At 44.1% G+C, this 275,518-nt stretch overlaps 8 protein-coding genes and 2 long non-coding RNA genes across 18 annotated transcripts; 6 read left to right on the top strand and 4 right to left on the bottom strand.

Annotated features, from left to right (window-relative positions):
• Window positions 1-1,456: 1,456 nt before the first annotated feature.
• LOC127908617 (tumor necrosis factor alpha-induced protein 2-like) lies at window positions 1,457-39,723 on the bottom strand. 2 transcript variants are annotated; one of them, XM_052467365.1, is made up of 13 exons: window positions 39,577-39,723; window positions 28,983-29,457; window positions 28,608-28,834; window positions 11,248-11,923; window positions 10,796-10,910; window positions 10,012-10,122; window positions 9,387-9,487; window positions 8,868-8,981; window positions 8,330-8,465; window positions 7,089-7,211; window positions 6,744-6,899; window positions 5,797-5,918; window positions 1,457-3,077 (listed from the first exon to the last, which is right to left on the bottom strand). In XM_052467365.1, the coding sequence occupies exons 2-13, from the start codon at window positions 29,435-29,437 to the stop codon at window positions 2,795-2,797; spliced, it is 2,619 nt and encodes an 872-aa protein (XP_052323325.1). In that variant the 5' UTR covers window positions 29,438-29,457; window positions 39,577-39,723; the 3' UTR covers window positions 1,457-2,794. The 2 variants fall into 2 exon arrangements, with proteins under 2 accessions (XP_052323325.1, XP_052323324.1); XM_052467364.1 differs by lacking the exon at window positions 39,577-39,723 and adding an exon at window positions 33,230-33,491.
• Window positions 39,724-41,237: 1,514 nt separating this feature from the next.
• On the bottom strand, window positions 41,238-53,578 carry LOC118397215 (protein phosphatase 1 regulatory subunit 14A-like). The gene is made up of 4 exons (XM_035791760.2): window positions 53,308-53,578; window positions 46,273-46,353; window positions 46,027-46,056; window positions 41,238-44,949 (listed from the first exon to the last, which is right to left on the bottom strand). The coding sequence occupies exons 1-4, from the start codon at window positions 53,503-53,505 to the stop codon at window positions 44,815-44,817; spliced, it is 444 nt and encodes a 147-aa protein (XP_035647653.1). The 5' UTR covers window positions 53,506-53,578; the 3' UTR covers window positions 41,238-44,814.
• Window positions 43,163-46,005, top strand: LOC127908616 (uncharacterized). The gene is made up of 2 exons (XR_008067738.1): window positions 43,163-43,292; window positions 45,833-46,005. It is a non-coding gene; the product is annotated as an uncharacterized LOC127908616 (long non-coding RNA).
• A 3,084-nt stretch (window positions 53,579-56,662) lies between the features above and the next one.
• On the top strand, window positions 56,663-82,180 carry LOC118397214 (kunitz-type protease inhibitor 2-like). 2 transcript variants are annotated; one of them, XR_008067737.1, is made up of 8 exons: window positions 56,663-57,281; window positions 75,143-75,211; window positions 75,412-75,573; window positions 75,692-75,772; window positions 75,988-76,158; window positions 78,495-78,536; window positions 81,035-81,460; window positions 81,492-82,180. XR_008067737.1 is itself a non-coding variant. In XM_035791759.2 (7 exons), exons 1-7 carry the CDS (start codon window positions 56,855-56,857, stop codon window positions 81,244-81,246), a joined length of 1,164 nt encoding a protein of 387 aa, XP_035647652.1. In that variant the 5' UTR covers window positions 56,663-56,854; the 3' UTR covers window positions 81,247-82,180. The 2 variants fall into 2 exon arrangements, 1 of the variants encoding a protein (XP_035647652.1); XM_035791759.2 differs by having other exon boundaries at window positions 81,035-82,180.
• Window positions 82,181-103,431: 21,251 nt separating this feature from the next.
• On the top strand, window positions 103,432-168,933 carry LOC118397212 (pleckstrin homology domain-containing family G member 3-like). Of its 3 annotated transcripts, XM_052467363.1 has the most exons (15): window positions 103,432-103,956; window positions 128,568-128,645; window positions 134,984-135,387; window positions 142,025-142,125; window positions 149,204-149,270; window positions 152,226-152,272; window positions 153,906-154,056; window positions 155,431-155,562; window positions 155,790-155,972; window positions 156,203-156,295; window positions 156,374-156,460; window positions 156,645-156,678; window positions 156,824-156,901; window positions 157,250-157,348; window positions 157,945-158,133. In XM_052467363.1, exons 2-15 carry the CDS (start codon window positions 128,597-128,599, stop codon window positions 158,001-158,003), a joined length of 1,584 nt encoding a protein of 527 aa, XP_052323323.1. In that variant the 5' UTR covers window positions 103,432-103,956; window positions 128,568-128,596; the 3' UTR covers window positions 158,004-158,133. The 3 variants fall into 3 exon arrangements, with proteins under 3 accessions (XP_052323323.1, XP_052323322.1, XP_052323320.1); XM_052467362.1 differs by lacking the exons at window positions 103,432-103,956; window positions 128,568-128,645; window positions 134,984-135,387; ... (5 more) ...; window positions 155,790-155,972; window positions 156,203-156,295 and adding exons at window positions 158,345-158,593; window positions 158,801-160,415; window positions 160,711-161,866; window positions 165,185-168,933 and having other exon boundaries at window positions 157,945-158,148; XM_052467360.1 differs by lacking the exons at window positions 103,432-103,956; window positions 128,568-128,645; window positions 134,984-135,387; ... (5 more) ...; window positions 155,790-155,972; window positions 156,203-156,295 and adding exons at window positions 158,345-158,599; window positions 158,801-160,415; window positions 160,711-161,866; window positions 165,185-168,933 and having other exon boundaries at window positions 157,945-158,148.
• Window positions 168,934-169,473: 540 nt separating this feature from the next.
• Window positions 169,474-200,181, top strand: LOC118397211 (uncharacterized). Of its 2 annotated transcripts, none has more exons than XM_035791751.2 (5): window positions 169,474-169,622; window positions 180,335-180,862; window positions 181,429-181,476; window positions 194,359-194,487; window positions 197,620-200,181. In XM_035791751.2, the coding sequence occupies exons 2-5, from the start codon at window positions 180,707-180,709 to the stop codon at window positions 197,746-197,748; spliced, it is 462 nt and encodes a 153-aa protein (XP_035647644.1). In that variant the 5' UTR covers window positions 169,474-169,622; window positions 180,335-180,706; the 3' UTR covers window positions 197,749-200,181. The 2 variants fall into 2 exon arrangements, with proteins under 2 accessions (XP_035647644.1, XP_035647643.1); XM_035791750.2 differs by having other exon boundaries at window positions 194,356-194,487.
• Window positions 200,182-202,435: 2,254 nt separating this feature from the next.
• LOC118397208 (transcription elongation factor SPT5) lies at window positions 202,436-228,748 on the top strand. Its single transcript, XM_035791744.2, has 30 exons — window positions 202,436-202,592; window positions 202,995-203,101; window positions 203,532-203,685; window positions 203,792-203,857; window positions 204,857-204,868; window positions 211,592-211,661; window positions 211,776-211,841; window positions 211,931-211,996; window positions 212,102-212,132; window positions 212,233-212,301; window positions 212,486-212,737; window positions 212,846-212,935; window positions 213,027-213,097; window positions 213,206-213,311; window positions 213,447-213,540; window positions 213,655-213,791; window positions 218,296-218,451; window positions 218,575-218,721; window positions 218,986-219,132; window positions 220,098-220,223; window positions 220,359-220,443; window positions 220,600-220,710; window positions 221,268-221,370; window positions 221,486-221,613; window positions 221,717-221,822; window positions 222,179-222,337; window positions 222,482-222,650; window positions 227,656-227,859; window positions 228,129-228,224; window positions 228,364-228,748. Exons 2-30 carry the CDS (start codon window positions 203,015-203,017, stop codon window positions 228,502-228,504), a joined length of 3,249 nt encoding a protein of 1,082 aa, XP_035647637.1. The 5' UTR covers window positions 202,436-202,592; window positions 202,995-203,014; the 3' UTR covers window positions 228,505-228,748.
• A 65-nt stretch (window positions 228,749-228,813) lies between these two features.
• LOC118397210 (ribonuclease T2-like) lies at window positions 228,814-231,952 on the bottom strand. Of its 4 annotated transcripts, none has more exons than XM_035791745.2 (10): window positions 231,855-231,952; window positions 231,395-231,492; window positions 231,137-231,221; window positions 230,999-231,066; window positions 230,756-230,813; window positions 230,606-230,673; window positions 230,137-230,250; window positions 229,963-230,011; window positions 229,480-229,557; window positions 228,814-229,199 (listed from the first exon to the last, which is right to left on the bottom strand). In XM_035791745.2, exons 2-10 carry the CDS (start codon window positions 231,478-231,480, stop codon window positions 229,017-229,019), a joined length of 789 nt encoding a protein of 262 aa, XP_035647638.1. In that variant the 5' UTR covers window positions 231,481-231,492; window positions 231,855-231,952; the 3' UTR covers window positions 228,814-229,016. The 4 variants fall into 4 exon arrangements, with proteins under 4 accessions (XP_035647638.1, XP_035647639.1, XP_035647640.1 ...); XM_035791746.2 differs by having other exon boundaries at window positions 231,002-231,066; XM_035791747.2 differs by having other exon boundaries at window positions 231,137-231,194.
• A 7,107-nt stretch (window positions 231,953-239,059) lies between these two features.
• LOC118396935 (uncharacterized) lies at window positions 239,060-239,919 on the top strand. The gene is made up of 3 exons (XR_004828289.2): window positions 239,060-239,314; window positions 239,674-239,759; window positions 239,873-239,919. It is a non-coding gene; the product is annotated as an uncharacterized LOC118396935 (long non-coding RNA).
• A 616-nt stretch (window positions 239,920-240,535) lies between these two features.
• Window positions 240,536-245,507, bottom strand: LOC118397207 (calcineurin B homologous protein 2-like). The gene is made up of 7 exons (XM_035791741.2): window positions 245,212-245,507; window positions 244,508-244,580; window positions 244,290-244,370; window positions 243,872-243,996; window positions 243,705-243,766; window positions 243,184-243,306; window positions 240,536-242,927 (listed from the first exon to the last, which is right to left on the bottom strand). The coding sequence occupies exons 1-7, from the start codon at window positions 245,276-245,278 to the stop codon at window positions 242,874-242,876; spliced, it is 585 nt and encodes a 194-aa protein (XP_035647634.1). The 5' UTR covers window positions 245,279-245,507; the 3' UTR covers window positions 240,536-242,873.
• Window positions 245,508-275,518: the final 30,011 nt, after the last annotated feature.

Here is a 275,518-nt window from a genome sequence, read left to right as displayed (position 1 = left end):
CGTAACATATTGTAGGTTTTGCAAATTCGTAACATTTTTAACTTGAGCAAAATCGTAACATATCATACAAATTGTAATTTGTAACATATCATACGAAATGAATGATGGAAATCCACAAATTACTACACCCCATGTGAAACGTAGCATATCGTACTAAATGGAGTGTCTCGGATTTATGTAAAGAATAATACAAAATGCTCTGAGAGAAGTGTAACGGTTTCCTGTATGGCAAAGAGAGTCGGAACAAAATGCGGAGTGGCTATTGAGATTCATGTTTAATAAAAACAAAGTAAACACGAATCAATACAAAAACAATAAACGTAATGAAAACCGAAACAGCCTAAACTGGTGCAAACTAACACTAGACAGTTACAAGGACACTAAGGACAATCACCCACGACAAACTCAAAGAATATGGCTGCCTAAATATGGTTCCCAATCAGAGACAACGATAAACACCTGCCTCTGATTGAGAACCACTCCAGACAGCCATAGACTTTGCTAGATCACCCCACTAGCTACAATCCCAATACATACACACCAAAACCCCAAGACAAAACACACCACAATACAAAAACCCCATGCCACACCCTGGCCTGACCCAATACATGAAGATAAACACAAAATACTTCGACCAGGGCGTGACAAGAAGATTGAACACCCTGGTGGAGTAGAAGAGAGCCAGGGCCTGGAGGGCCACCACTGTGTACTAAACACACTGCAGGCTCAAATGGTTGCTGTTGATTTTGTTGTTGTTAAGGTAAATTACTGTTGTTACGTTACATGAAAGTGTAACAGAAAAGCTTCTTGGGAAAAAACGACTACAGGAAGTTTTCTCCCACTGAGTGGTGTACATTTGGCTCAACTAAACATTTTATTTTGCCACCTAGTTGGACAACAGGAAAGCTCTGTTTACTGAAAAATAGCTTCTCTGTAAGCATTATTAGAAGTCCTATACTCCTGAACCGACCAAGCACTTTTTCCACGTTGCCCAAATACACCACATTCCCATATGACCCCCCCTGCTGTTTTCTTTCGGAAACCAAGCTTGAGTCTCGTCTCTGTAACACCCCTGGGGACTCTTTGGGTGGATGGGTGGAAAACAAAACAGAAAGAAATAGCATTGTAAAACACAAATAGATGCAGACCTACACACAACAGTTGTGCTGTAGCTTTCTGACCCTGTAGTTAGGTGCCAGACAACAGCTACGGCAGATGACTCCATCCAGACAGCGCATGGTAAGATCTGTCTGTGAACCTTGTTTTCCATTCAGGTTGGTTACCCAGGAGTTGTCAGCTCAGCTCTGTCAATGAAAACGTTACATGATTGGTTTAACCCTCTCTCATCAATGAAATAAAGGAAAGTGAACAGCAGGCCCTTCAAAACACTGAGATGATTTGGGAGTGAGGTCCCATCAATATCCCATCTGTGGTCATTTAAAACAAAGCCAAAATATTTGATCTCTGTTGTCGTTTATTCTCATTTAATTCAATGATTTATGTACAATTTCAAGGTAGATTGATTACTGCATCCAGCTGTTCAATTATGGAACATCACAGGCAGGGTGAACCGATGAAACGTTTTAAATCAGTGTGCGACCAAAGAACGTGGAGTAGTCTCAGTCTACAATGTCTGCTTGTTGGTAAAAAAAAAAGAAGAAGAATATGGCTAATTAAAATCAAATAAAAAGGTGCATCAATCATGACTAACAATCTAAGTATCAATCTAATTATCTGAGGATTACAATATTTAAATGATCAACAATCATGAATAACAGTAATTATTAACTGTTTAATTTACAGAGGTAAAAGTACACGTCTGAAAATAATCTTTGTCTTAATCTTCAATGATGGCTGTCAGATTATTTTAGTCAGGGTCTCAGCATTTGATAAAACCTGGAGAAAACACATGCTTGAAATGACTATACATTCGTTTGACTGGGATTTAGAGTTTGACATCGATTACAAGACAATCAAACCACACGACAATAAATACGTTCATTGGTTGGTACATAAATAGGCTTGTTATGATGTCATCCATTCACACAGGCTTCAATCATCTCTTGAGTTGCTCAACATACATTAGCCCATATACTGTATATCACAAAGTGAAAATAAACTATGAATCTTTTATTTTAAATACAATGAAAATCAGCACAGAGATGATAGATAATAAAAATGATGTAGTACCTTAGATCGAGCCTTTATCGTGTGCAACTATAAAACAGACTCCAACTTTACCCATATCAATGTCAACACGTTATGGGATTATATGTGACATTTTGATTTATTTTTTCCAAACAGTGCTCTTTATCAGTAGTACTGATTTAAACCATAGTTCCTATGTAACCCTCATAGTCACATACAGTATGTGCAGCATTAAGAATCTTCCCCAATATGTTGCTTGTGTCTCTTTCCACTGCCCTTTGTCAAAAGGAGTCAATACCAACAAACCACAGAGATTCAAGTCCACAAAGTTCTCTTAAATTGGTATTTTTAAATTTGCACTTATGAAAGCTCTTCCCCAGTCTTTCTCTAGATGAGCAAGGACTAGGCATATCGCTCACAAGGGAAACAGCCGTCACACTTTCTTTATCTAGGTGGCTGTGAAAGGTGAAAGGTCACAACATGGCTATTCTTTCCATGTGTTGTTCCACTTCAAAATGTGTTGTGCTGTCTGCCCCTGGTATCGGCACCATGTGCAGAACTTGACAACGAGCTCCATTGTGACTTGCTGTTAAACAGCTGTCTGTCTGCTTGAGTAATCAGAACGTTTCCAGAGCGGTTGGGGCTGTTAGAGCATGTCGTCGTACGCCTCTCTGACCGGGGCCCTCTTGGTGCGGCGTGGTCTCAGGCTGGAGAAGCAGGAGGAGGCAGTGAGGGCGATGCGGCTCAGGCCCAAGTTCAGGCAGTGCACCTCGGATGTGACGGGCACCTCGGAGAAGAGGGCACGGTCGCGGGACAGCCGTGTCAGTGTGTCACTGTTCTCAATGTCCTTCACGATATTCAGGATCTCCTGGCGCTCCGTCTGCCGAGTCATCCCCCGGATGTTCAAGATGGCCGACACATGTTTCTTCCTGCAAACAGAGGAGGAGAAAGAGGGCTTAGTCTAATTCATGTTTTGATCTACCAATAAACATTGATATGCAACAAAGATGTCATATAGGCCACATCTAGCCAATAAAGATTCAGTTGAATTGAGAAGAGTGTATCTTGCATCACTGCAATGGCAGAGTCAACCATCACAAGGACATGATAAGGGTAGGAATAAAGAGAATCATGAAAATACATTATAGAGAGGGCAGTCGGCCCTGAGGCAAGTCACTAAGGAACAGGGAAAATTGGACAAAAGAGTTTGCAAAATACAGTTAGTTAGAGAACATTCCCAATGGTTGGCTCACACAATTACATGAAAAAACACACACACAAAATTAATAAAACATCTGTCCCTGTTCGAGGGTGCCTGACTGTCCTTCGATTCGACACCTTTGCCTCTGGAAGTCTCCCTGCAGGAAAGCAGGAGCTGCTCTGATGCCGCTTCCTGTGGCGACACAAGCTGAGCAGCAGCACGAGGCTGAATGACAACCAGCTCTGAAGACTAAAAGCAGCCCTAGCCCTAGGACGGTAGTAACTCCACCTTACCTGACACCCTAGACCCATTACCTTCAACACCATAGCGCCCTCCATGCTAATCACTAAGTTTGGGGCCCTGGGTCTGAAACCCTCCCTGTGCAACTGGGTCCTGGACTTCGTGACGGGCCGACCCCAGGTGGTGAAAATAAGCAACAATACCTCCGCTACGCTGATCCTCAACACGGGGGCGCCACAAGGGTGCGTGCTCAGCCCCTCCTGTACTTCCTGTTCACCCATGACTGCGTGGTTGCGCATGTCTCCAAGTCAACCATCAAGTTTGCAGATGACACAAAAGTGTTGAGCCTGATTTCCAACAATGATGAGACAGCTTACAGGGAGGAAATGAGGGCCCTGGCGAAATGGTGCAAAATGAAGGAGATAATCGTGGACTTCAGGAGACAGCAGAGGGAGCACGCCCCCATCAACATTGACAGGGCCGCAGTGGAGAGGGTGAAACGCTTCAAGTTCCTCGGCAGCCACATCACTGACTACCTGAAATTGTCCATTCACACAGAAAGTGTGGTGAAGAAGGCGCAACAGTGTGTCTTCAACTTCAAGAGGTTGAAGAAATTCTACAGATGCAACATTGAGAGCATCCTGTCGGGCTGTATCACCGCCTGGTATGGCAACTGTACCATCCACAACCACAGGGCTCTCCAGAGGGTAGTGAAGTCAGTCCAACGCATTACCGGGGGCACACTTCCTGCCTTCCAGGACATCTACAGCACCCAGTGTCACAGGAAGGCCAAGAAGATCAACAAGGACATCAGCCACCCGAGCCATGGCCTGTTCACCCCTGCCACCATCTAGAAGGTGGAGACAGTCCATCTTCTATCTCCAGGCCATCAGACTGTTAAGTATTCACCACTAGCCGGCCTCCGCCCAATACCCTGCCCTGAACTTTAGTCACTGCTACTTATCGGCTACCACCCGTACTCAACCCTGCACCTTAGACACGGCTGCCCTATGTACATAGTCATTGAACATTGGTCACTTTAACAATATTTACATACTGTTTTACCCACTTCATATGTATATACTGTATTCTAGTCAAGGCTTATCCTATATAACTACTGCTGTACATACCTTTTCTATTCATATACTGTCCATATTGTCTACAAACACTATCATATACATTTATATTTATATTCCGGACAACGACATTGCTCGTCTAATATTTCTCAATTCCTTACTTATTTTTTGGGGGGGATTTGCGTGTGTTTTTTTGTATTGTTAGGTATTACTACACAGTTGAAGTTAGGAACATTAGCATTTCTCTACAACCGCGATAGCATCTGCAAAATATGTGTATGTGACCAATAACACTTGATTTGATTTTGATGATGGAGCCTAAACTCAATTCCCACCATGACCAGTGACTATCACCCAAAAGAATACAACAATAAAGTGGTGGGCTTCTTGGCTTCCGGGAAACCTGAATTTCAACTTTATTTTCCTGTTAGCTACTACGGAGGCTTAACTAGCAGTTACATGAAACCACTTGATTGCAATTGGTCTTTGAAGCGAATGATGCCATAAACCCAATGAGGGTATTATTCTACATAGTATACAGGATAGTATGAGACTAGGATTGTACGTTACAGTTCCTGTTTTCAAAAGGAACTGGGAGAACCCAGAGGGCAACGGTTAGCATTCACCAGATCCAAGTCAAGATTCCAAACAATACATGTGGGTCTGTTATGAGTTAAGGATGGAGACAAATCTTAATTTAGAAAAAGATTCCATTGAGGACTGCCTCCTCACGCCTGTGTGTTCCTACGGGACTCTTTAGTAGCCGGCTGCCAACGGCAGGTTATGCTACACAGCTACCGTGTCACGCCTGGGCAGGAAGTCCGTGTTTTTGCTTCGTCTTCGCCCAGGACCCGAGACGGACAAACGGACAAGACCCCCCATCCTTTCATGTGCGCCAGCGACAGCCAAACAGCTCCCCATAAAAATAAGGAAACGACTCAGCTCTTGTTTGCTTTTAACAAGTCCCTCATTTGCCATCCACAATCAAGACAGAACAGTAGCCATGTTTGTTTTGGGGTGTTTCAGTCAACCTGAGCTTTTGGAAATGTTGGTGATCGTGTGGCTCGATGGAAGTCCTGAAAATATGACTGTCATTCCTCATAGGTGATCGCTGCCTCCCGTGTTCCTTACCGAATGTCTGGGAACTCCCTCACCAGGACCCCCACCTCCATTTGGATGGAGGGGATGTCTTCCAGGAGGATGATCTCAGAGAGGTGTGGGATAGCACTGTCCAGCCAGGAGGAGGGAGATTCCTAAAGGGGAGAGATAGAGAGAGAGAGAGATGTGATCAGAACAGATCCTCTACACAGCACAGATGAGGATACAACCGTCTAAACAGGGCTATTCATGTTCAAATACCTCTGCAGCTCATGACAGGTCAACTGGCTATTCTCTGACTCAAAGCCTTTGAATCTAAAACCTTGGCAACGGATTAAACCCAGAACTAGATTACGTGGTTTCAAGTCTTAATGGTTACAACTAGATTGGTGATGTTCACACATTCGTTTGACTAGAGGGAACCATCAGATAACATAGACCCAAAACACCAAGGTTAGAAGTACAGCGACAGTACTGAGCGTGCAAACTCAATTACCTGAGCATCATGTTATACTGTTATACTGAGAAGACTAAACCGTGTGGTCGACCAGAGGTCCATCCTGGTCCTCCACTCGACCCGGTCAGGGCTTCTAAAGCCCAGGGCAGGATGCCAGACCACTCGTCTGTAAACAACGCTATCCTGTTGTCCAGAGAGGTGACAAACGGATGTTTTATCTAGAGCAAGGGGCGGACGCCACAGGGGAAGGATAGGGAGTGGGCTGGGGTGAGGTGATTGCCCACTTGTGCATACGGCCTGTCTGATCATCCATCTCTATCTCGGCTACAGTATCCATTCTTCACTTGTCTCCTTTGTTTGAACTCATCCGGAGTTGTTTCAGTAACCCTCACAGACAGGCCACATACCAGTCAAACGTGATTAATGAGCACACACACACACACACTGTTCGTTGCTTCATGTCACAGGCAGCACTGTTGCTCTGACTACGCTTCTCTAATACAGTTGTTCTAGAATGGCTCACCAGATCTTTGAAGAGCACTTCGATCTGCTTGCCCTCGTCGCGCAGTCGCCCCGCCATCCTCTTCCTCATTCTGAGTGACGTGCAGATGATCCTCCCCCTCATGATGGAGCGCAGGTATTCCATCAAAACCCTTCTATGCACCTCTCCCACCAGGACCTGGGAGAACAAGGAGAAAGATTGATTCATCCATTCTGTCAACCAATCATCCATTCAGTCAATCGATAAAAAAAAACATGTTGCTTAGAATTAAAAACAGTACCAGAACTTTGAGTTATTAGTGCACATTGTGCCGGAGGACCTTAGCACCTCTCCATGTTTACATGGCTCCTACTTGCTGCCATGTACCTGATAGGGTGGGCTGTCCGCCCGGCGGAACTTCTTGAAGTGTTCCTTAATATGGGACTCGATTTGCTCATAGGTCTCTGTGTTGTTCAGCCACTTCCTCTTCACCAGCTTGTCAAAGAAGGGCTAAATATGGCCAGGAGAGGGAAAATGTGAGGGAGCGAGAGAGACAGGAAAATGGTGAGAGAATGAAGAAGAGAACGAGGCAGAGAGATGTGGGTGTGGAGATGGCCACGTTACCTGAGTCAGATCCTTGTTTGATGCATAACTACACTGTCCGACTGGAGTTGTGTCTTCCTATCAGGATGTGTGGCCCATTTGGACCAAGAATTCCATAGATTGTGACTTCCTACCCAACGACAACAGCATAAAAAGCCCCAGCTCGGTCAAGAGGATGCGACATGCGGCTATGTGCCTCTGGAGGACTGGCAATGCCCGTCTCTATGGCGGCTACTGAAGAGGAGTGGAACTTCATAGCCTGCCAGTAACGATGTGGCATTCTGCCAATCTAATCTTATTTAACCATGTTTGTCACATTGGAGCGTCTATTTTAGGGCCTCAGTTCCTCAGCACATCCCTGAGAACTTTGAGGGCAAGCCATGAGGAGAACACTGATAAGATGTGCTTTATATTCTGGGACACTTGGCAGACAGAGGGACGCTTGAGGGTGTGTGTCTGTATGTGTGTGTGTGTGTGTGGGGGTGTAAACGTTTCACTATTTTTGTGAGTACCAGCAGTCATCATAAGAATAGTAAACCAACTAAAAGAAGTGAGGACAGAAAGGCTATTTTAGGTTTGTGTGTTAGGTTTTGGGTTAGGGTTAGAATTAGGGTTTAGGGAATAGGGTTGGGGGGTTAAGGTTAGGTTTAAGGTAAGGGTTAGGGTAAGGGTTCGATTTAGGGTTAAGGTTTAGGGTTAGGGGTTAGGGAAAATAGGATTTTGAATAGGAATCAATTGTCGGTCCCCAAAAAGTCCTCACAAGTGTAGTAAGACATGTGTGTGTGTGTGTGTGTGTGTGTGTGTGTGTGTGTGTGTGTGTGTGTGTGTGTGTGTGTGTGTGTGTGTGTGTGTGTGTGTGTGTGTGTGTGTGTGTGTGCGCGTGCGCGTGCGTGCGCGTATTTGAGGTTGTTTACCTGTTGTTTTGGAAAGCTGTGATCATGGGTGTGTTTATGAATCCTTTGTGTGAGTGTGTGTATGTGGTGTGTGTGTTCGCCTGCATGCGTGTGTGTGTTAAGAACACTTACCCTTATGCGCTCATACAGTCTGTCGCTCAGCACCTTCACTCCCTGGTTGACTATTCGGTCCAAGGAAGTATTTGCTCGCCTGGCTGAGTCCTCACTGATGGCAGGGTCACACTGCACACAGCGCTGGACAAAACCCCTGCACACACATAGTCACAGCAGACTAATGAATACATTGTACACTTACATGATTTATGCATGTTTTAAGGAATACTATGATGCAAAACACATAATCGAGACACTTTTTGTTCTTTACTTGAAAACGGTTGACGGCTGATATGCACCATTTTGGGCGACTGTATTAACAGTGGACTAATGGACAAAATACTCAAATCTGTTTTTTGTTTAGAGTAGTTAAAAGAAAACTCCACCCAAAAACAAAATGTTGGTATTTGTTTTATTAGTCCATTGTTGATAAAGTTGCATGTCTGCAATCCAGTTTTCAAGATATATAACTTAAAATATATTGAAACGATGCTGCGTTTTGCAGCATAGACCTACTATAACACAATGCAGGCTAATCCTGCTACAACAGTCCTACCTGAAAGGGGGACAGCAGTTGACCAGGGCGATGGTCTTGGAGACATATCCATCCTCGTTATCCCCAACCATGTTGACCAGACACTCGTGGAACATCTCCACTTTCCTTTGGAAGCTGGAAGTTAAGCAGTATTAACAGTATTAGAATGTCTCATAGAGATGTTCCTTTCCATATTCCAGTTGAACTAGTTGGTTCCAGTTGATATATTTTAGAATTATTGCACAATAAAATGTTGCTGGCAGTGAGGAAACTATAGGTTTGGGCCTGTGTCATTCTATGAAGGATGACAGAGACTTTGTTTTAGGCCTTAGTATGCCATATGGAATGATACAGTGTGTTCTAGGCTTAGTATGATCAGTCAGTATGGAAATGATACAGTGTGTTCTAGGCTTTAGTATGCCTTGGAATGATACATGTTCTCAGTATCATATGGAATGATACAGTGTGTTCTAGGCTTTAGTATGTAATATGAAATGATACTGTGTGTTCTAGGCCTACTACAGTGTGTGGTCCTCTCACCTGTACAGGAAGTCAGCTAGACCATTCAGACTGCACTGAGCCACACGGGAACCCAGGTTTCTGTTGATGGCAGCCGACTGTTCAAGATCTACCTGCAGCCTCTGCAAACACACACACACACACACACACACACACACACACACACACACACACACACACACACACACACACACACACACACACACACACACACACACACACACACACACACACACACACACACACACACACACACCCGATGTTACGTTGGCAAATGTGTATTATGTGTGAAGTGCTAACAGACGCTTTCTTTTTCTCTTCCACCGCATCTGTGAAACATGAACTGACGCATGAATGACGATGATGTATAGAAGGTGTTGGTATCAATCACGGCCACTAGAGGCCAGTGAAGTGACTCTAAAACAGTGAGCTGTGATGGAGTTCTAAGGGAAGTGTCTGTATTGACTTTGGCTGCTGCTTGAGGAATGTTTTCTCTGCTCCACCAGATGGATGAGCTTATCCTCAAAATACAAAGTGACCACATTTAGCGTGCAATACAAAACCATCGGCCTCATCGAAATCAGGGGAAGAAATCCGTTATTTACATAAGCTCCTGGTGTGTGTGTGTATGCGTGCGTGTGCGTACCTGGATGACGGTGCGAGCTAGCGTGATCTGATACTCCTCGATGTGCAGCGTCTCCATCCAACGCTTCTCCTCCTCGTCCAGCACCTGAGACAGCTCTGTGGTCACCTTCTCCTGAAACGCAACCAGACCGTGCGGTCAGACACAACTCAACCATGCACTGAACCACTGTGAGCTCTCCAGCCACAAACCATCCAAATCTTTCCAATTGATGCCATCATGTCATCAAGATGGAAAAAGGTATAGAATCAGAGATAATACAATACTGTAAATCTGACTTGGTTTGTTATGATATATAGTATATCACCAGTAATAGCTAACCCCTTGTAAATACCCCCCTGTATTTTAAGTTAAGGTTTCCTCCCATTGTTGCTTGACCCAGCTGAGTGATTGCCAGCCGACAGGCCACGCTGCCAATAACCCCTGTTCACTTTTTCCACTGCAGGATTTACTTGTGGACTATCATATCTACCTACGTGGACCCTCCATCTCAAACACTGACTGGAATACACATACAACAGTGTTCTAGCCTACTTGGACCTGATAATGACCTAAGCTAAATGGCCTGTTGTCTGGCTTCTATTGTGTGGTGGCCGTTGCAGACAGGAAAACCCATGGGCTGACCCTGAGACGCCGCGCACTGATTGGCTGCACTGGTCGGAGTGATAGCCCTCCCTTTAGGTGGACAGGAAGGACCATAGGTGCACCCTTTCCTTAGGCCGGTAGGGAGACACGGGGCGCACCAAATGAGGGGGGGGGGTTGTGGGGTGGATGGTTCGGCCCTTACCCTGACAGAGTTGAGGCAGTCCAGCTCCAGTTTGTCCACGGTCTCCGAGGGCAACAGTGGCCCCAGCTTGGACCTGTTGAAGGGCATCGTCATGCTGACTGTTCCAAGGACATCCCTGGAGCGATTACAGTAGGAGGACAGAGTCAGTGGCATACTCATACAGTAACACTTAACTAATAAACGATTGTTTATGTGAAGTATAATTGACAGTATTTATGTACAGTATTATGGACAATAACATTACACTACCTTGTAACATGCGTTACAGTGAAAGCATGCAGTGAAAACGAAATGAAACATTTCTGACAAGTTGTGCAAGTTCTTTACAACTTGACATTTAGCTATATACTTTTGTTCTTTCTTGTTTTTCATGCAATTCTGCTACTTCCAGAATCTGATATGCATAAAACCACAAGTTGCAATACACAATTATTGAATGGATGGACACCCACTTGTTATAGATGTTGTAGAGCCAGTCCAGCAGAGAGTAGATATCAGTAATCAGCAGCTGGTCGTCTGTGATGCTCTGCAGTCTGCGGGCCACCGCCTGGTGGTAGCTCTGTAGGTACACCTGGAAGGGTTCATACTCCTCTGGGTACACTGGCACCACGTTCCTCTTGGCCGCCCCCAGGTCCTCCACCACCCGGGTCCGCACCCTGTCCAGGTAGTCCGCCAGCTCCCCGCCCCGGGCCTCGTTCCTCTGGGGAAGGCTCCCGTTTGCTGCCTCCGCCAACGCCTCCTTCCACTGCTGCTTCAGCTGCCTGGGTCTGGGGCCTCCGGGGAGCGCCCCCTCACCCTGCGCCCAGTCCCGGTCCGCCTGCTCCTCCTGCTGCAGCACCTGCACCACCAGCCCCAGGTTGGGCCCCGCCGTGGGGGAGCGGAGTGACTCACGCACCACCGCCCACAGCTCCTTCTGCAGGGCTTCGTACAGCAGCTCCACGTCTTTAGCTTTGCGCCTGCCGCCGTCTTTGCTCCCGGGGCTGTTGAGGTCCTCTGGGACAGCACCGCCTGCTGGCGAAGAGGGCAGGGTCGCAGCGGCCGCCTCGTTACACTCCTGCTCCAGCTCCAGGATGTGTGTGTCAGCCAGGAACAGGTCTCTCTTAGTCACCAGCTGCAGAATTTCTAGAACTAAAGGAGAGAGGAGGAAAATGCGTGATACAACTCCACATAACACATGATAAACCATGCGTATGCAATACAGCTGTATGAAGTCAAAAGGTATAATGGAGACACGATCCTAATGGAAAGGTCTGGGCTCTCACCTGCCTATCTGTTATGGTACACAACTCACGACCTGGTCAAATGGATCAAGTCCTATGTAAATCCAAGACCCACTCAAATAAACATGACTATTCTTTGCTTTGAACGTGTCAAAGAGCTATGTTTGTTTTCGCGTCAAGCTAAAGGCTAAGCCACAGTGTCACTTCCTACACAGGTTCCCACATCAGGTCCTATTCATATCAGAGGCTCCAGGCCTGAGAGACAGATGTTGTTTGTCCCTTTTTGGCGTGTTGTTTTTGGGCAGATTGGACACGGTTAGACCGATCTCTCTGGAGGTGGGTTAGTTTCATCTCGACTTCAGTTGCACACTTCAAAAGATCCCATCAGGGACATGTGGGTGCCAAACATAAATCATCCTACAGTAGATTCCCACAGAATGGCTAATCGTGTGTCCACTCACTGTCCTCTCCTTAGACGCTTCCCTATCAGGTTGAGGCCCCTTATACGGCTAGCATAGCTATGGAATAGTATTTAATAAAAGTACACAGTGCTTTGCATTGAAGTGGAGAAATTGTATTTCTTGTGGAACTCCATCTTGGCTTCAGAGAGTCCCGTTAAGTGTACACAGACTTTTAGAGTCCAGTCTCACCCATTGAGGTGATCTCATCCTCTCTTACTCTGACTTGGTCTGAGAAAAAGTTTTTAAATTAAGTACTAAAACCAGTGATGAAGTCGACCATTTCCCATCGAAGTCACCAGACACTCCTCTCTGACATCACCCCTCGCCCTCTGGGAGGAGCAACACAGCCCGTCAAAATCAACGAAGTCTGACTGTCAAGACCAAGCCCGTACTTTACGTCTAACAGTCCTTTTTGATTCAGTTCACAGAAAAGTCTGTGTGTCAAATCAAATCAAATCAAATCACATTCAATTGTATTTGTCACATGCACTGAATACAACAGGTACATTTCACCTTACAGTGAAATGCTTACTTACAGGCCCTTAACCAACAATGATTTAAGAAGTTTTAAGAAAAAAAAGTGTTAAGTAAAAAATGGATAAGTAAAATATTGAAAAATAAAAGTAACAAATAATTAAACAGCAGCAGTAAAATAACAATAGCGAGGCTAAATACAGGTGGTACCGGTACAGAGTCAATGTGGGGAGGCACCGGTTAGTCGAGGTTATTGAGGTAATATGTACATGTAGGAAGAGTTAAAATGACTATGCATAGATAATGAACAGAGCGTAGCAGCAGCGCAAATGAGGGGTCTGGGTAGCCCTTTGATTAGCTGTTCAGGAGTCTTTCGGCTTGGGGGTAGAAGCTGTTAAGAAGCCCTTTGGTCCTCAACTAGAGGATAAAACAAAGTAGAGCCGTCATACAAGGGCACGTGCGTGCTCAGATTTGTCCAGTTTTTCAAAACAGTTCTTATGATATCCTTTGGAAGGCAAAAAGGGTTCTTTGGAAAGCATTAAGTGTTGTACATAGAACCCTACCTGCACATCATATCTTCCCAGCATGCTCTATTGCAGGGTGATTTTAAGAATTGTTTGTTTTAAAATCTGTGTTTTTGCATTGATTTGTTGAATAATTGTATGCTACACAAAGATAAATAACATATATTTTTCTAAACTAATCCAATTTTTTTGAAGTTGGGCTTATTGCATCCGTTACTGAGATGGTTGTTCCAGTTTAGATGATTGAGATAGTCTCAGTATTCAATCTTCCCTACCCTGGCAGTCATTCTGAATGCAGGTTGCGGGTGATTAGAAGTTAAAATTGTTGGATATCCTAACTCTGGCTGGATTCCAATAGGAATTACACATCACTTTGCAAGCCAGCTTAATGTGGCTTGATGTGGCCTGTAAATCAGGAGTGTCCTAACGCTGCTGTGTTAGGGTATAACTAGGCCATCAAAGAAAGGCCTATATATATATATATATATATATATATATTATATATATATATATATATATATATATATATATATATATATATATATATATATATATCTCATACAGTACCAGTCAACATTTTGGAACCCCCTACTCATTCTAGGGTTTTTCTTTATTTTTACTATTTTCTACAAGGTAGAATAATAGTGAAGAGATCAACATTATGCAATAACACATATGGAATCATGTAGTAACCAAAGTAGCCATCCTTTGCCTTGATGACAGCTTTGCACGCTCTTGGCATTCTCTCAACCAGCTTGGAACCACCAGGAATGCTTTACCAAAAGACTTGAAGGAGTTCCCACATATGCTGAACATTTGTTGGCTGCTTTTCCTTCACTCTGCGGTCTAACTCATCCCAAACCATCTCAATAGCGTTGAGGTCGGTTGGTTGTGCAGCACTCCATCACCCTCCTTCTTGATCAAATAGCCCTTACACAGACTGGCTGTCCTGTTGAAAAACAAATGACAGCCCCACTAAGCGCAACTCAGATGCGATGGCGTATCACTGCGGAATCATGTGGTAGCCATGCTTGTTAAGTGTGCCTTGAACTCAAAATAAATCACTGACAGTGTCACCAGCAAAGCACCCCCACACCATCACACCTCCTCCTCCATGCTTCACGGTGGGAACCACACATGCGGAGATCATCCGTTCACCTACTCTGCGTCTCACAAAGACACGGCGGTTGCAACCACAAATCTCTAATTTGGATTTCCACCGGTCTAATGTCCATTGCTCGTGTTTCTTGGCTTAAGCAAGTCTCTCCTTCTTATTGATGTCCTTTAGTAGTAGTTTCTTTGCAGCAACTCGACCATGAAGGTCTTATTCACGCAGTCTCCTCTGAACAGTTGATGTTTAGATGTGTCTGTTACTTGAACTCTGGGAAGCATTTATTTGGGCTGCAATTTCTGAGGCTTGTAACTCTAATGAACTTGTCCTCTGCAACAGAGGTAACTCTGAGTCTTCATTTTCTGGCTCATGAGAGCCAGTTTCATCATAGCATGATGGTTTTTGCAACTGCACTTTCCAAGTTCTTGATATTTTCCGTATTGAATGACCTTCTTGTCTTAAAGTAATGATGGACTGTCATTTCTCTTTGCTTATTTGAGCTATTGTTGCCATAATATGGACTTGGTATTTTACCAAATAGGGCTATCTTCTGTGTCAAATCAAAATCATATCAAACCAAATCCAATTGTATTGGTCACATACACATGGTTAGCAGACGTTAATGCGAGTGTAGTGAAATGCTTGTGCTTCTAGTTCCGACAGTCCAGTAATATCTAACAAGTAATCTAACAATTTCCCAACAACTACCTAATACACACAAATCTAAAGGGGTGAATGAGAATATGTACATATAAATATATGGATGAGCGATGGCCGAGTGGCATAGGCAAGGTGCAATAGATGGTATAAAATATAGTATATACATATGATATGAGTAATGTAAGATATGTAAACATTATTAAAGTGGCATTATTTAACGTGGTGTTGTTTTAAGTGACTAGTGATCCATTTCTTAAAGTGGCCAGTGACTGGGTCTCAATGTAGGCAGCAGCCTCTCTGAGTTAGTGATTGCTGTTTAGCAGTCTGATGGCATTGAGATAGAAGCTGTTTTTCTTGGTCCCAGCTTTGATGCATCTGTATTGACCTCGCCTTCTGGATGGTAGCAGTGTGAACAGGGGGTGGCTCGGGTCGTTGTTGTCCTTGATGATCTTTTTGGCCTTCCTGTGACATGGGGTGCTGTAGGTGTCATGGAGATCAGGTAGTTTGCCCCCGGTGATGCGTTGTGCAGACCTCACCACCCTCTGAAGAGCCTTGCGATTGAGGGCGGAGCAGATGCCGTACCAGGCTGTGATACAGCCCGACAGGATGCTCTCGATTGTGGATCTGTAAAAGTTTGTCAGGGATTTGGTTGACAAGCCAAATGTTGTCAGCCTTCTGAGGTTGTCTTTATGGGTGGACCATTTCAGTTTGTCGTTGATGTGTACACCGAGGAACTTAAAACTTTCCACCTTCTCCACTGCTGTCCCTTCGATGTGGATAGGGGGGTGCTCCCTCTGCTGTTTCCTGAAGTCCACAATCATCTCCTTTGTTATGTTGACGTTGAGTGAGAGGTTGTTTTCCTGACACCACATTCTGAGTGCCCTCACCTCCTCCCTGTAGGCTGTCTCGTCATTGTTGGTAATCAAGCCCACTACTGTTGTGTCAACTGTAAACTTGAAGATTGAGTTGGAGGCGTGCATGGCCACGCAGTCGTGGGTGAACAGAGAGTACAGGAGGGGGCTGAGCACGTACCCTTGTGGAGCCTCAGTGTTGATGGTTACCGAAGTGGAGATGTTGTTTCCTACCTTCAACACCTGGGAGCGGCCCATCAGAAAGTCCAGGACCCAAATGCACAGGGCAGGTTTGACACCCAGGACCTCCAGCTTGATGATGTGCTTGGAGGGTCTCGGGTGGACGGTAAGGTGGAGGTGATATCATCCTTGACTAGTCTCTCAAAGCACTTCATGATGACAGAGTTCAGTTCTCTTTGCCTTCTTGGGTACAGGAACAATGGTGGCCATCTTGAAGCATGTGGGGACAGCAGACTGGGATTGGGAGTGATTCAATATGTCCTTAAACACACCACCCAGCTGGTCTGCACATGCTCTGAGGACGTGGCTGGGGATGCAGTCTGGGCCAGCAGCCTTTACAAGGGTTAACACGTTTAAGTATTTTTCTCAGGTCGGCCACGGAGGAGGAGAGGGGGGCCCAGTCCTTGTAAGCGGTCCACAACAGTGGCACTGTATCCTCAAAGCGGGCAAAGAAGGTGTTTAGTTTGTCTGGAAGCGTGCCATGGCTGGTTTTCATTTTGTAGTCCGTGATTCCCTGTAGACCCTGCCACATACGTCTCATGTCTGAACTGTTGAATTGCAACTCCACTTTGTCCCTGTACTGGCATTTTGCTTGTTTGATTGCCTTGCATAGAGAATAACTACACTGTTTATATTCAGCCATATTTCCAGACCTCTTTACATGGGTAAATGCGGTAGTTCACGCTTTCAGTTTTGCGCAAATGCCGTCATCCATCCACGGTTTCTGGTTAGGGTAGGTTTTAATTGTCACAGTGGGTACATCATCTGCAATGCACTTCTTTATGAACTCACTCACCGAGTCAACGTATAGATCACTGTTGTTCTCTGAGGCTGACTGAAACATATCCCAGTCGGCGTGATCAAAACAATCTTGATGCGTGGATTCCGATTTGTCAGAACAGCGTTAAATGGTTCTAGTCACTGGTACATCCAGTGGAACAAGATGGCGTCGTGTTCGGATTTGCCCAACGGGAGGGCGGGGGAGGGCTTTGTATGCATCGTGGAAGTTAGAGTAGCAGTGATCGAGTGTATTATATGGTATCCAGTTTACATAGAGTCCAGTGAATTTCCTCAAGGGCCATCTTGGTGTCTGCTTGAGAGGGAATGTACACAGCTGTGATGATATCTGACGAGAATTATCTTGGGAGGTAATATGGCCGGCATTTGATTGTAAGGAATTCTTGGTCGGGTGAGCAGAAGGACTTGAGTTCCTGTATGTTATGATTACACCATGAGTTGTTAATCATGAAGCATACACCCCTGCCCTTCCTCTTCCCAGAGAGGTGTTTATCTCTGTTGGCACAATGCATGGAGAAGCCCAGTGGCTGAACCGATTCCGACAACATATCCAGAGAGAGCCATGTTTCCTTGAAACAGAGAATGTTACAATCTCTGATGTCTCTCTGGAAGGCAACCCTTGCTCGAATTTCATCTACCTTGTTAAGAGACTGGACATTGGCGAGTAGTATACTCGGGAGTGGAGATGTGATGTGCACGTCTACGGAGCCTGACCAGGAGGCTGCTCGATCTGCCCTTTCTGCAGCGCCGTTGTTTTGGGTCGGCTTCTGGGATTAGATCCATTGTCCTGGGTGGTGGTCCAAACAGAGGATCCACTTCGGGACAGTTGTATTCCTGGTCTTAATGTTGGTAAGTTGACATTGCGCATATATCCAATAGTTCTTCCCGGTTGTATGTAATAAAACTTAAGATTTCCTGCGGTAACAGTGTAAGAAATAATACATAACAAAAACAAAATACTGCATAATTTCCTATGGACTCGAAGCGAGGCGACCATCCCTACAACCACCCCTACCTTGTCACAACACAACCGATTGGCTCAAACGCATTAAAGAAGGAAAGAAATTCCACAATTGAACTTTTAACAAGGCACTTGTTAATTGAAATGCATTCTAGATGACTACCTCATGAAGCTGGTTGAGAGAATGCCAAGCGTGTGCAAAGCTGTCATGAAGGCAAAGGACTTTGATTTGTTTAATACTTCTTTGGTTAATACACGATTCCATATGTGTTATTTCATAGTATTGATAAAATAAAGAAAAACCCTACATATATATATGGCCAGGGATGAGTTGATGAGGGAAGTGAGGAAGTGTACAGACAGCTCAAGAAGTATGCTTAGATATAAAAATGCTTGGTTTAAATGTAATCTGGCACCTTATGATAATATTTTGATGTTTGTGTATTGGTGGGGATGAGATGATATGTGCCTGTGTTAATGATGTGTGTTATGAGCCCATGTACTGTGTTGTAACTTCAATGTAATATCCTAGGCATGTTCGTACAGTCCATTAATATGTGTGATTTATAGCAGTCAGAATAAAACACTCATTAAAATGAAATTGTAACGGGCAAAGAGGTATGCTTCGATAACTAATGCAGAAAAATATACTCTTTTTACATAGTGATTATGGCTGTAGATTGCAGGAAAAAGCTTTTGTCACATACTTCCTGACACCTCTAAAACAATGGGTGCATGATGCCAACTGAGATCAAGCCCTACTTTATGGCTTTCATTCAATCTGTGGTTTTTCCGCCCTAATGTAATTGGCTTATATACTGTCAGGCTCCTTGAGTCCTTTTCACTTGACCTCACACACTGAATGCAACTGTGAAATGGAACAAAACACTGTGGCTCATTTACATAGTTCATTCCAATAAACAGTCTTAAGTGCTATCCTTTTACAGGAATACACCCCTTCAGGTACTGATGCTTTTCTAGAGCAGAGAGCTTTGAAATGCTCTTCTTGTCTGGGCCCCATGATCTGTATACTGCGATAACATTTCAGACCAAAGTTCAGTCAGTTTTTATCTGATGGCAAAGTACCCATGTTGATTAACTTATTGGTGGTTATGGGATTTGGCTGGCAAAAGTCCACATTTTTTAATTTTTATAACCTTTTTTTAACTAGGCAAGTCAGGTAAGAACAAATACTTATTTACAATGACGGCCTACACCGGCCAAATACAGACGACTCTGGGCCAATTGTGCGCCTCCCTACGGCACTCCCAAACACGGCCGGTTGTGATACAGCCTGGATTCAAACCAGGGTGTATGTAGTGTCACCTCTAGCACTGAAATGCAGTGCCTTACACCGCTGCGCCACTCGGGACTCTATGGTGGGACCCGGCGGGTAACAAAAGCATAGCAGAAGTTCAAGAGGACATTAGGACAAATGGGGAACGGTCTCACATTCTAAGTTGCTTATTAACTGACCAATCCAAAGATCAGCCATTGACAGAGTGTTCCCAGTACCTGAAACATGTGGATGGAGGAAGCTTTCTAATCATACCTCCAAAGCAATAAAGCTAGCATTATGTATATTTCAATGCAGACATATTTAAAGCTTCTAAGCTCTATACGGCAAGGAACACGTCAAGGTATATATTACCAGGTTTTATCGCACCAATAAACCAAACCGTTTTATGACTTACAGAGAACTAGTTGTGGGTCCAAGCTATCAGAGTACAACTACACCTTTATAAAGCCAACCCCTCCGCTCAAAGCAACTAACTACAGTTTGAAAAAAAACTATTGAATGCTTGCTTGCGAAACATACAGTTGAAGTCAGAAGTTTAGATACACCTTAGCCAAATACATTTAAACTCAGTTTTTCACAATTCCTGACATTTAATCCGAGTAAAGATTCCCTGTCTCACGTCAGATAGGATCACCACTTTGTTTCAAGAATGTGAAATGTCAGGACAATAGTCTAGAATGATTTATTTCAGCTTTAATTTCTTTCATCACATTCCCAATGGGTCAGAAGTTTACATACACTCAATTAGTATTTGGTAGCATTGCCTTTAAATTGTTTAACTTGGGTCAAACATTTCAGGTAGCCTTCCACAAGTTTCCCACAATTAAGTTGGGTGAATTTTAGCCCATTCCTCCTGACAGAGCTGGTGTAACTGAGTCAGGTTTGTAGGCCTCCTTGCTCGCACACGCTTTTTCTGTTCTGCCCACAAATTTGATATAGGATTGAGGTCAGTACTTTGTGATGGCCACTCCAATACTTAGACTTTGTTGTCCTTAAGCCATTTTGCCACAACTTTGGAAATATGCTTGGGGTCATTGTCCATTTGGAAGACCCATTTGCGACCAAGTTTTAACTTCCTGACTGATGTTTTGAGATGTTGCTTCAATATATCCACATACTTTTCCTTCCTCATGATGCCATCTATTTTGTGAAGTGCACCAGTCCCTCCTGCAGCAAAGCACCCCCACAACATGATGCTGCCACTCCCGTGCTTCACGGTTGGAATGGTGTTCTTTGGCTTGCAAGCCTCCCCCTTTTTCCTCCAAACATAATGATGGTCATTATGGGCAAACAGTTCTGTTTTTGTTTCATCAGACCAGAGGACATTTCTCCAAAAAGTACGATCTTTGTCCCCATGTGCAGTTGCAAACCGTAGTCTGGCTTTTTTATGGTGGTTTTGGAGCAGTGGCTTCTTCCTTGCTGAGCGGCCTTTCAGATTATGTCAATATAGGACTCGTTTTACTGTGGATATAGATACTTTTATACCTGTTTCCTCCAGCATCTTCACAAGGTCCTTTGCTGTTGTTCTGGGATTGATTTGTACTTTTCGCACCAAAGTACATTCATCTCTAGGAGACAGAACGTATCTCCTTCCTGAGCGGAATGACGGCTTCGTGGTCCCATGGTGTTTATACTTGCGTACTATTGTTTGTACAGATGAATGTGGCAATTTCAGGCATTTGGAAATTGCTCCCAAGGATGAACCAGACTTGTGGAGGTCTACAATTATTTTTCCGAGGTCTTGGTTGATTTCTTTTGATTTTCCCCTAATGTCAAGCAAAGAGGCACTGAGTTTGAAGGTAGGCCTTGAAATACATCCACAGGTACACCTCCAATTGGATCCAATTATGTCAATTAGCCTATCAGAAGCTTCTAAAGCCATGACATCATTTTCTGGAATTTTCCAAGCTGTTTAAAGGCACAGTCAACTTAGTCTATGTAAACTTCTGACCCACTGGAATTGTGATACATTGAATTATAAGCAAAATAATCTGTCAGAAACAATTCCTGGAAAAAAAACTTGTCATGCACAAAGTAGATGTCTTAACCAACTTTCCCAAACTATAATTTGTTAACAAGAAATGTGTGGTGGTTGAAAAACTAGTTTTAATGACTCCAACCTAAGTGTATGTAAACTTCTGACTTCAACTGTACATGGAATGCTATTGTGTTACAATAGTGTACTCAAAAGAAAACTCAAAGAGTTGTTTACACATTCTGTGTGATAAGTGCTTGGGGGTAGGTCTGGTATTTAAAGTCATTACACAATGTGATTAGAGGGGTTAGTGTAGTGAATCACTGTGTCCTAGAGTGTTTGGAGATGCTTGTCTCAGCATACCGGTCAGCCCAAGTGAGGTGACTGGAGCATAGTACTTGGAGGAGAAGGAAATTGTCGGATGAGAACCAGGAGGAGTCAGCCATGTCTCTTACTGTCTGCTAATGATTGGGCTGCTGTGTGTCTCAGCATTAGGTGTCAAACTCAATAAGGCTCCCGATCTGCTTGCATACCTCATTTGTGGCTCTGGGCAGCCGTATAGCAATTTACATGCTGTTGTCCTGCATAGCCCAGCAGCATGGCAGGAAATGATGTAATTTCCTACTCCTCCAGTCCAGTGGTGTGGTAACTGAACACAACGACCCCAGGAAAAGGGGCAGGGAGGTGTGGGGCTGGGGCGGTGACATGACACCACTTTGGGGACTCTCTCTTATAGGCCTACGAAGCACGTCGCACCAATGCTATGGTGCGTCACAGATCAGCTGTGTAAATAACCATCCCTCTCTCTCTGTCCGGGGCACCGCACGGCTTCCAGGAGCCTTTGCAGTGCTGAGTTGCCCGTTTAGAGGATGCGGGGGCGCTCCGCTTCCGGCCTGCCGCCTTGCTCATCCTTCCCTGTCCCGCTTGAGGAAGAGAAGTTGTGCCCAGCGATGCCATGGCTCTGCCGATACCCCTCCCCCAACAACACTCCATTATGGCCAAAGTTGCCTGCCAACGCAGCGGAAGGACATCTAAATATAAAACACAATGCAGCCAGGCACATCTCCCTTAAAGAGAGTGGGAGGTGGAAAATGACTGTTCTTCCTCCCTTTAGGAGGACACCACGTCTTCCACATGATGGGTGTCTCCCCCCAGACAGAGCCCTCAGCCTGGGCGTTACCTGTCACATGATGTAGCTGGTGGTGACGTGTCACAGAGGGTGTAACTGTGTCACCCACTGGGACGATTAGTCCGCCGTGGCTCAGCCTGCGCCCAATCACCACGTTAAGGTGAGAGGTCAGACTCAAAACGCACCAAAACTGGATTGCCAGATGTTTGAGGGCTCTGCACAGAGATTTGACGGCCTATCCAGGAGTCATTAAAAGCACGAATTGGCCTGGAATGGGCAGTTCCACAGATGCTTAGCTAAGCTATACAGAACAGGGGAACACTTGTCTTTTGTTCCAAGGCACTTGCCCTCTAAGCCTGTCATAAGCAACAGGCCCAGCTAATGTATAGCAGTGGCACCACCCTTCCTCAGTGAAAACCACAAAGGGTATAATGTTGCGAGGGCCGCCTATGGGATCTATAAAGGCTTACATATTATGTAACTTTACCTTGAGGAATTTAGGGAGAAATGTTGGCCTTTTTTATTCCCAAAGGGAGTAAAATAAATTCTTCCCTCAAATAAAAGCACTGACTAAGCAGGATATGTAGTGTACTCTCTTTTCAAATTATGCAGGGTATCAACGCACCTGCAGAACTGCCATTGAGACGATCTCCAGTCATGTTGCTCAGAGCCTAGCAGCACAGAGGGTTATATTGTCGGGAGGTGTCAAGCATTAAGTAAAATATGAGCCTCCTTCCTGGATAGCAAAACCACAGTTCTCTCTGCAGTGAATTCAAAGCAGCATCATATGTTCCCCTTAAACTGCATGTCTAAGATCTAAGACCCCCATCTACGCCCACCACCTCCTCAGTCCTCGGCAGGCTTTCTATGGATACTGTAGGTGGACACCTGAGCTCTAGAACCTCATCTCCCATTCTCTGGTACCCATTCAGCCTTTATCTAGACAGAAGAAGCCTGGTCCCAGATCTGTTTGTGCTGTCATGAAGCCAACTGCTATGGTTGTTGTCAATGCCAAACAGACATGGGACCAAGCTAGAGGCAGCCTGCCTGCCTTCACATCTAAGCGCGTGCGATCCAAAAGCAGAAAATCAAATAAGCAGAGGAGCATCCAACAACCTTCCCAAAGCTCCACCAAAATCCCCCATATTCCTGCAGGCACAGCTGGGTCAAATCTGTTCCCCCCTTTCCTTCCTATCCTCTCCTTCCATCCCTTTCTCCACAATCCTAAACTCAGCCACAACAAAGCAAACCTGGCCCTGACCCGGCCATGTCCTGAGAAAGCCTTTGGTCCCAGGCAAGCCCTCCAGGCCTCGGTCGGAGAGTGACATGGCGTCCATGTGAAGTGAGCGGCGGCCCAGAAACAAAGAGGCCTCCTCCCCAGCCACTCCCTCCCGTCAGCACATGCCCCGGCAGGGCTGGGACTGATCACATTAACTCATCCTGGGAGTCAATAGTGCACTGTACTCAAATTCCCCTTTCTCCTCATTGCTATGGACATTCAACTGACACTGACAAAACAAACACTAATCGGATCATAGGAAAAGTGCACTGCCTGGGTTGTCACTCCAGCAGAAAAGGCAGCTCTGCCCAGTTTGAATTTTTTTTTTTACCAACTGATTGCTCGTTATACTGTTTTTCTATTTGCTGCCATAGTGAGGTATGAAAACACGTATTACTTTTGGCACACGGAAACTTGAAACTGACTGTGTTACAGCTGGTGTTTTTCAAGGTCATATATTGAATATGAGAGGAAGCAGCATGCATTCCATCATGGCTAATATAGCCATTTGTTGCTAGGATCCTGAGCTGGACACAGTTTTCATAGCAGTTACTGCAGGACATGAGCCAGCGCTAGTTACAGTTTTATGGTCCAGGGGCCTTGGGGTTGTCATTTGGCAAGGCCTGGAAATCATTCACTAGGCTGTGGCCTGCACCTCCTATATGGCCCTGTTATCAAGGCACTCTCGGATGCTGTCTGGACCGCTGTGAACTCAACCTAATGTGGACGCACCCAGCCAATCAGAGGAGTACGACACACAGAGATTACGATTGCCATGTTAGCTGGGTAACCAGAGAGGGCTGATGATGATGGGGAAAGTGGGTTGGAACAGGAGGCTGTGGGCTGAGGGCTTGGTCAGAATATGTTGTAATCTGACCCTAGCTTTCTGAATACCTGAGGCCAGGTTGATTGCCACACTTATCTGATTGGAAGAACACTGAAGGGGACATCCCATGCGGAGGGACAGGGAGCAGTGTTGAGGTTGCTGTGGCTTTGTGCCCTTTCACACTATACATATGTAACTGCTTTACTTTCAAGGTACAGATGGGTTGCAAGATGTGCTGTGGTTTCACCTCTGATTATGTGTTTCCTTAGTTTCAATACCTATCATGACTGCATTCTCTTTTCTTTATTCTGTCTTATCAGAACACGCTGCATCTTTGATTGAGGGATCATTCAAATGTCGCTCTCAGTTTGTCTGAAACAGTTGGCAAATAGTCTGAAGAGTCACTCACTCTCCATTACTCAGGTATTTCCTGACACCTGAGCACAGCCACACAGTCTACTTAGCCGAGCGCAGACTGTTTTTCTTTCTGGAATCAATGCCACAGTACTGATGTCCTCAAACACACGCTGTCCGTTGTGTTTTCCTTCGCTCCTGTGGCTCTTTTAATAAGGACCAGTCTAGAAACAAACAGCGTCAAGGAACAAAGGCTTGTTCCATGTTGAAGGAGGGCCCGTCTCTTAACAGAGGGATGGCCTGGTGAGAATGTTACTGCTACTGCTCTTAAACCATCTTCTCCTAATTGTTTTATTGAACTAGGCAAGTCAGTTAAGAAGAAATCCATTGGGTTAACTGCCTTGTTCAGGGGCAGAATGGCAGATTTTGACCTTGTCAGCTCGGGGATTCGATCCAGCAACCTTTCTTATTATTCTTAAATATTTACCAGCTTCAACATTACCCTGAAAAGACCTTTAAAGTAGAGGTTTCAGTTTTGTAGAATGAGGAAATGAATCTAACAAGCTATGACTGAAAGAAACAAGAGTTCCCTACTGGTCATGTCTTTGTGATTTAACAACCACCGTCACTGTTCTGCTGCACAACAGTTTGTGCTGACAGCTGAGAGAACAATGCCAGAAAAAGCTGTGTTTTCCCCTAACAAACACGGTCAAATAAACAAATATAACGCCTCTTCGCTGTGGGTCAGCTGGAGGGAGGGAGTGGGGGGGGTTCAACCAAGAAATAACACACATGTTTGAAACACACAGAGTGGAGCACGCATCCCATTCCTCCTCCATGGATCCCTCTTTCATCACTCTCTTCGTACGGCACTCATGCATGGATCCCCGGGGCGAGGTGTAATGGTGTAAAGCTTTGATATGACAGCCTGTATGGCTGAATCTCTAAGGTGATAAGGCCATTCTGTCCTGCTTCACTAGTCTCAGATATGTCATGGGGCCCAGTGGCGCAGGTAGAATGGCATGAACATGGAGAAGCAACATCTACAGTGGGGAGAACAAGTATTTGATATACTGCCGATTGTGCATGTTTTCCTACTTACAAAGCATGTAGAGGTCTGTAATTTGTATCATAGGTGCACTTCAACTGTGAGAGACGGAATCTAAAACAAAAATCCAGAAAATCACATTGTATGATTTTTAAGTAATTCATTTGCATTTTATTGCATGACGTAAGCATTTGATCACCTACCAACCAGTAAGAATTCCGGCTCTCACAGACTTGTTAGTTTTTCTTTAAGAAGCTCTCCTGTTCTCCACTCATTACCTGTATTAACTGCACCTGTTTGAACTCGTTACCTGTGTAAAAGACACCTGTCCACACACTCAATCAAACAGACTCCAACCTCTCCACAAAGGCCAAGACCAGAGGGCTGTGTAAGGACATCAGGGATAAAATTGTAGACCTGCACAAGGCTGGAATGGGCTACAGGACAATAGGCAAGCAGCTTGGTGAGAAGGCAACAACTGTTGGAGCAATTATTAGAAAATGGAAGAAGTTCAAGATGATGGTCAATCACCCTCGGTCTGGGGATTCATGCAAGATCTCACCTCGTGGGGCATCAATGATCATGAGGAAGGTGAGGGATCAGCCCAGAACTACACGGCAGGACCTGGTCAATGACCTGAAGAGAGCTGGGACCACAGTCTCAAAGAAAACCATTAGTAACACACTACGCCATCATGGATTAAAATCCTGCAGCGCACGCAAGGTCCCCCTACTCAAGCCAGAGCATGTCCAGGCCGGTCTGAAGTTTGCCAATGACCATCTGGATAATCCAGAGGAGGAATGGGAGAAGGTCATGTGGTCTGATGAGACAAAAATAGAGCTTTTTGGTCTAAACTCCACTCGCCGTGTTTGGAGGAAGAAGAAGAATTAGTACAACCCCAAGAACACCATCCCAACTGTGAAGCATGGAGTGGAAACATCATTCTTCGTGGATGCTTTTCTGCAAAGGGGACAGGACGACTGCACCGTATTGAGGGGAGGATGGATGGGGCCATGTATTGTGAGATCTTGGCCAAAAACCTCCTTCCCTGAGTAAGAGCATTGAAGATAGGTCGTGGCTGGGTCTTCCAGCATGACAACGACCCGAAACACACAACTAGGGCAACTAAGGAGTGGCTCCGTAAGAAGCATCTCAAGGTCCTGTAGTGGCCTAGCCAGTCTCCAGACCTGAACCCAATAGAACATCTTTGGAGGGAGCTGAAAGTCTGTGTTACCCAGCAACAGCCCCAAAACCTGAAGGAACAAGGTCTGTATGGAGGAGTGGGCCAAAATCCCTGCTGCAGTGTGTACACACCTGGTCAAGAACTACAGGAAACGTGTGATCTCTGTAATTGCAAACAAAGGTTTCTGTACCAAATATTAAGTTCTGCTTTTCTGATGTATCAAATACTTATGTCATGCAATAAAATGCAAATTAATTACTTAAAAATCATACCATGTGATTTTCTGGATTTTTGTTTTAGATTCCATCTCTCACAATTGAAGTGTACCTATGATAAAAATGACAGACCTCTACATGCTTTGTAAGTGGGAAAACCGGCAAAATCGGCAGTGTATCAAATACTTGTTCTCCCCACTGTATATAAAGACTCAGAATGTGTGACATGTCCTCTGGGTCACATCAATGGAGGCATGAAGTCAACAGCCTGTAAACAACACATCTCAGTGATATTTTGAGTGTGATACGATCTTATTTGGCCTGCTTGCTTAGTGAAAGGCCAGGATAAAGAGTGAACATGTCTGATCCTGAGCTCTCAGCAGTTTCTATGTGCTGTTGGTGAAGCTGGTTAAAAGGACTTGTACATTCTTTATAACATTTTTTTTGTTAAATGGGTCTGTTGCTACCACTTTTAGCCTTACCTTTACTCTTCACACAGAGAGACAGGCACATCCTGTTGGTATTAAACATGAAAGCTGATCTCTAGCCATGCTGACATGGTGGTGCACCATTACCGAGTGCACTCACGCTATCCTGAACGTTAAAAGCTCTGGATTATTCAATTCAGACTCACGGAATCAAGTTCTATGCTTTTTTTTCTATGCCACATCTTACATCGAATATCTCTGTGGGAAACCCTTAGGTTGGTCCTCCCGCATGGGGAGGACCGCATCGCTCAGCCGTGGCCTAGTTGGACCTGGTCTCCTCTATCCCAGCGACATCTTTCTCCCATTGTTTCCAAAGTGTCCAAAAACAGCCCCAGTCATTGAGACACTCCTAGCATCATCTCTGTTGTGAAAATGGTAGCACACTGCGGAGAATATAAGCGGGATTGATTGTTCACTGGAAGGGAGGCTGACACTGTTTTATGGTAGACCTGTGAAACATGGAATGCTCAGTTGAACTGAAGTAAACCTTGGCCATGACTATCAACTAACTGTTTGGGTTATTATCGGCCATGATCTCCATGCATTTTAGCAGTATCGTATCTCTTCAAATGCAATGGGGGGATAGCATACCCTTACTGGTTCAGTTACCAATCAACAGTCATCATAAGATCCCCGTTGGAATCATTCAGAGTGGATCCCAGTGCATACTGGCCGACCCTTAGTAACCCAGTGCTCCACTGAGGGCTGTCCTTACCTGAGAGGGGCTCCCTTGGCTTCACCTCCTCCACCACTTCCTCCTCCACCACCTCCTCTTCATGAGACGAGTGGTCGGCCACGGACTCCCTCTTCAGCTTACCCAGGCCCACCATCTTCATGAAGGAGAGCCGGCGGCTGGAAGAGTCGCCCCCCTCGCTCTCTGAGCACAGCTCCCCGTTGGGCAGGCTTTCCTTGCGAAGGCTCTCTCTGCACTTCCCTGCAAATCTGTGCAGAGAAGAGGTGGAATTGAGGGTTAAGGGGTTATGTAATAGGAGATGTGGGCTGGGCTCGACATCCGCTACTAAACCACTCCTCAACAGCTTTTCTCTACACCTCTCGTACCTGAGTAAGCTTCCCTCTACACCTCTCGTACCTGAGTAAGCTTCCCTCTGAGCTCCGTCGGCCCTTCTTCTTCTTCTCTGAGGTGGGGGTGCTTGCTACAGACCCCTGAGGGGAAGGGGTGGCAGTGCCCTTACTGCGGCCTGACATACGGAGCCCCTTGCCCAGCTTGCCCAGAGTCTTCAGCGGGGAGACGCCTCGGATACGGTCCAGGGTGCCCTTGAACGAACTCTTCCCGCCACGTCTCTCCTCGTTCGCCTCGTTCTCATCCTCCTCGTCTTCGAAGGGGTTACGGTCTCGTGGCGCGCCCCCGTCCAGGAGTGAGTTTGCCTGAGCCCATTTCTCATTGCCACTGGGCTCCTCAAAGGCGCTGGATTTCAGGTTCAGGCTCATTTTGCGAAGGATCAGCTCGCCACGCGTGTTCTCCAACTCCCCGTTCACCCTGCTGCCTCCCTTCAGCCGCGCTGGGAGGTTCTTGAGGATGGGCATGCTTCCACTTGGGGTTTAAACTAAGGAACAGAGAGAGAAAGAGATGTGGAATGATTACTTAGGACCTCTTCCAAGAGATGCTTCCTTTAAATTGGACCTGAATAAAACTGAATGTCACACATCTTTCTTTGTTCATTTTAGTAGGCTACCTAATACGATTTTGTCTGATACAGCTAACGAGGATAGTTACTAAAGTAACTCAGATATACAGTTTACGATAACAGTCATCTGTTCACCCAGTGTTATCGCCCCACCCTTGTGCCGGGTAATAGGATAGTTCAGATACAGGATGGTTATCAGCAATCATTAATCATCTTTAAAGAGAGAGTCTATCTGATAAAACATTAACTGATAACCTTCTGCCTTTACCACCCAAACAGGAATCACCATGGAAACACCAACCTTGCTTCCGTTTGGGTGGGAAGACGGTTGTGAATAGATATGCTATGCTATCATGGTCATGTGGCTGAGGTCCAGGATCTGGGCCTATTTTATTAGGTTTCAGATCCTTGTTCTACTTGTTTATGTGCTACAGTCTTTGATGCCCTTTGACCCTTTTCAATAAAACATGTTTGTCCCTCTTCGTGGGCTTCCTGCCACACCGAGAGCCCTGGGATATTTACGGCTGGAGACAAGGGGAAGGGACAACGCTGAATCACTTCCTCCTTATGTGTATGTGTGTGCTCAACAAGCTTTGGGAAAATGATGTATTTTTTTGTATCTATTTCCGTGCCCTTACTTTGGGGAAATTGAAAGTGACCTCTGAGAACATTTGAGTGGAAAGTCCTGAATTGATCACTTGAAAAGTCAAGAGACCTCTGCTCACCAGTTTACAATGTTCTCCTTCCTACTCCTACTGATACCTGATACAAACATAAAAAGTATTGATTTTGTTCTAATGAATAAAAATTCCTTGATGAATTCTGGGTAAACTATAAACTAAGTCAAACATTATGAATGGTACGCTTGGATATAGCATATTCTAAAACACATTCCATATTAGATTTTTTTAAATGACTTGATTTATAATGTTTCACAGTAACGTGCATGGCTTTACACAAATTATTATGGCCAGGGCATTTTCAATTCCCAAAGAAGACCTATTGTTTTGTAGCGTCCCTAAGTGTTTTAGAATGACAGTGCTTCTGGATGCTTTTTCCATGTGGGTAGCTGGGGCATTTAAGGTGTCCATGTACAATCAGAGAGCCAACCTTCAGGGGAACTACACTGAGAATATTGTGATATTGTATAGGAGCTTCATACACAGCTGAACTTATTTAGACCAGGTCGTCGGCTTGGAAAAAGACCCACCTGTCTAGAGAGCGGAAGTAACCATGGGGCAAAGGAAAACTGCTACGACTGAAACGTACGACTGATGACTGGTTTGTGGCAAGGGATATTATATAACAGTGAACCCTTTCACTTTTGTTTACACAACATGAACTTAGCCTATACATTGGCTATATGAGTCCAATAGATGTGACCGAATAGGGTTATAAAATGTGTTATTACACACCCTTACTAATGAAGTTAGATCTAGTCCATTTGGTTCCATGTCATGACTTGCAGAAAAGCCATGTGAGCAAACACCAAGAAGCAAGCGCAACTAGCGGCATGACAACAAGGAAACAAAAAAGATACCGAATAGTTCTGCAAAGCAAATGCCAGGCCTATCCTTGACCTTTGGTAGTCAACACAAAGCCTCACGAACAATGGCTTTCTAAATTCACAGATATCAACATGAAACGTGATGTTGACAACCCGAGTTACGTAAGCATGTGGCATTGCAGACAGCTGGTGACACCAGCGACACGGATGTCTGATAAGCTTATGAGAGTGGCTGTAACAAGTGGTCCCGTGGACAGCCCTCCCTGTTGTTTATCCCGTGCTCTCCCACACCTCCTCATCTACTCAGCTACTAAAGCCACACTGCAATTCCTGCTCTAATTATAACCTAATCAGAGCTGCCATTATGAAAGCAGCGGTTAGATCACTGGGGGAGATACGGGGACCACTTTCCCAGACTAACTCCACTTCCTGTCTCGTCCAGGACCAAGTAGCAGACAAAAGGGACAGGTTCCCATTGGTCCCCTCCTCTCCACTTCTCCAACAGGCCAACAGCACAACCCACCAGCCAGGCCAGACATCTCTGTTTCGTTAACACACACTATCGAGGGTCTCATCTCTCTTGACACAGATAAACTTCAAAACTTGTACATCATGTCCTTCTGGATTGGCTGGATATGTATGATGCCAATGTGTGTTTTTTTTTTTTTTGCCATATCAACAAATAACACTATTTAATCTCATGTCTTGAATAGGCCTACACTCAGGCTTGACCTTCAGCTATTTAACATTAACACAGTGTGTAATTGAAGACTTCACTTGGTCCAAAGTCCCCTCTCTGCAGACATCTTGTCTCTTCAGAAGGGAGAGAGCGGGCATCAGGCTACTGCAGAGAGGCCAGGCCTACCGTCAAGATGTGTCAGATATGAGGGGCTCCGCTGCGGCTCCATTCTGGCCTAAGGCCACTCACTGAAGGCAGCGGTTAGAGGACAGGCCCAATATTGTTGGAAGGGCCCCAAAAACATACGGTCTTGTATGACTTTCCTTGAGGACAGAAGCTGTTCTGAGAGTGACAGTGTTATGGAGACTGGCGACATGGCTCGGTGAATCCAATAAAACATATTAGCAGCATAGGAAATACCTGTATGAGTAAGTACGATTAGTTTGGAAAGGCTGCTTTTCTTTTCTCTCAATTATATCCTCATCTATGAGGTAAAATGTATCAACATGTGATTTCGCCCCTCAACGTCCTTGATTGACCAGATTTCCTCTCAATCAAGGCTTCCAATCCCGGTGTTGGCTATGAACAATGAACTCTAATACCTTGCCAATCATCAGGATAATGTTAAAGGATGAAGCAAAGCAGATCACTATCATATCAGCATTGCTCAGTAGCTGCAACAGTTCACATAACGGCTGTGCGTGCCCTACAAGACCTCTGCTAAGATTGTGTTTTTTTCCATGACACTTCCCTTATTTCAACATATTTAGGGCAGTAAATTGTTAACTGACACGGGGCTGGCTGTGAGCAGAGCTAAATGGGGGGGTAGATCTAGGGGGGGGATTTTCTTCTGCAGGAAGAAAATATGTCACAGTCAGCTCATTTAGAGTTCAGTTCTCCTGAGAGTACAGAGGAATAAATCATGAATCTCTTGAAAATACTTGAGTTTATAAAGAGAGTTAATAAATCATATATATTCGACAAGGGTTTGGCCTGAGTTGTCTCAGAATAAATATGACTTATTAACTGATCAGGTTAGTCTCTAACGCAGAACCCTGAGCATGACTCTCTTTAGAAACTCAAGAATTTTCAAGAGATTCAGGAATGAGTCACATGCCTCAATTAGCTACAGATTGTAACACCAGATAATGTGTAATAATTGTTCAACTGTCTATTATTACAATCTGTAGCTAATCCCAGACCAGAGTTTGTCATAGCCTACTGCCACAAAAATATAACACAAATGCTAAAAATCGGAGATGATATCTGCAAAAACCTTTAAATTAAAGACCCCCCAAAATACAGCGCTTCATCATACACAACTTAACAACACTGAAAACGAATTCATACAATAACAACGTCTAAATGTATCACATTTCCCTAGACATTACTGTTTGTAGGTTAATGCCATTTGTCAATGTCATCAGTGTCAGTCTATTAGTAACAAAATCATAATGGATATCCAATAACAATCTGAGAAACACACAACAGATGAATCTACTTACATGATTCATGATTAGTCGCTTATTAAAAACATGCACCAAAAATACAAACAAAATTGAAATCCTTGAGCTAGTCAAAACCAAGATAAGGTCGTCTCGTCAGGTGAGAGACTGCTGCGCTCAGTGCGCTGCGGAGAGTTCCATAAAGCTTCCACCCTTTATTTTCTGTGGGCTGGTTTCTGAACTCCTCGCCTATCGCTGTCACTCGCAGCAGCCGCGTTGGCATCGCGCCAAGGCATTGACAACTGTGCGACTGAGTTCTCCAGAGTTGCTGTTATAATCAAGTTCCTAAGTTTTATCTTACAGACTTGTAATGCCACTCTGTCTTTTTTTGCGCGTTTCCATTAAAATAGTATACATCCGCGTAATGGAAGAAAAAACCACAGATGAGATTCCCCTTGAATTTCCAATTAGGTGCTACAGTGGTACACGACACCTGTCACATTATGACCCAGGATCAGCCAATATCATGAGCTTCTGGCAATCATCCCAACTGATGATTTATTAGGAATGTGGACAGTTTATTCACGAAAGAGATGCAGTATGAAATGTTATGTGATATGCATTACATTATTGTGTTATGCAAGCCTACCTATCATGATGAGCATTGATGGCAATATCCAATGACCGATATTGTAGGATAGGTGTTGCCATAGAGTTAGAATTGAATCCTAACAGGCTCCCTACACATATTTTGTTCCAAAAGAACATGTCCATTAAAACCTCCACAGGATTGGTGGGTCCCCCGCTGGACAGTTGAACTAACATAGGATAATGTGATTAGCATGAGATTGGAAGTGACAAGAACATTTACCAGGACTGATATTGTCAGAAAGCTTACATTCTTGTTAATCTAACTGCACTGTCCAATTTACAGTAGCTATTACAGTGAAAGAATAACATGCAATTGTTTGAGGAAAGTTCACAGTTATGTATTTATTAATTAATAAACCAATTAGGCACATTTGGGCAGTCTTGATGCAATGCAATGGTTCATTGGATCAGCCTAAAACTTTGCACATTCACTGCTGCCATCTAGTGGCCAAATGCTAAACTGCTTCTGGGCTGGAATAATACATTATGGCCTTTCTTTTGCATTTCAAAGAGGATGGTACAAAAAAAAACTCATGTTTTTTCTTTGTATTATCTCTTATCTCTTACCAGATCTAATGTTTTATATTCCCCTACAAACAATTCCACAAACGTCAAAGTGTTTCCTTTCAAATGGTATCAAGAATATGCATGCCCTTGCTTCAGGTCCTGAGCTACAGGCAGTTAGATTTGGGAATGTCATTTTAGGCAAAAATTGAAAGAAAAGGGGCTGATCCTTTAAGATAGAACGTAAAAGTTCACCTTGTGCCTTGTGAACGGATGGAGCACACCCCTCAACAGGTCAATGCCCTGCCTCTGCCCTTCTCTCACTGGACTGTAAGTTGTCCAGAACAAACGGCCTCAGCACGCGCTGAGAGGAAGTCCCTCAAATACAAATCAGTTCACTCTCAAAAAGACAATAGGAGTTGTGTACGAGTGCGTCTCGGCGGGATACATTTCATTTGTGGCAGCCAATATGGACGCCATTGTTTGGAGCCGTGTTGGACGAAGCACCCCAGACGACATTAAACTCCCGTTTCCCTCGCAATTCAGGCACTCAATATCAACATTGAGAAATCCGTTTGAGCCTGGGAGGCTGAGAGTACGGTAAACAATTGGGTAAAGCTTAGCCGCTGATGTATTGATGCATAAACAAAGGATGGTCCCGGAGAGTACCCTTTCAGCCTGGCTCACATGGAAAACCATCTTAACATTCTACAAGGTTAAGTCAAGAGGGCAAGTCAGAGAGTCTAATACACATTCATCACAAATATTTACTCTCCATAGCTGGTGGACACTTAGAATAGAAGCAATAGTTTCTTATAAGTGTTTTTTTTTTGCACAACACTCACCAAACAAGCATCAACCTTTTAGGGATTTTGACTTTGAAAATGGATGGCGATACTGATTAACTTGGGCTGCCGCTGGACACAGACTCTGAACCGGTATAATGAGAGGCACCACCAGTCACCTTGGCTAAGGCAGTTGGCCTGCAGTTCTGGACAGTTGTGTACTCAGTTACCCCACCTCACATAGTGCCAAGTCATGGTGGAATACCATTGTGCACGATAACTTATTTGTCAGGACCAATGAGTTGCATGAAGATACACTACAGCAGGGGTGTCAAACTCATTCCATGGCGGGCCTGGTGTCTGCGGGTTGAGAGTACTGCATGGATGAGAGTTGGAATGAAAGATATCATCTTTGCCACTTTTCAGCATTCCATTGAGTGAGTCCCTGCACGTCCTGTCCCAAACAGACCGAACTTATCAAATATAGAGCAGCGATTGGATCTGTCTGAGTGGAAGCACTGTGAGCACACCACTAGTCAGGTCTGTTCCTGTTGATTGCCATGGGGGTGGCGAGAGGGACAGGAAACATGGCTCCTGGCAGCACATCTAAGGCCTGCCGTGAATACAGAGTGGCTATTCCACTGTGTGCCTTGGCTTCTATATGGAGGAGCCTGCAATTGGAGTGTATTTCAGGCTTTAGGGAACAGGAAATAGCAACGCATAATATTGCCTTCTTCATTGTTAAGTGCAACATTCTCTCTCTGTCTCTCCATCCTTTTCCCCAAGCTGTCACCACAGTCCACCTTGGCAGCGTTTCAACGGTTTCACAACGGCCCCCAGCAGACCTGTTGGTTCATGTTGGATCCTAAACGGCCAGATGTACTATTATTTTGGTTTTAGATAGGGAATTATCTTCAGGTCATCTTCCTGACTGCGGAAGATAGGTAACAGGATGAGGGTAGTTCTAGTTGCTCAATACTTTTTGTTGTAGAAGTTCTACCACTGAGGTTGAGGAATTCCTAAACGAACAAGATTATATGATGTTATTAGAAAAGGGTTCCATCTTTTGCGTTAACTTTCACATTCTCAAAATCTGCAGAAATGGGCAGGTAGCATTTAGCTACTGATCAATTAAGCTATAAGATGCTAAAAACAAATCCAATCAAGGACATTTTTGTTGTTTGTCGCCATGGTTATGTAACATTCCCCAATGCGGCACCTGTGTGTGGGGTCAACAAGGGGCGCTCCAATCATAGCCTGCCTGCATCCTGTACTGACCGCCCCACACGGGCCACAGGAAGCCCCCTCGGAGCACCTCTACCACCCCTCACTGAGTGAAGGGCCCCTATTGAATGCTCTCGGTTCATCAGTCTCAGTGCATCAATCTGTCCCCTGTCCCACTCAAACACACACTGCCAACAGCACAGGAGGAATTAAGGTTATCCTTTATTTGCGCTGACTGCAGTAAGTAGCATCCTGGTGCTTTCACGATTCACCCATCTGGGGAGAGGATAGACGTCAAACTCGTTTCCCTGACCTGAAGAGGTTTAGAGTGTTCTAATTCAAAGCTAATTCAGGTGGACAGAGGAGGAAGGTAGCCAGCCTATCACTCAGCAGGCGAGTCATTTGTAATGTAGACTGTAGGAATAAGAGGATAAAAAAGGATCTCACGGAACAATTTTTGTCACCAAAGGGTGCGCTGTAATGGCTTGGTGACAAACATAATCATGTACCGTGTACTCCCACACATCCCATGTTTCTCTCTCTGCCTCAGCTTTTCCTTCCTGAGTTAAACTCTTTTGTAATCATGACATTGGTTCCGCTGACCTTGGCAACTTGGCCATGATGTCCTTAGTTTTCGCAGGCCTCGTTGTTGACAATTAAGTTGCTCTTTGTTTGTCACGTTTGTATTGCTTGCTTTTGTTTACTGGTCATGGTACACTGTGAAAATAGAAAGACTCATTACACCATGATTGTGTAATGAAACCATGAAAAGTAATGCCTCTAAGCTGAGATCTGGTGTTCGGAGCGTGTTGGAATGTAAACCCAATGAACAGTACCAGTCAAATGTTTGGACACACCTACTCATTCAAGGGTTTTTCTTGATTTGTTTTACTATTTTCTACATTGTAGAATAATAGTGAAGACATCAAAACTATGAAATAACACATATGGAATCATGTAGTAACCAAAAAAGTGTGAAACAAATCTAAATCTATTTAATATTTGAGATTCTTCCAAGCAGCCACCTTTTGCATTGATGACAGCTTTGCACACTCTTGGCATTCTCCTTAAGAGTTGTTGGCAGCTCAGTTGCCACTAGTTTTGGCGTTACAAAGCAACTCATTTTAACGGTGTAGCTATCCACTTAACACACTTTATCGCCTGGAAACATTGTATTATCTCTCTCATAAGGTACTGTGACTGCTATATCTACTGCGTTACTGTACTGACTACAGCATTATGTTATACCACACCGTGTACCATCACTTAGGCTAGACAGAAACTTTTACATGGTAAGTTTTGAAGTACTGGTGAGATCGTTCCATGTTGAAATCCTTAGTGGCAACAGGTCTTGTTCCCTTGAACTGTCCTAACTGTAATTGTCTAGGTGCACCTCTGTGACTAATGGGGGCCTTGGTTGCATGGTTCCTCACTGTGAGACATCTCACAAGAAGGCTTATACTGGCCACTGTACATTGGCTTGTATTAAGCTACTGTTCATATGTTGCATCTTTAGACTTTGTCATTGTCGCTCTAATGTTCATAGAAAAGGTTATTGAGATTTTCCCGTGACTGTGCGTGCGTCACGAACATGCAGGGATAAACAATACAGACAACAGAGATTCCCTGAAGGACACTCAGATAACCATCAAATGACTCATCAGATTGCTACTCCCTCAACACTGGACATGTGGTCAGCGGTCAGTGTAATTCAAATGTGCTACACCGCATCAAACAAGGCTTTCATACCATTGAAACATTGATTAAAAACGGCACCGAAGTTAAAGCTTCACCCATGAAATTCTGTAAAAAAATATTTATACAATGCACTCTTCACATTTCATCCATAAAACATGATAAAAACAGCCAACAGATGAACAGCTGTGGATAGTCCACTATGTGGGCTGTTTCTAGAAGGACTAAAATGAAGCAAATCTGCTCTGTATGTACAGTGCATTCAGAAGGTCATCAGACCCCTTGACTTTTTCCACATTTTGTTACGTTACAGCCTTATTCTAAAACGGATTCCATTGTTTTTCCCCCCTTCTCATCAATCTACACAAAAATACCCCATAATGACAAAGCAAAAACAGACTTTTAGAATTTATTGCAAATTTAATTAAAATACTTTGTACTTTGTTGAAGTACTCAAGTACCTTTGGCAGCGATTACAGCTTAGGTATGACACTACAAGCTTGGCACACCTGTATTTGGCTGTGTGCTTAGGGTTGTTGTCCTATTGGAAGGTGAACCCTATTAGATGTTCCAGAGCACCAGTCTGAGGTCCTGAGCGCTCTGGAACAGGTTTTCATTAATCTTTTCAGAGTGACCATCAGGTTTTTGGTCACCTCCCTGACCAAGGCGTTTCTCCCCCAATTGCTCAGTTCGGCCGGGTGGCCAGCTCTTGGAAGAGTTTTGGTGGTTTCAAACTTCTTCAATTTAAGAATGATGGAGGCCACTGTGTTCTTGGGGACCTTCAATGCTGCAGACATTTTTTGGTATCCTTCCCCAGATCTGTACCTTGACACAATATTGTCTCTGCGCTCTACTGACAATCCCTTCGACCTCATGGCTTGGTTTTTGCTCTGACATGCACTGTAAACTGTGGGACCTTATATAAGGTGTATAAATGAGCAAACATTACGAAAAACCTGTTTTCAATTTGTCTTTCTGGGGTGTTGTGTGTAGATTGATGAGGATTTTTATTGATTTGTAATCCATGTTAGAATAAGACTGTAACAGCAAAATGTGGAAAAAGGGAAGGGATCTGAATACTTTGCGAAATGCACTGTATATTCATGTAGTTATCGATGCATGACTTTTCCTGATCCACAAGGCTTTGGAGCCCTGTCTGTATTATAAGTGCTGCAATACATGATAACAAAATACTGATATTGGAGGAAGTTCTATTTAAATTCTGTTAGTTTATAGGCCCTAGTAGAGACACAACAGCAGACACATAAATATTCCATAAGGACTATACATGAAACAACAGTGATATACTTTATGACTCTGAAGAAAGCAAACAGAATGTTATCCACTGAATACTGCCGCTCACTGGTCTCTCATTGGTCTCCGCTCTGACCAATACGGAACCCAAGCCCTGCTCTCTATGAGTGGGTGAGGACACATGCTTCTGAGGAGAGCTCTGACTGGAGCCCAACCAAACCAGGGGCAACTGGACAACATGAAACTGAGATGAAAAGTCTAAAAGTCACCTGGGGCCCAGAGTCCAGCTCTTACCTTGTTGTGCTGTTAAAAAGAGGATCCCTGTGATTCTCACAGCAGTGGCATCCCTGGCCACACGGGCAATGTAGCTGGTCGAAGTGGGTGTGTGAGTGGCTGTGTCCTCGCAGGTCCGACAGCTCAGAAGTAATGCCTGCTTCTCCGTTCCAGAGGCTCGTCTGGACTCCAGGGCTGGCGTTGGCCATTTCCTGCCTATAGCGCAAGATGCTTTTTCCTGAGGAAGTGGGCCATCCCATTTTTGCCCCCCCCCCAACCCTGCCTCCTCCTCCATAGGGAGCTACAGGCCCCTCAGGGAGAGAGGCTGATTATACTAATTGCCTTTGGGGGGGGGTTATTGTGGCTAGACTTTAATTTAGTTTATTAATTTGTTTGTTTTAGACCCATATGTATATTGAATCCCCCCACCTCATAGAGATGATCTATTTGAAGTAATCTACCATAGGCAACCCCCCTGTGCCCTATCCACCGGATCTAGGATTTGTTTAGGAGTATTCTCCCGTCACCTACTTGTTTTGAACTTTGTTTATGAACGTATTCTGCAATGAACACACCTACACACGGATGTGGTCATAGAGTTCATGTGTAAAAGCTCTTTGTTTGAGGCCCATGTTTGTTTATGTGCTTTGAGCATCTGTGAGACTTTGGGATGTATTGATGCTGTGGAACAAAGCACTTGGAATTCTAACCCTTTACTGTACACTGTTTGTCCAGCCCACTTAATAGCCTTAGTCTTTTGGAGCATGAATTGTCCACCTTTTGATTAGTGTCAAGTTTTTTGTGTGTGGGGGGTTCCTCTCATTTGAACATTGTCATAAGGAGCACATGTCCAACTTCATAAAGAGTGTTTTCCCATCTCAAGAGGTTACATTTAGTACTATAGTAAATGCCTATTAAGTAACAGGGTTGAGGATTTCATCATTAAACAGAGGTAAATCCCCTTGCGATAGGGGGGGGTGTTGTGCGCAACAGGGAGAGGCGATTGAAATTAAGCTTAACATTAAGCTTACATTTACAGCCTGTCTAACTATGGGTAACAGGGTTGACATCTTATGTTCAACCCGCTCATTTCCCCACCACAAAACACCAGAACATGGGGGCGGCAGGGTAGCCTAGTGGTTAGAGCGTTGGAATAGTAACCGGAAGGTTGCGAGTTCAAACCCCCGAGCTGAATCTGTCATTCTGCCCCTGATCAGGCAGTTAACCCACTGTTCTTCGGCCGTCATTGAAAATAAGAATTTGTTCTTAACTGACATGCTTGGTTAAATAAAGGTAAAATCAAATAATAAACATAGCCAAAAATAGTAGGACCAGCTTTTACTCTATGGTTTGACTAAATGTTCAATGTTTGGTTCGATGTTCAATGTTTATTTTGAGGAGAAAAAAATATTTGAAAAGCAATAGTTTCACCACATAAAAACGAGGGTTCAGTTCACTGAGGTAGACATCAATTATTCACTAATCATATTAAAGAAATCATCATTTTCAGAAATGACTGACAAAGCAACAAAATACAATGATGTGAAAACATGGGAGAAATTTGCGGATGAAGTGGGTTAAAGTCTTCCTAGATTTTCACAGAGTGCAAAATGCTGGATTTTGACACTTTAGCAAGTCTTAATTTTAAAAAATCTGATTTTAAATAGGAATAATGTATGTAGTCCGTATGAAAGGGGCACATTTATTAATATAACAGGCTTTTAAAATGCAATTGTGCACAATTTCTACTTCAAATATCAAAGGGACACAAAAGGCAATCATTTTGTGGGAACGACCCTTACAAGGTCTAAATGCATACGCATACCAAACCATCATGTCAACGGGGGAAAGTTCACTTCACAAGTCCATCTGATTCCATGATCATGACACACGAAGACATTTCTAAAATGTGCACCATACAGACCAGAAGTCCTTCATGCCCGGGTGGAATGTGTCATGTTTACTTCACAAACATAGACAAAGGTGTGTTGAGCCTGGTTGGTCTGTGTCTGGTGGAACAGCGGAGCTTCAGCAACAAACAGGCATATACATACACAAAGCATTGTTTGAGCAACAGAAAATTGTTAAATTGAGGCTAACGTCCGTAGCATGATGCTGAGCTAAAACGAGATGCGGCATGATGTACTACAGTAGCCATAATAATGCTCTGTAAGCGGTTGTATCTTACTAATGACGTTCCTGAAGCTGACTCTATGGTGTCCTTAATATAATGAGAAAGGAAATGTTGACTTGTGTTCTCCTGCCATCTACAGGTTATTCCAATGAACCATGACAGTCTGTCCGATTAGATAGTATTGGATTGGTTTGAGCAAGAGTTCATACTGTAGGATTGCTGTGATAAAGTTATGGGTGCTTGAAAAATCTGACCCGTCTCTGATATTACATGCATCCTCGGGCTGACACTTCAGTTAGCATCATATAGGCTACTATCTATCTACCAACTCCCACACCATAGCAATCGATTTACAATGATGGTAAATGGGTTGACCCCTATGGGATTAAATAAACACCCGGTTTGTCAAAAGAGTAGACTGTCATGCCAAAATGTAATGTTGTTGTAAATAACTCAGTACATTTAGCCAGAAGAGGGCGCTGTTTATCAATACGACTCATAGCATTTTTTTTATTTATTTTAAACACGGGCCTTCTCTATGGTACAGCAGCATGTAAATACAGCCTCTAATCTATAAAACACTATGCTGATAATGATTCAAAAGTTACTCTGGGAAACATTGAATTCAAAATGTATTTAAACCAATACAGCCAACCGAGATCTACACATTTACAAACCGTGTTGGAACTTGTGTAAAAAAACACAAAAAAAACAATTGTGTACCTGAGGAGGCACATAGAAACCCAACTGTACTCCTATCCTTTAGCTGACTAAAATATACAAATATTTTGGTAAGAAATAAAATTACCTGGTATTCCTGACAGCTTAAATGTTATCTTAAATTATCCTTAATAGCTAGTCTAAACCATCTTTGAGGTGCAGTTGACAACCTACCAAGCAATACTGCTTGGTCTTCATAACAAATATCCTTTGTAGCTTTATCTATATGGTCATTAAAATCATTGGGAATTTCACAACAATATTTCTCCCCCTTTAAATATATATATATCTATACACTGCTCAAAAAAATTAAGCGAACACTTAAACAACACAATGCAACTCCCAAGTCAATCACACTTCTGTGAAATCAAACTGTCCACTTAGGAAGCAACACTGATTGACAATAAATTTCACATGCTGTTGTGCAAATGGTATATACAACAGGTGTGCAAGACACCCCCAATAAAGGAGTGATTCTGCAGGTGGTGACCACAGACCATTTCTCAGTTCCTATGCTTCCTGGCTGATGTTTTGGTCACTTTTGAATGCTGGCGGTGCTTTCACGCTAGTGGTAGCATGAGACGGAGTCTACAACCCACACAAGTGGCTCAGGTAGTGCAGCTCATCCAGGATGGAACATCAATGCGAGCTGTGGCAAGGTTTGCTGTGTCTGTCAGCGTAGTGTCCAGAGCATGGAGGCGCTACCAGGAGACAGGCCAGTACATCAGGAGACGTGGAGGAGGCCATAGGAGGGCAACAACCCAGCAGCAGGACCACTACCTCTGCCCTTGTGCAAGGAGGAGCACTGCCAGAGCCCTGCAAAATGACCTCCAGCAGGCCACAAATTTGTATTTATTTATTTTACCTTTATTTAACTAGGCAAGTCAGTTAAGAACAAATTATTATTTTCAATGACGGCCTAGGAACAGTGGGTTAACTGCCTGTTCAGGGGCAGAACAACAGATTTGTACCTTGTCAGCTCGGGGGTTTGAACTTGCAACCTTCCGGTTACTAGTCGAATGCTCTAACCACTAGGCTACCCTGCCGCCCCGTTTGAGCAGACACATGCTCAAACGGTCAGAAACAGACTCCATGACGGTGGTATGGGTCAGTCATGGTGTGGGGTGGCATTCTTTGGGGGCGCACAGCCCTCCATGTGCTCGCCAGAGGTAGCCTGACTGCCATTAGGTACCGAGCTGAGATCCTCAGACCCCTTGTGAGACCATATGCTGGTGCGGTTGGCCCTGGGTTCCTCCTAATGCAAGACAATGCTAGACCTCATGTGGCTGGAGTGCGTCAGCAGTTCCTGCAAGAGGAAGGCATTGATGCTATGGACTGGCCTGCCCGTTCCCCAGACCTGAATCCAATTGAGCACATCTGGGACATCATGTCTCGCTCCATCCACCAACGCCACAGACAGTCCAGGAGTTGGCGGATGCTTTAGTCCAGGTCTGGGAGGAGATCCCTCAGGAGACCATCCGCCATACACACTACAGAGCATTTTGACTTGTTTTAAGGACATTACATCAAAGTTGGATCAGCCTGTAGTGTGGTTTTCCAATTTAATTTTGAGTGTGACTCCAAATCCAGACCTCTATGGGTTGATAAATTTGATTTCCATTGATAATTTGTGTGATTTTTGTTGTCAGCGCATTCAACTATGTAAATAAAAAAGTATTTAATAAGAATATTTCATTCGTTCAGATCTAGGATGTATTAAGTGTTCCCTTTATGTTTTTGAGCAGTGTATATATATATATTTTTTTTTTTCTCTTCAAGTTGACCTCATGAGCTACTGTCTCATGTTACTGGATGCAGTTTGAAAATACAGTAGACCTGCTCATAGCGAGGAACCGTTGACTAACCCATTGGGGGTATATGAAAGCTCTATAGTCTCTATTACCTTCCAACTGACATTGGTATCTACAGTACATTGCTGGACTCTTTGGTTCTGGTTTATGAGCTACAGAATCAGAGGTGCATCTCACAACATGAGACACACCGACCAACAGTCGATACCCTAATGAGTTGTCCAATAAAAGCAATTCAAGGACACACAGAACACAAGTAGCGGTAGCGACCCAACAGAGAGCAGCATGTTTCAAACATTTCGGACACGGAGTTAACAAAAATAAAACAGAACTCATTTGACATCGTAGAGGTACAAATGTTGCAGGGACTGCCTGTGCATTGTGGCTGTGTGTGTTTGTGTGTGTGTGTGTGGACAGAAGATAAGGTGTCTGCAAAGTTTGTGATAAGTTGTCAGATCTGTCTAGCTGCTTGATGTGTAGAGCACAGTGTAAAGACCAGCAAGACCCCATGTTTTTCAGATGAGGTCCGTGGCATCAGGCTGGGGAGGAATGGGGAGTCGGGTTCTGGGGTTGAAGAGTAATGTAACACGGCCTTCAGATCACCTCTCGGTCCGCAGAGTTTTGCCTGTTGGGGAAGATGTGTAGCTGGGGTTGTTCGATGCCATTGTTGTGGAGGTCCTCCTGTTTCTGCAGCCCGTGGAGTTTCAACACCAGCTCCTTGATGAAAACCTGTGTGTGCAGGGAAAAAGGGCAGTCGGTCAACATACGAAACATGCTCAGAATGGATACAGTGAAAGGCAGCGACATACGGTGTCGGTAACATTGAATAATTCACAGTGAAACATGTTTCGGAGACATCACTTCATTTCGTGTGTATGATATCAACGTGTGTGTGTGGGAGGGGTGTCAACATAGTCTGCCAACACAGACAGGTTGAGTGATGCTGACCACGAAGGATACAGGGACAGTGTGAAAGAAGGACCTCGCATATGAGAGACAAGGCTAGCATTGTCAGCTATTATATGTGGAGTCGTCATTGGTTACTTCTGTTCCTGAAAGAAAGAACGAGGAGATGATCGAGAGAGGGAGAAAGGCAATGTTGTAGTACGTGAGTTTAAGACTTGGACTCAAGTCACAATTTTCATGAATTGTGACGCAACTCAGACTTGACCAGTGGTGATTGGTCCTTTAATAATGACATCATAGCCCTGTTCTCTGATTGGTCCCTTCATAATGACTAGGGTTGAAAAATTCTAGGAACGTTCAATAAATTACCTGGCTTCCCCAAAATCACAGGTTGGAGGATTTCCAAAATCAGGAGGGAATAAGAAGGAAAAAATCCAGAATTCTCAAACCAGGACAGTTTTGCAACCTTTATAATGACATGGTCATAACCCTGTTCTCTGATTGGTCCCTTAATAATTACTTCGTAATCCTGTAATCTGATTGGCCCCTTCATAATGAAATAGTCCTAACTGCTCTCTGATTGGTCCCTTCACTGTGACATCATTCTGTATAGTCAGTCTATGGACATAAATGGCATAAAATACTACCTAAAACAATCTTAAAACACATTACATTTTTTATTTATTTTATCTTTATTTAACTAGAGATCAGTTAAGAACAAATTCTTATTTTCAATGACGGCCTAGGAACAGTGGGTTAACTGCCTGTTCAGGGACAGAACGACAGATTTGTACCTTGTCAGCTCGGGGGTTTGAACTTGCAACCTTCCGGTTACTAGTCCAACGCTCTAACCACTAGGCTACCCTGCCGCCCCATAGATACATAGATTACCTCACTTACCTCTGTGTTATTGCACGTGTGAAACATTTCCTGAAAAAAAAAATCCCCAGACCAAATAAGATTTTTAGTTCATCTGGCCAGCCTGCTGCTGAAACAATATATATAAAATAGCATAAAATAGCAACCAAATCTACAGCTATTACTGTTATTCCCACAATCAAAACAGTACAACTTGTTCACACAGCTTTTAATTGATAAAATTATAAAAGTCCACCGATGATTTAGCTAGTGAGTAGTACAGTTCACCTGGAGCCTGTGCGTTCTCTCCTCGTCACTCTTCAGGTCTAACAGCCCGTCGATGTTCACCTCCTCCGGCATCTCCTCCTCCTGGGGACACAAGGTGACTGAGTGTCAGTCAAACTGTCCACATCCTCCACCCAGAGCAGTATCCTAACGTACAACTATCACATATCCCATATGAAAAAAGGGACAGGCTCAGATACAAGCATATAAATATATACACGTCACTCGCAAAAAAAGGACAAATCAGGTCTTGCCATGTTCGGAGTTGCGTGGGTCTTGCAGACAAAGAGGAAGAGCTGCACGTGTTTTTAGAGTGCAACACACCATGAGATATTCACAGACCCTGAAGCACTGCAGTGTGTGTGTGTGTGTGTGTGTGTGTGTGTGTGTGTGTGTGTAATTGAGCGTCCATGGTGGCTGTTGAGTCAACATATGCAAGATGCAGGATGATTGATGCGTGGGCTGGCAGTTAAGGGCCAGGGATGACTGGGCGGGCAGGGGGGACTATCATTTAGATGGCTGTGCCGTCTTGGAATTGGTCAAGTGCCTCCATAGTCTTAGGATTACGTTTCAGTGGGGACACTGCATGTGAGGAGAAGGGAGAGGAGAGAGAGGAGAAAGGAAGAGGGGGGGGGGAATGAACGAACCAGGCTACTACTAGTCTAGGTTTGCTGTAAGGACGGAAGCCACCACCAAGACCAGACATTCTGGATCACAGATCATGAAAACTATGCTTTCTCACAGCCTCCTAAAATTGGTCATACTCCGTGCCTTCAGCTCCCCCCCAAGTCTCAGAAAATCAGACATTATTTGTATAACAGTCTATGTAGTTAATGATCTGTGAAAATGTCCCAAATGAAGTAACTACACTGAAGAAAAAATATTTAAAAATAACACAACATGCAACTATTTCAAAGACTTCTCAGTTTCAGTTCAATTTTTTTTAAATAAAAAAAACATTCATTAGGCCATAATCTATAGATTTCACATGACTGGGAATAGAGATACTGTATGCATCGGTTGGTCACAGATACAGTACATAAAAAAAAGAAGGTAGGGGCGTGGATCATGATGTAACCACTATGTCTCATGCAGCGCGACATCTCCTTCGCATAGAGTTGATCAGGCTGTTGATTGTGGCCTAATGAATGTTGTCCCACTCTTAAATGGCTGTGCGAAGTTGCTGGAGATTTGCTTGGCCGATTGGATGTACTGCCAAATTCTCTAAAAGGGCATTGAAGGCAAAGTGGCCTTTTATTGTCCCCAGCACCAGGTGTATCTGCGTAATGACTATGCTGTTTAATCAACTTCTTGATATGCCACACCTGTCAGGTGGATGGATTATCTTGGCAAATGAGAAATGTTCACTAACAGGGATTTAAACACATTTGGAACATTTCTGGGATCTTTTATTTCAGTTCATGAAACATGGGACCAACACTGCACATGTTGCGTTTATATTTTTGTTTGGTATAAGATGTAGTCGCCCCGAACACACCCTGTTTTCAAACTGCTTCTCCCATTCTGAACAGAAAAACATTCCACCATGGCTTCTGGCCAAACGTCTCATGGTGAGATTCCACCTTGTTTATTTTTCCCTTGGGGCAAGTCTGCTCATTGGCACAAACAGCACATTCAAAAGGGAATTATTCATGATGTGCTGCTATCAACATAGTAGCCAAAAATGAACCCTGATTGCTTTTTTTATTGCCCTTTTTGGTAATGCAGAGATTATTTGAATAACAACATATGGAAATTGATGAAGACTGCAGATATCACATTAGACCAGATGAGAGGCTGTTTTCACAACCTAATCCAAACATCGACCACAGTACACAACCAAGACTCACAGTGACCTGTTGACTAGTGACATGCAACAGGCCATAGGAGAGTTCAGTCTGACCTGAATGCTCAGCAGTAAGGTTAACCAGCCCCGTTGGGTCCGTCTGTGGGTGCCGTCGGGGCGGAGGGACTTAGTGATTCGGATGCCGGTAGTGTAAAGGCCCGTCCAAGCAGTCCTTTCCTGCCCAGGCATCCCTGACCTTTCTTTCAACTCCAAATGCCAATGAAATACTGTCTCATTCTGCCCACACACACAGGCATATATCAAAAATAGTCACGTGAGCAAGTCCACAATCACATCTCATACCACACAAACAATGTTATACATGGTGTTGTAATATACATATGCAATAAAACGACATGTGCACACCAGCAGATCTATTCCGTAATCTGGCAGGAGCTGGTAAAACAAATCGTAATTCAAACGCTAACATCAAAAATGATTATTGTAATGCTCAACTCTGGGGATAATGAGGCTCGGTAAGCAGCTCAAAATCACATTCCTGGCAGGGTTGAGTAAACACAGCCTCCATCGTGAGACAAACATGATGACTCAGGCCTGTCAGGATGTGTTAAGTCACTTTAGGCTGATGCAATGCTTAAAAAAAAAAAACGATTTAAAAAATAAAATAAAAATGGGATTCAACTGCTGTCATTGTCCATGCCTGGATTTCACATTATGCTTAGATCAAATTAGTTTTCTGTGAGGGGATGTGTGATGTCAGGTGGGCTAATGTGTCCCATCCTTTTTTCCTATCTTACTTGTGCAGGAGGCTAATAGTAAAGGTGAGCAGACAGGTGCAGATAGAGCCCTCTTCTGTAAAAAGTTCAATAAAAGTTTTGTTTGGTGGCATAATGCCATGTTGTCTCCGTTTTCCTCGTAACTTAGAATGCAACAAATTGGCCATCAAAGTAGACCATTTCTCAAACATACTGCTGCACTCTTCCTGCATACACGAGTGTGAAATTAATTCTACCAGTACTTGCTTACAAGCAAAGACTAGTTCGCAAGCATAGTGTAGCTAACTGATTCATGTCGCCTACATTCGCGGTGATCTGACGATTATCGCCCACCCCAGGATTTTTAGCAGTCGTTGATTTCCAGCAACGATCATTTTAACAAACTCCCTTTCATCTGTGGTTTTAGTTTAGCCGGCACTGTGTGATGACTGTGTTTTAGCAGAACATTAAGGCCTGTTAAAAATGGTGTTTGGCTAAAGGGGCAGTATAATTCTAGGAACAAAATTTAAAAAAAGGTGAGAATGTAACACCAGCAACAATATCATATCTAGGTGGTACTTTTGAAACGAGTATGGCTGGGCCCTCACTCCTCTGTAGCAGAGACAGAAAATGGGAGCGAGTCATTCCACCCAGTTTCACATCAGTCGAGGGCTGGAAAGGCAGTGATTTAGTCCACATCACTTCCAGGCCAGTGGGTCGAGGGTAATGTGGTTTTTGTTTCCTTGGGTACTCTGGGTGGAACTCTGTGATAGTCCACTGGTCCCTGTGTCAGTGTCCAGCTGTGCACCTGTGTCCATGTGTGTGTGTGTGTAATGTTTTCCATAGCCAACACCCTGATACAGTAAGTGGTCTGTTCCACACTAGTGACAAAAGAAATCTGGGTCAAAATAACCTGTCAGGTTGAACTGAAGACTAACGTAAAGTAAATGCATTTATAAGGGAAGGGGAAGCGACCGCACTTTAAAATTGCACATGAATTTCCTTAACCCATTGAGGTGGAAGGACATGATTTAGAAAACCATTTAAACCAAATCAATATACACAAAACATTCAGCCTCAATACATTTCACTGATGAGTCATTATACTGCACTGACACAAATGTTTAGAAATGTCTGGAAATAGAAATGGTTGTGGGTCAGTTTGTGTACACCATGTTAACCCTCAACTGTTGGGTTTCCTTTAGAGCATGCAGTATTGACAGACGCTTATCTGGCTTGACTCAAGTTTCCAAACCACCATTTCCTCCAACCCCTTTCATTCTACCATTGCATATCCTGCAACAGACGGACTGCTAAATGCAGACGCGCTACAATATCCATTTACCCCGTAATACAGTACATTAACGTGTACTCCCCAGATTCATGACTGGTCTTCTCCGTTTAATATTCATATCCTCGTTACTGCCTGTATGACATGCCGTTACACGCTTCCTCTCTTCTACCGTTTCTCACACCTCGTCTCTCAAAGGCCAACCCCTGCTGTCACATCCTAACAAGTCATTCCTATTGAAAACATCACAGTTTGCACCAGGTGCGTTCCCACAGTTACTTACTGCTACAGCCGATAGATTCCACACCTGCATTGCTTGCTGTTCGGGGTTTTGGGCTGGGTTTCTGTACAGCACTTTGAGATATCAGCTGATGTAAGGAGGGCTTTATAAATACATTTGATTAATATGATCTAGTGCAGGGGTGCGAAACCTGCAGACGCCTGTCCCGCCGTGGAATGAGTTTGACACGTGATCTAGTATTAATTACAACAGTATTAGCATGTGGTCAGAGCACTACCAAAAATGAATCAGTCAACAACCAAAAAGATGGTTTAGTGCCATCAGTGAAATCATGGTTATTGATTGGGTGAGTGACTTCATTTCAAAGTTAAAACCAGAATGATTGAGATACATGATCGGCACAGATTTCCAAGAGGTTCCCTCTACACCAGGAAATGGGCCTGTTCATCAGGAGATTGATGACTGTTTCATCTACATAGGCATGCAAATTAAAAAGGTATTTCCATTAGGTTATTCATGCGTCACTAAATTGTGGACATATGTTCTGGTTCAAGACATACACAATTATGTGATTTATATATTTGACGAGTCTGATGAGATGAAGTTCCATGTCGTCGAAAAAATTGCATTCGTTGGGGAACCAGCTGCTATAGATTAGTTACAATAGATGTTTCACACCCATTAGAAATGTATTGTTCGTACAAAAGTAAACAATTGCACTCTAAAAACCTTAGTTCGCCGATGTTTCTCTCACCCAGTTTGCGGTGGTATATTGCATAACAACTGTCTGTCACATCTGTGTGGCTTAGTGGGCGACTCAATAGAATGGTTAGAAATGGCTGGGTGTAGGGGTGGGTGTAGGGGTGGGTGTAGGGGTGGGTGTAGGGGTGGGACTAAAAGTGAAAAGACCCCCGAGCCTCGCAGACAATCATGCAGATCGCAGAACACTGCGGGGGTCTTAATCTAGGCCGACGATTGAGCGTTGATAGAGCGTTGATACGAGACTAATTGCCCAAGTAATGTTCTACATTCAATGCTTTGAGCTTTAACAACGGGCTCTGGGATTGGGGGGGGGTATTCTCTTTGTGCTATTTGGTGACATATGGGACCTTCACTTCCTCCAAACCTCCCCATCCTCCCATTCATCAGAATCATCCCATGAGACAGAGATGTCATCAATCAATAACTGGGATAGATAGCATCCGTTCAGGCCTGGTCAAGGGGGTTTTCACGTTGCCCGGGGCAGCCAGTGTGGGCATTGGTCTAGGAGGAAATTAGAATTGGTGATATCTGATTACGCCATCATTACACATGCCCGTTCCACTATCAGCACAGCAATTAACTCATTAACAAAAGATATAAAGCTGTGGCCATGGGTTTGTGAGAAAGCAACAGCATGAAAAGCATCCACAAGAAACAGAACGGTACACTAGGTCAAGCTGTCATGACCACTAAATAGGATCAAAAGCTATATTTATATATTCTCTACTCTTTAAGTGGTCGGTACATCAACCATCCTCCCCAACCCCGCTCAGACTCCACCATGCAGTGCCTTGGCCCAACGCCCACCAACATCCTTTGGCGGCCCATGCCCTCGCTGGTGATGCCACACACCGCACCTGGTCCCCCCAGGATCCTCCTGTTGTGTCAGCCAGAAGCCATAAACCCTCAAGGCTGTCCATGTAAAGCAACAAGCGCCAAGCCAGACCAGTTATGTTTCTGGGAACACTTTCAATTGGACCTCTGACCTTTCCCATGTCACCCCTGGCAAAGAGACAGACTTTCCCACTCACAGGTAGTATTACTGACCCCTCCATGTCTTCCAATGACTGTCTATCCCCTTCCATACAACAGGAAGGGAACAACATGAAGGGAATCTACCATATCTCCTTCAATATTTTGCCTTGGATGCCAAGTCTATTTTTTTGTGCTAGGTCTTTCCACTCTTTGCTAATATGAGGAAGCATGCCAGACAGGTGTATAACACCTTGGCTGGTGCTCTCCTACATCAGAATAAACCTGTTCAACTGTGGTGTGTGAAGTGTGATAGATATTTTTGTTCAGGTAATAAAATACACAGACCCTTATTTCCTTTTAATGACTGTAGAGAAGGACTACATGCTGGCATTGATGTCATTGGCTAACAAGGGTGTAAAGGGAAAACAAAGCTTGACATGGTTAACCTTATTGTCCTCCGCACGTACTCCGTCCGTGGCCTTGCTAATCATGGCTTTGTAGATCATTCTAATCCCGCTTCTTCTGGCGACAGAGAAACGTTTGCTTTTATTATTAACTAAAGGACAAGTGTCCAGTCAATAGTGTCTGATAAGAAAACACACGCACAATACTATTTATCTGGATTTGATGAGACCATGAATCTACCAATATGACAACCAGTGTTGACGAGACAGTCAAAACACTAGAAGGCATCCATCTACACACTCTTTATTCATCGAATGTGAAGCAGACAGGGCGCAAGGAGACAAGGCAGCCAACCCCCCATGTAAAATCGATTAACGTCGTAGGCACATCCCATATGGCAAGGGACACGAGGCAGTACGATCACTGAACAACAGACTTCATGACATTCTGTGAATAGTTGTATTTACATATCGTGAGGAGACTGAAAATACGCCATTGTTGCGTAACCGCTCACAACATGACTATTATGGTCCCAAATGCGCCAAACCGATATATCCATTATAGCGATTAAGTCCCACTGAAGAGTGATGTGCCATGCTACAATGACTTTCGTACACCGAAGCTGCTGCCAAAGTCGCTTTATGTCATTCGGTGGACACTGATGCTAAGATGAATAATTGTTATTGCGTAAACCCCGTTTTGTATTCTTACAATAAATCAAATAAACGTTTCCCATTGGTATGTGACTGTATGCGTAGCCTATCAATAGAGATCCGTTTCAGTTCAAATTGATGGGACTCACCCTGCCCAAATAGAGCTCGTCCAGACTACAGTCAATCCACTTCTCCACATCCAAGCGCCTTTGGAGCTCCTTTCTGTTGTACTTTACCGTGACCCGTGCTTGCCTCTTCTGCAAGCTAAGCCCCGGGTCCCTACCTGGACCCCTACTCGGGGAATGGACCTTGTTGTTACATCTCCTCCCGACCCGGTTCGCTGCCATATCCACTTCGGATCACATACACGTGCAAACAGTGGCTAGAGAGTGTAAGAGGTGCGCTATCATTTGGCAATAGTAGGGCACTACTGGAGAACTCGGCAATGGGTCCTAGTGCCACACCGATACAGGTCACGGAAATAGTTGTGCACCGAGAGCAATGTGATCAGTATTTCATTGAATTTAGCTCTGTACAATTGTGTCCACAAGGAAGTTCTACACTTTCTGAATTGTGTGATAACAATTTACAAGAAATAGGAGTTATTCAGTATTCTGGGGAAAGTACAATGACTCACCATGGTCACCACTATTTACAAATGATTTAGCCTACACATAAGGAATGATAGAGTCCTCTACTGGCCAAAAGGCCAAAGCTGTATTAGCATGGGCAACGCCATTGAGGGCTTCCACCGTTCTAATGTAGACAACTGGGTCGGACTTCCAACTTAATTGGGGCCACAGTGTCTCCTGACCCCTCCTGTCTCAGCCTCCAGTATTTATGCTGCAGTAGTTTATGTGTCGGGGGGCTAGGGTCAGTTTGTTATATCTGGAGTACTTCTCCTGTCCTATTCGGTGTCCTGTGTGAATCTAAGTGTGCGTTCTCTAATTCTCTCCTTCTCTCTTTCTTTCTCTCTGTCGGAGGACCTGAGCCCTAGGACCATGCCCCAGGACTGCCTGACATGATGACTCCTTGTCCCCAGTCCACCTGGCCATGCTGCTGCTCCAGTTTCAACTGTTCTGCCTTACTATTATTCGACCATGCTGGTCATTTATGAACATTTGAACATCTTGGCCATGTTCTGTTATAATCTCCACCCGGCACAGCCAGAAGAGGACTGGCCACCCCACATATGCTCTCTCTAATTCTCTCTTTCTTTCTCTCTCTCGGAGGACCTGAGCCCTAGGACCGTGCCCCAGGACTACCTGACATGATGACTCCTTGCTGTCCCCAGTCCACCTGACTGTGCTGCTGCTCCAGTTTCAACTGTTCTGCCTTATTATTATTCGACCATGCTGGTCATTTATGAACATTTGAACATCTTGGCCATGTTCTGTTATAATCTCCACCCGGCACAGCCAGAAGAGGACTGGCCACCCCACATAGCCTGGTTCCTCTCTAGGTTTCTTCCAAGGTTTTGGCCTTTCTAGGGAGTTTTCCTAGCCACCATGCTTCTACACCTGCATAGCTTGCTGTTTGGGGTTTTAGGCTGGGTTTCTGTACAGCACTTTGAGATATCAGCTGATGTACGAAGGGCTATATAAATAAATTTGATTTGATTTATCTTGGTGATCAGCCAAAAAGAAGAAAATGGACTACCGGTACTTATAAATGGAGATGGCCTCAATGGCGCTGCCCATGCTGTCACAGACGCTATAATAGCACAGATACAAAGATGAGTCCTCTATCTATCTCTATGAGCCTACATGAAAGCCTGCCCCTTTCTGGCCTGCAAATGGATTTTGACAAACAAATAGGTAAAAAAAAAAAAAAGAATCAGTTGTGGCCCTCGAGCCAAAAAGTTTGCCCACGCCTGGCCTAAGTGCATGAGGTATTCAAATCTTACCCTATGAGGTGTGGAGCCTTCTGGTTTTCTGTTCTACCTGATAATTATTTGCCTCCATCTGGTGTCCCAGGTCGAAATCAGTCCCTGATTAGAGGCGAATAATGAAGGGGGGAAGCAGTGGAACTGGCATCATGGTCCAAATTTAAATTTGAGGGGCCTATAGCTTCACCCTGGGATGACTTTCTATTTTCATTGGTTATTTATATCCAGAAAGCCTAAACCCCCATAAATCATTAACACAGCAGGGGATAATATTTGGTCGTTTTAAGGTTATATATAAACATACAGAACTGTCATACTGTAATGACAATGATTTGGTTGAACGTAACACACACCTAGAGGTTAATAGAGAAGTGGGCCAGCAACTAGAGCAGGGTTTTCCATCCCTGTTCCTGGAGCGCTATCCTCCTGTAGGTTTTCACTCCAACCCCAGGTGTTACTAACCTGATTTATGTTATCAACCAGTTAAGTATTTGAATCAGGTGCTCTATATTAGGGTTGGAGCAAAAAACCTAGAGGGCAGTAGCTGCCCAGGAATAGGGTTGGAGAGCCCAGAACTAGAGGGTTGCAGATTTAAATCCAACGTCAGACAGAAAGAAATATGGTCAAGAGTGGGCCAGCAATGGGAGGGTTACTGGCATCAGTGTTCTAAATGCCATCTCCTGCCGTTGTGCCCTTGAGCAAGGCACCTAATACTGTGCAGGCGCTCCACTGTGGCTGTCCTATGCTCCAACCTTGGAGTGTCTGTCTTTTTTGTACTTTTTCTTGCTCTTGACTGCGCTCTAGTGGGGTGACATACCATGTAGCACTGGATATCAAGTTTATGGCAGAAGGGTAATGGTGACATCTTGTGGTTTCTAAATCAAATGGATTCTCTATTGGGAGAGTAATGTCGACTACCTGTATTCAGGAACAGTATCTGTATTAGTCTACGACAACAACAAAATAACTCAACTAGTGATTGGATTGAAAGAATCTGAAGGCCTTACAATGGCTACGTGAATATCTGATAAGTCTGAAAGTCACGCAAAAGAACACAGAAGAGGGACATTTTGAAAACGTTAAATCTGAGTCACGCCCATAAAGACACTTGGGGCGCTTCAGCATGACTGAACGGGTTGGAACTTTCAGATAGAAATATGAACAAATAATCCTCTTTCGGTCATTGGGAATCTAGCCTGGTCTCTAGACGTAACATAGTAAATGTCAATCCGGGACACTCAAATTACTATGACTATTTTGTAGCTACTTTGCAAATACTTAGCATGTTAGCTAACCCTTCCCCTAACCTTAATCCTTTTAGCTACAACAAATTAGAATTCGTAACATATCACGTTTAGCAAATTCGTAGCATATTGTATTTTTAGAAAATTCATAACATATATAATTTGATTTGAAATACGTAACACATCATACCACATGGATGGTGGAATTCCAAAAATGAATACATACCTTACGAAACGTAATATACCTGTATTGAATATACGTACAGAATAATACGGAATGCGCTGAGACCAGGTTGAGGAATCACGTTGACTCTATTCACAACATGTATATCTGCAACGTTCGAAAACGTTTGGTGACTGAACGGGCCTTGTTCATTATTCCGTGGGCGGGGAAAAGAGCACCTCGGCTACGGTGTATTCAAGACAAAGGGAAGTCGCTTCAACAGGGAAGTAGTTTAACTTACTTCTTCTCCCCTAAGAGAAATTGCTACTTCGATCAAAAAAAAGCTTATTTGGAAAACGATTATTTACCTGGACGAAGGCTTTCACGGAAGAAAAACAACAATGAAACAGGTGTGGAGCTATGGTGTACTGTTCCTACTGCTCGCGGTACTGGTCCGCGGTCAGTTCGACGAAGAGAAACAAGGATGCGCTTGGGATGAGGACACCAACCCCGACCAAGGTCTTGACCCAAAATCCCTTGACGCTGGAGCCAGACATTTGGCTCACTTGCCAGAGATATCAGATAGCAAGGGGTGTCAGGACGCGTGCTGCGGCAACCAGGACTGTCAGCTCTCTTTGATTGGAACCCCAGCGGATGGAACACCTGAGTGTTTTCTTGTCAGCTGCATGAAAGATGGAAAGGACGTCTGCGTGTTACAGTCCGATACACAGTTCAAGGTCTACCGCAAAAAGACTCAGCCCAAGACTACAAAAGTCGAAGTTGATGCTCTTAGTGAAGATGTTGTCCCCAGGGAAGTCAACTCAACAGGTATGCATATTGGTCTTTAGGACAATGGAAATTCAGGTGCGTCATTGGCACTTCTAGGGACTGCGTTAGCCAAGTAACGCTAGACTAGCCTAGGTTTTATCAGCCCTTTGCCAATAGCCTTTTTTTGGGGGGGTGTATGGCTTATAAATTAGGGTCATTTGGCAGAGGACCATTCCCCAGCTCTGTCCTGGTTTTACAATCCTTTTTTTACCTAAGGAGTCAATGTAAATTAAGCACTCTATCAATTCAATATGACCTGGACTTTAGCGCCCCAGTCAGTTAAAATGAGAATTACTTGTGGACCATCACTCAAGTTTATACACTATTTTCTCTATTTGATTCTTCCAATACACAATAACCTCGTAGCGACCTGTGCTCATTCTTCTGGATTTCATCCTCATTATTTCTAGATCGATCAATGGTGCTGTGTTTGCATCTCACATACGCCATGCACTGCTTTGCATACAGTCCTACATTCGTAGCCAGGCCAGGTGCGTTTTACAAAGTGGAACAATTAGGAAAGAGGGGTTTATCTGTGCCCGGGGTATTGACTCCCATTGGAGTAAACAGGAAGTAGTTGTGTGTAGCAACTCCACCCAATTTCTCTGGCATGCACACTTACTTCCTGATAGGTGAGCTTTCATGGGGACTGATGTTGCTTTCAAGACAACTGGAAACTCTGAAAACGAGGTCACATTATGACAATTCGAAGCTCTAGTGTAGAAAGAGGCCCAAGTTCCCTAGTTGGATGAGCGTGAAACGATTTTTCCCCCGTCGGAGCTCGTTTTTTCCGAGTTCCCAGTTGTCTAAAACGCTCGGAAGTCGGAGATTTCCGAGTTCCCACTTCGCAGTTGTTTTGAACGCCGTAAGAGACTGGGCCAACCAGTCAACCAGGTGCACAACAGGATTGATTTGTGTAATCGGATGGAATGTTTTTCTGACGTGTAATAAAGTCGTGCTGAATGCAAATAATGTCCCAGAATATACATGTCTATAGTAATGTGTGCCAGGACACACAAACGTGCCTACAATACACGTTGTCTCTAATTTGAAATGCTATGAACCACATTGGGGTTTCGACTGTCCTATGACCCTGCTCCGTAGGTGTGGAGAGACTCTGGTCTCAGCTCATTTTGTCCTGTTTTGTTTTTCCATTCCAGCTCTCATGGTTTCACTCGGTATGTAAATCATAGGTAAATACAAGCTTGAGAGACCTACAGTAGACCTAACTCCCATCCTAGAAAAGGGGATATTTCTTTGGGAGATAGGCCCTCATCGTACATTTTTATTTACACTTATAACTTATAACTAACATCAAGGCGGTGGCCCGTTCCTGTAGGTTCATGCTCTACAACATCCGCAGAGTACGACCCTGCCTCGCACAGGAAGCGGCGCAGGTCCTAATCTAGGCACTTGTCATCTCCCGTCTGGATTACTGCAACTCGCTGTTGGCTGGGCTCCCTGCCTGTGCCATTAAACCCCTACAACTCATCCAGAACGCCGCAGCCCGTCTGGTGTTCAACCTTCCAAAGTTCTCTCACGTCACCCCGCTCCTCCGCTCTCTCCACTGGCTTCCGGTTGAAGCTCGCATCCGCTACAAGACCATGGTGCTTGCCTACGGAGCTGTGAGGGGAACGGCACCTCAGTACCTCCAGGCTCTGATCAGGCCCTACACCCAAACAAGGGCACTGCGTTCATCCACCTCTGGCCTGCTCGCCTCCCTACCACTGAGGAAGTACAGTTCCCGCTCAGCCCAGTCAAAACTGTTCGCTGCTCTGGCTCCCCAATGGTGGAACAAACTCCCTCACGACGCCAGGACAGCGGAGTCAATCACCACCTTCCGGAGACACCTGAAACCCCACCTCTTTAAGGAATACCTAGGATAGGATAAAGTAATCCTTCTCACCCCCCTTAAAAGATTTAGATGCACTATTGTAAAGTGGCTGTTCCACTGGATGTCATAAGGTGAATGCACCAATTTGTAAGTCGCTCTGGATAAGAGCGTCTGCTAAATGGCTTAAATGTAAATGTTATATTATTTTGTATTGGTGTTAATCATATTTTCATCTTGACTGAGGAAGTTCACGGTTTTACTACTCTTTGATTATAAAAATGGCACCTTTTTAAGCATGTAATTTAGGGCGACAAATGCAATGTTTCCTTGTGAATTGAGCTGATCATCGTGACCAGCTTCAGTGTTAAACTATCGTCGGCTCTTTCCTCTTTACACAGATAAGTGCCGCATGCCGATGGTAGTGGGTTCCTCCCATACAACTCTATGCACAATGACGACGACTGAACAATTTACGCAGTAAATTTACACATTTTTAAAAACATTTACTGGGAATAACTGTGCAGATGCAAAGTTTGGTAACAGAATAAAAACGAGGGCTCTTTTACTGTAATTCTGTTGTCCAACTTTGCATCTGCACAGTTTTTCCCAGTAAATTGTTTTTTAAATGTTTAATTTACTGCGTAAATTGTTCAAAGTCATCGTTGTGCATAGTTTGAAGTCAATGGTTTTCCATTTTTTTTTGTGAAATATGAGTCAGCGTAAATCTGTCACTGTGGAAGTGCCCCGGGTTAAAAGACATGCCATCTTAGGGTTAAGTATGTTTTTTTTTTTTGTCATTTTCTCTACATTTTACATTTTCTCCCTGCCCCAACTTGTGTATTGTTGATCATTATTTAATGTGCATTTAATCTCCCAAAGTCTTAACTCCTAAACTGGATTTGGCAGTAGGTGTTTTGTTTCAACTCAAACTGCCAAAACACAGAATTATTTTGTCAACACCTTTTTCAGCAGGTTTAACTAACTCTACTGCTTAGTGAATTCCCTTTTTCACAGCAATCGGTAGTGGTTCTATTGTTGCTGCTTTGCTGTAGGGCAGGGATGGGCAACATTGATGGGGGTGGGGGCCCCAAAAAAATCGGAACTCATCGGCTAGTTGAGGGACTGTCAGTGACTGACATAACAATAGAAAAACTGCTGATGCACAACAACATTTTGATAGTGCATCTTGTGTATTCTACACTGAACAAAAATATAAATGCAACATGTAAAGTGTTGGTTTCATGAGCTGAAATAAAATATCCCAGAAATGTTAAATTTCTCTCATTTTGTACACTATTTTCTTTACATCCCTGTTAGTGAGCATTTCTCCTCTGCCAAGATAATCCATCCACCTGACAGGTGTGGCATATCAGGAAGCTGTTTAAACGGCATGGTTATTACACAGGTGCGCCTTGTGCTGTGGACAAAAAAAAGACACCGTTTTATCATACAACACAATGCCACAGATGTCTCAGATTGTATGGCGAGCGGTTTACTGATGTCAACATTGTGAACAGAGTGCCCCGTGGTGGTGGGGTTACGGTATGGGCAGGTATAAGCTACAGACAACGAACACAATAGGATCTGTACACAGTTCCTGGAAGCTAAAAAAATGCCCCAGTTCTTCCATGGCCTGCATACTCACTAGACATGTCTAGACATGCATGCTCCGGATTCGACCATATTAATGACCAAAGGCTCATATTTCTGTGTGTTATTATGTTATAATTAAGTCTATGATTTGATATTTGATAGAGCAGTCTGACTGAGCGATGGTAGGCAGCAGCAGGCTCGTAAGCATTCATTCAAACAGCACTTTTGTGCGTTTTGACAGCAGCTCTTCACTGTGCTTCAAGCATTGCACTGTTTATGACTTCAAGCCTATCAACCGGGATTAGGCTGGTGTAACCGATGTGAAATGGCTAGCTAGGTAGCGGGGTGCGTGCTAATAGCGTTTCAAACGTCAATCGCTCTGAGACTTGGAGTGGTTGTTCCCCTTGCTCTGCATGGGTAACGCTGCTTCGAGGGTGACTTGTCGATGTGTTCCTGGTTTGAGCCCAGGTAGGGGTGAGGAGAGGGACGGAAGCTGTACTGTTACACTGGCAATACTAAAGATCCTATAAGAACATCCAATAGTCAAAGGTATATGAAATAGTCCTATAATAACTACAACCTTAAACTTCTTACCTGGGAATATTGAAGACTCATGTTAAAAGGAACCACCAGCTTTCATATGTTCTCATGTTCTGAACAAGGAACTTAAACATTCGCTTTTTACATGACACATATTGCACTTTTACTTTCTTCTCCAACACTTTGTCTTTGCATTATTTAAACCAAATTGAACATGTTTCATTATTTATTTGAGGCTAAATTGATTTTTTTATTGATGTATTATATTAAGTTAAAATAAGTGTTCATTCAGTATTGTTGTAATTGTCATTATTACAAATAAATGCAACTTTTAAAAAATGGACGAATTAATCGGTATGGGCCTTTTTTGGTCCTCCTTTGGTCCTCGATATCGGTGTTGAAAAATAATAATCTGTCGACCTCTAGTGTCAAGCTTGTACCGTCATACCCAAGAAGACTCAAGGCTGTAATTGCTGCTAAAAAGGTGCTTCAACAAAGTAGAGTAAAGGGTCTGAATACTTATGTAATCGTGATGTGTTTTTAAAAAAATATATATTTTGAGTTTTCACTTTGTCATTATGTGGTATTGTGTGTAGATAAGGGAAACATTTATTTAATCCATTTCAGAATTAGACTGTAACATAACTAAATGTGGAAAAGGGGAAGGAGTCTGAATACTTTCCAAATGCATTGTATCTTGAATCGACCACAAGTCAGGAAAAAAAATGTGATTTTACGGCCATATCGCCCAGCCCTCTTTAGAGCAGAGCCTTCAGAAAGTATTACAATTTTCGGGGGCTCTAACCAGAATAGAAAGAGAGGGAGGCCCCGGTGCACACTGGTGATTTGCCGGTACCATTTAATGACGCTGCCAGTTGAGGACTTCAGACGTCTGTAGTTCTTCAATTCAAACCACAGGTTCTCAATGGGATTTAAATCCAGAGACTGAGATTTGCCATTGCAAAATGTTTATTTTTGTGGTCAATTAACGATTTCCATGCGCGCTTGGGGTTATTGTCTTGCTGGAAGATCCACTTGCGGCCAAGCTTCAGTCTACGGGCGGGAGCAACCAGATTTTGGGCTAAAATGTCCTGGTACTAGGTACAGTTCATGATGCCGTTGACCTTAACAATGGACTGGTGGAAGCAAAATACACCCATAACAGCAGAGACCCAACACTATATTTTAACAGTAGGTATGGGGTTAATTTTGTCTCATGCATCCTTAAACACTGACCATATCACCGGTTTCAATCCAAGTGCCAATACCGTTTAGCAAACTCCAGGCGTTTACATTTGTTTGGATGACATGAAAATTATAGCTCTTTGACCATGCACACTGTACTGTACTCTGCTGTACTTTGATGTCCAAACGTATTAAAACCGACTACAATTGGTTCAGATTTGGTCGGGTCCAACCATATTTTGTCTTGTTTGGGGGCGGAGCTCATTAAAATAATAGCCAGTGTTTAGAATAAGACCCAAATATGCAAACAAATTGATATTGCAGATTTCTACCTTTTTTTTTGTTTACCCATTTAGGATACGTCACTATGAAGAGAATTACATTCACACCCATAATGATGCATTTCTGTGTAGTACAGCTCAAGGACCCAGGATGAACTTCCGTTACTGTAACTGTGTTAACTTATTTACTGTTGTTCAATAACCAAAAGAGACACTCCATTCTTTCTGCAGACATCTTTGAATCTTCTTTTCAGATCACATACATACATTTATTTTAATTTGCTAGAGTTACCCATCTCCTTTCTCACTCTCATCTACTAGTCCAATAGGAATTTGGAAAACACAATGCCAGAAGGCTCACATGACCAAAAGGAACCAGAGGAGAGGTTCATTGGATGTTCGTGGAAGTAAGCCTGAGCAACAATAGACACAACATAGATATGATCGGATATATACACATTAGCTCCAACCGCAAGAGCCTGACCATGAACAGTTTATTATGATGCGAGACTTTGTAGAGCACGGCTCAAGCCAACCCTTGTGAAAAATGCAGTTAATCTCGTCGGATAGAGGTCGCTTAACCGGTTTGGTATAGGGTAAGCTCAAACAATCATAACACTAGCTATGCACACGACACACCCATGACAAACACTACACCTCAAAAGGATGATGTAAAACAAACTAGCTTAGTAGTTGAGACTCATTAAATGGTTCTGATTCAGTTTTATTGTTACAACTGAGCCTTTAAAAATGACCTATGAGTTAATTCACTGCACTTGAAGAAACTTCTTGATATTTTCCAGATTGACTGACCTTCATGTTTTAAAGTAATGATGAACTGTTGTTTCTCTTTGCTTATTTGAGCTGTTCTTGCCGTAATATGGACTTGGTCTTTTACCAAATAGGACCATCTTCTGTATACCACCCCCAGCATGTCACAACACAACTGATTGGCTCAAAACCCATTAAGAAAAAAAATAATTCCACAAAGTAACAAGGCACACCTGTTAATTGAAATGCTTTCCAGTTGACTACCTCATGAAGGTGGTTGAGAGAATTCCAAGAGTGTGCAAAGCTGTCATAAAGGTGGCTACTTTGAAGAATCTCAAATATAAAATAGATTTTGATTTGTTTACCACATGATTCCATCTCGGTGCAAGAGGTGTCACCACAGTCCCTAGTTTGAATCCAGGCTGTATCACATCTGGGCATGATTGGGAGTCCCATATGGCTGCGCACAATTGACCCAGCGGGTTTGGCCGTCATTGTAAATCAAATATTGTTCTTAACTGACCTGCCTAGTTAAATAAAAAGTTACACACACAAAAGTTATTTGGTTGGCATTTACATATGGACCCATTACCAGTAAAACATGATCAAAACCTATTTCTTTCATTTACCTGCTGTGCTGTTTCATTCTCAACCAGGATTTCTATTGAACGGCGTTTGCGTCTTTTGCGTGTCAAATAAGATGCGTCAAATAAGATGCGTCAAATAAGATGCGTCAAATAAGATGCGTCAAATAAGCTTGTTGACCAATCAGGACCTGAATATGACTGCACGTCACATAATTTAACACGTATTTATTACACTATCACTCGTATTTCATATGTCACAACAAATCATCGACACATGTGCTATGATACTGGTAAAATTGTCTCGTGCACCTAAAGTGCTGGTCATAAAAAAAAAAAAGATTGCTAGCTCATGGATGCAAACAATCTGTTTAGGTAGCTATTGTTAGCTAGCTAACTATATATAGCCAGGTGTCATCTAAAATAACCCTAATTTATAAAACAGTTCTTATTTGATTAATGGTGGTCGGACCCATCTATCTGAAGCTAGCCACAATAAGAATTAGCCCCAATAGTGGACTTTGCGGTTAGCCTTCGAAATAAAAGTATGTCATTAACAGTGATGCAAATGAATACAAATAGTAGAATTATGTCATAATTGAATAGATCATGTTAAATGAGGTTGGAATGTTGTTGTTATAAAAATCAACAAATGACAATTTGTTAATTTGACAACTCTGTTGAAATCACACTGGATTTATTATACTCTAGAATTGCATTGTGGGCAAATTTACTTCACTGTACAGCCTTACCTACAGTATGGATTGTGGATCAATGACATGGGGTATCAGTCTACTCTGACACCCAGAGAACATTAGCGCAGTAGCTCTTATTGCAGGCCTCTGAAACAACTGAATTGAGCCCCATTTATTGTCAACCTATGTGTATTTAACACTATTCCTGAGGAAAAACAATACTGCATGGGTTTTTGAGTCTGACTACTCTGAGGACGACATATAGTGTTTATTTTATTTTTACAGGGACAGTGCACATTAATCAACGTTTCAGTAAAAGTGCCGGTTTTAGCCAGCCGGCTAATTTTCAGCCGCAGTCCCTGGGCAGGTTATTAAAAACAATTACAATATAGACAATCATTGAGCAGTGAGAACGTGCAGAGCAACAGGACAAGCAAGACGTAGCATACAGACAGGGCAACATAGGACAAGCAAGGCGTAGCATACAGACAGGGCAACGTAGGACAAGCAAGGCGTAGCATACAGACAGGGCAACGTAGGACAAGCAAGGCGTAGCATACAGACAGGACAACGTAGGACAAGCAAGGCGTAGCATACAGACAGGGCAACGTAGGACAAGCAAGGGGTAGCATACAGACAGGGCAACGTAGGACAAGCAAGGCGTAGCATACAGACAGGGCAACGTAGGACAAGCAAGGCGTAGCATACAGACAGGGCAACGTAGGACAAGCAAGGCGTAGCATACAGACAGGGCAACGTAGGACAAGCAAGGCGTAGCATACAGACAGGGCAACGTAGGACAAGCAAGGCGTAGCATACAGACAGGGCAACGTAGGACAAGCAAGGCGTAGCATACAGACAGGGCAACGTAGGACAAGCAAGGCGTAGCATACAGACAGGGCAACGTAGGACAAGCAAGGCGTAGCATACAGACAGGGCAACGTAGGACAAGCAAGGGTAGCATACAGACAGGGCAACGTAGGACAAGCCAGGCGTAGCATACAGACACAACGTAGGACAAAGGCGTAGCATACAGACAGGGCAACGTAGGACAAGCAAGGCGCATACAGACAGGGCATAGGACAACAGACATACAGACAGGGCAACGTAGGACAAGCAAGGGACAAGACAAGGCGTAGCATACAGACAGGGCAACGTAGGACAAGCAAGGCGTAGCATACAGACAGGGACAACAAGGGGTAGCATACAGACAGGGACAAGCAAGGCGTAGCATACAGACAGGGCACGTAGGACAACAAGGCGTAGCATACAGACAAGCGTAGGACAAGCGTAGCATACAGACAGGGCAACGTAGGCGTAGGACAAGCAAGGCGTACAGACAGGGCATAGGACAGACAGGCGTAGCATACAGACAGGGCGTAGGACAAGCAAGGTAGCCAGACGTAGGAGGGTAGCATACAGACAACGTAGGACAAGCAAGGCGTAGCATACAGACAGGGCAACGTAGGACAAGCAAGGCGTAGGACATACAGACAGGGCAACGTAGGACAAGCAAGGCGTAGCATACAGACAGGGCAACAAGCAAGGCGTAGCATAGGACAAGCAAGGCGTAGCATACAGACAGGGCAACGTAGGACAAGGACAAGCAAGGCGTAGCATACAGACAGGGCAACGTAGGACAAGCAAGGGGTAAGCAGGACAAGCAAGGGGTAGCATACAGACAGGGCAACGTAGGACAAGCAAGGCGTAGCATACAGACAGGGCAACGTAGGACAAGCAAGGGTAGCATACAGACAGTAGGACAAGCAAGGCGTAGCGTAGGACAAGCAAGGCGTAGCATACAGACAGGGCAACGTAGGCGGACAAGCATACAGACAGGGCAACGTAGGACAAGCAAGGCGTAGCATACAGACAGGGCAACGTAGGACAAGCAAGGCGTAGCATACAGACAGGGCAACAGTGTTTCCACACCTCACAAGCTATAGACAACATGGAAAGCGGCAATACACAGCGAGGGATTATGTTCACAAATCTGATTGACATTTAGCCATGTCTTCATGCATTTTGTGAAAGTGTGATATGTGGTGCAGTTATGTGTGTCAGATGGCAGTGTATTCCAGATATGGGAAGCTCTCACAGAGAAAATGGATTTACTAAAGATGCTTTTCCTTAAGGGAACTATACAGTCACCTCTTATGGCAGACCTTGTGGATCTGCTGACATATTTTTGGGTTTTCTGTTTAACAAAAATACTGAATACAAGACATGCGTCGGTGTATTGCACAAGATTTTCCCAATTCAGGAGCTCATGCTTTCTGGGGATGTAACAATGATGATGGCTATTGGGCTTCCTATCAAGCACTTTGAGAGCCTGTTTGTAACAGACTGAATAGGTTTTAATGTTGTACAGCAAGCTTGGGCCCAACTAGTCAAGCAGTATGTTAAGTGGGGGAGTATCATAGATTTTAAGTAGAGTTTTGCTACCTCTGAAGTCAAACAATTTCGTATAAATCGGAAATTAGCTTGGTTGAATTTGGTTATTTGAATTCACTTTTTCACATGCTTTTTAAAAGAGAGTTTGGAATCAAGTATGATGCCAAGGTACTTAAAATCAGATACCACCTGGAGCTTCTCCCCTGATACATAGACATCTGGCTCAGTAGCATCTGTTGCCCTCTTTGTGAAGAACATGCAAACAGTTTTTTTTACATTGAGATGCAAACATGAGTCACTGAGCCACATTGTAACATGGACCATTACAGTAGTGAGTTCTTGTGCAGCTTGTTGTTTGCTCTTTGCATGCACATATCACTGTATCATCTGCATGCATTTGAACTTCAGACCCAGTACAGACAGAAGGCAGATCATTAATGTACAGGCTGAACAGGAGGGGCCCCAGTATTGACCCTTGGGACACGCCAACATCATAGCTAAGAGTGGGCGACAGCTCATTGCTCACTCTGACACAATGACTTCTGCCTTCAAGGCCTTGATGGATGAAATCATACATCGGGGGGAAAAGTTGAACTTGGACAATTTTGTGATTAGAATCTCATGGTTAACAGTATCAAAAGCCTTCCTTAGGTCCAGAAACACAGCCCCAACAACGCCCTCTTTGTCCATCTTGGACTTCACATTTTCCAGAAGAAAGCAGTTGGCCGTTTCTGTGGAGTGTATCGCTCTGAAGCCAAACTGCATGGAGTGTAATGTGAAGGGGCTGTTGTTGAGGTGGGCAATCTGTTGTTCTGCTACACACTTTTCAACAACCTTTGACACCACAGGTAGTATACTAATGGGCCTGTAGTTACTCACGTCAGCAGGGTTGCCCGATTTAAAGATGGCCGTTATTATGGCTGACTTCCATACCCTTGGAAACACCCCGAGACCAATAGATGTGTTGGTGACCTTAGTAATGGGGCCAATGAGTGACTCTTTGTAGTTTTTAAGAAAGTCCAGCCCAAACACATCTTTGGCTTTAGAGTTCTTTAGTGAGCTAATCACCTTGTTCACCTTTGCCTCAGAAACCTTCCTTATGATGAAGACAGGTTGAGTGTCATTCACTAGCACTGAGCCCAAGAAACCAGTGGAGGGGTTCTGTGTCCGTACCCTGACAGAGTCAATAAAGTAGGAATTGAAGGCTATTGTTATTTTGACTGCATCTTGTGTTAGATTGTTATTCACCATGAGTTCTAGTCTTTTTGCAGTGTTACTATGGTCTTTCCCTGTTAACTGTTTTTAGATTCTCCCAGCTCCGTTTAGAATTTCCCTTTGCTTCACCGATTATGTTAATAAAAAAGTTTGCCTTTGCCTGTCTGATTTCTGTCATCACCTTCATCACGCTCTACTAATTTGGATCTTAGGGCTATTTTTAGGGCATAATATCGTTCTTTCATCAATTTCCACATTTCTCCATTTAGCCAAGGAAGAGTGCTCTCTTGGCCAGGTTTGGTTTGGTTTGATTTCCTTTAGGAAACCATTTATTGTAGTCTGGATTGTGGATAGAAAAAAACTTCCACATCTGTATAGGACAAGAGATCATTCCAGTTAATTCTCTTAATTGCGTTTTCAAAGTAGTTTAATTCACTCTTGGATATTCTTAGTTGATCCGGCTTTCTGACAGTAGAGAGGTTAAACCTGCTCTTAGACTGGCTATAAGTGTCAGATTATGATCAGATAGCCCAGTAACCATATTGAATCATTTGGTCACTCTCTCTGGTTTATTAATGAACACCAAATCAATCTGTGTTTTTGAGCAGCAAGTCACCCTGGTTGGCCCTTTAACTAGCTGTGTAAAGTCAAAAGGTATTAGTGATTCGTTTGAGGGTTTTCCTACAAGACTTGTCTTCATAATTAATATTAAAATCTCCCATTAAGATGACCTCTTTCCCAAAAGCACATTCCCTAAGCATGTTATTAAACTGATCAAAAAACACACTTTTGGTGGAAGGTGGCCTATACATTCCAATAAGGGTAAAAGACATTTGGGGAGACAGTGTAACGTTCAGGCCGATTACTTTCTAGTTCATTATCACATGGCCACTCAATTTGTTTACATCGGATATGTTCTTTAATGTAAATCATCGCACCCCCCTCCTCTTCCTTCAATCCTGTCTCTCCTGAAGACATTGTAGCCAGGCACAAACGGTTTAGGCCGTTTTGATTAGGGGCAGTGCAATTAACATCCCCTCCCGCCTGCACTGGATGCGGGGAACTAATTAAAACAGCTTGTGTACCAAATGCAGAGTCAGGGATCGCATATAGCGACTTGGGTATGTTTGAAGAGTCAATCTATCCGATGCCGGGTGAGTTGAGAGAAACCATGGGACCATAGCACTCACTCACTTCCACAGCAGCGACGATCAGTGGACGTCGCCATCCACTGCCTTCCACTCCGGTGAGTATCGCTGGCTCGGTGATGTTAGGCCCAGGATTGAGTTGTGCATCCCCGGAGAGCAGGAGGGTAGTGAACAGGTAGTTTTAACAGTTTCCGATAAATGTTGGACTTGTGTTTGTTACGCCTAAGCGGTTCAGTGGAATAGGGAGCGAGGTAGACTTGGTCATTATTCAGAACATTATGGTATGCTGTGTACTGTCCGCTCCCGTGGAACGGTGAACCAATGTGTTTGGTGTTGATATTCTCCGGCAGTGGATTTGTGCCATCCCAGCAAGGACACAGTCTTGCGTATACTGTTACCCCATTTTAATTGAACCCCAATCCTTAGGTAAATCTGTGCAGTGCAATATGAATGTCAATACACACATTAGACTGACTGGGGAGGTGATTTCACACGGTCACAGTCCCGCGATAACAGCTACAACGCTAATATTTGTGTCAACTCACAGTTGTGTTCTGTGGGTGTCACGGAGTAAACTAATAGCCCATTTCATTGCTTCACATTCCAACCTTGTTTACCATTATCTAGTCTAAATAAGGTATGTTTCCACCAATTGTAACCTTCTGCATTACTTTCAAATAGGCACTTTTATTTTGAAGGCAAACGGCAAATTGTTAGCTAGATTACTTGTTGGTTATTACTGCATTGTCGGAACTAGAAGCACAAGCATTTCGCTACACTCGCACTAACATCTGCTAACCATGTGTATGTGACAAATAAAATGTGATTTGATTTGAAATTCCACTATTGTGCCTAATCCTTATTGTGGCTAGCTTCACAACACATAACACGGCCCTGTTGAGCTTCACTAGCCAGATGAAGCTAGCTGGCTGCTTATAACATTAGCTTTCGGCAACAGGGTTAAGTAGCTAGCTAGCTATTTATTTTCATGAACTGTAGTTCAATTTCAATAGGCGAACAACAAGTCATTGCTAAGAATAACGAAAATGGCTGCAGTTTCTACTGGTCATTGTTTTCAGGCTGGTTGTGTTGGTGCTAGCTAGGTACCAAGCTAAAGCTAGCTAGCTAGCTACCCCAGAAGTTGTGGTCGAACAAATAATGCTTTATTACCAACTATCATCCTTGTTCTACAACTTGGAGTCCACCTGTGGTAAATTCAATTGATTGGACATGATTTGGAAAGGCGTATGTATTTATTCATAGGTCAACCGATTGTATTTTTTTCAACGCCGATACCGATTATTGGAGGACCAGAAGAAAGCCGATTTTATTTATTTTGAAGTAATTTTTAAATGTTAATTTAATACATTTTTTAACATGTTTTTACAATACTGAATGAACACTTATTTTAACATAATATAATACATCAATAAAATCAATTTAGCCTCAAATAAATAATGAAACATGTTCAATTTGGTTTAAATAATGCAAAGACAAAGTGTTGGAGAAGAAAGTAAAAGTGCAATATGTGCCATGTAAAAAAGCGAATGTTTAAGTTCCTTGCTCAGAACACGAGAACATATGAAAGCTGGTGGTTCCTTTTAACATGAGTCTTCAATATTCACAGGTAAGAAGTTTTAGGTTGTAGTTATTATAGGACTATTTCATATACCTTTGACTATTGGATGTTCTTATAGGCACTTTAGTAGTGCCAGTGTAACAGTATAGCTTCCGTCCCTCTCCTCGCCCCTACCTGGGCTCGAACCAGGAACACATCGACAACAGCCACCCTCGAAGCAGCGTTACCCATGCAGAGCAAGGGGAACAACCACTCCAAGTCTCAGAGCGAGTGATGTTTGAAACGCTATTAGTGCGCACCCCGCTAACGAGCTAGCCATTTCACATCGGTTACACCAGCCTAATCTCGCGAGTTGATTGGCTTGAAGTCATAAACGGCTCAATGCTTGAAGCACAGCGACGAGCTGCTGTCAAAACGCACGAAAGTGCTGTTTGAAAGAATGCTTACGAGCCTGCTGGTGCCTACCATCGCTCAGTCAGGCTGCTCTATCAAATCATAGACTTAATTATAACATAATAACACACAGAAATACGAGCCTTAGGTCATTAATATGGTCGAATCCGGAAACTATAATCTCGAAAACAAGACGTTTATTATTTCAGTGAAATACAGAACCGTTCCATATTTTATCTAACGGGTGGCATCCATAAGTCTAAATATTCCTGTTACATTGCACGACCTTCAATTTTGTCATAATTACGTAAAATTCTGGCAAATTAGATGGCCCAACTGTTTTTTATATATATATATATATATATATATATATATATATATATATATATATATATATATATATACCCTGACTCTGCATGCAATGAACGCAAGAGGAGTGACACAATTTCACCTGGTTAATATTGTCCACTAACCTGGATTTATTTTAGCAAAATATGCAGGTTTAAAAATATATACTTCTGTGTATTGATTTTAAGAAAGGCATTGATGAGGAGCAGAAGGAGCACTGCCAGAGCCCTGCAAAATGACCTCCAGCAGGCCACAAATGTGCATGTGTCTGCTCAAACGGTCAGAAACAGACTCCATGAGGGTGGTATGAGGGCCCGACGTCCACAGGTAGGGGATGTGCTTTACAGCCCAACACCGTGCAGGACGTTTGGCATTTGCCAGAGAACACCAAGATTGGCAAATTCGCCACTGGCGCCCTGTGCTCTTCACAGATGAAAGCAGGTTCACACTGAGCACATGTGACAGATGTGACAGAGTCTGGAGACGCCGTGGAGAACGTTCTGCTGCCTGCAACATCCTCCAGCATGACCGGTTTGGCGGTGGGTCAGTCGTGGGGTGGGGTGGCATTTCTTTGGGTGGCCGCACAGCCCTCCATGTGCTCGCCAGAGGTAGCCTGACTGCCATTAGGGACAGTGCCTTGCGGAAGTATACGGCCCCCTTGAACTTTGCGACCTTTTGCCACATTTCAGGCTTCAAACATAAAGATATAAAACTGTATTTTTTTTGTGAAGAATCAACAAGTGGGACACAATCATGAAGTGGAACAACATTTATTGGATATTTCAAACTTTTTTAACAAATCAAAAACTGAAGAATTGGGCGTGCAAAATTATTGAGATGAGGTCCTCAGACCCCTTGTAAGACCATATGCTGGTGCGGTTGGCCCTGGGTTCCTCCTAATGCAAGACAATGCTAGACCTCATGTGGCTGGAGTGTGTCAGCAGTTCCTGCAAGAGGAAGGCATTGATGCTATGGACTGGCCCGCCCGTTCCCCAGGCCTGAATCCAATTGAGCACATCTGGGACATCATGTCTTGCTCCATCCACCAACAGACTGTCCAGGAGTTGGCGGATGCTTTAGTCCAGGTCTGGGAGGAGATCCCTCAGGAGACCATCCGCCACCTCATCAGGAGCATGCCCAGGCGTTGTAGGGAGGTCATACAGGCACGTGGAGGCCACACACACTACTGAGCCTCATTTGGACTTGTTTTAAGGACATTACATCAATGTTGGATCAGCCTGTAGTGTGGCTTTCCACATTCATTTTGAGTGTCACTCCAAATCCAGACCTCCATGGGTTGATAAATTTGATTTCCATTGATAACATTTGCGTGATTTTGTTGTCAGCACATTCAACTATGTAAAGAAAAAAGTATTTAATAAGAATATTTCATTCATTCAGATCTAGGATGTGTTATTTTAGTGTTCCCTTTTATTTTTTTGAGCAGTGTATATACTTGTGTATTGATTTTAAGAAAGGCATTGATGTTTATGGTTAGGTACACATTGGAGCAAGACAATCCTTTTTTGCGCATACGCACCGCATCGAATATTGGCAACACAGGACACGCTAGATAAACTAGTAATATCATCAACCATGTGTAGTTAACTAGTGATTATGATTCATTTTGTTTTTTTATAAGATAATTTTAATGCTAGCTAGCAACTTACCTTGGCTTCTTACTGCATTCGCGTAACAGGCAGGCTCCCCGTGGAGTGCAATGTAAAGCAGGTGGTTAGTGTTGGACTAGTTAACTGTAAGGTTGCAAGATTGAATCCCCGAGCTGACAAGGTAAAAATCTGTCATTCTGTCCCTGAACAAGGCAGTTAACCCACCATTCCTAGGCCGTCATTGAAAATAAGAAAAATATATATTTTTATATATATATATATATATATATATATATATATATATATATATATATATATATCAAATCGGTTGTCCAAAAATACAGTTTTCCCATTGTTATGAAAACTTGAAGTCGGCCCTAATTAATCGGCCATTCCGATTAATCGGTCGACCTCTACTTGACACACCTGTATTTGGCGAGTTTGTCCCAGTCTTCTCTGCAGATCCTCTCAAGCTCTGTCAGATTGGATGGGGAGCGTTGCTGCACAGCTATTTCCACGTCTCTCCAGAGATGTTCGATGATGTTCAAGTCCAGGCTCTGGCTGGGCCACTCAAGGACATTCAGAGACTTGTCCCGAAGCCACTCCTGCGTTCTTTGCTATGTGCTTAGGGTCGTTGTCCTGTTGGAAGGTGAACCTTCGCCCCAGTCAGTGAGTGCTCTGAAGCAGGTTTTCATCAAGGATCTCTCTGTACTTTGCTGTTCATCTGTCCCTCGATCCTGACTAGTCTCCCAGTCCCTACTGCTGAAAAACATCCGCACAGCATGATGCTGCCACCACGCACTTCATTGTAGGGTTCGTGCCAGGTTTCCTCCAGAGGTGAAGCTTGGCATTCAGGCCAAAGAGTTCTATTTTTGTTTTATCAGACCAGTGATACTTGTTTCTCATGGTCTGAGAGTCTTTGGGTGCTTTTACTGAGGAGTGGCTTTCGTCTGGAATAATACGTTTGTAAACGTTTCTAGACTTGTTTTTCGCTTTGGCATTGTGTGTGTGTGTGGATTAATGAGGGAAAAATGTATTTGATACATTTTAGAATAAGGCTGTGATGTAGGGTGGGAAAAGTAGAGGGGGCCGAATACTTTCCGAATGCACTGTGTGCGTGCTTGCTCTAATTTCAAGTTTATCAAAGTTTCATATCTTCAACTTCTCACATTCAGTTTTCAAATTCAGTTCTCTAAATTCAGATGAAAAACCAGAGACCACATCCTGGTACTTTGACAGCTAGGAAGGATAAGACCAAAAAGACAACATCAAGCTGAATAAAATAAAATGTGAATACATTTTTTTTAAAACAGGTTCTTGTGATGGAGGCATTTGAAATATTGTGCAAAACAAACTTATCTCGCCCATCCCTAACTCCTAGGCATGCTCTGAATCCTGAATATGTGCATTTTGTTACTATGAAGATTTAGGTAAATAAATTTGTCTTGACACAATGCGTCATTGGTTAATAACAGGGAAGCTGATCTCTGATTCGCTGAGATTATTTTCCTATGCCAAAAGTAGAAGTGCGGACCTAGTCAAGTACACTGGCTGGGAGGCGTGTGATTTAAATGTGTTTTTTTTTTTTTACACGGCACAAAGGTCAACATACTGTATCCATGGTGACAGTGTAGTGTGGGATCACTGTAATTCAAAAACATTTTTTGACTAATGTTAAAATGGGTCCCTAGCTGCCAGTTCTGAGGATCCTGCCAGTTCTAAGGATCTCCTTCCCAAGATGACGTCAGATGACTTTATCGGCAAGTTGTCTATTTCTCTCACTCCTGTTTCTTTTTATTCCTGCTGTCTTCCCTTCCCTGTACATTTAAATAGATAACTATCCTAACTGTGTTTAGTGAATGATATGCTCTCTCTCCTTCCTATTCTCTCTTAATCTGTCACTTCCTGTTCTAGTGGTGCTGACCTCCAAACTTCTTTTTTTTTTCTCCTATCCAATTAGAGCTGTGCCAGGCCGGTCCAGAAACGGGGCCGTGCCGCGCCTCCCTTCGCCACTACTACTACGACAGCTCCACCGGCGCCTGCCAGCCCTTCACCTACGGCGGCTGCCTTGGCAACAAGAACAACTATGATACCGCCGAGAGCTGCCTCGCCACCTGCACAGGTGCTCTTCAACCTCCTCACCTCCTCCCATTATTACCTGACACTACTCATCTCCCAACAGGCCTCTCCACCCAGCAACCCCTCCCTCTCTGACATTGACTTATTTTTCATCTTTCCAGTGACCGTCATCCCTGGCTCTAAGGGAAGGAAAGGGTCTGGTGCAAACACACCTACAGATGACGAGCACATTGAATATAAAGGTAACTGGATAAAGGACATATATTTCTGCAGTATGGCTTTTGGCTAGCTCCTTTATGTTGAGTTTCAGTGTAAACCATTCCCCCTGCACGATGTAGTTGGCTGTTCTGGGATCAGTCTCAAACATGTCCTTCCTGATGCCAGTTGCCTTTTTCACAAGTTGGGGTCATCGGGTTTGAGATCAGTTCTGATTGTCCCCTGCTCCTCTCCTCCACAGATGCTTGCATGGTGGCCTCAGACTCGGGCCCTTGCCGTGCTGCCTTCACTATGTTCTACTTTGACCACAGCACAAGCTCCTGCCAGCATTTCATCTACGGTGGCTGCAAAGGAAACAACAACCGTTACCGCACACTGGACGAATGCATGGCCCGGTGCACTGGGGAGGACGGTAAGGATGGACTGCATTTCAGCGATATGACACATGGGATGATAATATAAATTTTGTGGTTATGGGAGTGATTTACGTTAGCTTCAGCCTTCTCACAGAGTTCAAAATCCCCCTTGGAATTTCTCACATTTTGTTGCGTGACAAAGTGATTGAAATGGATTTCGTTGTGAATGTTTTTGTCATGGATCTACACAAAACACTTCATAATGTCAATGAAAAGAGAATTCCGCAAATGTTTACAAATTAATATAAATATTTACCCCTTTGTTTAGGCAAAGCCTACATTAGTTCAGGAGTAACATTTGGCTTAACAAATCCCATAATAAGCTACATGGACTCACTCTGTGTGAAATAATAAGGGTAGATATGATGTTTTATTACTAACCCTTCCTCTGTCCCCCATACACACACAAAGACCAGGGAGCTTTTTAATAGCTTCATAGAGAAGGGCAGTGATTGGTAGACGGGTAACAATAACAAATGTGATGTCTCTTTAAGCATAGTCAAGTTAATAATTATGCTGTGGAGGATGTATTAAAGCCACCCAGACACAACAAAGAACCAGTAGTCTTTCCGAACTGAACTGCAGGATAGGAAGGAAATGTCACCATGAGACCATTTGGTGATTTTTAAAACAGCTACGATGGCTGTGAAGGAAGACAACTGAGGATGGATCAACAACATTGCAGTTACTCCACGATCGTGCTGAATGATTAGTGCTTTTTGAGGTTGGTTCGAATATTAAAAATAAAAAAATACAATTAAACACATTTAAAAAATAAATGCACTCTGCATTATGCGGTTGAATTCTGCAACACGGAATAAAACAATTGACAAAAGTCTTATGGTGGTAGTGACCCATGACTGCTTATTACTTATTAACCATCAGTTATACACAACAAATATTTTATTAAAATAGTTGTGTGAATTATTGTTTTATTCGATGACTTTATTTCATTCCAAGTCATCTCTTCTCTATAGAGCTGCTGTCTTGACAACATCACTATTTTAGTAATTCTTCAAAGTAAATAAGCATACTTTCATGACTGCTGAATACCAATACTTTGCGAAGCGACTGCTCTCCATGTATCATCTCTCGATCTCCACATTCTTGTCTCTTTTACACAGCAGGCGTAAAAGAAACAGACCGGACAAGTAGCAATGGATTATGGTCATTGTAGTTAGTTTATCACAGAAAACGTGATCATTTTGTAGAACATTGGCCTGTTGAAAACATTGCACAGTTCGCGCCTGATCATATTTATATCTAGAGCAACTGCAGCGCGATAGAGCTCGTTCAGCTTGTAGTCCTAAAACCCGAAAATGAGTTCTCTAGTTCGTTCAGCCATTCCTATAGGGAAAGATTAAGGTTTAGGGATCAACTCCAAAAATAAGGTCTGAGGTTAACACCGGTTTAGGAGATCTTTATACGTTTTGTTCTATGACATAATATCCATAGGTTAACGTGAGAACTTGAGAGACAACTTGTTTCCATGCACATCTTTTCATAAAAAAATACTGCGCCAAACATCTTGGTTAATGTAAAATTGCGTGACTAAAATGTCGGCAACGTCAAAATGAATGACAGATTTTTTTTTTGAGCAGTCTTTGATTTAATTCTGACTTGAGGAAGTGACTACAGTCTCAAAATGGACTATTGCTGCTTTTTTTCCAAGTTTTTCAAGCGAAGTTCTTTTAAGGACGTATGCAAGCATATCCTTTTCGTTTCAGCTAGCTGAGTTTGGCTAAATGGAATTCTAATAATTGAAACGTTGTTCAATTCTGTTTTTTTTTTAAATACTAAAATAACAAACATATCAGTTAATCGCTAGGCACTAAACCACGACAGACTGAAAATAATATAAATATTCCAAAACATGCATTAAAGTAATACTGCAAAAAACAGACCGTTTTTTGCCTGAATACTAAGCCTTATGTTTGGGGAGAAGCCAACAGAACACGTCACTGAGTAACTGCCGCCTTATTTTGAAGCACGGTGGTAGCTGCATCATGGTATGAGTATGCTTGACATTGGCAAAGACCGGGGAGCTTTTCAGGATAAAATAAATGGGATGGAGCTTAGCACATGCAAAATCCTAGAGGTCAGTATGCTTTACACCAGACACTGGGAGAGGAATTCACCTTTCCTACTTGGAGACAATGAAATGTGAGCGGCCAATGCCTGCTCTCCCATTCCAACACCAAATTGAATATTCATGGTCTTCAGACTTTCAATAGTCAAGTCAACAAGATTAAATTTTGAGGGATGTTCATGTGAGGCAAGGATGAAGTGGATGTAGTGATATTTCTCTTTTCCGATTCCGTCCTTTTCACAGGCGAGCATTGGCAACACAATGGCCGTAACCGCATGACACCAGGTAAGCTAACCTTCCTTAAGTTCTAGGCTGGCTGGGAGGTTTAAAGGCTTGTGTTCCACCGGGTGTGATATAGCAGCACTTAACAGTTCTGAATACAACTTCAGGAGAGTCTCTAAAGAGGTTTGGGATTCAACTTTTTTTTTGGGGGGGGGGGTGTACTATATAAACTTGGCTTGTGCGAAGTCAGAATTTCTCATAGGAGCAGGGGCCCATCTCCTGTTTCTGCAGCTAGCGTTCTGTCCAACCCCTGGACAGAACGCTAGTCTATCGCAGGGCAATCTATCTCCTTAATGCGGAGTGCCTCAGGTCCCATTTGTACAGTTTTTGTTATGACCCGGCCAACTCCAAACCTTTCAATCTGAGGGAGGACACTAACCACAAGCCACTGAGTTGGTCTCATTGATCAAATTAGACACTTATAAACAACACCACGTGATGTGAAACCAAAGAGCGATAATGAACAGCCGATACATTCACTGAGAATATACTGTGTAGAAAACCATTAGGAACACCTTTTCTTTTGCCTCAATTCGTCAGGGCATGGACTCTACAAGGTGTCAAGTGTTCTACAGGAATGCTGGCCCATGTTGACGCTAATGCTTCTCATATTTGTCAAGTTGGCTGGTCGGCCTTTGGGACCGTTCTTGATACACAAGGGAAACTGTTGAGCGAGGAAAAACCCAGCAGTGTTTCAGTTCTTGACACTAAAACGGTGCACCTGGCACTTACTACCATACCCTCTTCAAGGCACTTAAATCTTTTGTCTTGCCCATTCAGCCTCTGAATGGCACACACACAAGCCATTTTGCAATTGTCTCGAGGCTTAAAAATCCTTCTTTAACCTGTCTCCTCCCTTTCATCTACACTGATTTTGACGTGGATTTAACGTCCAATAAGGGATCATAGCTTTCACCTAGTCATTGGAAAGTGCTGGTGTTCATAATGTTTTGTATACTCCACTACGTGTTTATTTGGACCGTGACGCTACAACTTTTGGATTTGAGATCAAATGTTTCAGCGACAGTACTGATAGAATGTCACCTTTTTGAGGCTATTTTCATACATACAGTGCCTTCGGAAAGTATTCCGATCCCTTGACTTTTTCCAAAATAAATATTACATAAGTATTCAGACCCTTTGCTATGAGACTCAAAATTGAGCTCAGGTGCATCCTGTTTCCATTGATCATCCATGAGACATTTCTACAACTCCACCTGTGGTTAATTCAATTGATTGGACATGATTTATATAGACAGGTGTGTGCCTTTCTAGGGTCCCACAGTTGACAGTGCATGTCAGAGCAGAAACCAAGCCATGAGGTCGAAGGAATTGTCCATAGAGCTCCGAGACAGGATTGTGTCGCGGCACAGATCTGATGAAGGTTACCAAAACATTTTCTGCAGCATTTGAAGATCCCTTAGAACAAAGTGGCCTTCATCATTCTTAAACCGAACAAGTTTGGAACCACCAAGACTTCCTAGAGCTGGCCGCCCGACCAAACTGAGCAATCGGGAGAGAAGGGTGTTGGTCAGGGAAGTGACCAAGAATCCGATGGTCACTCTGACAGCCCCGGAGTTCCTCTGTGGAGATTGGTGTCCTTCTGGAAGGTTCTCCCATCAGGCCTTTATGGTAGAGTGGTCAGACCGAAGCCACTCCTCAGTAAAAGGCAAATGACAGCCTGCAAGATTCTCTATTCTGATGAAACCAAGATTGAACTCTTTGGCCTGAATGCCAATCGTCACGTCTGGAGAAAACCTGGCACAATCCCTATGGTGAAGCATGGTGGTGGCAGCATCTTGCTGTGGGGATGTTTTTCCAGCGCAGGGACTGGGAGACTATTCAGGATCGAGGCACAGATGAACGGAGCAAAGTAGAGAGATCCTTAATGAAAACCTGCTCCAGAGCACTCAGGACCTCAGACTTGTTCACCTTCCAACAGGACAACGACCCTAAGCACTCAGCCAACACAGTGCAGGAGTGGCTTCGGGACAAGTCTCAATGTCCTTGAGGCCCAGCCAGAGCCCAGACTTGAAACTGATCGAACATCTCTGGGGAGACTTTAAAATAGCTGTGCAGCAACGCTCCCCATCCTACCTGACAGAGCTTGAGAGGATCTCCCCAAATACAGGTGTGCCAAGCTTGTAGCGTCATAACCAAGAAGACTCGATGCTGTAATCACTGCCAATGGTGCTTCAACAGAGTACTGAGTAAAGTGATTTTTAAATGTGATATTTTTTTATTCAATTTGTCAAAATACTTCTAGCACCTTCAAATGGGAGGACTAGATACATAAAGTGATTTAATTTCTAAATGGTAATACGGGTATTTATGAAAATACCCTCATACAGGATCTGTACTATTGCCTCATATGAAACATTTGATCCAAAATCCTGGAGTATAGAGCCAAATTAAAAGTTTTAGCTTCACTGTCCAAATAAATACGTAGGGGAGTGCACTTAATAAATAACTAAATAAATGTGTCCTTCCTTCCCCTCCAGCATTCTTCCTGGTGGCTACCTTGGCAGTGATTTCAGCCCTGATCCTGGTGGGTCTGATCCTCATCACCATCCGGCGCACCAGGCTGCAGCATGACCATCGCCGCCTCAGCGACAAGGAGGACCTGCTCCCCTACGAACAGCTGTCTGAGGAACAGCTGTCTGAGGAACAGCTGCCTGAGGAAGAGCTCCCCAAAGTGGCCACCGCACCATAAGGAGGGAGCCCCCCACCCCCCCTGCCATGGAGACACTGTCGCCTTACTCCACTGTAACTTTCCATTCTAAATATCACTGACCCAGAATGCCTGAATCTGCTGATTTGTCAAGGGATGTATTCATATACAATGGGAAAGTGTTAATTGTGGCTTTTTGTCCGATTAGCCACTGTACTAATTACTTAGATAAATTGAACACCCGAGAGGTGTTTAGGTCAGGGTGTGACGTTTTAGTGAGTGTTTAGGCCAGGGTGTGACGTTTTAGTGAGTGTTTAGGCCAGGGTGTGATGTTTTAGTGAGTGTTTTAGACTGGGTGGGATGTTTTCAGATCGTAGTGAATTTCTGCTGCTGTCATTTTTACTTCTGTTTATTTAAAAGGCTGAAATGTTGACGGGCAGTCTCCTGGTCACAGATTAAGCCTAATCCTGGAGTAAAAAACAACCTCGATGGAGAATCTCCATTTAAAATGCTTTTTAGTCCAGGATTAGGCATGTCAATGTGTGTCCGGGGAACCTCACCTGAATGTGGTTTTAAAACCCTTTGTGACCTTTGCTTTAGTTAATGAACAAACTGCTATACTATGCACTCTTTTACCTGTGACAAGTTATTTTGTACGCCGATATTCAGTGGCAAAATTGCCTTTTTTAAATCAAAATATAATAAAGTAAATTTTAATGAATGAATACAAATATGTAATGCAACATGTTTTACTTACAATTTAAATCTTAAACGTGACATGGATGACATATATTTTTCACGACTTACACTTATCCCAAACACTTATCTCCTCCATATTGAATGTAAATATTCAGTGGCTTTATTGTGGGCTTTGCTGTTCTACTTGTAATTCAGCAGAGGGATGGACGATGTCAACAGTGCGTCCTCTGTATTAACTACTGAATGCATTTAATAAATAAAATATACTGGTACTTTTTTTTTGATTGCTGAATGTCTCTTATAAAGCAAATGCTGTACAAGGCAGTGTAAAGTGCTTCACATGCATAATGATTAAAGCGTAATACATTTATAAATGAAGATGGTGACACAGTAGACAATTAAAAGTGCCCTAGGTGAAAGGTATGAGCTTTTTCTTCATGTCAACAGTTTGTCAACTCTCTCCCATCTGCATGTTTTACTAGAGATTGGAGAGGACAGGGCTGGAGTTTTTCTTACCTCTAGAGGGCAGAAGTGACCATGATGCATACCAGTGGTGGAAAAAGTACCCAACAGTCATACTTGAGTAAAAGTAAAGATACCTTAATTAATAGAAAATTACTCAAATAAAAGTCACCCAGTAAAATACTACTTGAGTTAGTCGAAGTATTTGGTTTTAAATATACTTCAGTATCAAATAGTAAAAGTATAAATCATTTCAAATTCCTTCTATTCAGCAAACCAGATGGCACCATTTTCTTATTTTTTACATTGACAGATAGCCAGAGGCAGAGTAACATTCAGACATCATTTCCAAATGAAGCATGTGTGTTTAATGAGTCCAGATCAGAGGCAGTAGGGATGACCAGAGATGTTCTGTTAAGTGTGTGAATTGGACAATTTTTCTGTCCTGCTAAGCATTCAAAATGTAACGAGTTCTTTTGGGTGTCAGGTAAAATGTATAGAGTAAAAAGTACAATATTTTTTAAAGGAATGTGGTGAAGTAAAAGTTGTCAAAAATATAAATAGTAAAGTACAGATACCCCAAAAAACAACTTAAGTAGTACTTTAAAGTATTTTTACTTAAGTACTCTACACCACTGATACATACTCAGGATCTTCCTGGTGAAGAAACTAGACTGATATTTGAGGGCGCTCCTTAAACTGACCCTATTAGTACATTTTACGTGACGTTTTTTTCTACATCAAAACATCCTATTCAGAATGATCATAGTAATGTAGGTTCCTAAATGCCATTTGTATTTCACTATCAATGTATCACTTTGCACATTTTGTCGCCATACAGAAAAGCTCATAACCTCTTAGTTTATCTTGATGGGGTGAGTCGTTTTGTATTAATTGCAGAAATGGGCTAAACATTTTCATTCTGATTTTGAAAATAACGTAGCTAATTGAGCCAACGTAATTCCATATGAATTGGTTCCAGGCCTGGGAAATAGTGATAAAGTAGGTAGTCTACTACAGAGGCTGTGGAGTGGTTCTGTGTTATGTTCCTGGCTCTTTCTCAATTTATCTTGATTCCTTGCACCCTCTCTCCTCGCCTCCTTCTCAATATCCATTGGAAGGGAGTGACGTTGGACCTTCTCCTCGAATGCTGTCGAAAAGGAGGCGCATGGATAGAATGCGAGGAACCACGGAAAGACATTGAGATAGCGCCCCCCAGTGGAAAGTTCACCTTCCTCTCCTGTTCCTTTCTGCTGAAGAGGCTCAATACGAAGCAGCTGGCCTCCTTGTGGTTGTGTCCTTGGGTACTGAAGTCCTCTGCTTTCGCTGAGCTCTAAAATCAGGCCCTAAAGACAAAATGATAAGCTCATTTCCAAACCATGTAAATCCAACTTCTCCTCCTGCAAACACACACACACACACACACACGCAATCACACTCTCATTATCAGTCAATGAGATTCAAACTCATTTCCATAAACAGTCAAACAGAATGATCATTGCAATTGTGCCCCGGCTCCGACACAAAACGTTAAGGTAACTGATGATCAAAGAGGATGGCGGGGGTAGGAGGAGAGGGGGATAGATAGAGAAACCAAAGAGACTGTCTGTCCAAGGAAAGTCCACAGGACACTGTCAGCCCTGCTTATACAGTCTAATCCTTCTCTTCTCTCCACAGTCGTGCTCCCAGGCCTGTAACCTATAACTCTCCTCATGCAGTTCCAGTGATGTGCATTATGCAGGGCTTTGTTTGGCCCGGTGTGTACCCTGGCCTTGGTAATCTCTCTCAGTGTTGTTGTCAGTGCCTGTGGTCATCTGTTTTCCATCCGGTGTTGGTGTAATTGTGCTTATTTAGCAAGACACCCCCTCTCCTCCTCAGCCCCCAACCCCTAACCCCTAACCCCCCACCCCCTTTACACCTCCACCACTCACCAGCTGCCTGCAAATGAGTGTGAGTATGGTCCCCCCTTTTCCCATTCTCCAACAGAAATGGTGTGTTAGGGTTTGTGTATCAGGACGTTATAGATGGTGTGTTGGTATTATGGCAAGGAAAAGTGAGTGAGTTTGTCTGTTTATGTGTGTGTAAGTTCTACATTCCCCCCCCCCAGCAGGATAGGACATAGGACCTGTAACAGTGGGCCAGTTCATCCCCGGTACTCCCCCTCTCCTTAAGCCTGCTCCCAACCATCACCTCATCATTAGCAGGCTGATGACAGAGCCCTGAAACTCCACAGAGCCAACCACAGGAATTGACCCCAGATCAGCCATGCCAGAGATGAGGAACAGAGGAGAGAGAGAGAGGGAAGGAAGTTATCAAAGGAGCGAATTAGAGTGAGGAAGAGTTGGAGAGGTTATAGTGTGATAATAGAAAAGCGTGAGAGACAAAAAGGGAGGAAAGACAAAGGGAATGTGAAGAAAAGCGAGAGAAAGACAGTAGGGAGGTGAAAGCTAGGAAGAGTACTTCTCCACTAAGTATGATGTCATGACTTTGGCTCTCCAGAGCGTGGAGGGGAGGTCCTAAAGGGAAGTTGATATCGTGGTGGAAAAGGGGACTGAAATCCGAGTGACCCCGGCTAAAATTGAAAGCAGTTGCGAATCCTCTGGAGGGCCGAAGTGTTTGCGATCCAGACTCCGCTCCCATTTCCCACGACACCAAGCGACCTCCACTTCTCTTTTTTTCTCCACTTCCCCTCTATTTTCTCTTTCTCTCATTCTTTCGTTGGTCCCCGTGCCTATAAATGGGAAGTCTGGTGGCATTTTGGACCGTTGGTCATGACCAGTCACACTTAAAAAGGCAAGACGAAGAGGGGGGATGGGTTCACCGGGTTGGAGTGGAAGATGCTTATAAAAAAGCGACCTTGAGAATGATAAAATGGCTATGAAACGTAAAAAGGTTTTGGCGGATGGTTTAGGAGATGGTGACGTGGCTAGACGACACCATGTCCTTTGACCCCTCTTTTCCTCCAAACACTTCCTGGTATGTGGCACTATTTCACTGATGATTTTGAGTTGTGAAAGTGTGAGAGAAAAACCGAGAGCAGTATGATGATAGAGGGAATGTGTGGAGGAGGGAAAGTGTTGTCAAAGACATATGTTGGGCAAAGTGTTGATGGGTTTATACATGTTTGTAAGTCGAGGCCATGAGAACCTCTCAGGCCATGAGAACCTCTCAAGCATAAAACAAGATTGACAAGATACAAGATATGTTACTTAATGTTAATATCATAATAACAACATATAACATTTAGCAGAAGCTTTTATCCAAAGCGACATACATTTTACATATGGACACCGGGAATCGAACCCACAATCCTGGCGTTGCAAGTGCCATGCTCTACCAACTGAGTCAATGAAGTGAAGTGAAGTGCTGTGAATGGGTATTTAGTCTATTTAACAGTATCCAAGTTAAATATGTGGCTACACCTGTATGAAGAGGTACGTACTGTGTATGTTCTCCCAACCTCTTCTTTTAGGACGCCCATTCTATGATAGAGGGCCATTGTCACGACTTCCGCCGAAGTCGGCTCCTCTCCTTGTTCGGGCGGCATTCGGCGGTAGACGCCACCGGCTTTCGAGCCTTCGCCGCTCCATTTTTCATTGATCGATTTGTTTTGTCTTGTTCCCTGCACCTGGTTTACATTCCCCAACCACACTGCATGTATTTATTCCTCTGTTCCAGCTCATGTCTTTGTGTGATATTGTTTGTGTTACGTGTTAATTGTTGACGCGCCAGACTGGTTTGCTTATACCGTGTTGTTCACGAAGATGTTTATCGTTAAACATAAATTATTGTGACTATTTTCCGCGTTTCGCACTTTTGCCTATGGACTGGAGGTTTCGACGCAGTTGGGTCCGTCTGTTGGTTTCTCCTGCCTCAATAAAGTGTGTGCCTGTTCACAGCTCTCTGCTCTCCTGCACCTGATTTCGCTACCAGTACGCACACACCTGACAGCCATAACAAATATTGGTATTTATTTTAATGCTAAATCCCGCCAGACTCCGTGTTACATCAGGGATCAGTTTATAACCTATTGTTACCTTGAGATGAACACAGAATGGCCCTTGATGGATGTACGTCTCCAAACCTCCCTTGCCAGGACAACAGACCAATCAGGGTCTTGTATCTACTGCGAGTTAAAGCCAGGTGAAATCTGTGTCGTATTCCTCATGGTAGCCAAGTCGATGTGTGTGGTAAACTTTACAGGCAATTGACTGTGTTGATGACATTAGAGGAATGGGAGAGAGGCATTCTTTATCGAGCAGCTATTCAACTCCGGGGTAGGACTCTTCAGTTTGGTGTCAAACCTGAGAGAAGTTAAGCTGTTCCAAGGTCATTTCAGTTGTGGTGAAACTGAACGACTTGGACTTTTGTCAGAATGACTCTATTGTGGTATTACGAGATTCAATCGTCAGTGTTTAGGAATGTTTCGGTGGAGATTCAAATATGTAATTAACCGCTAGTCAAACAACATTGTGCGTAGAGACTGGGAAAAAAGTTGAAGACATGCACATTTTTACTACGGTCAGTATTTCATTCTTGTGGTTATGCCGGTAATGTGGAAACAGTGTTAGTACTTTGCTTGAAATTAGGCATATGAAAAGCTGGCGATGAAACGCTCTACCCATAATGCTTCTCCTCCTCCTCCTCTCTTGACGTCTTCTCCCAGACACATGTCAGTCACACCACTCAGACACAAACAGGGAAATACTCTGGAGGGAGACATGAGTGGGGTAGACACTTTGTCGTTTGCCAGTGATGATTACAGACCACATCGAGCTATTGAGCTATTTCATTCGAGCCAATGAAAACAGAGATACCAGGGAGTTTACCTGGGGGGGTGAGTGAGTGAGAAGCAACTGTACTCTCTCATTACCCTCAGAGACACTTCCATGGTGATCCTGCCGCAGGGAACTGATGAGTAATAGATAATTGTGCAGACATAACGGATGATTCATTGTAGGCAAGGTGACAAAGTTGACACTGGCACAGTCAGGAGTTCAAATGCGGCTCCATACATTTGCACAACTATAAGATCATTTTTTTTAGTCAGTCATATGAATAATCCATGTTTACTGTTCGAAGGTAGTGCCGCTGGTTTGAACGTGACTAGCTCTCTGTATGCATATGACCATGTTGGGTAACTGAAGTCATCTAAGAGCTGGCTTTTATTTCCCCTACACCTGGAGGGATGGAGCTTCATCTGACACGTATACTTGACTGAATCATTTTGTGGTTTGAGCTGTAAGGGCTAAGTGAAACCAGATGAGTCTCCCCAGGCCAGAGGCTCGGAGTGGGTCTTTCACCACGGTTGTGGAGGTAGTGAGAGGACCCACCGCAGGGGAAAAAGATGAGAGGCTTTTAAAGGTGTGCTGACAAAGGTATTATGAACAGGGAGACAATAAGACAGTGTAACAAACTCTTCTCTCTCTCTCAAGCGCTCGCTCTCTCTCTCTCTCTCTCTCTCTCTCTCTCTCTCTCTCTCGCTCTCTCCCAGACAATCATGAAGTACACACATTCCAGACTAACCAACACATCCTAGTAGGCTACAGAGATATTTACATAAATAACTTCCCAGACACATCATCGTATGCTACGGTCACAAGACACAGGCCTCCTAACTGTCCCTAGAGTTTCTAAGAAAACAGCTGGAGGCAGGGCTTTCTCCTATAGAGCTAAATTGTTATGGAATGGTCTGCCTATCCATGTGAGAGACGCAGACTCAGTCTCGACCTTTAAGTCTTTATTTAAGACTCATCTCTTCAGTAGGTCCTATGATTGAGTGTAGTCTGGCCCAGGAGTGTGAAGGTGAACTGAAAGGCACTGGAGCAACGAACCGCCCTTGCTGTCTCTGCCTGGCCGGTTCTACTCTCTTCATTTCCCTGTTTGTGTCTGATTCTCTGCCTCAAACCCTATTACAGGGGCTGAGTCACTGGCTTACTGGCGCTCTTCCATGCCGTCCCTAGGAGGGGTGCGTCACTTGAGTGGGTTGAGTCACTGACGTGATCTTCCTGTCTGGGTTGGCGCCCCCCTTGGGTTCGTGCCGTGGGGGAGATCTTCATGGGCTATACTCGGCCTTGTCTCAGGATAGTAAGTTGGTGGTTGAAAATATCCCTCCAGTGGTGTGGGAGCTGGGCTTTGGCAAGGTGGGTGGGGTTATAACCTGCCTGTTTGGTCCTGGACAGGGCCACATTGTCTCCCGAACCCTCCTGTCTCAGCCTCCAGTATTTATGCTGCAATAGTTTATGTGTCGGGGGGCTAGGGTCAGTCTGTTATATCTGGAGTATGTCTCCTGTCTTATTCAGTGTCCTGTGTGAATTTAAGTATGCTCTCTCTAATTCTCTCTCACTTTTCTCTCTTTCTTTCTCTCGGAGGACCTGAGCCTTAGATCCATGCCAAAGGACTACCTGCCATGATGACTCTTTGCTGTCCCCAGTCCACCTGGTCGTGCTGCTGCTCCAGTTTCAACTGTTCTGCCTGCGGCTATGGAACCCTGACCTCTTCACTGGATGTGCTAGCTTGTCTCAGACCTGCTGTTTTCAACTCTCTAGAGACAGCAGAAGCGGTAGAGATACTCTGAATGATCGGCTATGAAAAGCCAACTGACATTTACTCCTGAGGTGCTGATCTGTTGCCCCCTCCACAACCACTGTGATTATTATTATTTGACCCTGCTGGTCATCTATGAACATTTGAATATCTTGGCCATGTTCTGTTATAATCTCCACCCGGCACGGCCAGAAGGTACTGGCCACCCCTCATAGCATGGTTCCGCTCTAGGTTTCTTCCTAGGTTCCGGCCTTTTTAGGGAGTTTGTCCTAGCCACCGTGCTTCTACACCTGCATTGCTTGCTGTTTGGGGTTTTAGGCTGGGTTTCTGTACAGCACTTTGTGACATCAGCTGATGTAAGAAGGGCTCTATAAAAACAATTGATTCAGACACACACACACACACACATCCTAACCAACTCGTACACTACTCTTTCCACAGTGTGAACAGGAACCGTGCTTATACAGCAAATGTCACTTGACTTGATCCAGTCACACACACGTACGCACGCTCACACGCACACACATACAGAGACAGAAACAGGCACACACAGATACATAGCTGCAGGAAGTAGGGGTGCTGCACCCCCTGAAAATCGTAATGAAATGAAAAAATATATATTACAAAAATTGTAATGTATTTTTCACAAAAGTAGTGCACTGGGCCTTTAAATGTCCTGTATTAGCGGACCGATATAGCCGTCTGCAGCGTGGACAAAACCTTTTTTCCAGCCCCCCCAGAGAGAAACATACACACGTAGTATATGCCAATACCAGGAAAGAGAGTGACAAACAGTTAGGGAATGTCTGCCACTTAGGGGGGCTTAAATCGAGGGCCCGCCTTCTGTTAGGGGAGCCTGCTGTATTCAATTAGTGTGTATTCACCACATCATGAAAACACATGTCCCTTTCCCTGACCTCCTCTGGGTCTTTTAACCCTTTCTCTATCCTGATGTAGGTAGTCACGTGTTGTCCTCTGTGTTAGTGTCACACCCTGGTCTGTTTCACCTTATGCTTGTGCTTGTCTCCACCCCCCTCCAGGTGTCGCCCATCTTCCCCACGTATCCCCTGTGTATTTATACCTGTGTTTTCTGTCTGTCTGTGCCAGTTCGTCTTGTTTCTTCAAGTCAACCAGCGTTTTTGTCTCAGCTCTTGCTTTTCCCCAGTCTCTCTTTCCCGCCCTCCTGGTTTTGACCTTTGCCTGTCCTGACTCTGAGCCCGCCTGCCTGACCACTCTACCTGCCCCTGACCCTGAGCCTGCCTGTCGTCTTGTAACTTTGTCCCACCTCTGGATTATTGACCTCTGCCTGTCCTTGACCTGTCTATCGCCTGCCCCTGTCGGTTTATTAAACTATTGTTTATTCAATGTTGTCTGCATCTGGGTCTTGCCTTCAAAACCTGATCGGTAGAGCATGACGCATGCAATGCCACGATCGTGGGTTTGATTCCCGCTGTGGGCCACCCAAACAAATAATGTTTGCATGCATGACTGTTAGTCGCTTTGGATATGTAATAATAGGAGCTCTCCTATTGTCTGATGGGTTATTGCTGTCTCAGCGATTAGCAACCACGACTGCAGACCGTCTTGTTCTCCCAGACTCCAACATCTGTCACGAGATTCTATCTCTGTCGGCCTCCCTTTCTCTCTCTCTCTCTCTCTCTCTCTCTGTTTCTTTATCCCAATGTTCCCATATCTGGTGAACTGGAGCCAGCATCCCTGCATGGTGAGAGTAGTAATCAAAGCATTGGGTTCTTATTCGTCCTCGTATGACATCAGAGGGTGATGTCATCTGCCAAATTAGACACACAGTTAGAATGTTCTACCACAGCCCTCTCTTTTCCCCAAAGAGACCCTATAAAGTACACATCTTAATGTTTGTTCTAATCATACGGAACTGAGAGACAAAGGAAAGTGATGATGTGCAAAATAGTTTGGAGACACAGTTAAGCCATCTTGATAAACTAATCTGTCTGTCGCTATCTTTCCATCTCTTTGTTTTTCACTTAGTCTCACAATCTTTCTCCCCCTATCTCAAATCTGTTCACTCCTTCTCCATCGCTCTCCCCAATTCCTTCCCCTCCTCCCTCTCTTCCTCTCTTCCCTCTCCCTTGCTCTCTCCAGCCTCATGCTAGAGGATGTGACAGTGTGTGTGGGGTGGAGACTGTTCATCTCTTCCCCCTAACCTCTACCCCACACGCCCTCCCTATGACGCTACAAGCTTGGCACACCTGTATTTGGAGAGTTTCTCCCATTTTTCTCTGCAGATCCTCTCAAGCTCTGTCAGGTTGGATGGGGAACGTCGCTGCACAACTATTTTCAGGTCTCTCCAGAGATGTCCCAGCTCTGGCTGGGCCATTCAAGGACATTCAGAGACTTGTCCCGAAACCACTCCTGCGTTGTTTTGGCTGTGTGCTTAGTGTCATGGTCCTGTTGGAAGGTGAACATTCGCCCAAGTCTGGGGTCCTGAGTGCTCTGGAGCAGGTTTTCATCAAGGATCTCTCTGTACTTTACTCCATTCATCTTTCCATCGATCCTGACTAGTCTCCCAGTCCCTGCCACTGAAAAACATCCCCACATCATGACGCTTTACCGTAGGCATGGTGCCAGGTTTCCTCCAGACGTGACGCTTGGCATTCAGACCAAAGACTTCAATCTTGGTTACATCAGACCAGAGAATCTGGTTTCTCATGGTCTGAGAGTCTTTAGGTGCCTTTTAGAAAACCCAAGCGGGTTGTCATGTGCCTTTTACTGAGGAGTGGCCTCCATCTGGCCACTCTACCATAAAGGCCTGGTTGGTGGAGTGCTGCAGAGATGATTGTCCTTCTGGAAGGTTCTCTCATCTCCACAGAGGAACTCTGGAGGTATGTCAGAGTGACCATCAGGTTGTTAGTCATCTGTCTGACCAAGGTCCTTCTCCCCCGATTGCTCAATTTGGCCAGGGCGGACAGCTCTAGGAAGAGTCTTGGTGGTTCGTAACTTCCATTTCAGATCAGTGCCTCGACACAATCCTGTCTCGGGGGCTCTATGGACAATTCCTTCAACGTCATGGCTTGGTTTATGCTCTGACATGACTGTCAATGATAATAATAATAATAATAATAATAATAATAACTGTCAACTGTGGGACCTTATGTAAGACAGGTGTGTGCCTTTCCAAATCATGTCCAATGAATTGAATTTACCACAGGTGGACTCCAATCAAGTTTTAGAAAAATCTCAAGGATGATCAATGGAAACATTATGTATTAAACAGGATTATGTATTATTTCTTACAATGTTCAAACTGAAATGGTCCACCCACACAGACAGTGAGGTGAAGAAGACGCAACAGTGCCTCTTCAACCTCAGGAGGCTGTCACCTAAAACCCTGACAAACTTTTACAGATGCACAATTGAGAGCATCCTGTCGGACTGTATCACCGCCTGGTACGGCAACTGCACCGCCCTCAACCGCAAGGCTCTCCAGAGGGTAGTGCGGTACAGGTGCATCAAAGCTCGGACCGAGAGACTGAAAAACAGCTTCTATCTCAAGGCCATCAGATTGTTAAGCAGCCATCACTAACTCAGAGAGGCTGCTGCCTACATACAGACTTGAAATCATTGGTCACGTTAATAAATGGATCATTAGTCACTTTAAATAACGCCACTCTAATTATGTTTACATATCTTACATTACTCATCTCATGTGTATAAACTGTATCTTATACCATCTATTGCATCTTGCCTATGCCGCTCGGCCATCGCTCATCCATATATTCATATGTACATATTCTTATTCCATCCCTTTAGATTTGTGTGTATTAGGTAGTTGTTGTGGAATTGTTAGATTACTTGTTAGATATTACTGCACTGTCGGAACTAGAAGCACAAGCATTTTGCTACACTCGCATTAACATCTGCTAACCATGTGTATGTGACCAATAACATTTTATTTTATTTTTTATTTTGACCTGAGCTCAATTTTGAGTCTCATAGCAAAGGTTCTGAAAATTATGGAAATAAGGTATTTCATTATTTTTTTTATATACATTTGCAAACATTTCTAAAAACCTGTTTTTGCTTTTGTTTGTAGATTGATCAGAATTTGTATTCATTTAATCCATTTTAGAATAAGGCTGTAACGTAACAAAATGTGGAAAATGTCAAGGGAATGCTATCCGAATGCACTGTACATGGGGTTCAAGTAGCTGTGAATGCTCATGTCAGAGAGGCTTTCCTTAGAAGCGCTTCCTGATCCACACTTTATGGGTGGTCAGTAATCATATGGCTCTGCACAGCTGCCCCCACCAAGAAGACCTCAGGGACTAGATTACAGACAATTAGTACAACTCCACCAGGTCCACTTATGCAACTCTTCCCTTTGTAGACTAATGGCCACAACTGTTTGGGGAGTTATTTTTTAAAGTGTGTCAGTGTAGTGTGTCTTGGCCCTGTTGCTAATGTGTAGATTTATCCTCATTAAGGTTTGGATCCCATGTGGGGTGATACCCCCATGGCGCACCTCAACTCCAACATTTTCAGACACCATTTAAGAGTGTGAGGGTCTTGAGGTAGAGGAGAGGGGGTATAAGGACAGGGGTGCAAACACTGTAACTGCCACCAGCTGTGGCAATAGAACACAATTGGCAATGCACTTCTTATGCCCCTGTTGTCATAGCAATGGGTGAAAGGGAGGGCAAAGGGGTCATTTTGCTGAACTTCGGGGTCCTCGGCAACCCACTGCTGGACGGTGAGCATCGTCTTCTAGTCTCAAGATGCACGGGGCAGGAAGTTGGGGGACTGTTTTCTTGGCCAAAGGCTACAACCTTTTCCTGTTGTTGGTCTGGTCACTGCATGCTCAGGCCTGGGGTCGATGGGCCCTGTGTCGGTTACCATGCTCATTGTCAAAATATAGTGTCAACGCTACAGTATGAGCCGCACAAAAGCTGAAACTGGGAAAGCCCATGTGTGCATTACACTCTTAGAAATCAAGGTGGAACCAAAATAAGATTATTGAGAGCGATGCCATAGGGAACCATTTTAGGGTATCTGAAGAGCCATACAAAAATCCAAAATGAGAAACGTTTCAGCTCTCCAGGACTGGAATTGAATAGTCCTGCTGAAGGGTTTTAAGTCTTATTTGCATATATCCCAGGGTGCATTTTGAGTGAATTTTAGAGTTAACAGTGCCACCTAATACTGTGTTTGTTGCATTCATCTTCAGTTCTGTGACTTTCGCCAAGTGAGATCCTAGGTGAATAAGGGTGTTATTAAAATGTTATTATTTAAGACAATACAATACATTTTTTCATAAGGCCTTCTTTTGGGGGCCTGGTTTTAGCCTAGCACAGTGACCTGAAACTCGTCGTTTACAGGCAACATCAGGCTTGGAAGTCACATTATGCTGGCTCGCAAAATGATGTGTAATTCCTATTCAGCCAAAGTGTGGATATCCAACATTATACATTTTTATTCACCCGCAACTTGCATTCGAAATGACTGTCAGGGTCCGTAAAAATAACATATGAGAACGTCTTAAATATCTAAACTGGAACAACCATTTCAATAGCGGGTGCAATAAGTCCAGGTAACAGATTGGAATAGTTTAGAAAAATTTACAACACTAATTAGTCTGTCAACATATGTATCAAAAACTACAAATTCTAAAAAATCAACCTGCGATAGTGCATGCTGAGAAATATGATAATGATGGGCTTTTGGTTCAATTCTGGTTATTAACACTAACACTGAGCTTCTTTTACACCACTGCATATTGAATCATCATGATGATGTGGTTGTTGACACTTTGCTTCTTGAAAGTCCAATATCTTTCAAACTTGACTGCTGACACGCAAAACATTTTGGGACTGTATCAACAGTGAACTAATGACAAAAATTACCAAAATATTGTTTTTTTGAGTGGAGTTTTCCTTATCAGGTAAGAGATCTCCAAGGAACCTTAAGAGCTGAGGAAGAACCATTTAAGAACCTTTATTGTTTTTCAGTGTAGGGAAAGGGGAGGGGTTACTTAAAAACAAAAAAACATGGTATAGTTTTTTCCAAGACCCAGAGTTCTCTCTGAATAAAATGATTACTGCTTGTTCTTATCTGCTCTGGAGATTCTAATGTGAAACATGACACTAATTATTTTACGTGCTTGGTAAGCTAGTTGTTGAAGGAACATGTTCTCCTAGATAGCATTCATCACATCAGAAGACAATGAAAAAACTTATCAGCATTTTAACTTCCATCTTGAGAAAAAAGTTGTTCAGAGGGATAGGAATTTGGACACCGGTAATGTTAAGTAACAAGAACAGCCACATCTGAATTGTTGCGTCACTTGTTCTTGAAATGACAAACAGCAGAGGACAAAATTACATGGCCGCTTCCACTGACACTGTTCCCCCCAAACTTCTCAAAATATCGGCCTAACTACAGCCTCTGTCGGAGGCCTGTAATTTCCTCCACTGAAACAGGCCTAGAGCTAGTGACTGGCAGCTGTGTGTGTTCCCTAGCATGTGCTCGGACTCATCCAGGTAACCTATGCAATCCCTCCTCAGGGATGTTCAGCTGACATTTTAAAATCCAAAAACCCTTCCAGCAGCTCACTCACCTTATTACTCCAGCCAAACTGTCACACCTCGGCTGTTGCTACAAGTCTGACGTGATGACTGGTTTCCCACGGCAGGTGTCTGACAGGGTGATTAGTCAAAGGGCCAATCCCTGGCTTCCCAGGCTGAGAGCTGACCTGTGCTGCGAAAGCGGGTGTGTCTGTGTAAACCTCTGGGTACAGTAGTCACCCGAGGGCTGCCACTCAGTCACACATCATAGTGCGGATGGAGCTCTGTGCAGTTAAACAGCTACGGGTCAATGCCAATGACCAGGCAAGGGTAATTAAGAGTAACATGAGCCTGCTCTCCTCTGGGCCCGGACAGTGCTAGCTGCTAGTGGTAACAAGGCTCACAGGGCCAAGCAGGGGCTAAAAACCACCGCAGTGTATATGTAAGTCATTGGGATGCGTGTGGCTTTGGCTGGGCCCCGGGCCTAATCTACGGGCTTGCTCCAGTCAAGCACTTTCAGCTGTGGTGGAGATGGAGCGTGTGTTTTTTCCCCTCCACTCTGCGGCTGGTGGTTTACGTTTGGCAATGCTGGCTGCAGAGACGCTGGCTGTAGTCCTGTGATATTTCAACATAGTGGAATGAATGATATTCTAACTCCGGGGGCCAGAGATTCCTCTCTTTAATCACCATTCCTGCTGTTCATTTTGATCTCGCTCTGTACTTTGAGGTGCATATTAAAAAGCTATATCTAAGACCATATGGACCTGTTAGAGTAGTATTGTTGCATGGTGAAATATGTAGCCTTTCCTCTCCTTCAACGCCTGTCCTGTACAATTCTCCTACCCTCTTTCCTCCTTAGCTATTCAGCAGCTTCAGCGCAAGCAGGTCAGTCGTTGAAACAATCCTAAACCATATTACGACTTCTGTTTGGCTTCCCTCTCCTGACCTAGAATGGAATGCAGGATTCTCTGGCTAGTTTTGACTATTGGGCTTGAAAGCCTCTACATGGTTAAAGCGCCAGTCACCCATCAGACATCTGAAGACCGCCTCTGGCCCAGCTTCCTGCTAGCTTCCTGTTTCTACCCAAGATTCACTGGAGTGGAGCGTCATGGGATGGTATTACATATCAGCTATATCTGAACTCCAGAATGTTCTGTGGAATCACTTAGTTTTTAGCTGTCTGCTGCAAATTCCGTCTGGTCGTCAGAGTCAGACTGGGTCGGATGCGTCAATGTGACCTGCTGGGCCTTCAACAGTAATGATATGGGAAACAGTTCCACATGGCTGTAGTGTGTGATTACTCTCTCCTCTTCCATCCTATCATCTCTTCCCTCTGCTCAAACCTTCTCCAACCTATCTCCTGATTCTGCCTCCTCAACCCTCCTCTCCTCCCTTTCTGCATCCTTTGACTCTCTATGTCCCCTATCTTCCAGGCCGGCTCGGTCCTCCCCTCCCGCTCCGTGGCTCGACGACTCATTGCGAGCTCACAGAACAGGGCTCCGGGCAGCCGAGCGGAAATGGAGGAAAACTCGCCTCCCTGCGGACCTGGCATCCTTTCGCTCCTCCTCTCTACATTTTCCTCCTCTGTCTCTGCTGCTAAAGCCACTTTCTACCACTCTAAATTCCAAGCATCTGCCTCTAACCCTAGGAAGCTCTTTGCCACCTTCTCCTCCCTCCTGAATCCTCCTCCCCCCCTCCTCCCTCTCTGCAGATGACTTCGTCAACCATTTTGAAAAGAAGGTCGACGACATCCGATCCTCGTTGCTAAGTCAAACGACACCGCTGGTTCTGCTCACACTGCCCTACCCGGTGCTCTGACCTCTTTCTCCCTCTCTCTCCAGATGAAATCTCGCGTCTTGTGACGGCCGGCCGCCCAACAACCTGCCCGCTCGACCCTATCCCCTCCTCTCTTCTCCAGACTATTTCCGGAGACCTTCTCCCTTACCTCACCTCGCTCATCAACTCATCCCTGACCGCTGGCTACGTCCTTCCGTCTTCAAGAGAGCGAGAGTTGCACCCCTTCTGAAAAACCTACACTCGATCCCTCCGATGTCAACAACTACAGACCAGTATCCCTTCTTTCTTTTCTCTCCAAAACTCTTGAACGTGCCGTCCTTGGCCAGCTCTCCCGCTATCTCTCTCAGAATGACCTTCTTGATCCAAATCAGTCAGGTTTCAAGACTAGTCATTCAACTGAGACTGCTCTTCTCTGTATCACGGAGGCGCTCCGCACTGCTAAAGCTAACTCTCTCTCCTCTGCTCTCATCCTTCTAGACCTATCGGCTGCCTTCGATACTGTGAACCATCAGATCCTCCTCTCCACCCTCTCCGAGTTGGGCATCTCCGGCGCAGCCCACGCTGGGATTGCGTCCTACCTGACAGGTCGCTCCTACCAGGTGGCGTGGCGAGAATCTGTCTCCTCTCCACGCGCTCTCACCACTGGTGTCCCCAGGGCTCTGTTCTAGGCCCTCTCCTATTCTTGCTATACACCAAGTCACTTGGCTCTGTCATAACCTCACATGGTCTCTCCTATCATTGCTATGCAGACGACACACAATTAATCTTCTCCTTTCCTCCTTCTGATGACCAGGTGGTGAATCGCATCTCTGCATTTCTGGCAGACATATCAGTGTGGATGACGGATCACCACCTCAAGCTGAACCTCGGCAAGACGGAGCTGCTCTTCCTCCCGGGAAGGACTGCCCGTTCCATGATCTCGCCATCACGGTTGACAACTCCATTGTGTCCTCCTCCCAGAGCGCTAAGAACCTTGGCGTGATCCTGGACAACACCCTGTCGTTCTCAACTAACATCAAGGCGGTGGCCCGTTCCTGTAGGTTCATGCTCTACAACATCCGCAGAGTACGACCCTGCCTCACACAGGAAGCGGCGCAGGTCCTAATCCAGGCACTTGTCATCTCCCGTCTGGATTACTGCAACTCGCTGTTGGCTGGGCTCCCTGCCTGTGCCATTAAACCCCTACAACTCATCCAGAACGCCGCAGCCCGTCTGGTGTTCAACCTTCCCAAGTTCTCTCACGTCACCCCGCTCCTCCGCTCTCTCCACTGGCTTCCAGTTGAAGCTCGCATCCGCTACAAGACCATGGTGCTTGCTTACGGAGCTGTGAGGGGAACGGCACCTCAGTACCTCCAGGCTCTGATCAGGCCCTACACCCAAACAAGGGCACTGCGTTCATCCACCTCTGGCCTGCTCGCCTCCCTACCACTGAGGAAGTACAGTTCCCGCTCAGCCCAGTCAAAACTGTTCGCTGCTCTGGCTCCCCAATGGTGGGACACACTCCCTCACGACGCCAGGACAGCGGAGTCAATCACCACCTTCCGGAGACACCTGAAACCCCACCTCTTTAAGGAATACCTAGGATAGGATAAAGTAATCCTTCTCACCCCCCTTAAAAGATTTAGATGCACTATTGTAAAGTGGCTGTTCCACTGGATGTCATAAGCTGAATGCACCAATTTGTAAGTCGCTCTGGATAAGAGCGTCTGCTAAATGACTTAAATGTAAATGTAAATTATTATCAATGAAAAAGTATAGGATTATTGGTATTGCAATAGTAAATCAAAGACGGTATTTGATGACATAACAGATCAAGGAGCACAGAATATGGTCATCATGTGGAACTACAGTAGTTTGAGCTGAGCTTATTTTATTGACAAAGCACTGTAATCATTTGACATTCTGTGACTCTTAGCGTGGGTATCCGCTCCAATGTGTTACTGGCTCCTCATTTGAACGGAAATGAAAAAATGTCTCATCTGTGGCACCAAAGACTCACATGAACGGAGCAAACATGACATTTCTCTTTATCTTCCCAAAATAAACCTTGTGCCCATGCAGACTGGTAAACTCCTGGTCAGTCTGATCCTTTTCAAAGCAGGTATGCTGTTTGTTTGTGTTGAAGTCAGATGTGCCTTTGGAATGTCTTACACTTCCCCTCCTCGACCCTTTCTCCCCACACTCTCATTATGCTTAGTGGGTCTCAGGGCCATTGCACGTGTTTGTGTTCAGTTGTGCATGACTGAATGTGCTTGAGTGTCTACGCGCATACAGTGTACAGTACGACAGAGTGTGCAAATATGGACCTCTTAAAACGTGGGTCTTTTGTAACACAATGTTTCATTGTGTAACGTTCGTCGTTGGAATGAGGTGAGGACCAAAGCGCAGCGTGGTACGTGTTCATCATATATTTAATAAACCGAGAACACTAAACAAAATAACAAAAGGGGAAACGAAACGAAACAGTTCTGAAAGGTGACATACACATAACAGTACATAATCACCCACAACTCAAAGGCTGAAACCGGGCCACCTAAGTATGGTTCTCAATCAGGGACAACGATTCACAGCTGCCTCTGATTGAGAACCATGCCAGGCCAAACACAGATATCCCAAATCATATTTAAAAAGAACATAGACAACCCACCCAACTCACGCCCTGACGATACTAAAACAAAGACATAACAAAAGAACTAAGGTCAGAATGGGACACATTGGAGATCTTTAAAGCATTCCAATGAGTGTGTAGTTCTGTGCATGTGCACACACAACAACAGTGGCTTGGCTCTGGATACCAAACCAACTTATGTCTCAGAATGTGTGGCTTCTGTACACTTGAGCAAGATCCTTCACCAGCACTATAGACCCCCCAAAATTCTGGGTTGTGCTGCAAAACTGCACACTATTGTTTGGGGAAAATCATGGCAATTTAGGGATATTTAGGGATATGAGGCAATTTAAGCTATGTGGGAATTTCAAATGTGTTAAAATTCTCATGTAGAATGAAAAGCTCATATGATTAACAATACATTTTCATCAGATTTCTATTTATTTTGTATCAGAGTACATCAGTTGACTATGGGAAGGGTATGAGTGAGGACTCACAGCGTTTCACCTAGCTTATGTTGCTATGTCTGAACCGTGACTGACTCACACCGTATTAGGGCGATTTTGCTAGTATAGGCTTTTAATGTGGTTCAGGGGTAGATTCTCTAAAACGATGTTGGAGGCGGCTTATGGTAGAGAAATGAACATTCAATTTTCTGGTAACAGCTCTGTTGGACAATCATGCAGTCAGCCTGCTCCCTCAAAACATGTGACATCTGTGGCACTGCACATTTTAGGATGACCTTTTATTGTCCACAGCACAAAGTTCACCTGTGTAATGATCATGCTGTTTAATCAGCTTCTTGATATTCCATACTTGTCAGGTGGGTGGATTATCTTGGCAAAGGCAAAATGCTCACTAACAGGGATGTAAACAGATTTGTGCTAAAAATGTGAGAGAATAAGCTTTTTGTGCTTATGGAACATTTCTGGGACCTTTATTTCAGCTCATGAAACATGGGGCCAACACTTTACATGTTGTGTTCATATTCTTATAGTTAAGGACCTAATGAATTGATTTCAATTAACTGATTTCCTCATATGAAATGTAACTCAGTAAAATCTTTGAAATTGTTGCATGTTGTGTTTATATTTTTATTCAGTATATACTGTATATAGTGTTTATTTACAGTCGGGCCTCAACTTACTATTGAGAGTAAAAATAGTCGCTAACAGTCATTCAATTAACAATGTTTTGATTGGTAGTTAGTCTAGCCAGCCTAAACAACTGTACTTTCCCTCTTTTCAACGCTTTCCTGTCAATATTCTTTCATAAACCGAATCAGAATTGTTGGGGCAAATGCCAGCTTGCCACACATTTGCCGGTGGCCCTGCTGTGCCGATCTCTGCAACATGGATAGATAGAAATCACCACATACATACGCTACAAATATAGAAACATATCCTATATGCATGTTCTATTATCTCAACATTTCAAGTTAGTATTTTGAAATGTTAAGTTAGTGTCTAAAAATGTCAACTTAATATGGCACATTTTTTTGTTAGCATCTGGAAATGTTGAGATAGTATCTGGAAATGTTGAGTTAGTATCTAAAAAAAATGTAGATAGCATCTCAAGATTTTTCGATAGTATCTTGACTTTTGAGACGGTATTGATATTTTTTTTTGTTTTCGTGGGCGGAATGGGCTTGCCTAGCCAGGAGTTCTTCCAGGACCTGATTAGAAAAAATGACCTGATTGGAAAACATTTACATTTACATTTAAGTCATTTAGCAGACGCTCTTATCCAGAGCGACTTACAAATCGGTGCATTCACCTTATGACATCCAGTGGAACAGCCACTTTACAATAGTGCATCTAAATCTTTTAAGGGGGGGGGGGGTGGTGAGAAGGATTACTTTATCCTATCCTAGGTATTCCTTAAAGAGGTGGGGTTTCAGGTGTCTCCGGAAGGTGGTGATTGACTCCGCTGTCCTGGCGTCGTGAGGGAGTTTGTTCCACCATTGGGGGGCCAGAGCAGCGAACAGTTTTGACTGGGCTGAGCGGGAACTGTACTTCCTCAGTGGTAGGGAGGCGAGCAGGCCAGAGGTGGATGAACGCAGTGCCCTTGTTTGGGTGTAGGGCCTGATCAGAGCCTGGAGGTACTGAGGTGCCGTTCCCCTCACAGCTCCGTAGGCAAGCACCATGGTCTTGTAGCGGATGCGAGCTTCAACTGGAAGCCAGTGGAGAGAGCGGAGGAGCGGGGTGACGTGAGAGAACTTAGGAAGGTTGAACACCAGACGGGCTGCGGCGTTCTGGATGAGTTGTAGGGGTTTAATGGCACAGGCAGGGAGCCCAGCCAACAGCGAGTTGCAGTAATCCAGACGGGAGATGACAAGTGCCTGGATTAGGACCTGCGCCGCTTCCTGTGTGAGGCAGGGTCGTACTCTGCGGATGTTGTAGAGCATGAACCTACAGGAACGGGCCACCGCCTTGATGTTAGTTGAGAACGACAGGGTGTTGTCCAGGATCACGCCAAGGTTCTTAGCGCTCTGGGAGGAGGACACAATGGAGTTGTCAACCGTGATGGCGAGATCATGGAACGGGCAGCTCCGTCTTGCCGAGGTTCAGCTTGAGGTGGTGATCCGTCATCCACACTGATATGTCTGCCAGACATGCAGAGATGCGATTCGCCACCTGGTCATCAGAAGGGGGAAAGGAGAAGATTAATTGTGTGTCGTCTGCATAGCAATGATAGGAGAGACCATGTGAGGTTATGACAGAGCCAAGTGACTTGGTGTATAGCGAGAATAGGAGAGGGCCTAGAACAGAGCCCTGGGGGACACCAGTGGTGAGAGCGCGTGGTGAGGAGACAGATTCTCGCCACGCCACCTGGTAGGAGCGACCTGTCAGGTAGGACGCAATCCAAGCGTGGGCCGCGCCGGAGATGCCCAACTCGGAGAGGGTGGAGAGGAGGATCTGATGGTTCACAGTATCGAAGGCAGCCGATAGGTCTATCAGTGTATCAGTGTTCTGTTACTTGTCATGTGTTGTGTTTCCTTGTGGACCCCCTGGAAGAGTAGCTGCTGCAAAAGCTAACAGCAATTTTGCAATCCAATTTAAACAAATACACATATTATATTATAAATAACCTATTATATTGAAACATTACATTCTAAAAATGTTTTACAGCAGATTTATTACTATGTCATAATACCCTTCAACCAAGGCCCAGAGTTTTACCTGGTTAGGTTAGCCTACCAGATCAGGAAAATCTCTTGGCCACATCACAGAAAAACAACAATTTGAGATAATATCACAAAATTCTGACTTACATAAATGTCTCTCCATTTTTTTGCGCCTGAGTATTTTTCTCCGTTCATACAGGAGTAATAAAGCCCTAGTGCACTAATTTTGTGGGTTTTTTTTTTAATACATATCTTTTTATATGAATTATTTGTGTATTGTGATGTATCAGGGCCCAGTACCCTTAATTACCGCGGCTATTCACACAGGCCTACTGTTAGACACTATAATACTAATAGTGTATGTGTAATGTAGTACTGGTAATCAGATACGTTCGCGACGCCTTTTCAAGGAGGAAAGAAAAGGAAAACCATATACGTGCATGAGTTTTCAGAGGCGGTGGGAAATCGGTCTTTTCCTCGGACTCTGGGGGCACTTTTATCAAGTGCTGGGTGATATACGTTGGGGAGACCTAGAGCTGCATTGATGTGTCACATTTTCCCAGGATTGTCATACAATTGCGTACGCTCGCATGATGTGAAACCGTTACTTTGTGACGATGATCGATCAGGTGAAATAGTGATTCAAGCCAAAGGGGATGGTTCCTGGCGTCAAGTAACAAGCGAGGCTTGTGCCAAGAAGGGGGAAGATCAAGAATTGAAAGCGGGGTTTCATTTCTCGTTTTTGGGGGGTCTTGTGTGCCGAAGACACCGAAATCAAACTGTTTTCCTGTGAGAGAAAGGCGTTATCCACCCCAAAGCGTCCGGACTGTGTGATAAATCAACAACATAGTAGAGTGACAAGGCACAGGTTGAGTCAAAGGAGTTTATCGGAGTGCGGTTGGAAGAGGAACACTGATCAAGACAACAGCACAGCAGCATATGTTTTCATGTCTCCTCTCAAAACACCTGTAAAGGTAAGTTTATGCTCTCTATAATAATGTATTATTAGATGATAATGCCAAGTGATTTATTTCGTTTCACCTCACTGAATGACAGCGTCGCATGATTAACACCCCTGGACAAACCTATGATAAAAACATGTTTATGTTTTTTGTTTCTCTGTTTTATATATAGCTATGTGCATACTCTATCCTCTCAATCTACATACTTTAAGCTATGTAGGCGTATTGTTTCATATTGATAATGGCACGTGTTTGTCTGCCACAAAGTGAATGGGGATAGCCTTTGTATAGTAGATAAGACACAGACAATGCCGTATATGTATTACTGATCATATAAACGATTTACTGGTGTAATAATAACAAACTTTCTGAGCCTGTCAAACAAAACGAATAAATGTGACTGATCATTTTGCGGCCGGGTTGAGTCATTGATAGCATATTCTAATGAGTACGCAGAGACGTGATCAAAAACCCACAGTTGAATCAAAAATGATTTATTTGGCCACAGTAACATTTCTGTAGTTATTCACCATAATCTTCACCACAATTTAAAGTGTTTAATAGAGTATTTATTTGCAGGTTTTGAAAGCCTGTCCCCGGCGCTCTTGCCAAAACCGCACTGTAGCCTACAGTACTGCATGCAAGGGAATGTCCAAGATCTCACTCAGAGATGCTGAAGCAATGTTTTCATTGCAGACTTTTTGGTCTGGTTTCCTGGACTATAGATTAAGCCTATAGTCCTGGACTGAAAAGCATGTTCCTTAAAGTAGCTCAGGAGGGCCCTTCTTGCTCAAACAACATGAAGTTCTCCGGCAAATCAGCTGGAAAGTAATCTATCCAGAGTGGACAAATAAAACATCTCAGTATCCCTTATGATCTTAATTAAAGCCATAAAGATTCTCTTAAATTACTAGAGGGGCTGTGTCATAATATAACGGGGCAAAAATGTCAGCCATCTTGTTCAGGGAGAAATCCAAAACCAGTCTCATTGCAAATGAATGGCAGTAGAGGCTTTTGTGATGCATTTCCTGCTTTTATTTATGCAGGAAAATAAAAGTAAGGCATGTGATGTATCAGAAATTGTGTGATAGAACTATAGCCAACCTAAAATTTTGTCATATAATTATGAATACAGTTTATACAGTTGTTATACCAATTTTCTGTATAAATAGCCTCTAAAATATATAGCATAGCATTGCTGGATGCTTGTTTCTGCTTGTCTTGAAGGGCATTCTAAAGTGGCCGTTATTTCCCTATAACAGATGGTATATTAGCACGGTATAATTCAATGGCTGTAGTTCATTCATACTGTACATGTTCTATGTTAGAGCTGCTTTTGAAAGCAAAAGTCAAATTTAAAACGTTATTGGCATTGTTGAATTCGATTTTCATAATACTGAGCTAGGACTGAGGATTTGGTAAGCTAAACAATCAAGTCTATTTGTTTGGTTACCAAGCCAACTACTGTAGCTATCTAGTAAACTTGCCTTCTACTTCAGTGGGTGTTGGACACATTTCTACCTGTCCTCCCCTTGTTCGGGCTGCGTTCGGCGGTCACCGGTTTTCTAGCCATCGCCGCTCCATTTTTTATGTATCCATTTGTTTTGTCTTGTTCCCTGAACACCTGGTTTTCATTCCCCAATCAATCTACATGTATGTATTCCTCTGTTCCCCATCGTGTCTTTGTGTAAGATTGTATGTGTTACGTGTATTTTGTCTATTGGTGTTTTTGTTACGCCCCAGACATCTGTCTATGTTCCGTGTTTTGGGCACGTTGTTTGTGCTTTTGATATTTTACCGGAATAAAGTGTGCGCCTGTTCACTTCACTCTGCTCTCCTGCACCTGACTTCGCCTCCAGTACACATCAAGTGACACTACCGGCAAGTGAACAAATATCTAGCTGCAAATGTGTTAAATTATAGCCATGGTATAAAAGGGATAAACAGTTTAGCGCTCTATATGTGTTCTTTGGAAAATAATGCAACTCTTTGGAAGGTTAGTTCCACTCCCCTAGCAAGTCGTTGAACACACCTTCCACGTCGTTCATTCTTTTCCATAGAGCGCATAGCCCCTCGTTGATTATCCCGTACGTAAACAGACCACAGATGTCTCAAATGTTGTTTTATTGGAAAGCTGTGAGTCCTATTATATGATACAACATCACTGCTTGTTACATTTGTGACTTGTTTAAGTCCTCAACTGAATTGAGTCAGAGTATGGCTGTGGAGATTGACTGCATTGTTTAAATAGAATGTAGGCATATTGGCAGTTGATTTGAAAAATGTATCATTCCTCTAAAACTTTCAGTCTAGCTAACACACATACAGTGCAGAACTTTTATTCATATTCATTGTTTTACACAATATCTTATAGCAGCACTGGAAAACCATGGTTGACCAACTCCCTGACCAACATGGCTGACCTTGGGACCATCATGAGAAGGTTCATGGCCATTCTAGTATTCTAATTCCTAATTGAGCACCCCTCCCATTCACTCTCTTGGCCCTTGACAGCATATTAGTCATGGGAGAGATCATGGCAGAAAAAGAGAGTGACGATTGTATTTGTGTAGTAATAGTTTAATTTGAAACAATCACAGTCATCCCTGGGTATATTTTCAGTTGAAGCCGGAAGTTTACATACACCTTAGCCAAATATATTTAAACTTTTCACAATTCCTGACATTTAATTCTAGATAAAATTCCCTGTTTTAGGTCAGTTAGGATCACCACTTTATTTTAAGCATGTGAAATGTCAGAATAATAGTAGAGAGAATTATTTATTTCAGCTTTTATTTCTTTCATCACATTACCAGTGGGTCAGGAGTTTACATAGACTCCATTAGTATTTGGTAGCATTGCCTTTAAATTGTTTAACTTGGGTCAGATGTTTCGGGTAGCCTTCCACAACTCTCCCACAATAAATTGCTCCTGACAGAGCTGGTGTAACTGAGTCAGGTTTGTCGGCTTTTTCAGTTCTGACCACAAATGTTCTATAGGATTGAGGTCAGGGCTTTGTTATGGTCACTCCAATACCTTGACAGTTGTCCTTAAGCCATTTGCCACAACTTTGGGGGTATGCTTGTGGTCATTGTCAATTTGGAAGAACCATTTTCAACCCAGCTTTAACTTCCTGACTGATGTCTTGAGATGATGCATCACTATATCCACAGAATTTTCCTACCTCATGATGCCATCTATTTTGTGAAGTGCACCAGTCCCTCCTGCAGCAAAGCACCCCCACAACTTGATGCTGCCACCCCGTGCTTCACGGTTGGGATGGTGTTCTTCAGCTTTGCAAGCCTCCCCCTTTTTCCTCCAAACCTAATGATGGTCATTATGGCCAAACAGTTCTATTTTTGTTTCATCAGACCAGAGGATATTTCTCCAAAATGTATTATCTTTGTCCCCATATGCAATTGAAAACCGTAGTCTGGCTTTTTTTATGGCGGTTTTGGAGCAGTGGCTTCTTCCTTGTTGAGCGGCCTTTCAGGTTATGTCGATATAGGACTTGTTTTACTGTTGATATAGATACTTTTGTACCTGTTTTCTACAGCATCTTCACGAGGTACTTTGCTGTTGTTCTGGGATTGCTTTGCCCTTTTCGCACCAAAGTACGTTCATCTCTAGGAGACAGAACGTGTTTCCTTCCTGAGCGGTATGACGGCTGCGTGGTCCTACGGTGTTTATATACTTGCGTACTATTGTTTGTACAGATGAACGTGGTACCTTCAGCCATTTGGAAATTACTCCCAAGGATGAACCAGACTTGTGGATGTCACGCCCTGACCATAGAGAGCCCTTGGTTCTCTATGGTGTAGTAGGTCAAGGCATGACTATGGGGTGTTCTAGGTTATATATTTCTATGTTGGTGCTCTTGGTATGGTTCCCAATTCGAGGCAGCTGACTTATTGTTGTCTCTAATTGGAGATCATACTTAAGGGTTCTCTGTTCCCACCTGCTTTGTGGGATATTGTTTTTTGAGAGAGTGCATGTTGCACCTCAGTACTGCACGGTCATTGTTTGTTTTAAGTTTCACTTAACCTGTTGCAACGAGCAATCCCGTATCCGGGAGCATAATTATAGCCTCAAGCTCATTACCATAACGCAACGTTAACTATTCATGGAAATCGCAAATGAAATGAAATAAATATATTGGCACACAAGCTTAGCCTTTTGTTAACAACACTGTCATCTCAGATTTTCAAAAAATGCTTTTCAACCATAGCTACACAAGCATTTGTGTAAGAGTATTGATAGCTAGCATAGCATTAAGCCTAGCATTCAGCAGGCAACATTTTCACAAAAACAAGAAAAGCATTCAAATAAAATCATTTACCTTTGAAGAACTTCGGATGTTTTCAATGAGGAGACTCTCAGTTAGATAGCAAATGTTCAGTTTTTCCAAAAAGATTATTTGTGTAGGAGAAATCGCTCCGTTTTGTTCATCACGTTTGGCTAAGAAAAAAACCTGAAAATTCAGTCATTACAACGCAAACTTTTTTCCAAATTAACTCCATAATATCGACAGAAACATGGCAAACATTGTTTAGAATCAATCCTCAAGGTGTTTTTCACATATCTATTCGATGATAAATCACTCGTTGCAGTTTGTTTTCTCCTCTGTTCAAAATGGAAAAATGCACGCACCTGGAGATTACGCAATAGTTTCGACGGAGGACACCGAGCGGACACCTGGTAAATGTAGTCTCTTATGGTCAATTTTCCAATGATATGCCTACAAATACGTCACAATGCTGCAAACACCTTGGGGAAACGACAGAACGTGTAGGCTCATTCCTTGCGCATTCACAGCCATATAAGGAGACATTGGAACACAGCGCCTCCAAAATCTGGCTCACTTCCTGTATGAAATTTCATATTGGTTTCGCCTAGGCATTAGTTCTATGGCACTCACAGACAATATCTTCTGTTTTCTTCTGTGCCTGCTCCCCGCACTCGCTCTGATGTGTGTGTCACCAGTCCGGTGCCACCTGTACCGGCTCCACGCATTAGGGCTCCAGTGCGCATTCACAGTCCAGAGCTGCCGGCGACGGTTCACAGTCCAGAGCTGCCGGCGACAGTTCCCAGTCCAGAGCTTCCGGAGACGGTTCCCAGTCCAGAGCTTCCGGCGACAGTTCCCAGTCCAGAGCTCCCGGATACGGTTCCCAGTCCAGAGCTTCCGGAGACGGTTCCCAGTCCAGAGCTTCCGGCGACAGTTCCCAGTCCAGAGCTTCCGGCGACGGCCCCCAGTCCGGAATCTCCAGCAATGGTCCACAGTCCGGAATGTCCAGGCACGGCGTCCAGTCCCGCTCCAGGGCAGGAGCCTTTCTTTGCGACGGTGCCCAGTCCAGTCACGGCGTCCAGTCCTGCTTCATGGCGGGAGCCTTCTTCTGCGCCAGTGCCCAATCCAGGCACAACGTCCAGTCCAGCTCCAGGGCAGGAGCCTTCCTCTGCGCCGGTGGCCAGTCCAGGCACGGCGTCCAGTACAGCTCCAGGGCGGGAGCCTTCCTCTGCGCCGGTGGCCAGTCCAGGCACAGTGTCCAGTCCTGCTCCATGGCCGGAGCCCTCCTTTGCGCCGGTGCCCAGTCCAGGCACGGTGTCCAGTCCCGCTCCAGGGCAGGAGCCTTCCTCTGTGCCGGTGGCCAGTCCAGGCCCGGTGTCTAGTCCCGCTCCATGGCGGGTGCCTAAATATGCACCGGTGGCCAGTCCAGGCATGGTGTCCAGTCCTGCTCCATGGCCGGAGCCCTCCTTTGCGCCGGTGCCCAGTCCAGGCACGGCGTCCAGTCCCGCTCCAAGGCCGGAGCCTTACTCTGCGCCGGTGCACAGTCCAGGCACGGCGTCCAACCCAGCTCCATGGCCAGATCCATCCTTTGCGCCGATGCCCAGTCCAGGCACGGAGTTCAGCCCGCGTCATGGCCGGATCCAGGATCTGAACGGGGGCTACGACCGACCTGCACCGGAGCCGCCACCGACACTAATCACCCCCCCCCCCACCCTCCCCAGTTGGTTTCAGGTTTTGTGGCCTGAGTCCACACCTTTGGTGGGGGGGGGTGTCACCTGACCATAGAGAGCCCCTGGTTCTCTATGGTGTAATAGGTCAGGGCGTGACTAGGGGGTGTTCTAGGTTATATATTTCTATGTTGGTGCTCTTGGTATGGTTCCCAATTAGAGGCAGCTGACTTTCGTTGTCTCTAATTGGTGATCATACTTAAGGGTTCTCTGTTCCCACCTGCTTTGTGGGATATTGTTTTTTGAGAGAGTGCATGTTGCACCTCAGTACTGCACGGTCATTGTTTGTTTCTAGGTTTGTTTTAAGTTTCACTTAATAAAGATGTGGAACTCCAATCACGCTGCGCCTTGGTCCGTCTCTCCACACGATCGTGACAGTGGAGGTCAACAATTTTTGTTCTGAGGTCTTGGCTGATTTCTTTTGATTTTCCCATGATGTCAAGCAAAGAGGCACCGAGTTTGAAGGTAGGCCTTGAAATACATCCACAGGTACACCTCCAATTGACTCAAATGATGTCAATTAGCCCATCAGAAGCTTCTAAAGCCATTAATTAATTTTCTGGAATTTTCCAAGCTGTTTAAAGGCACAGTCAATTTAGTGTATGTAAACTTCTGACCCACTGGAATTGTGATACAGTGAATTATAAGTGAAATAATCTGTCTGTAAACAATTGTTGGAAAAATGACTTGTATCATGCACAAAGTAGATGTCCTAACCGACTTGCCAAAACTATAGCTTGTTAACAAGAAACTTGTGGAGTGGTTGAAAAACAAGTTTGAATGACTCCAACCTAAGTGTATGTAAACTTCTGACTTCAACTTTATAGTCAAGGTGGATAAATTCATATCAGCCCGGTCTTTAGCAGGGATCAACTGGTTGGAGCTATTTTCAAAGAACATCCCTCCTTCAATGTCACTCACTGCCAATATAAACGGACAAGTCATCCCCTGCAAACATGTTGTGTGCATATGCACCTATTCAATAGCAAACACAGATTATTCACTGGCACTGAACTGAACTGGAATAGAGTTACTTGTCTTCTTTGACAAGCCTTCTGAAGATCTTCGTTGGACGCTTTCCAAACGCGTAATTCATCATTATTCTCTTGTCCAACACAGTCCGGACGAGACGAGCATTCGAGTCAAGTGGCAAACACTTGACAGGCAAGGCCTTTGGTGTGGCAATCTTAATAATTCCTCTCTCACAGCAAATCATCTATGAAAACACGCAGTGAACTGTGTTTTTTGTGTCTCTTACTTATTTTGAACATGGCCATGTAGCGCGATCGTACACATCATCTTGGGAGCTGGGCTGCAGCCGGAGTCTTGGGGGAGAAAGGGTTTTGTTTGGCTATTTGCACCATATCAAAGGGAAGAAAGGGAATAGGAGTTGGTCATGGAATTTGAACGGAGCAACAGGAAGCGTCCCAAACCCTCCCTCTCTGCCCTGAGTTTTTAGGCCCCTGCAGTCTGGAGCTTACATGCAGATAAGTCCTGTTTGCTTTCAAAGCTGGCATTCCGTTCCTTCCTCAGCCCAGTTCCAGCCTTTTTGAAATAGAAAACAGCCCCCTCTCTTTCAGCAACTTGTCCTGTCTTCGTTCCCCCTGACTCCCTAACTTCAGGAGTGTGAGCCCCTTCCCCCAAATGCTCAGAGGGAATAGGCGTAATCCCTGTATCCTCCTGGAGCACAGGTCTCCAGCTCCAGGAATGTGGAGGAGTTTGGACTGATGAGCTTCCCAGCTCTGTGCAACTGGGTCCCCCAGCAGAAGCAAAGAGACAGCCAGCAAAAACCAGCAATGCACATCTGATTATACAGCACAGTCAGAAACCTGCACACAACAATGTACTCTTAGTTTGGCCTCTAGATATGTATAAATTCAGTGATGTATGGAAACAAAAGTATGAGTGTGTTTTATTGGTGTATGTGGGTTTGCCTGCATATGATGAAAGTATATGTCTTTGAATGGCAAGATATGGTGATCTGTATTTTGCTCTTATGTCCTTTGAAGCAGACACACACGGCTCTGATTTGACGGTCACTTTTTAGGACTCTCTACATCCTAAATTAACAATAATTGTAGAGCATTTGGCTGGGGCAGAGAAAGAGCTACCATATTCCTCTGAGAAGAGCAGCCTCTACGCTGCTCAGAATTTAGCGGCGACAGTGAGAGAACGGGATACCACAATATTACGGACCTCACAGCTCACTTAGTGGCCTGTGGAGGAACAAGACCCTGGAAGCGTTTCAAAAGGCAAGAGAGGGAAAGAGAGAGGGTGGAGAGACATTTTTCTCCTCTCCTCTTTCTCCTCTACTCTTTCTCCCCTCCTCTCCTTTTTCTCCTCTTTCTCCTCTCAGCTCCTTTTCATCTTCTCCTCTCTTCTTTCTCCTCTATCTCCCATCCTCCCCCCTTTCTCCTCTTTCTCTTTCTCCTCTCCTCTCCTTTTCACCTCTCTTTCTCATCTCCTCTTTCTCCTGTCCTCTCCTTTTTCATCTCTCTTCTCCTCTCCTTTTTCTCTTCTCATCTCCTTTTTCTCCTCTCTCCTCTCCTCTCCTCTTTCTCTTCTCATCTCCTTTTCTCCTCTCCTCTTTCTTCTCTCCTCTACTCTTTCTCTTCTCGTCTTTCTCCTCTCCTCTCCTTTTTCTCCTCTCCTCTCCTTTTTCTCCTTTCCTCTCCTTTTTCTCCTCTCCTCTTCTCTCCTCTCTCTTTTCTCCTCCTCTCCTCTTTCTTCTCTCCTCTACTCTTTCTCTTCTCGTCTTTCTCCTCTCCTCTCCTTTTCTCCTTTCCTCTCCTTTTTCTCCTCTCCTCTCCTTTTCTCCTCTCCTCTTTCTTCTCTCCTCTACTCTTTCTCTTCTCGTCTTTCTCCCTCTCCTCTCCTCTTTTTCTCCTTTCTTTCTCCTCTTTCTCCTCTCTCTCTCCCTTTCTCCTCTCCTCTTTCTTTTTCTCTCTTTTTCTCTACTCTTTCTCTTCTCGTCTTTCTCCTCTTTCCCTCTCCTTTTTCTCCTCATCTCCTCTTTTTTTTCTCCTTTCCTCTCCTTCTCTCTCTTTTTCTCCTCTTCTCAACTTCTCCTCTCTCTTTTTCTCCTTCTCTCCTCTTCTCTCTTTCTCCTCTCCTTTCTCCTCTTTTCTCTCGTCTTTCTCCTCTCCTGTCCTTTTTCTCCTTTCCTCTCCTCTTTCTCCTCTCCTCTCCTTTTTCTCCTTTCCTCTCCTTTTTCTCCTCTCCTTTTTCTCCTCTCCTCTTTCTTCTCTACTCTTTCTCTTCTCGTCTTTCTCCTCTCCTCTCCTTTTTCTCCTTTCCTCTCCTCTTTCTCCTCTCCTCTCCTTTTTCTCCTTTCTTCTCCTTTTTCTCCTCTCCTTTTTCTCCTCTCTCCTTTTTCTCCTCTCCTTTTTCTTCTCTCCTCTCTTTCTCTTCTTTCTCCTTTCTCTTTCCCTCTCCTCTTTCTCCTTTTTTCTCTCTCTTCTCTCCTTTTTCTCCTTTCCTCTCCTCTTTCTCCTTTCTCCTCTCCTTTTTCTCCTCTTCCTCTCCTCTTTCTCCTCTCCTTTTTCTCTTTCCCTCTCCTTTTTCTCCTCTCCTTTTTCTTCTCTCTCCTCTTTCTTCTTTCTCCTCTGTTTCTTTCTCTTCTCCTTTCTCCTCTCCTCTCCTTTTTCTCATTTCCTCTCTCTCTTTCTCCTCTCCTCCTCCTTTTCCTCCCTTCCTCTCCTCTTTCTCCTCTCCTCTCCTTTTTCTCCTTTCCTCTCCTCTTTCTCTTTCTCCTCTCCTTTTTCTCCTTTCCTCTTTCTCCTCTTTCTCCTCTCTTTCTCTCCTTTTCTCCTTTTTCCTCTCCTCTTTCTTTCTCCTCTCCTCTCCTTTTCTCCTTTCCTCTCCTCTTTCTCCTCCTCTTTCTCTCCTTCCTCTTTCTCCTCTCCTTTTCCTCCTCTCCTCTCCTTTTTTCTCCTCTCCTTTTTCTCCTCTCTTTCTCTCTCTTTCTTTCTCCTCTCTCCTCTTTCTTTCCTCCTCTTTTCTCCCTCTCTCTTTCTTTCTCAACTTTTTCTCCTCTCCTTTCTCCTCTCTATCTTCTCCTCCTTCGTCTTTCTCCTTTCGTCTTTCCCCTCTCCTCTTTCTCCTTTCCTCTTTCTCCTCTCTTCTTTCTCCTTTCTTTTTTCTCCTCTCCTCTTTCTCCTCTTTCTCCTCCTCTCTTCTTTATCCTCTTCATCAACTTCTCCTCTCCTCTTTCGTCTTTCCCCTCTCCTCTTTCTCCTTTCATCTTTCCCCTCTCCTCTTTCTCCTCTCCTCTTTCTCCTCTCTTCTTTCTCCTTTCGTCTTTTCCCTCTCCTCTTTCTCCTCTCCTCTTTCTCCTCTCTTCTTTCTCCTCTTTCTCCTCTCTTCTTTCTCCTTTCGTCTTCCCCTCTCGTCTTTCCCCTCTCGTCTTTCCCCTCTCTTCTTTCTCCTCTCTTCTTTCTCCTTTCCTCTTTCTCCTTTCTCCTTTCCCCTCTCCTCTTTCTCCTCTCTTCTTTCTCCTTTCCTCTTTCTCCTTTCCTCTTTCCCCTCTCGTCTTTCCCCTCTCGTCTTTCCCCTCTCGTCTTTCCCATCTCGTCTTTCCCATCGCGTCTTTCCCCTCTCGTCTTTCCCCTCTCGTCTTTCCCCTCTCCTCTTTCTCCTCTCGTCTTTCTCCTTTCCTCTTTCTCCTCTCCTCTTTCTCCTTTCGTCTTTCCCCTCTCCTCTTTCTCCTCTCCTATTTCTCCTCTCCTGTTTCTCCTCTCCTTTCTCCTCTCTTCTTTCTCCTCTCTCTCCTGTTTGTCATTTCTTCTCCTCTTTCTACTCCTCTCCTCTTTCTCCTCTCTTCTTTCTCTTCTCCTCCTTCTCCTCTCTTCTTTCTCCTCTATCTCCCGTCCTCCCACCTTTCTCCTCTTTCTCTTTCTCCTCTACTTTTTCTCATCTCCTCTTTCTCCTGTCCTCTCATTTTTCATCTCTCTTCTCCTCTCCTCTTTCTCTTCTCATCTCCTTTGTCTCCTCACCTCTCCTCTCCTCTTTCTCTTCTCCTTTTCTCCTCTCCTCTTTCTTCTCTCCTCTACTCTTTCTCCTCTCGGCTTTCTCCTCTCCTCTCCTTTTCCCCCTCTCCTCTCCTCTCCTCTTTCTCCTCTCCTTTTTCTCCTCTCATCTCATCTCCTTTTTCTCCTCTCCTTTTTCTCCTCTCTTCTTTCTCCTCTTTCTCAACTTCTCCTTTCCTCTTTCTCCTTTCGTCTTTCCCCTCTCCTCTTTCTCCTTTCGTCTTTCCCCTCTCCTCTTTCCCCTCTCCTCTTTCTCCTCTCTTCTTTATCCTTTCCTCTTTCTCCTCTCTTCTTTCTCCTCTCTTCTTTCTCCTCTCTTCTTTCTCCTCTTTCTCAACTTCTCCTCTTTCGTCTTTCCCCTCTCCTCTTTCTCCTTTCGTCTTTCTCCTCTCTTCTTTCTCCTTTCGTCTTTTCCCTCTCCCCTTTCTCCTCTCCCCTTTCTCCTCTCGTCTTTCCCCTCTCGTCTTTCCCCTCTCGTCTTTCCCCTCTCCTTTTTCTCCTTTCCTCTTTCTCCTTTCCTCTTTCTCCTCTCTTCTTTCTCCTTTCGTCTTTCCCCTCTCCTCTTTCCCCTCTCCTCTTTCCCCTCTCGTCTTTCTCCTCTCCTCTTTCTCCTCTCTTCTTTCTCCTCTTTCTCCTCTCTTCTTTCTCCTTTCGTCTTTCCCCTCTCCTCTTTCCCCTCTCGTCTTTCCCCTCGCCTCTTTCTCCTCTCGTCTTTCTCCTCTCCTCTTTCTCCTCTCTTCTTTCTCCTTTCGTCTTTCCCCTCTCCTCTTTCCCCTCTCCTCTTTCCCCTCTCGTCTTTCCCCTCGCCTCTTTCTCCTCTCCTCTTTCTCCTCTCCTGTTTCTCCTCTTCTTTCTCCTCTCTTCTTTCTCCTTTCCTCTTTCTCCTCTTCTTTCTCGTCTCTTCTTTCTCCTCTCTTCTTTCTCCTCTCTTCTTTCTCCTTTCTTTTCCTCTTTCTACTCCTCTCCTCTTTCTCCTCTCTTCTTTCTCCTCTCTTCTTTCTCCTCTCTCTCCTGTTTCTCCTTTCTTCTCCTCTTTCTACTCCTCTCCTCTTTCCTCTCCCCGCCTCTCCTCTTATATTGGGGAGCCTTTTGGTTTTCCTTGAGGCAGCTGGGATTTTATCCCCATGTGCAGGTATGTATATTGTGGGTTTGTGTGGTTATGTGATTGTATTTCCGTGTGCCAGTGTGTATATTGTGGTTGTGTGTGGCTGTGAATGTGTTCATTTGTGTGTTAGGTGACTCAGGAACACACTGTCTCTTGGGAAGGTTTTCCATGTGTCATCAATCCCACCTCACCCTCTCATGACACACACACATAAATGTGTCTCCTCCCCCAGGTCCATGGCCCCCACTCTTTCCTTGCGACCCCTTCATTGTAAATACCCCGTCTCCCCATCCTCACTCCTCCAACTTACATCCCCATCTCTTTCCCAATACCTCTTCAGCTCTTTCTCTTCCAACGTCTCTCCTCCCCTGGCTCCATGCACTGTGTATGACACCTCTCTGCCTTTCCTGGCACCTCTGTGCCCATTAACCCCCCCCCCCTACAATACAGTACAAAGACAGCAGACTGTGTTGTCACCCCCTACAGTACAGTACAACACCACACAGACAGACACTTAATTCTCTTCTATAGTACGTCTCAGCATCTATAATTGGTCCCGGGCATGCACAAAGAGAAGTGGAATTTCCCTCCTGGCACGTGGAGCCTTTTGGATCCCAGTCCCTCCCCCATTGCCTTTCCTTATGGCCCCATTCTTGACTACAGCCGATGACACTTTTATAGAGCTCCAGGAAGTTTGGATGTTACAGCTTTACCAGGCCAATTTGATGGATTTTCTTCCCCCCCTTATGGAAGTTCTCCAGGGGATTGATGGCCAGAAAGGAGCAGAACACAGGATCATTCTAATCTCTTGTCTCTGATTGCTGACATCACAAGGTCGATGTCAACTGCCCCATGCCATGCCGGTTAGTGTCCCTGTTACACCAACCTTTCCCTGGCGGCGTTGCCACATTGTTTCCCCGGTAGTTGCTCACGTGTAGCACGTTACTGAACAACACAGCTGTTATTTTGATGGAGCGGCTGCTTGACGTAGTTAACCAGAATTGCAACTTCTGCATAAACAGCATCCTTTCATAAAACGGCCCTACATAGGCCAACAGATGTTGACCCTAAGTCAACCCGGCTCAGAAAACTGTCCATCCCACCCAATTGAAAATCTTCTAAAATCATATTTTGTGTTCGTCGTTGGCCACAGCAGCACGACTGTGTCCGTCTGCTTCAAATAACTTCCGACGACTAGTCCAGATCATAAATAAAGTGTCTGCTATGAAATGACACATATTACATCTGTATATTTAGATTAACATTTAAATCAATGCGTTTTTAACCTTTGCTCCTCTGAACCTACTGAGTCTACTGTAATTCACCATGACTCAACAAAACGCTATGTATTATCTGCCCCTGGTCAGCTGACTCGACAGAAGAATATTGTCTCTGACTGGACTTCTGAGGGTCCTACTAATTTAGTGGTTGGAACGACTGAGTGTTCAGCTCATTAATTGAGCGCCAAGATAACAAAATAACAACTGTTGCACGGCAGGACCATGAGCGAACGGAGACAACGTACCGGGTGCCCTACATACAGTACAGCAGCTTATACTCCACCTCTGGACCGGATCTCTTTAGACTAACACCCTTACCTCTCTTGACCAAACACAGTTTATTCTATGTGCCTGTGTGTATGTTTCTGGGTGACTGTAGGAGTTTGTCTATGTGTGTTAGTGTGTGTTCCACATGCGCGTGCTGTCCCCCTACCCAGCGTTTTCCATTAGGATCATGGGCTTGTCCAGCCCTCCCTCCCCACTCCCTCCCTGACACAAAAGAAGCCCTTTGTTGTCTGAGAGAATAAGGAGGTGGCAGGAGAGAAGAGTCTGGGCTGTGGCCCACTATGGGCTGCTGGGCCTCTCTGATCCAGGGGAACGTGGAGTCAGCTGGTCCTCTGACAATGGCCGCTGCCCGCTCTGCCTCTGGATGGACAATGGAATGGCCTCTCTGTCGCTGACGCACGCCCCCATTGTTGTGGTCCCCAGCGGTCATCGTCCCTCTCGTTTTTGTAGCCCTCCCCCATCCCCCTTGCCTCCAAAATGGACCCCATCTGTGACCCTGTCCACTGTTGAACATCCCAAGGTTGCCTCCCCTCTCCCTCCCCACACGCATACTGTGTGTTCAAGAGTACATTGTGTGCGTGTGTGTGTTCAATTGTTCAGTAGGTTGACCGTTTCCCTCATCACATCCTTGACACAGATTCCAGGGAAGTTTGATGAGGTCATGAACACTGCGCTGTGAATTGCGCTGTGAATTTGCTTATCTGACCTTAGAGATCCTTTTAATTCTCTATTTGGTTAGGCAGGGTGTGTCTAGGGTGGGAAATCTATGTTTTCTATTTCTTTGTTGGCCTGGTATGGTTCCCAACCAGAGGCAGGTGTCTATCGCTGTCTCTGATTGGGGATCATATTTAAGCAGACTTTTCCCACCTGTTGTTTGTGGGATCTTGTTTTTGTGTAGCTGCCTGTGAGCAGCCCAGAACGTTACGTTTCGTTTTCTTCTGTATTGTTTTTGGTGAGTTGCATATTTATTAAACATGTGGAACTCTAAGTACACTGCGCCTTGGTCCATTCATTCAGACGAGTGTGACACAAGATCCCACTACCCACGGACCAAGCAGCGTGCCCACGAGGAGCAGGGATCCTGGGCCTGGGAGGAAAACCAGGAGTGGAGGACATCCTGGACGTGGGACGAAATCATGGCAGGAGACAGAAGCAGAAGCCATGGAAGCAGGCGGAGGCAGCGAAGGAGCAACAGCGACGACGCCGGGGTTCGCGGCCACAAAGACAGCCCAAAGGACTGGGGGGGGGGGGCACACGAGACAACCTGGGAGGAGGTAGAGAGAGACAACCTGGGAGGAGGTAGAGAGGTGATCGGTCGACCCAGAGAGAGTGCCAGAGCCCACCTGGGAGTCAGTAGAGCAGTGCGAGGAGGGATACCAGAGAATGGAGTTGGCGAGGAGTATGCGGCATCGCAGGCGTTTGGAAGACCGGGTCACCAATCCGGTGCAATCTGTGCCGGTCCCACGCATCAGTCCTCCAGGCAGCTGTCTATCGTTGTCTCTGATTGGGGATCATATTTAGGCAGCCTTTTCCCACCTGTTGTTTGTGGGATCTTGTTTTTGTGTAGCTGCCTGTGAGCAGCCCAGAACGTCACGTTTGCATATTTATTAAACATGTGGAACTCGCGGCGCCTTGGCCCATTCATTCAGACAAGCGTGACATTATCTAAAACCACAATCTCACAAGTCCAATGTTACCTAGTGATTTTCCCCAGGATCACTTTGTGTGTTTTTGGGATTGTGACATCAGTTATCTCAAGTTATTTGAGCTATAAGCTAACCAACTGTAGCTCAGTTGGTAGAGCATGGCGCTTGTAACGCCAGGGTAGTGGGTTCGATTCCCGGGACCACCCATACGTAGAATTTATGCACACATGACTGTAAGTCGCTTTGGATAAAAGCGTCTGCTAAATGGCATATATACATATATATATATATAGCTCAGATGGTAGAGCTGAGGAACCTATGGCAGTGGGAAGAGATTTACAACAGTTCAATTGTTCTATTATTGGTTCTAGTAAATTTAGCTAGCTAGCTTTCTGGATAGCCAATAATTGTTTGGAATCCTATCTTGAGTCATGCCTATAATTTTGAAATGGGACATAACGACCAGCCAGATGGGACCAGTCGGCTGGAATTGTTAATAGGAATTATGCAATTGTTAATAGGAATCAACTATAACGGCTCGGCTGACATCTGCATGGTTCTGTGGATTGGATCTACTGTATGTGTCAGGTTTCAGGTGAGACCCAAGTGCGGACTGTGTTGAAGTAACAATGGTTATTGTAACAACAGGGGCAGGCAAACGACAGGTCAAAGCAGGCAGGGGTCGATAATGCAGAGAAGTGGCAAAGGTACAGGACGGCAGGCAGTCTCAGGGGCCGGCAGAGTTGTCAGGCAGGCGGGCTCAGAGTCAGGACAGGTAAGGGTCAAAACCAGGAGGATGAGAAAAAGAGAGACTGGGGGAAAAACAGGAGCTGAGAAAACGCTGGTTCACTTGAACAAACAAGATGAACTGGCACAGACAGACAGAAAACACAGGTATAAATACCCAGGGGATAAGTGGGGAAGATGGGTGACACATGGAGGGGGGTGGGGATAAGCACAAGGACAGGTAAAACAGATCAGGGCATGACACTATGAGTTCAACAGCGTAACAGACACTTGATCAATCAATCAATCAATCAAATGTATTTATAAAGCCCTTCTTACATCAGCTGATGTCACAAAGTGCTGTACAGAGACCAGCCTAAAACCCCAAACAGCAAGCAATGCAGGTGTAGCTGCACGGTGGCTAGGAAAAACTCCCTAAAAACACCTAGGAAGAAACCTAGAGAGGAACCAGGCTATGAGGGGTGGCCAGACCTCTTCTGGCTGTGCCGGGTGGAGATTATAACAGAACATGGCCAAGTTGTTAAAATGTTCATAGATGACCAGCAGGGTCAAATAATAATAATCACAGTGGTTGTGGAGGGGGCAACAGGTCAGCACCTCAGGAGTAAATGTCAGTTGGCTTTCCATAGCCGATCAATGAGTTCAACAGCATAACAGACACTTGATCAATGAGTTCAACAGCATAACAGACACTTGATCAATGAGTTCAACAGCATAACAGACACTTAATCAATGAGTTCAACAGCATAACAGACACTTGATCAATGAGGTCAACAATGAGTTCAACGTAACAGACACTTGATCAATGAGTTCAACAGCATAACAGACACTTGATCAATGTGGTCAACAGCATAACAGACACTTGATCAATGAGTTCAACAGCATAACAGACACTTGATCAATGTGTTCAACAGCATAACAGACACTTGATCAATGTGTTCAACAGCATAACAGACACTTGATCAATGTGGTCAACAGCATAACAGACACTTGATCAATGAGTTCAACAGCATAACAGACACTTGATCAGTGAGTTCAACAGCATAACAGACACTTGCATTAGAATAACAAAGTTCAGAGCATGATAGTTAAGCTGACTGCAGAAAATAAACTTTGGAGTGGATGACTGGAATTGGAACACAGTCATTTTTACTGGATTTTACATGTATGATTAGACTCGTGGTGGTTTTGATTAGAGTCATATAAAACTTTTGTTTAACTAGGAATAGAGATTTATCTACTATGGCCACATTATGGTTTTGTTTTTTAGTAACTGTTTTATGGAAAAGGAACACATCAGTTGATAAAACTGTACATCGCTATAGAAAAGTACAGGCTGAGCCTGAACTAAGTTAAAAATATACAACTCAAGGCTATGGTCCGTGAAAAATGCACATCTAGTGCAATTTTATTTCGCTCACACAAACAGGCATACACTGACACAATCACACACAGACACACAGAACAGGCACACAAAGTACACACAGATGCATGCCCATGCGCACATACACACATACACTCTGAAGCAGCTGTTCTCTCCCGTAGTTGTGTTCTGTCAGCGAGAAGGTTGGTTTCTATCCGTAGGCCGTGTCAGATAGCATAGCTGAGCTGAAAGAGCTCTCGGATGCGACCGAAATGTGCCAAATTACAGGGTCATAATGATGCACCAGGAACATTGTAGAGTGCTCAGAGAACACTACAGTACACACTGTTGTACAAGGGGGCTTGGGGGTGTCTGCTACGCTTCACGCTTCAGCAAAGACTATCCTACCGATCCTCGACTTCGGCGATGTCATCTACAAAATCGCTTCCAACACTCTACTCAGCAAACTGGATGCAGTTTATCACAGTGCCATCCGTTTTGTCACTAAAGCACCTTATACTACCCACCACTGCGACTTGTATGCTCTAGTCGGCTGGCCCTCGCTACATATTCGTCGCCAGACCCACTGGCTCCAGGTCATCTACAAGGCCATGCTAGGTAAAGCTCCGCCTTATCTCAGTTCACTGGTCACGATGGCAACACCCATCCGTAGCACGCGCTCCAGCAGGTGTATCTCACTGATCATCCCTAAAGCCAACACCTCATTCGGCCGCCTTTCGTTCCAGTACTCTGCTGCCTGTGACTGGAACGAATTGCAAAAATCGCTGAAGTTGGAGACTTTTATCTCCCTCACCAACTTCAAACATCAGCTATCTGAGCAGCTAACCGATCGCTGCAGCTGTACATAACCTATTGGTAAATAGCCCACCCATTTTCACCGACCTCATCCCCACAGTTTTTATTTATTTACTTTTCTGCTCTTTTGCACACCAATATCTCTACCTGTACATGATCATTTATCACTCCAGTGTTAATCTGCAATATTGTAATTATTTGCCTACCTCCTCATGCCTTTTGCACACATTGTATATAGACTCCCCTTTTTTCTACTGTGTTATTGACTTGTTAATTGTTTACTCCATGTGTAACTCTGTGTTGTCTGTTCACACTGCTATGCTTTATCTTGGCCAGGTCGCAGTTGCAAATGAGAACTAGCCTACCTGGTTAAATAAAGGTGAAATACATTTTTTTTTTAAGTCCCTCTAACCTCACTGTAACCTCAGTTAACCAGATGTTGCCCCCCCACACAGACAAACACTATTAGAAACAACACTTAGAAGGTTTTGTGGGGGATACAAAGTTAAGTCTTACCACAATTCAGGAATTTCCCAGCAAACAAGCGGTGGAGCCAAGAAGATATATATGGGGTAGACCCACAGGGCCGAGTGGTGTTGTGAAGAATTCTGAAGGATTCATTGTAGCGCTTACAGGAAGAGACGTGGCTTTTAATGAGGTAATACAGCACTGGAAACAGGCCCTGGAAATGAAATGGGGGAGTTGGGGTGAGATAATTTTTTGAGGACATGGCTTGGAATAGCTCCAGGACAATTTCTTCATTTCTCATGGCTGCAAAAAGTCCAAAACAGATCATTGAACTTGGCTAATGAAGTAACGTTGGATTTCCATCGCAGACTTGAACCATTATGATAGATGGAGAGAGGCCTATGTGGCCTGCGTCATGCCAACACAAACACAAAGACACGGTTCTTTGTTCCCAATATTGAGGCTTTCGATTTGAACTCCTACACAAACCACAGAAAGGTCTTCAGTTGGAGGACAATGACAGATTAGAGGGATTGCTTCATTCCCAGTAGATGAAGCCCTTTCTTTGCTCTGTCATGCTGTGGAATTCTTGGCAAAACAAGCAAGTTAGAAGAGTTCAAACAGAAATGTCAAATTTCGGTGTCAAGAACATTTCCCTCCGATACTGGACTTAGACTACCCTAATCTCTGCCACTCGCCATACTTCCTCAATTATGTTTTGGCGGTGGAGAAAGTGACGGCCGGGGCAGGTGCCGAGGAAGCGAGGGCCCTGTCTCCCGGACATAAACAAACACCTCACATCGACTGTAACACGAAGCTCTGAACCTTCCATTGTCCCAGTCTGTAATCCACAGATATTTTAGGATGACTTCCATCATTCCTGTTCCCAACAACTCTAAAGCTTCAAGCCACAGTGACTAATGCCCTGTGCTCACATCTGCAATCATGAAGTGCTTTGAAAGGCTGTTTATGGCACACATCAACTCTAGCTCAGCGTTTAACACCATTGTTCCCTCCAAGCTCGTTACCAAGCTTAGGACCCTGAGAGTGAACACCTCTCTCCGCAACTGGATCCTGGACTTCCTGACGGGGTGACCCCAGGTAGTGAGGGTAGGCAACATCACCTCCGCCACGCTGACCCTCTGCATGGGGGCCCCACAGGGATGTATGCTTCAGCGGTGGTCAGTGCCCTTTAAGATGAGGGAGGACAATTTATTTTTCATTGGATGACTCTCATCCAAAATGCAGGTATGTTTACTCCCTGATCACGTGTAAACACAGTTCACCCTCATAACAGCCACGTTGTGTTCCTTCTCTTCCCTTCGCTTGTGGTCTTCAATGCACAACACATCAGCTGTATGTGACCAGGCGAAAAAACCTTTCCAAGCCAAACCATATCATAACCGCTACACACAGCCTACATCGTTGTCACCATATTAGCTAAAGTAACATCATAGTCAGCACAGCTAATATAACTAAAGTAAACCTATTAGTAAACCTGCTACAATCATGCAGTAACGTTAGTATACAGTCAGTAAGCAGTTACACCGGCAGGCCACGGTGGCAATAAATGAGTAATACCAAAAGCTCCAATGTTGTGTGTTGTGTTGGAAAGTCATAGCCAGCTAGCTAGCATAGCATCCCTCCGTTTGAGCAGGGTGTTTCATTAGGCTAAACTAGCTAGCTGCATTTGCTAGCTAAGTAAGTGAAACTGAAAGTGAAAAAACATGACAATCTCTCTCTCTCTCTATTTCTCTCTTACTTCTCCTTTATTTTGGAATAAATACATTTCTTCAAAACTGGTCAACTATTGTCTTTCTCTCTATTTGAGTGAACTACTCACCACATTTTATACAATGCAGTGCTAGCTAGCTGTAGGTTATGCTTTCAGTACTATATTCGTTCTCTGATCCTTTAATTGGGTGGACAACATGTCAGTTCATGCTGCAAGAGCTCTGATATGTTGAAGTACGTCCACCGGAAGTTGTCATAATAAATTTGTAAACCTACGGAAGGGGCTGAGAACCATGAACCTCCTAGGCTTTGCACTGAAATCAATTTACCCAGAGAAGGACGGAAGGAAGCTGTCCTCCGGATCCTCACTACTCTGGACGGTTCTGACTTAGAATATGTGGACAACTACAAATACCTAGGTGTCTGGTTAGACTGTAAACTCTCTTTCCAGACTCACATTAAGCATCTCCAATCCAAAATTAAATCTAGAATCGGCTTCCTATTTCGCAACAAAGCATCCTTCACTCATGCTGCCAAACATTGCAGTCTATCACAGTGCCATCCATTTTGTCACCAATGCCCCATATACTACCCACCACTGCGACCTGTACACTCTTGTTGGCTGGCCCGCGCTTCGCACTCGTCGCCAAACCCAATTGCCTCTAGGTCATCTACAAGTCTTTGCTAGGTAAAGCCCCGCCTTAACTCAGCTCACTGGTCACCATAGCAGCTCCCACCCCATAGCACAGGTATATCTCTCTGGTCACCCCAAAAGCCAATTCCACCTTTGGTCACCTTTCCTTTGAGTTCTCTGCTGCCAATGACTGGAACGAACTGCAAAAATCACTGAAGCTGGAGACTCATATCTCCCTCACTAGCATTAAGCACCAGCTGTCAGAGCAGCTCACAGATCACTGCACCTGTACATAGCCCATCTGTAAATAGCCTATCCAACTACCTCATCCCCTTACTGTATTTATTTATTTATCTTGCTCCTTTGCACCCCAGTATCGCTACTTGCACATTCATCTTCTGCACATCAATCACTCCAGTTTAATTGGTATATTGTAATTACTTCGCCACCATGGCCTATTTATTGCCTTGCCTTATCTTACCTCATTTGCACACACTGTGTATGGACTTTTTATACTGTATTATTGACTGTATGTTTGTTTATTCCATGTGTAACTCTGTTGTTGTATGTGTCGAACTGCTTTGCTTTATCTTGGCATGGTCGCAGTTGTAAATGAGAACTTGTTCTAGCCTACCTGGTTAAATAAAGGTGAAATAAATCCAAAATAAATCAAAATAAAACACCAAAATAGTGTGTTTAAATCAGTTATTTGGTGACGTGGTTATATTTAGCATAGTTGTATCTAAAATTATAACTTTTTAAATGTTATACAATTGACATTTTTATGAAATTCACTGAGGAGGATGGTCCTCCCCTTCCTCTTCTGAGGAGTCTCCACTGGTGTAAAAGGAAGGCCCGGAAAAATCGTCAAAGACTCCACCCACCCACCCAAGCTATGGACTGTTCTCTCTGCTTCCGCACAGAAATCATTACCGGTGCATCAAGTCTGACACTGAACAGCTTCTATCCCTAAGCCAATATACTGCTAAATAGAGAACAAAATGTTTACACAGACTATCTGAGTTGACCCTTGCATTTATTTTTTTGCACTGTCTCTATGCACTCACGCACACTGACGCTCCAACACACACATAACATGCACACGCATTTATATGGACTCTACACACACACACACACACACACACACACACACACACACACACACACACACACACACACACACACACACACACACACACACACACACACACACACACACACACACACACACACACACACACACACACACACACACTTCCAATACTCTACTCAGCAGACTGAATGCAGTCTATCACAGTGCTATCCGTTTTGTTACCAAAGCCCCTTATACCACCCACCACTGCGACCTGTATGCTCTAGTCGGCTGGCCCTCGCTACATATTCGTCGCCAGACCCACTGGCTCCAGGTCATCTATAAGTCTATGCTAGGTAAAGCTCCCCCTTATCTCAGCTCACTGGTCACGATAACAACACCCACCCGTAGCACGCGCTCCGACAGGTATATCTCACCGGCCATCCCCAAAGCCAACACCTCCTTTGGCCGCCTTTCCTTCCAGTTCTCTGCTGCCAGTGCCTGGAACGAATTGCAAAAATCGCTGAAGCTGGAGACTTATATTTCCCTCATTAACTTTAAACATCAGCTATCTGAGCAGCTAATCGATCGCTGCAGCTGTACATAGTCCATCTGTAAATAGCCCACCCAATACCTACCTCATCCCCATATTGTTTTTATTTACTTTTCTGCTATTTTGCACACCAGTATCACTACTTGCACCTCATCATTTGCTCATCTATTACTCCAGTGTTAATCTGCTAAATTGTAATTACTTTGCTACTATGGCCTATTTATTGCCTTACCTCCTCACGCCATTTGCACACACTGTATATAGAATTTCTTTTTTTCCCATTGTGTTATTGACTATACGCTTGTTTATTCCATGTGTACCTCTGTGTTGTTGTTTGTGTCGTACTGGTTTGCTTTATCTTGGCCAGTTCGCAGTTGTAAATGAGAACTTATTCTCAACCAGCTTACCTGGTTAAATAAAGGTGAAATGAAATAAAATATAAAACACACACACACACGCACACTCACACACACTCGCCACATACAATCTTAATTTATGCTGCTGCTACTGTTTATCATACATCCTGATGCCTAGTCACCTTACCCCTATACATATCTACCTCCATCACTCCAGTATCCCTGTCACTTTACCCCTATACATATCTACCTCCATCACTTCAGTATCCCTGCACTTTGTAAATATGGTATTGGAACTGACCCTGTATCATAGCTTCTTACTTTCTTGTGTTCTTCTTATTTCAAATGTTCATTTCTTGTGTGTTTTTGTTCAACCTCATGTGCTAATTTGATATTGACCACTGCATTGTTGGGTTTAGAGCTTCCAAGAAAGGCATTTCGCCGTACGTGACATTAAAAGGTGAAACTTGAACACCGCTCCTAAAGACTTCCTGTCTGCCAGCGCCACAGCCCTGGTCCCCTTCCTCCAAAGCGCATGCTCAACACACTGCTATAGAACCAGAGAAGAGCACATTCTTGTTTCACAGCCAAACATTACATATGTTCTGTTTCCTCCGGGTTTTTTTTGTGTGTGTGTGTGTGTGTGTGTGTGTGTGTGTGTGTGTGTGTGTGTGTGTGTGTGTGTGTGTGTGTGTGTGTGTGTGTGTGTGTGTGTGTGTGTGTGTGTGTGGAGAAAGAAAATAATTCTTCCATGCGGCTGTGTGTGCCCTCCTCCCCTCTTATTTCCCAAACAGCATCTCTCATGTTTCAGCCATTTAATTGCTTTGGCTCCAAGTCCCCCCCCTCCCCCCTCTCCCTTTCTATGCTTTCGTCTCCGAGTGAAAGGAGCGGAAGGCACTTCAGTGCTGATTAAAGTCTGCTTTTGGCTTCACTCTGTCTAAACCGAAGGGAGTGGGCTTCACTGGATTGGAATCATAGCCTGAGAAAAGGCCCTTTTGAATTAGAAGCTCCTGCAACTCTGGTACTTTCTCAGGTATTTGTTCTGTGTCTTTGTTTAAGAGGCCTCAGAAGTGACACCCAACCAGTAGAGAGAATGTATCGCCGTAGAGCATCCACTGTGTGTCGTGTAAAAGTGGTTTAAAACAGCCACCTGAAAGTGGTGAACGGTGAAAGAATACATTCCTACAGTCTGTTAAAAGATAGAACCCGAGTGAAGTCATGCTCTAATTCTCTGCTAGTGCACATTGCAGAGGCCTTTGTTCTATTCCCATCAAAGGGACTGTGTAAATTGGGTCCAATTCAGATTTCCACTGTAAATTGGGGTCCAGTTCAGATTGACTTAGGTACACACTTTCTTGTGGGCAATAGATGGAAAATAAGTTTCTTTGCAGAAATAACCATACTTTCATCGCAGTGCTCTCTGCCCTACAGTATGCCCTACCGTATGTCCTATGTTGCACAATGACAACTGTATTTTGCAAATTTCTTTCATTGTTGTGATGTTTTGGTTGATTGTCCTTTACAGGTTTCCACTTCCTGTGACACCATCACACCATGCCTGAGGGGGCGGGCCGAGGCAGCCAGAGAAAGCCCAGCAACCAAGGTCAGAGGTCAACACGGACACTGTCACACCTGTGACGTTATTGTTGTGTGACGTCAGAGTATTCTATTCAATGTATGCAAAAAATGAATGTACCTACTGTAAATTCATATTTACAATGTCTTTATCTTGTTTGGTTATTGTTACCTCAGCAGTTTCACACTGTAGCTACAATATAGTTAAAGATGCACCCCGGGATCTTAAGCACAATACATTTGTAACGAGTTGCACAAATTGGATTCGTAAAACATATCACACAAAATGGATGACGCCGTACACAATTGGATGACGTCGTACACAATTGGATGACGTCGTGCACAATTGGATGACGTCGTACACAATTGGATGACGTCGTGCACAATTGGATGACGTCGTACACAATTGGATGACGTCGTACACAATTGGATGACGGCGTACACAATTGGATGACGTCGTACACAATTGGATGACGTCGTACACAATTGGATGACGTCGTACACAATTGGATGACGTCGTACACAATTGGATGACGTCGTACACAATTGGATGACGTCGTACACAATTGGATGACGTCGTACACAATTGGATGACGTCGTACACAATTGGATGACGTCGTACACAATTGGATGACGTCGTACACACTTGGATGACGTCGTACACAATTGGATGACGTCGTACACAATTGGATGACGTCGTACACAATTGGATGACGTCGTACACACTTGGATGACGTCGTACACAATTGGATGACGTCGTACACAATTGGATGACGTCGTACACAATTGGATGACGTCGTACACAATTGGATGACGTCGTACACAATTGGATGACGTCGTACACAATTGGATGACGTCGTACACACTTGGATGACGTCGTACACACTTGGATGACGTCGTACACACTTGGATGACGTCGTACACAATTGGATGACGTCGTACACAATTGGATGACGTCGTACACACTTGGATGACGTCGTACACAATTGGATGACGTCGTGCACTAAAAAACGGGGATCCGTTTTGGCTCTTGAGCACCACTTTCAAAACTACTGGTTGAAACTATACAAACGTTTGAGAGTGCATCTTTAATGATGAAGGAAGAGCTCAGTAATGAGCTAGCATTATGAAGAGCCACTAAGGTGCATTTCTGGTGTAACATTGGAGTTCTTGTTAAAACGGGATAGAATTAGAGTGCATGTTCTGTTTCCTGTATGTTTCGTGGCCGCTCGCAAAGTATAATGTTGAACAATGTTTTGGGGTAAAAAGAGAAGAAATCCCTCTATTCAGATTATACAGAAAGAAATAGGCTACAGAGCACGCCCAAGATAAGGGTGTCCAGTTAGCATAGGAATGACAACATGTCCAAATTGTCAAATTGACAAGAGGGAAGTGGTGAGACTATGGGAGGGCACTGCACGTGACTATATTTAGGCCTTAGTCTGCCCCTCTCCCACACCCCAAGTTTTCCCAACAAAGAGAGTGCTTATATTAACGGAGTCGATCGTGACTGAAAATGTTGTGCAAATGCACATACAATGTGAATTGTTTAAGGGTGTTCACTTCTCATTGGAAAGTCCTCTGTAAACATAGGGAAGTTGGAAGGCCTTAGAGTGGCCTCGCTTTGGCTCAGCGCTGTGAAGGTTCACAAGATCAGATTTATGGGATTTATTGTACTGCATTGCAGGGTCATTTATTCCAACATAGAAAATACTGTTTTGCATTATGAAAAGTATGTTGCACTGCATTTATAGGTATTTTAATGGATTTGTTTTTTCACCCTTTATTCAACCAGGAAAGCCCTTTAGTCATTCCGGGGTCCGCTATAGTTTCACTCACTTCACGGGGTCTCCTTATATTATGTATTCTTTCAGGTTACTACTACAGTCTCCTAACTCATTTGTACTGTCTAAGGCATTATCTTTCACTGACTGCCTGTCCCTCAGGTGTATTTAGCTCAAGTGAGAATGTTTGTTTTGCAGAATGCCCAGTGAGTTTCATCTAGATTAACACCCAGAAACACAGCGTGTTCGTCGTACTCAGGGAGCCCAATGGAGGCCCACCAGGCAGCCCACTGTGCTTTATGTCAAACACATCTCACAGAGACTCAGCCAGAGGAAAAGAGAGCTACTTTGTTGCCCTTTGAGCACTAGGTCAGTGTGACTTTGCCAGTTTCTGGTTAGTCGGACTCCCTACTAGTTTGTTGTTGCTGATGTTTTGTCATCTGCAAATGACCCTTCAAAGTCCAGTTAACGCGTCTCTCATTGAGCTCATTTGCACTTTCCCCTTGTCGCCCCTAGCAACAGCACCGAAGTCAAGCGTGTTCTCAGATAAAAACAGTGTGTTGTTGGTCCCGACCACATCCTCTGGTGGGTTGTCAGGTGCAGGCCTCGTTCTACACACAACAGTCCGTACTGTTTTTGTCAGTTAGCAGAAGATCATCTTCCCCCAAAACTGTGTCATCTGTTTACTTTCTCTTTCCCAATATCAGACCTCAGGATAAGACCAAGATGCTGACAGTTCAAAGTAACAAAAGTTTATTGCAAAAACAGGGGGCAGGCAAACGACAGGTCAAGGGCAGGCAGAGGTCGGTAATCCAGAGCGGAGTCCGAAAGGTACAGAACGGCAGGCAGGCTCAGGGTCAGGGCAGGCAAAAAAACTAGAAAACAGGGACTTGAGAGAAAACAGGAGGACGGGAAAAACGCTGATAGACTTGATGAGGCAAGACGAACTGGCAACAGACAAACAGAGAACACATGTATAAATACACAGGGGATAATGGGGCTGATGGGCTACATCTAAAGGGGGGTGGAGACAAGCACAAGTATAGGTGAAACAGATCAGGGTGTGACACTCAAAGCCCGTATTTGACACACACACACACATCTGACTTGAAACTCCCCCAAATAACCAGTATTCTAAAACACCAAATAAGGCGAATGCAACATGAAAGGCCAGCATGTCCTTGTGGTTTTCTCTGCATGGTTCAGAGCTTTTTTTCAGTTTCAGAAAGACCAGAAAATAGCAGCTGTGCCAAGCTCTCACCTCCTGTCTGCCCTTGCTTCATAAGTGGCTTGCACCCTGACGTGTACTAAAACAGGAAATCTAAAAAATACTCTCTCTCTCTCTCTCTCTCTGCATGTCTCTCGCTACATGTCTCTCGCTAACACTGACAGTTTCTGTCTCTGTGGTCTGTACAGTCAGACTCACAAAGTGCTCTAGACAGGCCATTGCCAGATGAACGAGGTGAGATGGTGGTGTGCTGTCGGGGGAAAAAAATCTATTGTAGTAACTGATAGTTGAGTTGGAGTGTGGTTGACGTAACTGAGTTTGGTTCAACACCGGGGCGGGCGGTGGATCCAGGCCAGAGGGTTCAGTGTGGGGTGTGGAGTTGGCTGGTCAGTGGTCTGAGAACTCTGCCTGAGTGGGACTGTCTGGGAGCCGAGCCCAAGTGTGTCAGTAGCAGCAGCAGTGTGGTGAATCAGTCGTTGGTTTGGATCCGGTAGATTAAACAGGCTGACCTCATGCATTCTGGAGGGCAGGGGAGAGGCTGTTTAGCAGGTAGGTGAGTGTTGCTGTTTGCTGGAGTAGGTCTCTAATGGGTTATAACCATCAGTAGATGAAGGCATGCCCCTTTTGGCACTGCAGGAGACTGTTAGTACTGGTGATTGAGTTAGTGGGGCTGTCCTTAGCCCTCATTGGACCATTACTGGATAAAAGGAAATAGTAGACTGTTCAAGGCCTTCACTGACCAGTGTGGTTATGCTTTATTTTACAGTAATATTTACCTGATTTGACTTTCTGGTTACACGGCCAATTGTTATTACACAATTCTGACCGAATAACTCATTTTTGTTTTTATGACATTAATGGTACTGTTCACCATTTTGTAGCAGGCAGTCAACAATACTGTGTTTAACTATTATATACTGTGCCAGAAAGTACCCATTGCTGCCACGTAATGTCTTAGCAAATACTAGGGAAATGGCAGCTGCAACAAATAAACCGCCGTTTATAAACTGTGTGGTTCCAGCACTGGACGCTGATTGGCTGACAGCCATGGTATATCAGACCGTATACCACGGGCATGACAAAACATGTATTTTTACTGCTCTAATTACGTTGGTAAACAGTTTATAATATAGCAATAAGGCACCTTGGGGATTTGTGGTATATGGCCAATGTACTGCAATTGTATATGCCTACCATGGCGCAGCTTTGGTGATACGTCAAGTGTTCCACTTGAGCCCACATGGGTCTCTTGAGTTGATTTCATTATACTCGTACGACTCAATTGCCAGTTTCCCCCCCCAAAATATGTGATTACTGTGACATTACTGTATAAAAAATGATTAGTTGAATCAACAAAATCCTACTCATGCTAGTAGCCCAGATTGGCTACACTCTTAGAGAAAAGGGTTCTACCTGGAACCAACAAGGGTTATTCAAAGGGTTCTCCTATAGGGATAGCCGCAGAACTTTTTTAGGTTGTAAATAGCACCTTTTTTTTCTAAAAGTGTTAGTTTTTCTGAATGGGAGTGTTGGAAACTAACAGCTACCACGCCAGCTTCAGGGTGAGGATAAAGACAATGGGTCAGGTATCATCTTTGACTAAAGCAATAAATATAGCAATGCGTATGCCCATGGAAACTCTATCCATATACACATACTGCAAGGTTATAGTCTGTGTTAGCCTCGAATAAGGTCATTCCCAATTGGGCAGCCACTCAAATGGAAAACCCCTCAGATTGGTTGTGAAAAATGTCTGCAATTAGAAAGTATAATATGAGTTTGGAGCAATTATACTGATTAATCCATTTTTCAAAATATAAGTATTGGTTAACGATGCATCTGCCCTTTTGCACTCAAGTGTCTTAACATAAATATCCAATGTGTTTATGGGATAAGGGCTATTTGACCTCATTTTAACCCATTGTAAAAACAAAACAATGAAAAAAAGTAATTGAATCCTTGTTTTATAATACAACTCATTTTAATAGGATAGCTTATCATAATTTACCTTTCTGTTTCCCAAAGTGAGAAGATTTTTTTTTATGCACAGTGAGTCTCACCCGGCATCTTACTAAATAGATCACCACCAGTCAAGCATTCACATCTATGTTTAGCTGGAGGGCATATTCTGCTGTCTTTCTCTTTTTCTCTACTGAAGCCGTCCATATTTTCCATCCATATAAGACTGGAGTCATTCTACTGCTTTTCTTGGAACCAGGCCAACGTAGATAAACACTGCCCCTCAAGCAGCTCATGAGTTGGCTTAAATCAAATTCGGGACAATTCATTCGGCCAAAATGCTTTAGAATCTTGTGTGAATGCCCTCGAGCAAGGAAACCATAGTGAATGTCTACAACAGCTAGCTAATGGTTAAGTGAAGCTTTTGATAGATGGGGGTGCACACCACGGTCACAGACGCACAATCATGGTTCATTGCAATTCATAGAGATTCATGATTACTTGGTGGAATATGGGTAACATTTGAACAAGAGAGGAACAATTCATAGAGGTTCTAATGAAAGATTACGTAGCTAAATAAGGAGTTGTTGTTGTCGTCGTTTAAGGGTTAGTGAGCTAGCGAGGCAAGTACCAGTCGTCTGAATTGAACAATTATGCCACAGGCAGTTATGGATTGTCCCTCTCTGTTGGCCCGAGAGGGCAGCCATTGTAGCACCACCACTTCTACATTTGACTCTCAACACAGTGAAAGTTTTTTTTTTTTGTAGCCCGGGCTTATCTCATGCTCATTTACCGTGACAACCAGTCTATTTTCTCTCCAATTGTTTGCTTTCAGACAGAACTGTTCTCTGTCTAGTGTTCTGTTCCCTGTGTTTAATTGGCCTTGCCTGACAATGCTGAGATGGTCCCAGTAAAGGGAGTCACTGGGACCTCAGTGAATCTACTCCACCGACCGGCGGATAAAGCTGGGGGGATTGGTCTCTCTGTTTCCTGTCTGCCCTGATTTGGCTTTGTGTGTTTTCGTGCAGGAGGTTGCCAGAACAAGAAGATTGTAGCAACCAAACTGTGAAAAAAAAGAGTTGTTCTCGTAGTTACACCTTTTTTGACACCCCTTGGTTCCTGCATGGCAGCTTTGTGGTCATGTTCAGAGGAACACAAAGGAAGCTGTTCAGTCAGCCTGTTCTGAAGTTCATGGCAGAAATCAACCTGCACATTAGTCTTGTAGTACTGTAAGTCTTTTGTCTTATTGTTCCCCAAGAGAAGAAGTGTTCTGGCACCTCTTTCTGCTGATGGTTGGTTGGAATAGTTTGTGTTGATTTATGTTGACATGACATTGACTGTCTCATCCTTTTCTCTCCTCCTTTTCCCCATCTTCTCCCTTCTTCCCTTACCCAGCTGCCAAGCGCCCCTCCTCCGTGTCCTCCTTGAGCAGCATTGTGGGTAGGATGGCTTCATCGGAGAGCGCCTGCCGCGGGAGCTGCACCTCGGTCAACACGGTGTGCTCGGACAGCGACCGCACGGCCAGCCTCAGCTCCTCTGCCTCCTCTGCCTCCCTGCAGGACGTACACTCTTCCTCCTCCTCCTCGCTGCCCTACGGGGCCGTGCCTGCCTACCCCTCCTCGCCGCAGCGCAATGGCTCCGACATCAGCCTGGACCTAACCCCTCTCTCCCTGCTCCCAGCGGGGGTAAGCCCTGCCACTGCCGCGTCCCCGCCCAAGCTGTCTCGCTTGGAGAGGGTGGCGCTGGAGATAGTGGAGACGGAGCAGGCGTATGTGAGAGACCTGAAGAGCATTGTAGAGGTAAGAAAGAAGTCTTCCTCTCCCCTTTCATCCCCTCCTCTCATTTCCTCTCCTCCTGTCCTCAGTACTGTCTGTGTGTCTCCTCTCTGAGATCTGGCCTGCTGCTGGTACTGGGCTGAGGGCAGCTACACCTGGCCAGTAAATCTAGCTATGGGAATTACTACCACCATTCCTGGTACTTGGCACCATATTGACATGGAAAGAATAGGGTTTAACATGATCATCATCATATGGTTTACATATTGGCATGTATACAGTTTACAGTATACATATTGAGTTGATTATTTCTGAATTGGAAATAGCACAATGCCTAATGACTATAATGAAACTGGAACTCATGGATACTGTAGTTGTGTCAGCAGTTTTTCAACCCTTTTCTACGGAAGAACTCCTCGACTCTCCCACCAGCTTCCTATTAGTAAAATGTGAACAATGCTTTCATCCCCTCCTCGTTCAGTGGCCATCTTAGAGCCCTGTCTGGACTCCCCGTGTGTCTCTGTGGCTACTTCCATCAGTGGCCCAGGTGGAACGCGAGGCGGGCAAGAGGAGGGCATGGCACAGGATGAAAGCAGCAGTAAATCCAAGTCATTTCTTCAAAAGGATGTTTCATACTCCTATCCGACAGGGTCAGCTGACTTGTGACAATGAGGAGTCTGTGACTGATCACTCACACACGCTAACGTATGCTCGCATAAGCACACACATACTCACACTCACACACACTCGTGCACGCACATTTACATGCACGCACACACACAGATGGATGATTCGTTTGATAAGGAACAGAGTGTGGTTGTTGAGTCAGGGGCCTATTGGGTGGACGACAGTCAACACATTTATCATATTGCCATTGGAGGCTGGGGCAGTATTGAGTAGCTTGGATGAATAAGGTGCCCAGAGGTGCCCAGAGTAAACTGCCTGCTACTCAGTCCCAGTTGCTAATATATGCATCTAATATATGCATTATTAGTATATTTGGATAGAAAACACCCTGAAGTTTCTAAAACTGTTTGAATGATGTCTGTGAGTATAACAGAACTCAAATGGCAGGCAAAATCCTGAAAAAAACTCCAACCAGGAAGTGGGAAATCTGAGGTTGGTCGTTTTTCAACTCATTCCCTATTGAAGATACAGTGGGATATTGGTCATGTTGCGCTTCCTAAGGCTTCCACTAGATGTCAACAGGTTTTAGAACCTTGTCTGGTGGTTCTACTGTGAAGTGGGGCCGAATGAGAGGGGAATGAGTGACGCTCATTCACGTGAGAGCGAGCTCTGTTCCATTGCTCTTCTACAGACAAAGGAATTCTCCCGTTGGAACATTATTGAAGAGTTATGTTAAAAACAGCCTAAAGAATGATTCTATACTTCGTTTGACATGTTTCTACGGACTGTAACGGAACTTTTTGACATTTTGTCTGCTCCTAGTGAACACGCTTCGTGAGTTTGGATATGTTTACCAAACGCGCTAACAAAAGGAGCTATTTGGACATAAATGATGAACATTATCGAACAAAACAAACATTTATTGTGGAACTGGGATTCCTGGGAGTGCATTCTGATAAAGATCATCAAAGGTAAGTGAATATTTATAATGTTATTTCTGACTTCGGTTGACTGCACAATATGGCGGATATCTTTTTGGCTTGTTTGGGCTCTGAGCGCCGTACTCAGATTATTGCATGGTTCGCTTTTTCCGTAAAGCTTTTTTGAAATCTGACACAGCGGTTGCATTAAGGAGAAGTGTATCTAAAGTTCCATGTATAACACTTGTATTTTCATCAACATTTATAATGAGTATTTCTGTAAATTGATGTTGCTCTCTGCAAAAACACCAGATGTTTTTGGAACTACTGAACATAACGCGCCCAATGTATACCGAGATTTTTGATATAAATATGAACTTTAACAAACAAAACATACATGTATTGTGGAACATGAAGTCCTATGAGTGTCATCTGATGAAGATCATCAAAGGTTAGTGATTCATTCTATCTCTATTTTTGATTTTTGTGACTCCTCTCTTTGGCTGGGATAATGGCTGTGCTTTTCTGTGACTTGGCTCTGACCTAAGATAATCGTTTGTGGTGCTTTCGCCATAAAGCCTATTTGAAATCGGACACTGTGGTGGGATTAACAAGAAGTGTTAAAATGGTGTGAAATACTTGTATGTTTGAGAATTTTAATTGTGGGATTTCTGTTATTTTGAATTTGGCGCCCTGCACTTTCACTGGCTGTTGTCATATCGATCCCGTTAGCGGGATCTCAGCCCTAAGAATCAAGGTAGGCCAGGAATCAGGAGTCTCTCCACGGGATTGAGGAGGAAAAGAGAGGAAAGACAGCCTTAAAGGAATAGAGGAAGTGACATCACTTTGATGTCTCATTTTTGTTTTGGCCAATCGCTCCCTTGAAAAAGTAATTTGCATCTCTTTTCCTGGTTTAGTGTTATGATTAGGTTTAGGTTTATGTTTAGGGTTAGGTTTAGGTTTATGTTTAGATATTGTGTAGAGGTTAGGCTAAAGGTCCATTTATACTTGATCTGAAAATGTGGTCGGAGGCGCCGTATGTGTTATGCAATTGCGGAGCTTCCAGAGGCATGCAGAGACCAAATCAAGCTCCGTACCACATCGCCGTGCACCTCTCAAATTGTGTAACAATGCGGAGAGCTCTGCATTGACAGGATTGGCTGACAGTAGGTGAGGGTGGGAGGCCCTGTATGAACACAAACTCACTTCCTTGACAACTTCCTTCACAACGGCTCTGCTCCGTTAAGTACAAGAAGTAAGAAAGCCCTGACGCCTGCGGAGGCTGCGTTGCAGTAAATGCTGTAAATCAAATCAAATCAAATCAAATGTCATTGGTCACATACACATGGTTAGCAGATGTTATTGCAAGTGTAGCGAAAATGCTTGTGCTTCTAGTTCCGACAGTGCAGCAAAATCTAAAAAGTAATCTAACAATTTCACAACAACTACCTAATACACACAAATCTAACTAAAGCAATGGAATAAGAATATATCCATATAAATATATGGATGAGCAATGACAGAGCGGCACAGGCAAGATGCAATAGATGGTATAAAATACAGTATATACATATGAGATGAGTAATGCAACATATGTAAACATTATTAAAGTGACTAGTGATCCATGTAATAAAGTGGCCAATGATTTCAAGTCTGTATGTAGGCAGCCACTTCACTGTGCTAGTGATGGCTGTTTAACAGTCTGCTGGCCTTGAGATAGAAGCTATTTTTCAATCTCTCGGTCCCAGCTTTGATGCCCCTGTACTGACCTCGCCTTCTGGACGTACGGCCACTTCATACATTGGATTGACTGTGCAGAGCCTTTAAGGGTTATGGTGGTATAAGGGTTCAGGTTAGGGGCATGGCTAGGGTAAAGGCTCATGGATAGTTAGTTGAACAGTTTGTTGATAGCTACTCGATCATCTTTAAACAACCTTTTTGTTTGTATTTTCTTTTTGGTTTTATTGTGAAAGCCAACCTGATGGACCTAGGGGCTAGTGTTGAGGTGCAAGACAGTGTGGTTCATGCAGGGCAGGTCGGTGCTGGAGTGATCTGATTAAGGGGTTCTGCCTCTGCTTTGATGTGGAGACAGAGAGGGAATGTTGCCAATGGCAAGTGGAAGTCAGCAGGTGGTGCAATCAGCACTCTGGGAGAACGGGCTGAGAGCAGAGGGTTAAATGTGTGTGTGTGTGTGTGTGTGTGTGTGTGTGTGTGTGTGTGTGTGTGTGTGTGTGTGTGTGTGTGTGTGTGTGTGTGTGTGTGTGTGTGTGTGTGTGTGTGTGTGTGTGTGGTTACGAGAGGGGGGTGGGAGAAAAGAGAGAGTAAGAGAACATTTCTTCAGGACATGTGATGATAGGTGTGTGGGGTATGGGTTAGAATGGCTGAAATGGAACCCTTGTTCGTTTTGCTTGACAGTTCTTTTGAAGTTCAGCCTTTACGAGCCAATAAAAAGAGCAGGCATTTGACTGAGCTAGCCTGTGCAGGGATGCCTTCCAGATCAAATGTCCATACATTTGTTTTTGCGTACAGGGATTTGGGCCAGACCACGGCTGTTTTATCGATCTGTGGGCCCCTGAGTTGATGGAATGGAGTTCGGTGTTGGCTGATCCAGAGTGCTGACTGTGTGAGTTGCACATGTGATGTCTATCGGCTCGAGCGTTCATTAGGCTCAGCCTTTACCAGTTATGGAAATCTGGTTTTGATCCAGGGATGATGTCAAAGTTGCTGGTAATAAGAACCAAGTATGATGATTGGAGTGTGTGTGTGTGTGTGTGTGTGTGTGTGTGTGTGTGTGTGTGTGTGTGTGTGTGTGTGTGTGTGTGTGTGTGTGTGTGTGTGTGTGTGTGTGTGTGTGTGTGTGAACAGTTTATTAGCTTGCCTTCTGTATGTTGTGCATGTGTGAGCTCCCATATTGCTCCTATAGGTCTTGAATGTGCAACATACAGTGTTTTGGAAGACACAGGAAGAGAAAATGGGGAGAGCCGGCGCGAGCCGGGGAGAGCGAAGCCCCCTTTCATTCTCGCTGTACTCCTGCCAAATAGGACAGGAAATTGGGGGTGGGGGTTTGGGGGAACGGAGCGTTTTTAGCCTCTCTTTGGCTGTAACCCCCAGTTTGGGGCACATGAAGAGGGGATGGAGGGGCCCTCGCAGGCAGCACAGAGGGACAAACTCCTTTCTCCAAATTCCAACCTAGATTCTCAGACAAAGAGACCAAAACCTGCCGGCTGCTCTGGCCTCTCTCTCTCTCACTCTTTCTCTCTCTCTCTTTCCTTCTCTCTTTCATTCTAGCTGTCTATCTTCCTTTCATAGTGAAACATTTATCTCTTTCTCAATTTCTTCTGCCTTTCTATTCTTGTGCTCTCTTGCGTTTAACCCTCTTATGTCTCAATTTTCCCCTCTCGTCTCTTCCTCATTCTTACTGTCTTCTCTCTTCTTCTGTCAATTTCTCATGCATCTGTCTGTCTCTCTCTCTCCTCCTCTTGCTATGGGCCCTAATTGCCCTCCCAAAGGAGGGTGCGTGTGTGTGTGTGTGTGTGTGTGTGTGTGTGTGTGTGTGTGTGTGTGTGTGTGTGTGTGTGTGTGTGTGTGTGTGTGTGTGTGTGTGTGTGTGTGTGTGTGTGTGTGTGAGGGGAATTCTTGTTCACCCCTGACTGCCTGTAAGTCGACAGTAATTACAGTGCCAGTGTACCCTTGCCTTTAAAAGGTGATGAGTGTGACGGGAGCCCCACTTATTTTCGCCTCATTTTGCCCTACCTCGGCCTGTTTGCTTTCCCCAGAACCCCGTTGGCTCTGGAAACAAACACAACTGGAGACAAAGCAACAACATAAAACTCCACATTTTACCCTCCAGGAATGTACCCTAGGCGCCCTCCACTCTGCTCGACTCCGTCAGGTTTGGGGGTCATTGAAGCTCCCTTCCCGGTCTTAACGCCCTGCCATCCCCACCTCGTACCGCCTCCCACCCCCCTCTCTCATGCATACTTTGTCTGTTTGTTTATTCACACCCGTTTATTTTTGCAGTCAAGTTGGCTTCATGTTATTTTAACGCGCTTTGTTTTTCTGTTGTTGGCTTGTTCTCGCTGGCCAGAAGGATATAACTGGGTCTCTGGGTGGGCCGCAGCCACCCTCACGGATACTCAGATCTCCCTGTTAAACTCAGACCAACAGAATGAACTGCAACCCTGGATAGGATCCTTTGTGGTTTCTCCACTGGGTTGGCATCTGGAGAGAGAGTTGTCTGTAGGATGTGGCGTTATCAGATGGGCTTGTTGGCCACTTAAAAAGCCTCCTGGTTATAAGACTATTGGGCCCTGGAGGGCTCTGATAAAGCGCTGACAGCTAGCTTAGATAAGGCCTTTTAGCCTGACTACTGATCACTACATTGGTGGTGGGAGACTTGGAGGGTATTGTGCTTTGGGCCTGTGGATTGGCCAGCCACATTTTGAAGCCCCCTTCTTTCCTAAGGCCCTTAGCCCAGCTCGGAGTGGGACATATCATTTTTCTCATGAGACTAGAGCATGGCTTTATTTCCCAGGTCAGAGAGAGGAGCACGAAAGCAAAATACAAATATTGTAACTGTCAGGCCTTTGCCACTTTGTTAATTGCTAGGTTTGCTTTCTTGGGCTTCTCAGTGAGTTTACAATAAGGATCGGTGGAGGGCTTAAGTATACGTTTTTTTCTCACGAAGAAAGCCTTGATGATAATTCAATTACAAATGACCCTAAGACAGCTAACAGAGAATCATCTGGATGAAATGAAGGGACGACGCAGGGGAGGGACAAAGAAGGGACTTTTGCCCATTTCAGCAACTAGGCAGTTTGTGTTATGAAGTCAGAAACAAATGAACATGAAGTATGAATGACGAGATTATGATGAAGATTGTATTTAGTTTATTTTGTCAATAAACATACTGACGTGCATTTACAGTACAGAATCACATTCACAGTATCTCTCTCTCTCTCCCTCTCTCTCTCCCTCTCTCTCTCTCTCTCTCTCTCCTCTCTCTCTGTCTCTCTCTCTCTCTCTCTCTCTCTCTCTCTCTCTCTCTCTCTCTCTCTCTCTCTCTCTCTCTCTCTCTCTCTCTCTCTCTCTCTCTCTCTCTCTCTCTCTCCCAGGACTACCTGGGTTGCATCATTGACTGTGGGGACCTGCCACTCAAGCCGGAAGAAGTCAGCACTCTGTTCTGCAACATTGAGGACATCTATGAGTTCAACAGGTGGGTTAGTGTGTGTTTTCTCTGTCTCTGTCTGCTTACGTGTTCGACCTACCTCATCCTCACTGGTCACCACAGCTGTTAGACTGCATCAGCCCTGAACTGGGGTCGATGAGATGTGTCCTCATGCTTTTGTGTAGATCTTAGCATGTCGCGGGTAGGCTACATCTTTCATCTCAGTGCAATGTCTTAATGGTGATCAATGTTACCACCTGTCAACGAAAATGGAATATTTTCCATTTCCCTCGGCTCAATTTCACTCAGCTCTGATCCGTGTTAAATCCTACAACTATGGTGGTGAAATCTCTCCTGCAGCTGCTTTTAAACCTTACCCTCCTTTCCCCTCTGTTTCTCCACTTGACTCTGTCCTCTCACTCCTCTGCTCCATGCTCTCGCTCTCTCTTTCTGTGTCGAGGCAGCTTGTGTACAGGCTGCAGCCTGGGTGGCAGGGATGTACATTTAATGTGCTGCAGACACAATGGCTGGCCCACCAGACAGACAATGTGCAGACACCGGTGCAGAGAGAGTATGAGAGAGGCAGAGAGAGTATGAGAGAGGCAGAGCGAGTATGAGAGAGGCAGAGAGAGTATGAGAGAGGCAGAGCGAGTATGAGAGAGGCAGAGCGAGTATGAGAGAGGCAGAGAGAGTATGAGAGATGCAGAGAGAGTATGAAAGAGGCAGAGCGAGTATGAGAGAGGCAGAGAGAGTATGAGAGAGGCAGAGAGAGTATGAGAGAGGCAGAGAGAGTATGAGAGAGGCAGAGTGAGTATGAGAGAGGCAGAGCGAGTATGAGAGAGGCAGAGAGAGTATGAGAGAGGCAGAGCGAGTATGAGAGAGGCAGAGCGAGTATGAGAGAGGCAGAGAGAGTATGAGAGATGCAGAGAGAGTATGAAAGAGGCAGAGCGAGTATGAGAGAGGCAGAGAGAGTATGAGGGAGGCAGAGAGAGTATGAGAGAGGCAGAGAGAGGCAGGCAGAGAGAGGCAGGCAGAGAGAAGAGGCAGAGAGAAGAGGCAGAGAGAAGAGGCAGAGAGAAGCAGGCAGAGAGAAGAGGCAGAGAGAAGAGGCAGAGAGAGAGAGGCAGAGAGAAGAGGCAGAGAGAGAGAGGCAGAGAGAGGCAGAGAGAGGCAGGCAGAGAGAGGCAGGCAGAGAGAAGAGGCAGAGAGAAGAGGCAGAGAGAAGAGGCAGAGAGAGAGAGAGAGAGACTTGGAATAAGGGATACTATCCAGCGAGCCCAGTTATGGTCACAGCAGCGCTCAAGGTTAAGGTATATGTCTTCTGTCTTGGTTCACCAGATTTTGCATACCACAAAGGAGGCTTGAGATTGATTATATGTGTAAGATTATGTTCCGTACACAGTGGCACGGTAGCGTATCTGAGCTGCACTCCGGCTAGATGTTTTCAGATTGCTGTTTACCCTGAAAGTAGAGATCCATTTATATGTTACCTGGAAACCGTTTACAGGAGAGCAAAGAGACAACCATTTGGCTCACTATAGTTGCTCAAGCAATTTGACTTTGTCTAACTGTAGCCTGATTTTGATACATTTCCCCCATTTCAGGAGTGATGCATTGTTTATGCCAGCAGCATACCACCCTGCATACCACTGCTGGCTTGCTTCTGAAGCTAAGCAGGGTTGGTCCTGGTCAGTTCCTGGATGGGAGACCAGCAGTGGTGAGGACCAGTAGGAGTCACTCTTTCCTCTGGTCTAAAAAAATATCCCAATCCCCCAGGGTAGTGATTGAGGACACTGCCCTGTGTAGGGTGCTGTCTTTCGGGACATTAAATGGGTGTCCTGACTCTCTGAGGTCATTAAAGATCCCATGGCACTTATTGTAAGAGTAGGGGTGTTAATCCCGGTGTCCTGGCCAAATTCACAATCTGGGCCTCAAACCATCACAGTCACCTAATAATCCCCAGTTAACTATTCCCCAGGTCGTCGTTGCTGCAAATGAGTATGTGTTCTCAGTCAACTTACCTGGTAAAATAATGGATAAATAAATCAAATTGGTACAGTATTTGTGATTATTTGTCTGGAATAGTGAATATTTCAATGAAAAACAGGAATTATTACTATGTCAGTAGTTGAGTTGAGGAGGGAGAAATGGCAGGGATGAGTTTGGCCCGGCAGCTTCCAGTGAAGCCCTGGGAAGAGTACCGCTCATATTTTTCATATTTCCTCAACACTCCTCGCCCTGCCCCCCTGCTGACACTCTTGTTTTCACACTTCAGTCTAAGGGCCCATGCCAAGTCGGCTCTTTTCATTACACCCCCCCATGAGTAAGTATTCACACCCTTCTTCAACTCCAATATGCTTCCTGCCCCCGGTTCTCATGGGAAATGGCCTCACTGTTGCAGAAAGAAACAGAGCAAGAGAGAGTTAGGGATTTCTCCCGTCTGCTCCAGGTTCTGTGCAGTGTAACTCATTGCAGTACAGTAAAGTATGTGCATCAGTGCCAGGGGTTTATCCCCATCGCTCGTTGCCGTGGGGCTAGCTAGGCCATAAATTACATTTGTTTGTAATGAACAGAATGAGAGCAGTCAGTTCCCTAACAGGCACCCAGGGAGAAAAAAAAAGAATTGTTTGCTAACTCTCTTTCTTTTTTTCATCACTGAAAGTAGCACACTGTTCATCTGTGGAAAAAAAAGGATTGACCTCATTTTTATCCTCTCCTTTCCCCAATAAGTAGAGAAAAAAATCTACCCTTTTCTCTCTCATCCTTTTTCTTGTTCTGCCTTTTCTAAATCTCATCTCCTCATCGCTGCGGTATGCAGCCCCTGTATCCACACTGGTGTTGTTATGTCTACTTTCTTGGCCTGTTCTCCAGGCAGCATACGGATGTCGTTTGCCGTGACTCGCCGCGGTGGACAAAGCCTGGTGTAGAGTTCTGGACCCTGTTGTGAGCAGAACGAACCGCAGCAAGAGACAGGGCACAGCCTGGTGAACAGTACAGCCATGACTGACAGACAGACTGGTGAACAGTACAGCCATGACTGACAGACAGACTGGTGAACAGCACAGCCATGACAGACAGACAGACTGGTGAACAGTACAGCCATGACTGACAGACAGACTGGTGAACAGTACAGCCATGACTGACAGACAGACTGGTGAACAGTACAGCCATGACTGACAGACAGACTGGTGAAGAGTACAGCCATGACAGACAGACAGACTGACAGACAGACAGACAGACAGACAGACAGACAGACAGACAGACAGACAGACAGACAGACAGACAGACAGACAGACAGACAGACAGACAGACAGACAGACAGACAGACAGACAGACAGACAGACAGACATGCTCTGTACTATTCTAGTAGTTAATCAAAGACCAGTAGTGCGTTCAATCTTGTCCATCTTTATTAGATTCACGCTGAGTAGAAACTGTGGCTGAACAGGCCACTATGATAGTCAGATAAGTGCTAAATGGTCTAGTCTGTCACTGAAAAAGGATCCTGCATCACTGGCCTAGTACCTTATAGATTTATCTCTACGGATACGTGACAAAGACGTGGAATCGTGACCTCTACCTTTTTCTAACCCAACTCATAATGAGTGACCGAGAGACAGACACGGAGACAGAGAGATCAGTCAGGCCTGAGCTCATCAAGATGACTTAACTGTCTCTTCCTTAGAATCCCTGCCCATCCTCTCTTTCGTCTCTCTGTTCCAAATCCCTCATTTGGAAAGTTTGCCAGAGACGATTGAATCCTCAGTAGGCTAACACAGAAACAAAGAAACCGAGAGACAGAGAGAGAGATGGAGACTTTACTACTGCACATGAAGATGCTTAATTGCATTGTTTGAGTGCCATGGTTTATCTCTTGCATCTGTCTAAGGCCGGGTGCAAAGCCAGCCACGACTCACGCGCAAAGGTCATTTCAACTAGAAATGTAGACGTTTCAAAATGAACACACATTTTTTGTTGTTGTTGCGTGCAGCTCCTGTACAGTAGAATGACAATGAGAGGAAGAGGAGCTGATAGAATAGCCTAATAAGAAACACATGTTCTGTATAGTATCATGGGTTTCAAAGCTGGCTATGGACAGCGTATTTTGATAGTTCCTGACGTTACAGTATAAACAGATCAATTACCTCCAGTGGCTGTGGATAATGGTTTTATAACCCGTTTGGTGTACCACCGCTATTTCTTATACTGCTGGTGGAATGTGGACGCGTGGCACCATAGAAATGTAGAAGTATCATTATTGCAATGGTCTGAGGGGCTTTTCCCCGTTCTAGAAATTCTATTTCTATGTGTGGCTATGTATATCTGATTCATTCAACTTCTCATGGAGTAGACGCGTTGCTTGTAGAACGTACAGTAGGGGGGGTTGGGCTCTGGGGCCCATCGCTCATGGTGGTGGCCCGTGTGTGGTGACATTTAGTCAAGCCTGGTTAGTTCCTCCACTATGTGTGATTTAGGCCACACTGTGACCCCTGCATGCTTGGCTCGGGTCACGGCTCCTATGAAGTCCCGCACGATAGGCATAACCCCTTACCCTCTCACTCCTGTCCAGTCAGAGTCAGTCTGAGTGCTAAGCCCCCTCACCCGCTCACAGTCATTCCTGTGACCCGGAGGTCTGCCTGGGAGGGAATCTTCCCTGTTACCCTGGTTGGCTGGGATCCAGGAAGGGCCAGTCCCCCAAACCGTGCTCTCTGTTTTTATCTGCCGAGGCTCATGTGGGAGTGGCTGGTGTCGCTGTCACGTGAAAGAAGTTCTCACTTTGAGAGAGGCGGTGAAGTCGGCATGTGAAGAAACTCAGGGAATGGATTGGGAACATAAAGCCAGCAAGGTTCAAGTGCATGTAAACACTCTGATTTAGGGATGTAGATAGGTCTCTGTTGTTTTTGTCTGGCACTTACTGTGTCGTTACTCAAGAGGAAACAGATCTGCAAGGGCTTTAATCTAATGCAGAGATCGCACTCCATGAGAGAGGAATGCTTATTAAAGGAGAAAGGAGGGAAGTGAGGCGTACAGGAGGAAAACAGAAGGGGGGAAACTGGCTGTATGGAAGGTAAATAAACTAGGGCTCCCCACAAGCACAGTGAAAAGAGAGGAAAGAACGAAACAAAGGGAGGGAGCGTGTGAGGTCATTGATGCAGTGCCCCTCGCAGGTGACCCCCCTCCCCGTTTGACTGTAACGCTTTGCGAAATGTCTGACTGTAGAAGGATCATCTGGAGGAGGCTCCTCTTTCCTCTCACAGTTCACCCTCTCATCTAGAAGAGGAGCAAATGCACATACGTTAATAACCAGATTGTCATGTGTCAGTAGGTTGTCAGTAGATTGTCAGTAGGCTTCATTTAAAACTAGTTTTCCCCCTGACCTCAAATATGGAGCGTCTCTGTTAAACGTCTATGCATGGAGTGTTTTAGTAAGGAAAAGCTAGGAAAGTAATTAGTAGGGTTGGTTACAAGGCCCTGACAGCCAAATACATTCCAGGGCTTTTGTCTTAAAGTACCAGGCCCTGCTCGTAAGTGCCAAGCCTTAATTAAATCCAATGTTGGCAAACATGCTGCAGCACTGCAGATGTAGTCTTGTTGAAAGCCCTCTTGCAGATGGAGGGGAACGTCTCTGTGGTGGCATGTTCTGTGTTCCCTCTTTCCCTTTGTCTTTGTCTGTCAACAACAGGATTCAGACATCAGTCAGGGCCAGTGGCACGCAGAGACACCCTGCTCTGTGGCCATTTGGTAAAAACCACCCATAATTCCCCCTTGCTTCCCGCAAAACCCTAATGACGCCCTCTTACCGCGGAGGGAAGCCGCGAAACAAGCCTCGTCTCCGAGGGAGGAGAGAGCGACGGGAAGGAATGGAGGGCTGCGGTTTCGCTCCAAACTTTTCACCCCGTCCATGTGAAGGCGAACTCCGGGTGTTTACAGAGCGCCTCTCTGTTTTCCTTCGGAAGAGGGGGGATACCGGGAGACAGACCAGTCCGGCAGCCCTGGGCCTCTCAGAGATGCGGGGAAGTTGGGCTTCGCTAATGAATTGAGTGCAGATGGGCTGCTCATCACGTCGTGTCACCTCAGATATGGGCTGATGGGGCTGCGGTGAATGACACCTTCAGTTTCAGCTCACTGTCCAGGAATGTGAGGCTAGTTGTCTCTGTTGAGATGTCCCAGTAACCACCAGAGACTGCCATTACAGCCATTAGTCACATCAACCTCCATCTTCTCCTAATCGGAGCTGGAATTCAAAACGCATCGCTGTCCCTCAACTCTCCCCTCCTCACTACTGTTCCTTACCTTTTCCACCATCTCCAGCCAAGACAATTCTGCACCGATAGTTTTGATTCATTCAGATACTGAACGGAGAGACCCGCCGCTCTCTCCCCCCACTGACATCCATGAAGAAGGAGGTTAATCGAAAGTTACAGGCTCCTGGAGAGAGCTTGCGTATGTGTTTCATAAGAGTTCTGTCCATGGTGATGACGGGGCTAGGGTGTTAAAAGTAGTCTGATCCAGGTCTGTGTTTGTAAGGTGTGGGGGTTGGGGAGGCGAGGGGGGGCTGTAGTGGGACAGCTGGAAGGGGGTTCTGGTTGGGGTTGGCTGATGTGTGGCTAGATGTGTCCCATATGCATGCATTTAGGAGATCGTTTGGAAGGATCGGAAGGGGAGACATGAATGAATACTTTGTGGGAATGGAGTTTGGGATCCGTCCCTGCCAGGATCATCTTCGACACCAGCTCCAAGGGCCTCGGTGGAGACGGAATAACAGTCTCCAAACAAAGTTCTCATGAACTGTCCTAGACCTTGACAAACTCACATGCACTCATAAGCACTGCACAGTGTCTACCAAGAAATGTCTGCGAGGTCCATTTTATATAGCAGTGTATGTGCTCCTCATTATGTGTTATGAGTAGTTGTTACATGGATGTTACAGTATTTGACAGTGATGTGTTTTTATCATGACTGAGAGCTGTTGTACTGATTTGTAGAGCATGAGTCCCAGGGATGTAGACTAGTTACAGTGATATTTCCATGACCTCTGTGTGTTGCAGTGATACGTTTACATTGCTGTACTGGTGTTCTCATGGCCCATAACTGGCCTCTGTCTGTCTGTCTGTCTCTCCCACAGTGAGCTTCTGGAGGACCTGGAGAGGAGTCCTCATGCGGCTGCCATCGCCGAGTGCTTCGTTGAGAGGGTGAGTCACCACATTGCCGTGATAAAGCACAAACAACCAGTACATTCACATTACACATTTTTCTCTGTGGGTGTTCCGATGTTCTAAACCAGTGTTTCCTGATTGGTTGGTCACAGCCAGCCCCTCTTGGGTCATAGCTTAAGACTGGCTTGCTGTGTAGGCTAATAAAGGCTATGACAATATGGTGCTTGTACACAGCAGCTATTTTGTTCTCTGGATGCAGAGCGCTGTTAAAATGTCAAGCAAGCAGATTGTGTGAAACAAACTTTTGTTTCGGCCAAGTAGAGAACCACAGCTGTTTGAAGTGGGCCGCTGACATTGGGCAGTGTGTCAGAGGAAATGTTTGTACTTGGGCTATGTGAGTGTGCGCAGGCCCGTGACCAGAGAAGCATGGTGATTGGTTCTGGTTCTGAAGCGGTGGTGGCGCTGACCCTTTAACCCATGTCCTCACTACAGTTGAGTGGGTCTGCACACCCGCATGGTGCCGTACTCTAGTCGCCCGAGTAATGACACAGAACCACCGCGGATAAAACAGGAACAGTGAAGGGTCCAATCGACCAGGGAAACAGGCTCTCCTTTGTGTCGGCTGGGAAAATGGCCAGCGTCTATGTCCCTGACTCCCAGGGTACGCCTCCATATGTGGGGCTGCAGACGGACACGCCTGGCCCTGCCAAAGCTGGAAAAAGACCCAAGAACCAGAATCCCATTTACGGTCCAGGATCCAAGGGTGCCTATTCTTAGTCCCGTCTCCAGCCTGTTCTTTCCTCTTTGGTGCCCAGACCCTCTTATCCAGCAGGTCGTTATGGTTCTCTGCTATTGAATGGGCTACTGTTGTGGCCAATTATAGATGGCTGGGGGGAAAAAAGAGTACATTCCATTAAGCCATTACCGACAAGGTTGTTCTGGGTTATAAGATGCTGCTCTGAGCTAGACTAACCTCTCTAAACAGGGTGAGGACAACGGCCCCTCACTACTGCAGACTACATTGCCTATGCCGCTCTGTACCATCACTCACTCATAAATCTTTATGTACATATTCTTATCCCCTTACACTTGTGTCTATAAGGTAGTAGTTTTGGAATTGTTAGCTAGATTACTTGTTGGTTATTACTGCATTGTCGGAACTAGAAGCACAAGCATTTCGCTACACTCGCATTAACATCTGCTAACCATGTGTATATGACAAATAAAATTAGATTTGATTTGATTTGATATGTGGAGGTGGCGATATAAGAAATAATCAGGGCCAGTGTGGAACGTTGGAAACACAGTTCAAACGTGACCGTTTCTGCTTGGAATGAGGCCGTACGTGCTCTTAGGTTAGGTGTAGTCAGACACTGGGTCTGTATGGAGTCGGCTGTAGCCTGAAACAATTCACCATCTGCTAAGCTACGAATCTCCAACCCTAGACCTGCTGGCTATATGTACGACTGAGTGGTAAAGACAAGTATACATACATACACAAGTGTTTGGAACATAATATTCAGTTGACCTCACAGAACCATTATCTAAACCTGTAGGAGCCATTTTGGACTGTTTATGAGTTGTGTGTATGTTGTCTGTCAAGGGTTATTTTATTTACTTGTTTTGTACACTAGAGGGGTCATGGGTCACTGGTCACATGTGTATATAGGTAGCACAGGTGACCAGGAAGGGTTAAGCACAGGTGACCAGGAAGGGTTAGCACAGGTGACCAGGAAGGGTTAGAACAGGTGACCAGGAAGGGTTAGAACAGGTGACCAGGAAGGGTTAGAACAGGTGACCAGGAAGGGTTAGAACAGGTGACCAGGAAGGGTTAGAACAGGTGACCAGGAAGGGTTAGAACAGGTGACCAGGAAGGATTAGAACAGGTGACCAGGAAGGGTTAGAACAGGTGACCAGGAAGGGTTAGAACAGGTGACCAGGAAGGGTTAGAACAGGTGACCAGGAAGGATTAGAACAGGTGACCAGGAAGGGTTAGAACTGGTGACCAGGAAGGGTTAGAACAGGTGACCAGGAAGGGTTAGAACTGGTGACCAGGAAGGGTTAGAACAGGTGACCAGGAAGGGTTAGAACAGGTGACCAGGAAGGGTTAGTACAGGTGACCAGGAAGGGTTAGAACAGGTGACCAGGAAGGGTTAGAACAGGTGACCAGGAAGGGTTAGAACTGGTGACCAGGAAGGGTTAGAACAGGTGACCAGGAAGGGTTAGAACAGGTGACCAGGAAGGGTTAGAACAGGTGACCAGGAAGGGTTAGAACAGGTGACCAGGAAGGGTTAGAACAGGTGACCAGGAAGGGTTAGTACAGGTGACCAGGAAGGGTTAGAACAGGTGACCAGGAAGGGTTAGAACAGGTGACCAGGAAGGGTTAGAACAGGTGACCAGGAAGGGTTAGAACAGGTGACCAGGAAGGGTTAGAACAGGTGACCAGGAAGGGTTAGAACAGGTGAGAGGAGAGGGCATACAGTTCTTATCGTATCACATATACACCTTATAGAGTGCCTCTCTGCACCTTTTGTACATGAATGTGTGTGTTTTCAGAGCTATTTATATTCATAGACGTCATACATGTGAACTTCACCCCAAAAGAGTAACGTTTTGTAAAGCTGTGGATGTTGACAGCTCTCTCCTGTGCCAGTGGCAGTCATAGGGAATCGCTACTACAAAGCCTACTTAAAATGTAAAATGCAATTAGCTTTCTTTAACTTTCTTAGATGAGCTGTTTTAGATGAGATGTTTCTTGGATGAGAATACATGTTTACACAAGTCGGGGAATGGGGTTTTGTAAGGAGATAAAAACAAAGTATTTATTTCTGAGTGAGACCTGGAGAATGATCCGCATGCGAGGAGAGCTGTCACACAACCATAGGGGGGTTTGTGGCAGAGTGAACATGGAGACCAAAGCTCCGTGTCTCTGGTCTTTCTCACACGTCTCTCTTCTCTGCCATCTGTTTATTTTCTCTCCCTCTTGTTTAGAGCGAAGCCTTCGACATATATACCCTCTACTGTATGAACTACCCCAAGTAAGTCACACACACACACACACACACACACACACACACACACACACACACACACACACACACACACACACACACACACACACACACACACACACACACACACACACACCCCTGTACTGGTGTGCACTGTCATTTGACCTAGATCCTTGAATGATAGCTATTGTGAAGGGACCTGGGAATGCTAGAATGTAATGAGTTAAACACAGTGGACAAGTGAAGTTCAAAATACACATTTGAAATTGTTACAGTGGTATAAATACACAATTGAAACTGTTACAGTGGTATAAATACACAATTGTATATGATGATGGGGGGAGAGTACAGTTGTAATCACCATCCTTTATAGAGAGACATGAGTGAAAGGGAAATGATTTTGGATGGTCATTAAGTGAGTTTACATGCACACAGAAAATGTGATATTAAACTATGGCAGAAGGTTGAGTGTAACATTACTCATGTAAACCTCATGTAAACCCCTTTGCTGTGTTTATCTTAAAACACCCGTTTTTCTGAGCAATCTTTCAAATGATTAGTCGGCGTTCCAGCTGTGTATTTGATCTGCACATGTGCCAGCACCGGGAAGCGCAAGCCTCCCTCTTAAGTGAGTTCGGAAAAACTGAAAGTATGCATCTTCTCAATAGTTTTCACATTCAAGTGTACAAACTCAGAATCAAAAAGTCTTTGCAAAAATAACATGGTCACTGTGGTAGAACGTTCGTTGTGACTGCCGATTTTCTGCATTTATCAAAATCACCATCAGGCAACCTGATTTCAGGTGTGTCCATGTAAACAGGATTATTAGGGAAATCATTCTACTTGCAAGCAGGCAAACGTTTTAAACAAACTCTTAGATTAACCTGACTATCTACAATAATCACATTATTGTGCGCATGCAACCGTACTCAGCGTCTTGAATAGATCTATTTGAACTCCTCAGTGGTCGGGAACGACAAGTGAAACCGTCAAAATAGGTTCCTCCAATGAAAGACTATAGTGACTGATTTAATGACCGAGGTCACTGGTCAAACAGGCGAACTCACAGTGTATTGTGCGTGTAAAACACAAACCCATCACAAGCATTTTAGAGGCGGCACCTTTCACGGCCCATCAATTCTAATCCCACGGGCCACTACAAATTGACTGGCAGATGTTTGAATAGGACTGGATCGCTGCCCGTCACCATGACGATGCGGTGTTCCACATGCTCCGTGTAAACAGCCTTTCGTGTGTCTGTCATAATTATATGTGTTATGTGACATGGATGGTGCACTGACCATGTACGTGAGCTGCAGTATGTGCATTCATCCAGTGATGGTCTTACAAAGACCAGTTCGTAGCTCAGACCGAGATGTGCTGTTAGCAGATATCAGAGCTTTTGTCTGAGAAAGACATCCCAGTCGGACAGCAAGGGGACTACGGCAGAATGTTTTACTATATGTAAATAGTTGCGTTCAGACAAAAAAAAGAGGCCCCTCTGAAGGGGGGACCGGAGGCATATGCTGAACACATTACTGTACACTTCACCATGAAGTGCTGTCTGGCATAGCAATGAGCCAACTGATGAGTCTTACTGTGAACCCCCCTCTTCCACCAACAACCTCCACCCCCTCTCCTCCTGGATCTCTTTCCCCAGCTCGGTGGCTGTTCTGAGGGACTGCATGAAGAACAAGAGCCTGGTGGGCTTCTTCCAGGAGAGGCAGACCATCCTGTGCCACTCCCTGCCCCTGGAGACCTACCTTCTGAAGCCAGTGCAGAGGATCCTCAAGTACCACCTCCTGTTGCAGGTCAGTATGGGTCATGGCCTGGGTCAGAGAGACAATACGATGATACTGATCCAACACTATCAATGTCAAACTTATTCAGAGAATACGACTATATGTATAAACCCTTTAGAGGAATGGTACAGGGCCCGTTGTAGACTGAGTTTCCCTTCAATCCAAAGCACCCTGTTTCTTACTCTGCGCTCCTTGCCTTTATTAGTGTGTGATACTCAGCAGACCAGCGGTGCAGCTAGCGAGTAAATAAAGCATCGAGATGCTGTGAAATGAAACAAGGAACCTATCATTAAACGAAAGCCCCCAAGTCACGCAGACTCTCAACTCATGGCATTTATAACTAGCTGTGTTTGGACACTGATCAACTACCGAGGCTATATCAACTATTCTCTCTCCAAGCCCACCTCTGTGGTGGTTATTCTCAAGTATGGGTAGCTGCAGCCCGATATGGCAAGTGGGTGTGTCGAAAGGAGTGGGTTTATGGAAAGTGAATCAGCTCATGTCAAAGTCGATAAACCAGTACAAATGAGGGAGTTCCATAAACCTGAGCCAAGTACTACTGTCCCTGAGCTGGTCTATGGCCCCATTGCCTTGTGATGAGAACAATAATCTGTGCCACTCTGTCATGTTGTCAACAAGGCAGCATGGTGCATCATCCAGAAACATCTATTTTTCCCATAAAATATATATTTGAATTTAGGCTTATTGGAATCGATCCCCTCATTGGCTAACGCACCGGTGTTGTATGGAGCTGCTTGACGACCTGAGGTGCTTCCCACTGGGAAGCTGTATCCAATGTCGCCGGCGGTAGCGAACATGGCAAACCGGAGCACCTGTGTTGTATCGAGGTGATTGCCGACCAGAGTTGCGTCCCACTGGCGGGTGTCTTCTCAGGCGGTAGATAACGTAGCAATTTTTCCCTCCCATGATTTTATAAGTTGGAAAGCTGACTACACAAGAAATAACTAATATTGAAAACCACCTCGATGTCGCTTTGGTACATACAGTCTGCAACAACACTGGGACACAGTGTCCTTCGCTCTCTCCTTGCCAAGCACTACTGTCCCGCAACGCTGTTGGAAGTAGATACCTAGTAGCCAATATTAGGGTGACGGTCATGGTAAGAACACATGTACATCGCATACAAGCAACAATACACCCATCATCAGTACTTTTAATTTTAAAAAACTAAACACTGAAATACAACTCAGACTCGTCCTCTGACTTCAGAACAGAAGTTCAAACTCTCGCTGTACGTTAGTTGCCTGGTTTCGACACACCCACTCGTTCGTTCTGTGGTCGCCGTATTGGGCTGCAGCTACCTCTTTCTCGTTATACCAACCCTAATAGAAGTCTAACCTCACTATCACCCCCGTGTGGCAGGAGCTGGCCAAACACTTTGATAAAAGTGACCCTGGCTACGAGGTGGTGGAGGATGCCATCATCACCATGACAGCTGTGGCCTGGTACATCAATGACATGAAGAGGAAGCAGGAGCACGCCGTCAGGCTGCAGGTATGGACCACCACTCTGCCCAGTCACTCACTACAGCAGTTCTGAGGAAACTACTGTATGTGTTATCCATGACTCTGAACTGGCTGTAGAGGTCAGAGGTTAAAAGTCAAAAGAGGTTAGAGGTCACGGAGGTCTTTGGACATGTCAGTCTCCACTACATCTGTTTTTGAAGGTTAGAGGTCAACCTTTGGTCAACACAAACACTGCTTTTCTTTTGGCTCTGGCAGGAGATTGAGAGCTTGTTGACCAACTGGACAGGTCCAGACCTGAATGGCTTTGGGGAGCTGGTGTTGGAGGGCTCCTTCAGGGTCCAACGGGTCAAGAAGGAGAGGGCATTCTTCCTCTTCGACAAGATGCTGCTTATCGCTAAAAAGAGGCTGGAGCTTTTCATCTACAGCACCCATATATTTGTGAGTGACTCGCGGACACCGGAATGAATCGATCAGATTATTGTGTTTCTGTAAATGCCATGGGCATGTATCAATAGAGATGACGCCTACACCAATCAAAAAAGTGAAATGTTTTCCTTTGTCGCTTGATTCTTTATCGTGTACTGATACCCTTATTTACACTCCACTGCCTTTCCTCTCATATTTCACTCTCTCCTTTCCCTCATCTCTCCACCCTTCTCTCCATTCAGTGCTGTAATCTACTTCTGGTAGAAACCATGAAGGACCCCCTGTGTTTTAAGGTGTCCGATCAGACCATCCCCAAACAGCAGCACATTGTACAGGTATGAGTAAACCAAAGGACAGGACATTGTATTGTGTCAGACCAGTGTACCTAAACTACCCTCCTACTCATGTTACAGACCAAAAACCAGGAGGAGAAACGCCTTTGGCTGCACTACCTCAAGAGACTGATAGTGGAGAACCATCTTGCCTCTCTACCCCAGAAGGTGAGACAATACGGTCAATGCTGCCGATATAAACGGCAATACTTTTCAGCCAAATATAACACTGAAACTGAGAATATTGCATTCCCTCTGTTAGGTTGTGCTGCCACCTCATGGTTATTTAAAGTTAATGCAAACACTGTCGCAAGTCATTGAATCATTGAAATACCATACATGTATTTTTCAGGCAAGGCAGGTACTCGGTGACAACTTCTGTCAATGTGAGTTTCATTTCAAACCATCATACTTTCACACACCTACACTTTTCACTTTCAATTTACATTGTAAATTGAATTGAATTTGACACCAACCGTGCACAGTTTACGGTCATGCACAACTCAGTAACTTGCCATTTCTATTTCACAGCTCCTCAGTTTGATCAGGATCATTTTAAAAAGTCATCTCCAAGATGCAATGAATACCATCGAGGAAGACGCCAATCAGGTCAGAACAAGTCATTCTTACCTGTAATGCACCTAGTACCTCATTTGTGTGTGACCCACTTTTATTTTCTGTTGGATATCTTTACTGGTTTTAATCACGTTCAAACCCCAAAGTTCAAACCCCAAAGTAATGGCTTCTTTTTTGTCATAAATCTAGCAAATAACAAAGGCCTTTTGCCATATGTCTGTCTGGTCTGTGTTTGCGAATTAACTGAATGCGTGTGTGTGTGTGTGTGTGTGTGTGTGTGTGTGTGTGTGTGTGTGTGTGTGTGTGTGTGTGTGTGTGTGTGTGTGTGTGTGTGTGTGTGTGTGTGTGTGTGTGTGTGTGTGTGTGTGTGTGTGTGTCCAGAGCCCCCAGAGTTCATCTACACCCCAGAGAAGGCCAAGAAGAGCCTTCCCCTGCTTCTGGAGGGGAACCTGTCCTACCGCCGCGGCAGGAGGCAGTCTGGTGAGACTTCTTAGAGTAGGAGTGCTGATTTAGCCTCAGTTTAGCCTTTTAGATCATAATGAATAAGATTATATGGACAGATCCAAGATCAGCATTCCTACTCAGCAGGCAGTCTGGTGAGACTTCATGTCTATAGAACAGGGTCCACATTCATAAAGAGTCTCAAAGCAGAAGTGCTGTTGAAGTATCAGTTTAGCCTTTTAGATTATATTTGTTTTTTACATTTTTATATTGAACCTTTATTTAAGTCAGTTATGAACAAATGATACCGGGGAACAGTGGGTTAACTGCCTCCTACTAGGGCAGAACGACATATTGTTACCTTGTCAGCTCAGGGATTCAATCTAGCATCCTTTCAGTTACTGGCCCAAAGCTCTAACCACTAGGCTACCTGCCGCCCCAGTACTGAATCATTAACAGGATGACATGGACAAGTTGCACCTGATCCTGAGACGCTTTATGAACAAGGGCCCAGAGAGGAATCACCTACGGCACATTACTTGGACTAAACGTACAGTTAGCTAAGAAATGTAAATGCATAAATGTAATTATTGGAAATGACTAATTCCTGGATGCTTATGGGTGTTTCTTTCCAGCTCCAACTAAAGACTTCGAAACAGCATTTCATGGTGAGAGTGGTGAGAATGCTTCTTAAAGGATTTTTGTTATCTTGTTTCCTGGTAGTGCCTCGGTCAGTCGGGGCTGAAAGATTTGGTATGTTTTTAATGGAAAGTAAACACGCATTTGTTTTTTTCCCACAAACCATTCCTATCGTCTCATTGACTCCAGTCTCTTCAAAGGTAAGCTTGATTCAGACTTGTTCCAGACTTAACCACCCACACAACTGTTGTACACATAAATTAATCATCAAATGATATCTCATTGGAAATAATTACTATGAGCAATGCCTTGTTGGCTTTAGAAATGTGACTGAGTGACACCCTCCCTTTCTGACATTATCCGTCTCCGTGTTTATACGCATGTCCATCTCCATAGGCTGGCAGCGAGGGGGAACTGTGTCCTGGGGCAGATAGCCTGGGATACTCAGGCAGCACCAAAACCCTGGCCTCCTCTGTGATGGAGGTGGAAGCTGAGGCAGAGCGGTCGGACCCCTGCCTGGGCCTGGAAGATGAGGATCTATCCCCCCTGAGCCTCCCGCCCACCCTCTCCATCACCGAGGAGATCATGCAGTTCATTAACCAGAGCCGCGTGCGAGAGGGAATGGCCGAACTCAAGCATGACATAGTATGGGTGGGCTATATTGTCTTTCACAATTCACACATTGTTAAACAGTTGCCATGGATTTGAAGCAACCTGTGCAACTTGTCTAGTCACTAGACATTAGTGTGTAGTTTTATGAGCTATCAATTCCTTCCTGAGTTAGTGCTGCATTACTCTACCGTGTACATATTGCCGTGTACGACTTTTGTTTTTGTTTCTGTCTTTCCACAGGATTCACCCCTGGATGAGTCTCTGGAGGACCAAACAACTGAGCCACCTCCATGTCCAGTTGCTCAGCAAGGAAATGACCAGCCACAGCCTTCCCCTACAGAGGATACTTACAAGTCGCAAGACCCACATCCCAATAGTCCAGAGGAGATAACAGTGCAACTGGAGGGGAGCAGAACCAAAATGGAAGACCAAACTCTTCCACCCCATCTGTCCAGTGAGTCCTCAGAGGAGGGAGGTTGTGAAGGTGGAGAGTCTTCACCTTTGCCATCTGATGTCAAAGAGGAGATGCCTCAGGAGGAGAGCACATCAGCCAAAGAAACCGAGACAGTTGAGGAAAGAACTGCATCAGAGGTGGAGGACGAGCAAACGGACAAAACCGCGACACCTCTCTCTCCTGTAAGCCTCCCTGACAAAAGGGAGAGGGAGAAAGAACTCTGCTTTGACCTCCCCAACGAGGACAAACCCTCAGAAGCTCCAATCTCTCATCTCTACGTCCCAGAAGACACTGTACAGAGCAATCTGGCGCCCAAGAAAGAGACCCAGCTCACCAAGTCCGACAGGCAGATCATCGAGAAGATCCGCAGCTACTACGAGGCAGCTGAGGCCGAGGCAGGAGAAGCAGGAGAAAGTGACAGCAGCCCCACCCCCAGGAGAAACAGCTTCTCCCTCATCATCCCCACGGGCCTGGTCAAAGACTCTGTGTCCCGCTTTGCTGTCTTTGGCCACCAGGACAGCTTGTGTGACTCGGAGAGCGGGCGCTCCGATGGGGGGGCAGAACCAGAGCCTGAGTTAGAGCTGCCTGACCAGGGAGAGGGAGCCCTCAGTCCAGACTGTTCCTCCACTTATGCTGCTGGTTCCCAGGAAGATCACAACCAGGAACCAGGTCAGGGTGAGCCTGCTGTGGAGGAATGTAGCAGGTTTGAGCCAGGGAGCGAGCTCCTCCCCTACAAAGAGTTGATGAAGGAGTGGAAAGAGAAAGAGAAAGTAGGAGCCGCTGTTAGTACAGAGTTAACAGACATAAACAAAGAGCCCTCAGGCAGTGATGAAGCAGCCAAAGTGATCACAGAAGACCAACAAGTAATCAACGGCCACGGACCAAGTCCAAGTGATCTGGACTCAGAACCTAAAGAGGCCCAGAAAGACTCCACTGTCCCTCCACTTACAGGCCACTTCCACGACAGTAAGACCGTGTCCCAGGCTGGGTGGGGTAGAATCAGAGACAGGAGCTCCCTCACTGGGAACCTAGAGGGCCTACCCAGCCAGATCAAGGTGGGCCGCTGGTCCCGCCACTGTAAGATGGTGTCCTCCAGCCGGACCCTGTACGAGGGGGCAGCGGTCGCAGACGTGGCAGGTATAGGCCTGTTCGAGGCCAGCCCCGGTGATCCATGTTTGGTGGAGAACTCGGAGAGGATCCTCAGTAAGGTTCAAATGCTGGCTCGCATGTACAGCGCCAAGGCCAGCATCATGAAGGTGCCTCTTCACCACAAGAGGGTGTGTGTGGGTCGTGCACCGTGGACCGGCACCACCAGGCACAGTGTCCCTCCTCAGGCCCAGCCGCCACAGCAGCATCATGGGGAGAAGATTACAGTAAAGAGAGCTCAGAGCCATTCCACTGGTCAGTACCTTTAACATCCTTTCGGAACGGCTATGATTTGATTTAATAGTGTAGTAGTGATGAAATGTGAAGACTTGTTGGTGTCTTATTGTTTCATTTTCACTGAATTTGTGTTAGTGAACACTATTAATAATAGAATAACACTTATAAACTGTGATTTACCATGTTTGATAGTGAAAGTAAAGCCTTTATAAAGTTAGTTAGGAAACACTACGAATAAAACATGACATGTAAAGCCTCCATATTGTGTATCAGTGAATGACAATGTTTGGGATGTTTTTTGTGGGATTTACAGGTTGCCAGGAGATTACTTCAGTCTCCTCAGAACCCCAGCTTTTTGGCCACGTCCTTGTCAGTGAACAGCTGTCCCCCACCTACCGCCAGCAGGAGAATAGCTACGTCCTGGCCGGACCCAGGGACAATGTTTCCAACCTGGGATCCACGTCCATTACCCCTCCACCCTCCTCCCCTCTGACCACCCCACCAAAAAACCCTCAGGTTGGGCCTGAGGAGGTAGTGACGACTGCTGTGGAGGGGAAGCTTATGAAGAACCAGTCTGAGGAAGTCATCTCAGAAGCTGAGATGCAGAGGCCTCACTCCAAGAAGGGCTTCCCAGTCCAGGAAGGCCCCATCCAAGGGGTAAGGATTGAGGTTCCAGCTGATGGTCATCCAGGGACCCCAGAGATGTCTGTGAATCTCAGCAGGACTCAGGCAGAGCAGAAAGGACATCATCTGTACTCTATCAGGGAAGATCCTTCTCTGGGGACAGCAACCTCTTTAGCAGGCCCATGTGGGAACAAGGACAGGTCTCCAGGGATTGGCGCTGCAGAGGAACTGATGAAGACCATCCAACAGCAGGCTCCAACTGAACCAGAGACAGGCCAGTTGGTGAAGCCAGACGAAGACAATTTAAACACCAAGATAATGTCGCCTTATGTGGCCAGTGGGGCTGAGAGAGGGAGTTCACCCCAGGTGGTCCCTGGTCATCAATGTGAAGCTGAATCCACCAAAGAGAAACCACGAGATGCCACTCTAGATGATCGGGATGTTTCGTCTGCATCGTCAAAGATTTCCCCTCACAGCTCCGACACGTCTCCCACACAACAGAGGTCCATCTCTGGACTAACTGAGGGGTCAAACCCCTTCGTGCGGCATCCCACTCAGTCACCTATGACTGAACCCATGCAAGCAACACATACATCTGGTCAGAGAGTCAAGGAGAGTCAAGTCCCAGAGGATTCCAAAGAAAAAGAGGGGGGCATGGTTCCCCATCCGTGGTCATCGCTCCAAAGCCCGGCGCCTATACCTCCACCAGGGGTGCAGTCCTCTGAATGTCTGCCTAAGTTCACCAGCCAAAGACCACCCAACCTGCACCTGCCCACGAGCATGGGTAGAAGGAGTCTTCCTATCAATTGGAATGGATCAAACAATGCCACACTCCCCAGCCAAAGGTACAGTATTTAATAGCCTAATAGTACAGTAGTAACACAATTTCACCGGTCTATTGCTTAATTCTTCCACAAAGAGCTCTTGTAGATAATAAGCAGAATCTACCACACACCCAAAACCGATTTGTGAAGGTGCTGGAGGAAAAAAGCAAAACTGGAGAAACATTAAAGAAATTTACATCTGACTGGAAGAGTGCAGAGACTTTTTCCTGTTTCTTGACTAGGAGTTCTTAAAGAAATTCCATGAATAAGATAAGACAGTACATTGTTATTCACAGAGGAGATGGAAAGGAAACATTTCAGTGAAATGCTATATGCATTATATTTTTATATTTTCTACATTGTAGAATAATAGTGAAGACATCAAAACTATGAAACGACACATATGGAATCATGTAGTTACCAAAAAGGTATTTAACAAATCCAAATATATTTAAAATGTTAGATTCTTTAAAGTAGCCAATCTTTGCATTGATGACAGCTTTGCACACTCTTGGCATTCTCTCAACCAACAGTCTTAAAGGAGTTCCCACATATGCTGAGCATTTGTCGACTGCATTTTCCTTTACTCTGCGGTCCAACTCATCCCAAACCATCTCAATTGGGTTGAGGTCAGGTGATTGTGGAGGCCAGGTCATCCGATGCAGCACTCCATCATTCTCCTTCTTGGTCCAATAGCTCTTACACAGACTGGAGGTGTGTTGGGTCATTGTCCTGATAGTCCCACTAAGCACAAACCAGGTGGGAGGGCGTATCGCTGCAGAATGCTGTGGTAGCCATGCTGGTTAAGTGTGCCTTGAATTCTAAATAAATCACTGACAGTGTCACAAGCAAAGCACCCCCACACCATCACACCTCCTCCATGCTTCACGGTGGGAACCACACATGCGGAGATCATCCGCTCACCTACTCTGCATCGCACAAAGACACAGCGGAACCAAAAATCTCAAATTCGGAATCATCAGACCAAAGGACAGATTTCCACCTGTCTAATGTCCATTGCTCGTGTTTCTTGGCCCAAGCAAGTCTCTCCTTCTTATTGATGTCCTTTAGTAATGGTTTCTTTGCAGCAATTTGACAATGAAGGCCTGATTCACACAGTATCCTCTGAACAGTTGATATTTAGATGTGTCTGTTACTTGAACTCTGTGAAGCATTTATTTGGGCAGCAATTTCTGAGGCTGGTAACTCTAATGAACTTATCCTCTGCAGCAGAGGTAACTCTGGGTCTTCCTTTCCTGTGATGGTCCTCATGACAGCCAGTTTCATCATGGCGCTTGATGGTTTTTGCAACTGCACTTTAAAAAAAAATCTAAATGGTTCTAAATGGTTCAAACGCATTAAGAAGGAAAGAATTTCCACAAATTAACTTTTAACAAGGCACACCTGTTAATTAAAATGCATTACAGATGACTACTTCATGAAGCTGGTTCAGAGAATGCCAAGAGTGGGCAAAGCTGTCATCAAGGCAAAGGGTGGAGAATCTCAAATATAACAGATATTTTGATTTATTTAACACTTTTTTGGTTACTACATGATTCCATATGTGTTATTACATCGTTTTGATGTCTTCTATAATTCTACAATGTAGAAAATAGTACAAATAAAGAAAAACCCTGGAATGAGTAGGTGTGTCCAAACTTTTGACTGATACTGTAAGTATTCACACCCCTGAGTCAATACATGTTATAATCATCTTTGCCAGCTATTACAGCTGTGAGTCTTTCTGGGTCAGTCTCTAAGAGCTTTGCACACCTGGATTGTACAATATTTGCTAATTATTCTTTTTTAATTTATTCAGACTCTGTCAAGTTGGTTGTTGATCATGGCTAGACAGCCATTTTCAAGTATTGCCATTGATTTTTAAGCCATTTTTTTTTCAAAAATTGTAAACAGGATGCATGTTTTGGAATATTTTTTATTCTGTACACACTTCCTTCTTTTCACTCTGTCATTTAGGTTAGTAATTGTGAAGTAACTACAATGTTGGTGATCCATCCTCAGTTTTCTTCTATCACAGCCAATAAACTCTGTAACTGTTTTAAAATCCCCATTGGCCTCATGGTGAAATCCCAGAGCGGTTTCTTTCCTCTCCGGCAACTGAGTTAGGAACTACACCTGTATCTTTGTAGTGACTGGGGTGTATTGATACACCATTCAAAGTGTAATTAACTTCACCATGCTCAAAGGCATATTCAATGTCTGCTTTTTAAAAAATCCACCTACCAATGGGTGCCATTCTTTGTGAGGCATTGAAGAACCTCCCTGGTCTTTCTGGTTGAATCTGTGTTTGAAATTTACTGAGAGACTGAGAGACCTTACAGATCATTCAATGTGTGGGGTACAGATATGAGGTAGTCATGTTAAACACTATTATTGTACACAGAGTCCATGCAACTTATTATGTGACGTTTACTTCTGAACTTATTCAGGCTTGCCATAACAAAGAGGATGAATACTTATTAACTCAAGACATTTCAGCTTTAAAAAATGTATTAATTTGTAAACATTTCTAAAAGCATCATTCTACTTTGACATTATGGGGTATTGTGTTTAGGCCAGTGTCATAAAATCTAAATGTAATCCATTTTAAATTCATGCTGTAACACTACATAATATGAAAAAATTCAAGGGGTGTGAATACTTTCTGAAGGCACTGGCGATGCAAAGTATGTGAAAAGGCCCCTGAATGTCCACAGCTTTAGAGGTTATATCGAGTGGTAAACTTATCCACAGTTCCTGTTTTGCTGTATAATAATAAATATATAAATTGTTTAGTTTTATTTAGTGTACATCACTGCTAAGAGCTGAATTGTATAAATAAAAGTACACACGGACTGTCAAAGTAGTTTATATTCACAAGACTGAGCCATCGCTGCCTGCAGTCCTCTCCTCTCAATCCTGCTTCTCCTCAAGCCAGTGTTGTGGCATTAATCAGTCCCTCCAGGATTTCGCAGGGATTTTATGTGATATTTTGCATGGCAATATGCAGTGATTTAGTCAAATTTGATGATTTAGTCTAATTCAATTTCAATGATGAGGATTTTTTTTTTTTTGACGTGTGGCTTGATTGAACCATATTATGCAGTGATTGGTTGAAATTCCGAGCCCTCTTTTTGTACTGTGCTGATGGGTCAGTTTTATGAGATAATACTGTGATGATTTGGCTGTTTAATGTGGATATAGTACAGTGATTGGTCAAAATTGCAAGCCCTCGAAAAATTATGTGTGAAATTGTTGATTTTGATCAAAAATGCTCAGAATCCTGGAGGGACTGATTAATTGTCTATTCATTTCCTCTTCTCTTTCCTTTGGTTATAGACTACCACCTGCTACACTGAAGTCCAGAGAGCCAGGCCAGGATCCTTCAGCCCCATCCATCCATGCCTCTGGGTTGTCCCCCATCAGACAGCCTTCCTCCCAGTCTTCACTGGAGAGATCCGCCACCCTGCCTCCAGGTATCGGCCATCCCATGGATGCCAAGCCCCCCTCCGCCTTCAGCCCCAGTCTCCACCATCGCTCTTCCTCTCCAATCAGGGGACTCCCCTGCTCCTCTCCTAGCCCTTCTGCCTTGACCAAGTCCCTGGCCGCCTTCTGCATCAGCCAGTCCATCAGCCAGAGTCTGGCCAAGAACAACGCTCGTCTCCAGGACCAGGCCACCCCTTCCCCAGGTAGTCCAGCCCCTCTGGCTCCCGCTCCCACTGCATCCCCACTCAGGATGAGGTCTCCCTCCCCCAAACTCACCTCTGGGCCTAGTGGCCCCCCTCTGAGTCCCCCTTCCCCACTCCGGTCTACTTCACTTCGCTCCAGCCCATGCGCATCCCCATCCCCAGCCCTGTCCCCCCCACCATACCGCAGCCAGCACTCAGTCCCCCCAGCCCCCCCAGTCAGCCTGCATCACACCGCCTCTTCCTCTGCCTCCCCCCGGCCCAGGCCTGTTGCCCTAGCCCAACCACGTCATATTGGTTTGAATGGAAATAGCAACAACAACAACAACAACACCACTAACGGAGGATTGGCCGTGAATCACCGGAAGCCACCGTTAGCGAGTACCAATAGTATACCCCATCCCCCTGATTCTCACTGGAATGGTTCTGCTCACACTTCCAACAGAGTGGCAAGGCCCTTCTCTGCCTCGGAGCCCAGCTCACGAGTGCAGTCCCCCTCTCCCTCCCCATCTCCATTCAGCAGGATCTGCTCCCCACCCCCTGTCCAGAATCATACAGGCCCTCTGATGAACAAGCCCCCCAACCCTAGAAGCACCCGGGCAGGAGGGGCTAGCCCCTTCAACCACCTGGGCCTCTCCCTGGAGCTCCCCAGGACCTCCTCAGCCTGCTCCTCAGGCATCACCTCCCCTCGTATTACCTCCCCTCCGCCCATCGGGGTTCCTGCCAATGTGTGGGGAGTCGCCGCTCCTCAGCCGCGGCATGCCAAATTGGCATTCCCTTCCTCCTCCATAGTCTCACCCACATGGAGAAGTGGCTTATCCCCCTCCCCCTCCATTCAGAGAAGCTACAGCACCACCTCCCCTCCCCCATCTGGTTTCTCCTCATGCTCTCCAACCCCTTCTCAGAACCTGCGGAGGACCAAGGGGAGCAGCCTGCCCTTCCTCAGCCTGGCTGACCGACCACCCAGCCCAGTCAGGAATGGGAGAAGGTCATGGGTAGAGAGTGGAAGGCGCAGGGCGGCGGGTGCGCAGCAGGAATCTGGGCTGATGAGTCCCCGAGCGGGATCCTACTCTAACAGTGACTCCTACAGCGGCTCCAACAGTGGCTCCCCATCCTGCCTCAGCCCCTGCACCTTGTCCCCTGTCAGACTGGTCCCTGGGAAGAGCAACCACGGTGGGCAACACTTCACCAGCATTGCCTGGCCCGACGTACGAGAACTCCTGACCAAGTATGACAGTGGAGACAGCCCTGACCGGAGCGCTCCGACTTCCCCTGTCTGGCCTCAGGATGAGTGGGGTGACCCAGACCTTGGGGAGGACAGTAGCCGGAGCCGCCTGATCTGTGCCTATGTGCCTCGGGCCTCCCCAGCCCCAGACATGGGAGCACCCATCCAGTGCCCTCACAGGAGTGAGCCAAAGCCAGAGGACGCCTCCTCAATGCAGGCAGCCAGAAGGACTCTAAAGACTAGCTATGCTACCACTGTGAACCTGCAGATTGCTGGCAGTGGGCGAATCACTTCCTTCAGCAACACCCAGGTGAGCTTGAGCCAGACCTTAGCCCCTGTGGTAGACAGCCAGGGCAGACGGAGGGTCAGCATCAATGCCTGCAACCTCACCCTCCCTGTTCCCCAGAACTGCAAGAGGCTGTGAGGGGCTGCAACTGGGCGACCTCCTCCAAGATGCCTTATGCCTCAGTGAAAGTCTAAATAGGCACTTTACCCTGAAACAGTGGTGTTCATAGGAAACCTATGAGATAAAACTCCAGGTCATAACGTAATGAATTACATTAGACTTAATTGGACAGTAGACTGAATCACCTGTTCTTCCAGATGACAATCTGACAATGTCAGGGATTCTGCAACCAACTCCACGAACCATCGTCCGGCCACCTACATCACTGTCCAACAGGACACTGACTGAACCCACAGACAAATGAGTTTTTCCCGGTGTTGTTTTTATTAGTCTTTTTGTTCTTGTTTGTTCTTTCAAAATAAATTTGGTTTATTCTGTTAAACAAAAAACAATGTATTGTGTACCAAACTCCTGTGTTTGTGCTTGTGGCTGTCATGGTCAAAACTGTCAATGATTTTTCTTTTATTTATGAAGTAGTCTTATTTTGTCTGCATTTCTGGCACTTAATTGTATGTCTTTATTTTGCACAATGTCCTCAGCTGTGTGTGCAGTTAAGACGTATCTGTGAAGGTAGGTTTTATTTCACACTAAATCATGACGCTATGTGTTCTAACCTGTATAGTTTTATCAGTGATTCAAAAAGATATCAAATCAAATCAAATTTATTTATATAGCCCTTCGTACATCAGCTGATATCTCAAAGTGCTGTACAGAAACCCAGCCTAAAACCCCAAACAGCAAGCAATGCAGGTGTAGAAGCACGGTGGCTAGGAAAAACTCCCTAGAAAGGCCAAAACCTAGGAAGAAACCTAGAGAGGAACCAGGCTATGTGGGGTGGCCAGTCCTCTTCTGGCTGTGCCGGGTGGAGATTATAACAGAACATGGCCAAGATGTTCAAATGTTCATAAATGACCAGCATGGTCGAATAATAACAAGGCAGAACAGTTGAAACTGGAGCAGCAGCACAGTCAGGTGGAACGGGGACAGCAAGGAGTCATCATGTCAGGTAGTCCTGGGGCACGGTCCTAGGGCTCAGGTCCTCCGAGAGAGAGAAAGAAAGAGAGAATTAGAGAGAGCATATGTGGGGTGGCCCGTCCTCTTCTGGCTGTGCCGGGTGGAGATTATAACAGAACATGGCCAAGATGTTCAAATGTTCATAAATGACCAGCATGGTCGAATAATAGTAAGGCAGAACAGTTGAAACTGGAGCAGCAGCATGGCCAGGTGGACTGGGGACAGCAAGGAGTCATCATGTCAGGTAGTCCTGGGGCATAGTCCTAGGGCTCAGGTCCTCCGAGAGAGAGAAAGAAAGAAGGAGAGAATTAGATAACGCACACTTAGATTCACACAGGACACCGAATAGGACAGGAGAAGTACTCCAGATATAACAAACTGACCCTAGCCCCCCGACACAAACTACTGCAGCATAAATACTAAATCATACTAAATATGATTTATTTGATTACATAAGAGCTGAAAATAAGGGAAAATAAGGGCAACAAATTTCAGGGAAAACAAAGTGCAAGGAAATTAATGTTGTGAGTCATTCACATGCATTTTTATTGCTGTACAACACAGTGTCTTCAGGCTACTATGTCACATTTTGATAGTATAGACCTAGCGACTTTTTTAAGTACCGTATTTAAATATCAGTTTGGAAATTGTGTGAGCTCCTGTGGTCAAAAGACTCAAAAAACAACTACTGTGTCTATTACTTATGTGTATTTCAGTTATTTGTACTCCAATAATAATAAAAATATTAAAGACCCTTTGATGTTGTCTGTCTCCTGTATAAATCTTCCAAGTATACCTATTATTATTGATTAGTCAATATCCTGGAGAACATAGTTATTAACACTGAATGCCAATTTTTCCATGTCTACTTTTCCGAAGGAAAATAGTTCCCTGGACGTGGTCGTCGTGCCTGTGTCAAGGTCGATCGGAAGTGGGTGAATGATTATGAATAATAGTAAAGAAAGTTTTTACTGACTCTGATCTTTTCTACTCGTTCAGTCAAAATAACAAATCTTTCGACTCATTTCGTTAATTTGAGTCATTAATCCCGCTGTAGAATTAATCACGTACAGTAGGTCAAACGAACGACTAAAATGAACGATTCAATGAGAAAAATGATTCGTGACTCTCGAGTCAGTATAAAAAGTAGCGTTCAAAAAGAACAAATCGTTCGCGAACTGCACATCACTAATAAAGAACTGGGGTTGTGTTCGGGTTGGACTCTCTAGGCTACACTCTTGGGTGTAACTGAGCATTTGAAATTTCAGGATTTTGTTGCAGTACATATATTACAGATATTAGCTACACAATTTGAACTTCAACTGTGGATTTTAAAGTATCCTAGGTCAAGTCATCTGCTTCTTGGCGGAATTACTTTTGTTTTCACTTTGTACCTACAAACGGTGCAAACTTCAGTAGTCTTTCAAGCTGATTTACCATGTCCGGGTAAGTTACCGCCATATGTGTGAACCAGTAGCCTACTGAAATAGAGAATAATGTTGTATTTCTTTTGAGTACCTATCCCAAGTGCCGCAGAAAAAACGGAACAATCTTCTTTGCATAAATCGCGCGTTGACGTCATTTTACAGTAGGCTAGGCTGTATGAAATTCACATTTTTGATGTATTTAACTAGGCAATAATTTCCCGTAAAATAGATTTCATGAATCCTATGGTGTTTATTTTAGCCCTGGTTTTGCACACGCGTTCAGGTGACTGTTCAAAGTGCAATAACGACCGTGTCTGACATTGCTTACCTATCATTGCTTACCTATCATATTAGCTTCTAAGCTGCGGGAAGATCTCAGAAAATCGATTTTCTTCACTACTACAATTTAGGGCCGATTATCATGTCTTCACAACTTCTAGAGATATTTCAGCAAAACGATGTTGTGGTAAATGTATCACATTTTTTGAAATGTTGAAAAAAACATACAAGCAGGAAAGCCTTAAGATAAATAAAACACGTTTTATATTTTTTTTATAAAGTAGTAATATGTTGAATGACTGTGTTAGGGGCGACGCGCCCCTCCCTGCCTAGTACACTACTGTTACATCATGCCAATTTCATTATAACATCATTTTGCTCCCAAGTCAGGTTTGGTGTTTATAAATTCCCTCTGAAGTGCCAGGGTGTGCTCGTAAATTCAGAGCCTTTTCAGAGTGTCAGTTCGCTTCGCTCTCGGGGGGTTCAGAGCGCACGCTGACACTGGACACTCACGCGGTAGTAGGGTTGACCTGGACGTTCTGACCCTGAGCTTGCCAACAATTTAATTAGGCTACGTTTTTTTGGTGACGTTTTTACTGACAAATGTCATATTCAACGGGTGTTGCGCGTTCGTAAATTCCAGTTATTTCCAGTTATTCTGCGTTATTCCAGTTCTAATTCCAGTTATTCTGCGCTCTGGCACCAGGGGCGAAAATCTGATATCAATTTTGGAGGGGACAATGACATGACCTTTTCTCAAGAGCAATTCCTGAGGGGGACACCAAAAGGCGTGCTATAACACAGCCTACTTTGTAATATGTTAAATGTATATTGAGGAACCATAATTACTACTACTGGATAGTTGATAGGTACAGTAGTTAACTGAAGGGTTGTCCCAACTTGTTCAAATGTTTAAATCATTATAATACTCATACTAAAAATAGTTATAGCAGTGTTCCTTATCAGTCCAGTATGTTTGCAATTATTTGTATTTACAATCAGCAATACCAAAAAAGGCCAGTAGGTGGTAATGATACTGTACACTGTATGGGTGCAGTTTTCATAAATACAATGAACGTGGTGCGATCTCATCTCAAAGAATCTCCATTGAGAACCATCACAAAGTTGGTCTCTCCGCGTTGAACGGACCTTTTTATTTAACTTTTCTCATTCATTTATATAGTCATTAAATATGTGCCACTGGTTCGAGTCTATTACAACATCTTTACAAGAACAAAAACGCTCCGAATAAGTACAGTTCTAAAAGCGAGAGAACTACTTCAATGAAAAACCCAAACAAATCAACCAAAATATAATTCAGAAATATTTAGTTATTGTTCAGTCAGTTTCTCAACTCTTCAAACAACAGCTATGGACAAGTATGTCACACAAAGTATGCCATTTTAAATAAATAATTAGTAAGTGTACTGTCATGTACTAAAAACTACTCAACAAAATAACAAATATCATACTATACACCAGGGGTTCTCAAACAGGGTAGGTGGACCCCTAGGGGTCCCCGGGTGGTGAGGGTAGGCAACAACATCTCCACCCCGCTGATCCTCAACACTGAGGCCCCACAAGGGTGCGTTCTGAGCCCTCTCCTGTACTCCCTATATTGGTGCAGCTGGCAACAAGGTTGACACCTGGTCCTGCCGTGGCTGTGCCACTGTTGGACTGGATTAACCTCACGTTTGTTACGTGCATTGGGTGCCTTTCAGACGGTAGTCTCAAACCCCCTGTTACCTTGCCAGCTAAGGAACACTACATTGCATTGCTAGCTTCTCTCATTGTCTCAAATTCAAATAGCTGCAAACACTGATTGATGTTACTGTAGCTAGCTAGCAATCAGTTAACCGCTAGCTAACATAAAGAGTGACCTGTAATTTAATGCAGCGAAAATTAAGACTGGTGACGGTTATAAATGTGTATTGTATTGAGTGGTAGAAGTGCCCCTGTGACAACAATTTTGGACCCCCTAAATGTGGAGTATGAAATAATTTTTACATAACTAATGCCTGCAATGCAGTGAAGAAAACGATATGACAACAATAACGTCTCATGTAACTGGCCCCTCTAACAGTACAACTGGCCCCAGCTTATTAGATGGGGCCAGTTTTATTATTAGATGGTTATGTGTTTATTTATTAATTTAGTTATTTGATTTAGAATTGTAGGACCCTGTCACGTTGTATAAATTATAGGAGACGCAGGAATATGAAATATTTACTTCATCCAAGATGGAATATGACGGGGACGAAGCCAAAAACAAACAAGTAAAATATAACACAAGGCTGTAACCCAAGCAAAGAGCGAGGTGTAAACAACGAATATATATACACAGGGCGAGATCCGTAATAACAAGAGCACAATAACGCGTAGTACTAAAACCGAAACAGAGCACAGGTGCTCACAAGACCAACAGACATGGAACAATAACCGACAAGGACAAGGGGGGGACAGAGGGCACCTATATGCACATACTAATCAGGGGAAATGGGAACCAGGTATAAGTAATGAGACAAGGCAGTCCGGGCTTGGTGGTAACGATCCAGTTCAGTGACTCCTAGAAGGCCAGTGACGTAAAAATCAGCCGTTTCCAGCTACAATAGTAATTTACAACATTAACAATGTCTCCACGAATAAGAGGCCATCCGTAATTTCAATGAAGATATTAATGAGCGAGCTAGGATGGACGTAGTCAATATAACTACTATAGAAGTGCATTCAGAAAGTATTCAGACCCCTTGACTGTTTCCACATTTTGTTATGTTACAGCCTTATTATAAAATGGATTAAGTAGGCTTTTTTCCTCATCAATCTACACACAATACCCCATGTAAAATTATAAGTATTCAGACCCTTTACTCAGTACTTTGTTGAAGCACCTTTGGCAGCGATTACAGCTGCAAGTCTTATTGGGTATGACACTACAAGCTTGACACACCTGTATTTGAGGAGTTTCTCCCATTCTTCTCTGCATATCCTCTCAAACTCCGACGTCAGATTGGATTGGAAGCTTCGCTGCAGAGCTATTTTCAGGTCTCTCCAGAGATGTTTGATCGGGTTCAAGTCCGGGCTCTGGCTGGGCCACTCAAAGACATTCAGAGACTTGTCCAAAAGCCACTCCTCCGTTGTCTTGGCTGTGTGCTTAGGGTCGTTGTCCTGTTGGAAGGTGAACCTTCACCCCAATCTGAGGTCCTGAGCGCTCTGGAGCAGGTTTCCATCGAGGATCTCTCTGTACTTTGCTCCGTTCACCTTTCCCTCAATCCTAAGTAGTCTCCCCATCCAGACATCCCCACAGCATGATGCTGCCACCACCATGCTACCCCTCCCAGTCCACAAGGTACTGTAGGCCCCCCACCCGGTGTCTCGAATCCAGAATGCCCCGAACCGTGTATGCCGGGGACCCCTCGATGTCCAGAGGGGGCGGAGGGACCTCAGGCACCTCACCTTCTTGCAGGGGACCAGCCATCACCGGCCTGAGGAGAGACACATGAAACGAGGGGTTAATACGGTAATACCTAGGAAGTTGTAACTGTGAAGACACCTCGTTTATTCTCCTCAGGACTTTGAACGGCCCCACACACTGCGGCCCCAGCTTCCGACAGGGTAGGCGGAGGGACAGGTTTCGGGTCGAGAGCCAGACCCTGTCCCCCGGTGCAAACATGGGGGCCTCACTGCGGTGCTGGTCAGCGCTCCTCTTCTGCCGTTCTCCCGCTAACCTTAGCGAATCCTGAGCGGCTTTCCAGGTGTCCTTGGAGCGCTGTACCCATTCCTCCACCGCAGGAGCCTCGGTCTGGCTCTGATGCCATGGAGCCAGGACCGGCTGGTAACCCAACACACGTTGGACACGTTAGTAGAGGAATGGCGTAGGGAGTTCTGAGAGAGTTCAGCCCAAGGAACATACCATGCCCACTCACCAGGCCGGTCCCGGCAATAGGACCGCAGAAACCTACCCACATCCTGGTTTACACGCTCCACCTGCCCATTACTCTCGGGGTGAAAACCTGAGGTTAAGCTGACCGAGACCCCCAGTCCATAGTGCCGGAAGACATGGGTAAACAAGGCCTCCGCAGTCTGCAGGGCCGTAGGGAGACCGGGCAACGGGATGAGACAACAGGACTTAGAAAACCGATCCACAACGACCAGGATCGTAGTACTTCCCTGGGACGGGGGAAGATCGGTAAGAAAGTCCACCGATAAGTGTGTCTACGGCCGTTGTGGAACGGGGAGGGGTTGTAACTCCCCTCTAGGCAGGTGCCGAGGAGCCTTGCTCTGAGCACACACTGAGCAGGAGGAAACATAAAATATCACGTCTTTAGCCAGCGTGGGCCACCAGTATCTCCCTCTAAGACTCCGCACTGTCCTCTCAGCTTATCCCGGACCCCCTCGGCACGTACTGAGTCCCCACTGGACAGTTAGGGGGGGCCGGCTCTAACCGTGAGGCCCTCTCCATCTCCACCTCCCATACCACCGGTGCCACGAGACATGACAGTGGAATGATGGGAGTTGGATCAACGGACCACTCCTCGGTATCATAGAGGCGGGACAGCGCGTCGGCTTTGGTGTTTTGGGAGCCTGGCCGGTATGAGATGGTAAACCGAAACCTGGTGAAAAACATGGCCCATCTAGCCTGACGTGGATTTAGTCTCCTCGCTACCCGGACATACTCGAGATTACGATGGTCAGTCCAGATGAGAAAAGGGTGTTTCGCCCCCCCAAGCCAATGTCTCCAAACCTTCAGAGCCTTGACTACAGCTAACAACTCCCGGTCACCCACGTCATAGTTTCGCTCCGCTGGACCGAGCTTGCTCGAAAAGAAAGCACACTGGCGGAGCTTGGGTGGCATGCCCGAGCGCTGGGACAGCACGGCCCAGCACGGAACAGACTAATCTGCTCCTTATGATCCCCCTGCGTTTCCATGTCCAGCGGTACCGTAGCCTCCCTAACCATTCCTGACCCTAATGATCGGCTATCTAAGGAGTGCATGGGGAAAGGTAGATCTAACGACACCAGGGGAATCCCTCGCCTTAACGCGAGCCCACGATCCATGAAATTCCCGGCTGCGCCTGAATCGACTAGCACCTTATGCTGTAGAGAGGGAAAAAACCCAGGGGAAGAAGTCAACACATACATATGACCGACAGGAAGCTCTGGGTGAGTCTGGTGCTTACTCACCTGGGGTGATCGAGTAGTGCTCCGCCTGCCCTCCCGACTCCCAGGCGAGTTCCTCCAGCACCGGTCGGCCATGTGCCCTCGCCGACCACAACTGGTGCAGGAGGACACTCCTCCTCCGGTCCCCCTCGAAGCCGCCCCTCATAACTCCATAGGGATAGGGGCAGGAGGGCTGGGAAGTGGAAACGACAGGACCTGATCCGGACGCCCGCGGGCAGCCAGCAGGTTGTCGAGACGGATAGCCAAGTCAATGGGTTCATCCAGTGTTAGGGTGGTGTCCCGACATGCTAGCTCCCTGCGGACGTCCTCCCTGAGACTGCATCAGAAATGATCTATCAAGGCCCTGTCGTTCCACCCTGCTCCTGTGGCCAAGGTCCTGAACTCCAGGGCAAAGTCCTGTACGCTCCTCGTCTCCTGACGCAGGTGGAACAACCGTTCACCCGCTGCCCGACCCTCTGGTGGATGGTCAAACACAGCTCGGAATCGGCAGGTGAACTCTGGGTAATTATCCCTCGCAGAGTCCGGACCATTCCACACTGCGTTGGCCCACTCGAGGGCTTGCCCAGTCAAACAAGAGACGAAGGGCGCTCACACTCTCCTCTCCGGAGGGGCAGGACGCACGGTAGCCAGGTACAGTTCCAGTTAGAGAAGGAAACCCTGACACCCAGCCGCCGTTCCATCATACTCCCGTGGGAGCGTCAGCCGAAGAGCCCCGGAGCCAGATGTGGTTGCAGGAACAGGAGGTGCTGAAGGAGGGGGTGCTGGCCACTCCTCTCCCATCGATCCATCCTCTCCATCATTTGGTCCATGGCCGAACCAATCCTGTGAAGCACGCTGGTGTGATGGAGGACCCTCTCCTCCATCGATGGGAGAGGAGACTGCTCCTGCTGATTCCATTGTCGGTGCGGGATTCTGTCACGGGATACTAGGAGTGGTGGGTGGAATCAGGCGCAGAGAGCAGGGTTCAGTAGATCATCAATTTATTCTCCGGCGCAAAAAAACGGTCACGCCAACATACAGGGCGCATACAATTGACCAGCCCAAACACAGGACCAAATAGTCCGGAGAATACACATACGAAAACCACCATACGACAGAGTAACAAAAAACAATCCCGCACAAAACAAGGGCGGGACACCTACTATATATAAGGACGCAAATTAAACTAAAATACACACAGGTGAAACTAATAAGACAAAACCAACAGACAAACGAAAAAGGGATCGGTAGTGGCTAGTAGGACGGTGACGACGACCGCCGAGCACCACCCAAACAGGCAGGGGAGCCAACTTCAGCGGATGTCGTGACATACAATAGATATAACATGATTTGACGTAATTTTATCTGTGGCCAATGACCTTAAGCCTTCTTGGATGGACACTTCTAATGTAACTCTATGGCAGCGCCAAAAGGGGCTTGAATTTTCGAACTCTCCCCGTAGATTTTGCAGTGATGTATTGTCCCCATGAGTGACAGAACACTGCAATCACGGCACAACTAGAGAACACTACCAACCCCTACGCCCCATATTTTCCGCTGGCTGCCTCACCACCACAGAAAACACAGAGCTAGGCTGAAACACCTGCAACGTCCAAACAGGCAACAATTATTTTATCTTTTTTTGCCAAGATTGGGCAAAGCTGTTATCAAGGCAAAGGGTGGCTACTTTGAAGAATCTCAAATATAAAAAATATTTTGATTTGTTTAACCCTTTTTTGTTTACTACATGATTCCACATGTTTTATTTCATAGTTTTGATGTCTTCGCTATTATTTAAAAAATTAGTAAATAGTAAAAATAAAGAAAGATCCTGGAATGAGTAGGTTTGTCCAAACTTTTGACTGGTACTGTACATAGTTTTGCTAAACAGGTGGGGCTCAAAACAGCCCTGAATGACAGGTCGCCACTGTGTAGACCTTACCGTGAAATGCTTATTTACAAGCCCCTAACCAACAATGCAGTTTAAAGAAAAATAAGAGTTAAGAAAATATTTACTAAATAAACTAAAGTAATAAAAATAATAAAATAACAATAACAAGGCTGTATACAGGGGGTACCGGAACCGAGTCAATGTGCAGGGGGACAGATTAGTCAAGGTAATTGAGTTAATATGTACACTACCGTTCAAAAGTTTGGGGTCAGTTAGAAATGTCCTTGTTTTTAAAGTAAAGCACATTTTTTGTCCATTAAAATAGCATCAAATTGATCAGAAATACAGTATAGACATTGACTATTGTAGCTGGAAATACAGTTGTACTTGACTATTGTATCTGGAAAGGGCAGATTTTTGTGGAATATCTACATAGGTGTACAGAGACCCATTATCCTGTGTTCCAATGGCACGTTGTGTTAGCTAATCCAAGTTGATCATTTTAAAAGGCTAATTGAAAACCTTTTTGCACATCTGAAAACTGTTGTTCTGATTAAAAAAGCAATAGACTAGTTGAGTATCTGGAGCATCAGCATTTGTGGGTTCGATTACAGGCCCAAAATGGCCAGAAACAAAGCCCTTTCTTCTGAAACTCGTCAGTCTATTCTTGTTCTGAGAAATGAAGGCTAGTCCATGCAAGAAATTACCAAGCAACTGAAGATCTCGTACAACGCTGTGTACTACTCCCTTCACAGAATAGCTTGACTCCGGGATACTGGCCTCAAACCAACAATGCAGATTTCCTCTGTCCAGTGTCTGTTCTTTTTATTGGCCAATCTGAGTTGTCTTTTTCTTTGCAACTCTGCCTAGAAGGCCATCATCCCGATTAGAATACCCTGCTTTTATTTCGTCACATTCACAACACAGCAAGCAATTTTCTGTAATTAGCTCTCCATTAACTTGTAAATACTAATCTTGTTGTGCGTTTGTTTTCCTGGAATAATGAAAACACATTTTCTAAAGTTAAGACGTTGACAGCTATGATATGATCATTATTTGAACTGGCACAAGCCAGAAAATAATCAAAACGTTCTTTAGAAAGTTGCCTGGTTTGCTAGATTGACATATATTTAATTAATTTTTAAAGGATGGGTTTCTTGGTGTTAAAATACAGTAGTTATACTATTTTGGACCATCAAGCTGTTGGTGTCATGCAACCTGTCATTTTTGATGTTAAGTTTCGTTTTTGACGATAAGTTTGATGTCAGACGACAATAGAATGTTCGTGATGTCACTGCAACAACTGTCCACAGACATGTCGATAGACAAACTTTAAACAAGCCTTAACCTCTTACCTCCACCCGACACGCAGGCGTCCCATCTAGACAACTGGAAATGCAAATGCGCTACGCTAAATGCTAATAGCACTCGTTAAAACTCAAACGTTCATTAAAACACACATGCAGGGTACTGAATTAAAGCTACACTCGTTGTGAATCCAGCCAACAAGTCAGATTTTTAAAATGCTTTTCGGCGAAAGCATGAGAAGCTATTATCTGATAGCATGCAACACCCCTAAAGACCTGCAGGGGACGTAAACAAAATAATTAGCATAGTCGGCGCTACACAAAATGCAGAAATAAAATATAAAACAATCATTACCTTTGACCATCTTATTTGTTGGCACTCCTAGATGTCCCATAAACATCACTATTGGGTCTTTTTTCGATTAAATCGGTCCATATATAGCCTAGATATCGATCTATGAAGACTGTGTGATCAAGGAAAAAAACAGCGTTTTATAACGCAACGTCATTTTTTTAAATTAAAAAAGTCGACGATAAACTTTCACAAAACACTTCAAAATACTTTTGTAATGCAACTTTAGGTATTAGTAAACGTTAATAATCGATCAAATTGATCACGAGGCGATGTATATTCTATAGCTGTACGTCTTGAAATAATGTCCGGATAAATCTGAACCAAAATGAAGAAATGGGCTGTCTCTTGTCCGTTTGACCAAGAAACAAATCCTAGGCAAATGACAAGACTGTTGACATCGTGTGGAAGCTGTAGGTATTGCAACCTCGGCTCCATGTAATGTGGTTTCTATTCAACAATACATTCAAGTGGCGCATTGATATATTTTCCAGTTTTCAGTGATCAGATTTTCCTGCGCTTTTCGATGAAACGCATGTTCTGTTATAGTCACAGCCGTGATTTAACCAGTTTTAGAAACGTCTGAGTGTTTTCTATCCACACATACTAATCATATACATATACTATATTCCTGGCATGAGTAGCAGGGCACTGAAATGTTGCGCGATTTTTAACAGAATGTTCTAAAAAGTAGGGGGTACGATCAACAGGTTAAGGTGTATGGCAGGCCAGTAACTTTTGCAACTAAATCATTTTACGGTGCATGGTCGCACACAGAATTTTATGGTCACACAAGGTACCACCGGTGGATTCAAAATGAGTAGCCTAACAATTATTTTACATGGCCCCAGTTGCATTTGCAAACAAATTAATTGTATGTATGAAATCAATACTATGTAACATGGGGTGACAGTTCTTAATTGACACTGAGCAGTTAGCAAAGTAACCATAGACAAGAATTGTCAATGGCTTACTATTTAGGCATACACCCATACAAAACAAAGGTCATTTCTCTACATTTAACATTTACATTTAAGTAATTTAGCAGACGCTCTTATCCAGAGCGACTTACAAATTGGTGCATTCACCTTATGACATCCAGTGGAACAGCCACTTTACAATAGTGCATCTAAATCTTTTAAGGGGGGGGGGGGGGTGAGAAGGATTACTTTATCCTATCCTAGGTATTCCTTAAAGAGGTGGGGTTTCAGGTGTCTCCGGAAGGTGGTGATTGACTCCGCTGTCCTGGCGTCGTGAGGGAGTTTGTTCCACCATTGGGGGGCCAGAGCAGCGAACAGTTTTGACTGGGCTGAGCGGGAACTGTACTTCCTCAGTGGTAGGGAGGCGAGCAGGCCAGAGGTGGATGAACGCAGTGCCCTTGTTTGGGTGTAGGGCCTGATCTGATCAGAGCCTGGAGGTACTGAGGTGCCGTTCCCCTCACAGCTCCGTAGGCAAGCACCATGGAACGTTCCAATTTCCATGTCAGCCTTCTTCTCCTTTCAAATTGTATTTATTTTTTCAAGTAGGATACATAGATTAACTAAATGTGAATTGCACAGAATACTTTTTTTTAAAGTATCTTTTATAATCAGCGCTGAATGATGTATGACATGGCTTACGTAAATGACAGTAATGTTCTCTCCATAATCATTGTTCTCTCTCTCTCTCTCTCTCTCTCTCTCTCTCTCTCTCTCTCTCTCTCTCTCTCTCTCTCTCTCTCTCTCTCTCTCTCTCTCTCTCAACAGTGAGGAGCCTAGACAAGAAAAAGGAGGCAGATGCTGACGGCTTGCCTCTTCTCTTCTGCTGGGCTGCTTTCCAGGACACACAAGAGAGATGCTGCATAACAAGTCACCAGGAAGATAGAAGACAGAGTGTTTTACCCCTCATCCAAAAGTGGGAAGCCTACTGGCTAAGAAGGAGGCACATAGCTGGAGTCTTGCCTCATCTCTACTGCTTCTTCCCAGGACACACAGGAGATGTAGTGTCACTAAGAAGGCTGCAGTTGACATGGACAATATGCTGAATCCCAAAACAATGGCGGATTTTAAAATAGTTATCTTAATTTTGAGCTACTTCTCTACTGATCTGAAGCTCCTGTGAAAGAGTGGGCCCATGCCATGCTGAGGAGACAGAGAACTGACACTCTTCTAACCCTTTTGCTGTGGTTTCTCTTCTTCATCGCCATGACAATGAAACAGGCATATGGAAAATCCATGTGCAGTAAAGAACTTCCCGGAATTGTGCGAAAATGCATTGAGGAAGTTCACAAGATGGTATCAAGATGTTTTCATTTTTTTCTCCACTTGTTTTTCATATTACCTCAAACACTGAGTTTACTAAACATTAGGAACACCTTCCAAATATTGAGTTGCACCCCCTTTTCCCCTCAGAACAGACTCAATTCATTGGGGCAGGGACTCTACAAGGTGTTGAAAGCATTTCACAGGGATTCCATGTTGATTCCAATGCTTCCCACAGTTGTGTCTAGCTGGCTGGATGTCCTTTTGCTGGTGGCCCATTTTTGATACACACGGGAAACCGTTGAGTGTGAAAAACCCAGCAGCATTGCAAGTTTTGACACACTCAAACCGGTGCTCCTGGCACCGACTACCACGATTGAAGTGTATTTAACAAGTGACATCAATAACGAATCATAGACTGACCAGGTGAAAGCTGTGAAAGAGCAGGTGTTCCTAATGTTTTGTACACTCAGTCTATGATGGAATACAATTCAACACACTGTAGAATCAACATCAGCACACAATTACATTACCTTTTGACTGTTTGTTTTTATGTTTACATTATCTGTGTTGTGGCCTGTTATTTTCTCTCTTACCAGGAATCATTTGATTGTAGACTGTACACCCCAACTTTGGCTGATTATCAGGTATGTGGTTTATTTGTGTTATTTCTGCATTAATAACACAGTCGCTAGTAAAAGTCTCTACACCCGTTGCACAGCATTCACATTACGCTGCCCTAAAATAAAAAAATGTATTTTTCCTACCGATCTAAAAAAACATTTTACAGAAAATGTTCCAAATTAATACAAAATAGGAAATTAAAATGTCTTCATTGATCAAATCAAATTAAATGTATTTATATAGCCTTTCGTACATCAGCTGATATCTCAAAGTGCTGTACAGAAACCCAGCCTAAAACCCCAAACAGCAAGCAATGCAGGTGTTGAAGCACGTTGGCTAGGAAAAACTCCCTAGAAAGGCCAAAACCTAGGAAGAAACCTAGAGAGGAACCAGGAGGGGTGGTCAGTCCTCTTCTGGCTGTGCCGGGTGGAGATTATAACAGAATATGGCCAAGATGTTCAAATGTTCATAAATGACCAGCATGGTCAAATAATAGGTCTGGGACCGGTAGCACGTCCGGTGAACAGGTCGGGATTCCATAGCCGCAGGCAGAACAGTTGAAACTGGAGCAGCAGCACGGCCAGGTGGACTGGGGACAGCAAGGAGTCATCATGCCAGGTAGTCCTGAAGCATGGTCCTCGGGCTCAGGTCCTCCGAGAAAGAGAAAGAAAGAGAGAATTAGAGAGAGCATACTTAAATTCACACAGGACACCGGATACGACCGGAGAAGTACTCCAGATATAACTGACTGACCCTAGCCCCCCGACACATAAACTACTGCAGCATAAATACTGGAGGCTGAGACAGGAGGGGTCAGGAGACACTGTGGCCCCATCTGATGATACCCCCGGACAGGGCCAAACAGGAAGGACATAACCCCACCCACTTTGCCAAAGCACAGCCCCCACACCACTAGAGGGATATCTTTAACCACCAACTTACCATCCTGAGACAAGGCCGAGTATAGCCCACAAAGATCTCCGCCACAGCACGACCCAAGGGGGGGACCAACCCAGACAGGAAGATCACATCAGTGACTCAACCCACTCAAGTGACGCACCCCTCCTCAGCCCCTGTAATAGGGTTAGAGGCAAAGAATCCCAGTTGAAAGAGGGGAACCAGCCAGGCAGAGACAGCAAGGGCGGTTCGTTGCTCCAGAGCCTTTCCGTTCACCTTCACGCTCCTGGGCCAGACTTCACTGAATCATATGACCCACTGAAGAGATGAGTCTTCAGTAAAGAATTAAAGGTTGAGACCGAGTTTGCGTCTCTCACATGGGCAGGCAGACCATTCCATAAAAATTGAGCTCTACAGGAGAAAGCCCTGCCTCCAGCTGTTTACTTAGAAATTCTAGGGACAATTAGGAGGCCCGCGTCTTGTGACTGTAGCGTACGTGTAGGTATGTACGGCACGACCAAATCAGAGAGATACTGTAGGTAGGGGCAAGCCCATGTAATGCTTTGTAGGTTAGCAGTAAACCTTGAAATCAGCCCTTGCCTTGACAGGAAGCCAGTGTAGAGAGGAAGCCACTGGAGTAATATGATCCAATTTGTTGGTTCTAGTCAGGATTCGAGCAGCCATATTTAGCACTAACTGAAGTTTATTTAGTGCTTTATCCGGGTATCCGGAAAGTAGAGCATTGCAGTATTCTAACCTAGAAGTAAAAAAAGCATGGATTCATTTTTCTGCATCATTTTTGGACAGAAAGTTTCAGATTTTTGTAATGTTACGTAGATGGAAAAAAGCTGTCCTTGAAACAGTATTGATATGTTCATCAAAAGAGAGATCAGGGTCCAGAGTAACGCCGAGGTCCTTCACAGTTTTATTTGAGACGACTGTACAACCATTAAGATTAATTGTCAGATTCAACAGAAGATCTCTTTGTTTCTTGGGAACTAGAACAAGCATCTCTGTTTTGTCCGAGTTTAAAAGTAGAAAGTTTGCAGCCATCCACTTCCTTTTGTCTGAAACACAGGCTTCTAGCGAGGTCAATTTTGGGGCTTCACCATGTTTAATTGAAATGTACAGCTGTGTGTCATCTGCATAGCATTGAAAGTTAACATTATGTTTTCGAATGACATCCCCAAGAGGTAAAATATATAGTGAAAACAATAGTGGTCCTAAAACGGAACCTTGAGGAACACCGAAATTTACAGTTGATTTGTCAGAGGACAAGCCATTCACAGAGACAAACTGATATCTTTCCGACAGATAAGATCTAAACCAGGCCAGAACTTGTCCGTGTAGACCAATTTGGGTTTCCAATCTCTCCAAAAGAATGTGGTGATCGATGGTATCAAAAGCAGCACTAAGGTCTAGGAGCACGAGGACAGATGCAGAGCCTCGGTCTGATGCCATTAAAAGGTAATTTACCACCTTCACAAGTGCAGTCTCAGTGCTATGATGGGGTCTAAAACCAGACTGAAGCATTTTGTATACATTGTTGTCTTCAGGAAGGCAGTGAGTTGCTGCACAACAGCCTTTTCTAAAACTTTTGAGAGGAATGGAAGATTCGATGTAGGCTGATAGGTTTTTATATTTTCTGGGGCACGGTTTGGCTTTTTCAAGAGAGGCTTTATTACTGCCACTTTTAGTGAGTTTGGTACACATCCGGTGGATAGAGACCCGTTTATTATGTTCAACATAGGAGGGCCAAGCACAGGAAGCAGCTCTTTCAGTAGTTTAGTTGGAATAGGGTCCAGTATGCAGCTTGAAGGTTTAGAGGCCATGATTATTCTCATCATTGTGTCAAGAGATGTAGTACTAAAACACTTGAGTGTCTCTCTTGATCCTAGATCCTGGCAGAGTTGTGCAGACTCAGGACAACTGAGCTTTGAAGGAATACCTAGATTTAAAGAGGAGTCTGTAATTTGCTTTCTAATAATCATGATCTTTTCCTCAAAGAAGTTCATGAATTTATGACTGCTGAAGTGAAAGCCATCCTCACTTGGGGAATGCTGCTTTTTAGTTAGCTTTGCGACAGTATCAAAAATACATTTCAGATTGTACTAATTTTCCTCAATTAAGTTGGAAAAATAGGACAATCGAGCAGCAGTAAGGGCTCTTCGATACTGCACGGTACTGTCTTTCCAAGCTAGTCGGAAGACTAACTCTATCCCAGAGTTAATAATTAGTGGAAGCACTTTTGGCAGCCATTGCAGCTGTGAATAATTGTGAATAACATTCTACCAACCTTGCACAACTCTTAGGGCAACATATCCATGGTTTTTCTCAGAATTACTCAAGCTAAGAATTTTGTTTGGGAATTGTTGAACAGCAGTATTCAAACCTTTTCACAGATTTTCATGAAGATTTAAGTCAGGAATGAGAATAAACCAGTCAGAAACACTCAACACCTATTGGAAAGCCATTCTGTTTTGTTTTTGGCATAAACGTGTGTAATTGTGTAATGCTCCCCAGTCCCTGCTGGGGACAATCATACCCAGAACATGATGCTGCTGTTGGGGTTCGTTTCCTTGTTCCTTGTCAATCATTGGCTCATTGGTGAAATTAGCATTATGAAAATATCTTTAATTAAATCATTCAAAAACCTTTATTAATGCAATTGCAGACAGAAGTTGACAACAGGAACATAACGCATGTTTCCGAGTAAGTTCTGCATCAAAGAAAAAGTCCCAAGTTATTTTATTAAACCCGAAGTCCAGCCCTAGTGATGTCACTGCCTACATCATTATATTTTACTCATGAGACCAAAACCATGCCTACTCAACATTAACTTTTGTTTATATAGTGATCTAAAAGCTTCGCAGTAAATATCCAAGTTGATTTATAGTGGAATGTCTGGCTAATCTCTTACACTCCCCTGCAGAGTTCTGTCTTCACAGTCACACATTTCTCAGACATTAGTTGTGGTGAGCCTGTAGAAACAACTTGAGCAGATGTCTAGTGTCTTCCAGTCTGTTCCTTTTTTGTGGAGTGTGTTGGGGTGACGATGGGAAACTTTCTCCAGGAACTGTGCCTTGTTTTTCTTTCTTTCATCCAATTCTACTGTCCTCCTGTCGCTTGTTGCTGCTGTTGTGCCATCCACCTCCTTTGTGGTTGCTTCTCCATTTTCTTCAGTCAGTGGCATGAGAGGGTAGATCTGTGTATAGTCACCCAGGGGTCCTCTGGGTTGCTTCTCCATTTTCTTCTGTCAGTGGCATGAGAGGGTAGATCTGTGTATAGACACCCAGGGGTCCTCTGGGTTGCTTCTCCATTTTCTTCAGTCAGTGGCATGAGAGGGTAGATCTGTGTATAGTCACCCAGGGGTCCTCTGGGTTGCTTCTCCATTTTCTTCAGTCAGTGGCATGAGAGGGTAGATCTGTGTATAGACACCCAGGGGTCCTCTGGGTTGATTCTCATATGGCAGAGGGGCGGTGGGGAGTACTCCTGTTTTGCCTTTGTCCTGACCCAGTTCTTTTCTTCCGCATTCTATTGTTCTCTCCATCTTTAGTTTGGTCACGCTAGCCTTGTTTATGAAGATCTGTCCTTCAGCATCATCATTTCAATCACAGTTTCTGATACAAGGGCACTCTTCTTTATCCCCTTCTTTTTGTCCATGTTTCTTATCCCCTTGACTAAATCCAACGTGGTGTTGTTGAATGAACCAACCATTGGATATCTATTTTCTCCTGCCATCACTGTCCAGACATGCCGTTTCATAAAAGAACAAGTAAATTCCACGGTAGGAAACTTATTTTGCATATATTCAACAGGCGTGACAGGCTTCATTGCTCCTTGCTCCTATCTCCTCATTCTGGTTTGACTGTGCCATGGTGCCCCGGCTTTTTATTTAGATAGTCTGGGTGTAACGTGTTTTCCAATTTCTATAGGGTTATCCTACAGTGGGTGTAATATGTAGGAATATGCCTATGTACATTCTTATCTATCTTCTTTCAGTGTGTGTTAAATAACAGTGGTTGCTACTGAAATCCTAATTCTACTCTCACTTACTCCAGGCTATAGTAAATGGTTCTACTGAACTCAAATACAGTGGGGCAAAAAAGTATTTAGTCAGCCACCAATTGTGCAAGTTCTCCCACTTCAAAAGATGAGAGAGGCCTGTACTTTTCATCATAGGTACACTTCAACTAAGAGAGATAAAATGAGAAAGAAAATCCAGAAAATCACATTGTAGGATTTTTAATGAATTTATTTGCAAATTATGGTGGAAAATAAGTATTTGGTCAATAACAAAAGTTTATCAATACTTTGTTATATACCCTTTGTTGGCAATGACAGCGGTCAAACGTTTTCTGTAAGTCTTCACAAGGTTCACACACTGTTGCTGGTATTTTGGCCCATTCCTCCATGCAGATCTCCTCTAGAGCAGTGATGTTTTGGGGCTGTTCCTGGGCAACACAGACTTTCAACTCCCTTCAAAGATTTTCTATGGGGTTGAGATCTGGAGACTGGCTAGGCCACTCCAGGACCTTGAAATGCTTCTTACGAAGCCACTCCTTCATTGCCCAGCCACGTTTCATCGTCAATGCCCTTGCTGATGGAAGGAGGTTTTCACTCAAAATCTCACGATACATGGCCCCATTCATTCTTTCCTTTACACGGATCAGTCGTCCTGGTCCCTTTGCAGAAAAACAGCCCCAAAGCATGATGTTTCCACCCCCATGCTTCACAGTAGGTATGGTGTTCTTTGGATGCAACTCAGCATTCTTTGTCCTCCAAACATGACGAGTTGAGTTTTTACCAAAAAGTTATATTTTGTTTTCATCTGACCATATGACATTCTCCCAATCTTCTTCTGGATCATCCAAATGCTCTCTAGCAAACTTCAGACGGGCCTGGACATGTACTGGCTTAAGCAGGGGGACACATCTGGCACTAGTGTGTTACTGATGGTAGGCTTTGTTACTCTCTGCAGGTCATTCACTACATTTACATTTACATTTAAGTCATTTAGCAGACGCTCTTATCCAGAGCGACTTACAAATTGGTGCATACACCTTATGACATCCAGTGGAACAGCCACTTACAATAGTGCATCTAAATCTTTTTAGGGGGGGGGGGGTGAGAAGGATTACTTACCCTATCCTAGGTATTCCTTGAAGAGGTGGGGTTTCAGGTGTCTCCGGAAGGTGGTGATTGACTCCGCTGTCCTGGCGTCGTGAGGGAGTTTGTTCCACCATTGGGGGCCAGAGCAGCGAACAGTTTTGACTGGGCTGAGCGGGAACTGTACTTCCTCAGTGGTAGGGAGGCGAGCAGGCCAGAGGTGGATGAACGCAGTGCCCTTGTTTGGGTGTAGGGCCTGATCAGAGCCTGGAGGTACTGAGGTGCCGTTCCCCTCACAGCTCCGTAGGCAAGCACCATGGTCTTGTAGCGGATGCGAGCTTCAACTGGAAGCCAGTGGAGAGAGCGGAGGAGCGGGGTGACGTGAGAGAACTTGGGAAGGTTGAACACCAGACGGGCTGCGGCGTTCTGGATGAGTTGTAGGGGTTTAATGGCACAGGCAGGGAGCCCAGCCAACAGCGAGTTGCAGTAATCAAGACGGGAGATGACAAGTGCCTGGATTAGGACCTGCGCCGCTTCCTGTGTGAGGCAGGGTCGTACTCTGCGGATGTTGTAGAGCATGAACCTACAGGAACGGGACACCGCCTTGATGTTAGTTGAGAACGACAGGGTGTTGTCCAGGATCACGCCAAGGTTCTTAGCGCTCTGGGAGGAGGACACAATGGAGTTGTCAACCGTGATGGCGAGATCATGGAACGGGCAGTCCTTCCCCGGGAGGAAGAGGAGCTCCGTCTTGCTGAGGTTCAGCTTGAGGTGGTGATCCGTCATCCACACTGATATGTCTGCCAGACATGCAGAGATGCGATTCGCCACCTGGTCATCAGAAGGGGGAAAGGAAAAGATTAATTGTGTGTCGTCTGCATAGCAATGATAGGAGAGACCATGTGAGGTTATGACAGAGCCAAGTGACTTGGTGTATAGCGAGAATAAGAGAGGGCCTAGAACAGAGCCCTGGGGGACACCAGTGGTGAGAGCGCGTGGTGAGGAGACAGATTCTCGCCACGCCACCTGGTAGGAGCGACCTGTCAGGTAGGACGCAATCCAAGCGTGGGCCGCGCCGGAGATGCCCAACTCGGAGAGGGTGGAGAGGAGGATCTGATGGTTCACAGTATCGAAGGCAGCCGATAGGTCTAGAAGGATGAGAGCAGAGGAGAGAGAGTTAGCTTTAGCAGTGCAGAGCGCCTCCGTGATACAGAGAAGAGCAGTCTCAGTTGAATGACTAGTCTTGAAACCTGACTGATTTGGATCAAGAAGGTCATTCTGAAAGAGATAGCGGTAGAGCTGGCCAAGGACGGCATGCTCAAGAGTTTGGTCCCCCGGTGTGGTTCTGGGATTTTTGCTCACCGTTCTTGTGATCATTTTGACCCCACGGGGTGAGATCTTGCGTGGAGTCCCAGATCGAGGGAGATCATCAGTGGTCTTGTATGTCTTCCATTTCCTAATAATTGCTCCCACAGTTGATTTCTTCAAACCAAGATGCTTACCTATTGCAGATGCAGTCTTCCCAGCCTGGTGCAGGTCTACAATTTTGTTTCTGGTGTCCTTTGACAGCTCTTTGGTCTTGGCCATAGTGGAGTTTGGAGTTTGACTGTTTGAGGTTGTGAACAGGTGTCTTTTATACTGATAACAAGTTCAAACAGGTGCCATTAATACAGGTAACGAGTGGAGGACAGAGGAGCCTCTTAAAGAAAAAGTTACAGGTCTGTGAGAGCCAGAAATCTTGCTTGTTTGTAGGTGACCCAATACTTATTTTCCACCATCATTTTCAAATAAATTCATAAAAAATCCTACCATGTGATTTTCTGGATTTATTTTCTCATTTTGTCTGTCATAGTTGAAGTGTACCTATGATGAAAATTACAGGCCTCTCATCTTTTTAAGTGGGAGAACTTGCACAATTAGTGGCTGACTAACTACTTTCTTGCCCCACTGTATATTTTACACATGGGCCTCACAGAGACACCCGCATGCCAGACTTCAATTCCTAATGTTATATCTTATGGGTGTATAGTAACAGTAATATGTTATACACCAGTACTGTCCTATGGTAGGAAAGTGTCACTAACAAATTGTCACGACCTTAGAGATCTTAGAGATCCTTTTAATTCTCTATTTTGTTAGGTCAGGGTGTAACTAGGGGGGGTCTATGTTTTCTATTTCTTTGTTTGCCTGGTATGGTTCCCAATCAGAGGCAGCTGTCTATCGTTGTCTCTGATTGGGGATCATATTTAGGCAGCCTTTCCCCGCCTGTTGTTTGTGGGATCTTGTTTTTGTGTAGCTGCCTGTGAGCAGGCCAGAACGGCACGTTTCGTTTTCTTCTGTATTGTTTTTGGTGAGTTGCATATTTATTAAACATGTGGAACTTTACCCACGATCCATTAATTCAACCAACGATCGTGACACATACGTTTAACCTTTTATTCAAATAACTTTTGTCCTACTCCTAACTTTTTATTCCACTACCCATTACCCAGTAAACCCTGCCATAATCCACAAACAAACAATGAAACATACAACGAACTATTCATAAATAACTCAACTCATTCCCTGGGTACCTCTTCAAAATAAAATAACTAGTTTTCAGTAAAGATCGCCCGCATTACAACCCAAAATAAAATGGAAGTGATAAGTTATAACCACCTCTCTGAAACCCAAATACCGTTAAGTAATGATCGCTGCATTAACTCCCAATATATAATGGGTGATTAACGCTGAACCATCTCTTCAAAACCCTGATAATTGTCGCTCTGAATTACCTCGAACAAATAAAATTAAAACCTGGGTAATTGTCGCTCTGAATTACCTCTAACAAATAAACAAAGAACTAGTATGAGTAATTGACGCTGAATTACCTCGAACAAATAAAATTAGGTGATTAACGCTGAATCACCTGTGCCAACTAGTATTGGGTAATTGTCGCCGAACTACCTCTAACAAAAAAAAAACATTCATCCTATATCGACATCATGCATTTCACCAATAGCCCGTTACGTAATTACACCAAACTAGAATCCGACTATTTCATATTCAAAGTGTATGTCTATATTTTAGCTTGAGTGAGGTGCCACTTACTTGTTAGAGGGAAACCCCACCAGTGAATGCCAATTAATTACAGACTTAAATTCAACAGGTGTCTGCTTACCTTTTTAAATTTGGAGCTCTGACACATGGTGTGGAATCTTCTTCAACCGAGGTTTGACATTCACTCCTGGCTAGCTCACCAAATGTTGGGGTTCATTTCCTTGTTCCTTGTCAATCATTGGTGACATTATCATTATGACAATATCTTTAATTAAATCATTCAAAAACCTTTATTAATGCAATTGCAGACAGAAGTTGACAACAGGAACATAGCGCATGTTTCAGAGTAAGTTCTGCATCGAGGAAAGGTCCCAAGTTATTTTATTAAACCCGAAGTCCAGCCCTAGTGATGTCACAGCCTACATCATCCTTTACTCATGAGACCAAAACCATGCCTACTCAACACTAAAACCCTTGTTTATATAGCGATCTAAAAGCTAAGCAGTAAATGTCCAAGGTGATTTATAGTGGAATGTCTGACTAATCTCTTATTTTACCTTTAACTAAGAACAGTTAAGAACAAATTCAATGATTTCAATGGTAAATTTCAATGAGGGCCTAGGAACAGTGGGTTAACTGACTGTTCAGGGGCAGAAAGACAGATTTGTACCTTGTCAGCTCAGGGGTTTGAACTTGCCAATTCCAATTACTAGTCCAACGCTCTAACCACTAGGCTACCTTATGTTTCCTTGCAGAGTTCTGTCTTCACAGTCACACATTTCTCAGACAGTTTCTTCATAAGAGGCAGAGAGCCTAGAAAAGAACTGTGAAACAATGTTAAACCTCATAATGTATATATATTATTAATCTGTAGTCTCAGACCCTATAAATGTAAGGAGGGCGGGGCCTTCTATTAATACAACATACGCATAATCAATTATTATAATACATCAAACAATTGGTACAGCCCCTATCATGACCCCTAGGTGAATCCCCTTCACTGCCACCACAATACACAATACAAAATACAGAGGTTAAGCAATATTAATTTCACTTAATATTCCTCGCCTGCATGACCAAGTGAAAAGACAGAAGGCTGTGTTAAAGAATGTTAATGCCGAAGACACACCAGAAGGGCTTTCCGGTGGGGATTGAGCAATTTTGACAAAGTATTCACACCTTCACACCCTTGACTTTTTCCACATCCTGTCTTGATTCAATAACTATTCAACCATAAGCCTAAATAAGTTCAGGAGTAATCATTTTCTTAACAAGTCACAAGTTGCATGGATGCTTTTTGAATGACTACCTCATCTCTGTACCCCACATATACAATTATCTGTAAGGTCCATCAGTCAAGCAGTGAAATTCCAACACAGGTTCAACCACAAAGACCAGGGAGGTTTTCCAATGCCTCGCAATGAAGGGCACCTATTGGTAGATGGGTAAAAAAAAGCGGAACATGAAGTTATTAATTACACTTAGGATGTTGTCCTTCCTAACTCAGTTGCCGGAGAGGAAGGAAAACGCTAAGGAATTTCACCACGAGGCCAATTCTGACTTTAAAACAGTCACAGAGTTTAATGGTTGTGAAAACTGAGGATGGATCAATAACACTGTAGTTACTCCACAATACTGTTATGCACGCCTCTTGGAGGATGGAACGCAACACCCTGCTACATCTCAACTCCCCGTGGAGTGAAAAAAAGTATGTGATCGTAGGTGCGGGGAAGTACGACAGAGGCAGAGAAAAATACAGTTTACAGGGATTTTATTATTCCTTAACACGGTAAGAGGGGAAAAGGGTCTGGACGGAACCAAAGCAAAGAAAGTCAAAATTACCCGCCTTCCCACTACTTACCTAATCTTTAGCACCACCTGGCACGCTAACCAAAATACAGGGGTTGGTCCGCCCAGGTCTTGCAAGGGACGTGTAGACTGTGCAAGAGATGTGAAGACTGTGCAAGGGATGTGAAGACTGTCCAAGGGACGTGTAGACTCACTAGGCATTGTATTTGACCAAATTTTGGAGACATACAGTACCAGTTAAAGTTTGGACACACCTACTCATTCCAGGGTTTTTCTTTATTTTTAATATTTTCTATATTGTAGAATAATAGTGAAGACATCAAAACTACTTCATGAGGTAGTGACCTGGAATTGCTTTACCAACATTCTTGAAGGAGTTCCCACATATGCTGAGCACTTTTTGGCTGCCTTTCCTTCACTCCGCAGTCCAACTCATCCCAAACCATCTCAATTGGGTTGAGGTCGGGTGATTGTGTAGGCCAGGACATATGATGCAGCACTCCATCACTCTCCTTCTTGGTCAAATAGCCCTTACACAGCCTGGAGGTGTGTTTTGGGTCACTGTCCTCTTGAAAAAGAAATGATAGTCCCACTAAGCGCAAATGGGATGGCATATTGCTGCAGAATGCTGCGGTAGCCATGCTGGTTAAGTGTGCCTTGAATTCTAAATAAATCAACTAGAGTGTCACCAGCAAAGCACCCCCACACCATCACACCTCATCCTCCATGCTTCATGGTGGGAACCACACATGTGTGCCTTGTTAAAGGTTAATTGGGGGAATATCTTTCCTTCTTAATGTGTTTTAGCTAATCAGTTGTGTTGTGACAAAAAGCAGTCCGAAATGCTCTAAGTTGATATCGCTGGCAGGTATTGACTAGCAAGTATTGACCGAGCTGAAGCTGCTGGTGTCCGAGCTAAAGGTGAAGACAGCTAGCCGTGGCTAACAGTGACTAATAGCTAGTAGCTAGTTAGCTGGCGAGCTTCTGATGGAGGTTCCAGATATAAAGTATAAAGATAGCAGATTGGGTGAGGCGGGTTGCAGGAAAGTATATTTAGTTCATAGATGGAAAGTGAGATTAAAATATATGTGAAAAAACCCAGAAGAAACAGACTATTTACTAGTTACACGGGACAAGACAAACACACGTCCGACTGCTACACCATTACATTACTTTAAGACATGAAGGTCAGTCAATCTGGAAACACTTTTTTTGCTTACTACATTATTCCATACATGTTATTTAATGGCTTTGATGTCATCACTATGTCACGGCCTGACCATAGAGAGCTGTTTATTCTCTATGTTGATTGGGGTGTGACAATGACTAGGGTGGGTTATCTAGGTGTTTAATCATCTATGTTGGCCTGGTACTTTACCCAATCAGAGGCAGCTGTTTATCGCTGTCTCTGATTGGGGATCACGTTTAGGCAGCCCTTTGTGCTTTGTGGGATCTTGTGTTTGTGTAGCTACCTGTGAGCAGTCCAGAATGTTTCGTTTGTGCTTGCTTGTTTGCTTGTTTGTTTTGTTTGGTGAGTTTCGATTTATTAAAATATGTGGAACTCTACGCACGCTGCGCCTTGGTCCATTCATTACAGTGACCGTGACACACTATTATTCCACAATGTAGAAAATAGAAAAAATAAAGAAAAAACCTTGAATGAGTAGGTGTGTCAAACTTTTGGCTGGTACTGTATAATAAATGACACTCATTGCGCTGAAGGTTAGACAGTTAGAAACAATATTGAACTATAATTGTTGGATTGTATCATCCTGAGTTAACTGAGTTGTTTTGAGGCGTCCATGCTCCGGCCTGATTATTTATTTTTTAAATGTATATAATGGGATTATAACTCAAAGCATTTTACATGACATGAATGTAACTCTCCTCTCTCATCACCAAAGAAAGAGACATCTGGATCTGTTATATCTGTTCTGGAGGTTCTCATTGCTACAAAACCCTCTTGACCCCCCATCGTGTTGTGTGACTTTCTTACAGATGTTTTACATCCATTGTTTGAGTTTAATTATATCCCCTACTCTCTTCAGCAGAAGTGCCCCACATCCACACTCATATGCTTTGAAAAAGAAGTGAATGTCCTGGTGTTAGAAACTGGGAATAAGTCCTCACCCATATACAAGCCAAAACTATCCATCCGGCTGAAGTCCTTGATCAAACAGGTAAGCCAATCAGTGTGAGGGAGACACAGGCCAGCTGCATTTGAGGTGCATTGGGATGTTTTTGATTCTACCTTGTCCTTTGGCTGTCTTAGTACACTTTAATTCCAGCTATAGAACTGTTTGTTGTCTTGGTGAAAATGATGAGAGTCTGAATAGCTGATTTGGACTCCTGCATTACTGTTTGCGTATACTATTGTTATTCTCAGACAGTTCTAACACATTTGTTTAACATTTTCCATCTGTGTTTATAAGAGAAACATAAGGTTCATGTCTCCATTGACTGATAGCATGTTGTGCTCATTACTCAGACATTGATATTTTAAGATACAAACCATCTCAGTGGAATAGTTTAGAAATCCCAGCACTACTAAGGCTGCTTTTACACAGGCAGCCCAATTCTGATATTTTGGACATTATTGATGAGAACAATTAGCACTGTGATTCAAACCTGCAATCGTCCGGTTGCTGGCCCCATTCTCTAATATACTGTGTATAGTGATCAACTGAAATTCCAAACTTTTAACAAGCATATCACCTGCCCCGTTTGAGCTACAGTCAATGTCAATGTGTACATACATGGACATTTGTTTCCCATTTTTGTTTCCCATAAGGACCTATAAACTCTGCCCATTAGATTTTCCGCAGATTAGACTTTTTTATCCCCCACTATAAATATTTTTTTAAATAAAATGCTGCTACTCTCCATTCCTATATGATTTGATGACACTAAATAACCGCCTGGTCTGTTGTCACGAAACTTTGCACAATGATAGAAAGTCACTCCAAGGTCACTCTGATTGACCACATGGTGACTTGAATGTGAGTATGGCGTGCTTGGCCCCTGGAATTGCCACTTGCAGCTATATCTTTTTATAACTGATATTCCGATTTAGACAAAAAAGTAATGCATAACTGTAACGATCGTCGTAGGTGGAAGGAGGAGAGGACCAAGGTGCAGCGTGGTACGTGTTCATGATCTTTTTATTACACTGAACAGTGAAATCAAAATAACAAAAAAAACAGAACAAACGAAACAGTCCTGTCTGAGACTGAGACAGAAAACAACTACCCACAACTCAAGGGTGAAACCAGGCTGCCTAAGAATGGTTCTCAATCAGAGACAACGATTGACAGCTGCCTCTGATTGGGAACCATACCAGGCCAAACACATAGAACATAGAAACATAGAACAAAACATAGAATACCCACATCACACCCTGACCAAACTAAAAATAGAAACATACAAAGCAATCTATACGGTCAGGGCGTGACAATAACACCACTTTGCAACAGCTCTGATTACATATCTGCCTGTTCAGTAAATGTATTTCAAATCGCATTCATTTTCATTGTTGAAATTGAAATTGGAAACCTTGGTTAATTGTTAAAAACACAGTCTTAAAATGTCATGGCTTGTGTTAGGCAAATTAACATAAATGTGCCTGCATTATAAATTCTCAACATAGTTGTTTTTTTTGCAAGTACTTGATAATAATTTAAGGTGAGTAACAGTGAAATAATAAAAAATCCCCTCGCAGCGTCTTACATGCCTACTGTAGAGACCGTTTGTGTAAGTGTAGATGATAGACAACAGTGGATTGATGTGAATATTTAACTCTCAATTCATTGACATTGACCATTATGTTGCTATCAGTATAGTATAGCGAGACTACTATCAGTATAACTGTCCCTCGTCTGCCCATACAAATAAATCCTGTTTTACAGCGCATTCGGAAAGTATTCAGACCCCTTGACTTTTTCCACATTTTGTTACGTTACATACAGCCTTATTCTAAAATGGATTCAATGTTATTTTTTTTCTCATCAATCTACACACTAAGGTCACATTCGACAAAGCCAAAACAGATTTTAAAATTTTTGGCAAATTTATTCTGAATAAAAAACAGAATATCTTATTTACATAAGACCCTTTGCTATGAGACTCAAAATTGAGCTCAGGTGCATCCTGTTTCCATTGACCATCCTTGAGATGTTTCTTCAACTTGACTGGAGTTCACCTGTGGTAAATTCAATTGATGATTTGTAAAGGCGCACCTGTCTGTATAATGTCCCACAGTTGACAATGCATGTCAGAGCAAAAATCAAGCCATGAGGTCGAAGGAATTGTCTGTAGAGCCCCGAAACAGGATTGTGTCGGGTTTCATATATTTTTTTTTCACACCTTTATTTAACCAGGTAGGCTAGTTGAGAACAAGTTCTCATTTACAACTGCGACCTGGCCAAGATAAAGCATAGCAGTGTGAACAGATAACAACACAGAGTTACACATGGAGTAAACAATTAACAAGTAAATAACACAGTAGAGAAAAAAAAGAAAGAGTCTATAGACATTGTGTGCAAAAGGCATGAGGAGGTAGGCGAATAATTACAGTTTAGCAGATTAACACTGGAGTGATAAATGATTAAATGGTCATGTGCAGGTAGAGATACTGGTGTGCAAAAGAGCAGAAAAGTAAATAAATAAAAACAGTATGGGGATGAGGTAGGTGAATTGGGTGGCCTACTTACCGATGGACTATGTATAGCTGCAGCGATCGGTTATCCCTTTACACTTGTGTGTATGGTAGTAGTTTTGGAATTGTTAGTTAGATTACTTGTTGGTTATTACTGCATTGTCGGAACTAGAAGCACAAGCATTTCACTACACTCGCATTAACATCTGCTAACCATGTGTATGTGACAAATAAAATTTGATTTGATTTGCTCAGATAGCAGATGTTTAAAGTTGGTGAGGGAGATAAATCTCCAACTTCAGTGATTTTCTCAATTCGTTCCAGTCACAGGCAGCAGAGAACTGGAAGGAAAGGCAGCCAAATGAGGTGTCTGGGGAATCCGGGGAAGGGTACAAAATATTTCTGCAGTTCCCAAAGAAAACAGTGGCCTCCATCATTCTTAAATGGAAGAAGTTTGGAACCACCAAGTCTCTTCCGAGAGCTGGCCACCCGGCCAAACTGAGCAATCAGGAGAGAATTACTATAGTACTTGCATTATTATAATATTAAAATAATGACTTCTCTGTCTCTTGCTTTTTCTCACTCGCTGTATCATAGAGCCTCTCTTTTTTGACTATCTTATGCATATGTTGTGAGTGTTTTCCTCTCTATATTGCAGAAAGAAGGTGCCAACTGTCCAGACTGTGAGGCCCACAGAGAAAGGGCAGCAAAGGATTTCTTAACAACATTGCAAACAATTCTGGAGTGGATGAACGATCAGGGGTGTCGGAAGCCATCCAGCCATTGAGATGGACACATCCATAGACGGGGACATCCAAGGACTCACATACGTGCAGAAGGCTACCTGAACAATTGCTATATGTAGAAAATACTATACATGTATTGTAATGTACCAGACCACCGCTATCTTTCCCACTTAGAATAAAAGTCTGTCTGATCTATGTTGTACATTGATGCACAAGGCACACACCAGTGTTTGAATACAGTGTGTCATATGTTGTGTAGATTACTTGAGATTAAGCTCTTTATTTTAACATTTTTTTATTTGATTTTGAATTTTAGGACTTTAGGTATCAAAATAAATATACAAATGATTTGATAAAATATTGAATTTGGCCTTTACTACTATAGCCCATAGAAACGCATTGACTAACGCATTTATAAATGGCAAAACAATACAGTAAAAAAATCCGGTTTTGAAGTGTCTGTCCTATATCTAGGAGATATAAGAAAGCTCAGGAAATATTTTTGTATTTTTCTTTTACACATATTTAACCCCTTATTTTTGTTGGCACAAAACTACCTCCATACTTCCATTCATTTGTATGGTAGTACAGCAAAACTGAGGACACCATTGCGTTCGTGAGAATCTCCCAAATCCATAGAGTGGTCATAGTTTGTAGGCCAAACTGTTCAGACGCTGTAGACGTTTTCTTGAAATGACAGAATTTTGTAGCTCGGCCATCTTTCAACACTGATGTGGAAGGCTGACATAGGCGGATACATTGAGATGCAGCACATGCAAAAAACTGATATCTCTTAAACTGACGGATTTGGATGGGAATATTTTAATATGTTGCTTAGATTGACTCACGGTTGTGTCAAGGACTGTATTTTTGTGTTATTATGTTTGAAATGCATATTGATTTGCGCTAACCTGTGCATCTTGCTCATTTCTTAACCCATACACATTTGACCATTCTTGGATTGAAAAAAGTCCTCTGTGTTTACTTTTTACCCTCTCGTTTCATGGTCAATTGACATCCTCATCAATTGACATCCTCATCAAGTCTCTTTGGAATGAGAAATGATTTACCTGGGCAGTGTGTCTACTAGTGTCTTGACTTGCTGTCATTTCTGTTCCGTAAACCTGTGATATTAGTTGTAGTTTTGATACACTTTTCAACATTAACAACATATAAACTGTAGTCAAATGTTAACCCATCAGAGTCTAAGCCCTGTCTAAGCCGGAGGAGGGGGAGTTCCACTAGGCTATATGGATTTGTTTTAAGAAGATCATACCAAGGATCATATAGCTATTAGGAATTTTAAGACCCCTTGAATTATGAAAAATATATATGAAAAAATGATTTGATGAAAGATTATTTTGGGCCTTACTGCTATTAGCCCATACAAACACATTGAATAACAGATTCACTACATGGGACAACAGATAGTCCCCAAAAAATATCACAAGTAAGTTTGTTCTGAAGTGTCTCTCCCATATCTGAGAGATATAGGAGAGACAAGGGGTCTGAATACTTTCCGAATGAACTTTTTATACTTTATTGAGCCCTTCAATGGTTATTTGCAGTTCAGAAAAGGGGTCTTTCCTCTTTTAGTGATAATTAAAATATTTTGGGGTGTGGTTTACTCAGAGCTCTTTTTGTCCAACCTTGAGTGAGTGTCATTTCAGTCAATCTAATCTGGTGTGTCATGCCACAATGTAATATGACTATGGCCAGTGAAGGTGTCTGGTGAAAGACTCACATATGGCCTTATATGAATTAATAACTGTCTTCTACATCAGTTCTAAAAAAAAATCTCATCAGTGCGGCCCAGTCGTTCCAGAGCTTGCACACCTGATTCACACAATGACAACACCTATAGAACCTTACAACATAATATAAGTAAAATAAAATAAAAATCTTCTACAAATTACTTTTAAGATTGAGGAAGGTTCTTTATAGAACAATTTTCCATAAATGTTATATAAAGAACCATAAAAAAGGGTTCTATATAGCACCAAAAAGGCTTGTAACTATAGTGGAACCCTTTTTTGGTGCAATATAGAACCTTTAATTAATGTTTTTTTTATAGAACTGATAGGTGAGAATTGTCTGTTAACTGAATGATTAGAATATTCCACCCTGAAACATATAATTGTATGGAATTGATTAGAATGTATAAAATCATAATCAATAAATGTGTAGTCCTAGTCAGAATTAGGGTAAAACGATATGTCTTTATGGTATTTTAAACACAGACTGTCTGAGCTTGGTGCCGACTTGACTAGCGATTTGGGAGAGAACAGGGAGTACGTCTCAAGGACAAAGTCACTATCTCTGTCGGCTGGGTAGTGAGACAGACAGTGTGTGCGAAGCAGGACATGTGTGTGCGTATGTTTGTGTGTATGTGTGGGCGTGAGAAGCCAGTATAAAATGAATTGTTTTGTATTCTTGATTTTAGAACGTTCCCGTGAATAAACATTTAAGCTGGACCTCCGTCTGTTTCATTCAACCAGGATCTTACAAATTCTGGTGTGCAGACAGAGTAATATAATTAAAAATGGTTATGTACCTGGAGAACATAATTCTCTTATCAAGAACATTAGGAAATGGTTCTTTATAGCACCATACAGGTTCCATTTTTAGCCTTATGAGCATGGTTATTTATTGAATATTCAAATAAAAGGTTCTATATAGCACCAAATACAGTTCCGCTATGTTTACAAGACATATTTTTCACTATTTTGAACCTTTTTCTGTGTGTGTGGCCAGTAAGGATGGGAATTGCCAGGGACCTCACGATACGATTTTATCAATACCTAGGTGCCAATTCAATATGTATTGCGATTGTAACAATATTGCTATAATAACCATCATATTGAAGTAAACTTGGAGTCACAGATGGTCCACTATGACTTAAGAAAGCATGCAGTTTATTAGGCTACAGATAAAATAGGCCCTATGTTATGAACTTCATAGGGGTGGTGAAAGTGCATGGTGTTCCTTTCCAATAATTAATCGAGGGTCTTTTTTCTGGTGAGATGATCAATGCTTGACTGCCAGTTGACAAATAAAAATAGTTTCCCATCCACAGTTTTTATTCAACACAAGTGTTGTGGTTCATTTCTTTACTATTAAATGAGGAGAGACAAACTTATCAAACAAGTCAGAGTTGTACTTAAACTAAATCTTTAATAGTGAGAGCTTTGCAATAGCTTGTCGACGAATCACCGTTGAGAGCGCCATGACAAATGTAAAGGTATTTTATAGACAAGATACACCCCTTTCAACCAACATGACGAACAGATACAGTCAAGAGAACAAGTATTTGATACACTGCTGATTTTGCAGGGTTTTCCTACTTTTCCTACAAAGCATGTAGAGGTCTGTAATTTTTATCATAGGTACACTTCAACTGTGAGAAAATCCAGAAAATCACATTGTATGATTTTTAAGTAATTCATATGCATTTTATTGCATGACATAAGTATTTGACACATCAGAAAAGTATAACTTAATATTTGGTACAGAAACCTTTGTTTGCAATTACAGAGATCATATGTTTCCTGTAGTTCTTGACCAGGTTTGCAGACACTGCAGCAGGGATTTTGGCCCACTCCTCCATACAGACCTTCTCCAGATCCTTCAAGTTTCGGGGCTGTCGCTGGGCAATACGGACTTTCAGCTCCCTCCAAAACTTTTCTATTGGGTTCAGGTCTGGAGACTGGCTAGGCCACTCCAGGACCTTGAGATGCTTCTTACGGAGCCACTCCTTAGTTGCCCTGGTTGTGTGTTTTGGGTCTTGTCATGCTGGAAGACCCAGCCACGACCCATCTTCAATGCTCTTACTGAGGGAAGGAGGTTGTTGGCCTAGATCTCACGAAACATGGCCCCGTCCATCCTCCCCTCAATACGGTGCAGTCGTCCTGTCCCCTTTGCAGAAAAGCATCCCCAAAGAATTATGTTTCCACCTCCATGCTTCACGGTTGGGATGTTATTCTTGGGGTTGTACTCATCCTTCTTCTTCCTCCAAACACGGCGAGTGGAGTTTAGACCAAAAAGCTCTATTTTTGTCTCATCTGACCACATGACCTTCTCCCATTCCTCCTCTGGATCATCCAGATGGTCATTGGCAAACTTCAGACGGGCCTGGACATGCACTGGCTTGAGCAGGGGGACCTTGCGTGCGCTGCAGGATTTTAATCCATGACGGCGTGGTGTGTTACTCATGGTTTTCTTTGAGACTGTGGTCCCAGCTCTCTTCAGGTCATTGACCAGGTCCTGCCATGTAGTTCTGGGCTGATCCCTCACCTTCCTCATGATCATTGATGCCCCACGAGGTGAGATCTTGCATGGAGCCCCAGACTGAGGGTGATTGACCGTCATCTTGAACTTCTTCCATTTTCTAATAATTGTGTCAACAGTTGTTGCCTTCTCACCAAGCTGCTTGCCTATTGTCCTGTAGCCCAACCCAGCCTTGTGCAGGTCTACAATTTTATCGCTGATGTCCTTACACAGCTCTCTGGTCTGTGAGAGCTAACAGGTCTGTGAGAGCCGGAATTCTTACTGGTTGGTAGGTGATCAAATACTTATGTCATGCAATAAAATGCAAATTAATGACTTAAAAATCATACAATGCCAGCTTTATGCATCTTCGCCATTATTATTACAAAGTAGGTGTTCTCAACCACTGAAATAAAACTCGTTGACGATACTGCACCAATTTAACCACTGTTTGAACCATGATTTCGAACCCTCGCGGGAATTTGATTCGTACCCCTTCCAAATCTCGTGATTCTGTGTATCGGAGGAAGACGTGGAAGTGCAAAAAACACATCTACGTAAAACCATATTTTTTGTTTTGTTGTAGTTAAATCCACCCCAAGACGCCTGTTTTAGAAAGGTAATATATAACTATGCTTGGAATGTATTTATCAAAATATACTTGAAAATGTGGGTTGTTTGCTAGCTTAACGTTAGCTTGCTAGCTTAACGTTAGCTTGCTAGCGTGATCCGGAGGTTACTAGGCCTTGCCTTCTATCAACATTGTATATTCTCTGTATGGTTTCGGTGGTTTACATTATTTTAATAAACGAACTAACTACAACATGGATTGTTGGAGAATAACAGCTAAGCTTGTTATCCTGAAACATCATTACTCCAGCTTTTTTGGCTAATTAGTTAGTACAGTGCTAGTTAGCAGCTAGCAATAATTTTTTCAGTCTCGCCCAAAGAAGGACTGTTTGAACAGTTGACGTTTGTTAGCAAACTAAAATAAATGCGTTTTTCAACTCCGTCTCTTAAGAGGAGGCTGCTGCTCCAAGAATGTCGGACAGTGAGGACAGCGACTTCTCTGACAACCAGAGTGAACAAAGCAGCGAAGCCGAGGAGGTGGACAAAAATGAGGCAGAGGTAAGTTAGCGAACAAGGTTCTGGCTAAAACTGCATACTAGCAAACAACATTAAGCCGCCTTATCTAACTAACGTTCGTTAGGTCGGTCACAGTCGTAGCATTATAATTCGTGTAAGATAGGGTTTTCAGCACTGTTATTACACACATAATAAATAAAGACCAAAGTAATGTAACAAGCAGCTAGCTATCTGTAACAGCACAGCGCTAACCTCGCGCTATCCAAAGTAACTTGCCTGGCTGTGCATGGATGGACCTTGCACAGTTGAATGGGTGGGTGGAACAGATGCACCTGTGCATGCATGGCCCTCAATTTTCTACTGTATCCGAATTGATGCTAACAAATATCCTAGGTTGGCTCCAAATTGACATTGCAAGTTTCACTGCATTTGACAAAACTTGTGAGTGGTTTGAATGTTTCCCCCTAAATAGGAAGATGGGCAGGCAAGTTTATCTGGCAGTGATAAGGCAGCAGAAGAGGAAGGGGAAGACTTGGCAGATGAGTATGACGAAGAGGAGGAAGAGGACGATGATGACCGCCCCAGAAAGAAACCCAGGCATGGAGGTTTCATCTTGGATGAAGCCGGTAAGCCAAATCTTCACTCTAATAATAGTTGTCCACATGTTCTTGCTCACCAGAAGGTTTTCATTGAATCTATCTGAAATTCTCCCTTTCCCTCTGGTTTGTTTAGATGTGGACGATGAGTATGAAGATGAAGACCCTTGGGAGGAAGGTGCTGAGGATATTTTGGAGAAAGGTGAGGTCACACATGTTGCCTTGTTTGAGGATATCTAACACCTAAGAGGGAGTTATGAATCAACAACGTTGGGGGTAGTTGTCTGTTGAGGAGGACTCAGTTCAGGAACTTTGTTGCGTTTAAATTATTAGAAAATAACTTTCCTATGGGTGGTGTGCAGATGCTTAGGCATGATGGATTAGTCTGTAGTATTGTTTGGATTCCAGAAGGGATGAGAAGCATTACAAGTACAATCAAAACATCTAAGCTCAAATTATTATATGTGAGAGTATTGACTGTGTTCTTCCTGCGCTAATAATTCCTTTTCTTGTGCATGCCTCCTTCAGTTAACGGTAAATCAATTCCAGATTTTCTGCTGTCTGTTTTCCTTGTATCTAATTAAATTGATTAGTTATATCTCATTCAACAAGTCACATTATGTTATAACTCCACCCACATTTCCGCACTACTGCACATCTAACGGAGCACAGATGGCAAATACATTATTGGGAACTCCTATAGTAACTGGACTACCTGTATGAAGTAATACATTAGTGTATTGTATTTGACAGCTGTGACCTATTTACTAGTCAGGAAAATATTGTAGAAATGTTGTTGGATGGTATGTTAACCTGACACCAGCAGAGTTATGACTTGTCAATAATCTGATCATGGTGTTCTAGGCACTTACATGATCAAAGAGGGAACCAAATGTGACCATTTGCCTGAAATGCTACCTGTTAGAAGAAAGCTAATATATGTGTGAATTAGCTAACTGATATTGTTTAAGCTTTTTGTGGCACATCAATCAGCCATATCACAAAGACTCACAATCATCCACAATACAATTATCCATAGTCTCATGTGCCATTTGGTCTAGTCTTATATCATCATTAATGTTTATTTTTTCCTTTAATTTGTTCCTACCTGTGCACTTGCCACTCTGTGTGCACATGACAATCTCATTTGGTTCTTAATGTGTGTTCCTCCCTCTACCAAAACCTGGCTGGCCTGGAGCAGAGGAAGCTGAGGGTAAGTGTTATCTATCTTCTTCCAATAGGAAAAAGACCCACCTAGCACTTGCGGCTAGACATACAGTGCATTCAGGAAGTATTCAGACCCCTTGACTTTTTCTACATTTTGTTACGTTACAGACTTACTCGAAAATGTGATCCTCCATAATGACAAAGCAAAAACAGGTTTTTAGAAATGTTTGCAAATGTGTATATACAGTTGAAGTTGGAAGTTTACATACACCATAGCTAAATACATTTAAACTCAGTTTTTCACAATTTAATCCTAGTAAAAATTCCCTCTCTTAGGTCAGTTAGGATCACCACTTCATTTTAAGAATGCGAAATGTCAGAATAATAGTAGAGAATGATTTATTCAGCGTTTATTTATTTCATCACATTCCCAGTTGGTCAGAAATTTACATGCACTCAATTAGTATTTGGTAGCATTGCCTTTAAATTGTTTAACTTGGGTCAAATGTTTCTGTTAGCCTTCCACAAGCTTCCCACAATAAATTGGGTGAATTTTGGCCCATTCCTCCTGACAGAGTTGGTGTAACTGAGTCAGGTTTGTAGGCCTCTTTGCTCGCAAACACTTTTTCACTTCTGCCCACAAATTTTCTGTTGGATTGAGGTCAGGGCTTTGTGATGGCCACTCCAATATCTTGACTTTGTTGTCCTTACCCCATTTTGCCACACCCCTGGAAGTAAGCTTGGGGTCATTGTCCATTTGGAGGGCCCATTTGCGACCAAGATTTAACTTCTTGACTGATGTCTTGAGATGTTGCTTCAGTATATCCACATCATTTTCCTCCCTCGTGATGCCATCTATTTTGTGAAGGGTACCAGCCCCTCCTGCAGCAAAGCACCACACAACATGATGCTGCCACACCCGGTGCTTCATGGCTGGGATGGTGTTCTTTGGCTTGCAAGCCTCCCCCTTTTTCCTCCAAACATAATGAAGGTCATTTTGGCCAAGCAGTTCTGTTTTTGTTTCATCAGACCAGAGGACAATGTGCAATTGCAAACCGTAGTCTGGCTTTTTTATGGCGGTTTTGGCGCAGTGCCTTCTTCCTTGCTGAGCAGCCTTTCAGGTTATGTCGATATAGGACTTGTTTTACTATGGATGTAGATACTTTTGTACCTGTTCCCTCCAGCATCTTCACAAGGTCCTTTGCTGTTCTGAGATTGATTTGTACTTATCGCACCAAAGTACGTTCATCTCTAGGAGACACGTCCTTCCTGAGAGGTATGACGGCAGTGTGGTCCCATGGTGTTTATACTTGCGTACTATTATTTGTACAGATGAACGTGGTACCTTCAGGCGTTTGGAACTTGCTCCCAAGGATGAACCAGACTTGTGGAGGTCAACAATTTTGTTTTCTGAGGTCTTGGCTAATTTCTTTTGATTTTCCCATGATGTCAAGCAAAGAGGCACTGAGTTTGAAGGTAGACCTTGAAATACATCCACAGGTATACCTCCAATTGGCTCAAATGATGTCAATTAGCCTGACAGATGCTTTTCCAAGCTGTTTAAAGGCATGACTTAGTGTGTGTAAATGTATTTTCCACTGGAATTGTGATATAGTGAATTATAAGTGACAATCTGTCTGTAAACAATTGTTGGAAAAATTACTTGTGTCATGCACAAAGTAGATGTCCTAACTAGAGGTCGACCGATTATGATTTTTAACCACCGATACCGATTATTGGAGGACCAAAAAAGCCGATGCCAATTAATCAGCCGATTTTATAAATCAAATAAAAACAAAAATTATATTTAATAAATAAAATATATTTTAAAAAAATTAATGTATTTGTAATATTGACAATTACAACAATACTGAATTAACACTTATTTTAACTTAATATAATACATCAATAATAAAATCAATTTAGCCTCAAGTAGATAATGAAACATGTTCAATTTGGTTTAAATAATGCAAAAACAAAGTGTTGGAGAAGAACGTAAAAGTGCAGTATGTGTCATGTAAAAAAGCTAACGTTTCAGTTCATTGCTCAGAACATGAGAACATATGAAAGCTGGTGGTTCCTTTTAACATGAGTCTTCGATATTCCCAGGTAAGAAGTTTTAGGTTGTAGTTATTATAGGCCTATTTCCCTCTATACCGTGGTGGACTATTGGATGTTCTTATAGGCACTTTAGTATTGCCAGTGTAACAGTATAGCTTCCGTCCCTCTCCTCGCTCCTCCCTGGGCTCGAACCAGCAACACAAAGACAACAGCCACCACATCAAAGCAGTGTTACCCATGCAGAGCAAGGGAAACAACCACCCCAAGCCTCAGAGCGAGTGAAGTTTGAAGCGCTAGTAGCGCACGATAACTAGCCAGCCATTTCACGTCGGTCACACCAGCCTCATCTCGGGAGTTGATAGGTTTGAAGTCATAAACAGCGCAATGCTTGATGCACACGGAAGAGCTGCTGGCAAAACGCACGAAAGTGCTGTTTGAATGAATGTTTATGCGCCTGCTTCTGCCTACCACCGCTCAGTCAGTTACTTAGATGCTTGTATGATCAGTCAGATTATATGCAACACAGGACACGCTAGGTAATATCATCAACCATGTGTAGTTAAATAGTGATTATGATTGATTGTTTTTTTATAAGATAAGTTTAATGCTAGCTGGCAACTTACCTTGGCTTACTGTATTTGCGTAACAGGCAGTCTCCTTGTGGAGTGCAACGAGAGAGAGGCAGGTCGTTATTGCGTTGGACTAGTTAACTGTAAGGTTGCAAGATTGGTTCCCCGAGCTGACAAGGTGAAAATCTGTCTTTCTGCCCCTGAACGAGGCAGTTAACCCACCGTTCCTATACCGTCATTGAAAGTAAGAATGTGTTCTTAACTGACTTGCAGAGTTAAATAACCACAGGTGGACTCCAATCAAGTTCAAGTCGAATTGTATTTGTCACATACACATGGTTAGCAGATGTTAATGTGAGTGTAGCGAAATGCTTGTGCTTCTAGTTCCGACAATGCAGTAATAACCAACGAGTAATCTAGCTAACAATTCCAAAACTACTACCTTATACACAAGTGTAAAGGAATAAAGAATATATACATAAAGATATATGAATGAGTGATGGTAGAGAGCGGCATAGGCAAGATGCAGTAGATGGTAGTACAGTATATACATATGAGATGAGTATGTAAACAAAGTGGCATAGTTTAAAGTGGCTAGTGATACATGTATTACATAAAGATGCAGTAGATGATATAGAGTACAGTATATACGTATACATATGAGATAAATAATGTAGGGTATGTAAACATTATATAAGGTAGCATTGTTTAAAGTGGCTAGTGATATATTTTACATCAATTCCCATCAATTCCCATTATTAAAGTGGCTGGAGTTGAGTCGGTGTGTTGGCAGCAGCCACTCAATGTTAGTGGTGGCTGTTTAACAGTCTGATGGCCTTGAGATAGAAGGTGTTTTTCAGTCTCTCGGTCCCAGCTTTGATGCACCTGTACTGACCTCTCCTTCTGGACGATAGCGGGGTGAACAGGCAGTGGCTTGGGTGGTTGTTGTCCTTGATGATCTTTATGGCCTTCCTGTGACATCGGGTGGTGTAGGTGTCCTGGAGGACAGGTAGTTTGCCCCCGGTGATGCGTTGTGCAGACCTCACTACCCTCTGGAGAGCCTTACGGTTGTGGGCGGAGCAGTTGCCGTACCAGGCGGTGATACAGCCCGCCTGGATGCTCTCGATTGTGCATCTGTAGAAGTTTGAGTGCTTTTGGTGACAAGCCGAATTTCTTCAGCCTCCTGAGGTTGAAGAGACGCTGCTGCGCCTTCTTCACGATGCTGTTTGTGTGGGTGGACCAATTCAGTTTGTCTGTGATGTGTACGCCGAGGAACTTAACTTACTACCCTTTCCACTACTGTTCCATCGATGTGGATAGGGTGGTGTTCCCTCTGCTGTTTCCTGAAGTCCACAATCATCTCCAACGTTTTGTCGACGTTGAGTGTGATGTTATTTTCCTGACACCACACTCCGAGGGCCCTCACCTCCTCCCTGTAGGCCGTCTCGTCGTTGTTGGTAATCAAGCCTACCACTTGTGTCGTCAGCAAACTTGATGATTGAGTTGGAGGCGTGCGTGGCCACGCAGTCGTGGGTGAACAGGGAGTACAGGAGAGGGCTCAGAACGCACCCTTGTGGGGCCCCAATGTTGAGGATCAGCGGGGTGGAAATGTTGTTGCCTACCCTCACCACCTGGGGGCGGCCCGTCAGGAAGTCCAGTACCCAGTTGCACAGGGCGGGGTCGAGACCCAGGGTCTCGAGCTTGATGACGAGTTTGGAGGGTACTATGGTGTTAAATGCTGAGCTGTAGGCGATGAACAGCATTCTGACATGGGTATTCCTCTTGTCCAGATGGGTTAGGGCAGTGTGCATTGTGGTTGAGATTGCATCGTCTGTGGACCTATTTGGGCGGTAAGCAAATTGGAGTGGGTCTAGGGTGTCAGGTAGGGTGGAGGTGATATGGTCCTTGACTAGTCTCTCAAAGCACTTCATGATGACGGAAGTGAGTGCTACGGGGCGGTAGTCGTTTAGCTCAGTTACCTTAGCTTTCTTGGGAACAGGAACAATGGTGGCCCTGTTGAAGTATGTGGGAACAGCAGACTGGGATAGGGATTGATTGAATATGTCCGTAAACACACCAGCCAGCTGGTCTGCGCATGCTCTGAGGGCGCGGCTGGGGATGCCGGCTGGGGATGCCGTCTGGTCCTGCAGCCTTGCAAGGGTTAACACGTTTAAATGTTTTACTCACCTCGGCTGCAGTGAAGGAGAGTCAGCATGTTTTGGTTGCGGGCCGTGTCAGTGGCACTGTATTGTCCTCAAAGCGGGCAAAAAAGTTATTTAGTCTGCCTGGGAGCAAGGCATCCTGGTCCGTGACTGGGCTGGTTTTCTTTTTGTAATCCGTGATTGACTGTAGACCCTGCCACATACCTCTTGTGTCTGAGCCGTTGAATTGCAATCCTACTTTGTCTCTATACTGACGCTTAGCTTGTTTGATTGCCTTGCGGAGGGAATAGCTACACTGTTTGTATTCGGTCATGTTTCCGGTCACCTTGCCCTGATTAAAAGCAGTGGTTTGCGCTTTCACGCGAATGCTGCCATCAATCCACGGTTTCTGGTTTGGGAATGTTTTAATCGTTGCTATGGGAACGACATTTTCAACGCACGTTCTAATGAACTCGCTCACCGAATCAGCGTATTCATCAATGTTGTTGTTTGACGCATTACGAAACATATCCCAGTCCACGTGATGGAAGCAGTCTTGGAGCGTGGAATCAGATTGGTCGGACCAGCGTTTAACAGACCTCAGCGTGGGAGCTTCTTGTTTTAGCTTTTGGCTGTAGGCAGGGAGCAACAAAATGGAGTCGTGGTCAGCATTTCTGAAAGGAGGGCAGGGCAGGGTCTTATATGCATCGTGGAAGTTAGAATAGCAATGATCCAAGGTTTTACCAGCCCTGGTTGCGCAATCGATATGCTGATACAATTTAGGGAGTCTTGTTTTCAGATTATCCTTGTTAAAATCCCCAGCTACAATGAATGCAGCCTCAGGATATGTGGATTCCAGTTTGCAAAGAGTCAAATAAAGTTCGTTCAGAGCCATCGATGTGTCTGCTTGGGGGGGAATATATACGGCTGTGATTATAATCGAAGAGAATTCCCTTGGTAGATAATGCGGTCGACATTTGATTGTGAGGAATTCTAAATCAGGTGAACAGAAGGACTTGAGTTCCTGTATGTTGTTGTGACCACGTCTCATTAACCATAAAGCATACGCCTCCGCCCCTCTTCTTACCAGAAAGATGTTTGTTTCTGTCGGCGCGATGCGTGGAGAAACCAGCTGGCTGCACCGACTCCGATAGCGTCCCTCCAGTGAGCCATGTTTCCGTGAAGCAAAGAACGTTACAGTCCCTGATGTCCCTCTGGAATGCTACCCTTGCTCGGATTTCATCAACCTTGTTGTCAAGAGACTGGACATTGGCGAGTAGAATGCTAGGGAGTGGCGCACGATGTGCCCGTCTCCAGAGCCTGACCAGAAGACCGTTTCGTTTGCTTCTTTTACGACGTCGTTGTTTTGGGTCGCAGGCTGGGATCCATTCCGTTGTCCTTGGTGGAAGGCAGAACACAGGATCCTCTCCGGGAAAGTCATATTCTTGGTCGTACTGATGGTGAGTTGACGCTGCTCTTATATTCAGTAGTTCTTCTCGACTGTATGTAATGAAACGTAAGATGACCTGGGGTACCAATGTAAGAAATGACACGTAAAAAAAACAAACTGCAGAGTTTCCTAGGAACGCGAAGCGAGGTGGCCATCTCTGTCTGCGCCGGAAGTCACATCTCAAGGATGATCAATGGGAACAGGATGCATCTGAGCTCAATTTCAAGTCTCATAGCAAAGGGTCTGAATACTTATTTAAAAAAGGTATTTCTGTTTTTTATTTTTAATGCATTTGCAAATATTTCTAAACTTTTATCGCTTTGTTGTTGTGGGGTGTTTGTAGATTGAGGGAAACGTTTAATCAATTTTAGAATAAGGCTGTAGTGTAACAAAATGTGGAAAAGGGGAAGGGGTCTGAATACTCTCCGAATGCACTGTAGGTGTAGGTTCTTAAAATAGCACTTGTTTGAACTGAAGGAAACTTTTACGTTCAGGCTTATACGTAAAATTGTTTTTTGTTTGATTTATGAGTCTGCTTTACTCTTCAGTGTCCAACATTGACCATGTGGTCCTGGATGAGGATAACTCTGGCTCCCGCAGGCTGCAGAACCTCTGGAGGTAATTTCTTCTAATGGGCTACGAGTGGCTAGGCTTCTTTCCATTGATATTTCAGTTGTTACTATGCAGAGATGTGTTCTTGAAGTCTGACATTTGAATGTTTGGATGTTTCAGAGATTCCAGAGAGGAGGCCTTGGGGGAATATTACATGAGGAAATATGCCAAGCAATCTGGAAATGAGTGAGTATTTTCACAGTAGTAATCTGTCGAAATAGTTGACCTGTTGACCTGATCCCCTTGACTGAAATATTGTTTTTGATTCCCTTTAGTTTTCCCGGGGGTTCTGAGGAACTGTCTGATGACATCACCCAGCAGCAGCTGCTCCCTGGTGTCAAGTATGTATCACTTCAACAAAATGGGAAATAGATTTTTAGTTGACTTCAACAATCCAAAATATAATTTTTCTCAATGTTCTTGATATTATATTTTCTTTTTCAAAGGGATCCTAATCTTTGGACAGTCAAGTGTAAGGTATGGAGCTTATATTTTTGTGTAGGTAGACATCTAGAAGTTCAGTACACAATTATACTTTTTCCCCCCTATGTCATGCAACATTATTTTGCCATTACAGATTGGGGAAGAGAGAGCAACTGCCATTGCGTTGATGAGGAAATTCATTGCCTATCAATTCACAGAAACGGTATGTCCCCGCCCTCATTCTCTGCATGGATATGTTCCATGTATTAAGATGCTAATGTTTGCATTTAGTGTTTTATATGATTGATCGATTGATAGCCTGTACATCTCTTGTAGATAAAAAATAAAATTGGAGCTTTGACAACCTGTGAAATTGTTTTAATTTCCTATACACCATTTCTACTCAGCCCCTCCAAATCAAGTCGGTAGTGGCTCCCGAACATGTCAAAGGTTACATCTATGTAGAGTCGTACAAGCAGACTCACGTCAAAGCTGCAATTGACGGAATAGGCAACCTGAGGATGGGCTTCTGGAACCAGCAGATGGTTCCCATCAAGGAGATGACAGACGTCCTCAAGGTGGTCAAAGAGGTGACCAACCTCAAGCCCAAGTCCTGGGTCCGACTCAAGAGAGGCCTATACAAAGATGACATCGCCCAGGTACGCATGAAACACATCGTGGAAGACAAAGGTGTGAAATGTATTTTGAAGACATAGGTAAATATCCTTATCATATTCTTGAAACGTACATATATTCTCCTCCTTCAGGTGGACTATGTGGAGCCCAGTCAAAACACGATATCACTGAAGATGATTCCCAGGATAGATTTGGACAGAATCAAGGCCCGGATGAGCATGGTAAGCAACAGCAGCACTCTGTCACCACCTGTCTACTCACCACTCTCCACTTTGATATCCCCTGACACTCTTCTTGTTGTCTGTCTCCCAGAAAGACTGGTTTGCAAAGCGGAAGAAGTTCAAGAGACCAACCCAGAGACTCTTCGATGCAGAAAAGATCAGGTACAAAGAAACATGTCTTAAAGACCATCATTATTGGGGATTTGATTACGCTATCATAAATGGGTAAGATCGTTGCCCCAGTTACTTCCTGACTGTGTTTTCTTCCAGGTCACTTGGTGGGGATGTCAGCCATGATGGAGACTTCATGATATTTGAAGCTAACCGCTACAGCCGCAAAGGGTTCCTCTTCAAAAGCTTTGCCATGTCTGCTGTGGTAAGATGACCACGTTGCCTCAAAACCACTATTTTATTGGCCATTTGTTGACAACCCCATAGGGGAAAAACGGGGCAGAAAAGTGGTCTTCGTTATCTGTACCCGTGGCCCAGTCTTATTTATCGTCTTTTACAGATCACTGAAGGAGTGAAACCCACTCTGTCGGAGCTGGAGAAGTTTGAGGACCAGCCAGAAGGCATTGATCTGGAGGTGGTGACTGAAACCGCAGGTAACAGCCACTTCTAAAGCATATTCAGGACATGAGATTTGGTATTTACTTTCTGGTTTTCATTTACATGTGTATCTGTTTTTGTAAGAGACATGTCTTGTTGTGTGACCACAGGTAAAGAGCGTGAGCACAACCTCCAGGCCGGGGACAATGTGGAGGTGTGTGAAGGGGAGCTGATCAACTTGCAGGGCAAAATCCTGAGTGTGGATGGCAACAAGATCACCATCATGCCCAAGCATGAGGACCTCAAGGTAATGGCAAGCGCCAAACAGGCTACATTGGGAGGACATTTCACATTCGTCCTACTAGATTTGGGCCTAAATTCAAAATGAATACATTTAGGACCGATATTTGTCAAAATCGGCATCAATATGGGGCCAGAAAAAAAGGCACTTTCCAAAGTCCATTATCATTTCTGCATACTTTCTATCCATTTTTAGACGTTCAAGTGTAGCCTGGATTTGTTTTTCAATCCAAAATAATCATTTATAAGGATGCACCAATGTGGTGCATTTCCATTTTATGGCCTTTTTAACTATTCTAGCACATACTGCAACCAAGTTTAAATTTTTTTTTTTTACAGATAATAAGAAAATATGTGAAATTACTTTAATACAGGAAAGGTGTAAATAGTTTTATTTGCATCACAAAGTGACAAATGCATTGTAAAGTTCAGGAAAACATCGGGAAGCTCATCAGGTAATAATTGTATGTATGTAAAAAGATAATCTGTTTTGCATTCAATTGCGGTTTTGTCACAGTCCTTTCAAAAGTGTCCTGCGCGACTTGTGAGTGTCGTGGAGGAAAACAGAAGACTGTGTTCCTGAGTTCTTCCAACCGTTCAAACACTAGAGCCAAAATCTGCTAATAGCAGACATCGGGGGTTACTACAGTTCTATAAACTAAGCGGCGCAATCAGCTGACTACAGACAAGCCCTTTAAAAAAATATATATAACAAATCCACCGCAGGCTGCATTTAATTGGCTTGCGGGCCAGATCCTGTTTCAGCCAAGTCAAATAGCCTGCAGAGGAAACTGGATTTCCTACTATTTGTGACAAATTGAGTATGTAGTATGCTTATTGGTCATAGTATGGATATAGTTTGTATGCCAAAAGTTCCTGGATGTCCAACTACAATCGCCAAAATACGAAGTATACAAGCAGTGGACACTATTTCTGTGCTTTTAGGGCCAATATTGCAAATCTTCAGAAAATGGGTGTGGCTTCCCACATTTTTCAGATTTGAAGAAAAAGGCGGAAAATATGCAGCTGAAGTCCGACTAGAGGATATACAAATTCATTGCATATCAATATAATGAAGTAATTACTTTTCAAATAAGTTGCGTTACACTGTTGGCTGACAATTGGTTAGCTTCGCTAGCCTTACGAACAGCATAGCATATCATTACAGCAGCTATATGTACAAGTATGTTAGCTAGCTACCTAATGTTAGTTAGTTAGTTGGCTACTAATACATAAATCTTGCCAGTATATTAACTATATGCTATCTAACTACCCAACATATATTGTCTTGATTATTCATGTATTTCTTAGCATACCTTAGTGGTTGTGCGTTCTCAATGGACATTGTTAATGAAGTCGTAAGATGTCTAGCTAGTAATGTGTTATACTTACAAGCTAGCAAGAAGTTGCATAGCAACAGCATCAACTTCCGGTAGACAAGTACACTCAACTGAAAGGATACCGTTTGTTTACGGTATACTAAAATGAAAGTGTATAGTATGTAGTATACAGTATGGGTATTCGAACACATCTAATGAATGACCCGGGGTCAAGCGGTTACAAACCAGGGCCCAGATTCACAAAACCTTAAGAAGATTCTTCTTACCTGCCATTTTTTCCTTAACTATATGAAGAAAGTTAAAAGTTGTTATTCCTCAATTAAGTTTTATTTTTTCCCTATGTTTCTTCCTAATAAAGAAAAGAAAATAGGATTCTTATGTTTTAGGATTTGTTATTGGAAATGTACTTAACTTTAGGACAGCTAAACCCTTGTCTTCTAACAACTGGATATTTTTGTAGCCATTAACGTTTTGTTACTCCAATGCCACAGACAAAGTTGGCTACCGGACATTTTAAATACAACAACAAAACAAATGAAATGCATGTTATGTAGCTAGCTAGTGTTAAATAGCTAGAGTTAGCTTGTCAATTTGCAAAGAAGAACTTGGCTAACTTACCGGTCACGCAGTCCTACCACAGTCTCGCCAATCATGGACAACACCTTCTCCTCCAGCTGGTCCACATGAATGGTCGATACCCCCCCCTCCAGTCTTCTTCTACTCCTTGCTTCTGTCAGCTCCCTTCTTAGCTGCCAACTTTTTTACAGCGTCACGGTCCCGTGCCATACCCCCGATGGCAGAGACCGAATCGGCTTCTCTCGGCCATCCTCTTTTTGGTCTCTGCAGTGACCCGCAGTTATCGAGTCTCCCCAACAGCAATCTTTCCCTGCTGCTATTTTCTCGAACCCTGTCCTCAAGCTCTTGTTTTGCTGAAGATTTCTTGGACTTACCTTGGTTTTCCATTTTTATTTGTGATATAGCTAGTCTTATGGCTATAATCTGGGGGGAAAAAGTGTTTTTGTTTATAGTTTGCGAGCCAAAAATATATATATATTCTCGAGACATAAAGCAGATTAATAAATGGAAATATCTACACTTCATTATAGTGGGCCAAAGCCCATGTTCCCTGTCACATAGGCTAATTTATTGGTTCCAAGCACGTCACTAATGTCAATGCCACAAAGAAGATATTTCCGAAGTTCTTAGGAAAGATATTTACGAAGCTCCAAAGAACTATGAATTCCTAAGCACATTTTGAGGAATTGCACTTATGAACTTCTTATTTTTTTCCTTTTAACTTCTTAGGTATTTTTCTTAAGTAATGTTTTGTGAGTCTGGTCCCAGATTCTTTTTTGCATAGGAAGGGTCTGGTGTCGAGGTTGGCCGATTTCAAGTTTTCAAAACGATCGTAAATCGGTATTTTTGGATACCGATTTGGCCTTTAAAAAAAAAAAAAATTGTACACCTTTATTTAACTAGGCAAGTCAGTTAAGAACACATTCTTATTTTCAATGACGGCCTAGGAACAGTGGGTTAACTGCCTTGTTCAGTGGCAGAAAGACAGATTTTTACCTTGTCAGCTCGGGGATTCAATCTTGCAACCTTACAGCTAACTAGTCCAACGCTCTAACCACCTGCCTTTCATTGCACTCCACGCGGAGCCTGCCTGTTACGCGAATGCAGTAAGAAGCCAATGTAAGTTGCTAGCTAGCATTTAAACCTACCTTTTAAAAAACAATCAATCATAATCACAAGTTAACTACACATGGTTGATGATATTATTAGTTTATCTAGCATGTCCTGCGTTGCATATAATCGATGCGGTGTGCATTCGCGGAAAAAGGACTGTCGTTGCTCCTACGTGTACCTAACCATAAACATCAATGCCTTTCTTAAAATGAATACACAGAAGCATATATTTTTAAACCTGCATATTTAGCTAAAAGAAATTCAGGTTAGCAGGCAATATTAACCAGGTGAAATTGTGTCACTTCTCTTGCGTTCATTGCACGCAGAGTCAGGGTATATGCGATAATAATAAACATTTTGTTTTCGAAATGATAGTTTCCGGATTTGACCATATTAATTTCTGTGTGTTATGTCATAATTAAGTCTATAATTTGATAGAGCAGTCTGACTGAGCGATGGTAGGCAGCAGCAGGCTCGTAAGCATTCATTCAAACAGCACTTTCGTGCGTTTTGCCAGCAGCTCTTCACTGTGCTTCAAGCATTGCACTGTTTATGACTTCAAGCCTATCAACTCCCGAGATTAGGCTGGTGTAACCGATGTAAAATGGCTAGCTAGGTAGCGGGGTGTGCGCTAATAGCGTTTCAAACATCACTCACTCTGAGACTTGGAGTAGTTGTTCCCCTTGCTCTGCATGGGTAACTCTGCTTCGAGGGTGGCTGTTGTCGATGTGTTCCTGGTTCGAGCCCAGGTAGGGGCGAGGAGAGGGACGGAAGCTATACTGTTACACTGGCATCACTAAAGTGCCTATAAGAACATCCAATAGTCAAAGGTATATGGAATACAAATGGTATAGAGAGAAATAACCCTATAAATACTATATTAACTACAACCTAAAACCTCTTACCTTAGAATATTGAAGTCTCATGTTAAAAGGAACCACCAGCTTTCATATGTTCTGAGCAAGGAACTTAAACATTCGCTTTTTTACATGGCACATATTGCACTTTTACTTACTTCTCCAACACTTTGTCTTTGCATTATTTAAACCAAATTGAACATGTCATTATTTGAGGCTAAATGGATTTTTATTGATGTATTATATTATGTTAAAATAAGTGTTCATTCAGTATTGTTGTAATAGTCATTATTACAAATACATTTTAAAAATCGGCCGATTAATCGGTATCGGCTTTACTTGGTCCTCCAATAATCGGTATCGGTGTTGAAAAATCATATTCGGGCGACCTCTAGTCTGGTGGTATTTATTAGTCAAGCCACATAAACTGGAAGTTAGAGAGAAATACCAGCAACATAACATCAGAGCACGATGAAGACATTAGGCTTTCCAGAAATATGGGACGGATAGAATTACAGGATCAACACATTCATGAGGCAACCAGACATTCCCACTGTGTTCTGTTCATTCTCAACGGCATTGATGCAAAATAATGGTTTGTCATTGATGCCTGGTCTGTGTGCAGGATCCTCTGGAGTTCCCGGCCCACGAGTTGAGGAAGTACTTCCGTATGGGTGACCACGTCAAGGTGATAGCAGGCCGCTACGAGGGCGACACCGGCCTCATCGTACGTGTGGAGGAGAACTTTGTCATCCTCTTCTCTGACCTCACCATGCACGAGGTAAGCAACGTCACATTATTGTACTCTGATATCAACTTGTTTGTTATAATGATGTTTTTGCATAATTCTCATGTAACTTCAGTGAACCATTATCGATGTTACGGGGGTGTGTGTGCTCTACAGTTGAAGGTCCTGCCCAGGGACTTGCAGCTGTGCTCTGAGACGGCATCAGGGGTAGATGCCGGGGGCCAACACGAGTGGGGGGAGTTGGTCCAACTGGACCCCCAGACCGTGGGAGTTATTGTCAGGCTGGAGAGGGAGACATTCCAGGTTGTTACCCTTAATCTTCCAGAAATAATCAGGTTCAGATCTAGGCAAATTACTTTATAAGCGATTGGATATGTGGGCTTAGAGTTGTGCCTGCTGGAAAGATGTTTTGTCCCATTTCATCTGTTCTTGGAATGGGTACTTGTGTGATATTGCGCAATTTTAAAATTGGTTCCTTGTGTAACGTATATTAAATTGTGACAGATGAGCCTAAATCCCTGAGAATCCCTATAGGGCTCACACATGTATTCCTCCTCTTCTCCCCAGGTCCTCAACATGCATGGCAAGGTGCTGACAGTGCGTCACCAGGCAGTGAATCGACGGAAAGACAACCGCTTTGCCGTGGCACTGGACTCTGAGCAGAACAATATCCACGTCAAAGACATCGTCAAGGTCATCGACGGGCCACACTCGGTAAGACTCACGACCACAGTTCTGCTTTCTGTAGGTCTAAACTCATAGAAAATGTATTTCTCAACTCTAGCTATAGTAGGGCCCTATAAAATCGATGCGGAAGAACGCGGACGGAATCACGGAATCCAGACATTAACGCGTAATTCAACAATATTTCAAAATGTATATGTTGGTAGGAAATCAAATAAACATATTGAACTTATTAGAACACTTTATTAATTTGCCTAAGATTATCATAATACATTAACAAAATGCATCAATGATTCTTACTTTCTGAAGAGTCAACACAGAATTGCCTCGATCTGTGAGTGTGTTTGTCTACAGCACCACTTTGTGTAGCCGTTAGCGATGATGCTAATGAGAACCGGGTTCTGGTAGATGGAAAAGATTTCCAAAAAACCTTAATTAAATGTTAACTACAAAGTAGTCTGTCTACCTGGCAGAATAATCCTAATTATTTGCATCATTCTAGTGGCGAGTTGTTTAGCAAAGTCTGCAATCACACGTGCGCTAAAGAAACACTGCTAACCAAAAGTCTTTTGTAGTTGCACACTTGAGGTAAAGAGCATCTGTACCCAAAAATGAAAATTCCTTAGATTTTCCCCAGATGTTAAATGTGGTTTCCTGATGTCGTTTAAGCCTTGTTGTGGACTTAGTGCGAGGATCTGAACTGGAAAATGTCATTTGGGGGGAACCTAAACGGAATTAAGCAAAACATGTCATATTTTCTAGGGCTCTACTATTGGCCTCATCTAAGTTTGGCTACTGTACTTTAAAAGCCTGTTTCTTCCCTCATTTACAAATTTGTAGCAGTTGGCTTGAAGAGCCTTTTCATGCTCAAAATGGGACTGTATGTTGAGTTTTAGGCCATATCGCCCCATCTCGAGCTGTTTTTCTATTTGCAAGAGGTACGATTAGCATGAATAGATTGTTAGCATATAAGTGGTGTGTGGTTTGTTTGCCAGGGGCGTGAGGGGGAGATCCGCCACATTTTCCGAGGCTTTGCCTTCTTGCACTGCAAGAAGCTGGTGGAGAACGGGGGCATGTTTGTCTGCAAGACACGCCACGTGGTGCTGGCCGGGGGCTCCAAGGTCAGTCTCCCACTCGCTTTCACCGCATCACCACTTTTACATCACGTTTCAAGTCTTCCATCTACTCTTAAACTTCTCCAGTGGGACCCATCAGAGGTGTTGTTGACATCTGATTCTTCCATTCTTTGGCTATAGCCCCGAGATGTCACCAACTTCACTGTGGGAGGCTTCGCCCCTATGAGTCCACGCATCAGCAGCCCTATGCATCCAGGTGGTGGTGGTGAGTAGAGTACAGCCATCATACAGTCATCATAAACTGTTTATTGCACAGCTGTTGTTCATTTGTTGATATTAGGGAACGGACTCTTAGTGCAGGATACAACAGTAAACTACTATCAGGCCAGAAGTCTTAAACAACCCCTGTCCTCTCCTTCAGGCCAGCAGCAGAGGGGCGGTGGAGGTGGAGGACAGATGGGGCGTGGCCGGGGCAGGAGGGACAACGACCTGATTGGACAGACCGTCCGCATCTCCCAGGGACCATACAAGGGTAATGTTGCGTTCATAACATCTCGTAAATTAGTAAATATCAGCTTACAACTGGGAAAAATCTGCTTGAACACCTCTTCTGGTAATTACTAGTGGGAAACACATTTATCATCTCTGAGCTCCGACTTCTCCCACATGCTGAAATCTGACATCCCATACTATTGAAATGATCTCAGTAACAGCATTTTCGGCAGCAAAAGCAACAGAAAAATATTATTTTATAATAAATGTAAAAAACATTTTAATAAACAATAGATATTTCTAACAATATAATTTGTTTGAGAGCCTGATACGTGTACTTTCAGTTTGTGGTTGACGCAGCTTGTTTGCCATTAGCCAATCTGAGTTCTCAATGCTTTCAAAGCATGTGAATACACACTAGTTTCTCATAGTTTAGGTCACATGGGAACCAGACAGCGTTGTCTTCTGCCATAGAATGAACAATAGGCACGTTTTGCAGAAGATGCTGTTGCACCATGGGTGTTTGAGTTCCAACACTTAATCCTTCTTATTCACATTGGGGTATCTTTTGGCTTAACTGTTGCCATTATTTCCCAGGGTATATTGGAGTGGTGAAGGACGCCACAGAGTCGACAGCCAGAGTGGAACTGCACTCGACATGCCAGACCATCTCTGTGGACCGACAGCGTCTCACCACAATGTTTGTTCACATCACAGATATATTACAGTGATATATTGTGAATTCAGTTTTATATTAATGCAGTATTTCACCTTCTGAGTGTTATTGAGTGTTGACATGTTTTTGTTACATTCAGGGGAGCCAAGAGGCATGGAGGAATGACTTCCACCCACGGACGCACCCCCATGTACGGTTCCCAGACCCCCATGTACGGGACAGGCTCCCGTACCCCTATGTACGGCTCTCAGACCCCCTTACACGATGGTGAGACGCAAACCCCCACCAAGGGAATACCTCCGTCAGAATATATACCCCCATGACCTGCAGTAGAGCTTGTTCTCATTGTGGTGATTCTTGTTCCCCACAGGGAGCCGTACTCCTCACTACGGCTCGCAGACGCCGCTGCATGATGGGAGCAGGACGCCGGGGCAGAGCGGAGCGTGGGACCCCAACAACCCCAACACACCGTCCAGGTAGGCTACACGTCCTGGCAGCCTGGAGGCCCCGCTTGTGTTGTATAGGGCTCTCTCTGTCATGTCAAAGCAAAGTGTCTTTGTCATATGCCAACCATATGGGTAGTGTACACAAGTACAATGAAAATAGAGTTCTTGCCAGCTCTCCTCTCAACAATGTTTAAGCTACAGAAAAATATTAAATGAAAGATTAGTAGAAAAAATAAATCTATGGTTGATAAGGGTTTGTTGGTCTTGGTCTTTTGTGTCAAAGTTGAGTACAGCTTTTGTCTGTACTTACTACAGATCCTGAGAAGATGTTTCCCTAATAGGATGATTTTTTGGAAGCAGTCTTTAACCTGTTCCTCTGGTTTCAGGGCGGATGACGACTATGAGTTTGGTTATGATGACGAGCCCTCCCCGTCCCCTCAAGGCTACGGGGGCACGCCTAACCCCCAGACCCCCGGCTACCCAGAGGTGCCGTCACCCCAGGTCAACCCCCAGTACAACCCCCAGACACCAGGCACCCCAGCCATGTGAGACACACACACACACAATATTTTTGGTTGTTTCCTGTCGTCTTCAATGTCTCTAGGCCCCTTTTACAGTGGCGATCAACTGCTCAATGTGGATTTGATTTTCTCTGTCCTAGCCAAGTCCACTGTGTGTGTGTTCCTCAGGTACAACACAGAACAGTACTCGCCGTACGCTGCCCCCTCCCCACAGGGCTCGTACCAGCCCAGCCCCAGTCCTCAGAGTTACCATCAGGTGGCACCCAGCCCAGTGGGCTACCAGAACACACACTCACCAGCCAGCTACCACCCCACCCCCTCACCCATGGCATATCAGGTAAGACCCACCACGCTTGACATTAGCTTTTTAGCCACTTAGTAGGATTTTTAATTTTTTTTTTCTTAACACCATTTCTACGTCACTGTATGATACAAGGAACCATTTTACAAAATAAAATGAATGTATCAGACAAATGTATTCAAGCCTGTCTCAAAATACAACACTGCCCCTTCAAGGCTCCCCTGGAGGATGGTGGGCCACGCCTGGTAGCCTATGAAAATATTGGAACACAACAATCACAACCAAATACATTTTATGTCTTTATAAAATAATTCCTTCTAGTGCTTGAGATTAAGGGCATCGTCCCTGGGACGAGAAAACGTGACAAATCCAAAATTCATATAACCATTTTTTTAAAGCAAAAGGCTGCTGCAACCGATCAAACCGTTTAGCTTAAAATGTTGATAGAAATGTTGTTGGCTGTAGGCTACACATGAATATTCCAAAGTGCAATTGGTGTGAAAACACCGTTCTCAAAAGCACACCGCACTCGCAAGCGTTTTCACGTGACAGAGAATATCCATTAGAAATGAAGAGGGGGGGATCTAAAGGTGCAGCAACTAGCATGGGTTACTAATATGACCAGGATTGTGCCTTTTGGCTGCTTGACAATAACATAAGTTAAATTGGAAAACAATGGAACATAGGACTAAGCTTCTTTGAAACAAGTTAAGACATGCTTCATCAAATGACATTAAACTTCCAGGTTTTAAACAATTAAGTTTATTGTTAAATAGTTTTTAAAATGTTGACCGCATTGCTCAGCTTCAAGTTGGGTGATGTGCGGTGTGCAAAAAGCACTGTCCTTCACTCTCCGGTCTTGTGATGACTAGATCCGAACAAACCATGCCCGTCAACAGAATCAAGCCTTTAGGTGTTCATTTTTATTATCCTTCGTTATATTTGTCAAACATGACTGGTGTTTAGCCTATATTTATCTAATTAGAAGTGTCATTAAAGTTTGGCAAAAATGTTTGCCACCTCCCTCGTGTCAGCATCGGTTTGGACATGAAGCTGTAGCCAATCTGCATATCACCTACACTTTGGATATGTAAGCCTTTTTCTTTATTTATGTACAGTACTTGTCAAAAGTTTGGACACACGTACTCATTCAAGGGATTTTCTTTATTATTTACTATTTTCTACATTGTAGAATAATAGTGAAGACATCAAAACTATTTAATAACACATATGGAATCATGTAACCAAAAAAGTGTTAAAACATATCAAAATGAGGCCTCCCGGGTGGCGCAGTGGTTAAGGGCTGTGCCACCAGAGACTGGGTTCGCGCCCAGGCTCTGTCGTAACCGTCCGCGACCGGGAGGTCCGTGGGGCGACGCACAATTGGCCTAGCGTCGTCCGGGTTAGGGAGGGTTTCGCCAGTATGGATATCCTTGTCTCATTACGCACGTGTCACTCCTGTGTCTGACCGGGCGCAGTGCACGCTAACCAAGGTTGCCAGGTGCACAGTGTTTCCTCAGACACATTGGTGCGGCTGGCTTCCGGGTTGGATGCGTGCTGTGTTAAGAAGCAGTGCGGGTTGGTTGGGTTGTGTATCGGAGTACGCATGACTTTCGACCTTCGTCTCTCCCGAGCCCGTACGGGAGTTGTAGCGATGGGACAAGATAGTAGCTACTAACAATTGGATACCACGAAATTGGGGAGAAAAGGGGGGTAAAATTTAAAATACAATAAAAATATATATATTTTTTAAAACATCAAAGTAGCCACCCTTTGCCAAATAAGGTAAAATACTACCACTCCTACCTTGTCACAATACAACTAATTGGCTCAAACGCATTAAGGAGGAAGGAAATTCCACAAATGGACTTTTAAGAAGGCACACCTGTTAATTGAAATGCATTCCAGTTGACTACCTCATGAAGGTGGTTGAGAGAATGCCAAGAGTGTGCAAAGCTGTCAAGGCAAAGGGTGACTACTTTTTTGGTTACTATATGATTCCATATGTGTTATTTCATAGTTTTGATGTCTTCACTGTTATTTTACAATGTAGAAAATAGTAAAAAATTAAGAAAAACCCTGGAATAAGTAGGTGTGTCCAAACTTCTGACTGGTACTGTAGATGAAAAATAGATTTGAATATTATTCCATTGTTGGCTTCTCTGATCAAATTGTGATTGGAGTAATTGTTTGAAATAGTTTTTGTCAATTTGGACAACTTAAATCTACAGAGTTTACAAAATATCCGTGACGGACGAATATCTCTTTCCGTGACGGACTGACCAGGTGAAATAATTGATCCCTTAATTGATGTCACTTGTTAAATCTACTCCAAACAGTGTAGATGAAGGGGAGGAGATGGGGTAAAGAATGATTTGAAGCCTTGAGACAATTGAGATATGGATTGTGTATGTATGCCATTCAGAGGGTGAATGGGCAAGACAAAAAAAAAACGTATGTGCCTTTTGAATGGGGTATGGTAGTAGGTGCCAGGCACAGCGGTTTATGTCAAGAACTACAACACAGTTTCCTGTGTATCAAGAATAGTGCACCACCCAAAGGACATCCAGCCAACTAGACACAACTGTGGGAAGCCTTGGAGTCAACATGGGCCAGCATCCCTGTGGAACACTTATGACACCTTGTATAGTGCATGCCATGACGAATTTAGGCTAAGGGGGTATATTCTTCTTGTCCAACCGCTGGGTAAGAGTTAATGTCGAGCCCTGCCACACACGTCATATTTCCCAGACATCTGTCTCTAGTATTTATTTCTCTTTAAGGTTGATGCAATATGCGGTTGTAGCATTCAGTGTGTTGACATTGTGTGTGCTCACTCTTTCCCGCTAAGACTTTGTTTATAAAATGTAATGTCTTGCCAGGGGAAATGTATTTTAAGATCAAACGCGTTTTAAATGCTGATCTGTATCCAGTTTCCCAAAAGGCTAATAAATTCCCTAGAACTGTTGTTAATTACTAACAGCCTCCACTATTCTTGTGGTCCAGATGCGTTCTTTCCCTTCTGTGTCACTTTATACTTAGTTCTCTGCTAAACATATAATCAAGATTTATCCGTCTCTGACTGCTGAGAACTTCACAATGAAGTTCACTATAAATACAACGGTGCCACAATGAAGTTCACTATAAATACAACGGTGCCAATGTCTTTGCAATTGATTCAAACAAGTGTAGGCTAAGTTGAACTGGGATGTCTGCATTAAAAGATGAATACAGTAGGCTACATAGGCTTATATATTGAAATCAATTTCATGTTCAATCAAGTTCTGTTGCTAATTTTTAAATACTGCCTATGTCTGTAATTATTGTCTTAATATATATGATATACCCGTTCCAAGTGGGTCAGAAGTTTATATACACTAGTATTTGGTAGCATTGCCTTTAAATTGTTTAACTTGGGTCAAACGTTTCGGGTAGCCTTCCACCAGCTTCCCACAATAAGTTGGGTGAATTTTGGCCCATTCCTCCTGACAGAGCTGGTGTAACAGAGTCAAGTTTGTAGGCCTCCTTGCTTACACATGCTTTTTCAGTCCTGCCCACAAATGTCTATAGGATTGAGGTCAGGGCTTTGTGATGGCCACAAATTGACTTTGTTGTCCTTAAGCCATTTTGCCACCACTTTGGAAGTATGCTTGGGGTCATTGTCCATTTGGAAGACCCATTTTCGACCAAGCTTTAACTTCCTGACTAATGTCTTGAGATGTTGCTTGAATATATCCACATCATTTTCCTGCCTCATGATGCCATCTATTTTGTGAAATGCACCAGTCCCTCCTGCAGCAAAGCACCCCCACAATATGATGGTGCCACCCCTGTGCTTCACGGTTGGGATGGTGTTCTTCAGCTTGCAAGCCTCCCCCTTTATCCTCCAAACCTAGGGATGGTCATTATGGCCAAACAGTTATATTTTTGTTTCATCAGATCAGAAGACATTTCTCAAAAAAGTACGATCTTTGTCCCCTTGTGCAGTTGCAAACCGTACACTGGCTTTTTTATGGCGGTTTTGTGGCTTCTTCCTTGCTGAGCGGCCTTTCAGGTTATGTTGATATATATGACTCGTTTTACTGTGGATGTAGATACTTTTGTACTTGTTTCCTCCAGCATCTTCACAAGGTCCTTTGCTGTTGTTCTGGGATTGATTTGCACTTTTCGCACCAAAGTACATTCATCTCTAGGAGAAGGAACGTGTCTCCTTCCTGAGCGGTATGACGGCTGCGTGGTCCCATGGTGTTTATACTTGCGTACTATTGTTTGTACAGATGAATGTGGTACCTTCAGGCATTTGGAAATTGCTCCCAATGATGAACCAGACTTGTGGAGGTCTACAATTGTTTTCCTGAGGTCTTGGTTGATTTCTTTTGATTTTCCCATGATGTCAAGCACTGAATTTGAAGGTAGGCCTTGAAATGCATCCATAGGTACACCTCCAATTAACTCAAATGATGTCAATTAGCCCATCAGAAGCTTCTAAAGCCATGACATATTCTGGAGTTTTTCAAGCTGTTTAAAGGCACAGTCAACTTTGTGTATATAAACTTCTGACCCACTTGAATTGTGATACAATTTTTGGAAAGAATTGCTTGTCATGCACCAAGTAGATGTCCTTACCGAATTGCCAAAACTATAGTTTAACAAGAAATTTGTGGAGTGGTTGAAAAACGAGTTTTAATGACTCTAACCTAAGTGTATGTAAACTTACGACTTCAACTATATGTGTGTGTGTGTGTGTGTGTATATATATATATAGATATTATATATATATATATCTCAGCTATAGTTTTTAATTTTTTTCCTTTAAGGTGTCTAAGTAAGATTTGAAAAGAGAACTGATCAGAGAGCAGCCTTTTATTTGATCCCATCAGTATAGACACATGCTCCAACAACTATGCAAACGTTCTCTCTGCGTGGTGTTTTGAAAAATGAGCGGCTGCTGTAGGAACGATGCGTCGGGTAAAACACTCTTAAGCCTAAGTTCCATCGCAAGAATCCCGGCTTTGATCTTTGTCTCCTACTGTCGACCCAGGCGAGTCCGAGCCCCAGCCCGGTAGGCTACAGCCCCATGACCCCTGGCGCCCCCTCCCCGGGCGGCTACAATCCCCACACCCCCGGCTCCAACATCGACCAGACCTCTTGCGACTGGGTCACCACCGACATCCTGGTGCGCGTTAAAGACACCTTCCTGGACAGCCAGGTGGTTAACCAGACAGGCATCATTCGCAGTGTCACGGTGAGTAGCAAAGATCACACCACCTCTCCACGTTGTTATTATTATATTATATATTGTTATTATAGTATAAACACATAGGAGAACGGTTAAATTAGACCCCACCCCCCCAGGTTAGACATATAGGGGATCTCATGTCTCATTCGAGGGGGGCTGAGCCCCCCTTTACCCGTCTTAACCATGTGTTACGTTGACGAGTTTGTTCAAACACAACACGAATGCTCTGAATCATGTACTCCATCGTTGACCTGATGCATCTTCTCCTTCCTCAGGGTGGCATGTGCTCAGTCTTCCTCCAGGACACAGAGAAGGTGGTGAGCATCTCCAGTGAACACCTGGAGCCTGTCACCCCAACTAAGAACAACAAGGTAAGGCTTCTTCTCAAAACAACACCCCTTTTGAGCTCACAGGGGTCTGGGGAAACTGGGCAGTGCATAGATGCATGGTTCTTTGGGTTCATAAGGCCCTGGCTGCTCATGGTGTGTTGTCTGTGGTGCTTCTATCCAGGTGAAGGTGATTCTAGGGGAGGACCGCGAAGCCACGGGGATCCTACTGAGTATCGATGGGGACGACGGCATCGTAAGGATGGAGCTGGATGACCAGCTGAAGATTCTCAACCTCCGCTTCCTTGGCAAGCTGGAGCTCTGAGCCATCACACCCCAACCTCACACCCTCACTGCAAAGCAGCGTCACTCAAAACAAGCAGAATATGTGCCCCTATGTTCACTATCAAAGATTAAAGTGAGAAATGTTTTTTCATTTAGTCAAATGTGTGGTCTTAGTGAAATCCCATTGGTTTTTAGTGCTCTGTGATTGTCATTTTTTGTCTATTGCTTTACATTTTTGGTTTAGAAACTACCTTTTGGGTGTCAATAAATGTGAACTGTTTCAATGTGTGGTGTCTTTAAAAACATTGCGTTTCGTATATAGGTAACAATCAGGTACTTTAAAATATGCTTAAAGGGTTTTGTCTTTTTTTTATCTCCACAAGCATGCAGAAGAAAAATACTGAAAGAACATAGTGGCTATATACTAAATGAGTGCCTTAATGTAATCTACCTCAAAAATGTAAGCCCTGCAATTCAACAACTTGCTTATCGTTAGGTTAAGCCAGCAGGCATGGCATGGCAACCCAGTCTGTGGTGAGGGCAGACGTAACACTAGTCACAGGGCTGGTGTGGGCGGTCGTGTTTTATAGGGAAGTAGAAGATGTGGGAGTCATGAGGACAGGGGTGCCAGAGCTGGGTAGGTTGAGGTTCAGTTCCCTGGTCCTCTTCGTGAAGACATCCAAGGGTGAGGTTTTGAGACAGAGGGATCTTCACCTGGACCAACACTTCTCGTCCCTGAGGGAAGTAATGGTTTATTCCGTTTACACAGCCACAAATAAACAATGTTTCTCTACAACCAATTTATTTGAAGCATCAACGCTATTGCCGAATTACACCAAAGGCAAACACAACACTCAAGTGGTGATCATGTATGGTTTGGTACAGTACTACGGTGATGCTTCAGCTTGTTCACAGATTTGTTTGTGCTCATGCCTATTTCATTGCTGACCTTGTCAGGCCAAACAGTTTGGAATGTTGGCACAGACAGACTGGCCCTCAGACTAGGGATGCTTACCTTTTCATTTATACACTGAATCTGGACACCGGGGTCATCTCCAATGACTGGGGCCAGTGCATGTTTGACTTCATCGCTCTGAACAGATGGCAGAACAATGCAGTAGTAGACTTATTCAGCTGGAATTCCTCAAGTTTCATTCTACTTCCTCATGAAAACGTTTTCTGTTAAAAGGTAATTGCTTTTTTTTGGTCATAAATAGGAATCGTTTGCCATGTTCTCAGGGTTTCTCTTTTCTAATGTTTCAGATCTCAACCAAACAAGTTCACTTAAGTGGTTATATATTATAAGGCACCTACTGAAACCCATGCTGCAAAAATACAAGATTATTGAATTACAATGTGTATAGTCTTCATATCCTTATTTGGATGCAGTGTCTGTACATCCAAATAAGGGTACAGGAAAATCATAGTTTAATTTCTGTAAACCTTAATGCCAATAGCTGTATTTTAATCCTTCCCCAAGGTGATGGGTATTACCTACCTGATAAGACTGGTTACAGGAGGGCTTGATGCCTGCATCCTCTAAGGCTCTGAACAATGGGTGGAGAACAGGTAGCTCAGCCAGAATAAAAATGCAAGCTATCAACACAGGTTTGACGATGTGTAATGGTGAAACAGGCAGGTTAGATATGTGAATGTGATCAGTGGGGCTGACCGGTCAATATCGAAGCGCTCGCGTAGTTTCAGACATATTTGGAAGTAAAGCAAAGGAGAGTTCATGCCCTCCACACAAGCAGCACAGGAACCATGTTTGATCCATTCATCTTTCCTGTTGGAGAAACACATGCACACTCAGTGACACGCTCTATTATGTACCTGTAACACATAACCAACATTCTGTTAACCGGAATACAGTAGTAACTAATATTCTGTGGCGACCTCTGACTATTTCCATTCAATCTAACGGAGAAAATAATGCTAAATTGTATAACAGACGGTGGACAGGTAATATTAAAAGCTGAAGAATCACATTTGTAAGAAGACCTCAACTGGGTTGGGGTCAATTAGAATTAAAGCCAGTCGATTCAATCGTTTAAAAAAGGGCATATATTTTTAACGACTTCTCCATGACCCGAAAGGAGAAGCTATTTAGGTGATACATTGACCCACGTACTGCCTCTTACCAGAAGAGAAAACTGGAGTGGGTCTTGAGTAGGGATGGCCAAAGTTGAGAGAGTTCAGGGTCCAGCTCCTGAAAGAAAGAGGGATCTCTGCTGAACACATGGATTCTACATTTTCCTTCGATGGTGACTGTAACCGGAGATGAGTTTTACCTTGAGGTCAGAGTGAAATATTGGCCAACAGCGGCAACATGTATGAGCTTTCAAAGGCCTAGGTAAAAAAAAAAAAAAGTATAATTAAATGCTGATATGAATTGGCATTCTCATTCAGTTTATTAAGATCAGTCAAAATGTTTGATTTTGATGGGGAATAACAAATCAGTTGATATATATAATTAATTTTAATGTGCCAGTCACACATTTACCCTTTAAGATTAAATAAATAAATAATAATACCACAGTCCATGGATGGTCCAGTTCTGGATGTTTGGAGGTATTCTGCATTGAGATGAATTCTTTAGACCCTGTGCAGAGTTAGATTGAGTTAGAATAACAGGAATGGGTGATGTGCTATGGAGAAGTGGTTAAACTCACCAAACAAAAGCTCCCAGGCCACTGCAGAGTCAACTTCAAACACTGCCATGTACAGAACCTGGGAGAGATGGAATGATTCTGTATCCTAATGCCCAAGACTATTTAATATTTCAACATAACAATAAGTCACACTCAAGTATACTTGTTCAAAAAGATAATAGTCAAAAATCGACTTGCAATATAAAAGCAGTTTTAAATTGAAAAGTCTACAGTACACCATTGGATTGGAGTATTTACAATGCAAGATCCTTATCTTACTTTTCCGGAGGGCCTGCTGTCCAGTGGTCAGACTCCAGGGTGAGGGTAAGGACAGTGAGCAAGGCCATCATGAGCAGCCCTGACATATTTACTCTATTCTAGGAGTGAGTGACATAGAACATATGTTGACTACAAGTGTTTGTGGGAAAAAGTCTGAAATATGTTGCTCTCGTAAACATTCAAGAAACCGCAAATGTGTAGATTCATAGAAACGTCGTTGTAAATGACGCGCCAAAAACTTGTGTTCGACACCAGTTGAGCGTCGAAGAGGCATCGTACAATTCACATGGGCATTCCTTACTGTCGAGTCTACACTTTGCTACTTCTTATCTTCGTTATCTAACTACAAACAAGGACAGCTAGAGACATACATGTATGCCTATAAACATCACATTTACAAAAACCCTATAGTACAACTATAACAACTATGAGACTTTAATACATCTGTTATGAGACTTACCAGAGACAGTGATCATGTGCGACTGATCTATACTGACAGTTCTCTGCAAATGTGGGGGGGAAAGAAGCTAAACCAGGTGTTTGTCTGTTTTCATGATCACAGCTGGGGAGAGGTGAGACAACATACTCAGTTCCCCTTTCTGAGGACCTCAACCCAGAAATTAAACCAATACTGTCTGGCTTTGAGACTTTTAAATAATATTAATCAAATAAAATAAAATTTTATTTGTCACATACACATGGTTAGCAGATGTTAATGCGAGTGTAGCGAAATGCTTGTGCTTCAAGTTCCGACAATGCAGTAATAACCAACAAGTAATCTAGCTAACAATTCCAAAACTACTACCTTATAGACACAAGTGTAAGGGGATAAGAATATGTACATAAAGATATATGAGTGAGTGATGGTACAGAGCGGCATAGGCAAGATACAGTAGATGGTATTGAGTGCAGTATATACATATGAGATGAGTATGTAAACAAAGTGGCATAGTTAAAGTGGCTAGTGATACATGTATTACATAAAGATGCAGTAGATGATATAGAGTACAGTATATACATATACATATACATATGAGATGAATAATGTAGGGTATGTAAACATTATATTAGGTAGCATTGTTTAAAGTGGCTAGTGATATATTTTACATAATTTCCCATCAATTCCCATTATTAAAGTGGCTGGAGTTGTCAGTGTGTTGGCAGCAGCCACTCAATGTTAGTGGTGGCTGTTTAACAGTCTGATGGCCTTGAGATAGAAGCTGTTTTTCAGTCTCTCGGTTCCAGCTTTGATGCACCTGTACTGACCTCGCCTTCTGGATGATAGCGGGGTGAACAGGCAGTGGTTCGGGTGGTTGTTGTCCTTGATGATCTTTATGGCCTTCCTGTGACATCAGGTGGTGTAGGTGTCCTGGAGGGCAGGTAGTTTGCCCCCGGTGATGCGTTGTGCAGACCTCACTACCCTCTGGAGAGCCTTACGGTTGTGGGCGGAGCAGTTGCCGTACCAGGCGGTGATACAGCCCGACAGGATGCTCTCGATTGTGCATCTGTAGAAGTTAGTGAGTGCTTTTGGTGACAAGCTGAATTTCTTCAGCCTCCTGAGGTTGAAGAAGCGCTGCTGCGCCTTCTTCACGATTTCTGTCTGTGTGAGTGGACCAATTCAGTTTGTCTGTGATGTGTACGCAGAGGAACTTAAAACTTACTACCCTCTCCACTACTGTCCCATCAATGTGGATAGGGGGGTGTTCCCTCTGCTGTTTCCTGAAGTCCACAATCATCTCCTTAGTTTTGTTGACGCTGAGTGTGAGGTTATTTTCCCGACACCACACTCCGAGGGCCCTCACCTCCTCCCTGTAGGCCGTCTCATCGCTGTTGGTAATCAAGCCTACCACTGTTGTGTCGTCTGCAAACTTGATGATTGAGTTGGAGGCGTGCGTGGCCACGCAGTCGTGGGTGAACAGGGAGTACAGGAGAGGGCTCAGAACACACCCTTGTGGGGACCCAGTGTTGAGGATCAGCGGGGTGGAAATGTTGTTGCCTACCCTCACCACCTGGGGGCGGCCCGTCAGGAAGTCCAGTACCCAGTTGCACAGGGCGGGGTCGAGACCCAGGGTCTTGTGCTTGATGACGAGCTTGGAGGGCACTATGGTGTTAAATGCTGAGCTGTAGTCGATGAACAGCATTCTCACATAGGTATTCCTCTTGTCCAGATGGGTTAGGGCAGTGTGCAGTGTGGTTGAGATTGCATCGTCTGTGGACCTATTTGGGCGGTAAGCAAATTGGAGTGGGTCTAGGGTGTCAGGTAGGGTGGAGGTGATATGGTCCTTGACTAGTCTCTCAAAGCACTTCATGATGACGGAAGTGAGTGCTACGGGGCGGTAGTCGTTTAGCTCAGTTACCTTAGCTTTCTTAGGAACAGGAACAATGGTGGCCCTCTTGAAGCATGTGGGAACTGCAGACTGGGATAGGGATTCAAATCAAATCAAATTTTATTTGTCACATACACATGGTTAGCAGATGTTAATGCGAGTGTAGCGAAATGCTTGTGCTTCTAGTTCCGACAATGCAGTGATAACCAACAAGTAATCTAACTAACAATTCCAAAACTACTGTCTTATACACAGTGTAAGGGGATAAAGAATATGTACATAAGGATATATGAATGAGTGATGGTACAGAGCAGCATACAGTAGATGGTATCGAGTACAGTATATACATATGAGATGAGTATGTAGACAAAGTAAACAAAGTGGCATAGTTAAAGTGGCTAGTGATACATGTATTACATAAGGATGCAGTCGATGATGTAGAGTACAGTATATACGTATGCATATGAGATGAATAATGTAGGGTAAGTAACATTATATAAGGTAGCATTGTTTAAAGTGGCTAGTGATATATTTACATCATTTCCCATCAATTCCCATTATTAAAGTGGCTGGAGTTGGGTCAGTGTCAATGACAGTGTGTTGGCAGCAGCCACTCAATGTTAGTGGTGGCTGTTTAACAGTCTGATGGCCTTGAGATAGAAGCTGTTTTTCAGTCTCTCGGTCCCAGCTTTGATGCACCTGTACTGACCTCGCCTTCTGGATGATAGCGGGGTGAACAGGCAGTGGTTCGGGTGGTTGATGTCCTTGATGATCTTTATGGCCTTCCTGTAACATCGGGTGGTGTAGGTGTCCTGGAGGGCAGGTAGTTTGCCCCCGGTGATAGGTTGTGCAGACCTCACTACCCTCTGGAGAGCCTTACGGTTGAGGGCGGAGCAGTTGCCGTACCAGGCGGTGATACAGCCCGCCAGGATGCTCTCGATTGTGCATCTGTAGAAGTTTGTGAGTGCTTTTGGTGACAAGCTGAATTTCTTCAGCCTCCTGAGGTTGAAGAGGCGCTGCTGCGCCTTCTTCACGACGCTGTCAGTGTGAGTGGAGCAATTCAGTTTGTCTGTGATGTGTATGCCGAGGAACTTAAAACTTGCTACCCTCTCCACTACTGTTCCATCGATGTGGATAGGGGTGTTCCCTCTGCTGTTTCCTGAAGTCCACAATCATCTCCTTAGTTTTGTTGACGTTGAGTGTGAGGTTATTTTCCTGACACCACACTCCGAGGGCCCTCACCTCCTCCCTGTAGGCCGTCTCGTCGTTGTTGGTAATCAAGCCTACCACTGTTGTGTCGTCCGCAAACTTGATGATTGAGTTGGAGGCGAGCGTGGCCACGCAGTCGTGTGTGAACAGGGAGTACAGGAGAGGGCTCAGAACGCACCCTTGTGGGGCCCCCGTGTTGAGGATCAGCGGGGAGGAGATGTTGTTGCCTACCCTCACCACCTGGGGGCGGCCCGTCAGGAAGTCCAGTACCCAGTTGCACAGGGCGGGGTCGAGACCCAGGGTCTCGAGCGTGATGACGAGCTTGGAGGGTACTATGGTGTTGAATGCCGAGCTGTAGTCGATGAACAGCATTCTCACATAGGTATTCCTCTTGTCCAGGTGGGTTAGGGCAGTGTGCAGTGTGGTTGAGATTGCATCGTCTGTGGACCTATTTGGGCGGTAAGCAAATTGGAGTGGGTCTAGGGTGTCAGGTAGGGTGGAGGTGATATGGTCCTTGACTAGTCTCTCAAAGCACTTCATGATGACGGAAGTGAGTGCTACGGGCGGTAGTCGTTTAGCTCAGTTACCTTAGCTTTCTTGGGAACAGGAACAATGGTGGCCCTCTTGAAGCATGTGGGAACAGCAGACTGGTATAGGGATTGATTGAATATGTCCGTAAACACACCGGCCAGCTGGTCTGCGCATGCTCTGAGGGCGCGGCTGGGGATGCCGTCTGGGCCTGCAGCCTTGCGAGGGTTAACACGTTTAAATGTCTTACTCACCTCGGCTGCAGTGAAGGAGAGACCGCATGTTTTCGTTGCAGGCCGTGTCAGTGGCACTGTATTGTCCTCAAAGCGGGCAAAAAGTTATTTAGTCTGCCTGGGAGCAAGACATCCTGGTCCGTGACTGGGCTGGGTTTCTTCTTGTAGTCCGTGATTGACTGTAGACCCTGCCACATGCCTCTTGTGTCTGAGCCATTGAATTGAGATTCCACTTTGTCTCTGTACTGACGCTTAGCTTGTTTAATAGCCTTGCGGAGGAAATAGCTGCATTGTTTATATTCGGACATGTTACCAGACACCTTGCCCTGATTAAAAGCAGTGGTTCGCACTTTCAGTTTCACGCGAATGTTTTTATCGTTGCTATGGGAACGACATCTTCGACGCACGTTCTAATGAACTCGCACACCGAATCAGCGTATTCGTCAATATTTTTATCTGACGCAATACGAAACATGTCCCAGTCCACGTGATGGAAGCAGTGGACAGACCTCAGCTTGGTCTGATTAGCGTTGGACAGACCTCAGCGTGGGAGCCTCTTGTTTTAGTTTCTGCCTGTAGGCAGGGATCAGCAAAATGGAGTCGTGGTCATTATATGCGTCGCAGAAGTTAGAGTAACAATGATCCAAGGTTTTACCACCCCTGGTTGCGCAATCGATATGCTGATAAAATTTAGGGAGTCTTGTTTTCAGATTAGCTTTGTTAAAATCCCCAGCTACAATGAATGCAGCCTCCGGATAAATGGTTTCCAGTTTGCAAAGAGTTAAATAAAGTTCGTTCAGAGCCATCGATGTGTCTGCTTGGGGGGGGGATATATACGGCTGTGATTATAATCGAAGAGAATTCTCTTGGTAGATAATGCGGTCTACATTTGATTGTGAGGAATTCTAAATCAGGTGAACAGAAGGATTTGAGTTCCTGTATGTTTCCTTCATCACACCATGTCTCGTTAGTCATGAGGCATACGCCCCCGCCACTCTTCTTACCAGAAAGATGTTTGTTTCTGTCGGCGCGATGATTGAATATGATAATAAACATATCCCAGTCCACGTGATGGAAGCAGTCTTGGAGTGTGGAATCAGATTGGTCAGACCAGCGTTGAACAGACCTCAGCGCGGGAGCTTCTTGTTTTAGTTTCTGTCTGTAGGCAGGGATCAACATAAAAAAATCTGCAGTTTCCAGGTACAATCGTCATTTACAACATTATCAATGTCTACACTGTATTTCTGATCAATTTGATGTTATTTTAATAGACAAAAATGTTGCTTTTCTTTCAAAAACAAGGACATTTGCGAGTGACCCCAAACTGTTGAATGGTAGTGTAAGTATAAACTGTCAATGAGAAGCGCACATCTTCCATATAAAGAATTTCACTTAAATTCAAAATAAACATATTTATATTTAGCGTGTGAGGACAGAAATCAGTATGAACAACGGCAACCAAAGAAGTCATTTTAGACCTTGGGAGTGAAAGCTTGAGCACTTAGTTTGGCTCCTATTCAGAATTGCTGCAATACAGTATGTGACTGCACCCAGCAAGAGTACAAACTCCACCATGAATCACCTACTGGTAAAAAAACTATTTTTCCTAAATGTTCTGTCATCGGAATCATATAAAGATTCATAATATTATTAGTAGAACCTTGGATATTAATTGGAAAGGGAAGTACAGTTGGACTAACCTTTGTACCAACTTTTTTAATGTGGAGAGTAGAATGCAAAATTAGTTGTGCAATCTGTCTTCCTGATTACCTGTTGCTAAGTATTAGATGGAGTAAATAATTCCAGTATGCGTGGGGGATAAATTAGACGGGCCTTGGCCTCAATTAACCTGTTGCAGGCCTTGTCTCAGCTCCGGTGGTCGACTGATAGTGAGGCCAGCATATAAGGTGCTTTAGACAGTAAAACAAAATGGCTGGTCCCAGGAGATTCTGATGTCATTCTACAGAAATGTAAATAATTTAGATGATCTCTCTGTAAGGTCGTATTGGACTCATATTTTCATTCAGATTACATTTTTATTTAAAAACAACTTGGTCTTATTGTTCTTTTAAAATATCTAGTTTACAAGCTCCTACTGAGTGGTCATATCCTTTTAATTATATCCCTCTCACTTCTAGGTGAGGTGGAAAAATGCGATGGTATATTAGTCTTGTCTATTTCTATTGATTCACATTTCCTCTATCGGTCCTTTATGATTTCTCTAAGCAAACTGTGCCGTGTCCACATATAGCTTACACATACGTACAGGGTAGCCTAGTGGTTAGAGCGTTGGGCTCTTCAAGGGACAGAACCCAAGTCAACAGAAGTATACAAAATGGTCTTCAATGAAATGAGAAGGTTTTGCCTGTGATAGTAAAAAGTAGCAAGAGAATGTTTACGTGATACAAAGACCAATAGATTAAAAACTTGAAAAGAGATTACTTTCTTTCAGAACACAAGTCCCCAGTGATGAAATAGTCCTGTTGTAATGAATAAACACAATGGGTCAGACCAAGTGGTATGGGTATGGTTTGACCTCTATTTTCAACAGATTATCTATTTGACAATAATGTTTATATACCGCTATGCACTTGATAGGGTCATTTTATAGAACATCGATAAGTGGTCTGATTTCATATTTCATTAGGAGTGACAGATTATCTGCCAAAGGAAGTTGAATCTCTGCCTTTTTCACAGAGAAGGCTTTTGTGTTTTTCTTTTTTTGTATCTTAGAGGATGTTGATTTAATCCAGCATATTTGAGGTGACAACACAGCTGTCTTTGAAACTAGCATCACCTTGGATGGAAAGCATGTCGAAGATGCCAAAATGGTATATTCACTCAAAAAGTCTAAAACATACGGAAGAAGGTGATACTACACCAACAAGTATGTGTAATTCCCCCCTGCATGCTGTTCAAATGAAATACAAATGTGTAGTTCTATTTTTTGTGTATGCAAACCACTTGAACTTTATTTGGTACTCAAAATGTCAAAAACAGTTAGAGGTGGATATCTCCTCTCCTAACCAAGACTGTACACAATAGCAGATGTTGTCATGATGAAGACGGAGAGCAAAGTAAGAATAACCCAACGTTTCCCATAGCTATTTCCTCCTATAGGAAACAACAGGCTAGTATCACATCTCTTTAAAAGTGAAAGTAGAAAAGCAGGTGTGGAACCCCGAAGGTAAACACCACGCTGATATTCCCATCTAATCCAGATCATCCATTCTCTGCATAACTTCATATACTATTGTTATGTTATTATCAAAAGATTTAATCTACTAGAAACACTATGAAAACAGCATCTAGCCTCAGCCGCTCAGAAAGCATCCGACCCATTTGTTTTTGGACATTTGGAAATTAGGGATGCAGAGGAATGTTTTGTCATAAGCCCTGCATTTTCAATCTAGTTTTCACATCATATGCAGACACAGGGTAACATGGTCAACATGTGACTGTGGGATCCTTTCAGAAGCTGTCCCGGCTGGCTACCAGAGCCTTCAGCACAACAACCAAACAGATGAAGAACAAGGTGCCAGATCGTCAGAAACTATTCCAGGGGAGCATGACATCATTAGGACACCTGGGTGAGAAACAATCCCAAACGAGGAAAACAAGAGGTATCTAATCAGTGAATTTAGATATTTAGTGGCAATCAAATGGGCCAACAATGTCAATCAGATGTGATTTGAGCAACATTGACCTGATTTTTGAACTACTGCATGTGTCGTGTTACGAAATTGAGGAATTGCCTGAGGTCCACTGTTGTTGGTCAGCACCTAGAATCGTATCACAGTATTGAACATAGAAAAAGAGCATTACCGGCTTTAAAGGGGCTTGAGGGAATAGTTGTTCTGTCATGGTTTGTAACGCAATTTCATTTGGTTTTATCATCACATATCCCAAAGTTGGCTTTACAATAAAGGTTCCAGTGATTCATGATCATGAATAGGTATTTGACCCCTAACTTTGGTTACAGGCGGACAACGGCTTGCCAGTCCACATCAAGGGAGGGACCACTGATGTCCTTCACTACCGGCTAACAATGACCATCACCCTCCGCAGGTACCTGTTACATTCTTCCATCAACGCACTCTGTACATTTGGAGTACTGTGCTGATGGTTTTCTATGCTGCATCGTATATGTTGTAATCAGTGTGTCTTTGTGTTCTTTTTAGGCACTGGATATTCCTTATTCTGGATTCTACCTGCCTGTCAGCCCAAGGGCAAATGAGGAAGCCCTGCGAATGCATGTGTTTGTTTCAATCAATTCCACTTTATGACCTTCTTCTAATGTCATGGGACACTTTATGTACAGAATACAGAAATCTCTCTATTATGCCTCTGTTTCAAGGCAAGCCCTATTTTCCTCTATCAACCCATGTGTCATTTCACTTGAACCTCAATGAAATGATCTATTCCTGCCACCCTGTGTTCAATCAGAGAAATTAGAAGGAACATTTCACACGGAACAAACTTTGAAAAGAACCCTGTGTTGCATGGCAACAGGAGGTGTCACTATTTGAATCGGTAACATCAAAAAGTGTACTGATGCTAGTGTAACAGTTTAACTTTAAACCGTCCCCCTCGCCCATACCCGGGCGTGAACCAGGGACCTTCTGCACACATCGACAACAGTCACCCAAGAAGCATCGTTACCCATCGCTCCACAAAAGCCGTGGCTCTTGCAGAGCAGGGGGAACTACTACTTCAAGGTCTCAGAGCAAGTGACGTAACCGATTGAAACGCTATTTAGCGCGCACCGCTAAATAAGCTAGCCGTTTCACATCCGTTACACTAGAAATATGAAAATCAGTTGCAAAAAAATTACTCCAGCCAAATACCAATAGGGTTATTTAATTACGATTCCATGTATGTGACAAAAAAATGCTGAGATTTGAGAAATACATTTTGGCACACAATTCAAAAGTCATCCAGTCAGTCACAAACAGACCCTTTCCTTACTCTGGGTCAAAATGTAGACATTTGTTTTGTTGGACTGTCTCTAAATCGAATCTATTGAAACAATTAGAGCCAAGCTTAAGTTTTTCATGGCCTTTTCTCCTCATAAGCAACTCAGTGAATGAATGCTACAATTGACAAAAATATTAATTTGTAGAAATATTCTATCACTTTCGTACTCGTATGTTTAGTTCTCAAATTCAGTGTAATTGCTACATCTAGAGACTTATTACAGTAAAGTCTTAGAACACCTAATCATTCCAGGGTTTTTCTTTATTTTTACTATTTTCTACATTGTAGAATGATAATGAAGACATCAAAACTATGAAATAACACATATGAAATCAAGTAGTAACCATAAAAGTGTTAAACAAATCAAAGCAGCCATCCTTTGCCTTGATGACAGCTTTGCACATGCTTGACATTCTCTCAACCAGCTTCATGAGGTAGTCACCTGGAATGCAATTTCAATTAAAAGTACATTTTTGGAATGTCTTTCCTTCTAAATGCGTTTGAGCCAATTAGTTGTGTTGTGACAAGGTAGGGGGGGTATACAGAAGATAACCCTATTTTGTAAAAGACCAAGTCCACATTATGGCAAGAACAGCTCAAATAATCAAAGAGAAATGACAGTCCATCATTACTTTATGACATGAAGGTCAGTCAATACGGAACATTTCAAGAACTTTGAATGTTTCTTCAAGTGCAGTTGCAAAAACCATCAAGCACTATGATGAAACTGGCTCTCATGAGGACCGCCACAGGAATGGAAGACCCAGAGTTACCTCTGCTGTAGAGGATAAGTTCATTAAAGAGTTACCAGCCTCATAAATTGCAGCCCAAATAAATGCTTCACAGACTTCAAGTAACAGACATATCTCAACATCAACTGTTCAGAGGAGACTGTGTGAATCAGGCATTCATGGTCAAATTGCTGTAAAGAAACCAATACTAAAGGACACCAATAATAAGAAGAGACTTGCTTGGGCTAAGAAACACGAGCAATGGACAGACTGGTGGAAATTTGTCCTTTGGTCTTGTCCAAATTGGAGAATTTTGGTTCAAACTGCCGTGTCTTTGTGAGATGCGGTGTGGGTGAATGGATGATCTCTGCATGTGTATTTCCCACCGTAAAGCATGGAGGAGGAGGTGTTATTGCGTAGGGGTGCTTTGCTGGTGACACTGTCATTGATTTATTTAGAATTCAAGGCACACTTAACCAGTATGGCTGCCACAGCATTCTGCAGCGATATGCCATCCCATCTGGTTTGGGTTTAGTGGGACTATCATTTGTTTTTCACCAGGACAATGACCCAACACACCTCAAGGCTGTGTAAGGGCTATTTTACCAAGAAGGAGAGTGATGGAGTGCTGCATCAGATGATCTGGCCTCCACAATCCCCCGACCTCAACCTAATTGAGATTGTTTGGGATGAGTCGGACCGCAGGGTGAAGGAAAAGCAGCCAACAAGTGCTCAGCATATATGGGAACTACTTCAAGAATGTTGGAAAAGCATTCCAGGTGAAGCTGGTTGAGAGAATGCCAAGAGTGTGCAAAGCTGTCATCAAGGCAAAGGGTGGCTACTTCAAGAATTTCAAATATAAAATATTTTTTGATTTGTTTAACACTTTCTTTTGTTTAATTCCATATGTGTTATTTCATAGTTGTGATGTCTCCACTATTATTCCACAATGTAGAAAATAGTAATAATAAAGAAAAACCCTTGAATGAGTAGATGTTCTAAAACGTTTGACCGATAGTGTACTTCAAAAAATAGTGGACTTCAAAAAATGAATTTCAAGTATCTGTTTCCCTTCATAAAAGCTTATTGTCAAAACGAACATATTTTTTTTTGCTTCTACAATTGTAAGGCGACTTTGTGTCCTTGATTACCACTAAATAAGTCCCATGCATAATTATTATTATTAAATAGCATTTTATTGTATTATATAAAAGCAGTAACTATGTAGTTATACAGTAGGCCTCTAGTACAGTTAGACTTTGGAGCATGATGCCCATATTCCAGTTTGCTGTAAACAACATATTAGGTTACAGCATATTATTCAGTCATTTAAGGTATTTAGTGTTAGTCATCCAGTTAAAGGAATCACTAATATTTCCCTGCAGAAGCCTTGTTTTTACCATGGAGGGATGAGTAAACACAAAGTGGGCAACATCTCCATGAACAGTCAGTTGTCCCAGTGCAACCACTCTAGCTAGCGCAGGAAGCGAATGCTCATCTTGTGGTCGATGTTCACCTTCTCCAGGGACTGTAAGGAGAAGGAACAGCCAAAGTTAGACTGAATGGAATGGTGGAATTGCTATATTGCTATAAGCAAATGCAGCCACTGAATATGAGAGAGAATGGGCAAAATACTGTCAACGTACAATGTACAGTATGCTGTTTGAGCAATGGCCGACATCATTTTCTATGGGCATGAACTTTGCATGTCTTAGTATTCTGGGTGCCCTGTGCTGCAATGCACCATATTGATAAGTCAGTCTTAGAGCTCTAGCCGGTGGTACCTTGCGGAACTCCTCAAAGGAGATGGCATCGTCCTTGTCCAGGTCAGCCTCCTGGATGGTGCGGTCGGCGATGCTCTCTAGCTGCTCCTCCGTCACCTGCATCTCAAGCATGGACCGCAGCACCTGTCAATCACCCTCAGCTGTCAATCACATCCCAAACCCATGGAGGATGGCTTCATTCTATTGTATAGGGCCCTCAAAATTTCAATCCCGACTATGAAACCAGTTCAACTGCTTTTTTTTCATTCTTCCCCTCTAATCAGGGCCTGATTTAGACCTAGGACAAAAGGTGGGTTCAATACATTTTCAGGTAGAACAGAAAACCAGCAGGCTCCGGACCTCATAGTGTAAGATTTGAATACCTCTGGTATAGGGTGTAGGCATTTCAGCCATAAATTGTAGGGACATACAAGACCTGGTTTACAACAGAGAAACAATTTACATCACTAACTATTAGTGGTATATTGTGTTGCTCACCATACAGAGTATTATTGTCAGTAAATCTAACAGTTATTACGGACCTGTAGAAGCTCAGCTCTGGAGATTTTTCCATCTTTATCTTGGTCATATAGTTGGAAGGCAACTGAATGGAAGGAGAAAACCAGGGGGGATCTGATTGAGTTGAATTTATGCTAAAATCTATTATGTGAGTCAACCACAACAACAACAAAAATGCCAGAGGACTCACACTTGAGTTTACTGGTCCTACTGTTGACAGGTTCAGGCATACTGGGATCTTTGGGACGTTTTTTGTCCGCAGGTCGGAAGTGGGCCAGGATCCTCACAAAGGAGTGGAAGTCCACTGTTTCCTGTCTAAGAGTGAGATTATGTTAAGACCAAAATCTGCTTGCATTCCAAATGTACAGGATACATGGATATAAAACATTTAAAAAATAAGTTTATTGTTGCACAGAATTGACTGAAGTTAAATCAATATTTAGTCTTGTTGATTGTGCACTCTGTTTTTTTTTTTAAAGGAGACCTACAAAAAGCCTGGACTTTTATATTACAGTGAAAATGGACATTAACCTTCACTTTACCATTTAATTGGTGAGGTAATCAAGTCAGCAATTTTACTCAAACCTGTAAGAAATGTTGTTCTATACCCTGGAGAGAAGAAAGCCCCAATGATCCGATCCCCGATGGGGTTCATCGCCAACCTATTAATGGCTCCAAAATCCTGTGGTCTTCACAGTAACGGGGATAAAACAAATACAGGACATTCAGACAAGGACATTCAGACATGATTATCATTATTATGACATGACACGGTTTTAGTCAACACTGGTCAACTCCATAAAGCTGACATGGTCCCACCACGTACCGGAGATGGCCTGTCTTTTCCTTGTCCAATGCTTCGAAACGGTCATAAAGTCGAACAATGTGTGCAGGGGTGACTATGTTAAAGAGAAAACAGGAGAACCATCGATTCATGCTATTAGTATTAGTATTGGGCAGGACAGCGGCACACCAAATCATTGAATCAATATATGCAACAAGGCCAGTTCATTGCTCTGGATTGCATTCAAGCAAACACTCCATGAATTATTCAAGCTTTTGTGTTTGTGTAGCATTTGTGTAGCCTAAACGCCAAGTTATTAATTTACCTACAACTTCTCAAAGCCACATGCATATGTCAATATAAGTCTCTGTTCAAAGCTTAGATATTCAATACTGTATTTTGTTGGGTAAGACACATGAGTATTTTGGTCAGACAAAGTTGTGCGCGCAATTTGCCCACCTGTCAAACATAACTCTTATGTTTGCGAAAGCTATTAATAATTTGGACACATTTGAAAATATCTGCGCTCTAAAACATTTTGGGAAAAAATGCAATAGAAGGAATTGAAAAACTGGGCTCCATATAGCTGTCACAAAAACATTCATAATGAAATCCCGTTATACGCCCACTCTCGAAGATGTGTCCTCGAATTTGGCATAAACAATGACGTTATTGTACAATCATGACAATCTAAATACAGATTTTCTAGTAGCTTAAACTACAGTCCTACCCGTCCGAGAACTTACAACCCGTTTCTTGCATTAATTCTTCGACGTTTGGAATTTTTGACAGGGTGGAATTTGTCGAGCCCATTTCTACAGAAAAGAAAACAATAACATCTGCTTCACTCGACACACAAATATCACGTCCCAGAACTTCTGATTTTGCTGTTAACTTCCCAATGCCTGTAATTTAGAATTTATACACGACTGTAGCTATGAAATAAACGTTTGTATCCTCGACTAGAGCAAAGGTATATTGAACGTCAATTCAGTCAGTTCACGGCTAATGATAGGCATCATATCTATCCAATCGCTGTTAAACCAAGGGGACCAAATGACCAATGGGGTCGTGATTTATATGTTTTCAAGAACACTAATTCAACCAGATCTGTTCTTACAACAGATCTCCAAGATTGATATCGAATTGTATCAACAGCCTGGGTTTACTATTCAGAATGGATAGCATTATATATAGCAAAGTGGATCTTTGATTAATATATTTGCATTATGGCTTTATTATCACTAATAGCCTACTGCCAACAATAATCCATTACATAATGGAATCTTTAGCCTAATGATTACAATAGGCTACTAGCCTGTATGCTCCTGAGTAGCTTGACAATCACTATACTGTCCAACACAATGTTACACGCAAATCAAACATGCTTTGTAGACGTTGTTACAGTGGTCATTTGACACTAGATGGCACCATCCCTTTTCAGATATCAAGGAACCATGGGCTGCTACAGCATAGCAGGACAGTGTGCATTGTGAGTAGTCTTGTTTTAGTATGGGACAGCTCTGAGAGGTTATCAGCTATCAGTTGGAAAGCTGGTTTGTGTGTCATGAGTCAATGAACTGGTCTGCATATTCGGCATGCTGCTTTTCCCAAACCATTCTTAGATAATAGTTCATCTGACTCAAAGATCCACGTCCATTGGAAATGGCTCCTTCTGAATGAACCTGGTGCTCTAAAATCCAGATCTTCAATGACGTTTATAAAATATTTGAGGCAACACGTTTCCACATCAACACAATGATGTGTATTTCTCTTCATCAACAAAAACACACAATTTGTGCATCCTGGATGACACACATTTTTGCTGATAATTTGTCAGCAACGGTTTAAATGTGTTTATATTACCGGCAACAGTGATGCTTGCCTTGCTCATGTATTTATATAATTCTAGACTGTTTGAATCCCTCTCTTAGCTGAACCATTAAAATACTTTGTGGGCGAGAAAGATTGCTCCCAACAACAATAACATTTTAGTTGGCCTACTCACACCAAATTTCAACACTAATAACAAAGCAAACAATTCAATGCCCCTTTCCTGTCTACAAATGTCTATCGTAAAACAAACATCTCTCCCTTGTAGCTGATTTATTTAGTTCTCAAATTTATTGGGGCGGCAGGGTAGCCTAGTGGTTAGAGCGTTGGACTAGTAACCGAAAGGTTACAAGTTCGAATCCCCGAGCTGACAAGGTACAAATCTGTCGTTCTGCCCCTGAACAGGCAGTTAACCCACTGTTCCTAGGCCCTCATTGAAAATAAGAATTTGTTCTTAACTGACTTGCCTAGTAAAATAAAAAAATAGGGTTGGATAAGCAATGGGGAGTGTCTCACAATCTCTTGCATGAAATAATAGACATCAAATCCATCCACTCTGCTACTGTGGTCACACCCAGAAAATAGCTAGATATATGAATTCAGGTCACCTTCATTCAACCAAATAGTAATAACACAAGGAAATATGAGAGATGTAACCAGGACGACTGACTAGATGCCAAAGGGCTCCATGTCAAAGCAGCCAGCCAGAAAAGACCTCTCAGCCCTCATGATCAAACTCCTAAGTGCCCAAGAGAGACATTAGCAAGCTGCTCCTCATGTCTTGTTCTATTATTACTTGTTAACATACACCGTATGTGGCGAGCCACAGCACTAACACATACTGGATGGAGCTGGATATTCCTTCCATATTGGAATGTACAGTGCGAGGAAGTAAGAGTATCAGAGTGGTCCAATCAGTGCTCTCCACTCAACGAGTGAGAGAGCGAGGGCTTTTCTTCTCCTGTCTTGTTCAATTCCTCATTGGTGGCAGAGGTGAACATGCAGGGTGGTTCACTAGATGTTAGCACGTTAGCTCCTCCAGACTAGACACACACACGCACGCACGCACACACACAGCACAAAGAAGACTCAAATTTAGCACATTGTCGGCTGTCCAGTGTGCTGCTGTATACCGTGCCTCGGGTTGAATCCTGGCCTTATACAAATGCTTATTATTATTGTTACACAAGTAAGCAGCTTCTACATTTGTCAGGCTGTTCATTTTGGAGAGCTGGCATTTTTCCCAGATAACATCTCATTTGTCACCACTTAAAGTTTTGTTTATCTTAATGGACAACAGTAACTCAGAGCCCCCATACATTTTTTCTCCCTATGAGAAGTTGACCCATGTACAATAATACATCGGGAGTATTTCAAATGGCCAAAGGCGTGAGTTGCATTCAGCACAAATTTGCAGGATCGAGAAAAGTTCTGTAGACCTGGTAGTGGTACAGTAAACTGAGCAGTCTGGACTCTTGACATGCATGCGTTGTTATGTGCCAATAATCTTTCAGCACCAAAGATAAAGTATTGATGGATTCCTTCACAATGTTTATTCTATGATGGGAGATTATTCCATGTTTATCTTTCATTTATGTTCTATATTTCTTGTTTCCTATAATCCACACCTTTTCCATCTCACTTTCTGATACCAGCCAGAAAAGTGAAACTATCTAGGCTACTAGGTTCCGTTTCATGACATGTGCCTTTCTAGTAGTCACTCATGGGGAGCTTTGTTTGGCCATTTTTTGCATTTAACCTTCAAAAGCATTAAGACGAATGGCTTTTTAATGCCCCTGACAACAGAAGGCAATGAATAACCAACAAGACTGGCTTTGATTGGAACCTGTCTCTCCAAAGCAACTACTAACTGCAGAGAACAGATTAACAGAACAATAGTTTTTAAATATAAAAACGGGCTAAGGAAATCCCGCCTCTTTCATTTTGAGTAATCTGGACAAACTTTCTCTCGGGGTGGTTTTGTCCTTGGTGCCACAAGCAATGAAAGTGAAAGCATGTCAGAGGCTGGGTTGGGCAGTGTGCCAATTGGGAAAGAATGAAGTGTTCCTGGCTATTTGAACTTTGACCCTGCCCAGCCATGGCTGATAAAAGACTTGTACACACCGTCCTCAGTCTGAGTGAATGGGAAGGTCAGCTCTGGTTCGTGTTCCGTTCATCTCAAACTAAAGGCATCACAGGCAGAGAACCTCTAAGTCTGTCGGAACTGGAAAACTACACCATTTTCAATTGTCTTATATGTCATGTCAGGTTAGGCATAGACATTATGTTACATAACTTTAAAAAACAGGAAGAGCAGTTTAGTGTCATGCCAGGTTGTCAGCCAGTTGTCTTCATTATACCCCCTGTATTTCCTGAGAAATTAATAACAATAAGAAAAATACCTCACAGTTGATGATTTAAAAACATATATATGTCTAAATGGTAGGCTACCCTTCGATTAATAACAATGACCAATATTAATATGGGTAAATAATAATGCATTATGCAAGAGGATGGCGCTCCACCAGGGTGCACCACATCCCTTCCCTCAGTTGGTGGTTCTCGCTGGCGCCCTCATACATTTAGGCGCCATTCTTGGTCAACTCCCGCCATGCGACCTGAGCCGCAAACTGGGTCAATAAACCGTGGCGAGGGAGTCCGTTGGCCTGTCTGTCTGTGGGGCTGGGACTGGAACTGGGTGGGGGAGTTACGTGGAGCTGAAGAAGGGGTGTCCTGCAGGGCTGGGTCAGGCTGATAATGAAGGGAGAACATTCCGGGCCAGTGGAGTGCAAGAGAGACCAGACTCAATGCGACAGGCACAGGAAATAACAGTGAGCGGGGGCCCCTCTGCTACAACTACCTATCTCCAAAACCTCACTTCAGACACATCAGTGCCCTGTCTAAACAAGATCCCCTTTTACTTTGTTTACTTGAGGTCCCACTCCAAGGCCACCAGGATACAGACCACTCTCCAAACCACAACCATTACACACCATAACTATCCACTAGCTTGTCTTGGTATAGCATATCTAAACTACAATTTACAACAACGAAAATCCAGATGAAACACTGTATCCCAAAACCCCATCCAACATCCCGAGGCCCATCAGACCATGATGCACCACCCTGTCCTCACAATGCACTGAGCAGTTCTGGCTAATGAAGATGCCATCCAGATGAAAGGGCAGCCATGGGGGGCACAAGTTGAGGCCAGGAGGTTCCTGGGGCTTGTAAGCCCTCCCCTACCTCCCTCAGCTAATGATGAAGTTTCCATCTAACACAAGGGAGCTACATGAAATGGTAAAGGGGTGCTGGGGCCACCAGGTGGGCAGGGGGGTGGCTCTACGGTGTTGGACGCCCTTTTAATGGAGTAATGGCCTGGAGCAGGGCCCATCTGTGACATCTGTGAGATGCTGCTAGGAAGGGGATTGGGCAGGGTGGCATGTTTGTTGCTTGTTTACACACATTTCCCAGTTGAAGAAGTGTCTCTCCCCTGCGCCAAACGATGGATTATAAAATGACTCCTCCTTCCTCAACACAAACGCACCACAAAGTCAAAGTGCTTAACATAACTCTGTGACGGCTCCAAACCCAGCTACCCCCTCTCCGAGGGGACGGTTCAGTGCCAGGCTGAGATTTCTCTTCTCATTTGGAAGTGGGCACTAATCAAGTTGCTATAGAAAAAAAATCATGCACAATAAAGCTGAGGAGAGAACAATACGGAGCGTGCTCCTTGCTTGCCTCGCTGACAGATGGCGGGGGAGGAGAAGGTTTCTTGGAAGAGGACCAGCTCTTAATTATTGAGCGTCTGAATGGAAGGCGATCGGCTCATTAGCAAGGAGCAGGCTGACATGGACCCTCCCCGCGCTGCGCTGGGGGCTGACAGCCATGCCCCGGGACCCTAATTGCGCAAATTGCTGGGGCACCGTCACTGCCAAACCACCTCCCCACCACCACACTGGGGGTGATGGTGGTGGGGGTGTGGGTTGGAGTTACGCCCTTGTTGCCCCACAGGTCTCAAGCGCAGAAGGAAAAAAAAGACGTTAAGGTAAGTGAGCGACCCTCCACTTAGGTAACTTTAGGCCTTGAGTGTGGGATACTACTGGGGCAAAGAAAATACCATATTGGATAAATGAGTTAAGTCTGGAACACAATGGGAGAGACAGCAAAAGCCTAAGGTTTTGGTTCAGTCTGTTTAAACCAATGATTTATACACACATCATTGGTCCCCAAAAGATTGCTAGCTTTTTGTGGCATGGGTTGGTCTGCACTAAAGGGGGAGTATTGAAAGGAAACAAGCTAGCGTGCGAAGCCTTTTTCCTCCTGCTTTTCTAAACACTTAATCATTGTTGTGTGAATAATGTATAAGGCAGATATGAAAATACCCGGCCTCAGTCTTTGAGTGATTTCATTCATTCCAGAATAGTCTCCAATCTGACTAAGTCCATTTCCACGTAAGACCTTCTCCATGGGCCAGATTGAATTTCCAAGGTAATGAATCTATTTTCCCCATGGCCACTATATATCTGAGTAAACAGCAACCCGTGCGTCATCCAATACACCGGTACTCTTTGCACTCTGGATAATGTCCCGTGTCTGGGTTGAATTCCCATTTGGATGTCTCAACATTTCTGTAAATATTTCAACACATTCTCAAAGACAGGTCCTCAATGTTGACGAAGAAGCACCTACAATCCCGTCCGCATCATTGGGCATTTGTTGTAGCACCGAGCACCAGATGCAGGCTCATATCTGATGTGGCGCTAAAGGTATTTGTCCCTTGATCATGGTACTGGGAAACCACAGTGTTCTTTTGTAATGAGTCATGCTGTGTAACTATTGTAAACTACACTGGTTTTCCCTGCTTGGGGCTTTTGGACACACTAGTTGAATTAACATTGTTTCTACACGTCCAATTGAAGTCCGGGCCCTTTGGGTGGTAACTATATGTCAAAGACTTGGTCATTAGATGTCAGTTTGTCAGTTTTTCCATTTTCCTATGTAAAAACAAATGCTTTTACAGTCACAACTTTTACCATCAAGGCCCAAGTCTGGAAAAACCTAAACTTGCCTTTTCAGCAAATATGTAAGCATCTAACAAGTAAAGAGCGGAGTTAATGGCTTACACATGGATGACAAAGACAGGCTTACATGTACTATGGTCTGGTTTCAATCCGTAGCGCTGAAGAGCTGCTCTACAGGGTGATAGAAATTGAAAAGCAATGCTCCCACGTTAGTGGAGACTGCATTCGTGGTAAACGCTGCACATGTCAGCTCAAATCGAAATGACCTTTACAGTTCAATTGCGCTAGAGCGCTGAACATCAGTGATACGGATTGAATCCAGCCCTAGGCCGTGATATCTTCTTGAGTTAGTGTATGTGAGTGTCTTACGATTAGGCATCTGACTTGAAGAGGTATACTGTCAGCCATATCTAACAGTGGGGAGACTACCAAAGCCACAGATGTATTTCCATAAAGAGGCATGAAAACATCTCTTCATTTATCATCTACACATCAACCTGTCTAAAAAAATAAAAATAAATGCCTTACGAGAGGGATTTTCCAAGTCCCTTCAGTTGAAACTGGTTTCTTTACTTAACGAACTCCAGTCTGACCTGAAGATTTACAATAAGTAGTAATTACTGGATACGATTGGGACTCAACTAAACAAATTTGTGTGCCATGTTTCTGAAGATTTAAACAGTAACATCCGGTTGAACTTCCTCTTTGACTGCATCAGCATTGACTCACCGGAATCTCTGTCCAATCTAATAGTGGATTGGGAAAAGGGGGAAATCCCAGGGTGACAGGTGTTAAAACGAGGCTAAAGAGGTGTTGTTGAGGGACGTTCTAAGGAACACGGTTCTCCTGAAGGAACAGGACTGAAACTGAGACCCTCAGACTTCCTCCTCCACGGAGAACTGAGATTCTTAAGATATTCTCATAACAAGCTGCTGAAGGCAGCATACTTAGCCCAGACCGAGTGAACACATTTGGCCACATTAGTAAGTAATGTTGTTCCACGTCTGTTTAGTTATTCCACACAATCATTACCTTTGCCACTGTGAAACTATTCAAGCATGTCACAGGGATTTCATCTGACATTTAGTCCTACCAAAACAGTTATATATAGGACAGACTTTATCCCAAACTATAATCCCCCACATCTCAGTTTCACTATGATGCTGACCGTTTTCAGTGTGGCACGGTATTTAAACCATGTCACTCTCTCAACCGCTATGTTTATGTCATGTCATGTTTAATGGACAAGCACAAGGCAGCAGTGTCTTTGTCTCACGTAAGCTAACGTTGGCTGCTCGCCAAGTTATGAGTCAGCAGCACACTACTTCCTCTTTACTACGATAAGTTACACATTTGCACTATGATAAGATCCCCCTTCCCCCTTCCCTTCCCTTTTCTGGGAAGACCTTTACAAGTATTGGATTTTCCAGCCACAAAGTCAACGCAAATGCCCTGCAAGCCTTTACTGTCATTGCAACACTATTAAAGCTGTGGTGAACCAGACATTTGAGGAATATTACAGTATGTAATAATCACCTATTACACATCTATGAATGACGTTTAAGCATTAATACACGTTAAAAACCTGTTTTCTCTACCTTTACGCAGTTTATTGACACTAGATATAATCAACCTTTCCCAACACAGAAAATAAATGTGGGCTTGCACAGATGCCTGCGTGTGCATGCCGTTATTCATATCTTAGTATCTACCTGCAGAGAAAAGTGCAGGAGAACTCTGGTGGGATTTCTTCACTGTGACCTACATGGTAAAGACAGAATAGGGGAAAGTTAGTAGTACAGTCAGAGAGAAAACTGAGATCTCAAGGAGCTCGGTGACAACACTTCACCTATGGGCGATGTCTTCCCAGGGAACAATCTCAATGATGGATGCACTATAACCTCCATCTCGCCATCTCTGACTGGTTGCATATTGCAGAGGTGTGCTTCTACAACTCTGAGAACAGGTGAGGAGATGAAGAATGTGGTTTTGAATAGTAATTGGAACGGAAAGGATATTAGGATAAGGATATTGAATAATCAATCATACAGGGTTACATTTCCGAACATGCAAGAGGCCATTACGGTATGTGGTTTGGTTTGATATGACCTTCAGTTTTGAAACGTACTCCAAACACCTAAATAGTTGATTACCCTCAGTGGCCTTCTCTTTCATGCAAGGGTTTAGTGGGAGGAAATCACCAAAGTGTTTGCTTATGCCAAACCAATCTGGAATTTCTGGATTTTGAAAGAAGCGGAGAGGTGTAGAAAAAGCAGGGTAATTACAAGGAACTTAACCCTGCATGATATCAACTCTTAGTGATTCACTGTTCTCAAGGACCAAAGGGTGAACCAAACAGCGTATCATGTCACATTGGACCATAGCCTATTTAGTCTTATCTGAATATATGTTGTCGTTGTTTTGATAAGAATCACTAATTGCATAAAAAACTGTGGAATTTAGATGTTTCCCTACAGAGTCAGAGTCATACTGGTTCAATTACATTTAGAAATGTTGTCCTGAGATTCCTGATCCGCATGGAGATGAGGTTTTTAGTTCGTTTTTAAATGCTTGTAATGCCCTATACGCAACAGCTCAAGAACATTTCATTAGGCTACTTTTATGAATAATCTGGTTTATGTTAGATCAATCTTCAATATCTAATTTATACTGTTTTTATTAAGTCAACAGTTGTTTCTTCACTGCTTGCATAGTGTAGGCCTAATTGGCAGAGTAGGTTATATGCCCAAGAAGACGACCATTGTTATGCCATAAAGAACTTTTGAGACCAAAGACATGGGAAAACCCAGTCCCAAGATCTAGAAAATTGAAAATGTTTGAAATGTATTTCCTCCCTACTATTTGTCAAGCCATATGTTTACAATGATTTTTGACATGTTCTATCTTCCTTGTCTAATGTCACTCACCTCTGGCACGTGCGGTATGAAGATCTCCTTCAACAGAAGTGATAAATACACCTTGGCAGTTCCAACGCAGTTACATGTCCGACATCGCCAAAATATCACGCATCAGCATTCTTCTTACTGAACCACATGACCTTTGTTTTGGAGGTGTTCAGGACAAAGATAAGGGCAGAGAAAGCTTGTTGGAGACTAAGAGAGCTTTTTTGTAGACCGTTTAACACAACATCTGGGGAGGGGCCAGCTGAGTATAGGACTGTATCATCTGCATATAAATGGTTGAGAGAGCTTGTTGTTGATGTAAATTGAGAAGAGCGTGGGGCCTAGGATTGAGTCTTGGGGTACTCCTTTGGTGACATGCAGTGGCTGAGACAGCAGATGACTTTACACACTGCACTCTTTGGGAGAGTTAGTTAGCAAACCATGCCAAAGACCTCTCAGAGACACCAATACTCTTTACCTTACAAACAAGAATGGAATGGTCTGGCAAAGTCTATAAAAATAGCAGCACAACATTGCTTACAATGTAGGAGACACTGCTAGCTAGCCAACAGCTAGCCAACGTCTTCCGAATAGAACTCAACAACCCGGTCGCATTCCGCTTCGCTCCACAGGTAGTATCACATTTTCATTTAATTTCATTACAGTACAACGGTTTGATTTGTTTGATCGTAGCTAGCTACATAGCTAGCTACATAAATCTTTGTATCAAAGATAATTGTGTAGTCTAGAGCGATTTTCTAGGTTAGCTAGCCAGCTATTGTCGTTCTTTTAACGCAACGTAACGTAATCAACACTGCTAGCTAGCCAGCTAGCCCCCGAATAGCAGCACTGTAGAAACTATTACACTCAACGGAACGACTTGATTAGTGTAGTGTCAACAACGCAGCCACTGCCAGCTAGCCTACAAAGTCAACAACACAGCCATTGCCAGCTAGCCTACTTCAGCAGTACTGTATCATTTTAATAATTTTAGTCAATTAGATTCTTGCTACGTAAGCTTAACTTTCTGAACATTCGAGACGTGTAGTCCACTTGTCATTCCAATCTCCTTTGCATTAGCGTAGCCTCTTCTGTAGCCTGTCAACTATGTGTCTGTCTATCCCTGTTCTCTCCTCTCTGCACAGACCATACAAACGCTCCACACCGCGTGGCCGCGGCCACCCTAATCTGGTGGTCCCAGCGCGCACGACCCACGTGGAGTTCCAGGTCTCCGGTAACCTCTGGAACTGCCGATCTGCGGCCAACAAGGCAGAGTTCATCTCAGCCTATGCCTCCCTCCAGTCCCTCGACTTCTTGGCACTGACGGAAACATGGATCACCACAGATAACACTGCCACTCCTACTGCTCTCTCTTCGTCCGCCCACGTGTTCTCGCACACCCCGAGAGCTTCTGGTCAGCGGGGTGGTGGCACCGGGATCCTCATCTCTCCCAAGTGGTCATTCTCTCTTTCTCCCCTTACCCATCTGTCTATCGCCTCCTTTGAATTCCATGCTGTCACAGTTACCAGCCCTTTCAAGCTTAACATCCTTATCATTTATCGCCCTCCAGGTTCCCTCGGAGAGTTCATCAATGAGCTTGATGCCTTGATAAGCTCCTTTCCTGAGGACGGCTCACCTCTCACAGTTCTGGGCGACTTTAACCTCCCCACGTCTACCTTTGACTCATTCCTCTCTGCCTCCTTCTTTCCACTCCTCTCCTCTTTTGACCTCACCCTCTCACCTTCCCCCTACTCACGAGGCAGGCAATACGCTCGACCTCATCTTTACTAGATGCTGTTCTTCCACTAACCTCATTGCAACTCCCCTCCAAGTCTCCGACCACTACCTTGTATCCTTTTCCCTCTCGCTCTCATCCAACACTTCCCACACTGCCCCTACTCGGATGGTATCGCGCCGTCCCAACCTTCGCTCTCTCTCCCCGCTACTCTCTCCTCTTCCATCCTATCATCTCTTCCCTCTGCTCAAACCTTCTCCAACCTATCTCCTGATTCTGCCTCCTCAACCCTCCTCTCCTCCCTTTCTGCATCCTTTGACTCTCTATGCCCCCTATCCTCCAGGCCGGCTCGGTCCTCCCCTCCCGCTCCGTGGCTCGACGACTCATTGCGAGTTCACAGAACAGGGCTCCGGGCAGCCGAGCGGAAATGGAGGAAAACTCGCCTGGCATCCTTTCGCTCCCTCCTCTCTACATTTTCCTCTTCTGTCTCTGCTGCTAAAGCCACTTTTCTACCACTCTAAATTCCAAGCTTCTGCCTCTAACCCTAGGAAGCTCTTTGCCACCTTCTCCTCCCTCCTGAATCCCCCCCCCCCTCCTCCCTCTCTGCAGATGACTTCGTCAACCATTTTGAAAAGAAGGTCGACGACATCCGATCCTCGTTTGCTAAGTCAAACGACACCGCTGGTTCTGCTCACACTGCCCTACCCTGTGCTCTGACCTCTTTCTCCCCTCTCTCTCCAGATGAAATCTCACGTCTTGTGACGGCCGGCCGCCCAACAACCTGCCCGCTTGACCCTAACCCCTCCTCTCTTCTCCAGACCATTTCCGGAGACCTTCTCCCTTACCTCACCTCGCTCATCAACTCATCCCTGACCGCTGGCTACGTCCCTTCCGTCTTCAAGAGAGCAAGAGTTGCACCCCTTCTGAAAAAAACCTACACTCGATCCCTCCGATGTCAACAACTACAGACCAGTATCCCTTCTTTCTTTTCTCCAAAACTCTTGAACGTGCCGTCCTTGGCCAGCTCACCCGCTATCTCTCTCAGAATGACCTTCTTGATCCAAATCAGTCAGGTTTCAAGACTAGTCATTCAACTGAGACTGCTCTTCTCTGTATCACGGAGGCGCTCCGCACCGCTAAAGCTAACTCTCTCTCCTCTGCTCTCATCCTTCTAGACCTATCGGCTGCCTTCGATACTGTGAACCATCAGATCCTCCTCTCCACCCTCTCCGAGTTGGGCATCTCCGGTGCGGCCCACGTTTGGATTGCGTCCTACCTGACAGGTCGCTCCTACCAGGTGGTGTGGCGAGAATCTGTCTCCTCACCACGTGCTCTCACCACTGGTGTCCCCCAGGGCTCTGTTCTAGGCCCTCTCCTATTCTCGCTATACACCAAGTCACTTGGCTCTGTCATAATCTCACATGGTCTCTCCTATCATTGCTATGCAGACGACACACAATTAATCTTCTCCTTTCCCCCTTCTGATGACCAGGTGGCGAATTGCATCTCTGCATGTCTGGCAGACATATCAGTGTGGATGACGGATCACCACCTCAAGCTGAACCTCGGCAAGACGGAGCTGCTCTTCCTCCCGGGAAGGACTGCCCGTTCCATGATCTCGCCATCACGGTTGACAACTCCACTGTGTCCTCCTCCCAGAGCGCTAAGAACCTTGGCGTGATCCTGGACAACACCCTGTCGTTCTCAACTAACATCAAGGCGGTGGCCCGTTCCTGTAGGTTCATGCTCTACAACATCCGCAGAGTACGACCCTGCCTCACACAGGAAGCGGCGCAGGTCCTAATCCAGGCACTTGTCATCTCCCGTCTGGACTACTGCAACTCGCTGTTGGCTGGGCTCCCTGCCTGTGCCATTAAACCCCTACAACTCATCCAGAACGCCGCAGCCCGTCTGGTGTTCAACCTTCCCAAGTTCTCTCACGTCACCCCGCTCCTCCGCTCTCTCCACTGGCTTACAGTTGAAGCTCGCATCCGCTACAAGACCATGGTGCTTGCCTACGGAGCTGTGAGTGGAACGGCACCTCAGTACCAGGCTCTGATCAGGCCCTACACCCAAACAAGGGCACTGCGTTCATCCACCTCTGGCCTGCTCGCCTCCCTACCACTGAGGAAGTACAGTTCCCGCTCAGCCCAGTCAAAACTGTTCGCTGCTCTGGCCCCCCAATGGTGGAACAAACTCCCTCACGACGCCAGGACAGCGGAGTCAATCACCACCTTCCGGAGACACCTGAAACCCCACCTCTTTAAGGAATACCTAGGATAGGATAAGTAATCCTTCTCACCCCCCTTTTAAGATTTAGATGCACTATTGTAAAGTGACTGTTCCACTGGATGTCATAAGGTGAATGCACCAATTTGTAAGTCGCTCTGGATAAGAGCGTCTGCTAAATGACTTAAATGTAAATGTAACAATCAAGGGCAATGGTGACATCATTTAGGACCTTTAAGGTTGCAGTGACACATCCATAACCTGAGCAGAGACCAGATTGCATACCAGAGATTACTATAGACAAGAAAGCCATTACATTGATTATTGATACGTTCTTCCAGCACTTTTGATAAACAGGGCAAGATAGAAATTGGATCTGCTGGATCTCCCCTTTAAATAAAGGATGTACCATCCGGTCGTCCATCTACAGATGGACTATTCGGACTATCCAAATAAAATGTGACCGTGAGTTGGGCTGTGGCGGTCATGACATTTTGTCAGCCAGTCATTGTTAAGCAAATAACTGCTGGTCTCACGGTAATTGACCTTTAATTAACATGAAGACATTAGCATCTCCTGGCTTCCTGTTGGCCTGGTATGGTTCCCATTCAGAGGCAGCTGTCAATCGTTGTCTCTGATTGAGAACCATACTTAGGTAGCCTGTTTTCCCACTCTTGTTTGTGGGTGGTTATTTTCTGTTTAGTGTATGTCACCTTACAGAACTATTTTGTTTCTTCCATTTCACTTTGTTATTTTGTTTTTGTGCGTTCGGTCAATTAATTATGATGGACACTTACCACGCTGCATATTGATCCGATCCTTCTTACTCTTCCTCAGACGAAGAGGAGATTCGTTACAGAACCACCCACCACAACCGGACCAAGCAGCGTGGTAACCAGGAGCAGAGGGTTCTGGACTCCTGGACATGGGAGGAGATTTTGGACGGTAGGGGACCCTGGGCACAGGCTGGGGAATATCGCCTCCCCGGGAAGAGCTGGAGGCAGGAGAGAAATGGCAGCCCCACGCATCAGGCTGTCTCTCCGTCTCCTCCCTCAGGTGCTCCTGCTTGTCCAGCGCTTCCAGAGTCTCCCTCCTGTCCAGCGCTGCCAGAGTCTCCCTCCTTTCCAGCGCTGCCAGAGTCTCCCTCCTGTCCAGCGCTGCCAGAGTCTCCCTCCTGTCCAGCGCTGCCAGAGTCTCCCTCCTGTCCAGCACTGCCAGAGCCACCCGTCAGTCAGGAGGTGCCAGAGCCGCCCGTCAGTCAGGAGCTGCCAGAGGCGCCCTTCACTCCGGCGCTGCCGGGAATCGCCCCTTCACGCCGGCGCTCCCGGAATTGCCCTTCACGCCGGCGCTGCCGAGTCGCCCTTCACGCCGGCGCTGCCGAGTCGCCCTTCAAGCCGGCGCTGTCGGAGTCTCCTGCCTGTCCGGCGCTGCCGGAATCTCCCGTCTATTCGGCGCCCGCTGTAAGGGTCCACAGTCCGAGGTCGGCGGCGAGGGTCGCTGCCGCTTAAGTGGACCAAGACTATGGTGGAGTGGGGTCCACGTCCCGCGACAGCCCAGACCCTCCCCTATAGGGTTAGGTTTTGCGGCCAGAGTTCAATGTTTTTGTCCTATGTTGGGAATTTCTGTGTTTGGCCTGGTATGATTCCCAATCAGAGGCAGCTGTCAATCATTGTCTCTGATTGAGAACCATACTTACAGTGAGGCAAAAAGTATTTAGTCAGCCACCAATTTTGCAAGTTCTCCCACTTAAAAAGATGAGATAGGCCTGTAATTTTCATCATAGGTACACTTCAACTATGACAGACAAAATTAGAAGAAAAAAATCCAGAAAATCACATTGTAGGAATTTTTATGAATTTATTTGCAAATTATGGTGGAAAATAAGTATTTGGTCAATAACAAAAGTTTATCTCAAAACTTTGTTATATACAGTTTTTTTTTGGCAATGACAGAGGTCAAATGTTTTCTGTAAGTCTTCACAAGGTTTTCACACACTGTTGCTGGTATTTTGGCCCATTCCTCCATGCAGATCTCCTCTAGAGCAGTGATGTTTTGGGGCTGTTGCTGTCCTCCAAACACGACGAGTTGAGTTTTTACCAAACAGTTATATTTTGGTTTCATCTGACCATATGACATTCTCCCAATCTTCTTCTGGATCATCTAAATGCTCTCTAGCAAACTTCAGATGGGCCTGGACATGTACTGGCTTAAGCAGGGGGACACGTCTGTCACTGCAGGATTTGAGTCCCTGGCGGCGTAGTGTGTTCCTGATGGTAGGCTTTGTTACTTTGGTCCCAGCTCTCTGCAGGTCATTCACTAGGTCCCCCGTGTGGTTCTGGGATTTTTGCTCACCATTCTTGGGATCATTTTGACCCCACGGAGTGAGATCTTGCGTGGAGCCCCAGATCGAGGGAGATTATCAGTGGTCTTGTATGTCTTCCATTTCCTAATAATTGCTCCCACAGTTGATTTCTTCAAACCAAGCTGCTTACCTATTGCAGATTCAGTCTTCCCAGCCTGGTGCAGGTCTACAATTTAGTTTCTGGTGTCCTTTGACAGCTCTTTGGTCTTGGCCATTGTGGAGTTTGGAGTGTGACTGTTTGAGGTTGTGGACAGGTGTCTTTTATACTGATAACAAGTTCAAACAGGTGCCATTAATACAGGCAACGAGTGGAGGACAGAGGAGCCTCTTAAAGAAGAAGTTACAGGTCTGTGAGAGCCAGAAATCTTGCTTGTTTGTAGGTGACCAAATACTTATTTTCCACCATAATTTGCAAATGAATTCATTAAAAATCCTACAATGTCATTTTCTGGATTTATTTTCTCGTTTTGTCTGTCATAGTTGAAGTGTACCTATGATGAAAATTACAGGCCTCTATCATCTTTTTAAGTGGGAGAACTTGCACAATTGGTGGTTGACTAAATACTTTTTTGCGCCCCACTGTAGGTAGCCTGTTTTCCCACTCTTGTTTGTGGGTGGTTATTTTCTGTTTAGTGTATGTCACCTTACAGAACTATTTTGTTTCTTCCATTTGACTTATTTTGTTTTTGTGCGTTCAGCCAATAAATTATGACGGACACTTACCACGCTGTAAATTTGTCCGATCCTTCTTACTCTCCCTCAGACAAAGAGGAGAGTCGTTACACTTCCATACAGGCCACTGATGCAGACCTTTGGAACATCTACAATTTTAAAAGTCTAATAAATCCATGTAATATAGCCTACACCTTCACAATAAATCCATTATTTATTTTAGACAGGTCTAAAGAAACATGATATGAAGAAAATGTAGTCTATTTAAGAAGAACAGAATAGCCTACTCTGAGTTGTCCTTATGTTAGGCTCTGATCTGGTTATGCCATATGGCTGTGGGCTACACTAGTTCATTTAGCAGACAAGATTTTCTTAGAATTCATGTGGCATTATTTTATGGTATGAAGAATACAATTGAACATAGCTGAATAAAATAGAAAGGATATTTTCTCCATATGATTTGATGGAGTGCGCACATGTGGCTACTTTGTGGTGAGCAATTAACAAAGAAATAGGTCCTCCAATATGCTTAATTTAGAGTTTTTATGTAACTTTAGTTGTGATACAATTGTTGGGCTATATATGTTTAGATGTTTTATACATTTTAAGGCTGCATGATGCGACTAATGGTGATTTTAAAAAGTTGCATGAAAGGCATGAGCTATGATTTGTTTTTGCTCAGGCTGTACACACTTCATCAGTCTCTCATTCACAATTTGACAAGCACTTGATAATGCCTCGAATTTACCAGCTGCATCCCCTTTGTGAGGCCATAATGCCCCCTAAAAAAACATGCTTTTGCGGCCAGTGGTCGTTGTGCCCTTGGGCTGAATATAATAATTATAATTCCCGCCTGGCACCTACTATCATACCCTGTCCAAAGGCACTTACATATGTTGTCCTGCCCACTCACCTTCTCAATGGTACACATACACAATCTTTAACATGTCTCCTCTCTTTCTACCATGATTGAAGTGGATTTAACAAGTGACATCAATAAGAGATCATAGCTTTCACCTGGATTCACCATGTCATGGAAAGAGCAGCTGTTCTTACTGTTTTGTACACATCGCAGAATAATCTGTCCCTGTTCCAATGGCTCAGCCCTGAAAGCCAGGTCCCGACAGGAGTTGCATCAATGAGTGATACCTGGTGATGATCACCTAGTGTTGTATATCATTGTCTACATACTGTACCCACTGCAAAACCGACATCAGTAAGGGGCTCTACAGACTCTGACCCCTGTGAGAACAGAGGTTATCCTTGTCTGGGTTGATAAGAGGAATCCTACTAAAGCCCTGGACACATGGCCACTGTCACAAATCCCTTGTGTTCAATTAGCACAGTCAGATTAGGGACCCTGGGGCGAGAGTGGGAGTTCGCCCTCTGTCCACTGTCACTCATCCTGTTCACTGGTTCCCAGGTTTAGAAATATGGAGATGTTACATTGGTGCGAAGCTGCGAGGGAATGATTTACTGTACATAGTGATTAGTATACCTGCTTGTGTTTTACTTTGTTCTCAAGGACAAGTATATTAAATGAACTGTACGGTCAATTTATTGTTAACAGATGGAACCCGGGAGCAACAACACGTTGACATTACGTTAAAAATATATATATATATATATTTTGGTAGTACATGACCTTATTCAGAAGAACCACTTTCACTTCGACACTTTACTCATTAACCCCTACAACTCATCCAGAACGCCGCAGCCCGTCTGGTGTTCAACCTTCCCAAGTTCTCTCACGTCACCCCGCTCCTCCGCTCTCTCCACTAGCTTCCAGTTGAAGCTCGCATCCGCTACAAGACCATGGTGCTTGCCTACGGAACTGTGAGGGGAACGGCACCTCAGTACCTCCAGGCTCTGATCAGGCCCTACACCCAAACAAGGGCACTGCGTTCATCCACCTCTGGCCTGCTCGCCTCCCTACCACTGAGGAAGTACAGTTCCCGCTCAGCCCAGTCAAAACTGTTCGCTGCTCTGGCCCCCCAATGGTGGAACAAACTCCCTCACGACGCCAGGACAGCGGAGTCAATCACCCCCTTTTAAGATTTAGATGCACTATTGTAAAGTGACTGTTCCACTGGATGTCATAAGGTGAATGCACCAATTTGTAAGTCGCTCTGGATAAGAACGTCTGCTAAATTACTTAAATGTAAATGTAAAAATGTTACCAAGGACATGGTGGCAAAGTACAACGGAAATATACAATGCTAGGACTTTCGGCATAGGTATCTGTATTATGGCAATGCATAATAATTCCACTTAAATAACTTGACACAGACTGATCATTGATGTCCTTCGATTTCCAACACAGCTGGGTGACACATGATGTAACAGGACATACCGTTCATGTCATAAGATGACCATACAAAAGACGACATAGAGGATATAGGGATGTAGTGTGATGTCATAGACCCAATACTGATGTCATAGGATGCTGTACTAGGTCACAGGATGGTCCAGGATCTATAGGGCCAGAGCAGGTCTATAGGGCCAGAGCAGGCAGATAGGTAGGTTGGTGTAGGGTACAGAGTTGCCCTCAATAGGATGTGCTCTAACGCTGAAGGGAAACGAGTCAACAGGAAGACGTCACTTCAGTTTGTCTTCCAGTCCTATTTTAGGCCCCTTCCGCAGTGACAGGATAGAGACAGGAACAAACTCTGTTGACCCTCTTTCCAGTAGTTCCCCCTCCTAGAGAGAGCGAGAGTTAGACAGAGAGCGAGAGACAGAGCGTGAGAGCGAGAGAGACATAGCGGGACAGAGAGCAAGAGACATAGCGAGAGCGAGAGAGTCTCCTGCTTTATTTCTCTGACTGTTAAGCGGGTTGTTTCAGCAGAGATGGGAAACAGAAAAGTGAACCTAAAGTCATTTGTGAGTTTCCTTGGTTTTGCTTTGCAAGCCATATCTTAAAATGGTCTTTGGTGGAGGAGAAAATGGCGAGAGGAGATGGGGGGACAAGGAAAACAGCACTTCCTCTTGGCACGGGAGTGAAAACAAAGAGTGTCGCATTCCTCTATGTTGTGCCATGGAGATATAGTAAAGCAAGTTATTGCATTGAGCTGCATAGCCATATTTAATTATGGCCACAATAGCATAAAAAACATCATAGTTGAGACTTCTCAAAACTGAGTGGATATGCTTATAAATCTCTAATATGTACGCACCTTATGTCTGGAACAAGCAGCAAAGTAAATGGAAATGTAGTAACTCATCCCACATAGAGATCCGTGTGAGAGATTCATCTGGGAGAATATTTGGAGTGATGAAAGCTAAGGAAGTCAAAAGGATTTGATATCCTTGCTCAGTGATAGAATTGCATCAAATGTATTGTGGGATACCTCCTTCCCATGGCATACCATCTCAGTGCATCATAACCAAGGAACTGAAATCATATAAATAGTATTACTCTAATGGAAATCCACTTTCAAGTCAACGTTCCATGATGAGTGGGCTGGCGGCCGTATTGAGTGTACCCATGACGATGTAGTCAAATGACCATGGTTCTAGTGATTATATTTCTATGGAAACCCACTCAACAGCAGCATCATTAACTCCTCTCCGTTAGTACGGACCATCCTGTTTTGCCTGTGTGCAACAATGCTATACACATTCGTGCATGGAACTGTAGGATTGGGGATCTTGGCTCACTGAAAGTTATTTTATCCTCTGTTGCTTGTGGTCAGTCGCGTCTGGGGAGATGGCCAGTGGCCAACACAGCAGCCACCGGGGCCTTTGCTCCAAGAGCACATTCTCTGAATTCCTGCCTTATTTGTGCTGAAATTACTGAAGGTCAAGGCCAAGTGGGGCTGCTGCTACAATACAGGATGGGACAGGAACCATCACTGTAACAATAGCATGATGATGAGGATGATTGGGAGGCTCAACAGCTTCATAATAGTCGGCTTATAAGGGCACAGGGCGAGACCCAGATGCAGACACGGGAGGCAGATGGTTTGAGTCTCTGATATTTATTATAATCCAAGGGGCAGGCAAGAGAATGGTTGTGGACAAGCAAAATATCAAAAACTAGGTCAGAGTCCAGGAGGTACAGAGTGGCAGGCAGGCCTGAGGTCAGGGCAGGCAGTATGGTCAGGCAGGCGGGTCCAGAGTCAAGGCAGGCAAGGGTCAAAACCGGGAGGACTAGCAAAAGAGAGATAAGTAAAAGTAGGCGCACAGAAAAACACGCTGGTTGACTTGACAAGACAAGACGAACTGGCTACAGACAAACAGGGAACACCGGAATAAATACCCACGGACTAACGGCGAAAGCGGGTGGAGACAATCACAAAGACAGGGTGAAACAGATCAGGGAGTGACAAGGCTATCAATAATACTATGCAGTGCCCCCTACCTTATAGGTTTTGGAAGAGGAAGGCTACTTAACCTTTCACTGCTGTGGGAAAAATCAGGGTCACACAGAGTGTTTCTTAGTAGTTGTAAGCAAATCTACATTGAAATAAAAGTATTCACCTCACACATATGGTTATGGGCTTAAAAAAAGAAGACACCTGTACCATGTTAGATATATAGTAGAAATGTATCCAATTTGGAATGTGCATCCCTATTTAATATTTTATATACATCACAGAAGTCTGAAATATAACAAAACTGTTTGACATGGAAACACTGTATTTCTCTATCCAAAACTTGGAGAATTCATTGTCTGCTTTCCTAAAAACGTATTTCTCAAGCCGTGAAACTCTGATTGCTGGTAGATCTCCACTTAAAATGTATTTTCAAAGAGAAATACGTGTTGCCACAATGGAGAGGCTCTTGAGATAAACAGGATGTTTTGTCTAAGACCACTAAGACGCTGGGACAGTAGTGGCGGTGTGTGTGTGTGCCCGCACGTATTGTATGTTTCTGTGCATCCTCTGGACAAGCTGAGAAACTCACTCGGGGAGGATTTTAATCAGAGTTGCCATCTCTGCAAGCCGGTGGAATTTTATATGCTATCCCAAGGAGAATATGCGACAGTCATGTCAGACGTGACGAACAATGGTTTCCTGTGTTCTGATGACCACGCACCTGACGAAGAGGAGGGGGATTGCCAGCAGCCAAACCAGCTACACCTACACCCATTCACTTCCAACCTGTTGATCACAAACTCACTTTATTTCGACATTGATGCTTATAATGTGCTTGTATGATCATTTCCTGTTAACTTCCTTTTGAAATAAGTTCATTGTTTCATCATGTTAGTTTCATTTTGAGTATAAAGAATACTGGCTTTATGTAAATGGGTGTCATAACAGCCCGAAGCAAGCTTATTATGTTGACATCCCCCTTTATTCTATGTTTACTCTGGACACTGAAGATGGAGTCCCTTTACTCTCCTTTCTCTTTCTAGTTGCTGTGTGTGCAGGATCCTCAACCCCGGGAGGATAAATTGCTTCCTCTGACTCCTGATGACAGTTGGCAGCTTAGCACCCTGGAGAGAGGTCAGAGGTCACAGGGCTCTCTGTATGGCCCTGGACAGGCCAGTCACAGCGCAGGGAGTAAGAAGCAGCTGTCAGGACTCCCGTCAGGACTCCCGGGCTGTTTCGGGCCTGGAACCCCCAGCAGTGGTGGAACTGACCCCTGCTTTTCCTGTTATTAATCTCACAGAGAAGAGACTGCCTGGTTCTCCACTGGAGAGAGAGAGATGCCATCGTCTATCTAAACTCTGTTGCTGCACTAACACAATGAGCCAGCCGACCGGCCTGACTTATCCTAACGTAGCCATGTCCTGAGTATCATAGACTGTAAACAATGATCTGGCCAAGCGCTGTTCCGAAAGACAAGGCCGTAAAGAAAATCAAGTGTTATGACTGACATCTCATCCCCTCTCACTGTAATGTTGAAAATGGAGTGAACATTGTACTTCATATTGAATTACTTTAACATCTTTTTGGGTAATTAGCATGATGTCAAATAGCCGTCCATGTGATTTCCTTTCCCAGATTTACAAGCAGCAAGAGACTGAATCCCCCTGGGATTTGAACCAGACAGTCTACCAAACGTCTCATCATACTGTTGCTGGAGGAGATGATGTCTTCACTGCCTCCTGTGAGGTAGAGGAAGGGTTCAGAGGAGTGGATCATGGGAGGAGGCTCCACTGCACCTGGTCAGTGTCTGCACCCTCTAATGGCTTGGACAGAGACTGGGGAAATAGGAGCCTTTCCGTTTCCTACAAGCCCTAAATACAAACGATAACTTTCGTTTTATTGGTTAGAGACCACAGGATTAGATTTCTGTGGTCTAGGTGGCAGGTCGCCGAGCAGTTAAGAGCTGGTGGCTGGTTTGAATCCCTGAGCCGACTAGGTGAAAAATCTGCCAATGTGCCCTTGAGCAAGGCACGTAACCCTAATTGCTCCTCTAAGTCGCACTGTATAAGAGCATTTTCTAAATCAGTGGTTCATAAACTGTGGGGCGGGGATGAGAATAAAAATTCTGAAGGATGGTTTTACATAAAAAAGTTTAATTTCATTTACATTTTAGCAGATGCTCTTATCCTGAGTGACTTAAAGGAGAAATGAGGGTTAAGTGTCTTGCTCAAGGGCACATCGACAGATTTTACACGTAGTCGGCTCGGGAATTTGAATCAGCGACCTTTCGGTTACTGGCCCAACGCACTGAACTGTCAGGATGAGTGGCACCAGAGATCAGACATATTTTTCAGGTACGTTGAGAGGAACACAATCGAAGCCGCGAGCATTGGGATTCTTTAACATTGTGGACTTGCCCTCCAATAATATTGTATGTTACAGATGCCAGACGACACCGCACTGCAGGGCAGTGTCTCAGGGGTTCATAGCTGAAGTGCTTGGCTGTGCTTTCCTCCCATGATCAATGACCATAGCAGGATATCCTCTGTGGGCCCTGAACTTTCCATGGCAACAGCTTGTTAAAAGGTTTGAGGAGTCATAGCAACCAAAAACAATCAATATTTTTCTCTCTTTTTTTATTCTTTCTCTCTCTTATGGTCTAATATGTGTTGGAAATGTAGAACTGATAACCTCAATAATCCCTCCTTCTCTTCTTTCTCCTTCGTTGATGGTACACAATCAAGTCCTTGCAGAAAAAGTGTTTCAATGCTCTACATTTAAAGCCCAACCAACCTTTAGAACACAATCAGGTAGACAAGAAAGGGAAAGCTGCATTAACATCATTACCATGACTTTTAAAAGACCCTCTTTAAATATCTTAGCTAAACTTCACAATTACTCCTCATTTGAAAAGCCTTTAGTATTTCTTAACACAGGCTCTGCTGCATTCGAAGTAGCAGTTCTTTCCTCCATAAAGGGGCTGTGTTGGCCTGGGAAACCAGTTGTGGTGAAAACAGAATACGAGATGGAGCTCTTTGATGTGGACAAGAGGTGATTATCTCCCCCTTTCCCCGTCATCTCTGAGAATCCCTAACCCCCCTCCTACTCCATTTTACCCCCATCTCCCCTTACTCCATGCCCCTGTTACATAAAAGGAGCTCCTCAGTCCTCACCTTAGGACCGAGGCTTTTGGGGCCCGTCTCAGGAGAGCTCAGCATGAGAGAGCTGGCAGGAGTGTGTTGACAGCAGGCACACTTCCTCACACTTCCTCGTTTTTTCTCCTTCCCTGAGATTCATTCTGTTTTGCTGGACACATTCCATACTGTCTGGATGTTTTACAGGGCATGTGACTGTTTTGAGTGCATATGGTTTTGCGGCCGGAGTCCGCACCTTTGGGGGTATTGTCACGCCCTGACCTTAGTTCCTTTTTTATGTCTCTACATTTAAAGCCCAACCAAAGCCCGTGAGTTGGGGTGGGCATTCTGTTGTTTTTCTATGTTTTCTTTTCTATGTGTTTGGCCTGGTATGGTTTCCAATCAGAGGCAGCTGTCTATCGTTGTATCTGATTGAGAACCATTCTTAGGTAGCCGTTTCCCACCTGGTGTTTGTGGATAGTTGTTTCCTGTTTTGTGTTGTGTCACCTTTCAGGACTGTTTTCGATTTTCGTTGTTTCACTTTGTTATTTTGTATTTCGTGTTATTAAATTAACATGGACACTTACCACGCTGCGTTTTGGTCCGATCTTTCCTGTTCCTCAGATGAAGAAGATCGTTACACACACACTATTACCCAGAGCGAATGCTGCAGTTTCTCAAATGTATTCTTTGGAAATCTTCAGAGTGATGTGATTTCACAGAATGGATGCTGCAAACTTGTGTTAATTTGTCATTCTCGGCTAAATAGACTGTAAATACTCTTGGTCACTTTGTTTGGGGAAATGTAGTTTCTACTCAGAAATCCAGTTCAAATCACATTTCCTGTACCGAAAATGGGAAATTAGTTTCCAGCCTCATTTTGGCCTTCCAGTAACCACTTTGTCGTTTGCGAATAAAACCACAAATTATTGTATCGTCCCAAAATAGAAGGAAGCATGTCACTGAAAATGTGTAGTGTACTCTTACCAGCACTGTGTTCATTCTGGTCAATAAATAACCAGTTTGTTTCCTGTTAACCACAACTGGCAGGATATTCTTTGTTGATAAGTCAGCTGATTGGGTCAAACTCACAACTATCAAATACAGTGGGGCAAAAAAAGTATTTAGTCAGCCACCAATTGTGCAAGTTCTCCCACTTAAAAAGATGAGAGAGGCTTGTAATTTTCATCATAGGCACACTTCAACTATGACAGACAAAATGAGAAGGAAAACAATCCAGAAAATCACATTGTAGGATTTTTTATGAATTTATTTGCAAATTATGGTAGAAAATAAGTATTTGGTCAATAACAAAAGTTTATCTCAATACTTTGTTATATACCCTTTGTTGGCAATGACAGAGGTCAAATGTTTTCTGTAAGTTTTCAGAAGGTTTTCACACACTGTTGCTGGCATTTTGGCCCATTCCTCCATGCAGATCTCCTCTAGAGCAGTGATGTTTTGGGGCTGTTGCTGGGAAACACAGACTTTCAACTCCCTCCAAAGATTTTCTATGGGGTTGAGATCTGGAAACTGGCGAGGCTACTCTAGGACCTTGAAATGCTTCTTACGAAGCCACTCCTTCGTTGCCTGGGCAGTGTGTTTGGGATCATTGTCATGCTGAAAGACCCAGCCACGTTTCATCTTCAATACCCTTGCTGATGGAAGGAGGTTTTCACTCAAAATCTCACGATATGGCCCCATTCATTCTTTCCTTTAGAGGGATCAGTCGTCCTGGTCCCTTTGCAGAAAAACAGCCCCAAAGCATGATGTTTCTACCCCCATGCTTCACAGTAGGTATGGTGTTCTTTGGATGCAACTCAGCATTCTTTGTCCTCCAAACACAACGAGGTTTTACCAATAAGTTCTATTTTGGTATCATCTGACCATATGACATTCTCCCAATCTTCTTCTGGATCATCCAAATGCTGTCTAGCAAACTTCAGACGGGCCTGGACATGTACTGGCTTAAGCAGGGGGACACGTCTGGCAGTGCAGGATTTGAGTCCCTGGCGGTGTAGTTTGTTACTGATGGTAGGCTTTGTTACTTTGGTCCCAGCTCTCTGCAGGTCACTCACTAGGTCCCCCCGTGTGGTTCTGGGATTTTTGCTCACCGTTCTTGGGATCATTTTGACCCCACAGAGTGAGATCTTGCGTGGAGCCCCAGACCGAGGGAGATTATCAGTGGTCTTGTATGTCTTCCATTTCCTAATAATTGCTCCCACAGTTGATTTCTTCAAACCAAGCTGCTTACCTATTGCAGATTCAGTCTTCCCAGCCTGGTCCAGGTCTACACTTTTGTTTCTGGTGTCCTTTGACAGCTCTTTGGTCTTGGCCATAGTGGAGTTTGGAGTGTGACTGTTTGAGGTTGTGGACAGGTGTCTTTTATACTGATAACAAGTTCAAACAGGTGCCATTAATACAGGTAATGAGTGGAGGACAGAGGAGCCTCTTAAATAAGAAGCTACAGGTCTGTGAGAGCCAAAAATCTTGCTTGTTTGTAGGTGACCAAATACTTATTTTCCACCATAATTTGCAAATAAATTCATTAAAAATCCTACAATGTGATTTTCTGTATTTTTTTTTCCATTTTGTCTGTCATAGTTGAAGTGTACCTATGATGAAAATTACAGGCCTCTATCATCTTTTTAAGTGGGAGAACTTGCACAATTGGTGGCTGACTAAATACTTTTTTGCCCCACTGTAAGTAAATGAAGGTGACATTTGTACTCTCACGAGAGGCTGTCCTGTTTGGGTGGCGCTGTCTGGCACACTTTCACACAGCACTGTTGATTGGCTGGCTGTGGAATGCAGGAGGCTCCCAGAAGCTGTGGGGGGGCCCTTTGAAGTCTCAGAGAGGAGGAGAGGAGGAGCGGTGGCGGCACACGTTGCTCAAACCTCTCTCTCCTCAGGCCCAGGGCCAAGAGGTAGTCTACCTCCTCTGTGAGGTGTGGGACTGGGGACAGACAGATGGAGAACAAGGGGCTGCCACTGTGGGAACTTCTCCACCATTCCCCATCAGGCTCTTATACAGCCACGGGAACACACTCCCGTCTGACTGTAACCAGCCTTCTGGACAAAATGTCTACGAGTGGTGGGCTGCTGTCACCATCTACATACAGTAAAATACTGCCATAGCAGAGGAACCCCTGCCATGGCAGAGGAAGTGGGGTTCAGTGCTCTCTTTACAGCCTAAATCTACAGTATGGCCCCTGATGTTTACAGATGCACTGTCCAATCAGTGTCATGATACTCTATGCCTTTTTCCTTATTGGTCCAATTGCATAAGAAATTACATCATTCAAACTAATGCCTCTTTGCAAAATTATTTTGTGACGGTAAAACTCAATAGAGATAAGTCGGCCTGCCATAACCACATAGCAATCTCCTATTGCCTGCCCATGTGGAACAACCAACTCTGCCACAATCTAACCTGGGATTGTGAAATGAGGCTGTTTCAACAGGTGTCACCACCGATTCACTGCATCCCATGTGACCCAAAACAAAGAGAGGAGTGGCCAAAGTCTCAAACTGAAATCAAAATAAATACAAAAGAAGATGTGTCTGGAACAATAACCACCAGATCTACTGAATATTGACTACTAAACGTGATGTTACACATTTGTTAATGGCTTGTTAATGTACTTTGTTTCGATGTAGAGTTAATAGAAACAAAAAACATTGTAAAAGTCCAATCAAACTGAACAAATACAAACAACTTTTTTTCCAGGAAACGACAAGGTCGTTAGCACCTTAGCTGAAGTAGAGTAGGCTCGTGAGAGGGGTTGGCTATGAGGCACCCAGTTAAGAATGCCTGGGTTGGTTCCTGAGTCCTGGTATGATGTGAGGGAGGTCAGTCCTCCCTGTCCCATCGTGTGTTTCCCCCCTGGGAAAAGCCTCCCGGTCAATTCTGCAGATCTTTATCACCACCCTCTCCCAGCACGAATGAAACCAGTTAACTTCCTCTTCCTCCTTTCCCACACTTTGACTCCTATTGTGCTGCGAAGCGGAGCTGTCCATCATCGAACCCACCGAGTCGACAACAGTTATCAAAGGTCAGGTGGTCAGTCCGCTAGTCTGCTCTACCAGCAGGATACGGTCAGCAGTGGTCGATGTGGAGAGGGTCAGACTCACAAATGTCACCTCTGACTGGGGCAGCCTGGCTGGCGCATGTGGTTGTCACATGGAAGTGCAATACAATGATTTAATTGACAAACTCCAGAGCTGGATTCAAAAAGCTGGTACAAAAACTGCCAATTAAATATTGGAACAGTAAGTCTGTTGTGTGTGGCGTCCTCTGTTGTTGAGTGTGACAGGGTATACATGAAGCAGTTGGACACACCACAAGCAGCATTCCCCTAGTACTTTTACATAACATTATAAACACCGTGATGGAATTAGATGTTGAAATTCATAATGGCTCAAAATGGAGGAATTGCTTGAGAATCAATTCTGTCTGTTGGTAGTCATTTTCCAAGCGAATAAGTCTCATAACATTATACGATATCGGATGCCATGTCAAGTACAGGAACAATGTCTGCTAGTCTAATCAGCTGCGGATGCATGCTCTCTATAAAAGATCCTAAACTGTTGCGATATTACCCAATACTCCTGTGTGAGTTCTTGCTTGTCCAGGCTTGTCCTGAGCCTTGTCTGCACATCTCTGCACTACTGTGACCAGTTAAAACGGGCACTCACCATTTCCCAGGGCATATGATTGATTACCCAACACAAATCTGCCTTGTCATCTCCTGCTCCTGTCAGGGGTGTCGGGTTTCACCAGTGCAGCTTCTGTAAGAGAGATGGGTGGGAGACAGAAGGTAACGGGGACTGTGTGGGTCTTTACCCCAACAGCAGCCCATCCTCTGCCCTGCCCACTCTCCCCCTCCTTGGGAAGCCTCAGTGAGAAGAGTCCTGTTAGAGCAGGGTGTGGGGGACAGGTGTGGGGCAGGTCTGCTAGAGTCATCTGCACTAATGGCCAATGGTCACGCCAGTTCTCTTCCCGCACCCTTTCCCACGCTGCCTAGGGTCAAAGGGGAGTGCTTAGCCGGATGTGGAGTTCCCAGTCTAAAGCCCCAAAACACCAGTCACTGGCCTCAACAGTCATACTCACCTCCGTATAGTGAACTTTCTGAGCCACCACCACATGAACCACCATGTAATATGTCATGACAGTCCACACAGACCAGGGATCATCAACTAGATTGAGGCGCGGGCAAATTTTTTCTGGAGGGAGCGGATGGTCAGGGAGCCGGAACATAGTAACAAAATCATTTGTAGACTCCAAATTGACCGCAAGAAGCCCAAACGGGTATAATATTTGACTAAAACATAATAATTTCAAACCTCGCTGATGTTTGTATACCATCACGGGTCTCTTTATGATGTGTGGGAATACTTGTAAACAGATTTTTCCAAAATGTTAATCACTTGAAGCTGATTTCTGGTTGTTTTTACAGTCGTCCAACAATAAGATTTCCACAAAATTGTTTTATATATGTTTTTGCTTTGCACAGGAAACTTGGGGGCCCAAATAAAACCACGGGTCGCCAGGTGAGGAACCCTGACTTAGATCAACGCTGACGAATGTTTCATGTCTCCAAATGTATTTCACTAATATTTGCTGACCCGTCTCAGAAACCAGTGAGAATATTATACATAGTGTGTTGTGGGTGTGTTTGGTGGGGTTGAAACAGACAGATCGTATCTCAAAATCCTTTAGAGAGCAGATCTTGCTGCTGTTGCTGTTGCGCTGCGTTGGCCTCAGCTCAGCAGTAACAGTTGAGTGGCACATAACAATGTACGCCCCTTTCCTTCGCCGTAAAAGTGAGTCTCTAAGGTTAGGGCTGGGTTTGACGGGAGGTTGCTTCCGTGTTGTCCTGCTGCTGTTGTTTCGTTGTATGTGTATGAGGAGTTCATGCTGCTATTGTTTTCCTAGGGAGGGCGAAAGAGGAGAGCCCAGGAGAGAAGAATGTCCCATCTGTTCCACAGGGGAAGGAGGAGAAGTGTTTCTTTTCCAGCTACGTGACTTGAGAAACCCCCATTAGTCCAAACGCAAACCTCTCATGTCCTTTTTGATTGGTGGAAATGCTGAGAGATTATTTCCCCTACTGCCCCAACAATAGGCTGAGGCCTATGAACATGCCTCTATGGTGAGGCGATTCATCAATGCATCCTACTTGGCACTTAGTAGCGACTCAACGGGGTGAACAGACAGGTTACAAACTAACGATGCAGCCCCCACTGTTTTTCTTCTTCTTCACATATGCAAACCACTTGGCAAATGGCCACTAGGTAGAATGGCATTCTTCTTCAACCACTGAATGAATGTTCTTAGGTCTATTTCCTTTATGTGTGGTTTGCCATGTGGCATAAACCACCAGGCTTTGACACATATCCTACAAACGTAACAATGCGCAAGTACTCTAGTCTTGGGATCCATAACCACACACACACAAAATAAACAAAATCACATGTAAATGCACACAATCTCATCAAAAGCAAAAGCAAAAGCAAAAGCATGTAAATGTCAAGGCTACATACCACACCCACACACACGTACACACACACGCACGTACACACACACACGCACAGAGACAAAATGCTCAGCCGTGGAAACAATGCCAGTCTACAGGCTGTTTCGTTTGAATTGTTTCTGTAGATTTCACGTGAGACAAACAGCCTGGAAAGCCCAGGGATCTCAGCTCCGTACAAAAGAATGCATTCATAGAGGAGGGTAGGGGGGGGGGGAGAAGGTGCTCCGATTAGCTTGTTTTCCCTCTAATTGATTTTTTTTACTGTGTTGTTGTTGCAACTGCCTTGTCTCCTTCAAAGCCTTCGTGTGA

The sequence above is a fragment of the Oncorhynchus keta genome, chromosome 18 (assembly GCF_023373465.1).
Source record: "Oncorhynchus keta strain PuntledgeMale-10-30-2019 chromosome 18, Oket_V2, whole genome shotgun sequence".
Taxonomy (NCBI): Eukaryota; Metazoa; Chordata; class Actinopteri; order Salmoniformes; family Salmonidae; genus Oncorhynchus; species Oncorhynchus keta.
The sequence above is the reverse complement of the archived record's forward strand: the minus strand, read 5'-3'. Positions and strand labels throughout refer to the sequence as shown.

What these genes read in the sequence shown, in the direction of transcription:
- LOC127908617 (XM_052467365.1), bottom strand. Translation starts at nt 29,437, where the DNA reads ATGCCCATCCTCAAGAACCTCCCAGCGCGGCTGAAGGGAGGCAGCAGG. An exon ending in TCAGAGGGAAGCTTACTCAG is followed by an intron (nt 28,835 to 28,982) that starts GTACGAGAGGTG and finishes TTCTCTGCACAG; the next exon opens with ATTTGCAGGGAAGTGCAGAG. An exon ending in CTCTACAACATCTATAACAA is followed by an intron (nt 10,911 to 11,247) that starts GTGGGTGTCCAT and finishes TAATCGCTCCAG; the next exon opens with GGATGTCCTTGGAACAGTCA.
- LOC118397215 (XM_035791760.2), bottom strand. Translation starts at nt 53,505, where the DNA reads ATGGCAGCGAACCGGGTCGGGAGGAGATGTAACAACAAGGTCCATTCC. An exon ending in ACGAGCTCTATTTGGGCAGG is followed by an intron (nt 46,354 to 53,307) that starts GTGAGTCCCATC and finishes TTGTGTCCCCAG; the next exon opens with GAGGAGGAGATGCCGGAGGA. An exon ending in AGAGAACGCACAGGCTCCAG is followed by an intron (nt 46,057 to 46,272) that starts GTGAACTGTACT and finishes TTTTTTTTTCAG; the next exon opens with GAAATGTTTCACACGTGCAA.
- LOC118397214 (XM_035791759.2), top strand. Translation starts at nt 56,855, where the DNA reads ATGAAACAGGTGTGGAGCTATGGTGTACTGTTCCTACTGCTCGCGGTA. An exon ending in CAGGGAAGTCAACTCAACAG is followed by an intron (nt 57,282 to 75,142) that starts GTATGCATATTG and finishes ATGGGTCCCTAG; the next exon opens with CTGCCAGTTCTGAGGATCCT. An exon ending in CGAGCACATTGAATATAAAG is followed by an intron (nt 75,773 to 75,987) that starts GTAACTGGATAA and finishes TCTCCTCCACAG; the next exon opens with ATGCTTGCATGGTGGCCTCA.
- LOC118397212 (XM_052467360.1), top strand. Translation starts at nt 156,872, where the DNA reads ATGAATACCATCGAGGAAGACGCCAATCAG. An exon ending in TCAAGCATGACATAGTATGG is followed by an intron (nt 158,600 to 158,800) that starts GTGGGCTATATT and finishes GTCTTTCCACAG; the next exon opens with GATTCACCCCTGGATGAGTC. An exon ending in AGCTCAGAGCCATTCCACTG is followed by an intron (nt 160,416 to 160,710) that starts GTCAGTACCTTT and finishes TGGGATTTACAG; the next exon opens with GTTGCCAGGAGATTACTTCA.
- LOC118397211 (XM_035791750.2), top strand. Translation starts at nt 180,707, where the DNA reads ATGCTGAGGAGACAGAGAACTGACACTCTTCTAACCCTTTTGCTGTGG. An exon ending in TTGAGGAAGTTCACAAGATG is followed by an intron (nt 180,863 to 181,428) that starts GTATCAAGATGT and finishes CTCTCTTACCAG; the next exon opens with GAATCATTTGATTGTAGACT. An exon ending in TGAAGTCCTTGATCAAACAG is followed by an intron (nt 194,488 to 197,619) that starts GTAAGCCAATCA and finishes TCTATATTGCAG; the next exon opens with AAAGAAGGTGCCAACTGTCC.
- LOC118397208 (XM_035791744.2), top strand. Translation starts at nt 203,015, where the DNA reads ATGTCGGACAGTGAGGACAGCGACTTCTCTGACAACCAGAGTGAACAA. An exon ending in TTTGGACAGTCAAGTGTAAG is followed by an intron (nt 212,133 to 212,232) that starts GTATGGAGCTTA and finishes TTGCCATTACAG; the next exon opens with ATTGGGGAAGAGAGAGCAAC. An exon ending in TCATCGACGGGCCACACTCG is followed by an intron (nt 219,133 to 220,097) that starts GTAAGACTCACG and finishes TTTGTTTGCCAG; the next exon opens with GGGCGTGAGGGGGAGATCCG.
- LOC118397210 (XM_035791745.2), bottom strand. Translation starts at nt 231,480, where the DNA reads ATGTCAGGGCTGCTCATGATGGCCTTGCTCACTGTCCTTACCCTCACC. An exon ending in TATTTCACTCTGACCTCAAG is followed by an intron (nt 230,674 to 230,755) that starts GTAAAACTCATC and finishes TCTTTCTTTCAG; the next exon opens with GAGCTGGACCCTGAACTCTC. An exon ending in CACTCCAGTTTTCTCTTCTG is followed by an intron (nt 230,251 to 230,605) that starts GTAAGAGGCAGT and finishes TTTCTCCAACAG; the next exon opens with GAAAGATGAATGGATCAAAC.
- LOC118397207 (XM_035791741.2), bottom strand. Translation starts at nt 245,278, where the DNA reads ATGGGCTCGACAAATTCCACCCTGTCAAAAATTCCAAACGTCGAAGAA. An exon ending in TAGGACCAGTAAACTCAAGT is followed by an intron (nt 243,767 to 243,871) that starts GTGAGTCCTCTG and finishes CCTTCCATTCAG; the next exon opens with TTGCCTTCCAACTATATGAC. An exon ending in CCAGAGCTGAGCTTCTACAG is followed by an intron (nt 243,307 to 243,704) that starts GTCCGTAATAAC and finishes GGTGATTGACAG; the next exon opens with GTGCTGCGGTCCATGCTTGA.